Genomic DNA, 288,358 nt, shown 5'->3' with positions numbered 1-288,358 from the left:
AACAGGCGTCCAACTTGTTCCCTTCTTGCATCTCAGCAAACAAAGGTTGGGTGAGTTCCCATTCCGGTTCATCTGCCACAGGTAGAAAACTTTTCTGGACCAGGGCAGACTGTCACTGTCACTGTCATCCCGTTGCTCATCGAGTTGTTCAAGCGGGCACCAGTAACGTCTCTCATTGAGAGATTTATTGTTACTGTTTTTGGCATATCCAATACGCACGGGTAGCTTGCCAGGCTGTGCCTCGCGGGCTCGATACTCTCAGTAGCTTGCCAGGCTCTCTGAGAGGGGCGGAGGAATCGAACTCGGGTCGGCCGAGTGAAAGGCGAATGCCCAACCGCTCAGACCTTTATTTGCAGCTACAAACCTTTCATCGGTTGTGGCTAAAATATAAGCCTCCTTTGCAAAAGCTGATAAGGAAGCATGCCGAGCGACCAGAGTTGGCTCTGAGGCTCTGGTTCGGCCCAGCTTCTTCACAACACACTAGCTCCAGGGAGACAGAGAGAGATGGTAAGCGTAGCAGAAAGGAATTGGTGAAAATCTTGTCTCCCCAAATTGCCAAAGGCTATTGAAAGGCTATCTTTACACAACCGGGGACTGGACTGATGTGCTGGAGGCAAAGATGCTGTCATTGTCTGGGCAAATATTTGCTGAATCTTTTCCGTGTACAAGGTGGACCTGCTGTCCCACCCCGAGCCCCCACCCCCAAGAGCTCCCAGCCTCCAGGAGACAGAAACTGTCACCCCAGGCTGAGCCACTGTCCTGAGCCAGTCAGAACAGCCAAGAGACGGGGACCAAGTCACTCACTGGCTCTCCACCTACCTCTGCCCTTTGGGAAAAAAAAAAAGACTTGCTGAGTGAGCCTGTCTTGCTTGTTGTCCCAGAAAGAGAGACCAGGACACCGACTCAAGTGACCATTATTATCCACGGTTTTGAGAATGTTACTGATGTCAGCCCTCATTCTTTACTTTTAATTTATGTTTCCTCTTCTCTTCCTACTTTTTTTTTCTTTTTTGGTGTGTGTGTGTGTGTGTATGTGTGTGTGTGTGTTGAGTGGGAGGGCCATACCTGGTGTCTCAAAGGGTTACTTCTTGCTCTGTTCACAGGGATCACTCCTGGCAGTGCTCAGGAGACCATATGGGGTTCCAGCCACTTGCAAGGCAAGCACCTTAACCCCTGTACTATTGCTCCAGCCCTTTCCCCTCCTTTTCATCACTGTTACCACTATGGCAAGGCGCTGGAGTTTTACAGTTGGTGGTGGCACACAGTGGATTCCTTGATACGGTGCTGGAGATCACACCAGCAGTGCAAGCAATGGCACTCAGTGATGCGGACAGTGCTGGGCCTGAACTCTTGGCTCACTCCTGCCAGGCAGGTGCTTTGCCAACCAAACTACGTTCCGGGTCTCAGTTCTCATTCTTACGAACTCTAACTCAGAGGAGGCGTCACAGGGGAGGAAGGTTCCAGGTGCATCCGAAAGACTCACGAAGAAGGGAGGCAGGGAGGATTTGGTGCCAAGGAAACATTCAGAGAGTACCAGCAGCCAGAGTGGCACTTTGGGTGGGAAAGGCCCAACAACTACTCTCCCCCCAACACACACACACACACACACACACACACACACACACACACACACGCCCCCAGCATATGTGAGTCACCCGCTTTGAAGGCTTGCTGAGCAATTTGTATAAAGGGTCAGGAACTTTCTGTAAAGGGTCAGAAACTCAGGTCAGCAAGCTTTCCAGCTTCTCTGCAACTTCTCTGCCCCGTCGTTGTAGCCAGAAGTAGCCATACTCAAAAAATGAGCCGAGTGAATTTGGTGTGCCAGTGCGAGCTTCTTGGCAGCCACTAGAATTTACAATACTGCTGATATAGGGTTTCATGCATCAATGTTCCAGTCCCACATCCTCCACTGGAGTATCCACTTCCCTCCGCCAATGTCTTAGCCCGCCCCCTCCCCGACAGATACTGCTCCCTGCTGTCTCCCTGCCATGGGAAGCTTAGTATGTAAACCAGTTCTCCAGTTCTATAGCCTTTGGTCAATAAGGGGAAAGGAGCACACCCAGCAGCGCTCAGTATTCACGGATCACTCCTGGCTGTGCTTGAGGAAGGGTATACATTGCCCAGGATTGAACCCAGATCACTTATGTGCAAGGCAAGAGCCTTACCCATTGGACTATCTCTTCAACCCATGACTATTTTCTTCATATCCCATATATGAAGCCATTCTGGATATGTCCTCTCCTGGCTAATTTCACTCAGCATGATACTCAAGTTCTATCTACGAAGTGGCAAATTGCATAATTTCAGCTTTTCTTCTAGCTGCGTAGTATTCTATTGGAAATATGTACCATAGTTCCTTTATCCAGTCATCTGTTCTTGGACACTTGGATTGTTTCCAGATTTTGGCTATTGTGAATAGTGCTCCAATGAGCATAGGAGCACAAATGTCTTCTGGGAAAAGGGTCTTGGGGACCCTGGGGTAGGTGACCAGAAATGAATCTGCTAGATCATATGGAAACTCAATTAACCCTAACCCCACAGACTGGAAAAGAATATTTTCCCACATTCATCTGACAAAGGGTTAATATTCAAAATATATAAAGCACCTGCTTATTTGTGTTCTTTTTTAATTTGTGTTCTTTTGTGTAACATAAAAAATGGAGGAAAGCTGGGACAGGAGAAATACTACAGCAGGCAAGGTGCTTGCCTTGCATGCAGCTGACCTGGGTTCTATCCCTCACACCCCTTGTTGTCCCCAGAATGTGCCAGGAGTGATTTCTGAGTACAGAGCCAAGAGTTAGCCCTGAGCACAGCTAGATGTGGCCCCAAAAACAAAACAAAAAGATGGGGAGAAGAGATGAACGGAAATTTCCTCAAAGACAGATTGCCAATAGGCATATGAAAAAAATGCTCTGCATCACTGATCATCAGGGAAATGCAAATCAAAATAATTAGCTACAACCTCATACCAGAAGACTGACACACATCAAAAGGAGCTAAAACACAGGGCTGAAGTGATAGTACAGTGGGTAGGGTGTTTGCCTTGCACACGGCAGACTCGGGTTCAATTCCCAGCATCCCATATGGTCCCCCAAGCACTGCCAGGAGTAATTCCTGAGTGCAAAACCAGGAGTAACCCCTGTGCATCACCGGGTGTGACCCAAAAAAGCTATTAAAAAAGCAACCAGTGTTGGTGGGAATGTGGAGAAAAAGGACATTTCCACCATCCACTGCTGGTGAAAATGTCAATTGGATCAAATTTTTTGGAAAACAACCAGAATACTTCCCAGTGAAATTTTTTGGTTGTTGTTGTTGTTTGAGTGCAACACTCAGTGGTGATACTCAGGGGTTACTCCTAGCTCTGCACTCGGGAATCACTATTGGCATTTGGGATGTCAAGGATTAAATCTGGGTCAGCCACATGCAAGAAAAGCACCCTACCTGCTGTGCTGTCTCTCCAGCTCCGTGAATTTATTTTTTTATTAAAAATGGGCAATGGGTGCTGGAGTGATAAAACAGTAGGCAGGGTGTTGCCTTTCATGTGGCTGACCTGTGTTTGGTCCTCAGCATCCCATAGGGTCCCCCAAGCACTACTTGGAGTAATTTCTGAGTACAGCACCAGGAGTAACTCCAGAGCAGTTTTGTGGTCCAAAAATCAATCCAAAAAAATTAAATTAAAAAAATTTTGAGACCATTTAAGCACCATTATGACCAAGATCCAGAAACTCACAAATGAATCTTGGAATTGAGCAGCTCACGGGCCTTGCCCAGACAGTTTCACCAGGGAGCCTCAGACAGAAGCAGACACCTGCCCCCTGTGAATCTCAGCAACCACAAACTTCCAGAACCCAATGAGAAGCCCAGGTGCACCGGACCAGTGACTGCAAACTCCAGGCCTCAGGTGCTCGGGGAAGGGTCACTCCTTCCCATCTCCCCGCCTCTTCAGGGTCCTGGCAGTCACGCCCACAAACTGCCTTGGGTTCCATTAAAGCACATTAATGGCCATGATCCAGAGACTCACAAATGAATCTCAGAACCAAGCAACTGACTGCAGAGATGTGCTGAGACCCCAATTATTTGAAATTTTAGAATCCCAGGAGCTTGTGGCCACTTTTGCGGCTATGCAACATCTCATACTGTTATTTTTTTGTTGTTTTTTGTTTTTGTTTTTTTTCTTTTTTGTTGAATCACTGTGAGGTAGACCTTTACAGACATCTCACGCTATTCATAAAAAACAATACAAAATAAATTATCTAGCATCTGCCTGTTGGGCAGGCTTGAGTGGTGGTGGAAAAATTTGAAATACTGGTGGTGGGAAGGTGAATGGTTGTGGGATTGGTGTTGAAATTTTGAATGTAATCAATTATTGTGAACAACTTTATGAAAATAAAAATTAAAAAATTAAATTAAATTAGGTAATGGGTAAAATTTGGCCTGCACTGGCAGTGGTGCACTCACACTAGGGTATGGAAACAAACCCGCATTTCTCTAGAACAGTCTTTAGACTTCTGCTTCTCTGCCCCTCCATCCCAAATGCCTACAGGGAACACTTTCCTCTATCTTTATCTCTTATGTTCTCGAATCTAAATGCTAGAGACTGCAATACATTATAATAGTCTGCTGGGGCCAGAGAGATAGTTCAGTGGGTAGGGCGCTTGCACCAGCCGACCAGAATTTGATACCCAGCATCCCATAAAGACCCCAGAGCACTAGCAGGAGTGATTCTTTTTTTTTCCAGTGTTTCCTATTAATAACTTTTTTATGATTTTTTAAAATTTTTTAATTAGTGAGTCACAGTGAGGGTACAGTTACAGATTCACACATTTTCGTGCTTGTTTTTCCCTCATGCAATGTTTAAGAGCCCATCCTTCCACCAGTGTCCATTCTCCACCACCCATGAACCCAGTATCCCACCCACCCCCCCAATCCCATCCCCCCACCCCACCCCACCTCTGTAGTGGAGCATTCCAATTTGATATCTCTCTTTCCTTTGGGGTGTTGTGGTTCCAAATAAGGGTATTGAGTGGTCATCCTGTTCAGTCTCTAATCTACTTTCAGCACGCATCTCCCTTCCCGTGCAGGATCTCCAATCACATATTACTTGGTGTTCCCCTCTCTATATGGGATGACTTTCCCCCAGCATGTGAGGCCAGCTTCCAAGCTATGGAGCCAACCTAGAAGGAGTAATTCTTGAGCACAAAGCCAGGAGTAAGCCCTGAGCATTACTGGGGATGGCCAAAAACAAGACAAAACAAAACAAAAATTAAATAATAATAATTTGCTCAACCCAGAGAGATCAGTTTGTCAGGAGTGCTGAGTTAGTAATGACAGGGAACTTACCCCGCATTACACTGTGTCACACACCACAGATGTGAAGAGTAGTAGGTGGGGTCCCCACAAGCAGCCCTGCTACGAGTAAAATTCCCACTGCTCTGATGGCCAAAGTTCTAATCCCAGTTTTCATCGTGTGCCATGTGAAAACCTTGAAAATCACATTTTCCATATCATAACCTATATAATGAAGAAATTAAACTAAATGGCCACTGACGCTGGGGTGTGTATCTGAGGGTTTCTGGGGCCAGGAAGGCTTCCTAGAGCATCTGGAAGGAAGCCATGCCCTTATATTGGCCTGGAGGCGTCAAGCTGGCTTTCCTCAGGGAAGGGACAGCATGACTCATGGGGGACAGGAAGTGGAGGTGGATAACAGTGCCAGAGTAGCAATGCATGGAGAGGGTACAGGCAGGGAAGGAAGCAAAATGGGAGAAACAGATGGAGCCAGGCCTTTAGACAGTTGGTACCATTGCAAGGAAGAGGATATTTTCAGGACTGTGAGTCAGGAGTCAAAACCTCTATGTGCACAAGTAGTAGTGAGTCCTGTGGAGTGGTTAAAACCACAGGGAACAATAGGGACAATGGCAAACTGGCAAGTACGTGCCCTGGCTGAGATAGGTGGTGGCATTTAACTCTACCAGATGACTATATTCCTAGGTCTTGAGCGTTCAACATGGCAGCATGGCAGATTTTAATTTTTTTAATTTGGGCCACACACGACCATGTTCAGGGCTTACTTCCGGCTTGGTGCTCAGAGATCACAGCTGGAGGGGCTCAGGAGACCATATGTAGGGTTGGAGCGATAACACAGCAGGTAGGGCCTTTGCCTTGCATGCAGCCAACCTGGGTTAGATTCCCAGCATCCCATATGGTCCCCCGAGCACCACCAGGAGTAATTCCTGAGTGCAGAGCCAAGAGTAACCCCTGAACATCATCATCAGTGCACATTCTCCACCACCAATATTCCAGGTATACCCCCCTCTCCCACCCTCCCCCTGCCTCCATGGCAGACAATATTCCCCATACTCTCTCTCTACTTTTGGGCATTATGGCTTGCAACACAGACACTGAGAGGTCATCATGTTTGGTCCATTATCTACTTTCGGCATGCATCTCCCATCCCAACTGGTTCCTCCAGCCATCATTTTCTTAGTGATTCCTCCTCTATTCCAGCTGCCTTCTCCCCTCCACTCATGAAGCAGTCTTCCAGCTATGGGGCAATCCCCCTGGCCCTTGTATCTACTGTCTTTGGGTGTCAGCCTCATGTGATGCTACCCTACACTCCACAAATGACTGCAGTCCCTCTATGTCTGTCCCTCTCTTTCTGACTCATTTCACTTAGCATGATACTCTCCATGTTTATCCATTTATAAGCAAATTTCATGACTTCATCTCTCCTAAGAGCTGCATAGTATTCTGTTGTGTAGATGTACCACAGTTTCTTTAACCAGTCATCTGTTCTAGGGCACTTGGGTTGTCTTCCAGATTTTGGCTATTATGAACAGTGCTGCAATGAATATATAGGTACAGATTTCATTTCTACTGTGCTCTTTTGCATCCTCAGGATATATTCCCAGAAGTGGTATTGTGGGGTCATATGGAAGCTCAATTTCTAGTTTTTGAAGGACTGTCCTTATTGTTTTCCAGAAAGGCTGGACCAGTCAGTATTCCCACCAACAGTGAAGGAGCATCCCTTTTTCCCCACATGCACGCCAGTCTGGTTGCTTTTGTTCTTTTGAATGTGTGCCAGTCTCTGTGGTGTGAGATGGTATCTCATTGTTGTTTTGATTTGCATCTCCCTGATGACTAGCGATATGGAGCGTTTTTTCATGTGCCTTTTTGCCATTTGTATTTCTTTTTTTGAGGAAACTTCTGTTCATTTCTTCTCCCCATTTTTTGATGGGGTTGGAGGTTTTTTCTTATACAATTCTACAAGTATCTGGATATTAATCCCTTATCAGATGGGTATTGGGTAAATATTCTTTCCCATTCTGGTCACTGTTTCTTTTGAAGTTCAGAAGCTTCTTAGTTTGATGTAGTCCCATTTGTTTATGTTTGCTTCCACTTGCATGGTCAGTGCTGTTTCATCCTTAAAGATGTTTTTAGCTTCAATATCATGGAGAGTTCTTCCTACATTTTCTTCTATGAACTTTATAGATTCGTGTCTGATATTGAGGTCTTTAATCCACTTTGATATGACTTTTGTGTCTGACATTAGACAGAGGTCAGAGTTCATTTTTTTGCAGGTAGCTATCCAGTTTTCCCAGCACCACTTATTGAAGAGGCTTTCCTTGTTCCACTTTGCATTTCTTGCTCCTTTGTTAAAGATTAAGTGGCCATATATTTGGAGGTCTGTAACAGGATATTCAACTCTGTTCCATTGGTCTGCAGGCCTGTTTTTATCCCAATACCATGCTGTTTTAATTACTACTGCTTTGTAGTAGAGTTTGAAGTTGAGGACGGTGACACCAGCCATCTTCTTTTTTCCAAGGATTGCTTTAGCTATTCGTGGGGGGTTATTGTTCCATATGAATTTCAGGAGTGTTTTGTCTATTTCTTTGAAAAATGACATGGGTATCCTGATAGGGACTGCATTAAATTTGTATAGTGCTTTGGGCAGTATTGCCATTTTGATAATGTTAATTCTCCCTATCCATGAGCAGGGGATATGTCTCCATTTCCTAGTGTCCTCCTTTATTTCTTGAAGTAGTGTTTTTTAATTTTCCTTGTATAAGTCCTTCACCTCTTTGGTTAAGCTGATTCCAAGGTACTTGATTTTTTGAGGTACTATTGTGAACGGGATTGTTTTTTTAATGTCTCTTTCTTCTCTTTCATTATTTGTATATAAGAAAGCCATGGACTTTTAGGTGTTGATTTTATAGCCTGCCACTTTACTATATCGACTTATTGTTTCTAGGAGCTTTTCTGTAGAGTCTTTAGGGTTTTCCAAGTATAGTATCATATCATCTGCAAATAGTGATAACTTGATATCTTTCTTTCCTATCTATATGCCCTTGATATCTTTTTCTTGTCTAACTGCTATGGCCAGGACTTCCAGTACTATATTGAATAGGAGTTATGAAATCGGGCAACCTTGTGTTGTGCCCGATCTTAGAGGGAAGGCTTTCAGTTTTTCCCCATTGAGAATGATACTTGCCGTGTGCTTTTGGTAGATGGCTTTGACTATATTGAGGAAAGTTAGGACTGTGTTTTACACAGGGTGGTGCGTTAACATTTCTTGTTCCATTCTGGAGACTGGGAAGTACCAAATCCAAGCAGTTTCGCTATCTGGAGAGCTTCCTCTTCTGGTGTTCACTGACTGCCTTCACATCATGTCCTCTGTCCCTTCCTGGGGCCAGGGCTGAGGTGGCACTCAGGGTTCCTTTCCCAAAGATACTAATTTCATTCTTGAGAGCTTCACACACTTGACCCAATCATGTCCAAAGGCTCCACTTCCTAATACCACCCCTTTGTGGGGCAGGTTTTTGAGTCAGGCATAAAAATTTTCAACACAGGAATAGGGGGACATATAAGCAATCCAGTTGTCCTTCAGGATTTGACTTTCCTGTCAGTGGAAGGCAGCTTTAATTCAAAGGCTAAACAGAAGGCTTAGTGTGAAAAAACTAACTAAACAAAAACACTTTAATATCTTAATACAGCGAGTAGGGTGTCTGCCTTGCACGCGGCCGGACCCAGGTTTGATTCCTCCGTCCCTCTTGGAAAGCCCGGCAAGCTACTGAGAGTATCCCGCCCGCAAGGCAGAGCCTGGAAAACTACCCATGTCGTATTCGATATGCTAAAAACAGTAACAAGTCTTTCCATGGAGACATTACTGGTGCCTGCTCAAGCAAATTGAAAAACAGGACGACAGCGCAGCAGTGCTACCGTGCTACTCTTTTCCTGTGAAACTCGGCTATAAGATAAAACCCTTTGTACATGGCAGCGCCCCTATGTTTTCAGGTGGTTTGGTGCAGCTACACTTACTGCAAGCATCCCCAGAGGACCCCAAAGGAATCAGTCTCCTTGTATAGGTGATGGAAAGGCACACTCATTGCCTAAGTCACCAGGGGCAAGTCTAGAAGCCTGGCTGGGGCATCTAGGTCTCTTGGCTTCCACCTGGTGGCTCCTTCACAGCAGTTGCTCCAGGAAAGGAAGGAAGCATCCGGTGTCAAAGGGGCCTGTGGATAAACTAATGTCACCCAGACACCATTGCCACAAGCTCTCCCAGCAGCGGGCCTGCGTGACCCGAAGAGGAAAAGAAGGTCATGAACTTGATGTCTCGTCACTGATATTCCTAAAGGGGTCTAAGGAACCAGTTCAGTCATGACCCAGCGCTGGATAGAAGCTACATGAATGGAGGGCAGAGAGGGTGTGTTTCCATGCAAGGGAGGTCTTCTAGAGGGAGCCTCTTCCCTCTTTTTTCCCCTTTACTTTATTTTATTTACTTATTCGGTATGTGGGCCTCACCCAGGGCAGTGCAGTGGACTGCTCAGAGGCTGCTCGGGGTCACTTAAGGGTCACTCAGGGGGTGCTCAGGTCTGGTGCGGGGGGCTCAGGGGTCACTCCCAGAGTGCTTGGGAACCATGTGATGCTGTGGGTGAGACCTGGTGGTCTAGCATGTAAACCATGCACTCCAGGGCTCTACGTTATTTCCCTGACCCTCACTCCCTCTGTTCTCCTGCTCTTTCCAGGAACGGTTGTAGTATCTGGAGTGCTGGGTGTTAGATGCTGAACCAAAATGATAGAAACAGAGGGTCCACCACTGGATATGAGCAACGGCCCTGTTGCTAGCGCCTCGAGGATTCTAGGACTGGATACAGTCCTGACCTCCACGTGACCAGAAAGGGTCCCTGCAGGAGGATGACTAGAACAGTCTCTGCGTCATTAAAGTGATCCCAGATCAGAGGTCCTGGAGCTGGACAAATTTGAGAGGTTCATGAGGGTAAAGGACTCCCCTGACAGAGCAGGAAGCTGAACCATCCAACTAAGAGCCAGGCCTCCCCCCAACAGGCTAACATCCCAGACCTCCTACACAAAGTCAATGTTCCCTGCCTAGCAATTTAATTGATGAGGGTTTTTTTATGGTAATGAGTTGGGACTTAACACACACTGAAATGCAGTGCAAATCATTGCAAGGCACGACTTAGGAAAAAAAAATGCTAATCTCCTCCCAATATCTGCCGCGACATTCTCCTGAAACTACCTGCTCCGGCAAAGTTCCTGTGGGTTAATTATTGCTCCAGAGGAAATTGCACTGATTTGCATCAGCTTTCATCGACTAGAACCAGCAAATGTCAGTCCTGCAGGAACAGGCCTGGGTTAACCTCTCGGCCCCACTGCTGACAGGCAGGAGCGACTTGGCTTTGCCCCCCAACACTGCTTTCAGTTATCCCACACAGTGACTCCACTGAGAGGGGGCCCCTGCAGAGATCTAGTTACCTGCTCACCTTGGCTGCTTGCATCTGATACTCTAGGAGCCCCCTAGAGCAGCTGCAGCGCCAGAGCACCCAGCTCAAAGCCTAGCATTTCATTTGGCCTGTTTGAAAAGTCCCACTGGTGCCTGGTGAGCTCATCAATTGCTATCAAAGCCACCTTTCTTCCCCTCCGAGTTCCAGGCCTTCTCAGATGAATGGCTTCCCAAGGTCATTTCAAAATCTGGCTAGCTCCTGCTGACACCAGTGCAGCCTCTGAGCCCCGCGGAAGCCAGGCCCACTTTGGATGGATGGCCGGGCGAGTTACGAAACCAAATCGCTTGCATGCAGGGAAAGCTGCTCGAAATCTCTCTGTGGGTCGAGTCTCAGGGGCTCTGAAGCCCCGAGTCCTCTGTTCTCGGATTGCAAGGGATTGGAAAGGTCTGGCTGTTTGTTAGCCTACGTATATGTAACTGGGCACCTCCTAGTTCTGAGAAGAAGGAAAAGTCTGTAATCCATACATTGATATGCAAATGTGTGTTTACCCAGGTGAGGTGCCTTATGAGAGATGCACCTGGGAAAGGTTCCCATCCTGCACTTCACCCTTATTCCTATTTCTCAGGGTAATCCAGAGAGGGTTACAAAAGAAAACCTCTGGGGGCCAAGGTCAGTCACTGGTAGGATGCATTCTTCACGAGTCTGAGGCTCTGGACTGGACCCTGACTCAAAAAAAAAAAAAAAAGGAAAAGAAAGGGATAGGGGGAGCTGAGAATGGATGAAGAAAGTTGTAGTTGGTCTACAAAAACCTTTCACTGAACCACATTTTAACAACACCACCACCACCCCCCAAAAAAACCACTTTTATTCTCTATGCATGTGTACGTGTGGGGCTGTCGTTAGATGCTTTGATGTTAATAACGGCACTAAGAGTTTCACGTCTCAGTAGCACCTGCCACGGAAGATCCCGCTGGTGCTGAGGAAATTCATAAATAGAGTGTTTCGTATTTACTGATGACAGGCCAGAAGCCACTGTGTTTTCTCTATGAAAAGGTTGAGCAGCTCTGTACCGATACCGCGGAGGGCCCCCAGCCTTTGTTCTTGCAGCATTCCGCTCCTCCCTCGGGTTGCTTTCATAACCTCAGAAAGTGGGGGGTTGAGCCCCAGAGAGGTCACTACGCCCGAGCAGGGCAGCGGCTTGGCCCATTTGAAGCAGCAAGGAGGGAGTCGAACAGATGAACAAAAGAGCAGAGTCTGTTCCACAGATAAATCCAGGTGTGAAGCGGGGTTCAAGGAGACAGCTAAGGCTGGGGCCTTCACTTGGCATGAGCTAGGTCCCAGATTAAATCCCTGGTGCCGCCCCTCCCCCAGAGTACAGTAGCACCAGAAGTGGGGCCCATGTTCCTTGACCTCTGTTGGGGAAACCCGGACAAGAAAGATCACCAAAGTGGGGAGAGAGACAGCAGCCATCTGGGTACCCCCATCTCCCACTCCAAAGGTCACTTAGGAAAGAGGTGTGTCCACCTGCTGCGTGCGGGATGGAGAATCTGCAAGCGGCCAGGGCCTGCTGGAGGGCCCGTCCCTGGCCAGCTGTCCCCAGTCTGGCTGTGACATACACAGTGTGACTCTCGCTCTGGCTTCAGGAGAAAGTTTGTTCAGGCCGCCCAAGCCCTGGAGGCTAACAGCAGCACCCAAAGCCCCACACGGCGCCGGCTCTGAGTTACACGCCCGGGATCCTGCCATCCCGAGTTGTTCATACATCGGTGGCCAGTGCTGATGGCCATCCCCAGTGACCCCACTTCCCAGGCTGTGGGGATAGCCTCCTGCACCTAGAGCTCACGGAAGGCGCCTAAGAACCCCCAGAACCCCCACCCAGCTCACACCCCTCCTCACACAAAAGGTGACCTCCCCACTCTCCAGACGCCCCCAGACCCCCCCCCCCCGCTCACATGCCCGCTCACACCCACTCAACTGCCGCCCTGCCCTGCTCCCCCAGTTCTCAGTTCCACATTCTCCCACCCAACCGCCAACTCCCACTTTCCCCCTCCCCTCACCCCTGCCCCACAGGCAGTGCCGACAGATTTACTGAGTCTAAAATGGAGTCCATCCACCATCCACCAAATTTTGGTTTGGGTTTTGATTTGGTTTGGTTTGGGGCTGCGGCCAGCAGTGTTGGGGACTGAGGGGGGAACCATACGGTGCTAAAGATCAAACCTGGTGGGACTGGAGCGATAGCACAGTGGGTAGGGCGTTTGCCTTGCACACAGCCAACCCAGGTTCGATTCCCAGCATCCCATATGGTCCCCTGAGCACCGCCAGGGGTAATTCCTGAGTGCAAAGCCAGGAGTAACCACTGTGCATCGCCGGGTGTGACCCAAAAAGCAAATAAATAAATAAAGATCAAACCTGGGGCTCCCACATGCAAGCTCCCACTGGCTCAAGTCCTTTCTTTGAGCCATGTCCGTGGCCCTAACGCCACCTCAGCCTTGTGGCTCCCTCATGTGCCCTTAGACACCCCAAACAGTGCTATTACCCTCCTCAGCTATTACTCCAAGAGAGAAATACAGCTGTGAGTGTCCCAACCACTGCCAGCTGAAGCCACCTCCTGGACGGTATGTTTGCCTGTATGAACTGCCATGCTCACGCACACAGTAGACATGCCTGCAAGACGGGAGCACTGCAGGTGTTGGTGGGGCAGGAAGAGGGTGCTGTAGTGCTCCCCTAGCCCTCATCTTTCCCACAGTGCTCTGTGCTGCATTGTATCTCCAACCCGTTTTCTTCAGGGAACTGAAGCCCAAGAGAAGTTCAGTCTGCAACTATGTGAAAGGCAAGGCAAGCTCCAGTCCTCTGCTGAAAGAAAAGGGGAAAGGGAGTTGGGGGAAGCAGTCACCCTAGAAAAGGGAGAAGGAACTCTGTGCTGGCTCCTGGGTCCCTGTTAGAATTTTCTCTTGGATTGTAACTGACTGTGAAGTGGCATAAGGTTAAGACCAAATGGCTTTTGATTCTTTTTTTTTTTTTTGCCTTTTTTGGGTCATACCTGGCTATGCTCAGGGGTTACTCCTGGCTCATATACTCAGGAATTACTCCTGGCGGTGCTCAGGGGACCGTATGGGATGCTGAGAATCGAACCCGGGTCAGCCACGTGCAAGGCAAATACCCTACCTGCTGTACTATCGCTTCAGCCCTTGACTTTTGATTCTTTTTTTTTTCTTTTGGGGTCACACCCGGCGATGCACAGGGGTTACTCCTGGCTCTGCACTCAGGAATTACCCCTGGCGATGCTCAGGGGACCATATGGGATGCTGGGAATTGAACCTGGGTCAGCCGCATGGAAGGCAAACGCCCTACCCGCTGTGCTATTGCTCCAGCCCCTGAATTTTGATTCTTAATAATTTTCTAGAATATCTGAGGTCTTGACTTCGCACTACGTGCTCTATTATTGTCTTAGAAATGGGGTGAATTAATCAAAATTTTATAAAGAGATACTGCCCTCAAGATGTTTATAATCCAGTAGATGAAGGCAGCAGGGACACAAATAATGACAAGGAAGTTCCTAGGGACATGACAGAGGTCTATGTGCATTCAGGGTCAGGCAACACGTTCTGGACATGTGCTTTGATCCCTGGCGCTGCCTAATCACCCCCACCACCCTGACCCCAGCTCTTCTGGGTGTTGATAGCTCTGGTGATCCCTGCTGAGCACTGACAAGCCAGAACATTACCAGGAGTGGCCTCCCACTAACAATTAAAAGACAAGTAAGAACAATTAAGAGACAAGTAAGTATAGGCAGTTCAGAGGAGTGCAACTGATTCCATCTTAGAAAGGATATTGTTTTCAGAAGAAGCTGTCTGCGGTATCACAGTGTGAGGGTTTTGTAGGGTGAATAGGAATTTGCCAAGAAAATGAGGTACTGGGAGCTCTCCCTGGCAAGGGGAATCATTTCCACCAAACAAGTCGTCATGGATAGCATGCCAATGACGGAAAACACATATTGCTCAGTACTTTTCAGAACAGCAGGAAACAAAGTCAGAGACATAAGTGAGGCCCAGGCCATGGAGTCAGTTTTGTATGCCATGCTAAGAGCTTAGCTACAACTCAACCCCCTTTCCCTGACTTTCAATCAGGAATTATCAAAGAACTTCAACAGAAGAGCGCATGCTCAGAATCCCACTTAAGATCTGGTCACATTCTGAAGACCATTTTATATATTTTTTGTGTCTTTTTTTTTTTAGTGAACCACCGTGGGGTACAGTTACATACTTACAAATTTTCGTGTTTGCATTTCAGTCATACAATGATCGAGTACCCATCTCTCCACCAGGGCCCATTCTCCACCACCAAGGTCCCAGTATCCCTCCCACCACCCCAATCCCATTCTCCCACCCCACCCCGCCTCTATGGCAGGGCATTCCCTTTTGTTCTCTCTCTCCTTTTGGGTGTTGTGGTCTGCAATAGAGGTATTGAGTGGCCATTATGTTTGGTCTATAGTCTACTTTCGGCTCGAATCTCCCAACCCAAGTGGGTCCTCCCGACACCCTTTACTTGGTGCTCCCTTCTCTATCTGAGCTGCTTTTTCCCCCAGCATCTGAGGCCAGCTTCCAAAACATGGGGCAAGCCTCCTGGACCTTCTTTCTACCATTTTTGAGTTTTAGTCTACAGAAGATCCTTTTAAAGAAGAAATGGAATAAAGGAGACTAATAGATTAGCTGCGCCATAGTCCTCACAAGAGAGCCACGGGCCCACACACAGGGGCGGCAGTATGGTCGAGGAGAGCAATGGGTGGCAACAGAGGCCAATATGAAGCAAGACTCAAGGACACTCAGCCTCTTCTCCCATAGAATATGGAGGTGAGATGAAGTCAAGGATGACACCACATTTCGGTCCAGGGCCTCTGATGAGCTGTAGCCCCTCTCACTGGCATGAGAAGTTGTGGGTGATGGGCAGATTCCCAGGGCAAGGAGCTGAGTCTGTGCCCTGCCTTCTTGGAATTAGAGGCAGCCCCGTGGAGGGGCCTGTCCATCCTGCACCGGGAGATATGGGTGTGAGAAAGAGTGCAGAGAAAAGAGGTCAAATGGGCAACCTTAGTGAGGGATTTTTTTTTGGGGGGGTGGTCACACCCGGCGATGCACAGGGGTTACTCCTGGCTCATGCACTCAGGAATTACTCCTGGCGGTGCTCAGGGGACCATATGGGATGCTGGGAATCGAACCGGGTCGGCCACATGCAAGGCAAACGCCCTACCCGCTGTGCTATTGCTCCAGCCCCTAGTGAGGGATTTTTTTGATGCCAGAGAGGTAGTACTGTGGGTAAGGCTCTTGTCTTGCATACAGCTGACTAGGGTTTGATCTCTGGTGCCCTAGATAGTCCCCCAAGCATGCCTGGAGTGATCCCTGAGCACAGATTCAGGAGTAAGCCCCGAGTACCACCAGGCATGATCCCAAAACAAAAAATTAGAGGTTTGGGTGGCATAGTAGAGGAGTGAACAAAGGAGAACAGTGAAGGCCAAGTGTAAACAACTCCTGAGACAGTGCAATTAATCATGAAGGAAAAGAAGAGGCAGGACCCCCCAGGGTTACAGACTAATAAGCCTTCAGATGTGCGAGCACTATCGTCAGGAATGAGCAACCTTCAGGCGCCGGGACCCCAGAGGAGTTGTCAGGAGGAAAGTGTATTCTCAGCGGAGAACATGAGGCTGACGGAATTTGGTAAGCAAGACGAAGGGGGTGAAAAGAGGACCAGGGTGGGAGAGGAGAAAGGAAAAGTAGGCTCAAGGGAGTGTGATTGGCTTTAGGAAGGAGGAGGCTGTCCCAGACTTGGGGCCAAAAGGAATATGAGCTCCAGATGATTGCTGACCAAAGCCCAGGGGGCAGTTTGAGCACGTAAGTTTCTAAAGAAGACCAGATCCTCTTTCCATCCCATTACCTTCCTTTTGGCCTGGGGAGAGCAGGGGCGATATTTGGATGCCTCCTGGTGGGGCTCAGGGGACCGTATGTGGTGCTGGGGATTGAACCCAGGGAAGGCCCCTGTGCAGGGCAAGTGCCCTCCCTGCCGTACCGTTCCTCTGTCGCCCCATCATCTTCTTTCTCAAAAGGTTCTTTGTACTTTTTTCATTTAGAGGCAGAGTTTGGTCTAAAGCGAGGCTGCTCCAAGCAGAAAGCAGGTGCTTGTCAAGACAAGCCCTGTGCCCGAGCGTCCGATGGAGAAGGGCCAGGAGCCATGGAACCATTCATCCTGCGGTGCCCAGGCATGGCAGGGCACCAGGGTGCCTCCCGCTCTGAATCAGAGGAAGGGCATTCTTCTACTCTTACCGGCTCCTCTGCCACCACCGAGGCAAGCCAGGCCTTTCTCTTTCCCACGTTCCTGGGTCGGGAAGCAGGTGTGGCCTACCGTGGCAGGTTTACATCAACGAAAAACACATTCCTGGCCACCTCGGCTCTATTGACACGTGCAGTTTCTGAGGCTGAGTTACACCTGACCTCCAGGTCATCCTTGTTTACTCACCCGCACAACCCACTCACCCATCAGGTTGTGACTGAGCCCTTGGGATGTGCCTGCTCCAGGGGTCCCTGAGAGCCGCTGCAGGGGTCCCAGTGCTCCCAGGCTGCCCCACACTGGCCAACGTTACCTCCAAACCTCCCTGAGGGCCCCTGTGAGTGCCTGCCCCTCTGGAAGCTCACCTAAATGTGAGCCACTTTGTCACACTTAGTCATTCATTTATTCCCTCCACGGGTGGGTAATGTGTGCTCGCTGCTGAGTGTGGGGGTTGGGGGCATAAGCTAACTCAGGCGCGAGCACTTGCCTCGTGACTTCTTTCCTTTCTATTTATCAAGTCAGGGCCACTCCAAAGGCCCAGGGGTCACTTCCAGCAAAATCTGGGCAAGCAAGGCAGCCAGTTCACTAGTCGGGCCCAGTCATGAGATGTTACTCAAGGCCACACACAGCAGTACTTGAGGACCTCCAAGGGCTCCCCACCTGAGGGTGCCCAGTGCTGGGGGTCATGGGATACAGGGGACCAAAGTCAGGGTCTCATGCATGCAAGACCTGTGCTTCAACCCTTTGAACCACCTCCTCGGCCCACCTCCGCCTCTCTGTGAAAGGCGAAGTCAGAAGCCCGCAAGCCAAAGGGCCAGTTTCTGGTAGTGACCATCGCTGTGGAGAACACGAAGCTTGATGGCGGGAGCTGATAGAGACAGGGACAGGCCTCTCTGAGGAAGGAACCCCTAAGCTAAGGTCCGAGCTAGAACCTGGCGCTGCCAGTCGTCTGCAGGAGAGCCCGAAAGGATGCCAGGATGGAGGACCCATGGCAGCAACTGAGACGGAGGTACAGGGAGACCAGGTGCCATCCTGGGTCTCCAGACACAGAAAGGGGGGTGTCCAGGCCCCCTCCCAGGAGAGCCCCTGCACCTGCCCCCTTCCCACTCACCCGGCACCCCCAGCAGCTTCCTCCCCTGCACTGTGAGGTGCTCAGGACACCCTGACAGGACAGGGAGCAAGCGGGGCCACTAAACCAGCAAGAGAGGCCCCTTGGGTGAGGGCACTCCAGAAGGTCACCGTCGGCCCTACTTTACAGAGGTGACAACGGAGGGTCAGGAGCTGCTGGCCTGCGAGTCACGCCTGTCACCGTATCCAAACGTCCTCAGCCAGTGACGACAGCCAGTCAGTTCCTGCCACTTCTCTGTGACCTCACACCCTTGCCCCACCTGTGACTTTGACCGCCCGCCACCCCCTACCCCTCACCCCCCCACACCCCAGCGTTTGGTCCCTTTCTGCACACAGAGGCCAGTTCAGGCATGACTGAGGGCCCCGGGGTGCTGGGCTCTGGGCCCAGTGAGCCCTGCACGGCCTGGTTTCCAGAAGTTGCTCTGCTCCCAGCCACCCGGGAAAGCCGCCAGGCCCCTGCGCAGGCTTGGCTCGGGAGGAGCGGACCGCCCTCTTGAATGTCGCAGCTCCGCATGCTTCCTGAGGTGACGAATGACCTTGAGTGGTGAAGTAATGGCTTTCGGCCCCGACCTTCTCCTCCACTGGTCATGTTGTAACGCAGCCCTCTGGGAGCCAAACGAGTTCCCAGCAGCTTAGGGAGTTTTCACACACCTCCCAGCCCAGTCACGCAGTCAGTCCCGATGCCCTGCGCCACCTTGGCAGCTGCCACCCAAGGCCCGACAGCGGGCTCAGGGGAGGGAGGAAGGAGAGGCTAAGTCCCAGCTCTCCTGGGGGCAGTAGGACGTTGGGTTTTTTTCCTTGGAATTGGTTTTGGGGGTTTTTTGGTCATTTTTTTGCTTTTTGGTGTTTCTTGGTTTTGGTTTTGTTTTGGTGTTTTGATGGTGACGGTGGTTGTTGGTTTGGCTTTTTGCTTTTTTGGGGGGTGCCACACCCAGTAGGGCTCAGGGTTTAGTTCTGACTCTGCACTCAGGGATCACCCCTGGAGGTGCACAGGGGACCATATGGAATGCCAGAGATTGAACCCGCATTGACGGCACGCAGGGAAAGTGCCCAATGTACCACTGCTGTCGCTCTGGCCCCAAGGCTGTGTGACTTCGGACTCTGCCTCTGAAAGTTCCAGATCATGATATGAGGCAGGAACAGAAGCAAGGAGAGTCTGAGAGGACCGTGTAGGCCCCATGTCCCGTGCACATGATTGCAGTTCTGGCCAGATCCCCTTCCGAATTCTGAGCAATTCCTGGGGTAGTAGTGATAGCCCGAAATCCAGTCCTGGGACATGAAAGACATCTAAGATAGCAGCCCCAGGCCCAACTGTAAAATTCTATAAGATGTCAGGAAGCCCCCATTTATGTGCATATCAGGATACATCTCCAAGGGTTCCTTGGAGGCCAGAGCTGAAACAGACTGCATGAAGGGCTGGGGTCGACCCTACAATGAGATCAAGCAGGTGGGCCCAGTGCAGCATTCAGGTTATTTTCGCGAGTGCAAGGTTATGCATCGCTTCTGGCTTATACTACCAGGGAGGAAGGGAGAAAAAATTTTCCAAAGCCACGTGCCAAGGCAGTGGCCCCAGAGAACCCCAGCCATCCTGCTGCAAAGACCCCTCCTCGCTGTGTTCACCCAGCCATCCCCTTCAAATGTGTCTTCTTAGAAGAAGTGATTCATCTTTCACCATTTCATTTTAGCAACCAAAGGAGAGGCAAAATTGGTGGCCTTCTTCACCCACAGGTGACAAGACCAGCCTCATCGTGGTGCTTAAATCTAAAGACCAAGGGTTTGGATGGGAATGGTGGTGTGTTGAATGGGAAGGGTGAGGGTCATCAGGCCAGCTTAGCCGGTGCCGATCTCTATAGGGCATCTCTATACCCACTGTGACTGGCCCCCTTCCCCAGGAAGGGTTGGAAGGTTCAGATGAATTCAAATCTACTCTAGCAGCGTTCTGACCTTCTTCTTCATGATCTGAAAGGGAAAGGTTAAGAATCATTCATTTCCAAGTCCTATTTGCAGGGGTGGCGATAGTTCAATGTTGGAGTGCATGCTTTGCATGCAGGAGGCCTGGCTTCTGTCCGTGTCATCACACAGCCCTCCATCACCAGGAGTAACCCCAAACTCTGAGCCAGGAGTAAACCCCTAAGCACTGCTAGTTGTGGCCTAAAAACAAAACAACAAAAGTTTAATCCCTATTTGCACCTACCAGAAGTAACCATCTCAAACTCCCGTATCCAAGCCCGCCCCGTTCCTTAACCCTCACACATGCTTTCTCAGTCTTTCCTAGCTAATCAATAACGCCATCTTCCAGTCAAATAAATACCTGGGCGCCTTAATTCCTACCCACTTCATTCCCACATCCAGGTCATCATCAAAGTATTTCTTCCCAGGAAATCTTGAACTGGGACCAAGGAGAAAGGACAGAGGTTAAGCACTTTCCTTCTATGCCGTCATTGGGATTCAATCTCTAGCATCACATATGATCCCCTGAGCACTGTCAGAAGGGACCCCTTAGCACGGAACCAGGAGGAGACCCTGAACACCTCTGGGTGTGTCCCCAAACCACCCCACACACACACAGAAAATAATAATAAATAAATAAATCCTGAACTGGGGAGGGTTCAGTGGCCTGGAACACCTGCCTTGTAAATATAAGGCCAAGAGTTTAGGCCCCTATACTACCATGTGTACCAAGCACCATCCTGGCCACTCCAGCCTGCCATCCCGGGTGTCACCGTAGTTTCCAGCCACCCCCTAGTCAGGAGAGGGAACACTGCAACTTGAGGGGTGTGCCCCCGCCCAGTGAGCACTGCTGGAAGAGAGGTGACAGCACAGCCGGGAAGTGTGGCTGACCTCTGTAAGCACCATAGTCAGGCGCGCGCACGTGTGTGTGTGTGTGTGTGTGTGTGTGTGTGTGTGTGTGTGACCCCTGGTCAGCACAGCAATACCAGAGGGAAGAATAACCAAGGAAGTAATGCAGTAATATTGAAAGGGAGTTAGGGAGTTTCTTTTTTTTGGAGGGGGGGAGAGGAATCACATTTGATGGTGCTTTGCCAGATATTCCCAGATCAGTGCTCAAGGATCACTTCTGACAGTTCTCAAGAGACCAAAAGGATCAAACCTGGCCTCCTGCACACAAAACATGCCCTCAGTCCCTTCAGCTATTGTCCGGGCCCTTTAATATTAAAAGTTTGTAAAAATTCATAAAAGGACCCCCAGAGATAGTACCGTGGGTTAGACTGTATGCAACCTACCAGGGTGTGATCCCCAGCATCCCATATGGGCCTCCTGAGTGCAAAGCCAGGAGTAACACCCGAGACTCCGGGTATGACCCAAAAAATAAAAGAATTCATAAAGAAAAAAAATCCTGAGCCATTTATACACCACTACCCAGGCCCTACCCCTCCCAGTCCCCACCCCACCCCCTGTCCCCAGCTTTCAGAATCTTGACCATTCCTCTGGTCAAGAAACAGCCTAAGGGTCAGGGGGTGCCACCCTCCAGGAGCAGGTCCTGGCCCCTTCTTGCCCTTCTTTTCTTTTTTTCTTTTTTTTTTTTTTGCTTTTTGGGTCACAGCCAGCAATGCTCAGGGGTTACTCCTGCCTCTTCACTCAGGAATTACTCCTGGCAGTGCTCGGCAGACCATATGGGATGCTGGGAATCGAACCCGGCTCGGCGTCATGCAAGGCAAATGCCCTACCCGCTGATATGGAATGCTGGGAATCGAACCCAGGTGGGCCGCATGCAAGGCAAACGCCCTACCTACTGTGCTATCAATCCAGCTCCCCCCACCCCCCTCTTCTTTTCTCACAGCCAACCTCACACCCTCTCAGAGCCTTTGCTCTGTTCTTTCTCCCTCTGGAATGTTCTGTTCTTTTCCCTTTGGCATTGCTCTAGACTCTCCTCTGGATTCTTTATCTGGAGTTGATCCCCACCCGCTACCCCGCCAGTCATAGTGTGCGCTCTGACTTGTCTCTGATCAGGACACTTTTCCAAATGCTTCATCTTTATCTTAGGTGTTGATGAGGTGTTCTGGCCTGCAGCTGCGTCGCTTCCTTCACCACTTTATCCCCGGCACCAGGAACAATTCAGACATTGGAACCGGGTTCCCAGATAGGACTTGGTACCCACCTCCAGCCACTTCAAGCAAACCAACCCTGGTAAAGAGTCTGCTGTCCCCTGAGGTCACCCACAAACAATGTCCACCCCTCAGACTAGAACGAGGCAACTAAGGCCCCCGGGTATGTGTGTGGCCTCTGAGGCCTCCTCGATGCTGAGGGAGCAGCCCTGAGCCCTTGCCGGAGAGGCTGTCCCCTGCCCAGCGATGGGCCTGAGGGTCAGGCGGTGATCCCGGCCTTCCTTGTCCCACAGCCCTGGGGTGGGAGCACACCTTCCTCCTGATCTTGGCCGCGCCACCTGGCCGGGCAAGATTTTCCATTTCCCCATCTGTGAGGCCGGGACAAAGACTGCTTTGTACCACACCTACTTCTCACGGGTGTTATGAAACAACTGTTTGCTCGGAAAACACTTTGAGCAACTTGGGGAAAGGTGCCTGTGGCTCAGATGACGCCTGCCCGCGCTCGGTCCAGGCCAGGGCGGGCAGTGCCAACTAGTCATCCGGTCACCGCCTGGCCCTCGGGGGGGAACGGGAGGCGGGAGGCCCACGGCTCTCCTGTGTCACCCAGGCCCGATCGGCCCAGCCTGTTGGCCGCCCTGTGGCCCCAGAACATGGCCACGAGGCGTATGCGCGTTCCTGGGGTCACCTGACCTCTCGATTTCGGCAAGAATAGGAGTTCTCCACGGAGCTGGATGGAAGCCAGCTGCCCTTTTGTCAGAAGAGGAGCGGGCGGGTTACCTGGGGATAACCTGAATGGGCCGAGGCTGTGGGGCGCAGGCCTGCGGCCGCCCTGCCAACCTGGCAAGCCAGGAGCTGGGAACAAAGGAACGCGCTGTCTTGGCTCCCGGCCTAGGGCGGGCAGATCTGAACCTGCAGGCTCGCAGGTGCCCCTCACACCGCAGCCACCGTGTTACCATGACAACACACTCAACAGCCATCTCTGTCTCCCCCCCCCCCCCCGCCCGCCCCCCAAGGGACCGCCCCGGCCCAGACCCATCCTATCTGGAGGTGTCCGGGAGCAGCAGGAGGCTACGCTGTGCAAGGGCCGAAGGCAGGCAGGGGTGCGTGGGGGCGAGGGCACGGCGGTCTGCCATTCAGGCCACAGTCAGGTTTTGTCTGGGGCTGGACGCAGGACGCGGGGCGCCACGGGTCTTTCTCCTCGCAGCCTTGAGCCAGGGCTGCCGCTTCCCCCAAAGCGGGTGGCCAGGCATGGAGCAGACAGAGAACAGACAGCATGTATGTTTAATTATAACTCTCCCGGAGAGGAAGGGCTGGTTATATACAGTATGTCTGCCCGTTACTAATTATATTTATTTTCAAACGCAGAAAGGGGAGGGGGGGAGAGAAGGAATCTTCTGAAAATGAGTCAGAAAAAAAAAATCCTTCATTGTTATGAAAGCAGAGGCACGTCTCCTGAGGCTGTCTGTACCGCATCGCTGTCACCGCCTGACAATGGAAAACCTGAGTGCGGAGCCAAGGAGCCGGTAAACACCTCTGGTGGCTTCAAGTCAGTGCCTGAACGGCATGCCAAAGCACAATCGATCTGAAAGGCCTTCGCCCTTCCCTCCCCCCCCACCCCGCAATCCATCCCCTCCCCCCCACCCCGCAGGCTCGTCAGAGCGTCAGAGCGGGCGGAGCAGCCTCTTCCTGCAAAGCTGGTGCCACCCGGCATCTGCTGTCACCTTAATTGGGAGGCAGCGTTCCAGTTGAAACGCAGCAAAGGTTTTTCCCCTCATCAAAGGCAAAGCATTCTGACCAGATGGCTGAAATGAAAAGGCTTCGTCGTCAGCCCCCACCCAGCCCACGGTGTTATTAATAACAACACCCGAGAATGCCACAAATCAAACGAGAACACCTAGAAACCCAAAATAGGCACCCACACGCCCAGCAGACGCCATCTGCACCCTGGAAAAGGTTCGATCCCTGGGCTGTCTGGCTGCAGCCGGACACGGACGGACCCGCAGCCCTGCACGCATGTGTGCGTGCACGAACATGTGTGTGTGTGTGTGTGTGTGTGTGTGTGTATGTGTGTGTGTGTGTGTGTGCATAGGCGCGCGCGCGCGCGCGTGTGCATGCGTGAGTATGTGTGTTGGAAGCTGGCACATGTGCCACAGTTTTAGGAGACCTAGGCAACCAGCCCCCCTTCCAAACAGCGCGGCCGGCCTGGACCCGCCCGTGGGGTCAGGAGCAAAGGGAACTGAAGGTGACACATCCGCCCGGGAGAGCCATTCCAAGCCCAGGGTGCAGGACGGGTTTTCCAATCATGTTTTAAATAGTCGCCCTGGCTTTGTTTGCTTTCTTCCAGGAAGGCTGCGCTGTTTTGGAAAAGGAGGGGGAGGGGAAACAGTGAGTTCATTTCCTGATTCAGAGCGTTTCTCCATCCACAGAGCTCTGGGGAGCTGGAGCTGAAGGGCAGAGCGGCCGTGGGGGGTGCAGCCCACAGGAATGAAGGTGGGAACTTGGCTCGTGCGTGCTCGTTACCGCTGGCCCGTGGGACGCCTGGATTCGGCACTGGGAGAGCACTCGCGCCCCCTTGCTCCTGAGAAAGTGGTCTTAAGGGCAGCGCGCTTGGGAATGGGTTTCCCTGCGGGTCCAGGCAAGGTTGAATCACCAAAGCCACGATGCCAATGGAGAAGGCGAAAAGGAATCTGAGGCCGGGTAATTGGGGACACAGGAGAGAGTCCTAAGGTCACACTGCTCAGGCAGTTCCCACAGTCACTGTTCTCCCCAGGACTCCTGGCAATGCCACTAGGCAAATGGTAGCGTGCCCACCTTCCTGAGAAGCCAGATGGCAAATCCAAGGGCACCACACCCACTCTCACACGGTGCCATCTCCCCTGGCATGCGCTCTCTTAGCCATTGTCCCTCTCCTTCATATGGCAGCTGTCTCACAAAAGATGTTTGTGGTGGGGCCCAAAAAGATAGTACAATGGGCAGGGTGCTTGTCTTGCATGCGGCTGACTGGGGTTTGATCTCTGGTATCCCATATGGTTCCCCAAGGACCACCAGGAGTGATCCCTGAGTGCAGAGCCAGAAGTAATCCCTAAGTATTGCCAGGTGTGGCCCCCAAACCAAAATATATATATGGGGTGAGGGAGTCCATCCACCTCCCCTGGTAAGGATGTAAGCTCACTTTTCTCACAGATGTATGCAGTGGCCCCAGCATGGAGACCTGAGCACCGTTTTGCACTAAGCGTTTGTCAGATGAGTGAAGGAGTGAAACAGAAACTCCTGCACAAACCAGGAAGGAAGCAGAATGAGGCATGGCAACCTCCAGTTCCTCTTATAACCAGTGGTGAGCCAGGCAGAGGACTCAAGTGGTAAAGCACATGTGTAGCCTGTGTAAGACTCTCAGTTCTATCCCCGGCACCACAAGACCCAGAAAGCACCACTGTGTGTAGCCCTGGTGTTCCCCAGCACCACCAGGCCCAAACACCAAACCATCTGGCGTTTATTGTCCAGCTGAGCATCACTGCTAGTGGCCCTGGTTCCCCAAGCTCCACCTTTTTTGCAGGTGTGGCCCCTATAAAAATAAAACCAGGGGCTAGAGTGATAGCACAGCTGGTAGGGCGTTTGCCTTGCACGTGGCCGACCTGGGTTCAATTCCGAGCATCCCACATGGTCCCCCGAGCACCGCCAGGAGTTATTCCAGAGTGCAGAGCCAAGAGTTAACCCCTGTGCATTGCCGGGTATGACCCAAAAAAAGCAAAAAATAAAATAATAAAACCAATGGCACAGGCACCTCAAACTGAGCAGACAGCCTAGTACAGAGAGCCTGGCTCCCAGGCAGTGAAGCGGCATCTGCATTTCCTACCAAAGAGCAGAGAATGTCATGGTACATATGTGCCCTGCATGCAGCAGATGGAGCCCCAGCTCCCTTTGGATAGATGGATGCCCAGGAACTCCGCTCCCTGCAGCCAGTCCTTCATTAAAGGAGCCATCTCATTCCCAGAATAATGGTTCCACTTCCGGTTGAGCTTCACAAAATTACAGCTAGCTACAAAACTACTAAGAAAGTTTCCTGTCTCCCTTCTGGGTTTTTTTGGCTCTCCTCCCAGAAACCAGGGTAGCCTCCAGGGACAGAGAGACTGAGGAAAGAAAGGAGGGACCACCAAGAGATGGAAGGGAGGGAGGGTTGAGGTAGACCCCGGGTTGCGGCAGGCTGGTTTTGCTCACATCTGCACGTTCTACCTTTCATCCCGATTTTAAGCAAAAGCCATGCTAAGCACCGATCATGTTTCTGCCCTGCCTTCAACCCTAGAACTGCAGGGGCAGATCCAGGGCCCTGCCCGGGAAAGGCTCCCTGGTTTGGCTTCTGTGAGAATGTTGGTGGGGAAGGGGACAGCAGGTACCACCTCTGGTTCCTCGGGGTGGAGGGGAGGACTTGGGGTGTCACCACCTCAAGGAGAACTAGTTCCTCTAAGCATTGATTCTGCCATCAGGGTCGAGCTTGGCGAGAATGTCACTCCAGTCATTCCTAGGAGGAAATACCAAGAAGTTCTCAGGAAACACCCTTCATGAGACCACATTCAGCTCCCAGCCCACTCAGGGTAAATGCTAACAAGACTCTTGCCATCACCTTCCTCTGAGAGGTAGCCCTCTAGGCGCGAGATAGAGATACAGCCAGGACAGCCTGTGGGCTTTTTTTTTTTTTTGGGTCGCAGAAACCCCAAACCCCACTTGTGAAAGTGTCTCCCCCGCTCAGCCTCCCCCAAAAGGCCACTTCACTTATCACGTCTCCTAGGGCATGTTCTTAGAGCTACATGTTAAGTGACAGCACGTAACAACAATAATGACTTATGGCCTTCTAAAATTGGCAGCAGAAAAATGAACAAAGGAAGTAATGGGGAAAAGCCACAAATGAAGCCACTCCGTATTATGCACAATTTCGGGGGGTGGGGGGGTATGTGTGTATGCGTATGTGCATGCACGCACTTCCTGCCCCATCATGAGTGTGGATATGTGTATGTGTGTTTTTGAATGGCAGAACACATTTTCCAGATACGCTGCCCCTGGCATTCTCAAGCACATATTTATGCCAAGTTTATAAAAAGCAGCTGCAGACAGGGTTGACGGACAGGATGGCCCCGTTGTCTAGTTTCCAGAAGGTGCCTGGGTTCTCACTCCGTAGCCAGGCACGGACTCACCTCCTAAGACTCTCCACGCTCTGCATCCTGCACCCAGCAGGGCCGCGCACCGTGGCGCAGGCTGCCGACCACGCTGTTCACCTTCTGCTCTTCTGCACTTTCGTATCACACCTTGGGTTTGCAAGGTGCCTCGGTGACATGTGCTATTGTCATTTTTAGTCACTCCACAGCCTCACACAGAGACAAAAAGGAAAGTGTTCCAAGACTCATTTCACACATATCTGGATGGCTTGGCAGGGCGGAGTGACTCGAGCCTAATCGCACCCACTTTCTGAATTATTTCGGAGAGAGGGTGCAACGCTCCTGGATAAACCTGGGCCAGATTTTGCTTCCATTTCCAACTCATTCGCAAGTTGCCCTTTCCCACTGGCCTAAGACTCTCCCTTCCCCTCCCTCCACCCCTCACTGGTCTTCCCCCATGTGCCCAGTGAGAAGCGCCAGTCTTACCACTTTGGTGCATTTTGTTTGTTTGTTTTTGTTTGGGGGCCACACCCATCAGTGCTCAGGGGTTTCTCCTAGCTCTGGACTCAGAAATCACTCCTGGCGACCTTGGAGGATGGTATGGGATACCAGGAATCACACCTGGGTCAACCTCATGCAAGACAAGGACCTTACCCACTGTACTATTGCTCAGGCCTTTTTGGTACATTTTTGATTCATCACCAACTGCCTTCCAGGACCCTGAGACATCCTGAATGGCCGCTTCCCTGCACTGGAATCTGGAGTCTTGCTGGCATAGGGCTGGGGGCATTGAGGGTGCCCCGTCACCTCCCTCCCCCGCCACAGGTTTACCAAGACAATAATAAGCTGCTTTGTAGCTCTCCTGGAGGTGACTAATTGGTTAATCTTGGGAAGACTCTTTGAAGATGAAAACCTGGGTGTAATTCATGGGGTTAAAGGCATGCACCTGCCCCGGTGTGAGCCTGAGTCAGTGGGGTGCCCGCTCGGGGTCAGGGCTGGCAATAGAGGAGAGGTTGAGCCCATCCAGCACCCACCAAGGAGAAACTCAGAGGCCTGAGCACCCCAGGCTGTGGAAGCTAACCCAAGCCTGGGGACTGGGCCTCATCGGCATTTGCATAGTTTAGCAGCCTTCAAACAACTCTGCCAAGAGGTCAATAACACGCCGGGAATATCAGTCAAGACACTGTTTCCTGGTCATTGTCTTGGGGAGAATGCTTTTCTCACAGCTAATCCCTCCCAAATGATGGCGTTTGCTCCTCCCTCAGGAGGAAAAGAGCCAGGCAAGGCCAGCTGGGGGTGGCCGGCCCTGTTCCGTGAGACCTGAGGTTTATGGACAAGGAAGGGACAGCTAAGCTCTCCCTCTCTCTCTCCTCTCCAGCTTCTGGGGCCACACTCCCATCTCCTAGCAAGCGGAAGTAGCAGCCAGACAGGGAACAAATGGATGAAGGCAAGGGGTCCTTGTGACCATGCCCCACCCACCCCTGACCGGGTCATGAGGGGTTGACCCGGGGGCAGCTGGGAAGCCAAGAACAGAAAGCCTTTAAGCCATGCAACCTAATGCCAAGATTCCTCCCCGCCGAGCTAGCGCCCGTTTCCTGCCCTCTCCGCACATTCCTGCCATTCCTTCCAGCACCTTCTCCCAGTGACCCCTCTCCACGCTCTCCCCACTGCTGTTTTCCTTCTTCTAGAAAAGAAGTAATGCAGCCAAGAGAATGATTCCAGGCCCTTTGCTTTCTTAGATCCCCAGGCTTTTAGTGAGTTGTTTTTTTGTTTTGTTTTGTAACCCCTTCTTCTGCAGATTGCTGGGACCCAGAGTTACACACACAGACGTGCGCACGCGCGCGCGCACACACACACACACACACACACACACACACACACACACACACACACCACAGAACGATAAAGATCTGAAAAACAGAAAAGAGGGATGAGAGCAGGACAGGAAAGAGGACAGAGGAGCTACTGAATCTTTGATCCCAGGCAGGGGCCAAGCATGGGGGGCGGGGTGGGGAGGAAGATGGGGACTACAGAACAGCAGCAGGAGGTTCTGAACCGATTTTGTTCTGTTCTGTTGGGAAGGAGGTGGGTGGAAATGACAGTTTAGAGAGAACTGGAAAGGGGCAAAGGGACTGTTTGGGCGGAAGCCGACTCGTTTCTCCAGTTCTAACAGTGCCATCAAGTGGCTCTACGAGCAGGCGCAGGGCCGGGCCTCCAGACCCAAGACAGAATCAACAGGCCTTGGCTGGGGAAGATAGTACAGCAGGCCAGGCACTTGTGTTGCAGGCAGCCCACCCGGGTTTGATCCCCCCACACTGCATATGGTCCCCAAGGACCACCAAGGATGATCTGTGAGCAAAGAGCAGGAGTAACCCCAAGCACTCTTGGGTATAGCCCCCAAACCCAAGTAAGATATTATGTTATTTTTAAATTAGGGGGCTGGTGAGGTAGGACAGTGGCACTTACCTGGCACACAGTTCAATCTGAGTTCAATCCCTAGCACCCCATCTGGTCCCCCAGGCACCACCAGGAGTGATCCATGAGCACAGAAACAGGAGAAAGCCTTGAGCACAGTCAAGTGTGGCCTCCCAATCAAAAATCAATACATACATACAGTAGAATAAAGTGATTAGGTAACAGAAGCGACAGGGCTTTGCAGGGGCCTCCTCTCCTCTCGATCGTATGACCGAAGACCTTCTCTAGAGTGGCCTGCAGGAGTGGGAAGCCATCTCAAGTGTGCCACTAATATCCCAATGCATGCATCACGCCCAAACACAGAGGCATCACTGCTGTCCTGTGAGGAGCTCACTGAGAGGGGCCCGGGGATCGCAGTAGCCTGTCTGGGTCCTCAGGGCCAAAGGACACCTAAGAACAAAGGACTGAGCCACGGACAGAAGCCTGGTCCGGAAGCCTCACCTGAACTTCTGGCCTGGACATTATCTTCTGCCTTTCAGGCTGAGGGAAGACTGCAGTGGGCAGGACGATTGCCTTGTGTACGGATGACCCAGGATTGATCCCTAGCACCCTACATGGTGCCCTGAGCCCTGCCAGGAGTACTCTGTGCCCAGAACCAAAAGCAAGCCCTGAGTACCGGCCAGCTTTGACTCAAAGGCAAAACAACAAAAACACAAAATCATCTACTGCTTCCTTTCTAGTGACCTTACTGGCGTTCCTTTTGCAGTATATTCTGAAAATCAACTCACTTTAGGGATTCAAAATTGGGGGCCAGAGTGATAGTGCAGTGGGTAGGACCCTTGCTTTGCATGTGTGGCTGACCTGGGTTTGATCCCCAGAACCCCACATAGTCCCCCCAAGCACCACCAGGATTAACTCCTGAATGCAAAGCCAGGGATAACCCCTGAGCACTACCGAGTGTGGCCTCCCCCGCAAATAAAACAAAAACAGAAATTAAAAAATGGTTTTCTTTCCAAAGAGAAGAATTTAAAAGAAAAGGAAGAATTTTATGGTAGGAATTATCATTAGGTGATAATTTCATTTGAAATAATAATGAGAGGGTCTGGAGCTATAGCACAGCGGGTTGGGAAGGAGGTGGGTGGAAATGACAGTTTAGAGAGAACTGGAAAGGGGCAAAGGGACTGTTTGGGCGGAAGCATTTGCCTTGTACTCGGCAGACCCGGGTTTGATTCCCAGCATCCCACATAGTCCCTTGAGCACTGCCAGGAGTAATTCCTGAGTGCAGAGCCAGGAGTTAACCCCTGTGCATTGCTGGGTGTGACCCAAAAAGCAAAAAAAAAAAAAAGAAGAAGAAGAAGAAGAAGAAGAAGAAGAAGAAGAAGAAGAAGAAGAAGAAGAAGAAGAAGAAGAAGTAAAGAAATAATAATCAGAGCCCAGATTTTCAAAACTATATTCATCAGTGAATCTGCTGAAAAACCCAGGTATGCAGGACTTGTGCCTGAAATCTCCAGGCTCGAATGGAGTCAGGATTGGGGACCTCCCACCATCTTTCTGTGCAGTCACACCCAGAAACTGCCTCTGGAGCCACATAAGGTCAATAATGACCATGATCTAGAGACTCACAAATAAATCTCTCGGAAGAGAGCAACACAGAATGACACACCACAGAGTTGCCTCCAGACCCTAAAGTCACCATCCAGATGAAAGAAAAAAGAAAATTAATTAATCTTAGTATTAAATAATACTATATCATAGTATTTAAAATTTTAGAGTTTCTGGAGCATGAAGATGCACAACATCTCATACTCTACATCGCTGATGTACCAAGAGTACCATACCACACTTAGTGGGGTGTAAAGTAGAAGGCAACCAATCTTGGGAAGAATATATATATGTCACTGTCACTGTCACTCTGATCCCGTTGCTCATCGATTTGCTCGAGCGGGCACCAGTATCATCTCCATTTTTAAATATATATATGTATATATATATATATGCGCACACAAGGCTCAATTTTTTAACAACATGTTAGTAATCTCTTTTTTCTCTTTTTTATTTTTTTTAATTAATTTATTCTTTTATTGAATCACCATGTGGAAAGTTACAAAGCTTTCAGGTTTAAGTCTCAGTTATACAATGCTTGAACACCCATCCCTTCACCAGTGCACATATTCTACCACCAAGAATCACAGTATACCTCTCCTCTACACCCCCCACCTCCCCAGTCCCCCACCCCACCTGTGTAACTGATAAATTTCACTTTACTTTCACTTTACTTTGATTACATTCAATATTTCAACAAAAAACTCACTATTATTGTTTGGAGTTTCTCAGTAATCTCTTATACAAGGGATTAATGGCTCCTGGGTGAAATACAACAATCTTCACACACTTCCCCCTAAGGAAACTTTTTTGGATCATTTTTAGTGGATTATTCATGACAAACAATACGAAATAAATTATTTAGGTCCTGCTTTGGGGGCAGGGCTTGGGGATCAGGATGGAAACACTCGAATTATGGTGGTGAGAAGGTGTCATGGTGGTGGGATTGGTGATGGAATAGTAAATATAATAAATTATTGTGAACAGCTTTATAAAAGTAAAATCAAAAGAAACTATACTGCTCAGGCCTCAGGGAAGGGGTGTCAATTTGGTGGGACTTTACCAGAACAACCCTGCCTTTATCCTTCTTTCATGTTTGGCCTTTGGGTGAAATCTTGTTTTGCCTGGGGTGGGAAGACACACCTGGCAATGCTCAGGGCTTACATTGGGTGCCAGGGATCGAATCAAGGTCAACCACATGCAATGCAAGCGCCTTAACCCTGTACTACCTCTCCAGCAGCTAGATCTCATTTGAACAAAGACTCCACAGCCTTTTGTATATTTGGGGGGACCACAATCAGCAGTGCTCAGGGTCTTTTCCTGACTTCGTGTTTGCTCAGGGGCCATTCCCAGTGGTGCTCAGGGACCATGTGATGCTCAGGATCAAACCTGGGTCTCGCTCCAGTCCTTTGAGCTATCTCCCCAACCCACTCCAGCCACTATTGAAGATCTGCCGAGCCTATGATTCACAGAACTCTCTGCTAACACGAAGTTAAAGCCCTAACACTGTTTATATGTCATGAACTCAAACCCAGACTACTGCTGGTCAGACAGTAGAGGAAGACCTGCCCCAGGTGGGTCAATCTGATCCTCTCTCCCCAGAATTTGAACTTGGGACAGACTGGTCAAAGTGGATCTCCTGGGAAAGCCTCGCTGGCCACTGAGGCAGTCATCTAGGACCGCCTGATGGAGTTGCCCAGAACTTCCCACTCTCGGATCCCAAATTCCCCCGCCATAAATTTCCTCTTGTTAAAAGCCTTGAAAGACCTTGACAAGATTGTCTATAAGCTTCTTTCCAGCTTTAAGAAACAATAACATCATACTGGCCGATACAATATACCTCATCTCCCCAGAGTCACATTCTGTTCTTGAAAATAAAAGGGTAGTTTCTAAATTGATTGTGTAATCCTCATACATTAAAAAAAATTGGGGGGAGGCGCTTTTTGGATCACACCCAGTGATGCTCAGGGGTGACTCCTGGCTCTGCACACAGGAATTAGTCCTGGCATTGCTCAGGGGACTATATGGGATGTCGGGGATCAAACCCAGGTCAGCCGCGTACAAGGCAAATGCCCTCCCCGCTGTGCTGTAACTCTGGCCCCCGCATTAAAATATTTAATGCAGGGTCCAGAGAGATAGTACGGTGGGTAAGGCACTTGCCTTGCACTGGGTTTGATCCCAGCATTCTATACGGTCTCCTGAGCACTGAATCACAGGAGTTATTCCTGAGTGCAAAGCCAGGAGTAACCCTGAGCACACCACTGAATGTGGGCTCCCCACGGAAAAAAAAAAAAGTTCTCAGCAGGTTTCCTAGGAAATAGACAACCTAATCTTACAGCATCAATAAACACAGGACAAGCTGTAAAGTCATTTATTTTGCCTCCTTGTGATTCTGTGGATGTGATGGTGGGGATAGGGTGAACCCAGGGCCTCATACATTCAGTCTGACCTCCACCACTGAGCCATAGCCTCACAATTTTCTTTATCACATTTTCTTTTCTCTGATTTCGTTTGTTGCAAAAATACCTAATAAAATTCACGTAGCATGCAAAATAGATGTTCAAATGTTTTTGTCCACACTGACACTTCAAGTTAATAGCAAATAGTAGTTAAGTTGCAGGGTGGGGGCGTTGATTAGGTGGTCCATCGGCATACTCTAATTTTCAACTACACAGAAGGTGGCACCCCTAACAACTGTGACACACAAGGGTTCACTCTACTTGTTTGCCAAACTCTGCACCACAACCCACAGGCGAGCCCTGAAATCAATTAGTCCCTAGGACTCAGCATTTCAGAATGTTCGTTAAAGAATGAGAACATATCATCTGTAGTAAAGTTAGGTTTCTGCAGCTAGAACCTGATTTCCGTTCTCTAAACACATGCGAACATTGTGCACACGGCAACTGCACGTGTTCCATGGGTCTCCTCTGAAAAGCTCCAGCACAAGCAGGACGCCCACCCCTTCTGCTTCCCAAACAGCCCACGCACACGTGGATGGCTGCACCCATGGGCACTTGCTCATCCTCTCTCTTGAGATATGGTCCTCATGATACGGGCAGGAGGGCGGGAATCTCCAACACTGACTCCGAGGGCTGCCTCTGCCATCACACAGGTGAGCCACATTTGATTCCCAGACCAGATCTGTTTGACTCTTGTTTTAATTTGGGCTTCAGGGGGTGAGGAGCAGATGCTTGGTATAATCAGCACTGTATCACTGTAGCACTGTCATCCCATTGCTTATCGATTTGCTCGAGCGGGCACCAGTAACATCTCTATTGTGAGACTTGTTGTTACTGTTTTTGGCATATCGAATACGCCATGGGTAGCTTGTCGGATGGGATACTCTCAGTAGCTTGCCGGGCTCTTCGAGAGAGGCGGAGGAATCGAACCCCATGTCGCCCGTGAGCAAGGCGAACGCCCTACCCGCTGCGCTATGGCTCCATATTAGACTTTGTATAATCAGCAAAGTCCAAGAATTCTGAAAAGCTTAAAACCCAGTCACCTCTTTGAGGGGGGATGGCCAGGCTCAGGATTTTTCCCTGCTCACCGTTCGGGGATCAGTCCTGGGGCGTTCAGGAGACCATACGAGATGCTGGGAATTGAACCCAGGTGAGCTGCATGCAAGCAAACACCCCCGCTGCTGTACTATCTCTGTGGTCCAAACACCCAAGTCACCTTGCTAGTCCTAAAGATGCCCTAGAAGAGAGGAGCTTGGATCGGGGGTTCTTACACTCAGAGAAAGCACCAGGCCAGCTCCAGCACCGCCTTGAACCTCTGAGCAGTCAGGGCTGTGTCCACACAGCAGCAGGGAATCTGTGTCTGGACCACAGGCCTCTCGTGGAAAGGTGATGCTGTTCTTTACGGGACACAAAATAATCACTTTGCATTTTGACAACCCGACCTTGTGCTTCACTATTTCACCCCCTTATGGCTAAACCACGATATTATAAAATAGGTTTTGTTTTAGGAAGTGAGAGCAATCGACAGTTTGTAGCTTTGTTTTGTTTTGTGTGTTCAGTGAGCAAAGCAAAACAGGTCAACAGTGCTGTCATTTTTCTAGCTTATGGATCTTGGGAACACCTGACCAAGATGAAGAGGGGAAAGGCCAGGGACAGGGCTCGAAGGGGCTAGAGCACTTGTCTGACATGTGGGAGTCCCGGGGTCAGTCTCGGCGCAGAGCACTGCCAGGGCAACTCCTGCGCACTGAGCCAGGCACAGGCCCCAGCACTGCCACCCCCCAAATGAAAACTCATCAGTTGGAGGGCTGGAGAGGTAGTACAGAAGGCAGAAAACTTTCCTTGCATGAGGTCCACCCAGGTTTGATCCCTGACATCCCATATGGTCCCCCGAGAACCACCAGAAGTGATTTCTGAGAGCAGGACCAGGAGTAACCCCTGAGCATTGCTGGGTGTGACCCAAAAACCAAGTTATCATCATCATTGCTTGGGCTGGAGAGATACAGCAGGTAAGGTGCTTGCCTTGCACTTGCCCAACCTGCGTTCAATCTCTGGCCTCACGTACGGCTCCTGAGCCTCACCAGGAGTGATGCCTACTCACACAGAGCAAGAAGTAAGACCTTAGCATCACCAGGTGTGGCCCAAAAGATTTTTAAAAAGAAGAAGAAGAGGGGGTGGAGCGATAGCACAGCGGGTAAGGTGTTTGCCTTGCACGCGGCCGACCCGGGTTCAATTCCCATCATCCCATATGGTCCTCCAAGCACCACCAGGAGTAATTCCTGAATGCAAAGCCAGGAGTAACCCCTGAGCATTGCCAAGTGTGACCCAAAAAGAAAAAATAAAAGAAGAAAGGGGAAGGAAGGAGGAAAGAAAGAAAGAAAGAAAGAAAGAAAGAAAGAAAGAAAGAAAGAAAGAAAGAAAGAAAGAAAGAAAGAAAGAAAGAAAGAAAGAAAGAAAGAAAGAAAGGAAGGAAGGAAGGAAGGAAGGAAGGAAGGAAGGAAGGAAGGAAGGAAGGAAGGAAGAAGAAAGAAAGAAAGAAAGAAAGAAAGAAAGAAAGAAAGAAAGAAAGAAAGAAAGAAAGAAAGAAAGAAAGAAAGAAAGAAAGAAAGAAAGAAAGAAAGAAAGAAAGAAAGAAAGAAAGAAAGAAAGGAGAGGAAGGGAGGGAGAAAGGGAGGGAGAAAGGGAGGGAGAGAGGGAGGGAGAGAGGGAGGGAGGGAAGGAAAAGAAACAATAACCAAAATGCATGTCTTGCTGATTTCTGGAGCACCCAATGGACAGCAGTGTTGCGTGTTAAGACTCAGGGCACAGAGTGTCTGTGCCGTTGCTCTGGCTCCGGAAACCCCGCGGGGTTGCCCGCCCTCTCACGGAGCACTCTCACGGAGCACTCTCTGCGCAGAACAGCCTGGAAGGCAGCAGTTTGGCTTGAATGTAGCCTTCCCAGCAGACCCCACACCAGCCCAGGCTAGCCTATCCCCATGCACCCTGTGTCCCTGGCACAGCCAGGACCACATGCTTGCAAAAATAGCACACACACACACACACACACACACACACACACACACACACACACACACACACTAGTCAAAGCAAACGGAATGTGAAATCTCAGGCCCACCTAGCAACCCTAAGGAGGCCAATTTCAAGGCTGCAGCACCAAACACATCCGGGTCTGTGTCCTCTGACAGCCTCTTCGGAAACGGAAGGCTGCTGTGAGCAGAGAGCATGCACACGACAGTGGCATTGTGTCAGGGGGTACCCAAGAAAGATTTTCGCAAATTAAGACTTGGATCCATTCTCTGATGCTCAGAAACCCAAAATGAGGACCTGGCGTGGTTGGAATGAAGGCGGCTGGGAAACAAGCCCCCGCCGGGCATGGCCGGCCACAGAGAGAGGATCCACCGCGCCCCCCCACCCCAGGTCCACCCCTCAGCCCTGCCTCACAGCCCTCTCTCCTGCAGAGGCACCAGCCCTCTGCGTCCCCAACGCCTCATCTCCTGGGATTCTCAGCACCGTGAAGGCGCACGAGGAACAAAAGCAGTGTTTGTGGCATTTCAGAAGAGGCTTGGAAATTTTTAAATGTCAAGATGAATGATGTGGAAAGATGGAAAGACTTGGGGGAGAGGCAGCCAAGAGGCAGGCGCTGGGAGAACGGGAGGCACGGGCGTCGGGGACGGCTGGTTAGCACATCCGTGGGGCTGCAGAGTCTTTTAATAAAAGGGAGACTCAGAAGCAGAAAAACATCTTGAGCTGTCATGAGAGCCAGTGATGTGGCAAAAATGTGAAGATTAATGTGGTCCCGCCGGGGAAAGCTGGGGCACATGTTATTGATTTTATCGAGGTTCTCCTGTCTATGTGGGGGAAGCATCCTATTTGCACAGAAATGTCGCAGAGCTGGGAGCAGTTACCCCAGCTGACCCCACGCCAGGCTCACATCTGAGGACACGTGCGGCTCTGTCTTGCTGGGAGCGGAAGTCCCAGGGCCCAGGACGGTTCCCACACTCAGGGCCAGATTTGTCCTTTGTCTCCACCCCTCAGGGGGAGGACAACCCCACCTCTCAGAGCTTTTGTCACTTGGCTGCTGTGGGTCCTGTGCCAGGAAGCAGAACATCAGGGCTCAGGCCCCTGCACGGCTTAGGGGATAGGAGCAGGAGACCGGGAGGGCAGACATTTCCTTTAGCTTCTCTGCCGTGAATGACCGTCGTTGTCCTGGGCCATGTAAGGGCGAGAGTCCCCTGGGATGGCAAGATGGGTGAGTCTCAAAATTCAGGGTTCTAATGTTTAACCCATCAAGCAGGGTGCAAGTGATAGTACAACAGCTAGGACATTTGCCTTGCATGCAGCTGACCCCAGGATCAATCCCTGGTACCACATAGGGGTTTTTTGAGTCCCACCAGGAGCCATCCCTGAGCACAGAACCAGGAGTAAGCCCTATGTTTTGCCAGGTATCGCCCATAAAGCAACAACAACAACAAAAGAAGAGTGGGGCCAGAGCAATAGTACAATGGGTAGGACATTTGCCTTGCACATGGCCAACTGGGGTTCGATCCCCAGCGTCCCATATGGTCTCCTGAGCATCGCCAGTAGTAATTCCTGAGTACAGAGGTAGGAGTAAGCCCTGAATGTCACAGGGTATGACCATTAAAAAAAAGTCAATTAACCTGCTGAACAGAGTTCAGAAATCAGTCTTTATATTTCTAGTCTGTCATTTTCCTTTGAGCATATGTTTTTAGACATTATGGAGTTCTTTTTTTTTTTTTTTTTTTTTTGCTTTTTTGGGTCACACCCAGCGATGCACAGGGGTCACTCCTGGCTCATGCACTCAGGAATTACTCCTGGCGGTGCTCGGGGGACCATATGGGATGCTGGGATTCGAACCCGGGTCGGCCGCGTGCAAGGCAAACGCCCTACCCGCTGTGCTATCACTCCAGCCCCGAGACATTATGGAGTTCTTTCTTATTTGGTTTGGTTTTGGGATAACACCCAGCAATGCTCAGGGGTTACTCCTGGCTCTGCACTCAGGAATCACTTCTGGTGGTTCTCGAGAAACATATGGGATGCCGGGGATCAGACTCAGGTTAGCTGCATGCAAGGGAAACGACCTATTTGCTATACTATCTCTCTAGGCCCTCAGAGACATTGCTTAAACTTCAAAACAACCCTACAAATAAAAAAGTACCTGAGTTCAACTCCAACACTAGGCCTCAAGCACCTCTAGGTGTGGCTCTGATTTTTTTAAAATGTGGGGGCAGGGGCTGGAGAGATAGCACAGCGGGTAGGGCGTTTGCCTTGCACGCGGCCGACCCGGGTTCAAATCCCAGCATCCCATATGGTCCCCTGAGCACGGCCAGGGGTAATTCCTGAGTGCAGAGCCAGGAGTAACCCCTGTGCATCGCCAGGTGTGACCCAAAAAGCAAAAAAAAAAAATGTGGGGGCAGGGGCAGTGAGGGGAGATAATACAGAGGGTAAGGTGCCTACCTTACACCTGGCCAACCTGGGTTCAATCCCAGCACCACATAAGGTCCCCCTGAGTCCCGCCAGGAGTGACCCTGAGTGTAGCAGAGACAGGAATAAGTCCTGAGCACTGCCGGGCATTGCCCCTCACCCCAGAATGGTTTTTTTTAATTTTAAAATAAAATAATAATAAAACATACATCACAATGAAAGAAACTGAGGTCAGTAGAGTTAAGTACCCACCAGAACCAAGATCTCAGAGTCAGGCAGCACAGCCGTGTCCTCAGCCACCTGCCACATCCGCCACCTGGGGTGCAGGGTGTGTATCTGAGATATAGGGGCTGTGCCCTGGACACAGGGTGGCTGAGGACAGCCACAGGCCAGGCTGACACACTCCACGCCTTCACTTCCCAAAGAGGCTCTTTGCAAAGCCCCACTCTGCCCCCTGCACACTCCAGCCCCACCAGGAGGAAAGGGGGTACGGCTCTCAGGGGGATCCCCGGGTCCCAACACTTAGGACCAGCATAAGGAGCTGGGACCAAGGCAAGTTTCGCCCTAGTGTAGCAGGTCTGACCCTTGGCTATGGCTCCAGGTCTGATTCCTGCTGTTCCCGCAGGCCACATGCCAACCCCAGCACACCCCGCCTCCCCCCCTGAACTGTAGGGACCTGTTGAGACTGAATTTACTCCTCTACCCCCTCTGGTCAGCTTCCCAGACCAGAACCAGCTGCTAAAATCTCTGGGCTGGGGGACAGAGGACCCTCATCCTCTGTTGACTGTGTCACTGTATCACTGTCATCCCGTCGTTCGTCGATTTACTAGAGCGGGCACAAGTAACGTCTCTATTCCTCCCAGCCCTGAGATTTTAGCAGCCTCTCCTTACTCGTCTTTCCCAACAATTGGAGGCTCTTTCAGGGTCAGGGGAACGACACCTATTATTACTGTTTTTGGCATATTGAATACACCATGGGTAGCTTGTCAGGCTCTGCCCATGCAGGCAGGATATTCTCGGTAGCTTGTCGGGCTCTCCAAGAGGTATATATATATATATATATATATGTGTGTGTGTGTGTGTGTGTATACACACACACATATATATAATATATATATATTACTCTATGATTTGTTGACTACTGTCTGAACTCCATCAAATATGGTGTGGTAATTATGGAAAATGGGTAGAAAGTGTCTTATAATGTGTCACAAAGTTCCGCCTTATCTGGGTTCCGTGGGACTTCATTCATGTATGAGGCTCGGCCAGAGCATTCGGAAAGCAGCCTGGAGTGTGGCGGCGGTTGGGTAGTGGAGGTCGGCTGCCGGGGCTGGGTCCCTTGGGGTGGGGAGGGTTCTCACCCGCCCCCTCTGGTTAAAACCGCCTGGTGCGGAGTCCCATCCTCTTATAATGGCAGGATTGTGCCATCCTCTATTATAATTCCTAAAAGCACAGCTTCCAGAGCAAAGCGGGGAAGCATTCTGCTGTCCCCGCAGCCCCTCAAACAGCTGCTTGACGACCAGGCCCTTGCTCTCTGCACCTCACACACAGTCACCCACATTCACACCCAGGAAGCCCAGACCCAGGGCTCTGCTCTGAGTGTCCATTGCAAAGCCCTTCACCCTGATCTCCCAGACCCACACCACCTGGCCAGCCTCTCTGGAGGAAAACGATTTATCTACAGTTACAATACACAGAGTGTGTTTTGTTTTATTTTTCTTTTTGGGTCACACCCGGCAATGCATAGGGGTTACTCCTGGCTCTGCACTCAGGAACTACCACTGGCAGTGCTCAGGAGACCATATGGGATGCTGGGAATCGAACCAAGGTCAGCTGCGTGCAAGACAAATGCCTTACGCACTGTGCTATCACTCCAAGTCCTTATCTCCCTCATGAGGGACCAGAGGGATAATATAGTGCAACAGGTAGGGTGCTTGCCTGGCTGACCTATGTTCAATCTCCGGGATCTCATATGGTTCCCCAATGAATGGCAGGAGTAATTCCTGAGTGCAAAGCCAGGAGTAACCCCTGAGCATCACAGGGTGTGGCCCAAACACAAACAAAAGCTTTATTTCCCTCGTGAACAACCGCAGAGTATCAAGACCATGAAATCCCAAACTCTAAGTGGGGCAAGTTGCTGAATTCCAACCTGGTTCAAGCGACGAGGAAGGGGAGAGTGGGGAGGGTGGGCTGCTGGCTGCCAAGCACCTCTTCATGATTCTCCTCTGTGGCCTCCCAAGCACTGAATCCCCTTGTAACTTACACACCTAGTCCTGCCTTCTGCCTCGTCAACACCCAAAGTCACTTTGCTGGACATTGACCCCGATCAGTCAGGGCATCGTTTTGGCCCAGCAGGAAGGGAAGCAGGAGAAGAAGAACCGACCACAGTGACCTCACATGGGTACGCTGCTCTGCAGTGACCAGAAGCCGACAGCACAGACCAAAGGAGGCGGCCCAGCCTTCCCTCAAGGCGGGTTCAGACGGACTCCACCACCCCAGCCCTCCCACAGGAAAAAACCTGCAGCAAATCCGGCTCAGACAATGAAGAACCACTACCTCGTGGTCTTAGTGGATCCCCACTCCATCAGGAAGAGAAGACTCAGGCAACTGACCCATCCCGGGGCCTGTGGTCTAAGGATTTGGTTAGAAAGCAGGAGGCTGGAAGCTGGAGCGATAGCACAGCGGGTAGGGCGTTTGCCTTGCACGTGGCTGACCCAGGTTCTATTCCCAGCATCCCATATGGCTCTCCAAGCACTGCCAGGAGTAATTCCTGAGTGCAGAGCCAGGAGTAACCCCTGAGCATTGCGGGGTGTGACCCCAAAAGCAAAAAAAAAAAGGGGGCTGGAGGGATAGCACAGCGGGTAGGGTGTTTGCCTTGCACGCGGCCAACCCGGGTTCGATTCCCAGCATCCCATATGGTCCCCTGAGCACCGCCAGGAGTAATTCCTGAGTGCAGAGCCAGGAATAACCCCTGTGCATCGCCGGGTGTGACCCAAAAAGCAAAAAAAAAAAAAAAGAAGAAGAAGAAGAAGAAGAAGAAGCTGGAGGCTGCACACTTCTTAGGCTGAGTATAAACAGAAGCCTGCCCGCCACCTCTCCCCCCTGGGCTGTCTGTCCCGGGCCAGATCTGCAGTGGGGAGTGCTGGTCTACCACGCGGCAGCTCTCTAGGCATCTGACTCTTCCCAGGTCAGAGTCCAGTAACGTCACTGAAAAGTCGTGGGATAAAACAAGAAGCGAGACGAAGATCATTCCACTCTAACGGGCCTGGTTGGATATCAGCTCCAGCCCTCAGCTGGGGGTCAGGGCACTGACCTGCTCCTCCACAGGGCCAGGAAAGTCAGGTCTCGGATGGGGGAGGAAGCGTGGACGACCTTCATGAGATCTGCAATTCAGCAGCCTGCCCCCAGGAGGGGAGCAGAACCCCCTGGCCCACCCGCAGATGCCTGCAGGAAGAGGGGGAGCCTGTCAGGATGCCTGACCTCCCACCAGCAGCTGGAGAGGCCTGAGGAGAGGCCGAGGCCAGGCGGCCACTATCCAGGGCTGCTCACTCTCTCCACTCTCTGCCGCAGCAGCCCAGCTCTCAGAGCCAACCCACGGTCACCAGGCACAGAGAACAGCACCCACCCGGAACCAAGGGAGATGGGGAACATGGGAAAGCACCCAGACTCCTGCCTCAGTCTACTGAGGCAGGCGATGACTACTACTGGCTTGTAGAGGCTTCTCCCCTAGAGCAGTGCCAACACCTGGGGCTTTGAGGGAGCACCCAGGAGTCCCAGGAGCCTCCCAGCATGTGTGGGTTCAAAGTGTGTGTGAGGGGCTGCAGCGATAGCACAGCGGGTAGGGCGTTTGCCTTGCACGCGGCCGACCCAGGTTCGATTCCCAGCATCCCATATGGTCCCCCGTGCATCGCCAGGAGTAATTCTTGAGTGCATGAGCCAGGAGTAACCACTGTGCACCGCCAGGTGTGACCCAAAAAGAAAAAAAAAATGTGTGTGATCAGGCCAGAGACATTGTACAGCCGGCGGTGTTTTTGCCTTGATGGGCCTGACCTGAGTTCCACCCCTGGCATCACATTTGGTCCCCCGAATCCTGCAGGAGTGATTCAAGAATAAGCCCTGAGCACCACTGGGGGCACCATCTATCCCAACCCCCCCTCCCAAAAAAGTATGTGAAGAGGAAGGGAGAAAGGAAGAAATAATGCTGGAGGTCTGGGTAAGGAAAGGAGACATGAACCCACCAAAGTCCATCAAAGGCTCCTTCCTAGCAACACAGCTGCCTGGGGATTGGTGTCACTTGTATCACTTGTCACCCATTGATCTTCGATTTGCTCGAGTGGGCGCCTGTAATGTCTCCATTTGTCCCTGTCACGGGCGAGTGTAGCCCAGTGATATCTGCTTGCTCCAGGAACAGGAAGAGCCTCAAACCGTTCATTTAGGGTTTTGACGAAGAAGTCTGACCATCTCGTAGGTGGGCGGCCACGCGGTCTTTTGACGTCCCGTGGAATCCAGTCGGTAACAGCTCTAGTCCAGCGGTCATCTCTGAATCACATTACGTGTCCGGCCCATCTGATTTTTGACTCCTTGGCACACGAGACAGCATCCCTGATTCTTGACCGTCAACAGAGGTTGGTAGAAGATTGGTAGGAGAGTCGGGGCCCGTGCTCGGCTCCGGGCGGCCGGGTTTTCGGCCCGGGCGCCCATGCCCCTGCAGAGCCGGTGGATGTGGAACAAGCGGGAACCAGAGACAGCTTTAGGAATTGGGGTTCCAGCAAGTGCTTGCACCCATGTATGGAGACTGTGAACTAAGCTTTTGCCCCACGCCGGCTAACGGAGGAAATAACCTTCCTTCTTGGTCTCTCTCCCCTCCGGGAGAAGGCGTGGTGTCCGACATTTTGGGGGTCCGTTGAGAAGGTATGAACTTTGGCGCGGAAAAAAAAAAAATGTGTGCTTTGAACTTGAAACAGCCGCGGGATACAGGGCCAGCCCCAGTCGGGGCCCGTGCTCGGCTCCGGCCGGCCGGGTTTTCGGCCCGGGCGCCCATGCCCCTGCAGAGCCGGTGGATGTGGAACAAGCGGGAACCAGAGACAGCTTTAGGAATTGGGGTTCCAGCAAGTGCTTGCACCCATGTATGGAGACTGTGAACTAACTTTGGCTACTGCTGTTCCAGGAAGGGAAATGATTCATTTTCAAACTTAAATCTTCGCGGACTTAATTATTATAATACAGAAATTGTAAACATTATATCTCTTCATTCTCATCAATGGAAAACTTATTATCAAATATTTCCCTATTAATAGAGCTGTATTCTTAGGGGATAAATTCCAACAAAAATAGTGAGTCCGTTTTGAAACTCTAACAACAATAGTGAGTTATGTGTTGAAATCTGGAATGTAATCAAGGTAAAGAGAAAAGGAAGTGAAATTATCACTCACCTACGGGGTGGGTTGGGGGGTGAGGGGTGGGATGTATACGGTTTTTTTTTCTTCTGTTTGTTTGTTTTTGTCTGTTTTGTTTTTGCTTTTGTTTTTGTTTTTATTGGTGGTGGAATATGGGCACTGGTTAAGGGATGGGTGTTTGAGCATTGTGTAACTGAGATATAAGCCTGAGAACTTTGTAACTTTCCACTTGGTGATTCAATAAAATAAATTAAAAAAAAAAGAAGATTGGTAGGAGATTAAAAGACAGGAACCATTAAACTTTGAAGAAGCCCTGCCACCCTCTGATAAATGCAAAGAAATCACCCTGTGCTCGCACCTGAGCACAGCCATCAAATGGCCTGTTTCCGACAGGTCCAAGGCAAACATAGCAGGGTAGGGTGATACTGCGGCAGGTGAGGCATTTGTCTGGCACATGGCTCAGGCGAGTTCGATTCCAGGCACCCCACATGGTCCCTCAAGGCCTCTAGGAGCTCAGAGCCACTAGAAAGCCCTAAGCACCACTGCTTGTCCAGACCTTACCTTGTTGGTCCAGACTGTCCAGGATCCCTGCCCCCAAAACAAAAACAAAAACAAGCCAAAGCGAGTCAGCCTTGCCAGCAGGACTGCCTGGCCCCAGTGCCCGGTCGATGTAGATATATGCACATGTGACGTGACAGTCACTGAGCTGGAGAGCCACAGTGGCTCCCTTGAGAGACTGGGACACGCTGAGGCCAGAGGAAGACAGCAGGGGGCGCCGTGGGGCAGACTGTCACAGCAGCTGCTGCTGGCCACAGAAACTCTCGGGACTCAGATCCAGACCCCTGAACCACTCTGAGAGCAGAGGATGCTTCTGTTCCACTTGACTCCCTCATCCGAGGATGGCCCAATGGGACTGTCACCAGCACGGGGTGGGGCGGGTGTGGCTCTTTGAGGGGACTTCTCTGCTGCCCCGGCACCACCTTGCTTCAGCGGCGGGGAGATCGGGCAGCCAGGTGGATGCACCCTGCCCTCGGCCCGCTCTGAGCCAGACTGCCCAGGATCCCTGCCCAGGACCCAATGTGCTGAGAGATCGGGGGTCTCCCCGGACACCCGATGAGCTAAGTGTGAGTCCAGGGCTGGTGAGCAGCCCTGCTGTCTTCCCTGAAGCAAGGACAAGAGTCTCCCTGCAGCCAGAGGGCACAAAAGAGCTGGTATGCCCAGAGACATCTTGAGAAAGGGGCCTGAGTGATGGACAGCAGGTAAGGTCATCGCCTGGCATATGGCCAACCGGGATTCAATCCCTGGTGGCATATATGATTTCCTGAGCCTGATCAGGAGGGATCCCTGGGGGCAGAAGCAGGAATAAACCCCGAGCACTGCCAGGTGTGAATCTCAAGACAAAAAAAAAAAAATTGTTGAGAGAAATAAAATTCGCTTGGTGTTGGGGGCGCGGGGGGGGCGTGAATTACAAGCAAGACCAAAGAGAAACAGTCCCAGCCTCCTCCGCAATGCTGCCCCTTTTCTAGTTAAATCTGCCAGATTTGATTTTTGGTGCTTACAACACCAAACCGAACCCAGGTTAGGTTATGGAATTTACTGTGGCAATGTGCATGGCTGGTCTGAGTTTTGTTGTTGTGTTGTAAGTACCAAAAATCAAATCTGGCAAATTTAACTAGAAAAGGGGCAGAATTGTGGAGGAAGCCTAATCCTACTCAGACGGACTGATAGCACGGCAGGTAGGGCGTTTGCCTTGCACGCAGCTGACCCGGGTTTGATTCCTCCGACCCTCTCGGAGCCCGGCAAGCTATGGAGAGTATCCCGCCTGCACAGCAGAGCCTGGCAAGCTACCTGTGTTACTGTTACAAAAACAGTAACAACAGTTACAACAGTAACAATTGTAAAGTCTCACAACAGAGACGTTACTGGTGCCTGCTCCAGTAAATCTATGAACAAGGGGATGACAGTGCTACAGTGCTACAACCCTACTCAGGCAGGCTGCTATTTACATTCTGGACCCCAGGATGTGAAGGCAAGTCCTCCAGAGCTTGGGCCCGCCCCCAGCAATCAACTGGCAAAGCCATGGCCTTCGAGATCGTGCTGTGCCTCTCTCTACAGCAACTCTCGAGGTCGGCATCCAGAAGCGGGGTAAGAGGATGTTCGGGTCTAATGCCTGCTATTGACCAACGCATCTCAGCTCATTCTAGGATGCTCCTTACGCATCAGGAGCAAGCGCTGGCCTAAAGCTACTCAAGAGAAGCCGCCAGGACCCCACTCAAGCCACAGCCAACACTGAGCCTGCAACACATCTTAGACAGACCCTGAAGTCCACGTCGTTTGTGCCTAAGTCCGTTTCTGTCATTGTTCCCACCCTGAGCCTGAAGGACTAACCTGCCTTTGCTCTGTGTCTCCAGCTGGAGTTTGAGCTCTCTGGTGGGGGAGGTACCACAGAGAGTTTCTACATCGTCTGCAGTGCTTTGAGCACAAGCAAGCCCTCGGCCAATACTTGTTGTTGTTGGGTTTTTTTTGGCTTTTTGGGTCACACCCAGCGATGCTCAGGGGTTACTCCTGGCTCTGTACTCAGGAATTACCCCTGGTAGTGCTCAGGGAACCATATGGGATGCTGGGAATAGAACCCGGGTCGGCCATATGCAAGGCAAATGCCCTCCCCGCTGTGCTATCACTCCAGTCCCCACGGCCAATACTTGTTGAATTAATACAAGAATATAAACATCTGAGGCCGGGGCAATAGTATAATGGATAAGGCTCTTGCCTTGCACGTGGCTGACCCAGGTTTGATCCCCAGCATCCCTTATGGTCCCCCATACATTGCCAGGAGTGATTCCTGAGTGCAGAGCCAGGAGTGATCCCTGAGTATTGACAGGTGTGGCCCCAAAAGCAAAAGAATTTTTTTTAATACAAGAACATAAACATGAAGGTTTACTAATAATGCACCGTAGCACTGTCACCCTGTTGTTCATCGATTTGCTCGAGCAGGCACCAGTAAAATCTCCATTGTGAGACTTGTTGTTACTGTTTTTGGCATATCGAATACGCCACGAGGAGCTTACCAGGCTCTGCTGTGCGGGCGGGATACTCTCAGTAGCTTGCCTGATTCTCCGAGAGGGACGGAGGAATCGAGCCCAGGTTGTCCTCGTGCAAGGCAGACGCCCTACCCGCTGTGCTAAAGGAATATATATGATAGATTTGCGGTACCTGTGCATGGAAAAATAAATCTGCGATGAACGGACTGGAAACAGAAGAGGTGTATGCAGTACCAAACTTTGGCACCAGATGGCGCTCAAGCACACTAAGAAAATGCTCGTGGGCAGAAGGTGTTGTTTTTTGATGGTTTAAAAAGGACAGAGAGACAGGCTTGCTTTTCAAGCCCATGTTCTCTCTCAAACACATATCCCTCTCTTTCTCTCCCATCACATCTTTCTAAGTAAATTTCTTTCAGGAAAACTATTTTGCTTCACAAAAATAATCATTTGTAACTGTGTATCTCGTGGTGATTTAATTTCTTAAAATTTAATTAATCAGTTAATTTTTTAAAGATTGTCATAGTTTATCTAAAAGTTTCCCTAGACTGAAAGTCAGCAACTTTATCAGCCCTTCCAGGAGTGATCCCCGGGCTCAGAGCGAGAAGTAAGCCCTAAGCACAGCTGGATGTGGCACATAAAAAGCAAAAATTAGCAAACTTGGCCCTTTCATAATAGACTCACAAGGATAATAATCATTAGGAAAGATGGGAGGGGGGTAAGCCTATGGAATCCCATAGGCTTAATCCCATTTTTAAAATAAGTTGAGGACAGAGAGGAAATGGGGACTTCATGTCTAGCACATGTCTAGCACATGTCTAGCACATGTCTAGCACATCTTACTTAGCACATGGGCTTGAAGTAGGGAGGGAGAAGTTCTGAGAGGGATTTGGTGTCCAGTTAACAGTAGGGGGGTGTTGTAGGCAGTCAGGGGAGCCCCGAACTTTTTAGGAAGCTGTCTAGTCACCAGCCCAGAAGAAGCCCAAAGGCATGAAGTCTGTATCCCCTTAAAATGCACATCCTAGGGGCTGGAGCAATAGCATAGCGGGTAGGGCGTTTGCCTTGCACGCGGCCAACCCAGGTTCGATTCCCAGCATCCCATATGGTCCCCTGAGCACCGCCAGGGGTAATTCCTGAGTGCAGAGCCAGGAGTAACCCCTGTGCATCGCCGGGTGTGACCCAAAAAAGCAAAAAAAATAAAAAATAAAAAATAAAATAAAATGCACATCCTGAACCATTTGGAGATGGAGAAAGTGAGATACCAGGAAAGGGTAGACCCTCTCAGAAAAGGAGAAACTTTAAGAGGATATAAGAAAAATATGAAAAGACCAGTCCTTCCCATTCGGGTTGAAAGATGTGAACAAAAAGTAGACTATAGACCGAACATGAAGGACACTCAATACCTCTATTGCAAACTACAACACCCAAAAGGAGAGAGAACAAAAGGGAATGCCCTGCCGCAGAGGCAGGGTGGAGGGGTGGGGGAATGGGGTGGGGGTGGGGAGAGGGATACTGGGATCATTGGTGGAGGTGAGTGGGCACTGGTGGAGGGATGGGTAAACGATCACTGTATGACTGAAATGCAAACACAAAAGTTCATAAGTTTGTGCTTCCAGACACTCTACTAGACTATCAACTAAGCCAGAGCCCCACGCCGGCTGATGACGGGAAATAACCATCCTCTTCGGTTTTTTTTCCCTTTGTCAGACAGCGTGGCGATTACTAAACAGGCGTGAACTCGGTGGCGCGGGGCAAGGGGGAAAAAGAAAAGTTATGTAACAAACAGCAGGACTTAATATCTCTATATGCTTAGTAATGGAGAATTATCAAATGCCTCATTGGCAATAGGACTGTCTTTTTCTTTTTGGGGGGAAACCCCAGCAACGGTAGTGAGTTGTGTGTTGAAACATGGAATGTAATCGAGATAAGCGCAAATGAAGTGAAACCTATCACGTATAAGGGTGGGGACTAGGGAGGTGGGAGGGGGCGGCAGATAGACTGGGGGGGTTGGGAATGTAAGATGGGCACTGGTGAAGGAAGGGGTATTTGAATATTGTATAACTGACATAATCCTGAGAACTTTGTAACCCTCCACTTGGTGATTCAATAAAAAAAAAAAAATAAAAAATAAAAAAAAAAGTTCATAAGTTTGTAACTGTACATCACAGTGATTCTCTAATAAAAAATTTAAAAAAGGAAGAAAGAAAGAAAAGAAAAGACCGGTCCTTGACGAGACCCTAGCAAGACTCTCACCCAAGTGTGGGAGTTTGGGAGATGCCCCACTCTAAAACCAACGTTGTAAGGGCAATTGGGGTACATTCTCCATCTTGGAGACTGGCCTGTATCTTGACCTGTTTACCTGAAATGTGTAAGGCAGGGATCCCTCCGGGCTGTGCTCAGAGGGGACCAGATGGGATGCTAGGGATCCAACTAGCCACGTGCCAGGCAAGTGCCCTCCCCGCTGTACCTCAGTCCTCTTTGTCTTTTAGGGTCCCCTGTTTCTTGGCCTCTTTCCCCCTAGGAAGAGGATAGAGTGGATCCTGAGGGCCACCGCCCCCCTCCAGCCTCCTGGGCAGTGCCTTCTGCCCAGACCCCACTTCCGGCTTTAGCTTTTGCGGTGGGGGGCTTTAGCTTTTGCAGTCCACCAGTTTTTCAGAGATTTTGAGATCGCTTCCCAGACCACTAAGTTTCCCACAGATCTGAGTATCACACTTGATTCTTTCCCCTCTGTTGACATCCGTGGAGGGCGGGTGTGCACTGCCCCCCCCCCCAGGCTCTCCCCGGGTGCTGCTGGAGACGCGGAGCAAAGCCAGAGCATCCTACAGCTGCTCCTGCTCCCCCCACCCCGCCCCCGCCCAGCGGGGACCTCGCGGGCAGACGGCGATGCGGACTGTGACGCTTCCGCTGCAGCCTAGATTCCAAGCTCACAGCGCAGCCCCGGGAGTCCCAACAGTCAGAAAGGGGTATCTCTGCCGGTGACCCTCATTGTCTCTCCTAAATCTCTGCTATCCACACCTTTTAAACCGCCAGTGTATCTATATACCTATATATTTTGAAAAGCTAGTTCGGAGAATAGTTTGTGGAGAGGGAATACTCCATAACTTTTTCTTTGTTTTGTTGGGGTTTTGTGGCACACCCGGCAGTGCTCAGGGCTTCCTCTTGACTCTGATCATTATGGGATGCTCAGGGGACCATATGTGGTGTCTGGGATTGGACCTGGGTCAGCGTATGCAAGACAAATACACTGCCTGCTGTACTATCTCTTTCTGTCCCTAGCCTTTTTTTTTTTTTTTTGGTTAGAATCTGCTCAGGCTCTTTTAAAAAATTTGTTTCTTTGTCGACATATGGCAGTGCTCAGGGATTACTCCTGGCTTTGCACTCAGGGATCACTCCTGATGGGCTCAGATGGCCACATGTGGTACCAGGAATCAAACCCTGGTCAGGTGCATGCATGGCAGGCTCACTACCCACTGTACTATCATTCTGGCCCCTCTGCTCAGGCTCTTATGTTAGTCTTATAGTATGGATTTTATTAGTTTTATTTTTCTTTAAGAAAAGTTTTGTTCAGAGAAATTTATTTAGAGAAATGTGAGAAGAAAGACAAATAAAGGACATGTGAGACATGTTCAAGAGAGAACATGGGCTTCTCTGGAGGAGTAAACAGCCAGATTTTAGTATTTCATGTCTGGAGCTGGTTTAACTACTGGTTTCACTTCAGAGAACATATCTTTTTTTTTTCTTTTTGGGTCACACCTGGTGATGTATAGGGGTTACTCCTGGCTCATGAGCTCAGGAATTACTCCTGGCGGTGCTCAGGGGACTGTATGGGCAAACGCCCTCCTTGCTGGACTATCGCTCCGGCCCCCTTGTAAAGTGTTGATGAAGGAAGTTACCTCACCTCTACACCACCGGAGTGTCCAAGCCCCTGGCCAGTATCCCTCCAGTCTACCTCCTCCATCTTCCCCACCCTCCTATTATGCCCTTCCTTGACATTTCCATTTCTGTAACCTGGGACCAAGGGTTTGTCCACATCTGATGCCTTCTGTTCTCTAGACAAGTTACTCGATGCACCACAGATATGTGAGAACTTGCAGTTTTTGTCCCTCTCCTTCTGACTTAACACAAAGCCCTCCAGGTCCATCCAAATTGCAGCAGATTGCATGAGTCCATGCTTCCCTGTGACTATTAATATTCCACTGTGTATACCATACCTTCTTTATTCGTTCATTTCTCCTGGACATTTGGGTTTCTTTTCGTATGTTTGTTTATATTTGGGCTCAGGGCATCCTGGCTCCTGCAGGGCTCGGGATCTAACCCGGGCCGGCAGCATGCAAGGCAAGCACCCTGTAGGCTGGACCACTGTGATAGCAAGAGTGGAAGGGTGGAGCATCAGGTCACTTACTTGGTCACTTCCAATCTTGCGCATGGAACAGGCTGCCAATCAGAACAGATCATAGGACAGCTCTGGGGTGGAATACAGCAGCAGATAAGAGGAACCCACAACCCCATCTCTGGCTCTCTTTGGCCCCTTCTTCCTGGGCCAGCATCTCTCTCTCCCTCCCTCCCTCCCTCTCTCCCTCTCTCTCTCTCTTCCTCCCTCCCTCCCTCTTCCTCCCTCTTCCCCCCCCCTCTCTCTCTCCAGGCTGGGCTCAGACACCCAGCAAAGGGCAGGCTGAGGCAAGGCTCAGACGCCGAGTCGTGATAAGGCGCTGAGTGCATCGTCTCACCCAGGCACACGTGTCAGTGGCCAGGGACTAGGAAAGCCAGGAGAGAATGACAGGAACTGCTGGGGTATAGCTGGGAGGCCCAGCGACAGGTATAGGGCATAAAGGTCTTGCTCACGCACACATGGCCACGGCCGGAGACTGGGGAAAGCACACACAGGACAGAGAGAGCCACACAGGGATAGGACCTGGCGGGTGTCCACATGAGGCTAGTCGACTGCATGGGACAAGATAGGATGGCTGCTGGTGGGACAGGGCAGCGTCAGGGGCAGAACTAGTGACATCGTCCATAGGTAAAGTAGAGGCCTGGATATCTGGGGACAGACCCAGACCCATCTACTTTATCTGTACAATAAACTCTTTTTCTTTTTCTTTTTGGATCACACCAGGCGATGCAGAGGGGTAACTCCTGTCTCATGCACTCAGGAATTACTCCTGGCGGTGCTCAGGAGACCATATGGGATGCTGGGAATCAAACCCGGGTTGGCCATGTGCAAGGCAAACGCCCTAATAGACTCTTAATCTTCTGAATTTTGTGTGCAAGTCTTTCATATAATTCTCAAGAACCCACCAGTGCAGAAAAATCTTCTTTCAGGGTAACACTATCGCTCTGGCGATACATTCGGGGTATTCCTATGTGTGGCTATTGTACTAAGCACTGAAATAAACATAGCTGTGCACATACCATTTTGAATTAGTGTTTTTATGTTTCGGGGGGCAGATGCCAAGAGGTGGAACTGCTGGATCAGAATCGAGAGCCAAGAACATCGTGGCAGAAATCATAGTATGGAAATTATTCCCATCAGACTTGGAGTAGGAAAACATAATTCTAAAGCCAACACAGCTGCGCAGAGACGATAAGGTAAACATCTGCTCGGAACGGAGCCAAGTTTAGAGGGAGACTTAAAGAAAGGAGGAAGAGAAAATGGAACCGGGTTCCATTTCCAGCCATAGCTGAAGCACATGTTTGTTTCAGCTTGATCACAACTGGTTCTCAGTCCAGCAGAAAGTATCCCCAGTAATACAGCAGGTAAGACCAAAAACCAATCAACCCAACCTTTGTTTTACCTCACCGTGAGAGTAACGTGGTAAGGGCAAAAAACTCTGGGTTTGTTGTTGTTGTTTTGCTTTTTGGATCACACCTGGTGATGCTCAGGCATTAAGTCCTGGCTCTGCACTCAGGAATCACTCCTGGCGGTGCATGGGGGGTCAGATGGGATGCTGGGGATCAAACCCAGGTCAGCTGCATGCAAGGCAAACGCCCTACTCGCTGTGCTATCACTCTGGCCCCAAGGGCAGAACATTTTTTAAAATCTCTTTATCCACTTATATGCCCGCCCCGGCTTGGTTCAGCAGCTTTTTGCTAGAACCACTGAGCTGAGTGGCCTGATTCTGAGAGCCAGTTGGCATTCCAGACCCTTTCAAGAACCAACAAACACAGCCCTCACCTGCCACTGCTGCAGCTCTGCTTCCTTGCAGGAGCCCCGGAAATTTTTTCCCGAAAGTGAGTTCCCAGAAGGGGCAGCATCCTTGTGGGCAGCCCTGCCCCTCTGGCAGGCAGGTACTGCTGGGGACCCACATTTTGAATCTGTAACACTGTGAAAATTCTATTGTGAAAAATTCATCAGTTTTCCATTCTCAGGGACTGGAGCGATAGCGCAGCGAGTAGGGCATTGCATGCGGCCCACCCAGATTCAATTCCTCCGCCCCTCTCGGAGAGCCCGGCAAGCTACCGAGAGTATCCCACCCACACGGCAGAGCCTGGAAAGCTACCCGTGGCGTATTCGATATGCCCAAAACAGTAATAACAAGTCTCACAATGGAGATGTTACTGGTGCCCACTTGAGCAAATCGATGAGCAACAGGATGACAGTGACAGTGACAGTTCCATTCTCAGAGTATGCTTTCTGTGACTTTTCTACTACCAAAAGTTTCAGCGGAGAGCTAAGTCAAGGGGCTGGAGCTATTTAGGAGACTCAGCGCCATGGTGACCTAGGGAATGACTCACAGCACTGCAAGGTGTGGCCCCAAAGCAAAAACAAATTAAGTCAAAGTTTCAAACATCCTGGGGCCGGACCAATAGTACAGAGGGTAGAATATTTGCCTTGCACATGGCCAATTGGGGTTCGATGCCCACATCACATATGTGTCCCCAGTACCTCCAGGAGTAATTCCTAGTGCAGAGCCAGGAGTTAATTCCTTAGTATCGTTGAGTGTAACCCCAAAACAAACAAATAAAAAAGATCACAAAAATCAGAAGGAACATCTCAGAGAGTAAGGAGGTGAAGCTACAAAAAGAAGGGCAGAGTGATGTCCAGGCAGGAAGCCGGCCCCAAGGAGTTCTTGGCTGAGGGAGTGTGCACAAATCACCAATAGAAATAGGGGGAAAACATGGGGCTGGAGTGATAGCACAACAGTGGGGCGTTTGCCTTGCATGCAGCCGACCCAGGTTCGATTCCCAGCATCCCATATGGTCCTCTGAGCACCGCCAGGAGTAATTCTTGAGTGCATGATTCAAGAGTTTTTCCCCTGTGCATCGACGGGTGTAACCCCCCAAAAACAAGCCAAACAGAAACGGGGAAAACAGTTGCTATAGCACAAAGTCAGTGGATCATGGGGGTCTTCGAAATTTTAATTCTCTTCCTTCAAAGACTGTAACATCCTTTTGGGTAAAGAAGCAGCAAGTGACAAGTCCAGGTCTCTGATTCCAGAAACTATGTTTATGCCACCAGCCCATAGCTGTCTTGCTATTTTTATACAGTGATTATAAAGAGGAAATTAAACCCTCTGGGGCTGGAGAGATAGAACAGGAAGTAAGGCTCTTACCAACCAGGGTTCCATCCCTGGCACTACAGATGAGTAGTGCCAGGAGTGTGCCCTGAGCACCATGGGTGTGAAAGAGGAGGAAGAGGAAAAGGAAGGAGGAAGAAGGAAAATGAGAAGGAGAAGGGGGATGAGGAGATAAATTCCTCTGCCACACTTTATTCTTTGTCTTTAATATAAAATATTAAATGTGGGGCTACTCTCCGAACTTAGTTACTAAAATACTAAAATACAGAAACCCAAAACTGAGAGGCCGCTAAGTGTGGTCACTCGACCTCATACCTCTTCATCCTCAGCAATGGAAAACAAATTATCTAATGCTTCCTTTTCAGCAGGTCTGACTTTAGGGGAGAGACTCTCCAAACAATAATAGTGAGTTTTGTTGAAATATTGTATGCAATCAAAGTGAAAGTAAAGTGAAATTTATTAGTTACACAGGCGGTGGGGGGCTTAGGGTGGGTTAGGGGCGTGGGGGGGGTTAGGGGTGTGAGGGGGTGGGTGGAGCTATACTGGGATTCTTGGTGGTGGAATATGAGCACTGGTGAAGGGATGGGTATCCGAGCATTGTATAATTGAGATTTAAACCTGAAAACTTTGTAACTTTCCACATGGTGACTCAATAAAAAATTAAAAAATAAATAAATAAATGTGGGGCTAGAGTAGAAGTACAGCAGATAAGGTGTGTGCCTTGCATGCACCAGACCTGGATTGGATCCCCGGCACCCCATGCAGTCCCCCGGGCACCACCGGGAGTAATTCCTGAGTGCAGAGCTAGGAGTGACCTCTGAACATGCCAGAGTGTGACCCAAAAATTAAAACAACAACAATAATAATAAATACACATAGGGGCTGGAGGGAGAACACAGCAGGTTAGGTGCTTGGAGAACCAAGCAAATCTCCGGCATTCCACAAGCTTTCCTATGCACCGCCTGAAGTAATTTTTGAGTGCAGAACCAGGAGTAACCCTTGAGTATCTCTGGGTGTGGCCAAGAAACAAAAAAAATACAACATATATGTTACTTTGAAGAATTGCTGATTTATGTGGAATTACTCCTCCCCTTTGACAACTCAACTGTCCTTCCAACGATTTCTCTGTATTCCACACTCTCACTTGGCACATTCCCATATAAAACTTTTAAAAACTTATTTTGGTAACTGTTTTCACTTGTATCTTACTTGTCTGTTTCTTCACTTGATTGTTTCCATTCTGGAGAAGCCTGTGTTCTCTCTTGAACACATATTTCTACCTTTCTGGCCCCTCACATTTTCCTAAGTAAGTTTCAATAAAAATTTTCTTGCTTCACCAAAAATAAATAAGGTTTATCTTGGTTTATTGGATCACACCTGACCTGACCATCCTAGGATTCAGGGCTTAGTCCTTGCTCAGCACTTAGGATCAGTCCTGGCAGGGATTGTGGGACCATATGGGGACTAAACCCGGCTGGTCACGTGCAAACAAGCATTCTACCTGCTGAAGTATTTCTTGGCCCCTTCCATATAAAATGTTGATTTGGCTTAGAGGAAAATATATTTTTACAAATATGTGTATACACATACACATATGCATACAAGGCTCAACCTTTAACATGTTAGTAATCTTTTATAAAAGGGCCTTAAGGCCCCTGGGTGAAATACTACAATCTTCAGACACTTTCCTCTAAGGGAAGGTTTTTGGGGCATTTTCAGCAGTTTATTCATAACAAGCAATACAAAATAAATTATTTTGGTTCTGCTTTGGGGCAGGGGTTGGGGATCGGGATGGAAGCATCCGAAATATGGTGGTGGGAAGATGTACTGGTGGTGGGATTGGTGTTCAAATATTAAATGTAATCAAATATGGGGCCGGAGCGATAGCACAGTGGGTAGGGCGTTTGCCTTGCACGCGGCCGACCCGGGTTCGATCCCCGGCATCCCATATGGTCCCCCAAGCACCGCCAGGAGTAATTCTTGAGTGCAAAGCCAGGAGTAACCCCTGAGCATCGCTGGGTGTGACCCAAAAAGCAAAAAAAAAAAAAGTAATCAAATATTGTTAACTACCTTATAAAAATAAATAAATAAAATGTTGAATTGGGGGCTGGAGAAAGAGTACAGGAGGTACTTGCCTGCAGCCAGCCCCAGTTACATTTCCAGCACGAAATATGGTCCCTTGAGTACCACTAGGGCTGATCTCTGAGCACAGAGCCTGCAGTAAATCCCAGCTGGTGTTCCAAATAAAAACAAAAACAAATATTTGGGAGGGCAATTCAATCAGCTTAATCAATGGCTGAATAAATAGCAGTGCTCCTACATTTATATATATATATATATATATATATATAGGGGCTGGAGCAATAGTACAGCGGGTAAAGGCGTTTGCCTTGCACGCGGCCAACCCGGGTTCGATTCCCAGCATCCCATATGGTCCTCTGAGGAGTGACAGAGGTGATTCCTGAGTGCAGAGCCAGGAGTAACCCCTGTGCATTGCCAGGTGTGACCCCCCAAAAAAGCAAAAAAAAAAAATATATATATATATATATATATATATGGGAGGGACTTGAAACTAACACTTCACAGACTGTTAACATGGTTTGTTTCCCAGGACACACTTTTTCTCCCTAACTAAATGTTCAGGAACTCAAGAGATAGCATAATGTGCTCTGCATGTAGGATGGTTGGGTTCGATCCCTGACACCACATGGTCCCCCCAGCATAGAGCTTTGTAGGTGGTCCAAAAAAAAAAAAAAAGAAGAAAAAGTTTAAGAATTTTCACTTTGCTATCGCTACACTCTACAGGACTGGAGCAACAGCACAGTGGGCAGGGCGTTTGCCTTGCACGCGGCCGACCCGGGTTCAATTCCACCATCCCTCTTGAAAAGCCCAGCAAGCTACCGAGATATCCCGCCTGCACAGCAGAGCCTGGGAAGCTCCCCGTGGCGTATTCAATTTGCCAAAAACAGTAACAACAAGTCTCACAATGGAGACGTTACTGGTGCCCGCTCGAGCAAATCGATGAACAATGAGAGGACAGTGCTACAGTGCTACAGAATAATCACATTTCAGATGTGATTACAGATGAGTCCCTAAGTCTCGAGGCTCTCAGAGGTTTGCTATAGGCCACAGCTTGCAGGTGCCTGAGTGACCCACACTGCACCCCAGGACATCCTTGCACCAGGACAGGACCCCAGCTGGGCGCAGGGCACAGATGCTGCCACTAGATGGCACCAGAGCCCTGCTCCTTTTCCAAGTCTAGGTAACCCAATGGAAATGCTCCAAAGGTTTCCTGTCCCAACTGTAGTGGCTCATCACACACCCTGTTGCCAATAGGATCTGCCCAAAGTCTGGGGCCTGGAACAGAAGTGGGGAAGAGTACTAGCTGATTGGTCATCCACTCAGTTAGGACTTTAACATCACTCTACCTGACACGGATGGTTCTCGGGGCTCTCTGAATCAGGACAGTTGACAGGAACTTTGCCAAACTCAGTGCAAATATTTAAGAGAAGGGAGGCCTGGGTTTTGTAAAAATCCTGATATGATCAAAAATTTAAAAATCCAAGATATGACCCTGGAACCAGCATCTCAGCTGCCACGTGCCCAGTACAATAGACAGAATTTTCATGTGTCCCAGCCAGTAGCTTCTGACTGCAAATGCAGCAAACATGAGTCCACCTGCTACTTTTCCTGGGTGCAGAGCCAGGAGTAACCCCTGTGCATCGCCGGGTGTGACCCAAAAAGCAACAAACAAAAAACTCAGGTTGACCATGTGCAACACCTGTTGTACTGTCTCTGGCCCCCCGAAAAAAGCAAGATTTTCTTAAATTTATATATTCAGATCCTCAAAGCATTTTGATGACTTATTGTATACCGAGATGACCCTTAACCCATTTAGTGATTAGACAAGGCACTCCACACCTGTATCCTGTTATTATCCCACCCACACAGCTTGGAGAATTTAGTAAAACATCATCTGAGGCTGCAAATGCATCCCTTTTCTTTATTTTAGGCTGTGCACAGGACTTACTCCTGGCTCTGCACTCAGGGATCACTCCCGGCAAGGTTCAGGTACTATATAGGGAACCAGTGATCAAATCCAGGTCGACTGCGTGCAAGGCAAGCCCTCTCCCACACTGTATTATCTCTCAAGCCCCAAGTTTGCACTTTTAAGATTTATTTTTTTCTCTTCACTTATTTAATTTCTCTGCCTCCTACCTTTCCTTTTTTTGTTTTTGTTTTGAGTCCACATCCAGCTGGGCCCAGGAATTTTCCTGGCTCTGTGCTCAGGAATCACTCTTTTTTTTTTTTTTTTTTTTTTGCTTTTTGAGTCACATCCAGCGATGCACAGGGGTCACTCCCAGCTCTGCACTCAGGAATTACCCCTGGCGGTGCTCAGGAGACCATAGGGGATGCTGGGAATCGAACCTGGATCAGCTGCGTGCAAGGCAATCGCCCTACCCGTTGTGCTATTGCTCCAGCCCCAGGAATCACTCTTGACAGTGCTCAGGGGACCATATGATATGCTGGGATCAAACCTGGGTTGACCGCATGCAAGGCAAGGGCCCTTCCCGCTGTACTATCTCTCCGGTCTATCTTTCCTATTTTTTTCTTTCAATTTTTACTTAGGCACTATGATCATACTGCTACTAATAAAGTTTCAGGTATGCAATGTTCCAACGCCATAACCACCAGTATCAGTGTCCCTCCACCAATGTCTCAAAATAAACTCACCAACCAAAGAAGAGAGAATACTTGCACAAAATTTGTCAGATAAAGGGCCAACATCCAGAACACAGAAATCAATCACAAAGCTCAGCAAACAAAGAAATGAGTGACTCCATCAAAAAATGGGACAGGAAATGAGCAGCCATTTCCATGAAAGGCCATTCAGACAGCTAGTCAGCATGTAAAAGTGTTCATCATGTTATTATTAGGGAAGTGCAGATCAAAGGATAAGATACCATCCTTGGGCTAGTGATAATGGCATATATTAAAAAGACTGTCTCCACTGGCCATGCAAAGGGAAGCCAAGACAAACAAATGGCATACATCAAACTCAGAAGCTTCTGAATCACAAGAGAAACAAAGAAGAGAGACAGAAGACATCCTGCAGACTGGGAGAGGATATGTGCCCACCATCCGTCAGATAATATTTGGTTAACATTCAAATAGATAAAGTGCTGGTAGAAAACAGCCCCTCAGAAAATGGCACAGAGAAATGAAGAGAAACCTCCTCGAAGACATACAGATGGCCCAAATGGCATTGAAAAATACTCTATATCACTTATCGCCAGGGAGATGCAAAACGAAACACCAAGATGTAATCTCACACCTGTATGACACACAGCACAAAGAATGAAAACAACCAGTGCTGGCATGCATGTGGGGAAAAAAGGGCCCTCATGCACTGCATTTGCCTTGCATGTGACTGACCCAGACTCAATCCCCAGCATCCCAGATGGTCCTCAGAGCACTGCCAGAAGTAATTCCTGAGTACAAAGACAGTGGTAACCCCTGGATATCGCAGTGTGGCAAAAAAAAAAAAAAAAAAAAAAATCAATGGGATAAAATGACAATGATCGAATGGGAGATTAATAAATTATCTATTTACATGGGGTTTGAAAAGACAAACCAATGTTATCCTACATTTGATATCCAAAAAATAAGGAACGCACACAATTCTAGTTTTTGGTTTTGGGTCATACCTGGCAATGCTCAGGGGTTACTCCTACTCCTGGCACTGTACTCAGGAATTACTCCTGGCAGTGCTCAGGGGACCAGAGATAACAAGGATTGAACCCTGGTCAACCACGTGTAAGGCAATGGCCCTACCTGCTGTATGATCTCTCCAGACCCAGGAATACATACAAATCTAGCTAAAGTAATCCCATGGGAGGCAGTGGGGGAGGGGGCAGCAAATCGGGTGATGCTCAGGGATTATTCCTGGCTCTGCACTCAGGAATCATTTATGGAGTGGCAGTGCTCAGGGGATCATGTGTGGTGCTCGGAATCCAACCCAGGTTGGCTGCGTGTAAGGCAAGCATCCTACCCTTTGTACTATCTTTCTGGCCCCAAATAATCCAATTTAAACAGGAGCAAAGAACCTGCACAGACATTTTCCCATGCATCCAAACGCCAAATATATGAGAAAGTATTCAATACCCATAATCAAGGAAATACAAATCAAAACCATAAATGAGCTACAACCTCACACCTATTCAGGAAGGTTAGTAATAAGAATAAAGAAGTGTTAGAGGGGCTGGAATGATAGTACAGCATGTAGGGTGTTTGCTATGCACGAGGCCAACCCAGGTTCGATTCCCAGCATTCCATATGGTCCCCTGAGCACCACCAGGAGGGAGTAATTCCTGAATGCAGAACCCTGTTTATCACCAGGTGTGACCCAAAAAGCAAAAATAATAAAGTGTTAGAAAGGGCACGAAGAAAAGTGAATCCTTGAGTACCCTAGGTGAGAACATAAATCAGAATAGCCATTATGGAAAAGAATATGGCAATTTCTCTAAAAAATTTAAAATATTCCTTTTTTCAGGCAGGAACTATGGAGGGTGAAGAAAAGGTTTTTTTCTGAGCCAGAAACTCTAAAGGAAAAGCAGAGGAATTTTGCTAAGCAGATCACCTATCAGAGAAAGAAGTTTGCCCAAAAGAAGCTTCATAAAGGAGAAAAACTAACTATGAAATATCTAAACACTCTTGCTAGGAATCAACGTACAGAATAGATTTGAATGGCATGTCATCAGGATCAAAGGTATTAATGGTGTGAGTCCCAAGGTGCAGAAGGTGTTGCAGTTTCTCCGCCTGTACCACGTCTTCAGTGGCACTTTTGCTAAGCCCAGCAGACCCTCAGTGTACACACTGGGAGGTGAGAAATCCTATCTTGCATGTGGCACCTAAACCTGAAGCCAGTAAATGAACTGATTAACAAGCACTGTTGTAGCAAAACCCACAAAAGGCAAGTTGTCCTAACAGATCACGCATTGCTTGTTTGATCTCTTGGTAAATCCGACATCTGCATGGAGGATTGACTCATGGAACCTATACTGATGAAAATGTTTAACTTCTGGCCCTTCAAATGATCTTTTCCATGAGGCTGAGTGAGGAAAAAAACACCTGTTTCATCTAAAGTGGGGCTGGAGATGCTAGTGATGGCAACAGGGAAGAGCAGATTTAATTGAAGAACTGAATTGACCATATTTTTGTATCTGGTCAGTCAATAAATGGCTTAAAAAAAATGGTGCTGGAGCAATAGTACAGCGGGTAGGGTGTTTGCTTTGCACAGGGGCTGACCCGGGTTTGATTTCCAGCATCCCGTATGGTCCCCCGAGCACCACCAGGAATGATTCCTGAGTGCAGAGCCAGGAGTCAGCCCTGAGCATTGCCGGGTGTGACCCAAAAAGCAAAAAAAAAAAAAAAAAAAAATCCTATACTGGGGCCAAAGAGATGATACACAAGGGTAAGTCACTTGCCTTGCACAGTTTGACCTTGGTCAATCCTTAAACACCTCCAGGAGTCATCCCTGAGTGCAGAGCTAAAAGTCTCTAAATATTACCAGGTGTGGCCCCAAAACGAAAACTCCACGACACAGCTGACTCACTTTTGGGCATATATCCAAAGGAAAACACAGTCTCAGAGAACTTATGTTCAGGGGAGAGAACTCACAGGGCTACGCCCACGTATGTGACAGGTCCAGGTCCAATCCCTGGCATCTCATTGACATCTTGAGCACTGCCAGAAGCAGCCCCGAGTTATCCAAAGCCACAAAGGACCCTCCCCTGCTAAGAGCTATTATTTTCATGTTTACTGCTGCATTCATCTTTTTAGACCACATGCGGTGACACTTGGGGGTTACTCCTGGCTCTCTACTCAGAAATGAGTAGAGAAGGTTAGTAATAAGAATAAAGAAGTGTTAGAGGGGCTGGAATGATAGTACAGCATATAGGGTGTTTGCTATGCAACGCCCTACATGCTGGTAGTTATGCAGGGGACCGTATGGGATGCTTAGGGTCAAACATGGGTTGACCACCTGCATGCACCCTATCTGCTGTAGTATCTCTCTAGCCTCTATAGCATTATTCACAGTAGGTTAAATATGAAACTGGCCATCAAAGATGAATAAAATGTGATATGCAATTATATGTGTAATATACTTATAGCACATATATATTTATAATACATTATCTTCCTTACATGTGGATTCTAATAAAAGGTAAATCCCTAGAAAAATTTAGTGGCTGAGGGAGGTAATAAAATTTTGGGTTAAAAAATGCTTGGAATATGGGGCTGGAGTGATAGCATAGCGGGTAGGGCGTTTGCCTTGCACGCGGCCGACCCGGGTTCAAATCCCAGCATCCCATATGGTCCCCTGAGCACCGCCGGGGGTGATTCCTGAGTGCAGAGCCAGGAGTAACCCCTGTGCATCGCCAGGTGTGACCCAAAAACCAAAAAAAAAAAAAAAATGCTTGGAATAATCTGAGTAACAATCCCTCTTCCCTCCAAATCAAAACAAAACCCCTGAGGCTGGATAGTACAGGAAAAAGCTTACTTGCTCAGCTGACCCTGGTTTCATCCCCAGCACCACACATGATCACCTGAGCACTACCAAAAGTGAGCCGAACACAGAGCCTAGCACCGCTGCATACGGCCCACGAAACTCCCAAAACTCCTTGATAAAGTTCTGAAGTAGACAGAATGGTTAGTATAGTTAGCATATTGTACAGGTGGAACTTACGGGGATTCTTCACCACACACACAAAATAAGGTGAAATAATGTATAATTTATAGTAATTATAATGTGCATTATCAACATTTATAATGTATATTGATGTTAAAAAAAAATCACTTGTTGGGCCAGAGATAGTACAGTGAATAGGTTTGCTTGTCTTGCACGTGGAAGACGTGATTTTGATCCCCAGTATCCTATATGGTCCCCTAAACAGTGTGATTCCTGAGTGCAGGACCAGCAGTAGCCCCTGAGCATGGCGAGGTATGGTCCCCTGTCAATCATTTGTCATAAATATACCCGATTTTTGTTGTTCTGGGATCAAACCTAAAGCATGTGCTCCTTTAAGCATCTTCCTGACCCAATACATACGGTTATCTGCTTGTAAATCATATCTCAGTAAGGCTGGAGATAAGATTCTGTGCTCTCCATTAGCCACGAAACACTAAGCAGATTCTTTAAGGAGGGAAAGAGAAATAATTAACCTAGAGGACTGTAAGGAGCCAAGGAGAACACTTTACAGAGCTCAATGGGTCTAAGCTGTTTGCAAAAATGAAACAAGCAGGGCGAGTGACTACAGTGGGGAAGGAGCTTGCCCTGAGCCTGGCTATCCTGGGTTTGATCCCCCGCACTCCTATAGGTCTCCGAATTCCAGCCAAGAATAATCCCTGCGCTGTCAGGAATAAGCCCTGAACACTGCAAAACAAACCAAAAACAAAAACAAAATAAAAAATGAAACTAAAAGCAGAGAAGATAAGGGAGGTGATTCTATCTTGAGAGATCTAACTATTCAGAGAAAAAGAAAGTCTCTATTTCTCAAGATGCTGAGGTAGTTCCCAGATTAAGGCACTTGCCTTTTTACATGATTTACCCCAGTTCAATCCCTAGCATCACATATGGTACCACGACTTAGTGCCTCGGAAAATAAAAATTGCTATTTCTCTGAAGTTGAGTTTTTACTTTCTACTAGAGCCCTTCTTAAGAGGAAACTGTAATTAAAGAATGGACGCTACTGAACAGTCCTAGTAGAGACAATTGGTACGTAATAGTGAGTCCCAATTAATAGGCAATGCAATGGGAGCTTGAAAACCACCACAGAAGAGTGGAGGAATCAGTCGTTGCCGGGATCATATGTTCTTCAAGTGAGTTGGACAAGCAAATGCCTGTATTACTGAAGAAATATGCTCAACCTCCAAGAACTAGGCTTGTTACTCTGGGTAAACTGAGTCAGGTCCTGAGTGTTTTTTTTTTTTTAAAGCCCTCTAAAGATACCTATTCTACAGGAAACAGAAGACCAACTTAGTTCAGTCCATTTCTGGCAGGTAAGTCCTAGGATTCCAGTGGGATCTGGATGTTCACTGATCACAGGCTGCCGCATGCCAGGACACACTGAACCCCCAGGTTATCAAGCTCCAGGCTGGAGCACCTCTTCTCCGATTTTCCTTCAACCAACCAGGCAGCAAATGCTGAAGCATTTGAGTCTTTTTGTTTTTTGAGTCATACCCGGCAATGTAAGAGGTTACTACTGGTGGTGCTCAAGGGACCATATGGGATGCAGGGAATTGAACCCAGGTCAGCAACGTACAAGGAAGCATCTTACCCACCGCACTACCTCTCCAGCCCAGGGTTCAAGCATTCGAGCCTCGTATCAAAAACAAGGCCTTAGTACCCCTATTGTACTTGTTTCCAGAATGTCGTGTAGCTGGGCTGGAGTGATAGTACAGTGGGTAAGGTCCTTGCCTTGCACACCACTGACCCAGGATAAATCTCTTTCCCTGAGCACTGCCAGGAGTGATCCCTGAGTGCAGATGCAGGAGTAACCCCTGAGCATGAGATGGGTAACACCACTCCACCACCAAAAACTAAAAAAAAAAAAAAAAAAAAAAAAGGTGGTGTAATGTAAAGAAAAATTTATGGACTGTTCTAGAGTATCTTTTTGGTTTGGGGTCCCAACGTTAATGCTCAGGAATTACTCCTGGTGGGATACTGGGGATCAAACCAAGGCAAGCACTCTACCCATAGTATTCTCCGACCCCAGAATACCCCTTAAAATGGGTGTCTGGGAGGAGGGATATATATTTGATTTATCCAAAGAGCGAAAGTACAGTGGGTAGGACATTTACCTTGCACACCACCAACCTGGGTTCGATTCCTAACATCCCATATGGTCCCCCAAGCGCTGCCAGGAATAACCTCTGAGCACTGCCAGATGCAACTCATAAAGAGAGAAAAAAAAAAAAGGGCACAGAATGTGAAACTAAGAATAGATCTTTGCCCAAAGAATCATGCTATCATGTATGTAGTAATACACACCTGTATTTCCAAATGTTTTTCACAAGTGTGCCCACTGCAGTATCCTCTGACTGGCATGTAAGATCAAGAGTTAGAGAAGTCTCAAGTGCAGGTATCACTCACTGCCCCTCCACCCAGCAGATACCAAGGCCGACCACCGTTCAGTAAGCCCAGGGATATACAGTAGGGTGCTACTAAGACCCTCTGCCTGGCCCAGGTCTCAAACACCAACTCTCATCCAGGCCTCAGGTGGGCGCATCCTCTAGCTGAGCAGTTCAGGACAGAGGCTCATCAACCCGATGTTGATATGCTGACACTGCCTTGATTAGGGCTCCTTATTGGTCAAATTCAACAGCAAGTGTGTTTCCCCTGGTCAGCCCACATGGGCATCTCAAAAATAAACAAACAAAGCCAACCACTTTCTCCATGTCTTAAGTCTGGAAGGTTCCTGAGAAGTCTTCAATGTGAGTTGCCCAGTCTAGTTTTAAAGATGAGAAAAACACTGACAGTAAGCTCAAAGATTTAATCTGACTTTCCTAAGGCTATGGCCCAAAAAATGACCATACTCATACTCTCCACTAAATGACAGCCAACATAGAACCCAATGTTAAAGAAAAAGTCATAAATTTTAAAATTTTAGGGTCTCCCAAAGTTTAGGGTTTTAGATTTTAAACTTTAAAAAGAGAAATCTGCACAATGAGAAATGCTGCTCAATTCAACAGATGACACTAAGGGTCTTTATTCTCAGATCTGATGCTGAATGTCATTTTGAAAATCAGAGGTCCATTAGCTTCATTCTCTAAAAGTATTCAGCTCCAAGGTTACATCTTGTTCTCACCAACAAGATAAACGAACCAGACAGAAAAAGATTAAGGAGATACACTGAATATAAATGCAAAGAAAAAGATTACAAGCATTATCATCCCAGTTAACTCAAAGACAAAATTCCAAATTAATTTACAAGAGAAGTGAAGAACCTTATGATTTCAGTGAAAATTAGTGTCCCCTGCATCTTTTTGGGGTGTGGGGTTTGGGCTCTTTGGGCAATAGTCAGCAGTGTTTGGGAATCACTCCTGGGACTGTGCTTTGTGGGCCACCTACAGTGCCAGGAATCGTAATGGGGTCGACCATATGACAGGCAAGTGCCTTAACTCCTGCACACCCCTCTCTCGGGCCCGTGTCATACCTTAAAAAATAAGATCAACGCAGAAACAGTGTTGGGCAATCACGCAAAATTCAGAGCATTAAAAAAAAAAAAAAACCCACCTCCCCTGGCAAGGTTTAATTGCCCAAGTATACCCACCCCTCAGGTTAACGTTGGATTCTAAGAAACCGTCAGAACCAAATTAGCAAATTAGAAATAGAAGTTGAGAAGAACAATTCTCTGAATCAGCAGACCAGTCTCATTTTATAAATGAGAAAAGTAACTGGATAGACAGTAACTAGCTAGGTTCACATGGTTAGATCAGAAAGGTACATAGATCTAGTTACAGTGCTACTTGTAACTACACATATCCATCTAAAACCCAGAACACCTTCAAATCCACTGATTTAAGAAAAACACAGGATGGGAGTTATAATCAGCATAGTAGCATGCCTCACATTATTTCAGAGATCATATCGAAAACATGATCTCAAAGATTTCACTGCTGAGCTCTGACATATACCAAGTTTTCATCCATTTTGGGATTCACAGCAGAAAGTACTTAGCTTGAAAAATGAACATTCTTCAGCTTTTTCCTCTACTATGCTTTCCTATCTTTCAAATTGGAACACAGATTAATTTTAATGTAAATTATGTGAGACTGTATGATCACCTTAATCACATATTTTAGGAATAAACAAAATCAATGGTGTTTCAGTAACTCATAGTGTATTTATAAAATGAAAAGCTCTCTATCAAAATACACTTTTCACTGGGAAAAATAAATAAGACAAATGGATCTACACAAAGTAAAACTGAACTTTGGTAGATTTCAGTGTATGACAGTCCACAACAAGCGTATCTGCCCTTATTCCCCCAGAGCTGTTCATCTTCCGAGTTAAAAGTTTAAAATATTTTTAATTGAGATTAAGTTGACATTTGTTTCTCATTCCACATCATCTTCAGCCAAGCTCTGAGCACTGACAATTCTCTGGGAAAATAAAAAAGAAATTAGAAAAAGTGATTATCAAAGGCATTTAATCAGGATTCCAAATTCAACATAAAATTTGTTCCATATTCTACCCGTACTACCGTACTTCCACTTCCTAACACTCTGCTATATGGTAGTCAGTTACGTGTAACAATTTATAACCTCATCACTCCCATATGTAAGCTAGTATACTTTCTGTGCCTCACTGACAAAAAAAAATCCATGCTCCATTCTCCTAGGCCTGGCCATTACAGAAAGACATACAGATGGACATGGGGGCAGGCTGGTAGTGACTGGGGCCCTGGGGTCTCTCACTCCAGCACTTGGCCCAATAGGACCAATGAAGTTCACATTCAGTATAGTTACTTATTCATTATTAAACTAGCAATAAACTAATCATTAAACCACCACCAATGAAGTATTGAATTAATAACACATTAATAAGTTAACGAATTCCCTGTTATGCCTAATATTAGCGCTCTAATCTTTGCTCAGGGCCCTATCAGGAAATACATATGCCTCGTAATTTGGATGTTAAGAAAATTGTTAAGCCTGGCTTTTATCTTCTGGGTCTCCTTCATGACTTTATTATGTTTCCAAGACGCGTTTTAAATACAAATGTCCCTAGACTTCTCTCGGATTCCACTCATCTCTACTTGATACCTTCCATACACTTACCTGACTAATTGTTGGAAGCTTAGTCAGAAGCATCTGGAACACTGGTGGTGGAAGGGTTTGCTGCAGCACTTGCAGCAACTGCTGTGGCTGCCCACACACAGCAATGGCGTTTGTCAGGTGGTCTACACCCTTCTCATATTCACCTGAAAGATCGACAAGAAAAATCTCAATTTCAAAATCTGTAGTACATCCACATAACCAACCATAAAGATATAAAACAGGCACTTTAAGGCTTATAACTTTTGAAGGTTTTATTTATTAGCTATGTGGTATTTGTTCTCAGTTAATATTTTTAGCTCTATAACATTGTTCCCGGAACCTCAAAGAACTTTTCTGGACATGTCAGTTTGTTTTGGGGCCACATCAGGTGGTATTCAGGAGTAACTGCTGGCCCTGCACTCAGGAATCACTCCTGGAGGTGCTCAGGGACCATATGGGATGCTGGGGATCAAACCCCGACCAGCCGCATGCAAGGCGAATGCCCAACCCGCTGTACTATCGCTCTGGCGTGATTAATATGATTTTTACTATCATGCTGATTATGAGTTAGGAACTAGTAATGTTCTTAATTTATACCAGGACCCAAACGTTTAGGAATTTCTGGGTCTGTTTGAGCAATACCAGGTGGCGACTGCAGACTGTGCAGATGGTGGCCTCCTGCACACAAAGGATGCACTCTCACTCGGGGCCATTACTGATCTCTCACCTGTCCTAAACCTCTCAAGTTAGGAAACCCGGGACCACTGCAGAGTCTCTACCTAAAAAGTATCAAACTTGCTCCCTCTCTTTAAGGGAAGTCATTCCATAAAGCAAATCAAGGATACGGCAGAAACAAATGGAAAAACAGAATGTATTCTGAGTCTTTACAAAAGCAACTAATGATGGTAGAAAATGACTTCAGACCATCTCTATTCATTTCCTTTTTTGCCCCCTATATGATTCAAGTGTCAACATTCCAGAACTCCAGGAAGTCTGAAGACACGCACTAAGTATCCTTTGGAGGCAGGGAGGGTGTGTCTCAGCCGTTTATTCCACAAGCTGCTGATAAACAAGGTATTGTTTCTCATTCCTAATGCTCTTTCCAGGGTCTTAAATCTGATTTATGTCAATGTCTTGATCTACTCAGCCAGTTTCTTTCTTATGATCCTTAGTTATATTATTAGTAACACTGACCAAGAGAAATCTAACCTAGGGCTACATATGGTCTAGACACATGATTGCTAAATCAATCACACTGCTTATGAATGACTCCATGGAGGCCTGAAATCTCTTCTGAACCCAATCAGCATAGACAGTTAAATCTCTTTTGTAGATCCAGCATTGCCTAATAATTTCCGAGACTCAGGATACATTCACTTACTAACACAACCTCAACTGCAGTCTACTAGTCACCTTGAGCTCCTTGCAAGTGACAGGATCATTAATGGAATTCTAAGTATGTAACGAAATTAACTGGGTGTTGGGTAAGGCCAGTGGTGCTGGAGGCCCAGGAACGATTACCTCTAATACCTGTCTCAGTAGTTCAAGCTCAGGTTCAATACCACACCAGAGATGTGGTCTACAGCCACAGCTGGCAGAGCTGCTGGAAATCAAATTCGGGAATTTGCATATGCTCCAGCCCTTTGAATTATCTCCCTGACAAATACAGACTCTTCTGGACTGGTGAACCCATTACATCCTACGAGTTGTGGGAGTGGCATGCCCAAAAGGCATGGAAAAAAAATCTCTCACACTTCATACCTTCCCTTATTCAGCTCTCCCACCTGGCTAGTAATGATGGAAGTTGTAGTAAGTTTACAGTAAGCCAATAAATTTAAAGTTCATGTGAAGAATGCTGATTAGGAAGAACATGACCAGGCTAGAGTAATAGTTCAGCAGGCAGGGTGTTGGCTTTGCATGTGGCTGGCCTGGGTTTATAGTCAGTCCCTAGCACCCCACATGGTTCCCTGAGACCCACCAGGAGTGATTCCTGAGCTCAGAGTCAGGAATAAGCCCTGAGCATCACAGGTGATGAAACAACAACAAAGACAACTTAAGAACATGACCGGCGACTGGAGAGACTCAAAGGGCTGGAGTGCATGTGGGGGCCCAAGCTGTGAACAGATTCCACGCACTGTCCGGTGTGTCCAAAAGCCAAACAAAGACAAAACAGAACAACAAAAACCAAGGTGACTTGTAGACACAGAGAATTGACTCCTGTGAGAGGTTTTAGTTTTACTTGAGAAAATCTGAAGATTAAGCTATTCAAACTAAAGAACGAACTCTACAGAAAAACTTAAGACTACTGGGCTAGACATACAGCTCAAAGGCTGAGCACATTCTTTGTACACAGAAACCACCATTCTCCTGATCACTACCAGGAGAGTGACCCAAATACCCACTCTCCACCCTCCTTCCCAATGATGACTTTTTATCCTCCACAAGAGATGAAATTCCATCAAGAAGTTCAACATTGGGGCTGGAGCAATAGCACAGTGGGTAGGGCGTTTGCCTTGCACATGGCCGACCCAGGTTCGATTCCCAGCATCCCATATGGTCCCCGAGCACTGTCAGCAGTAATTCCTGAGTGCATGAGCTGGGAGTAACCCCTGTGCATCTCCGGGTGTGACCCTCTGCCCCCCAAAAAAGCAAAAATAAAAAAGAAGTTCAACATTCGCTCCAGTGACCTGGAAATCAAAATGCCAGTTCTTCACTGAACTCTCGTGCCCTTAATTATAGGCAAGGTAATTTGCATGGGTGCATGGAGATATTAATTCTACTAACGGAGACATATACATACAGGTGTTCAAAGACACCACCTAATTCTAACAACACTAGAAAACAGTCGTTAATGAACAACCATAGCAACTCAGTGCACATAAAATAATTTCCCCTCTGAAATTATTTCAAAATTTTTTAAATTTTAAATTTCTCTGAAATTTTATATTTCATAGAGGAAATTATTTTATAGGCATATGGATGATACCAGTATCACCCATATATCCAAAGATTAAGAGTGTCAACCCTTTCTGACTGTGGCCTACCTCTGACCTCATTTCAACCTCTGCTGCCCCCAGTCTCACCTCCACCTATACGTGAATTTTGCCTACACCCCTCTTGGGATAGCCTGAGGGTACACAGAAGGAATATGCTTTCATAAGACCTCTAGATTAACTGCCCTAATTGGCTAGGCTTTTGCTTGACTTATTCTTATGCTGACCTTTCCCCTAATTCTAACCAGTTGAATTTTCCACTGCCTCTGGATATGTTGGTAGCTTCTACCAAAGGGCAACATGTCAGCTGAACTGAATAACCTTGAGCTGCTGGGATGACCTGCAGAACCTGCTATGCTAAGGAAAACACTTTCCCTGTCTTCTTGAACTCTTCTACCCACCCCTACAATGCATAACCAACCTTAAACTGAACCTAACATCTCAAGTCAGTTAGACTGATGGCAACATTGCATGAATTTGCGCTCCCCCCACCCCCGCGCAAAAAATCCAAAGTCATTAAAGTAACATAATGACCTGTTTAAGAATTTAAGAACTTCACCACTACAATTAACTCCCAACTTCTTATATTTTTCGTTTGTTTGGGGATACACCCAGCAGTGTTCAGGACTTACTCTTGGCTCTGCCCTTAGGGACCATTTCCTGGCAGGGCTTATACAGGACCTGTGTAGTGCCTGGGACAGACCTGGTCCGCTGCCACGTGCACGGCAAGCATCCTACCCACTGTAGCACTGTCCAGTCCCCCACTGCCCTCATTTACATGGAGGAAAAGCCACATAATTGTACTAGTAAGGAAATTCTTGTTTGGTTTTTTGTTTTTGTTTCTTGGGTCACACCTGGCAATGCTCTGGGGTTACTCCTATGCTCAGAAATTACTCCTGGCGTTACTCAGGGGATCATATGGGATGTTGGAGATCAAACCTAGGTAGCCACATGCAAGGCAAACACCTGCCCTGCTGGACGATCACTCCAACCCCTATCTTCAAGTTTAATTTACCATAAAAGTAACAATTACTTCTTCAAAAACATTTCCTAGAAAAGGGAATGATAAAGATGGCAACAATCATCTAAATCTTTAAGAAGAAAAAAATTTTAATATGGGGGCTGGAGCGATAGCACAGCGGGTAGGGCTTTGCCTTGCACATGGCCAACCCAGGTTCGATTCCCAGCATCCTATATGGTCCCCCGAGCACCGCCAGGAGTAATTCCTGTGTGCAGAGAGCCAGGAAGAACCCCTGAGCATCTCTGGATGTGACCCAAAAAGCAAAAAAATAAACAAAATAAATTTTAATACGAAGCAAACAAAAACCCAAAGGCTTTTGGAGTTCAACATTGTCTAACTCTGTAATGATAGCAATGAAAATTGGAGGTTAAAAAAAAAAAAAACCAAAACCTTGTCCTAGAAATTACTGTTAATAATTCTTCAAAGCTGTTTAGAGATAAATGCTAATTTGATATAAAACAATTCAAACTTCAGGGGCTGGAGAGATAGCATAGCGGGTAGGGCGTTTGCCTTGCACGCGGCCGACCCGGGTTCAAATACCAGCATCCCATATGGTCCCCTGAGCACGGCCGGGGGTGGTTCCTGAGTGCAGAGCCAGGAGTAACCCCTGTGCATCGCCAGGTGTGACCCAAAAAGCAAAAAAACAAACAAACAAACAAACAAAAAACAATTCAGACTTCAAATGACTTCTCTCCCCAAACCTTCTCCCTATCATTAGGATCCTTCCTCAGTAAAATTATTTCACCTGCAAATTCATTCCCCTATTTTTGTTGTTTTGAGGTCACACCAAACCAAGGTGTTGGCCAATGCAGCCACATGCAAGGCCAACTACCTTCCAGCCATGATGTGACCATTTTAATTGAATAAACACAAACCCCACTGAGTTAAACCCACCCCAGCAATGCTTTATTTTTTTTTTAAGAGACCAACTCTGCAGTGCTCAGTATCTATCAAGGCACAGGGGACCATGAGGTGCTAGGGACCACGCCAGGGCCTATGCCATGTGAAATATGTATTTCACCCTTTCAGCTATCTCCTGAGCCCAATGGGACCCTTTTACTTTGAATATAAAATCAGGCGCATGAGACAGCACAGGAGGTAAAATGCTTGTCTCGCATGCAGTTGATCCTGTTCAATCCCCTGCACCTTATATGGATCCCAAGGACTGAGGGAGTTACTCCTGAGCACAGAATCAGTAATACCCCCTTAGCACTATAGCATAGAGCCCAATGGCCACCCTTTCCCAAAAAGAAAGAAGAACCCTTAAAGGCTGGGGAAATCAAAGGTTGGAGTGCATGCTTTGCATTTGGGAGCCCCCTCACAAAATAAAAACAAGAAACTTTGAGCATATAAGCTGAATTCTAGATCAGATTTAAACCACTAATTCTGAAACAGGTGTATGACCATGGTCAAGGAAAGAGAAATCATACCGACTACAAGCCATTCCTTTGAGAAAGCAGTCACTGCAATAGGACAGAATGTAGGGTGCTTGCCTTGCAAGTGGCCCAACCAGGCTCAACCCCTGGCATTCCAAATGCTTCCCTGAGCACTGCCTGGTGTGGTATCCCCAGCCCATCACTCCAAAAAGCATCAAGAAAGCGTAATACTCCTTGGGCTCTGGAGAAATAGTATAGCAGGTAGGGCACTTGCCTCTGCACAAAGCAAACCTGGATTCAATCCCCGGTACCTCATAGAGGCCCATAAGCCCCACCAGGAGTGATCCCTGGGCACAGCCAGGCGTGACCCAAAAATCAAAACAACAAAAAGTTTAATCCCCCAGGGGCTGGAGCGATAGCACATCGGGTAGGGCATTTGCCTTGCACGCGGCCGACCCGGGTTCGAATCCCAGCATCCCATATGGTCCCCTGAGCACCGCCAGGAGTAATTCCTGAGTGTAGAACCAGGAGTAACCCCTGTGCATTGCCCCGGGTGTGACCCAAAAAAAAGCAAAAAAAAAAAAAGTTTAATCCCCCAAACCCTAGCTCCTGAGATCAGGACCCCAGAGGAGTTGCCCAACAGTTGAAAAACTTGCTTTCTTGCTTTAGACCCCCAGTGAACAGAAAACCAGAAGTAGCCTTCAAGCATCACAGATTATTGCCCCCGCCCCACGCAAAAAAAATTGTTTTAAATTTCTTAACGATTAGGCTGGAGCCATAGCATAGCGGGAACAGCGCCTGCCTCAAACGTGGCTGACCAGAACTCAAACCACCCAGCATCCTGAGACCCCCAGGCACTGCCCAGGGTGATCCCTCAGCGCAGACCCAGGAGAAACCCTGAGCACCACTGAGCATGGTCCTAAAACACAATAAATAAATGAATAAATTCCCTAAGGTTTTACATTTTACACACCTATAAACGAGGTCATGCGTGAGCAGAAAAGTACTCTAAATTAGCCCAAAGTAACCCAATCTTCTTATTTCTCTCTCTAAATCAACATAAACTGATTCAAAATAAAATATGAAAAATGATGCGCTTCCCTCAGAAATTATTTGAGAAAAATAATTTTCGTGTTATATAAAAACTTTTCTTGAAATATTTAGAATATCTCTTATTAAAATAAAATCACATGCATTAGTGTAAAGAATACTTTAATTTTCCTAGTCTTGCAAAGATTATTACCTTGTGCTAGTAACTCTTCACCAAGCTGTATTTCTTCAAGGAAGAATTTTTGAACAGCCTCAGCATCTTTAAGGTCAGGTAACTGTTTGGAAAAAGTAATTGGAAAAAGTTAGATAACTGGTACCAAAATTATGCCAAAATAAACCAATGTCTCTAAACAAGCAAAAAAAAAAAAAAAGCTGTAGTTCATTCTTAAAACAGATTAATAGATTAATTCTTTAGTAACATGTACAAGGTTTAGTTCTATATTCATATTTAAACAAGTTCAAGGGAAAATATACTTGCAAATAAAAGCATTACTCGAGCAGTTCTTAAAAATCTGAGGCAGGGGCTAGAGAGGAAGTGCAGCGGGTAGGGAGGGTACTTGCCTTGCATGCGGCCAATCAGAGTATGAGCACTGGCACCACATATGGTGAGCTCTGCCAGGAGTGATTCCTGAGCACAGAGCCAGAAAAAGTCCTGAGCGCTACTGGGATTGGCTCTCAAATCCCCCCCCAAAACTGAACATAACAAAAACCCAGAAACAAAAAACTGAAAATAAAGAGTACAAATTTGTCAAGCATAAAAGACATATTTTACTATTTCTTAAATTTTATTGCCATTATAATTTGATCCTCAAACCAACATTTTGTGTAGATTTTTCATTTATCTAAAGAGATCAGTTTGGGGCTGGAGAAAGTACAGTGGGCAGAGTGCTTGCCTTGCATGCAGCAAATCTGGGTCCAATCCCCAGCACCTCATATTGTTCCCTGAGCCCTGCCAGGAGTGATCCCTGAGTGCAGTCAGGATTAAGTTCTGAGCACCAACATGTAGCCACAAACCCCCCACCAAAAAAAAAAAAAAAAAAAAAAAATCAAAGATCAAGTTATCTTTGCTTTGGAAAGAGGGGTCATTCAGAAGGGCCAGGGGCCAATCCGATCTTGAGACAACCACGCTGATCACAGTGCCAAGGTCAGGCTATGCCACCCCAGACTGGGAAGAGCAGTGCTGGGTGGCACATATATTACCAGAATGAATGTACGGTAAAATATAATGCTACCAGTTAGCTCTATAGTATTCAGCTCTTAAAAAGGAAAAAAGCCAGGGCCTGAATAGATACTATTGGCTTTAAGGCAGATGTCTTGTTTGTAGTAACACTGATTCCATCTCCAACACATAAGGGTCCTGGAGCATCACCAGATATGGCCTGGCGGTCCAAGCATCTGGGGGGGTGGGGCCGGGCTGGGTAATCTCCTGGCACCAGGGCCAAGCAGGCCAAAAAGTCCCTGAAAGAAGCCACAGGCCTCCTAAGCACTGCTCGGGAGACCTTTACACCTCCAAATTTCAGCCAGAGGGGCTAGAGTGCTAGTACAGCAGAGAGGTGTTTGTCTTGCCCGTGGCCGACCAGGATTCAATCCCTGGCATCCTATATAGTCCCCTGGGAAGCACCAGGAGTGATTCCTGAGCATTGCTAGGTGGCGAGCAGTGACCAAGTAAGCCAAGTTAGTAACTAAGAATGCCAGGCAGAAAATTCAACAGACTTGACTGAATGCTTAGTTTAAGTGTGTGTGTGTGGCTGGGGGTGCCCCGATTTTGATTTGTGGCATTCCAGGGTCATGAAACAGAATGCATGGTGTGTGTGTGTGTGTGTCTCATCCCCAAGTTTGCTCTCCCACTCCACAGTCTCCAGAGCATAGCACTCATAGGTACGGTCACAAACAAAAATTAAAATAAAATTTAAAATAAGTTGCTTGGGCCTGAGTGATGATACAATGGGTAGGGCATGACCAGGTGTGATTCTGGCATCCACTACAGCACCTCAGCATCACCAGGAGGGATTCCTCAGTGCAGAGCCAGGAATAATCCCCAAGCACTGCCAGGTATGGTCCCAAAACAACAAAATTTTTCTAATTTAAAACATAAAATAAGCCTATCTTAGAATCTCTGCACCACTGGCTGGATACAGGCCAAAACCAAAATAGCAATAATAAATTTAAAATACACATTGTCGCCTATCTCTATTTTTATCATAATAAAGAAAAGGCTACCAAAAAATAACAAACATTGCCAACATTTTAGAAAGACTTGGGCTTAAGAGACCAAATTGTGGGCCTCCCTCCAGTTTAACTTCATCATAATCCATCGTGCAGTAAGCTTGTGTTGCTTTACTCATCAACTATTTCAAAATAACATCATGTAACTTGTTTAATTTTACATTCATTCTATTATTTTTTTTCCTTGCTTCAACTTTCTTTACAAAGAACCACTACTGCTCCAGGAGTAGAAATCCTGGGAATCCAAACAATGAAACTATTTCAATCAAAAAGTTATATGCACAATGTTAACATTTACTTACTTATTTACTTACACCATGTCACAGAACATTTTTAAATCAAGCAGATAAACCTATGTAGTCATTAAAAATAATCATGAACACAGGATCTATAAAAAGAAAAAAATGAGTAAAAAGATTTATATCTAAGTTTACATAATACAACGACAAAAAAAAAAGTGCCAGCAGGCCCAGGGATGGCTCAGAGGTCAAGTATGGTTTAGAGCAGCCTGAGGCCATATGCTCAATCCCTGGCGCCTAACCCACATGCAGAGTGCAATCCCAGCACTGTGGTGTGTGATCCCCGGCGCCACACAGAAGGTGTGATCTGTGATTGCAGGCACACTGCAGCCAACTGTGTATAAAGCACAACTAACTGGGACTCCCCTCAAGCACCACATCCAAGGGTGTGAACGGTCACCATCACTCTACAAAGGGGGGGTGGAGGGTGTTTATAGGTTCTAAGGTGGGATTCCACATCAGTGAGTGTATGCGTGAATACCATTACAGCTTTTGAAATTATCATGTGGTTCTTTGAAAGGAAGTTGGAGAAAGGAAAATTATTTTATTGCCCCTTAATTACTGCTCATATAGTAAATTACCTGCTGCTTATGTAACAAGAAAAAAATGGAAGACTAGATAGGAGTAAAATGAGTTAATCATTCCTGAACAAATTATAAAGTAGCAAGAGCTGATATAAACTGATTTGCTCAAAATTCATATTTGAAGTTAATTTTAACATAAGTTGTATAAAATATATAATATAATCTAAATAAAATCAGATTACCTTAGAAAGCCCAGCTCTCTCCTTAGCAAGCTTTTGTTTCTTTCTTCCTGTAAGAAATGGAATATTTTCATTTTATCATTATTTAGAAGAGAATTAAAGGCGGCTAGCTGCAGTGACAGTCATTCTATTTGCAAAACATTCCAGACTCTTGGACTCTCTGCTCCTCTCGGGCAATCCGTCAGGGTCACATGAATCACTGTAGACAATGAATTACAGGCAACATTTCTTGGCCTCTTTTCCCTCCTACTGGAGCACCAGCATCGGCAACTGACATGACGGAATCTGTTCCAACAGCTGGGTCTCTTGAGAAACAAAATGACCCTAAGCTCTCCCTCTTCCTCTTACACAGGACGGACTCAGACAAGAAGTAAACCACTGCTGGATTTATTACCACATCAAATATAAAAGTTGGGGGGGTGGGTCGGGGAATGACCAGCATTCAAGCAGTGCTCAGGGGCTATTACTAGTTTGTAGTTGGGAGTACAGGGTACCAGAGATGGAGTCCAGACCCCCTGGAGGTAGAGCAGAGCATGCCCTTCAGCCATCTGAGCTCTTTCCAGGACCAAAAGGTTCCATTTTTATTGAATGTTAAAAACTAGCTGGCAGTCTTAAGTGTAGAAAAACAGAAAGAGAACAGCCCCTCCCCCCAGAGGAAAGAATACTCAGACATGCACTGCTTGAGGGCTGGAGAGAAAGGTAGAGCGCTCGCCTCGCAAGAGGCTGAGCCAGGCTCAATCCTCAGCATACCATACTGTCCCCTGAACAAAGCCAGAAGTCCTGGGCTCCACAGGATGTGCCCCCAAAACAAAACAAAATAGAAATGCACTGCTTCACGAACTAGTTTCTGGCTAAGGAGGGCCAGAAACTAGTTCGTGCATGTGCATTTGTCTTGCATGTGGCTGACCCTGGTTTGATCCCCGGCATCCCATATGGTCCCTAGAGCATTGCCAGGAGTGATTCCTGAGTGCAGAGGTAGGTGTGACCTAAAAAGCAAAAAAAAAAACAAAAAACAAAAAACAAGAAAATGTCCTCTGAAAACCTTAAAGCATTCTACAAAAACATGTCCTCATAAAAGATACAGGTGGAGGGTGCAGTGCTAGACTAACCCACTGTGCTTGAAAAAGACAATAATTTTACAAGGCTGGAGCAATAGGTCAGGACTTAGGGGCTTGCCCTGCACCCAACCAACCCTGATTAGACCCCTGCCACCACCAGGAGTAATCCCTAAGCCCAGAGCCAGGAATAAACCCCTAAGCATCACAGAAATAAATCAATCTTGGCTTTCATAAGCCATTTAATCTGTTACATTAGTTATGCTTCTCTCCCAGAGTCAATTCTTATACAGTATTACAAAGAATGTTACCATTTAGTATCTCTGATAAAGGGATAGATGGTAACAAACTGAAAAACCAAGCAGCATGAATTAAAACAAAACCTAGCCTTGTTTTTCTATTTGCTAGAAACGGTTTCAAAATGTGGCTATGTAAACTTATCAAATAAGATTTGTCTCCTTTTAAAAAATACATGTAGGGGCTGGAGTGATAGCACAGCGGGTAGGGCGTTTGCCTTGCACGCGGCCGACCCGGGTTCGAATCCCAGCATCCCATATGGTCCCCTGAGCACCGCCAGGGGTAATTCCTGAGTGCATGAGCCAGGAATGACCCCTGTGCATTGCCGGGTGTGACCCAAAAAGCATAAATAAATAAATAAATAAATAAATAAATATAAAAATAAAAAATACATGTAAAAGGCCAGAGGGACAGTACATATCTTAAAGCACTAGACTTGCATGCAGGAGAACAGGGTTGGATCCCTGAGTACCGCTGAGTGTAGGCCCAAAAGCAAAATAATATATTAAATTTTAAAAACCAGGACTGCATGGGGCTGGAGCAATAGCACAGCGGGTAGGGCTTTTGCCTTGCACGCGGCCGACCTGGGTTCGATCCCCAGCATCCCATATGGTCCCCCGAGCATCGCCAGGAGTAATTCCTGAGTGCATGAGCCAGGAGTAACCCCTGTGCATCGACAGATGTGACCCAAAAAGCAAAAAATAAAAAAAAAAAAACCAGGACTGGAGGTAGTCCAATGGGTAATGCGCCACTACCTATGAACCCTAGACAACTGCCAAGGCCTGAGCAGAGAGCCAGGAAAAAGGAAAATTCCTGGGCATCATCACAACTGTAGCCTCAAACAAAGAACAGAAAAAAGAACAAGTCAAAATGACTGACATGAGATACTGTCATTTTTTTTCTTGGTGAAAAATGAATTTTAGGATTTTAGGGGGCCAGAATGATAGAGTAGTGGGGATGGCGTTCACCTTGCAAGCGGACAACCTGGGTTCAACCCCCGGCATCCCATGTGGTCCCCCAAGCACCGCCAGGAGAAATTCCTGAGTGCAGAGCCAGGAGTAACCCAAGCATCATCGAGTGTGATCCCAAGAGCCAAAAGAAGCCCCCCAAAAAACCCCTAGTTTTAATTGAAAATTATTTAGAAAGATGTAAGGGGGGGGGGGAGAGAGAGATGTGTGTGTTCAAGAGAAGCAGGACTCTCCAGAGTGGAACAGGCAAAGAAACAGACGCGCAGGACCTGTTCAAGGGAGAACACGGGCTTCTCTGTTCTCCTTTGAACAAGCCATGGAAGAGTCGTTTCATTACTCGCAAATATTACACTGAAATTAGATTACCAAAACAAATGCAGGGGGCTGCAGCAATGGTACAGCAGGTAGGGCGTTTGCCTTGCACGCAGCTGAACCGGGTTCGATTCCCAGCATCCCATATGGTCCCTGAGCACTGCCAGGAGTGATTGCATGAGCCAGGAGTAACCCCTGTGCATCGCCGGGTGTGACCCAAAAACTAAAAAGAAAAGAAAAAAGAAAAAAAAAAAGAAAAAAGAGCAGAACATCTTCAAGTTTCTTTGGGGGGGGAGGGGCTTGCCCAGGAAAAACGTGGTGCTGGAGATCAAACCACCACGTGCATAACAACCTCTTTGTCTCTAGTACTATTTCTCCCAGTGAACTTTTTTTTTTTGGGGGGGGCGCTTTTTGGGTCACACCCAGCAATGCACAGGGGTTACTCCTGCCTCTACACTCAGGAATTACTCCTGGCGGTGCTCAGGGGACTATATGGGATGCTGGGAATCCAATCAGGTCGGCCATGTGCAAGGCAAACCCGCTGTACTATCTCTCCAACCCCCACAACTATTTTTTTTTTTATGAAAACTGCAGGATTACCCAATTTTAATAGGAAGCACTTATTGAGCCTTTGGTGTCTCAGGGATAGTGATAGTGGGCTCAAAAGTCCCTTCGCAAAACCAACGCGAGGCACGTAGCTTTTTGCACTTTACACAGTTTGGGGTAAAAAAATACTCGTTGGGAGACTCATGATCGAAATCCAAAAACCACAGTTTCCCCACGAACCAACATTACCATCAGTTATGATCTCTACACCCCTTTGCTCCCCGCACGAACGGGAGCCAGAAGGCGGTTGGTTATCAGACGTGGAGGGCGAGATCGCGCCGTCCAGTCCAATATGGTAGTCGCCGGCACGTGGCGACCCAAACCCTCAACCACGTCCACACCTTCGGGGGTGGGGTGGGGGGTAACAGGACCCTCGCTTTCTGGGTCGTACCGCCGGGAACTCTGCACAGAGCCATCAAAAGCTGCGCGACCGTTTCAGCTCGCGCTCCCACATTCACAAAGCCAGGGGGGTTCTGGGGACACGACTTCCCTCTGGCCAACTCCAAAAACAGTGATGTCGCAGGTATGAAATAAGGCCGCGCCACGGGAGGGGCGCAGCCCTTTGGACTCCCCTGCGGTTTCTATCGCATTCACTCATATCCTGGGGGCGATCGGGGCACCGCCAAGAGGGTTTAAGAATGCGCGACACGCTGGCTTTGGCGCACGTTGCGCAAGGCACGACTTTATTATTTTTTGTTTTTTTTGGGGGGGGGTCACGCCCGGCGATGCACAGGGAATTACTCCTGGCTCATGCACTCAGGAATTAGGAATTAACTCCCGGCGGTGCTCGGGGGACCCTCCGGGGACGCCGGGAATCGAACCCGGGTCGGCCGCGTGCAAGGCAAACGCCCTAGCCGCTGTGCTATCGCTCCGGCCCCCAGGCACGACTTCCGAATCCAGAGCACGAAGCGAAAGGGCAGCGCCCGGCCACTCCCCATCCCTGCCGGACCGCGAGCCGCGAGTGCAATGTGCACGGCCCCGGCGGGGGAAAGGAATAAAATGGGAAAGGCTCGTTCTTCCAAGATGGAGGGGGTTGGGGTGGTGGGGGGGGGGGGTCCCGGGCGCGCGTGCTCCCGCGCCGCCAGGGCGGCCGCTCGCACCCGGCGCGGGCGCGCACTCACGTTCTCGCAGTCGGTTCTTGAAGTTGGGGTCACTCCGTCTCTTGCGGTCGAAGTAGATGCAGTAGCCGATGAACAGGGCCCCGCAGACGCCGGCGGCGATGGCGCTGTTCCGGCCGACCATCTTCCGACCCGGAGTGGGCCTGCGGCGGCGCCCGACCCGCTGAGAAGCTGTTGGCCGCGAACCCGCAGAGCGGACGGAGCCGCCGAGACCCGACGCCCACCGCGAGGGACGCGGAAAGGCCGAGCTCACGCCACTTCCGGTCCTGAGCGTCTGAGGCCCCCGGGGTGTCCGCGCCAGTGCCTGAACGGGCGCGCTCGCACCGCTTCTGCGCCTGCGCAGGGGGGGTCCTTTTTTTTTTTTTTCTTTTCCACCACCCCTCCCAGCCCCACCTCTCCCATCCCCACCCCCACTCCCGACCCGGTCCTACTCCCGAGACCGGTGTTCTCGTGGGGGGGGGGGGGGTCCAGGTTTTCTAAGTGACAGTTAAAAGCTGAGGGGCCGGGTGGCCGTCGTGCACAGATTTTAGGTTTCTAGCTGACAGCCTTGCTCGCGCCAGGGATGCAAGGTGTTCAGGGCTGTTCCAACTGACTCTCCTAGTGCACCGGCGAGCTGGGACACTGAATTTAACGAATTTTCAAAGTGCAGTCTCAGCCCTTAGTGCAACAGCATTACACTCAAGTGATTCAGTTGAAAAAGAATGTTGCAGGGGCCAAAGAGAGAGTTCAACGGGCTGACCGCATACTTTGCTTGCAGGAGGTCTGGTGGGTCCTGGCATATTTTTGTTTTGGGGGGGGGCACATACCTGGCAGTGTTCAGGGCTAACTCCTGGTTCTACATTCCTGGAGGGGCAAATCAAATCTAGGTCAGCTGAGTCCAAGGCAAGCCCCCTACCTGAGCCCTATTGCTACAGCCAGACCTGTGGCACCACCTGGGGTGACCCCTGCTCCCCCACTCCCTAAAGCTGAAGAAGATCGGACTACCAATAGGTGTGTTCCCAAAGAGGAAAAAAAATTAGAATGTTACAATATAGTCATATCAGGAGTGGAGAAAATTATGGTTTTTGTTTTGTTTGGGGTCACACCCAACAATGCTCAGAGATAACTCCTGCCTGACTCTGAGCTCAGGAATTACTCCTGGCTGTACTCAGGACTATGGGATGTCAAGGAATGAACACAGGTTGGCTGTTTGCAAAGTAAATGCCCTACCTGCTCCGGTCTCAAGGAACGGAAAAAACTAAATGGAGAACCTCCTTTAAAAACAACAGGCAGGGTGCTGGAGCGATAGTACAGCAGGTAGGGCATTTGCCTTGCACTCGGGCGACCTGGGTTTGATTCCCAGCATCCCATATGGTCCCCTGAGCTAGGAGTAATTCCTGAGTGCAAAGCCAGGATTCACCCCTGTGCATCACTGGGTGTGACCCAAAAAGCAAACAAACAAACAAAACCAGGCAGGAGCCAGAGCAATAGTACAGCCAGTAGGGTGGCTTGCCTTGCACACAAAAGACCTGGATTCGACCACACCACGGGATCCCCTGTGCCCTGTTGGGAGTGATCCTAGAGCAGAGCCAGAAGCCCAGAGCACTGTTGAGTGTGGCCCAAATACCAGAAACATCACTGGGACTATAATTCAGATGACAGTGAATTATAGCCTTTACCTCTTAAGAAGGAAAAGGCTCTAGAAATTGTGTTCTTAATGTATCACTGTAGCACTGTCATCCCGTTGCTCATTGATTTGCTCAAGTGGGAACCAGTAACGTCTCCATTGTGAGACTTGTTGTTACTGTTTTTGGCATATCGAATACGCCACGAGGAGCTTGCCAGGCTCTGCCGTGTGGGCGAGATACTCTCGGTAGCTTGCCAGGCTGTCCGAGAGGGACGGAGTAATCGGACCCGGGTCGGCCAAGTGCAAGGCAAACACCCTACCCGCTGTGCTATCGCTCCAGCCCCGAGATTCTGTTCTTAATGTACCCTAAATAAAGCCTTTTCCCCCTGCCTCTTCCCTCTTGCTGTTACTGCACTGTTGTAGTAGTACTCTCTTGGCTCTCGCGAGCATATCTGGTTGGCAAGCCCACTCGGCCCTCTTTTGGTTGTGCTCTTTAGGTGCATACTTTAGTTGTAACGTTCAGACACAAGTGGCTGTGCCGGAGATCGCACACTTGTGGCATGCTGGGAATATCATGCCTCACCGCAAGGCATGCTCCTAGCCACTAGGCCATCCCCCCACCCCTGCAAGCAGAAACTGGCACAGACAGGCAGGATTCCCAGTACATCCTCGCTACTTACATGCCAATGCAGCAGGTGATAGGACCATGGTCTCCTTTCTCCACAGGGAGGGAAAATGGAATTCTCCCATACCATTTCCTCTGCATCTCTCTTTGGCAGGTTCCGATTTGTATTCCCTTTTTTGTTTGTGTATTTTGGGGCCACAGCAGGTGAGTAGTCAGAGCTAATTGATGACTGAGTTTCAAGATCACTCCTGGCAAGACTATGGGGGGTGGGGCGGGGACCAACCAGGGATTGAATCTGTGTCAGTCATGTGCAAGGCAAGCCCCCTGCCCACTGTGCTATTTTTCTGGCCCTCTTTTTTCCTACAGTAAAATGTAGTCCGAATTATAGCATACTCCTGAGTGGAGTCACTACAGTGAAGTCATTACTGAACCTGAAGAAGTAATGGAAACCCACAAATTAACCAGCGGGCAGAAGTGGCCCGAAGACACTAAATGTATTTGGTGTCTAAAGATAACTGTGCCTTTAAACTATAAAATCTGGGGCTGGAGAGATAGCACAGCGGGTAGGGCGTTTGCCTTGCATGCGGCCGACCTGGGTTCAAATCCCAGCATCCCATATGGTCCCCTGAGCACGGCCAGGGGTAATTCCTGAGTGCAGAGCCAGGAGTAACCCCTGTGCATCGCCAGGCGTGACCCAAAAAGCAAAAAAAAAAAAAAAACCCTATAAAATCTGATCAAACTTCAGGCGGTGTCAAACATTATTGCAAGGTTGTATAGAAGACTTGACTCAAGATTCCACCCTAGTACAGGAGTCTAGGAAAGTCCTGTTTAAGTGATAATGAACCCGGAGCCCTTTGTTAAGGCTGGAAATTAAACAAAAGTGTTTGTTTCCTGCCAGGAGGGAGACTGGGTAGGAAGGGCTATACATTACAAAGCAAATTACTGAGCTCAAAGCCTTTGCAAATAACAATATCACCAAAACTATTTTCTTATACTCTGCACACTTACATTGACTTTTCCCCATCCCTAAAGTTGTGATACCTCAACTGATACAAGTCATGCCCTCAGATTCAGGTATGCTGGAAAGACTTGTCCAAGGCAATGCATAGGCCTAGAACTCAACTCTCAGATACTTGAGTAGAGGGTCTGGAGTGATAGTACAGCAGGGAGGCATTTTCCTTGCTAGCGGCTGGCCTGTGTTTGATCCCTAGCACCCTATATGGCCCCTTGAGCACTGCTAAGGCTGATTCCTGAGTGCAGAGCTATGAATAACCCCATTAGCAATACCAGGTATGGCCCCCAAACAAACAAAAAAGACCAAAAAAAAAAAAAAGAGTAGACTACAGCCATACAGTTAATATTTCTGAAAAACCAGGGGCCTTGGTGCTGGAGCAATAGCACAGCGGGTAGGGCATTTGCCTTGCACATGGCCGACCTAGGTTCGATTCCCAGCATCCCATATTGGTCCCCTGAGCAGCACCAGGAGTAATTCCTGAGTGCAGAGCCAGGAGTAACCCCTGTGCATCGTCAGGTGTGACCCAAAAAGCTAAAACAAACAAACAAATAAAACCAAGAGCCTTAATTTTCTGCTCTTTATCCCTGTCATGTGCATAGTAAAAATGGGTTTAAAAGTAGAGGTCACTTCTTTGAGGTATAATATACCAGGCAATATGTTTATACAAAAGAGAAGTTAGAGAGCAACATACATGCCCTTGAGCCCTTAATTATTCTTAATTTGGGGGATGCGGGGTACAAGGGGGAGGGGACATATTCAGTTGTGCTCAGGAGCTATTCTTGATAGATCTGTGGATAAAAACTGGACGTCGCAAAAGCAAAGCATCTACATCTTTAATAGTCTTTAGTTACAGACAAAGCATCACACCAATTTTGATTTGGGGCCATAGCTCTTAGTACTCACGGTTTACTCTTGGCTCTCCACTCAGGGGGACCATCTGAGGTGCTAGGGATCCAACCCAGTTGACCACACACAAGGCAAATCCCTACACACTGTGCTACCACTCCAATCTTTATGTAAATTAACTAGAGGAACTGGAGCGATAGTAGAGGTGAAGCCAATCCAAACTTGGTATGTGGCACCACCAGCAGTAGCCCCTGAGCACAGCCAGGAATGACCCCAAGCCTGCAAATATGTCTAACTTTGAAATATACACATAGCAAAATTGGTCAAGTTATCACTAAATAGTTGCTGAAACTTAGTTATAAAATGGAAGGTTCTGGGACTAGAGCAATTGGCCGCTGGGTAGGATACTTGCCTTGCACGTTGAAGACCTGAGTTCAATCCCTGGCACCCCAGATGGCTTCCAGAGCCCGCCAGGAGTGATCCCTTACTGCAGAACCAGGAGTAACTCCTGAGCACTGCCATGTGTAGCCTCCAGACAAAAGACAAAAAGTAAGGTGCTATGCACCACAGGGAATACCAGGCCCCAAATATCCAAGTCTTGGAAAAGGAAAAACAAACTCTCTTTGTCTTTGTGTGTTTGGGGAGAAGAGGGGAGGGCTGTAGACTATACTCAGCATGCCTGTGCTAGGAATTGAATCCAGACCCCCTGCACACAAAGTATGCATTCCACCCCTTTAAGCCATCTTTGTGGCCTCAAGTTTTATTTTTCTTACATTAGACCTCCAAATGACATGCTTTTTAAAAATAGAAATGGCCCATTGTTCCCTAACCCCTTTAAGCATGTAATTGAAATATCTAGCAGTTTCTTCCTGTTACAGATCAGGCCCCTTGTTTATTGCTACCTCTCCCTCCTGAAAATAGACATGACTTGGTAAGATTTGTAGTGAAATGCAAACACAAAAGTTCATAAGTTTGTTGGGGCTGGAGTGATAGCACAGCGGGTAGGGCGTTTGCCTTGCACACGGCCGACCGGGTTCGATTCCCAGCATCGCATATGGTCCCCTAAGTGATTCCTGAGTGCAAAGCCAGGAATAACCCCTGTGCATCGCCAGGTGTGACCCAAAAAGAAAAAAAAAAGTTCATAAGTTTGTAACTGTACATCACAGTGATTCTCTTAATAAAAAATTTTTAAAAAATTTGTGAGGCAACATTAATGAAGAATCTTGTTTGCCTGTGAGAATATTTTCTTTTTTTTTTTTTTTTTTGCTTTTTGGGTCACACCTGGCGATGCACAGGGGTTACTCCTGGCTTTGCACTCAGGAATTACCCCTGGCCGTGCTCAGGGGACCATATGGGATGCTGGGATTTGAACCCGGGTCGGCCGCGTGCAAGGCAAATGCCCTACCCGCTGTGCTATCTCTCCAGCCCCAAGCCTGTGAGAATATTTTCTAAAGTGAGGATGGAATCGTGGTATGATGCCACCAACAGGTCAACCTGTACCTGCGGGGTGAGTGCATCAGCAGCCTAATGGTGATTTCAGGCTTCCTGACACCCCAAAATTGCCGCTGTGCCTTTGGCTGGAACCTAACAACTTGGAACCACGTTTACCAAGAAATTAAATGGCCAAAAGTTAGGTATGTGGGAGCCATGCACAGACTACCTCCAGCTCAGCTATACAAGCTCATTTATTGGCCTTATTTCAGAGACTCACAGATAAATCTCGAAAAAGACCAAACCCCACACTTAATCTCGGATCCACGCATGGCTGAATAGATTGGGGTAAATCAGAGAGGTGCAGGTTGGCCTGTGCCTGCCCAAGCAAGAGCCCCCGGCAGCCGTTTGCTTCCACAATCCAAAATCGCCGCCATACCCCCGGCCGGACTCCACCATCTCAGGACAGACCTCACCAACTCATAATCTGCTGGAAATTCAGGTATGTGGGTTTTGTGGCTGAAATCTCCACACTTTCAGAGTTGGGGCGGGCTACCTCCCCCCACTTCCCAGTACACATGGAAGCACTGTCAGTCACCCTCAGGAACCAACTCCAGTGCCACCCTGTAAACTCTATTACTGGCCTTGCTTCAGAGACTCATAAATAAATCTTGAAAGAGATCAAGAGACACAGCAGCAATTCCGGGAAGACACCACAGAGCCCTAGATCTCTCTGGGCCCCATACCAAAGCACCCCAGATGGAGCAGGTGCAGTCTCTCTGCCTACTCCAGATGGAATCCTGGCAACCAAGAACTTCCACAAGCAGGTATGCAGGTTCCAGGACTAAATCTCCATGCTGCATGGCAGCAGAGGCACCGGGCTGTCCCTCTCCCCCTCCCACACCCATTCGTTGGCCTGGCTGTCACCCCCACAATGTGCCTCCGGGCACCATCTTAGTGCACCAATAGCTCTGGTCCAGAGATGCCCAATTGAACCCCAAAATGGATTAGTGCCCTACAGAGATGTCTCTGGAACCCAATCATTTACAAGCTAGGATTTCAGAAATGCACGGCCGCAGCACCCATGATATTCAAAATAAGCAATAGACAATAAATGATCTAGCATCTGCCCCTGGCAGGCAGGCTTGAGTGGTGGTGGGCAAATTTGAACAAAACATAATGCCCAAAAGTAGAGAAAGAGTATTGGAGAAATTGCCTGCCATGGAGGCAGGGTGAGGACTGGGATGGGGGTCGGGGGATGTAGGATGTACTGGGGACACTGGTAGTGGAGAGTATGCTGGTGGACAAATGGGTGTTCGAACATTCTATGCCAGATCTCGAACATGAAAGCTTTGTAACTGTATCTCACGGTGATTCAATTAAAAAAATAATGTGGAGTTCATGCCCACTTCAGTCAGCTTAATCAATGGCTGAATAAATAGCAGTACTCCTACATTAAAAGAAAAAGAGAGAGAGAGAGAGAGAGAGAGAGGGACTGGAGTGATAGTACAGCAGGTAGGGCATTTGCCTTGCACGCAGCCGACCCAGGTTCGATTCCGAGCATCCCATATGGTTCCCCGAGCACTGCCAGGAGTGATTCTTGAGTGCAGAGCCAGGAGTCAGCCCTGAGCATTGCTGGGTGTGACCCAAAGAGCCAAAAGAAAAAAAAAGAGAGAGAGAGACAATGGAAATAAAGGGCCCAGGGCGGCTCGCAGTGTGAAGCTGTAAATGACCAGATGTGCTGTGTGTGGACCCAGCAGCCACCATTTGGGCCCCCACCACGCCCCCAAATGCAACCAAGTATGTGGCACATCCAGTCATCTCAGCGCAAAAGTTATGGGAAGGGTAATAAATTAAGAAATAAACAATAGGGGGGCTGGAAAAATAATGCAGTGGGTAAGGCGTTAGCCTTGTGCACGTCCGACCTGGGTTTGACCTGACGTCGGTGGGCCCCCATGGGTGGCGTATGTGAGGCCAAGAGAGACGGTCTTTTTCTCCCGCCCCGCCCCTGCCACCCCAGAACCGGCTGGGAAGGTCAGACTCAGGATGGAGGATTTGCTCTTTGTAGAAAACCAGAGTCCGTCCTAGGCCTCACCCAGGGTTTATAGGCTCTTGTCTTCCTTGGAGAAAGGAATTTTAGGAGTACATAAACAGTGAAGTAAAAAGAGATTTTATTCGGAGTTTTTAGGAAGGGGAAGGAGGGAGAGAAAGTGAGAGTAACTCGCTCAAGGGAGAAGGCGGGCTTCTCCAAAAGGGAGAGCCATAGTACATACCTCAAGAGGGGAGATAAGGGTGACACGTGTGCTGGGCGATGTGGGCACATGCAGCACACGGGCACTGGCAGCATAAGCGTGCCCTTCCTTTGTTCAAGGGGGCTTTTATAGGGTTTCTCCAACCTGCCTCCACGTGAGGATTTCTAGCTAGGTAAGAGGTCCTTGCTAGGGTATTTGCCATGGGGGGTTGCTTTGGTTTGGAGTTTCTCTGGCAGAGGTGGGGGTCCCTCAGGTGTCATACATCTCTTCAGGTCCTTAACTGCAGTCTCTTTCTCTGCTGAAGTTTGTGTCTCTGTGGGGTGCAGCCTCCTAAGATCTGTCACTGGCTCCAGGAAGATCTGATCAGGCCTAGGCCTTAATTTTTTTTTTTTTGGCAACACCCAGCTATGCTCAGGGGTTACCCCTGGCTCTGCACTCAGAAATCATTCCTGATGGTGCTTGGGGGACCATATGGGATGCCGGGGATTGAACCCAGGTCGGCCATGTGCAAGGCAAATGCATACCGCCTGTACTATCGCTCCAGCCTCTAGGCCTTAATTCTTGCAGCTTGTTTTATTGGTTTTATTACTTCTCAGAAATCCCATTGCCATGGGTCCTCTCCTACCTATCTGCCTGCCTCAGATCCCCAGCACCCCATACGGTACCCCGAGCTTGTTGGGAGTGCTTCCTGGGTGCAGAGCCAGGAGTAAGCCCTGAGTACCACTGCATGTAGCCCAAAACCCAAAAAATGAATAACATAAAAAATAAATAATAAAAATAGGAATCTGCTTTGTAGCCAATTTGCCAAGGTCATTTGTTAGAATGACACGATAAAAACCCATAAACTACAATGGTTATAAATGTAAGAGAAAGGAAGCAAATGAGCAGCAATTACATAACTTTCCTCAAAATCCTTCTTCCAGGGCAGGGGATGGAGTTCACTGGTTGCCTTGCATGTTTGAGGGAGGCCCTTGGTTTGATCCCTAGCACATCAAAATGACCTTTCTTCATTTTTATTTTATTTTTTTGCTTTCTGGGTCACACCTGGCAATGCACAGGGGTTATTTCCTGGCTGTGCACTCAGGAATTATTCCTGGCAGTGCTCAGGGGACCATATGGGATGCTGGGAATCAAACCCGGGTCGGCTGCGTGCAAGGCAAACGCCCTACCCACTGTGCTATTGCTCCAGCTCCCTTCTTCATTTTTAGAAAGCAAAAGTTTATTGAAAAGAAGAGTTAAAGAGGCTCCCCATGTGGGGAGGAACTTAGCATAGGACTAAGTATCTTTCTTCTTCTGCATCACACCTGATGCTGGGGGCTACACCTGCATTAAGTTCAAGGGATTCTCCCAGTGATGTTGGGGGACCACGTGGCAGTGGGGTCTCCCAAATGTGAAGTGCTCCAGCCTTTTGTGCTATCTCCTTCACCCAAAAACAATCTTTAGGGGGGCTGGAGCGATAGCACAGCGGGGAGGGCGTTTGCCTTGCATGCGGCTGACCCGGGTTCTATTCCCAGAATCCCATATGGTCCCCTGAGCACTACCAGGGGTAATTCCTGAGTGCAGAGCCAGGAGTAACCCCTGTGCATCGCCGGGTGTGACCCAAAAAGCCAAAAAAAAACCCCCAATCTTTAGGGACTGTGATTAAATTGCAGGTCATCATTCTCATGAAAATTGAGTTCCTTTGGAGCCAGAAATACAGTACAGGGTTTAATGTGCTTGCCTTGCGTCCCACCAATTGTAGTTTGAATATTTGTAGCACAACAGATAGGGCGTTTGCCTTGCACGCGGCTGATCTGGGTTCGATTGCTCCGTCCTGCTCGGAGAGCCTGGTAAGCTACCTGTGGTGTATTCGATATGCCAAAAACAGCAGTAAGTCTCACAATGGAGACGTTACTGGTGCCCGCTTGAGCAAATCGATGAACAATGGGACAACAGTGTGATGGTGCCCCTAAGCACTGAGCCAGGAATAGTTCCTGAGAAAAGCCCCGTACAACTCAATACCCCCATCCCCAAACCCCGCTCCCAAAAGAGATTTTTTCTTTGGGTACAAACAGCATAAAGATTCATTCTTTTATTTCTCTATATTTACTCATTTTAAAATTTCACTTCTACTTCAATCCAAGCAGTTCTGTGAACTGCTACTTATTTCTAACATATAATAATAAAAAACCACTTAAATTCTAAAAGTCACATTGGCCTACACAGTCAGATCAAGTATCACCAAGAATGGTCCCAGGGCCCCCAAGCAGTGCTCAGGGAAATATTCTGTTCACTGTAGCACTGTCACTGTCATCCTGTTGTTCATCGATTTGCTCAAGCGGGCACCAGTAACATCTCCATTGTGAGACTTGTTGTTACAGTTTCTGGCATATTGAATACGCCACGGGGAGTTTGCCAGGCTCTGCCGATTCTGTTCACTAAGAGTTTAAAATCATCTCCGATCTCATCAGCTCTAACAGTGCTTTTGTTTTGTTTTTGAGTGAAGCAAAATAGTTTTTATATTTTTTCCTTTTGGACCACACCCAGCTGTGCTCAGGGCTTACACCTGGCTCTGTGCACAGGAATCTCTCCTGCAGGTGCTTGGGGGACCACATTGTGGTGGAGATTGAACCCAGGTCGGTAGTGGGCAAGGCAAACACGCTACCAGTTAGATTATCACTCTGGCCCGCAGGATAGTTTTAAAGAAATTTATTTAGAGAAATGTGAGGGGAAAGCGAAAGTGATAAACGGTTCAAGAAAGAACATGGACCCTCCAGAGTGGAAAAAGCCAACAGTTTTCTAACATTGGTTTCCTGTGAGCCCCCCAACAAGTTACTGCTACGTAACTTTTTCAGCTTGTTCCAATGCCAGTCCACACGGATAAAAAGGCAGAAAGTCACTGAGCTGTGACAATCCACAGCGATGAATCCAAGTACATCTAATGCTCCAACAGCAAATGTACAATTACAAATTTGTAAGTTTTACAGACACCATCCGTAAGTTTCTGTAAAACCTATACATGGCTTTACAACGACTTCATCAACAATATGCAGTGGGACAAACAGCTTCTGTCTGCTACTTCTGTTTTGACCGTTTCTTAGTTTGTCCACTTTTTTTCTGTCCTTTCTTTTTCTTCTTAGTAGGAAGAGCCTTCTCTCCAACAAACAAACCTTTAGGATGGCTGACGACTTTTGAAGTATAATTCACACCTTGCTTAGGTTTACTGACATTTTTCAAACTGTGATGTGAACTTTCTTTTGCTTTTTCCTTATTAACAGAACGCATGACTCTGAGTTTTCTTCCCATCAGTTCAGAATTATTTAATTTCAAAGCAAGGTGCACAGCATCTGTATTCTGCAATAAAGATGAATGTGTTAATGTCCACCAGAGACACATCTGTACAGAAACAAATAAAATGGCCACCTCAGTGAATCAGCAACTTTCAAGCTTGCATACAACCCTTCCACCTGCATCCGACTCCACAGAGAAGCTCAAGTTCAAGTCTGAGCGTTTCAGTAGCCAGGTTCTTAGTCCTGCTTTCGTCATGTCCTGGAATGTTTCCCTAGGAAGCACACTGAACTGCTGGGCAAATAATCAGAAAAACCACAATCCAATAGGCTTTATTTTCCACACTGTAAAATGAGGTTTCGACTAAATGGATCTGTCACAGGCAATATTTCATATGTCATTCTCTTAAGCGTTTCTGCCAGCAGCCTGAATTGAGAACAAGAAACTTTCTGTTATAGCCTGAGATGCAGGACTGAACACTCTGTAGGATTCTGATTCACTGTATCACTGTCACTGTTGTCCCCTTGTTCATCGATTTACTTGAGTGGGTGCCAGTAACGTCTCCATTGGTCCCAGCCCTGAGATTTTAGCAGCCTTTCCTTACTCATTTTTCCCAATGATTAGAGGCTTTTTTCAGAGCTAGGGGAATGAGACCTGTTATTATTACTGTATCTGGCATATCGAATATGCCACAGGGAGCTTGCCAGAGTCTTCGCTGAGGATTCTGTTTAGATCCCAAATTCTATTATTCTTTTGTTTAAATACAAAACCACCCAAAGCTAATATCCCTTAGTATTCAGGAGCTGTCTGTTAAAGGATATAATAAACTTATCAGTAACAGAAAAGAAACTGGGAAAAGAAACAGTGACATAGCTATAATATAGTAATGTTGAGATATAAGGTTAGGTCAGCCCTTTCATAAAGCTCATAGGTAGTTACATATCAAGTTTTTGTTTTGTTTTGTTTTGTTTTATAGGTAGTGCTCAGGGCTTACTTCTGGCTTTATGTCAGAGATCATGACTGGCAGAGCTTAGTGGACCATATGTGGTGCTGGGGAACAAACCTGGGTTGGTTGTGTGCAAGAAAAGCGCCCTATTTGCTGTACTATCTCTTCAGCCCCCATATCCATAGTCTTAAAATGACTGGGGCTGGAGAGACAGAATAGCAGGATAGAGCACTTGCCTTGCTTTTTTGTGTGTTTTTTTTTTTTGGCTGAGTTTCAGGTGTATATTTTTTTTATTTTTTTGCTTTTTTGGTCACACCCAGCGATGCTCAGGGGTTACTCCTGGTTTTGCACTCAGGAATTACTTCTGGCGGTGCTTAGGGGACCATATGGGATGCCAGGGATCGAACCTGGGTCGGCCATGTGCAAGGCAAACGCCCTACCCACTGTGCTATTGCTCTGGCCGCACAGGTGTATATTGTTCCAACGCCAATCCTTTCACCAGTACTCACCAATGTCCCCAGTTTCCCTCCTCTCCTCACCCCAGCCTTCTCTGTGGCAGGCACTTTCCCCCTCCTCCACTATCCTATAACCTTTAATGTCTAACACCTTGAGCATTATCAACAGTATGGAGAAAGAGAAACTATAACAACTTTTGGTTAGGAGCAATTAATCATAGGAATGGTATTCTAGGATGATTAAAAATTTGGGGGCTGGAGTGATAGCACAGCAGGTAGGGGGTTTGCCTTGCACGCGGCCAACCCAAGTTCGAATCCCAGCATCCCATATGGTCCCCTGAGTGCAGAGTCAGGAATAACCCCTGAGCATTGCCGGGTGTGACTCAAAAAGAAAAAAATATAATAGTAAAAATTTTTAAAAATTTGTTTGTTCCTGGGTCACACCCAGCACTGCTCATGTATTACTCCTGGGTGGGTGCTCAGGGGTCATTCCTGGCAGTGCTCAGAGAACTATGCAGTACTGGGAGCCAAACCCAGCCCTCCAGCAAGTAATGTGTACATTCCAGCACACGGAACTCTCTCCATCCCCAAATTTGAGGGTGCAAATGTCTCAATGATGAGACAGCAGTGACCAATTCTCCCAGTGCATTTCACAGGACCATGGGTGCATTACCTCAAAGAGTACATAGCCAAAGCCTCTGCCGACTCCTGTGACTTTGTCCCTCACAATCCTTACGGCCACAATGCTGCCACAATCCAAAAAGTGCTTCTCAACCACAGACTCTTCGACTTCTACAAACAAATTCAAGCAAAGAGGGAAATAAGGACTTGGGAGTGGCTCTAGAAAGCCGGTGCGGTTTAACACGATAACGAGTACAGCATATGTCTATGAAGTTTGGTCAGGTTACACTCTGTGCTTTTCAAACACTTAAGTTCTCTTATTATGCAGTTGGAATTTTCCTATTCGTTTAATGAGAAGTACTTGGTTGAAAGAAACTTACTGTATGGAAGATTCCCCACAAACACTGATCTCTTGTCTCTCTGAAATACAAAGAACATTTATTATCACTCACTGGAGTAGAAACTAAATCCTGTCCTAAAATTTCTCTTTCCCTTGCCCAATTGCATGCCAGCCTCTTGTTTGCTTTTTCCTTCTTACTCCCCCACCAGAAGGAAAAGAGCACTCTAGGAGGGAGGGGTTCTTCTCATCACTGGTAGCACTAAGACACACACCGAAGGGCCCAAGAAAGACAGGTGACAGGAGTGGCAGCAAACTGATCCTGTCAAGGTCAAATAGAAAAGATCTGAGGCTTTGCAGGCCACATGGTTTCTGTTGCAATACCTCACCTTGGTGCCACATGTGACAGTGCAACATGAGATAACTTGGTGGGTACGGTCAGAGCCAATCCAGCTTCATTAACCACAGCGGGCAGCAAGTGGATTTGGCCCCTGGAGCAGTTTGCTGTGAGGGTCGGTCATTTCTCAGATAGGTCGCTGTGACACTGAGAGAAATGGACTTATGCATGTTGCTGGGAGTTCTCGCAACCCATCCTTCATTCATTTTGGAAGAGTCTGTCAAATGCATGTCTGGTCACATCACTTAAGCTTGTGAAGCCGCTCCTGGACAAAATCCACTCATCACCAAGGGCTTTGTGATTTGGCCTAACAGCAACACTCATGCTGCCTCTTATCATATTCTCCCAGTAACAACGTTTCAAGTTATCTTGTTCTTCAGGAAGGAAAATCTTCCCTCTTCTTTTCTAAGAGCTGTTTTACTCAAGTAACAGATACAGGCTCCTTTATTTCTTTTCTTCTACTTTCTTTGTGATGGAGGCTTTACTGGCAACATTCAGAGGCTAGTCCCAGCATAGTGCTTGGGTGTTTTTGGATCATGCGGTGCCAGGGATCAAAGCTGGGCATCCAGGGGCTGGAGAGATAGCATAGCGGGTAGGGCGTTTGCCTTGCACGCGGCCGACCCGGGTTCGAATCCCAGCATCCCATATGGTCCCCTGAGCGCGGCCAGGGGAAATTCCTGAGTGCAAAACCAGGAGTAACCCCTGTGCATCGCCAAAAAGCAAAAAAAAAAAAAAAAAAAAAAAAAAAAAAAGCTGGGCATCCAGCACACCCAGCATGTGCACCCACCCTGAAGCTATCTCTCTAGCCCTCAGACTTATCAGGCAAGTTTGCCCTAATACCTACCCTCCGTGCAACCCTCACTGTCCCTCTGTTTTTTTTTTTTCTTTGGTGGGGTTATCCTGATTTTGGTTTTGGAATCAGACAAATCTCAGAGCTTCTCCTGGCTCTGCAGACAGGAGACACACACCTGGCAGTGCTTGGGGAATCTTACAGGATGCCAGGAATCAAAGCTGGGTTGGCTACGTGCAAGGCAAGTGTCCTACATGCTGCATTTTTTCTCCAGTCTCTGTCCCTTCTTGCTGGCACCTCCCTAAGAGCATCGCTCCTGAGCTGACAAGATATTCTGGGCATTTATGACAGTATTTATCACAAAACAGTGCCTTGCTTTTGTAGTGTGAAATACCAGAAAACTCAAAACTACATATTAGTCTGACACTGCATAGGGGCTCAAAAAGCATTTGATGAATAATTTTTTCTTTGCTTTTTTTTTGGGGGGGGGGGGGGAGTCACACCCAGCAATGCTCAGGGGTTACTCTGGGCTCTACACTCAGGAGTTACTCCTGGTGGTGCTTGGGGGACCATATGTGATGTTGGGGATTGACCCCAGGTAGGCCACATGCAAGGCAAACGCCCTACCTGCTACGCTATCACTCCAGCCCCCATTTGATTAATAATTTAACATTTTGCTTTTAAAATTTTTATTGAGATTCTGTGGTTTACAATACTGTTAATAATGGTTTCTCATGCTCTCCAGGAAACTGACCACTGCGGTATTTTTGACAAGATGACCACAGCAGCAAAGGCACTAATTTAACTTTCTTGTTTTCAGACTCTAAAACAGAACATTGCCCCAATAATCTCTAATCTATCTTCCAGCCTAATTCTCCGTGACCATTCAACTCATAGAGAGGAGAAGACCACATTCTTTTTTTCTGTTTCGTTTTGGGGTCACGCCCAGCAATGCTCAGGGCTTACTCGGAGCTCTGTGAACTATAATCACTCCTGGTGTTGTTGCTGGGGAATGGGAAGCGGACACTGATGGGACCATATGTGTTGCTGGAGGTCAGACCCATGATGCCTGAATGCAAGGCAAACACCTTACACACTATCTCTGGCCCTAGAAGGCCATTCTTGAGGCTGATGTACACCCCTGAATACAGTAACCAAAAGCTGTTTTCCTTCAAACTGATCACTGATTTCACGTCTCTCTGCATAAAACCTCAAAAGAAAAGATTTTCCTCTATAAAACCTTAGTACCTTGAAACAATTCAAATACTACTCACAGATGAGGTCTCAGATGCTAAATCAACTCTGATACGAAATCCATCTGCAATTTGGGCTCCATTCCTGTTTTATAAATGTGAAGGAAAAGAAAAACGGCTCTTAAAAATAAGCTCAGATTTACCATAATGTTTCTCTAAGGTGAAATCAGAGAGTAAAATGTTTACTGACACATATTTAAATACAATAATCCTGTTGAGACGTCAAAAAGAAAATTACCTTTTCAATGCTTTTGCAGCAGAACTCTCCTCTTTAAACACAACGTAAGCATGGATATTTTTCTGATCAGGATGAATTTTACGTCTGTGCTCAAAAAAAGGGGAAGAAGATAGTGTGTAAAAATAGGTTAATCTTAGAATAACAAAAACAAGTTTGCTTTTATACCCAATCAACATAAGTGCTTACAATGATTCCTAGGATCAGAGAGATGGTACAGAAGGTGTTTGCTTTAAAAGAAGACCTGAGTTGGATTCCCAGCACGACATATGGTCCCCAAGCACTACCAGGAGTGACCCTTGAGCACAGGGCCACGAGCAAGCTTTGAACACAATGGAGTATTACCCAAAACCAAATAAAGAAATAAAATAGAATTACTGGAAGAACTTTTATTTTTTGCTTTTTGGGTCACACCCGGCGAAGCACAGGCATTACTCCTGGCTCATGCACTTAGGAATTACCCCTGTCAGTGCTCAGGGGACCATATGGGATGCTGGGAATCGAACCCAGGTCAGCCGCATGCAAGGCAAACACCCTACTCCATGTGCTATTGCTCCAGTCCCCAAACTTTCATTTTTGCTTGTTCTGGGGCCACACTTAGTAGTGCTCAGGGGTTACTCCTGGCTCTGTGCTCAGGAATCACTTGGTGGACTTAGGAAACCATGAAGGATGCTGAAGATTGAACCTGGGTCAGTCACGTGCGTGGCAAGAACCCTACCATACTATCACTATGAGCCCACAGTATCATCATTTTTTATTTTATTTTTTTGCTCTTTGGGTCACATCCAACGATGCACAGGGGTTACACCTGGCTCTGCACTCAGAAACTACTCCTGGCAGTGCTTGGGGGACCATATGGGATGCTGGGAATCAAACCTGGGTCGGCCACGTGCAAGGCAAACGCCCTACCCACTGTGCTATCGCTCCAGCCCCATGCACTACAATATTTGAGCAGAAACATTTCTTATTCACTTCCAAACAAAAGCCTCACTAAACCTTAACATTTTTTTAAACATTTCTAAGGGAGCATTTTTTAGTAAGTTCTATTATAGTACTTTGAGTTTCTAATTTACACTAATAACAAAATAAAAACCACTGAAGCAGGTACCACAAGCTGTTGCACTGACATCCAGCGAGCACCAAGCTGAAAATGTGGAAGCACCCAAGCCAAGTGTGAGCACCATTCCCTCACCATCGGCACACCATGCCCACAATAACGAAGAGAAGGGGCAGAGAGATGGAAGAGCCAGACACTGCTCTCAGTTTCTCATAAACTTACTTTATTGCTGCCAACTTCTTGGACATCGTACCCTCTGCTGGAATCTTTTAAGAGTTGAAAAAAAAGAATCATTCATTATTTGAAATAATGTGTCAATCATTTAAACATTAATTAATTGAATTTTAAATATCTAACTCTAATGCATGGCTGAAACACTCTAGGGAAAACCTCTTTTCAGTTCTGGAGACTGAACTCCCAAGGCCTCACTTAGACAACTGCTCTATCACTGATCTTATCCCCAACTTCTACTCTATTTTTGTTTGGGGTCACATCCAGCAACGCAGGGTTACTCCTGGCTCTGTACTAGGGAATTACCTCCGGTGGCGCTCAGGGGACCATATAGGATGCCAGGGATTGACCCTGTGCTGGCCACATGCAAGGCAAAAATGTGCTACCTGCTCTACTTTCATTCCGGCCCCTCTACTCTACTCCAGAATAGAAAGAACATCGTCCTTGGGTAGGTAGTACTGAATCAGAAACAACTGTTCTAACGCTATGGACAAAACTTGCCAGTGATGAACAATATACTTATTCAACAAGGGTATCCAATCTAGATGAAAGTAAACACACTGTTTCCTAAGAAAACTGTTTCAACAAAATGAGCCAAAGAAACAAAGCAACATGTCCAAAAGGATAATTTGTGAACATGCTATTAAAAATATCTTACTAGTGGCTGGAGAGAGCTCCAAGGGGCAGAAGGCAAGTTCTGCAAGTGGGAGACCCAGGGTCAATCTCCAGGACTGCCTGGTCCCCTGAGCACTGCTGCTAGTGACTTCTGAACACCACCAGGTGTGGACCCCCTAACCATCACACACACACACACACACACACACACACACACACACACAAAACACACACATACACAGACACACACACTGAGCACTACCAGAAATGGCTCAAACACAGACACACACACACAAAGACACATATACACACAAAGACACATATACACACACATATACACACACTGAACACTACCAGGAATAGCTCTAATACACCAGATAATACTTTAGATACAGACACACACACACACACACACACACTCATGTGTGCATGCACACAGAAGTAGACAAAAGGTAGGAACTATAATAGCCCCTCTGTAGAGCTAAGAATAACAAGAACTCAGGTGAAACAACAGAAAAAAAAAAAAAAGACTGGGGAAGAAAGCAAAATTAGAAACAGGCAGATATAACATTAGGATAATAATAGGTTGCATGGGCCAAAAAATGAGTCCAGCAAGTACAGTCAAATAACACAAATCAATATGCAACACAGGCTGAAGGGAAGAACAGCCAGATGCAAGGCAGCAAAGTGGATGTGATATGTGGAAATGGGCAGGACAGACAAAGTGTGTCTGAAAATACGAGAAGGAAGCACGATGATGAAAATAAGCATGTTATGACGGAAACAAGACTGCGAAAATCTTAGAAAATATGAACTTTCAGAGAAGCAGCAGGCTTCTGGAAACAGGCACACAGCAATGGCTGAAGATATTTTTGGTTGTTACAATCGGGGTGGAGAAGAGCTACCAGGATCCAGCAAGTAGAGGCCAGGAATGCAACTACAAGCATCCTATGATATTCAGGGCCTCCAAGAATGAAAAATTATCTAGCACACACACAAAAAAAATACTCAAATAGTGTCAAGGTTGAAAACCTGCATTTTAGAGAATCACATGGGAAAGAATAGTTATAAGTAAGGAATAAGGGAATGAATAGTACACTACACAGGGCACTTGCCTTGCACAGGACCAACCTGGGTTCCACCCTAGAATACTTCACATGGTCCCCTGAGCAGCACCGAAAGTGATCCCCATCTCTGGGTATGTGAGGCGCCCCCCCCCCAAGAATGGAATAACATTTCCTATGTGCATTATATATCTCTAAAGATAACAAAAGTGATTATTTCATGCTCTAAGGAACATGCCGATAATTGGCCTAGAGTGTTTAGTTGGTGAAATTAAATACCATTAACTTTTATAAAGTTTGTAATTAATTTTCCTAACTCTTTGTTTATTCTCTGACCATAAGTACTACTTATAGCAGTCACATAGAATGTTTTTTGATTTTAGAAATGCTGTTTGGTAAGTACTAATTTTTATTTTTTGGGCCATACCTAGTGGTACCACACTCAGGTTTACTCCTGACTCCACGCTCAAAGATCAATCACTCCTGGAGGACTTGGGGAGCCATATGGGGCACCAGGGTTCAAACCTAGGTCAGCGGTGTGCAAGGCAAACACAGCCGGTATTATCCTCCGGCCCCATGTATGAACATTTCCAACTAATACAGCAAATAAGTCACTCATTCGCACGCTCTAAAACGGTGCTGGCCTTAGTAACCAAAGATCTCTTATTGCCTCTTTTGGGCAACATCCAGTGTTGTTCTGGGGCTATTTCTGACTCTGTGTTCAGGAGTCACGTCTATGCTCAGGGACCATATGTGGAGTCTGGGATTCAAATCGGCATCAGCCAAATGGAAAGTAAGTGCCTTAGCTCCTGTACCTCTCTGGCCACAACCAGTGGTATCATCTTACCCAGTAAATTAATTATTTAATGAAATCCAAGAGTCACCAGATAGTAAAATCAACTCTTACTTTGAGCTAGAGTTAACCTCTTTATTCAAAAGGTTAAAGTCAAGTGCTCCTCATCTCACTAATTCCACAAAGTAAGTCTGACTTAAATGCAGTAATTGTTCATACATGATTTTGAAGGAGAAAACATACCAGAGAACGAAATCGTACAGATTCTATTTGTCCATACTCTTTAAAAAGTGACTTCAGCTTCTAAAAAACAAACAAACATTTTAGTCTATTTTTAGAACACTAAAAAATAAAACTATCTGATCATCTTTTATTGCTGAGTTTAAGAATGCTTTGGAAAAAGTAGGTTAATCATGCAGTTAAAAATCAAAGACTTGCGGGGCTGGAGCGATAGCACAGCGGGTAGGGCGTTTTGCCTTACATGCGGCCGACCCGGGTTCGATTCCCAGCATCCCATATGGTCCCCCACACACCGCCAGGAGCAATTCCTGAGTGTAGAGTCAGGAGTAACCCCTGAGCATTGCCAGGTATGACCCAAAAAGCTTAAAAAAATAAAATCAAAGACTTGGGGGTATGATGCCGCCAGCAGGTCAGCCTGCACCTGTGGGGCAGGTACATCAGCAGCCTTTGGTACCCTCAGGCTTCCTAATACCCCAATATTGCCGCTGTGCTTTTGGCCAGACCTAATAACTTGGGGCCAAGTTTGCCAAAAATTTAAACAGTTGAAAGTTAGGTATGTGGGAGCCACGCCCACAAACCACATCAGGCTCAGCTATACAAGCTCATTTATTGCCCTTGCTTCAGAGATCCATGAATAAATCTCAAAAGAGATCAAAAGCCGCAATTAATCTTGGACCTGCGCATGGCTGAATAGACTGGGGAAAATGGGAGGGGGGGGGTGCGGGTTAGTCTGGTACCCACTCAAGCAGCCACTTGCTTCCACAATCCAAAATCGCTGCCATACCCCCAGCCTGACTCCACTGTCTCAGGACGGACCTCACCAAGATATAATCTGCTGAAAATTCGAGTATGCGGGTTTTGTGACTGAAATCTCCAGGGTTTCTTGGGGTTGGGATGGGCTACTTCCCCCCACCTCCATGTACTTCTGGAAGCCTCGGCGGTCATATCCACAGCCCAAAGCGGCCATGCAACTGAAAAGCTACTCCAACCTTACCATCCCGATAAAAATACCGAATGTCCTGAAAAAACACCATGACTTCTTTGCACCTTGTATTGCAAACCATAATGCACAAAAGGGAAAGGAAAAAGAGAGCAGAAGGAAAGTGTCTCCATAGATGGAGGCTGGGGGAGGGGGGTAGGGTGTTGGGGGATGGTAGTAGGAAATAGAGGACATTGGTGGTGGGAAATATATACTGGGAGGGATGAGTGCCAAATCATTGTATGATTGAAACCCAATTATGAACAGCTTTGTACTGGTCTATCTCATGGAAAAAAAAGCCAAAACTATTTTTCTTTTTTTTTTTCTTTTTGGGTCATACCCAGCAATGCACAGAGGTTACTCCTGGCTCTGCACTCAGGAATCACTCCTGGCGGTGCTCCGGGGATCATATGGGATGCTGGGAATCGAACCCAGGTCGGCTGTATGCAAGGCAAATGCCCTACCCGCTGTGCTATTGCTCCAGCCCCAAAAGTCAAAAACTTTTAGTCAAAACGTACAGTAAAAGGGGCTAGAGCGATAGCACAGCGGGTAGGGTGTTTGCTTTGCACGAGGCTGACCCCAGTTTCGATTCCCAGCACCCCATATGGTCCCCTGATCACCGCCAGGGGTAATTCCTGTGTGCAGAGCCAGGAGTAACCCCTGAGCATCACAGGACTTGACCCAAAAAGCAGGAAAAAAAAAAAACTTACAGTAAAAGAAAACATGATTTAGGATCATGTTGGTAAACAGAACGTAAACATTTTTGTTCTGGAATCTTCTAGTATCTTGACCAATTGCAAACTAAGATGATCTATCAAGGATTCTCTAATCTCTTCACAGAAACGTATTTAACAAGGTTTAGATAGCTATTAGAAATATCACAGTGGTCCAGCATTAGAATCATCAGATGGAAGACCAAAGGAATAGTGAAGGGACTTAGCCTGCTTTGCAAAAGCGCATGGCCACACATTCAAATTCCTGTTGTTTCATATGTGCTAACAAAACATGATCTGGATTGGAGCAATAGTACAATGGGTGTCTTGAATGGGGCCAACCCAAGTTCAATCCCTAGTACCCAATATGGCCCCTGGGTGTGATCCCTGAGCACAGAGTCAGGTATAAACCCTGAGCACAGCTCAAAATCCCAAAACAACAACACTCCACTGCCCCTCCAGGTGCCATTTAAGTGCATTAATGGCCGTGATCTATAGACACTCACAAATGAATCTTGGAATCAAGCAGCTCGCCACCTGGAGATTTCTCTGGACCCTAAATATTTAAAATTTTAGATTCCAGGAGCATGCGGCCGCAAACAAAATAAATCATCTAGCATCTGCCTATGGGGCAGGTTTGAGTGCTGGTGGGAAAATTCAAAATAATGACGGTGTTGTAATGGTGGTGGGATTGGTGTTGAAATATTAAATGTAATCAATTATTATGAACAACTTTATGAAAATAAAATAAAATAAAACCCAGAAAAACAAACAAACAAAAAAGAATAAATCAGTAATAAATTTACTCAATAGGACTAAAGAGTCATGAATTAAATTCTCTGAATTTTGCAATACAGTCCACAGACTCACCTTTTTAGTATATGTGACAGGCAAATTCCCAACAAAAATTGTTCTTTCATTCTTTAATCTCTCCTCTTCTTGATTGATTTGAATCTTCTTTTTTTGATTTACAATTGTGTGATCTACACTGTCAAGTACATTTTTATCTGCTACAATAGTACCAGATTGAGAAGTTTTCCTTTTCTGCCTCCTTTTCTGGTTAAATTCTTCTTCTAAATCAGCACTTGCTAAAGCATTTTCTCTTTTTAAGACAAAGAAAAACAATAGGAAAATCAGCTGTAGTATTTAGCAAAACGTTGACCAGAACTATTTCTCTCCTACTTCTACCTTCCAAATATAAACTTACCATTCATGAAAACCCAATTTTAAAACCCAATTTTTTTTTTTTTGGCTTTTTGGGTCACACCCAGCGATGCTCAGGGGTTACTCCTGGCTTTGCACTCAGGAATTACTCCTGGCGGTGCTTGGGGGGACTATAAGGATGCCGGGGATCGAACCCGGGTCGGCCGCATGCAAGGCAAACGCCCTACCTGCTGTGCTATCGCTCCGGCCCCTAAAACCCAAAACCCAAAATTTTAAAACATTATAAAAAAAGCCCTGAATATATCTTTAGAAAACTGATGTTAGAAATAGTAGATCATAAAAAAAATAGAATTAGAAAAAAGGTTTATCTTATTTTGGGGCCACACCTGTAATGCTTAGGGGAAGATATATAGTGCCAGCAATCAAACTGGTCTCAGCAAGGCAGCACCTTAACCACGCTCCATAGTCAGTACAAATTTTAAGGGTTTATTGAAACTGCTAGTTAATAAGACATCAAAGAGAAGTTATCAAAGAAAAATTGGTTCATTAAAATTCCCAGATATTTAATTTGTAATATCAATGCATAGTTCCATTCTTGGCTATAGAATTCTAGAAATACAGCTATAGAATCCTAGAACTATAGAAGGGTGTCTATAAAAGTTAATATGCAGGGGCTGGAGCAATGGCACAGCGGGTAGGGCGTTTGCCTTGCACGCGGCTGACCCGGGTTCGATTCCCAGCATCCCATATGGTCCCCCGAGCCCCGCCAGTAGTAATTCCTGAGTGCATGAGCCAGGAGTAACCCCTGTGCATCGCCAGATGTGACCCAAAAACAAAAACAAAAAAAAAAGTTAATATGCAAAAAAAGGTTTTTTTTTTCCTGCTTTTTGGGTCAAGCCCTGTGATGCTCAGGGGTTACTCCTGGCTCTGCACACAGGAATTACCCCTGGCGGTGATCAGGGGACCATATGGGGTGCTGGGAATAGAACCTGAGTCGGCCACGTGCAAGTAAAACACGCTACCCGCTGTGCTATTGCTCCAGCCCTCCAAAAACATTTTAAAAAACCAATCTGTCCAATAAGAAAATCCAGATTTCCTACTTAACAATAATTCTGTGATACTAGGAACAGTCTGTCAACAGTAATATCCTAAAATGGTAAACACAATAAAAAGTATTAACGCACATGTGTGAGTCAAGTCTGAGTATCAGTTTAAAAACAGCTGGGCTGGGACCTTAAGGAACAGGCAGGATGGTTTTTCAAGCCACATCACTTCTGAAGGTATTTGGAAGACAATGTGGTACCAAAGATAAAGCCTAGGACTCCTTCAGGGTTGGAGCAATATCGCAGTGGGTAGGGCATTTGCCTTGCACGCAGCAGACCCTAGTTCAATTCCCAGCATCCCATATGGTCCCCTGAGCATCGCCAGGAGTAATTCCTGAGTGCAGAGCCAAGAGTAACCCTTGAGCATCGCAAGGTGTGACCCAAAAAGCCAAAAAAAAAAAAAAAAAAAAGAAGAAAAGAAAACCTAGTCCTCCTGCATGCAAAGCATATACTTTAACATGTTGATCCAGGTCTTCAGCCCCTAAGAAGGGAGAACAGGGGTAAAGTCATAAACATGAGTTATTTAGTATATTTACTAGTTGGAATTCCAGGCACCGTAAACAGTTCCCTAAGCATCTCCAGGAGTTAATCCTGAGCAATGCCAGGCATAGCCACTGAGCAGCACGGGTTGTGGCCCCAAAACTCAAAGAATCACACCAAAGCAAACGCAACAAGTTTCCCCAGTTTGCCAAGCATACAGAAGAGAATAAAGAAAAGAATGAGAGTGCACGCATATACTTTTTTAGAAAGCCTAAAGAAAAGGATTGAAGGAATAGTAACAATAACAAACATGCTGTAGAAGGGGTACTGATTTGTTAGATCTATTTTTTTTTTTTAACGAGACTTTGGGGCCGCAGAGATAGAAATAATACAGGGATTAAGGCACTTGTCTGAAATGCAGTGGACTGGGATTAAATCCCCAGCACCACATAAGGTCCTTCAGCACCACCAGGGGTTACTCCTAAGCATATGGCCAAAAATAACACCTTGGTGTGAAAGCCAAATCCTCCACACACCAAATAATACCAATTTCTGAGGCTCCAGAAAAACTGACATATGCCTTGAATGTAGCTGACTTGGAACTAGGTTCCATACCTTGCCCAGCATACAGTTTCCTGAGAAATGCCAGGAGTAGCCCCAGATCCAATGCCAGGAATAGCTACTACTAGGAACAACAGAGCGGCCAATTCCTATAATTATCTCCTCCTTCTCCCCCAATTAGAATTTAAGGGGCCAAAGATATAGCTTGATGATAAACGGCGTATTTTTCCTGTGCCCTCCTGGGTTCAAGTCCCCACACCAAAAAAAAAAAAAAAAAACCCTCTTCGCCATCTACTATAATATAATCATCAACTAACAGACTTTTACCAACCTTTCTGCCGTTTGTTTCTCTGCATCAGAACATTTCTTCACGTTCATCTTTTTAGTATGTTCTTGCAACCGTGGTTTTTTATTCGGGGACGGATTTTCTTCCTTCTCATCCTGTTTCCTTTTGTTGGTGTTTTCCTTGAAAAGTTTGAAGTAGTATTTGAAATCTCATCAGCTTTTAATTTAGTAGCCTTCCTAAACTGGCACCTTTCCCCTCACAGGTATATTCCGTCATATATGATTCTTAGCCTGCAAACAGACCGCTAGTTTTAAACTCAATTCCGGGCGGAGAGATACTTCAACCAGGTGGGAGCGCAATCTCTGCTTGCAGGCCAGGGTTAGAGCAAAGCACCATAAAATAAGGTCCCCAGAGTACCAGTGGAATGGCGCCCCCTGACAAAATAAATCATCTATTCAGAACAAATTTCTCTGACTTACTGTAGGCACCGGCACGTAAACGGGCTGAAACTGCGGCTCACAAGAGCTGAAGAGGGACGCCAGCCGACCTGTGCTGCATCTGGAAGGAGACTTGCCGAGGAATAAACTGTCGGAGACTTGTCCCACCACATAGTCCCCGGTGAGATTCCCTGGAATGCCAAGCTCCGGGTTCTCCCTAGATAAGCGAGCCAGAAAACGCGTCACCACGCCACGCCCCTCCTGTTACCTGCCGAGATCGCCAACGCGCACCTTTGCCCGGGTAGACAGCTACGCGCCACTCACCACTTCTGGGGGGTTTTCTTTTTCTTCCGTTTATTGTTCCCTTCTAAAACCATCCTAGTTTACCAGGCCACCGAGAGCCGCAACACGTGAGTCCGTGCTTCCGGGTCACGGCCACTTCCGCTCCCAAAGTCCCGCCCCTTCCGCCGCTAGAAGCCCGTCTCCTCCCCCGGGAAACCAAAACCACTTGACTGGCAGGTTTGAATCCTGAACCCTGGTATGGCTCAGGCACTAGTTTGTCCCACTGAGAAAAAGAACTTTCATTTTGGGACCGCAGGAGTCTTTTAATTTCAGCATATGTGCTGCCGAAGCGAGCACTGCAGAGGTCTTAAAGTATTAAAGTGTGAATAAGAACTGTCAGGCTGGGAGTAGGTTATCAATCAGAGCAGAGGAAAAACATGAACGAACCCACTACTATCCCTGGATTTCTTATAGAGGAAGGGCTGTCAGGAAATTGCGATTACAGGTATGTAAGTAACATTAACTAATTACCGCTGGCAACACTAGTTTCATCCACCGCATCTCATATAGTCCTGGAGTAGCCCCTAAACGCTTGTGTGTGGCCCCAAGACCCAATAACAACAAAACCCCAAAGACACTGGGTCTGCCCAAATTAAGAAAATTAACATGGGTCAGAGAAATAGTACAGTTGCTAAAGAGCTTGCCTTGCTCGCAAACTACCTTAGTTTAATCCCCAGCATCGCAGAGCGTTCCTGGATCCCTGAGCAATGCTGGTTGTGCCCCCAAACCAAGAAATAACAAAATAACAAAACCCCACATCAATTAAATAGGACTCCTTAAGGAAGGAGTATTATGACTGAATACTGTTTAATAATGTCCATGTGACTTCAATGTGTAATGCGGTAGTGTACTAAGTATGAGACCACAAAAGTTCAATTCAATTGAGACAAAAAAAAAAAAAAAGAAAGAAAGGGAGTGGGGGGGAGGAAGAAGCTGCTGCTGGTAATGGTTTCAAGCGTTAAAGAAAAAAATCTTGAATTTTTTTTAGACAAACCTCTCAGTCAGAAGTACTCCTATATTCAGAATCAAATTAATATATGTGAAGATGTTAGAATGCCTAAAAGTTCTTGTATCTGGCTGGGGTCTTTTCAATTTATATAAGCAGAATATTCCCCATTTGTATGTCAATTAACCCCTAGTGACAGACATGCTGGAGAAAGAGTATGCTCCAGACAGCTATCACATACAGAAATGAACTAAAATTATTTAATCTTTTAGGAACAAAATCAAGGATTCACAAACTATGGCATTTTATTTCAGAGCCTTTGCTTACATTTGTACAATATATTACATAATTCTTCATTGTTTGCAGATCCTAATATATACTTTATAGCTTTTATTCTATAAGCTTTTCTTCAATGTTTTGTCGTCAACAAATCTTTACAGTCCTGTACAAATTTGAGTAACTTGAAACCATTTTCAACAAAATTAGTTACCATAAGCACACACTTACAAGACTGGAAATGCTTTTCTTAGAAAAGTTGAATGTAAAGGATTCTGACAAGTTAGCATCTACAACAAAACGCTTGAATTTCTCACGTCGTATTGCCAGAAAACAAATAAAACATGCCAGTCCCATCCAAAAAAAGTACACAGAACTACAATTAAAACAGTAAAACAGTCTGTACAGTAAAGTACTGTGTATTAACAGTGCCAGGTATTAAATAGCTTGAATGAACACATTCGCAATATACAAATGTCTTACAAAGGTGTAGAATTAAATACAAGTGCCAAACAGAACAGAGATTGGAATCATACAACATAAAGTCAATACAAGTGAAAACAATTTTGTGTTCATTTTGGATTTTTTACAAGGCATTTAATTTTATAGGCCTACCACCCCGATTAGCTATTTATATTTAAAATAACAACCATCCTTTTTAGACAGTTCTTATCAACAAACTTGAAGCATACTAATACAGTTTACTTGTTCCTGAAATCCTCTTGTTGTAGCTCATAATAAAATAAGCAATACAAATGAATTATCTGTAGTTAAGGAAAAAGAAACATTTACAAGAAAACACAAAAATATAACTGTTATAATTCATTATGAATAAATATACACTTTGAACTGGCTAAGTACAATCTTTATACATCGTTTAAGATTTAATACAGTTTATTAGCCATTTTCTTTTTCACACAATGTATTATATCAAAATTAAAAAAAAATACTGATTTATAGAAAAATGGCAAAGTACAGTAGTTCCATTCCAATTTGAAGGGGCATGAAAAGCCACTGTAAGACCTTTTAGCCTAATTCAAACCTGTAAACATTTTCAGTCTTTTTTAAAGAGAATCTTTAATATTTGGTTACCAGGACTGATGTCTAATATCCTGTTAACTGCAGGTTTTAAATTTATTACATGTGCTTGACTTATACAATTAAAGCCACCCTAAGGTGACTTGCTTTAAAAAACAATTAGCTTGTACAAATGAAAATAGGTTCATATTTTTTCATAAATAAATGGAAAAATATCAAATGTTCCAGCTTTAACAAAATACAAGGGAATACATATACAGTAAGTTATCTTAACATGTTCTGGCCCACCCATTAACTATGCTTACTGTATTGTCTTTACAGGCAGTGAAAAGCCTCCATTTGCCACAGTGGAAGGCCTTCAAGTTACCACACACACAATTCCCAGACAAGTTGGAAACAATTATTGCTTGAGGAAAAGCAGTTCATTGTACTTTTTCTTCATAAAAAAAAGTGCACTTAAGTGCCAAGTCAGCTTGTCAAGAAACAACTTTTAAATATAAAATAGTGCTTGTCTGATTTTTTTGTGCCACTGTGCAGTATAAAAAAAGACGTGGCCCTCAACAGCCATTAAGTGCAAAGTGCTTTAGCAAGTCCTGCTGTCACCTGCACTCAACTGACATTCCATTTTGTGATGCGCTGGACATTGATGGTTCAGCTAAAGTTAACATAACAGCAGCTGTTATGGAACTTGATGAAGGTGAAGACGAAGATGAGGATGTAGCAGCACCTAAGGAAAGAGAAATCAAACCAATAACAGATTTAAAAGTAAATCCAATAATACACTGAAGTCTTTCCTTCTAAAAATTCTGGGAGCCAGAAAGATAGTGATTAAGGGCTTGCTTTCCATCCTACCAACCGATTCAAATCCCTGGCATCATATACGGTCCCCTAGCATCGCTAGGAATCATTCCTAAGCATTTAGCCAGGAGTAGGTATGGCCCAAAATAAACAAATTCCAAAGCCAGGGATGCAGCTACAGTTGTAGAGCAAATGTCTTGGTTTTAACTACCTGCACCATCAAAAGGTTAACTAAAAATTTTCTCCATTCTCTAAACCATTTAAGTACCAATAAGTGCCAAATTACACAAGTAATTAAAAAGACAGATTAAAGGAGTGATTTGTAGTGACTGAAGACCAATGATGGTCCCAGGCATAAAAGGATCCTAAAAATCCCTAGTTTAATTTAGTAATTAACTGCCAGTCTGATGATCAGTGAAGAAAGGATGCTGATCCATAGAATGTAAAAATCACTGTACTAGAGAATAATTCTGCAAGAGGGAAATTGTGATCCCAGTATATTCAGAAATGAAAATAAATAGAAAACAGGCATTCTGAAATAAAACATCAATAAGAACTATAAATCCAGTAACAAAAATCTATAATTTATCCAAAGGTCCTTTGCCCCCTCCTATTATCTTTTAGTGTTTGGAATTTCTTGGGATTGTGAATAACAATTAAAATGGAAGGCTAATTGTTTCTCTAACTTTCTCTAATTTTGGTGTTTGGGCCAACCAGCTGTGCTCAGGGTTTACGCCCTGCTCTGCTCAAGAACCACTATTGGTGGTGCTCAGCAAACCATATACAGTGCCAGGGACTGAACCCTGTTAGTCATATGCAAGGCAAGTACTTTATCTCTGTAGTCTCTCTGGGGCCCCTGTTCCCAGAGTTGGAATGAAGGGTCCACTGACATTCAAACTCTGCCACAGCAAACAGGCCCAGCTCCACAACTCCAAAACCTCACATGCTGTCACACCTCTCCAGGTAGATTGATAGTCCTCCTGACAACTCTGGCTTTTTCACAGCAGGAGTGGAATTCTCCTCTCTTCCACCTAGGTCCAGCAGGACCCACATCAGAACTCCAGGCAAAAGGCCCAGAGAGGCCTAGTTTTACAACTTCTAAAGCTGCATGACAGCTCCTCCTACTCTCACACTACTCAAAGCTCAGTAGGAGCACAGCAAACCCAATGGGGAAGACACACAGAAGCTCAACATGCTCAGTGAGCAAAAATAAGAACACAAAGGGCTCAAACAGCACTAACCAATTCAGTAAATATTCAGACAACGACTCTAGTGACACTATTGTGAGGATGTTTAATGAGATCAAAACAGTCAGCAAAGTCAGCAGTGCAGAATAAAGACTGAATGCTAAAATGAATAAACTACAAGCAGAAATGAAAAGAATGGTGGGTGACTTAAAACAAAGAAGCTCTGGAGCTGGAGCGATAGCACAGGGGGTAGGGCGTTTGCCTTGCATGCGGCCAACCCAGGTTCGAATCCCAGCATCCCATATGGTCCCCTGAGTACCGCCAGGGGTAATTCCTGAGTGCAGAACCAGGAGTAACCCCTGTGCATCACTGGGTGTGACAAGAAAAGGAAAAGAAAAGAAAAGAAAAGAAAAGAAAAGAAAAGAAAAGAAAAGAAAAGAAAAGAAAAGAAAAGAAAAGAAAAGAAAAGAAAAGAAAAGAAAAGAAGAAGCTCTGACAGGAAATTAACAACAGCTGAGCAAAAGATCAAGGAGCTCCAACATGAGATGAAAGTAACTTCTAGAAAACAACAAAAGATAGAAAATAGTCTGAAAAGAAATCCCAGAGCATTTCTGAAAAGTATGCCAGAGAACTATGGGATGAGCTCAAGAGGGTTGAACAAAATGAAGAAGAGGAAAGTAAACTGGATATGTAGCACTGTCGTCCCACTGCTCATCGATTTGCTCAAGCAGGCACCAGTAACGTCTCCATCGTGAGACTTGTTACTGTTTTGGGAATATTGAATATGTCACGGGTAGCTTGCCAGACTCTGCCCTACGGGTGAGATACTCTCAGTAGCTCGCCAGACTCTCAGAGAAGGATGGAGGAATCGAGTGCAGCTCGGCTGCATACAAGGCAAACACCCCACCCACTGTGCTATCACTCTAATTCAAACAGCACAGCAAGTAGGGCGTTTGCTTTGCACGCAGCCAACCCAGGTTTGATTCCCAGCATCCCATATAGTCCCCTGAGCACCTCCAGGAGTTAATTCCTGAGTGCATGAGCCAGGAGTAACCCCTGTGCATTGCCAGGTATGACCCAAAAAGAAAAAAAAAAGTACTTCTTAAAATGGAAGGATATAGTACAAAAATACATCTCATCAAGAATACTCTATCCAGCTAAGTTATCATTCAGATTGGAAGGAACAATACAAAGTTTCAGGGATGAGCTTAGGGAGTTTATAGTCTTGAAACCAGTTTTACATAAAACATTGACGTTTTAAAGCTTCTTTAAAGGACAGGACAACGTTCACAGTGGCATTGAGTACGGCATTCACTCATGATGTCCTCTACTGATTAAGCAAGGTATAGTTACTCCTGAATACTAAGGGATTTCATAAACTTTAAATAATTAATATCACTTTTACCTTGAATGTTCTATGTCTTATTATTCCTTTCTTAGGATAAGACACTTTGTACTTTTATAGGCGTATTCTAATTTTTCCATTTCAATTTTCTTAATTTTCTTCTTTCTTACTAAATTTTACAATTGTAGGCTTTAACCTATTTCATACAACACTATACCAGCAAAGAATTATAAAAAATTGTTTTTTACATAGAGAAAAACACAGGCAGATCTTTCCATGACACTGAAACTAGAGGCATCTTTAAAGATGAAATGCCACTGACAAAGCAAGTGGAAGAAAACATAAACCAATGAGACTACATCAAATCAAGAAGTTTCTCCAAGGAAACGAAGACCAAAATACAAAATCAACCAAAAGACTAGGAAAAATTATTTGTCCATAACTCACCTATAACCAAAATATATTAAGGCACTGGTAGAACTTTACAAGAAAAAAAATCCAACCCCATCAAAAAACTGGGTGAAGAGATGAACAGAAGAAATACAAATGGCCAAAGACTTATGAAGAAATGCTTTCTATCACTAATCATCAGGGAAATGCAAATCAAAACAACAATGAGAAACTCACATCACAAACTGGCACTCATCAGAGAGAACAGTTACGTAAACTGGTCCAGGCTTTTTATACAAAACAATATGGACATCCCACAAAAAAATAGGAATTAATCTTCCACATGACCCAGCAATTCCACTCCTTGGAATAGACTCCAAGGGTTCCAAGACACAATGCAGAAAAGACATCTGCACCACTCCGGTGTTTACTGCAGCACTAATCACAATAGCCAAAATCTGGAAATAACCCAAGTGTCCAAGAACAGATGAGTAGATAAAGAGGTTATGGTACATTTACACAACAAAATACTCCACAGCCATTAGAAAAATTAAAGCCATGAAATTTGCTTATATGTGGATGAATACAAAGGGTATCATGGTTAATGAAATGAGTCAAAGGTAGAGAACACAAAAAGAATGACAGGACACATTTGCGAGATATAAGAAAACAGTATGAGAAAAATACTCAAATACGACAGAAACAAGGGCCAGGAGAACTAGTCATAGCAGGAAACCTGTCATAAAGGGAGGGTGGTTTCGGTGGAGGCAGACATGGGAAAAGGGGGAGGCGGCAAAGCCAACAGTGTTCAAGAGTCAATCCTAATCAAACCTGGGACTCCCACTTGCAAAGCAGGCCCTCCAGCACTTGAGCTAGCATCCAGCCATATTTGTGATATTTTTTTTTTCCCTTTTTGGGTCATGCCCAGCAATGCACAGGGGTTACTCCTGGTTCATGCAGTCAGGAATTACTCCTGGTGGTGCTCAGGGGACCATATGGGATGCTGGGAATTGAACCTGGGTTGGCTGCGTGCAAGGCAAACACCTTACCCGCTATACTATCACTCCAACCCATACTTGTGGTATTTTTAAACAGGAAAGTGACATGTTCTATTTATAATTTTTTTTTTTTTGGCTTTTTGGGTCACATCTTGTGATGCTCAGGGGTTACTCTTGGCTCTGGGCTCAGGAATCACTCCTGGCAGTGCTCAGGGACCATATGGGATGCTGGGGATCGAACTCTGGTCAACTGCATGCAAGGCAAATGCCCTACCCATTGTACTATCACTCTGGCCCTCTACTTATAGTTTGTTGTTGTTGTTGTTGTTGTTGTTTTTTGGGTCACACCCGGCAATGCACAGGAGTTACTCCTGGCTCTGCACTCAGGAATTACTCCTGGTGGTGCTCAGGGGACCACGTGGGATGCTGGGATTCGAACCTGGGTAGGCCGCGTGCAAGGCAAATGCCCTACCCGCTCTGCTATCGCTCCAGCCCCACTCTACTTATAGTTTTAAGACTACAAAGGCTGTAATTTTTTTTCGCCAATCTTGATCATGCTAAACTGAGACAATTCCTCATAGTAGAATTTGGCTATTTGGCCTCAACTCCAACTTTCTTTCTTTTTTTTTTTTTTTTGGGTTTTGGGGCCACACTAGGCTATGCTCACACCTGGCTCTGCATTCAGGAATTACTTCTAGCAGATGCTGGGGAACAAACCTGGGTAAGCCATGTGCAAGGCAAACACCCTTCCCACTGTACTATTGCTCTGGCCCCTCAACTCCAACATTCTCCAGCACAATTTCCTTTGCATGGGAAGTGGCTCTGAAAGGGTTGGCCTTCCAGGCTCTGCCCAAACGCGCTTTCTTGTACTGTTTGTCATGCCACTTCTGATCTCGAAGGTGGCTGTGGAACTTCTGGGCAATACAAAGACTTTGATACCTATCCTGGGAGCAACACAAGCTAAGCAAAAGAGCTCTTTCTTCAAATTTTAACTTCTCATTTATACATGTCATTCATACCCCAGTAAAAGCGACCTTTAAACATCTGTAGTTTTTTTTTTAATTTGTTTTGGCTTTTTTGGGTCATACCAGGTGATGCTCAGGGCTCTGCAACTCAGGAATTACTCCTTTAAGCAGCCAGGGATCGAATCCAGGTCAGCCACTTGCTATACCTAACTGCTTCAGCCCCGACCCGCGAACATTTAAAATAAAACTGTATCTATCCAATTATTACCATTATCTCATTATATACAGCCTGAACATCACTGTAATCTCTTCACACTGCTTTTCACCATCTGATACTTTAAAGGGTTTTTGTTTGTTTGCTTCTTTTTTGAGTATAAGCTGTAGGAAGATGACAATTACTATTCTTTTGACTAAGATGAGCATTATAATTTGGGATAATTTATTTAGATAAGTTAAAAATTTATTAGAGCCAGCATGAGGGCTTACTTCTCCTCTGTGTTAGAGCTCACTCCTGGTGAGGCTAAAAAGACTATATGGGTGCCAGGGATCAAATTCGGGTTGGCCTCATGAAAGGCATTATTCACTGTACTACCTCTCCAGTCCCAAATTTTACTTTTTTATAATGAAAATAAGGCAGATGAATCAAATATAAATATAGTTACAACAGATTTATGTTTTTGATTTGTTTTTGCCCACAGAGCTCGCTCAGAGGTTACTCCTGGTTCTTTGCTCAGGGATCACTACTGGCAGGCTCAGGAGACCATATGTGGTGCTGGGGATTGAATCTGGGTTGGCTATGTGTAAGGCAAGTACCATAACCACTGTACTACTGCTCCGGCCCCCACAACTGCTTTTTAAACTGTTTAAATTAAACAAGAACAACAACAACAACAACAACAACCTTACCTTAAGAGGAAAGATTGAGAAAAATTATTTACCCAATACTTACCCATTCTGGTAAGGGGTTAATGTCTAAGACACATAAGGCACTGGCAGAATATAACACACACATACAAAAAAAAAATATCCAACACCATCAAAAAAATGGGAAGAAAGAAATGAACAGAAACTTCTACCAAAAAAAGTACAGTCAAAAGATGTGGGGCTGGAGAGATAGCATAGCGGGTAGGGCATTTGCCTTGCATGCGGCCGACCCGGGTTCAAATCCCAGCATCCCATATGGTTCCCTGAGCACGGCCAGGGGTAATTCCTGAGTGCAGAGCCAGGAGTAACCCCTGTGCATCGCCAGGTATGACCCAAAAAGGAAAAAAAAAAAAGATGTATGAAAAAATGCTTTACATTGCTAATCACCAGGAGGATACAAATCAAAACAACAATGAGATTATCACCTACACCACTGAGACTGGCACATATCAAAAAGAACAAGAGCAACCAGTGCTGGCGTGGATGTGGGGAGAAACGGACTCTCCTTCACTGTTGGTGGGTATGCCACTGGTTCAGCCTTTTTGAAGAGCAATATGGGAATTCCTCAAAAAGCTATAAAGTGAGCTTCCATCATACAACCCAGCAATACCACTTCTGGGAATATACCTTGGGGGACCAAAAACACACTGCAGAAATGCCATCTGCACTTCTGCTTATCATAACACTATTCAAAACAGCCAGAACATGGAAACAACCCGTGTGCCTGAGAACAGATGACTGATTAAAGAAACTATGGAACATCTATACAATGGAATACTATGAAGCAGTTAGGAAAAATGAAGTCATGAAGTTCACTTAGAAATGGATGGATATGGAGAGTATCATATTGAGTGAAATGATATGTACTCCTATGTACTCAGAGGACAGACATAATTACTGAACTAATTTGTTGGATTTATTAAACATAATATGAGATTAATACCCAAGGACAGCAGTAACAAGGGTCAGGAGGATTGCTCCACAATAGAAAGTCTGTTTCAAGTGCTTGAGGAAAAGGCAGTTGGGATAGAGAAGGGACTACTATGATAAAGACAGTTGGAAATGATAACTGAATAAGAACTTCGCGCCGAAAGTAGGTAAAGTAACAAACATGAAAATCCCTCAGTATCTATATGGCAAATCATAATCCCCAAAAGAGGAGGAAGAGAGAGGAAGAGAGGAGTGTGTGTGTGGGGAGGGGGGGGAGGCAGGAAGGACACTGGGGCTATTGGTGGTGGAAAATGGACACTGTACAGATGGCTGTTGGAACACTGTATGACTGAAAACAAATCATGAACAGCTTTGTAGCTGTGTATCTCATGGTGACTCAATAAAAAAAAAAACTTACTTTCTCTCTCTTTTTTCTTTAAACGCTTTCTCCTTCGGTCAATTGACGCTACTTCAGATTTTAGTGACAGATAATGTTTTCTGATTTCCTGCAGTTTTTCTTGAAGAATTGTGATGCGTTCAGCACTTGTCATATTTTCCAAATCCGCTGTGAATTTAAAGCTATCGTTACTAACATGTACTTTTTTTTACAAAACATCAATGCTCAAAAGAACTACAGAAATAAAAATTATTTATAGACTAGGACATGGAAGCAAAATTCACATTCACACATAGTATCACTATAGTATTTTGTTAAAAAATCGTATTTAGGGGCTGGAGTGATAGCACAGCGGGTAGGGTGTTTGCCTTGCACGCGGCTGACCCGGGTTCAAATCCCAGCATCCCGTATGGTTCCCTGAGCACCGCCAGGGTAATTCCTGAGTGCATGAGCCAGGAATGACCCCTGTGCATTGCCAGGTATGACCCAAACAAACAAACAAAAAAGTAAGAATCGTATTTAAAATATTTAGAAATAAGTCTTAAAGGATACCAAAATGATACAATCTTATCAATCTTATTTTTTCTTTTTGGTTTTAGGGCCACATCAAAAACCTAGTGGTGCTCAGGGCTTCTGGCTCTGCACTAGGGATCACTCGTGGTGAGCTTCAGGGACTATACAAAGTGCTGGGGATCAAACATAAGTTGGCTGTTTATAGGGCAAGTGCCCGACCTGCTGTACCATTTCTCATGTGTGTGTGTGTGTGTGTGTGTGTGTGTGTGGTGTGTGTGTGTGTGTGTGCTGTTTATAAAGCAAGTGCCAGACCTGCTGTACCATTTCTCTGGGGTGTGTGTGTGTGTGTATGTGTGTATGTGTGTGTCTTAATAAGTAGGTATGACTTTAAAATTGGAGGGAAATTTCTAAAAACTGACATAATTTTAATCTTCGAAGAATTACCTCCTTGTATCTTATGTATATTCTGCAGTAATCTATTTCATCAAAAATATTTTATGCAGGTCCTGAGAGATCTATAGCAAGTAAGGTGCTTGCTAACTGGGGTATCTTACATGATCCCTGTGCCTCACCAGAAATGATCCTCAGCATGTCCAGGTGTGGTCCAAAAAACAAACAAAAAAAAACCACAAAAGAATTCCTCATATATACAAAAGCACATGTGGTGTAACTCAGCACCTTATAACAATCACTCGGTGGCACTAGTTCCAGAAATTAAAAAACATCTTGTCTCACTTATATTCTATTCCCATCTACTCTACTCATAGTACCAAGTTATTATAATTGTTATTTTATTATCTCTCTAGCTCTAAATAATTATTTCAAAATATTTTTTTTCTTTCTTGGTCACACCCGGCAATACACAGTGGTTACTCCTGGCTCTGCACTCAGGAATTACCTCTGGCAGTGCTCAGAGGACCATATGGGATGCTGAGAATCGAACCCAGGTCAGTCGTGTGCAAGGCAAACACCCTACCTGCTGTGCTATTGCTCCAGGCCCTCAAAATAATTTTTTGAAGGGAGCTTTTGGCCACACCTAGGTTGCTCAGGGGCTACTCACAGAATGATGCTTAGGGGATTATATTGTGCTGGAATCAAAACATAGGTCTCCAGAAAGCAAAGCATGTATACTAACCATTTGAGCTATATTTCCTATTCACTAAAGTGAATTTCTGAGATCATATCAAGTATAAAGTCAGTGTTAATACTTGCCTCAACTGCTCTAAAATTTTTCTTTTAGCAATTTCTTTATTCAAGTCAAGATTAAATTGATTATTTTTATTATAATTGATTACTACGGTAGATCCTTCGTAATGGCCGGAGATAGGTTCCAAAACCCCAGAGGATGCTAGAATACTATCAATAGTGTTGAACCCTATATATGCTTCTTTTTATATATATACTTACAAGATATGTATACTTATGTTTTTTTACTTATAATACTATAAGGAAATTTAATTTGTAACTCAAGTACAGCAAAATATTAGTAATAAAACAGGACAATGATAGCTATACACTGCAATGGAAGTTGCATGTGGCAGCTCTCTGAAAGTCTCTTATTGCATGTAGTAATTTTCAATTGTTGCTCACTGTGGATAATAGAATATAAAAGCACTCTGTGAGTTAAGGAGGGACTGGGGATTTATGGTCTCTTTTTTGAGCACTAATACCATCAAGAATTGTACTGATTTAATATGCATCACTCTTGAAGGAAAATTATGTTAAAATTTAAAAATTTTTCATTTTTGAGAAAAAATATTTATCACTTACACATCTGAAAGCTCCATTTGTAAACTTTGGGCAATCGATTACTGGGTTCCTTGAGATCTGGATCTTTATCACCATTCTTCCCACATTTTCCTGGAGATTGTGTCCTTGCAGGAGACTTGGTACTATGAGACTTTATTCCAGTGGAAACTGACTTGACTGGCTGAGTCTTAGTTACACTTTCACCAGCAGAAAGTTCTTCACTATCACTACTGTTTGCTGAAAAGATTTAAAGGATTGATAAGTATCAAAGTATCAAAGAACTGTCTGAATGTTGTGAACAATTGCAAATTTATTAATATTACAGTAAACTTTTTAACAGCTTCTACCTCGAAACCTGAAAATTCATCACATACAAATGCAGTAGCATCTCAGTGAAAGAAAACAAAAACAACAACAAAAAAACTGTTCTTACCTGAATTGCCAATAATAGTGTTTTTCATTTTTGGACCATACCCAGCAGTGCTCAGGGTTTATTCCTGGCTTAATGCTCAGGGATCACTCCTGGCAGGGCTCTGGGGATCATATGTGATGCTGGGGATGCAATCACAGTTGGCTGCATGTAAACCAAGCACCCCCCCTGCCTGCTGTGCAGGCCTGCTAATAATAGTTTAAAAAGCCACTCAAACTAACCTTCCAGTTTACCTGGTAGACTGTCAAATATAGTCACTATCTGGATGGTTTTATACTCTATTTTGTGAATAAATGCAAAATAAAACATAGCATCTTTTAAAATAACTCAGAAAAATTTCAATTTTCGGTTACTTACATATTGTGTTCATGTAATACATTTCTATTTATTTAGTCATAGTGATATGCAATCATATAATGAAATCTTTGGGAATAAAGTCTAAGCTTTGAGACATATAATGAATTTCTTCCTAACATTGTAGCTAGTTGAATAAAACTAATTCTTTGTCCTGTCTGTTTTGGGGCCATACATTGTATGCTCTGGGCTTACTCCTGGCTCTACAAGGTGGGGATTATTGCTGATACGCTCCAGGGAACCATCTGGGAAGCCAGATATCGAACCCAGGTCAGCTGCATACAAGGCAAGACCCCCACCTGGTATACCACCTCTCTGGATCCTAAAAATAAATTAATTCTTGCAAAGTTCACAGGATATACTGAAATTCCCCCCCCCCCCCGCTTTTGTTTGTTTTTTGCCTTGGGCCAAACCCAGCAATACTCAGAGTATTTTCTGACTTTGCACTCAGAAATTACTTCTGGCAGGCTTGGGGGACCATACTGGGATGTTGGGAGTCGAATATGGGTCAGGTGTGTGCAAGGCAAACACCCTATCCACTGTACAATTGCTTCAGCCCCTATAAAATGTTCTGTTCACTGATTTTTGTTCTTTGAATCACACCTTAGCTGTACTTCAGGACTATACCTAGTGTGATGGAAGACCATGCAGTGCTGGTTTCTAAACCTAGGGCTCATGTATACCATGAGGCACTTCCTTAGCCCTTAAATCATTAATTTATGCTGGGAAATACTTTCAGTATTGGTGAAAAAGTCCAAAGTCTACGTGACAATTATGTTGTATCTGTCTTTGCTGATGAAACTCCCAGATGAAAATGCTTAAACTTGACAGTTAATCAAGAGAATAGATGGGATGGGTATTTCCACAGATTACTTCTTTCTGGATATAAAGGATTATTTCAAGAATTAGGTCAGAAAGAGAGTATAGGAGTTGTTTGCCTTGCACATAGCAGACCCCAGTTTAGTCCCTAGATATCTCTGGAGTATTGCTAGGCGTGATCCTGGAGCAGAGCCAGGAGTAAGCCCTGAGAATTGCTAGATGTGACCCAACACCCATCCCCCAAAGAATATGTGAGTAAATCTCTTTTATTAAATTATCAGAGTATGGTTCCTGATTTTGATTTACCAAGCATGGCCCAACAATTAAAATGGGAGAACACAGCAAACACTGCATTTCCAAATTATATAAATATTAACTGACTAACAAAAGAAAACCCACTTAGGGAAATGTCATTTAACTTATTGAAAGCATTAAATTTATTGGAGATTTGGGGTCAAACCCAGTGGTGCATGGGGTCCCAGTGGTTCTCAGAGGACCATTGGCAGCGCTGGGGATCAAACCAGGATGGGCCGCATGCAAGGTAAGAGCCTTAACTTTGTACTATCTCTCTAGTCCAAGAAATATCATTTAAACAGGAAAGTTTTGAAGACAAAAATATTACATAGTTTAAAAAAAGTTTTTAAAAATCTTTGTTACACCAAATAACTAACAACAAGTTTACTTACTTTTACCCCACCTAAAGTATATAGTTAGGCTCTCAAGCCTAAAAAAGTATTCCAGTTAAGAAAGAATTAGTAACTCCTCCCACTGAGCTGTTTTAGGAATAAAGAAACTGCAACCAACTTTAATGCACACTGTAAATAAATGCCCCTCCCAGTCCCCCCACTGCTGCTCCTGAACCCCTGGCAACTCCTAGCTAAGCCACCCAAGGCTTGGCCACACTCTGATGCAGTGGTCTGCTTCAGCCTGGCTTTCACGGCCTTGCTGAGCACAGTCTCCCGGGGCCCGAGGGACGCCATATTCACCGCCTGGAAGTCATATGGGCTCAGCAGAACCTCGGGGAGCTGGCCGAATAACCCTTTTCTGCACTGAAGTGCAGCCAAGCCGGCCGAAAGCAAAGGTCAGGCAGTGGAGGTGGCAGGAGTCTCCTGGAAGAGCAGCAGGAGGTCAGTGTGGGACACCTGAAAAAAAATTCTTCACATATTTTCTGCTTCTCACTTTCTTTACCAGAAAGATAAAATGTGCAGCTCTCAGGAGAAATACAGTATATATGTATATATTCCTGTAGATGGATAAAATCATTGCTAATGTTAAATATTAAATTGGTACATACTTAAAATGTTGTTTCTATAAGCTCTCACGGGATGTATTTCAGGACACGAGAGAGATATTAAATTGGAATTGCTATAATTTTAACTCTTAAAGTTCTCAATTTTGATTATTCTCTTAATGGCTGATTTTGCCTTAAAGATCCATTAAAACAATCAATTTTTTTTTAAAAGTTTGTTTTTTAACTTGTTTGTTTTGTTTTGGGGTCATACCCAATGATACTCAGGTGTTATTCCTGGCTCTACATCAGGAATCACCCCTGGCAGTACCGGGGGACCACAATGGGATATGGGGGATCAAACCCGGGTCAACTGCATCCAAGGCAGGCATCTTACCCTCTGTATTATCTCTCTAGCCTTATAGCAAGCAATTTCATTATAATAAAATAGAATCGAAGCATTTCAAAATATATGTGACACACATAATAACAAGTGGGAAAAATTCTGCACCAAAACTAAGATGTTGATGTTTGTATTATATTGGGTATCAGTTTAAAAACAATTTCTATTATCATTTGCGCTATTTAACATATTTAATATATGTGTAACTTTCTTTTGTGTGTTTTGTTTTAGGGTCAAACTAAGGTGGGGTTGCTCTTAGCAGTTCTCAGAGACCAGTGGTGCCATGGATCAAATTTGGTCTCCTGCATGCAAAGAACCCGATTACCCTTTGAGTTATTTCTCTGACCCCTGGTTAACTTTTTGATAGTAAAGACAAAAATCAAACTACTGAACTACTTCATATCTTAATGGTAAAATAAAAATGTATTTGCCATTATTTATACATTTAAAACATTAGAGGGTTCACACTTACTGCCTTTTCCCTTCTTTTTGTTGTTTACCACTGTTGCTTTCTGGCTTCGTTTTTGCTTTTTTGATGAACTTCCTCCTCCCTGAGTTTCTTTCACTCTTTTCTGACCTGTACAAGCTATGATGGGAAAAAGATTATTAAATAACATAATATAAAACTAATCTCTTCCTTGGTATAATTTAATTATATATTTTAGAAGCATATAACAATCATTAAACTAAATTTATTAAATATAAGTTTATTAGATTCATATACTATCACAGAAATTTAATATCTGAAACAGTCATTAAAGGAGTTAAATTTGGGGGATAGTTGTCCTCAGAATGGTGCCGAGGGGCTGGGGCCAATCCAAAATCTTCTCATCCATCTGGGATGGGGGTTCAACGAATGTGGGATTGCTCAGAACCCACAGTGCAGTTCAGTTATCCAGGTTATCCGGCAGTGGAGGGGCCTCCAGGGTGAAAATTCTCCAGCTCTCATAAAATATACTTTTCCCCCAGTAATTTTTATTAATTTTTTTGGGGGGGTTTTGGGCCACATACAACTCTGCTCAGGGCTTATTCCTGGCAGAGCTTGGGCAACCATATGAGATGCCAGGGATCGAACACAGGTCGGCCATGTGCAAGGCAAACACCCTACCTGCTGTACTATCGCTCTGGTCCAGTAAAATATTTTTTAAAAGTAAATAAGTACATCCTTCTTTAAAGAATTAGCTATAAATGAAAACATGGTTCTTGAAATTTATGAGCAGTAGTTGAAAAATAGACATGCTGAAAATAAAAACTAAAATTTGTTAAAATTTAGTAAAGCAGAAACGGTATTTAATTATTGGTTAAAATAGTTATATCTTTATAATGGTATTCTTCCCTCTTTTTATTTTGGTGCCATGCCCCACAGTGCTGGTGTCTACTCCTGGCTCTGTGCCCAGAGATCACTCTTAGTGGTGCTACTATATGGGGTGCTGGGGATCAAATCCAAGTAGTTATGTGCAAGCAAGGGCCCTATTTGCTGTCCTATCTCTTTGGCCCCCAGCTTATCAATTTGAAGAAACATCATCTCTGTAGAAATTATTCTGAAATAATTATGTTTCCTTTTATCTATGTTATTGTTTTTTTGGGTTAAGACATACCCAGTGGTACTCCTGGTGGTGCATGGGGGACCATATGGGATGCCGGGGATTGAACCTGGGTCTGCCACAAGAAGGCAAGTGCCTTAGCCACAATACTATCACTCCCAAGAACTGTACAATGCTGACAGAAGTATCTCTCTAGTTCCTGTAGTTGCATACTTTTTTGTTTGGTTTTGGGTCAAACCCAGCAATATTCAGGAGTTACTCCTGGCTCTGTGCTCAGGAGTCACTCCTGGTGAGGCTGGAACTTGGGTCAACCTGCATGCAAGGCAAGCATCCTACATGTTGTACTATTGCCCTAGCCTCTCTAGTTGCAAACTTTTTCTTTTTTCATTTTGTTGTCACACCCAGCAATGCTCAGGGGTGGAGGCTGCACTCAGGAATTACTCCTGGCGGTTGCAAAGGGGACCATAAGAGACGCCAGGATCAAATCTGGTTTGGTTGCATGCAAGGCAAATGGCCTACCCACTGTACTAATGCTCCGATCCCAGTTGTTGCAAAATTTTTTAAATAAAATTAAGCTTCAAAAGGGAATTATTGACAGTCCATCAGAAAATAAGCTATCATACCTTGTTAGTAGAAAATTTTAAAAAATTTTAGTCCAGAAACTGAACCCAAAACCTTATACATACAAATGCATGAACTCAAGCTGAAGATATAGCTCAGTGGTAAAGAGCTTGCCTTACACGAAGCCCTGGGTTCAATCCCCAGCACTGCAGTGGAGGGAAGTGTACACTCTTATCACAAATCAAAGTCCTGGGCCAAAAATATTTTAATTTTTCATATGAATAATATGGTTAGGATAAATCTCTTAAGGAATAATACTTACAACCTTATCTTGCATAAGGCCTCTTTAATTGTGTGATAAATCTTATTTAATTTTTTGTGCCTAATTCAGTTACATGAGTTAGAATGGCACAGGAATACAATCATAGTATCTGGGTATGAATGTGAAAAAAACAAAATACATTCCAAATTAATTCAACCATTTATTTACTATATATTTTAAAAGATGTATTAAGTCAAGATTTGTGTGAAAATGTTATATCAAATTTATCGCAATAATTATAGCTGAAAAAGGGAAAAAGATCTGAGTGAGTAATCTTATATTCCGATCTAGATCTTGTCTCTTTAAGCATAGCGAACAGCCTACAGGTAACATAATAAAACCTGATCTATTACATAGAATATGTATTCTACAACTCTTTTTATTTTTATTCACTTTTTGGGTCACACCCGGCGATGCACAGGGGTTACTCCTGGCTCATGCACTCAGGAATTACTCCTGGTGGTGCTTGGGGGACCATATGGGATGCTGGGAATCGAACCCGGGTCGGCCGCGTATAAAAGCAAACGCCCTACCCGCTATGCTATTGCTCCAGCCCCACAACTCTTTTTCAAAGGAAAAGTACATTTTAAAGCCAAGTGCCAGTCTAGAGAATACTGATGTAATACATCAGCGTGAAATGGTTTTTAAGAAAAACTATGACTGAAGTATAATTATGGCACTAATCAAAAAACTAATATTAATACTTTTGGAGAAAGTACTACTTTGAATTTCCACTTTTAACAACTCCACAGAAAATAAAGAGTATTACTGTAGTTTATTAACATATACATTGGTCTGTCAATTTGGAAGCTATGCATCTAAGAAAGCATCAAATTCCTTTACAAACTCACACAAGTTAGTCAGGCTTGAAAATCAGTTTGACACGGTTGTCTGAGGAAAGCAGTGCCTGGACAGTTGGTTGCTCCAAACCCCTACATACAGTATTTGGTTAAGGGTGGAGGGGTCTGTCAACAAATCAAAATGTTTGTGAGAAACTGCACATTACAATTGCAAAAAACAATGTTACAGAAATATATTTAATCTGCTCATCATGCTCTATAGTGAACTGGTGCCTAAGTTTTAATAGATGTGGATTTGGGTCTCGGTGCAATCTCTTGGCATGTGTTCTGTCTACTATAAACTGTGGTGGATGGCTAAAGCAAAGGAAACTAAGTCCTTTTCAAGCTTTTAAAAATAGATTTCACTAGTCGTTACTCAAATCATCTTTTAAATTTCAGTTTTTACCATGTCCACACAAGTACTTCACTTAAACACCTCATACTGTAACAAAAGATATTGCGAAACCACTTAATTGTGGGTGGGAGTGGGGGGGAAATCCCAAAGTAATGAAACAAGTATATTTTGCTCCTCACCTTTTTCAGGGTGCTCGGGTTCTGGCTGATTACTGCTGCTGGAGCTCACACTGGCATCAAAGCCTGCTGGGGAGCTGTTCCCTTCAGACTGTAGGTCTTGGAGTTCCCCTGCAACACTATCCACCTCAATTGTGCTGTCTGTTTCACTCTTGATACTCCGAACCTCTTCTTGGTTTGGGCCAAGTGGTTCTGATATTGTTACAGAGGACTGCTGCCGACTGGCTTCTGTTACAGTGACTGAGGAAGGCGACTCAGGTGTAGTAGGAGGGGTATTTAGCACTGAATTACTGCCACTACTTGGAAATTCTGCCTTTTTGTCAATGACTTCCACTGCTTTTTCTTCAGCAGGTTTACTATCAGCACTGGATGGTGGCAGTGGTATTTCGAGCTCAGCACTGGGAGAGCAGCTCTCCTCCTCCGCCACAGTCTGCAGTGACCCCTCTGTTGGGCCTTCCTCAGGCGCAGGATGAGGTGGAGAAGCTGCAGCCTCGGTGTCAGAGTCTGAGAAAAGCTCCTTCAGCGTTTTTTTAGGCCACTGTCCCTGAATACTTGACCAGACATCTTTTCTGTCTTTAACTCTACTATTCTGAAGTCTTTCATCAGAGTTATTCAAAAGTTTTATTCTTTTTTCTGCCACTTCAGAAAATCCTGAATAAAAACCAGTTGTCCGGAGAGACTTTCTTTTTTCTTCTAAACCATTATATTTCTTAGTTGGTGTACTCTTTGCTTTTGATTTTTCTTCTTCTTCTTCATCTGAAGAGCTGTTGCTACTGTTTTCTATACAAAGTGATTCTTTGTTCTTGGCCTTCTCTTCCTTTTTGCCAGGTGATCCTGTTTTTAAACACTCCTCAGCATTGCAATACCTTCTTTTACCACGCTTTACTTGTGGCTTTGAAGACTTATCAATGATGTCCTTCTTGACATCCTTTCTCTTTTTTGTGACTTCATCATCATCTTCATAATCAGTATCTTCAGATAATCCCTCTACATCTTTTCTTAAACTTTCAGGCGATTTTGAGACTGCTTTGGATATTATCAAATCTCCATGAACTTTGTTTTCTTCTAGCAAAGAACTATTTTGTTCTTCTTTTGAAATAAGATCACTTCTAGTGTGGGTCAAATGATCAATCTTGGATTCATCTTTGTCATTATTATCTATGTCTTGAACACTAGTCTCATCCTCCTGCTCACTGTCTTCGGCAGAACTCTCAGAAGCTAGAAAAGGAGAAAAGAAAAAACAACGAGTATGATTAGAACTCAAGTAATGCCTTCTCTGTCTCAGGCGTTTATATATTGGCTCTCATGCTTTACAGCCCCCTCGGTTGCCAGTTCTTGTCCGCACTTAATAGTTAACGACATCAATCTTTGGAAACTTAAGGTATTTACCCAATGATAAGTGCAAGTAGTTATACTGCTGTATACATTAGCCTAAACTCAATTTATGAAACTGTAAATATTAAAGCAGCGAATTTAAATTATTGTTTTGAGGCCCCCATACAGGAAGCTAATGCTGTTGCTGCTCAGGGGACTGTGAGATATGGATCCCAGATCTCCTGCATTAAAACAAAGCCTCCAGCCCTTAATCTTTTGTCTGGTTTCAGAAATGGATTTTGCCCCCCTGTGGTACCAGGGATCAAATCAGGGCCTCGTGCATGCAAAGCAAGTATTCTACATCTGAGCCACATTCCCTGCTATACATTTTATTGTCTATATATTACTTCTTCTGTTTGTTTTAAGGGGAGAGGGGGTGGCTACACCTGGTAGAGTTCAGGCTCTGTGCTTTGGAGCTGCTCCTGGTAGAGCTCAGAAGATTATATGCATGAAACCAGAGCAGTATGGGGGAGGGTAAGGAATTTGCCTTGCACACAGCAGACCTGGGCTTGATTCCCAGCACAACATATAGTAACTGGAGTACTTCTAGGAGTGGTTTCTGAGCACAGAAGTAAGCTGAAGTAAGCAATGAGCATCACTGAGTGTGGCCCCAAAACAAAACCAAACAAAAAAGGATTATATGCAATGCCAGATATTGAACCTAAATATCCTGAGTGCAAAATGTGCTAAGTTCAGAGAGCTACCTCTCTGATTTCTGTACATTATATCTTTATAAAGCAGATTATCAAAAAAGAAACTTCTCCAAATGTTTAAATAGAGTCAGGAGTTCTAAATTGTTCTAATCCCAAAGACTATAATCCCGTAAAATTACAGTCTGCATTTTCAATGCAGTAATGAGGTGGGAAGGTAGCTCAGGTTAGAACACTTGCCTTGCATGTGTGAGGCCCTGGGTTCAATCACTGGTACTGCAAAAAAAAAAAAAAAAAGAAGAAGAAGAAAAAGAAAAAGAAAAAAAATTTCAATGTAGTAATTAAAAGACTTTGTGATTTTGCATGTAGAAGGTCAGAGTTGCAGCTCAGGTACTACATGGTCCAAAGCACCAGTGAGCTCTGAGCCCAGAACCAGCAGTAAGTACCATCAGGTAAGGCAACGAAATGAAAAAAAAAATAAAATGTTTTTCCCTTTGGTTTTGTTTGGAGGCCACACCCAGAAGTGATCAGGGGATACTCCTGACTATATACTCAGGAATACTCCTAGCAGACTCAGATTGAACCTGTGTCTGCTGTGTGCAAGGCAAGCGCCCTATCTACTATAATATCAATCTGGTACTCAAAATGATAAATTAAAATTGAACTTTGTGTTCTCACAGATTATTCAAAAAACTTGTGACAACCAAAAAGATGGCTCAATATGCTAGAGTGCATCCTTTGTATACAAGAGGTCTAGGTTTGATCCTAGATATCACATGGTCCCCCAAGCACCACCAGGAGAGGCTCCCACATCACCAAGCTGGGAGCCGCTCCTCAAAACAAACACAAACTGGGGCTGGAGAGATAGCACAGCGGGTAGGGTGTTTGCCTTGCACGCGGCCGACCCGGGTTCAAATCCCAGCATCCCATATGGTCCCCTGAGCACGGCCAGGGGTAATTCCTGAGTGCAAAGCCAGGAGTAACCCCTGTGCATCTCCGGGTGTGACCCAAAAAGCAAAAAAAAAAAAAAAAAACAAAGTACTAAAAAAACCCTAAGATTTTCTGAACAATGGATTTCATTTTTTTAAACACTGAAGTATTTTTAAAACCCAAAGATTTTCTGAACAATGGATTTCATTTTTTTAAACACTGAAGTATTTTTAAATTTTTGGTTTGGGTTCATACCTGGTGGTGCTCAGGGTTTACTCCTAAGCTGCACTCAAGGACCATTCCTGATAGACTTAGGGTCCTAACGGTGTGCTGGGGATCAAGCCTAGGTTAGTTGTAAGCAAGGCAAGTACCTGCTGTACAATTCACTCTGGCCCTGGTTCTGTGAAAATATTAATCATCAGAGAAATAACTCTGTATTATCTTCATTATTTCTCTCAGTGAAGACTCCTCTGGTTTCCGTTTCCAACCTTTTTATGAGATCTTACCTTGACTATTCTTATTTAAGATCAATCTACTAAAAATTGCATTAGCAGGGTTTTATAAATAAATAAGCTTTCTTTTAGGTAACTTATTAGATTCTTATTTATTCATTTCTAATGTCAAAATGTAGAAAACTATTTTCTGAAGATATTCAGTATCCCTAAAGTATTGAGTCTTTGCTTACCCTCTTATTTAGTTCCCTGCCCACCTCAAGGGAATATATTTTGAGCTGTTTACATTTCATACTCGTAGGTGAAATAAATGTTTTCTTCACACACACGCGTAATTATGTATCTATTAATTTATAGCAACAATATTTTTAGAAAACTTGGAGGTGGAAGCTGGTTTTTTGGGTCATACGTGGCCCTGCTCAGGGCTGACCCCTGGCTCTGTGCTCAAGGATCACTCCAGGAAGGTGTGGGGTAACACATGGAATGCAGTACAATCTTTCTGACCCCCAGCAACAATCATTTTTAAGTGGAAATATCTAAGGACCCTGAATTTGATCTATAGCCAAAAATAAAACAAAATTAACAGAAAAAGAGCAAGCATAAAAAAGAGAACATTGGAAATGTTAAATCATATGGCAGTATGGTGCTCACTGCTGAACTGTTTGCAACAGGGAAGAGATTAAAGGATTCTTCTCTTTGGAATTATCTGTCTAAGAAAAAGGATCTGGGGCCAGAGTGACAGTTTGCCTTGCATGTGGCCCACCCAGGTTCAATTCCTGGCATTTCACATGGTTCTCTGAGCACAGGGCCAATACTAAGCCATGGGCATGTCTCTTTCTCTCTCTCTTTCTCCTCTCTCTCTCCTCTCTCTCTCTCTCTCTCTCTCTCTCTCTCTCTCTCTCTCTCTCTCTCTCTCTCTCTCACACACACACACACACACACACAAATCTAACACAAAAAGAAAAAAAAAGATCTGACAGTGGGGTTCAAAAATTATGCAAAGCTCTTGAAAAGTGAAAGCGTTCCAGAAGTCAATAACCATTATAGTAGAACATAAAATAGTAAAAGAATTCATCCATAATTATGGCTCAGTGATAAAACATCCATGGAAACATTTGAGTTCCAATTTCAAGTATCATTCCACAGTACCATGTGATCATAGGATCCGCTGATAAATCCTCAGTGCCAAAATTAAGTGTGCAAATCCCGGAGTGCTGCAGTGTAGTATGTAAGCAATTACAATACTAGCAAAGGAAGGGAATAAAACAGAATACTAGGAAATGAAAGATAAAATTGAAATAGCTTCCTGTGTGTATGTGTGGGGGGGGGGGGAGAGGGAGGGGTGGCACACCTGGTGATGCTCAGGACTTAATCCTAGCTTTTAATCCTAGCTTAGGGTTCACTTCTGGTGAAGCTCAAGAGACCATACGGGGTGCCTGGAATCAAACTGAGTTGGCCATATGCAAGACAAGATCACTACCAGTTGTACTATCTCTCCAGCTACTGAAGGTGAAATTTCTTTTCTTTTTTTTTTTTTTTTGCTTTTTGGGTCACACCTGGCAATGCACAGGGAACCATATGGGATGCTGGAAATCGAACCCCGGTCGGCCGCGTGTAAGGCAAACACCCTACCCGCTGTGCTATTGCTCCAGCCCCTGAAGGTGAAATTTCTAAAAAAACAAGGAAAAGGACAAAGAGAGGACCAGAGAGATAATTAGGTAGGGCACTTACCTGTGGTAAATCTGGGTTTAATCCCCAGCAACCCATATGGTTCCCTGAACCCACCACAAGTAATTCCTGAGTGTAGAGTCAAATAACCCCTGAGCACCACTGGTGTGGTCCCAAAATAAAAGAAAACCAAAAAGAGACAAAAGGAATAAAAGCATACTGTGTATAGTGCAGAACACACAATGTTGATATAAAATAAAAAAGCAAATAAAAAATACACTAAAATATGAAGCAGGAAACAATCTCATGTACCACATCCTCTTACTAGAGTTCAGATGGACCCAGAATGACTAGTTCAAGAAGTACTACATTGCTGGAATGAGCACTGAACTGTCAGGTCAACATACCCAAGAAAAGCACTGCTAGGAATGGCCTTTTATAAAGCAATGTTTGGGAGGCCACTTGGGGAGCACTCTCAACAAAAGAAAACCACTCGCAACAGAAAGATATGAGTTTCTAAATTAAAGTACAGAGCGCAGGGGATCTAATCCAGGACCTCACACATGTAAAGAATATATCCTACTACCTGAATCATACATTTGCCAGACATTTGGTTTTTGGTTTTGTTTTATTTTTTTCCTTTTTAGTGAGGATGCATTCACAACGAGAGGTGCTTAGGGGGCTACTTCAGGCTTTGTAGTAAGTGCTCTAAGGACAACTTGGAGATAGGAATCAAATGTAGGCCTCCCGCATGAAAAGAACGCACACAGTTCTTGAGCTATCTCTTAGGCCCCCAACTGAATTATCTCTATAGAATTTAATTTACAAAAAGAAAATCCAAATGCTTGTATGCGAAGGGATGCTTGTTATATTTACCTTGAAGTCCATTAAGGATAGAAGTGATTTCTATAGATTTAATATGAGCTGTTTCAGAGATCTTGGCATCAGTAAGATCCAGTTTGGATACCATTTCCGGAGATGGAGTAGTCTGAAATGGTGGTTTTGACAAGCGCCGAAGTTTACAGCTTTTAGGAGAATACTTTTCATCTTTGTCTTTTTCCTTATCTAATTTATGCTAGGTCAAGGGGGAAAAAGTTTCTTGTTAGTCATAATTTATCATAAATTATATATTTATAATACTGCTAAAAACTGGGCTGCAGCGATAGCACAGCGGTAGGGCGTTTGCCTTGCACGCAGCTGACCTGGGTTCGATTCTTCCGCCCCTCTTGGAGAGCCCGGCAAGCTAACAAGAGCATCTCTCACACAGCAGAGCCTGACAAGCTACCCGTGGCGTATTCGATATGCCAAAAACAGTAACAACAAGTCTAAAACTGGAGGCATTACTGGTACCCGCTCGAGCAAATCAACGAGCAAGGGATGACAGTGACAGTGACTGCTAAAAACTAACTGAACACTAAAGTTATATACTACAATATATTAAAATAGTGGCTTCCTAAGTATTCTCTCTCTTTTTGTGGTGTTAGGAATACAATCTAGGGCCTCTCACAAGGAAACCAAGTATTATCACATGCTGAGCTCGGTCCCCATCGCCCAGCTTAGTCTTTTGTTTGTGTTTCTGCTTGGAGGGCACATGGAAAGGTGGAGATCAGGTCAGCCATGTATTTGCAAGGCAAATACCCTACTCGCTGTACTATCGCTGTGGTCCCACAATTTTATATTTTAATATTGCTTTTTCCATCCCTACCTTAGAAATACTACTGCAAAATTTCCTTCAAAAATCAAGTGTGACCCAGATTATGTTAACTTCATACATACCAAATTCTAGTAACTATTAACAATGCTAAATATAGCATGATTTCTATTAAGGTATATCGCTCCTTCCTTTGACTAAGACAACTAAATTCCAGAAAAATTACGAAACCCAACTTATATACTAGTCAAAACATAAAGCCATTAAGAATAAAAATATTCTAAAATTCTGTTAATAGTCTATTTCCTAATAAGATATTTGCAAATTACAATATGAGTAAGAATAATGGTACATGAAAATAAAATTAATTTCCATTGGAGCTCATTAACAGATCATCCTGAAATCTATGTAGTACATAGGGGTCTTGTGAAGATCTTCTAAAACACTACATATTTATTCAGAAAAAAATTATGAAAAGTTGCAGACAGGGAGTCTTTTGCCTACAAACACCTCCTTTTCTTCGTCTAAGTAGTTCACACAGTTATTATAATAACGCATGGCCCCCACATGTGTTTATAACTCCTAGATACCAGAGGAAGTAAAAGAGTTTGAAATGATTAAGTGAAATAAGGTTAGTTGGCTTTAGACAATGTTGGAACCAAAAAAGTCTTCAAAATCAGTTTACATTTTTTAAAAACTGACAAAATTTTCTAACTCTATGAATACTAAAATTCACATATTAGGGTGAAAATGTCTTTAATTAAGAGCTATGACTTATAGCCAAATAAGCATTTACCTTTATTTTCTTCCGGTGTTTTATTTTGGGCACATTTTTATCAGCAGGTCTTACTATTTTATCTGCTTTAATCCATTCATCATATCTAAAATTAAAGAAAATTAATATAAATATTCAAGCATATACCATACCACAGAAGTAACCACCAATTAAAAAAAATTATAATCTTTTAGAATTGGAAAGGACCTTGGATATCCTTTAATTCAACTTCCAGGTTTGATGAATAAAGTTACCCAGGCTCAAAGTAAAGATGAACTGACTTGTCCAAGGACAGAATGTCAGCTATTGGCTGAGTCAAAATTAAAAAAGCAAGATCTCTGAACTCCAAAATTAAAACTCCCTACTTTGTACACTGAAGAGAAATTAAGTATGTACAGTAACTGTTAAGAGAAATCATATTACATTCTATAATTCTTAAATTTACTTCATTTTGTTGTTAAGCAGCAATTATCAATTTTTCCTACAGACCATTGGGCAGTTAATACACACCAGTTTCAAATAACACTGTATGATTTTTAAAAAGCATAGTGTTATAATTATGCACAATGTAAAATTGTCTAGAAAAAATATTTTAACATACAATACTAAAAATATCATTACAATGTCAAGTTTTTCAGCATGCTAAAATGCTTCCCATATGTACCCAAAGCTGAGAGCAGGCAGTTCATGATGGCATCTCCACTCCAATGTTGACCATCTACATGATTTTGATGGTATAATTTACTATGAGTACAACAGTTATTTGTTTAATCAAAAAAAGGTACAATGATTTATATTTATAAAACTGACCTGGCAGGGCCAGAGCAATAATACTGTGCGGTAAGGCACTAGTCTTGTATGCTGCCAATCCAGGTTTGAACCCCTGGCACCCCATATGGTCCTGAGCACTACCAGGAGTGATTCCTGACTGCATCGCCAGGGATAACACCTGAGCATCACTAAGTATGGCCCGAATATAAACAAAACAAAACCAACAAACAAATAACTCAGCTGGAAAAATATAAAAATGAATAATCTTTTACATTGAAAGTTTTATAAACTGATTGTGAAAATATCAGTGACATTTTCAACTCGAGAACAGTATTTCTCAAACCTTTTCTGACCATAGCCCCGCTTCCATCTCTGCTTTTCTGCTGTGGGCCTTCTAGTCTCAGATCATTCTCTCTCCCTTTTATATAATTTTCATCTGTAATATCATAAGGGCCCACTGGGGGCTAGTTGGCCTGAGTTGAGGAAGACCACTACAGAACATGAATCAAAAAAGAACTTCTAAATTAAAGTATATTACTAGAGGTAATGAATAAAAGCCCTAATTCAGGAAGTAAATGGCCTGATTATTACCTAGTATACCACTGACTTAGCATGAACCTTAACATGACAACTCCCAGGCAGAGTACCAGTGCTGGTACAAATTTGGTACAGAAAAACTGAGTTCAATCCCAGGAAAAGGGTTATGTTTGTATCTGGTGAAAGCTGATGAAGGCCACAGTGATAATCAGAGATGAGGAAGGAATAGAAAAGTTCTAACTGTCTTAAAATAATCTCAAGTATATGGTTCTGCTCACATAATTTGCAACAACAGACAGTTTATTCTGTATAAAGATTGTACATCCTATTTGGCTTTTTAGGAATTAAATATATAAGCACCTCAAAAAGTTTTAAATACTTTTTGGTATTTATACTGGCACAGCAGCACAATCTATGCAGCTATACTCCTTTGCTTTTCTCCATCAGTACTGGAAATTGCACTCATGGTACTTAAGAAAGCAATTTAGATCCTTACAAAAATTGAGGCAAAGGTGAAAAATCAACCAAAAATATCTCCATCCTTAGCCAAGTTGAATGTGAGCTATTAAAAGTTGCTCCAACTACTTCTGCTATTTGAATAGAAATCAATTATATACAGAGGAAACATGCTGTTTAAATTATCTTAGGAATAATGGAGTTAGAAAGAATATATAAAGAATATACAAAGTATACACAAACATATTCAGTAAGATAGAGGTTGAAGCCCACTGCCTGAGCTGTAGAATGTAGAAGTAGAATGAGCTGTAGAACACTACATGGTGACTACGTTTTCTGCCACCCAATTATAATGTATGGAATAAAGAAAGAGTATTGATTAAGCAGATAACAAAACTCTTTAGCTATCCTTACCACGATGCAATTATATGGTAACACAGCTCTATAAATATCAGCTAATGTTAGAACTTTTAAACTTCTTCCACTTTCTCAGTGCTTTTAGTTTGTTCAGGTAGTTGTTCTGGTATTTGTTCTGATACTATTTTCAGTCTTTTTATTTTCTTAATTAGATTTTTGCTTTGTATAAAATATAAGACGTATAGTAATAGATTTTAAGGCCAGGGAGATATTACAGTGGGCTGGGTGCTTGCCTTGCACACAGCTGACTCAGGTTTAATCCCTGGCACCACATATGGTCCCTACGCATGCCAGGAGTGATCCCTATGCACAGAGTCAGCAGTAAGTCCTGAGCACCATTGGGTGTGCCCACCCTCACCTCAAAATAGAATGAGAATACGCTTTACACATCTAGGAAAATAAAACATGGAAGCAAACTGACCTTGCAAGCATTAGTTTTACCAATATATATTGTACGGATACAGGAAACAGAAATGGATTACCTATCATATATGCCATGCCAAGTCTCATTCACAGTAACAGATCAACTGAAAAAAAAAGTCACTAAAAATGTGTGGTATGAACCAACTCAGGATGATGAGGAAAAAATTAGAAAATTTTTGGTGATGGGAATTTTTTTTCAAATTTCTTACCAAATAGATTAAGATAACTGATCAAAGATTAATAGCAAATAACTTCAAAACAAGGAGCCAGAGAGATACTGTAGTCATCTGCCTTGCACACTGACACTGGCTCAATCTCTGCATCATATTGTTCTTTTAGCACCATCAAGAGTAACACTTGAGTGCAGAGCCAGGAGTAAGTAGCTCTGGAGCACTGCTGGGTATGGCTCACTCCTCCCACCCCTGACCCACATTTTAATAAAGTTCAAAATAGCACTTTCATTCTGTGATTAACCTTGCAAGGAAAAAAAGATGATCAGAAAACAAAGTGACAGGGGTCAAAGAGATAGCATAGCGGGCTGGACACTTACTTGCCTTGAACATGGCCAACTAAGGTTCAATCCCCCACATCCCATATGGTTCCCCCAAGACTCATCAGAAATATACCAGAGTACAGAGCTAATAGTAAACCCTGAGCTCAGCAGGGTACAGCCCCCAAACAAAAATTAAAAATAAAGAAACTGATAGCTGCAACAGATGACTGCATTTTAAAAATAGAACATTTTTTCTTTCATATATAACTACTAATTAAAATATTATTCCAGTGTTCGAATTTACCAATACTTTTCAAAGAAAAGGAAGAGCAATAAATTTATATAAAAAATTCATAATCTTGTGTCCCCACCCAAATCAACAGTCCATAAGATGGAGTCCAGTTTCATTTTGATTTTACTAATATCACTTGATCTGTGCCCTGACTTATACAAATAAAAGAGCTGAACCAGATAATCTCTAACATAAAAAACTAAAGTACATGACTAGAAATATATGAGAGGCTTACTCTTTCGACAAATACTTCTTATGTACCTATTATGACAGGCTCTGTACTAAGCACTTAGATTCAGCAATAAATGTAAATAGCTCCTTATCTCAGGAGCTTATAACTTAATAGAGAAGACAACATAAAACAGCAATTATAGAGTGACAATACAAACCTCTGGACTTTCCATAAAAAAAGTCACAAATGTTTCAATTTTTGAAATGTATTAAGTATTTACGTAATCTAAAAGAACCATTCAGAGACCATTACATACTTGCTCTCACCAGAGAAAAGCTCAGTTCTAAAAAAAAAACTTTATGATTTATTATGAATGTGTTGGCAACTCATCTAGGAATCATCTAATACTAATAAAACTGGAAAAGAATGTTAGTTAAGTAGATAAAATACACAAACAGTTACAGTGTTCACATCAGTACCGACCAATTCCTAAATCCACCTAAGTCCCTTTCAAAGAAATATTAGCATTATAAGATATACCCAAAATACAAAATTAGCTTAAAAATAATTATATGCAGAATAAAACCGAACTGATTATATTCAAAATTTTTTAAATTATTACAAAACAATGAACATAACTAAATCTACCAAGTCAATTATATTCTCTATAATGAGTTCATTTAACAATTGCTGGATGACACATATTTTGTATCTTCCCCAACTATACACAAATAACTAATCTTTGTCATGTAGCTAAATTAATATTCTTCCCTTCCCTTCCCTAAGCTCTCTGCGTGATGAGTGACGAGTTACACACTCGGTTGCTGTGCTTGCATACTTTCAATGGTAGTGCTCCTTGAATCGAATCCATTCAATCAGGTAGCACCAGAAACAAAACTCATCTCCTCATACTTGCATGGCAGGTCCTTTAATGCTGACCCCCTAATGAAGCTCTTAAAATCCTCACATTTATCAAGTATCTTAACAAGGGAAGAAATGTTTCCACTTTATTAATTTTGAGGTTTGTTCCATACACATGTGCTCATGGTCTATGCCCAGTGTGATGTACATGGGCTGCGCTGGCAGTGCTAAGGAGACCATGGTATACTAGGGATTAAACTTGAGTCTCCCGTGTGCAAACCATGTGCTCAAGTCTTTGAACCATCTCCCCTGCCCCATCTGGCCACTTCAAATGAGTAAGAAAATACGGAAGGAAAAATACAGCAGTTTATTAGCTATTAATTTTTAAATGTTATGAACAATTTTACTGATACCAACTTTGTGAGGTTTCTTTAATAATCTAAATGTACACTTGTATTTTTAGATTGAGAATATCTGAAATTTCAAGAAATACCCCTGTAAACATAATACTTTTAGTCATATACTTAATATAAAACAAAAATATGTCACTAAAAAAATGCAATTTTAAGCATGCTACAAATATTGTTTTTCCTCATGTAACACTATTTTTTCCACAAACACAGAAATGGCATTCATCATAATAAAGAAGAGCAATATTTTAGGAACATGATTATACCAAATTGATTCAAACAACCAAAAAAATGCTGTATCAATTATTCCTTCCAGTAAGATGCCCTAGAGAAGTTAACTTTAAAATGAACCAATCATTCAGATCTGTAAGCAGAGGTAATATGTAATATTAAAGAACAATATCATGCAGGTCGGTTACCAGGTTGACTGTAGAGACTATTGCAAAGATTTAACAACTGTGAGAGAGCACTGTATATTGTGATGCAGACAGTAACTTCAAAAACAACCTCCAGTCCAACCTCTACCTTGCCTCAACAGCACCACAGGGTATGGTTCTGGGCTCAAGCACAGCCAGAAGCAATGCCTCAGCAACATGCCAGGAGTACTTCCTGAGCACTACTGGGTGTCCTCCCCCCATGCCAATTACTTTAAAAATTTGTTTTGATATTTGATGAATATACAGAATTAGCATTTGTGCATTCATACAAATACACTGAGGTACCTGCCAACCTATAAAATTACCAAGTGGAACAGGTCTAAGTTTACATTATATATGCCCAACAATCTATAATACTTAATAGAACAGGTCCAGTTTAGTAATAAACACTCTGAAGAGAATAATCCAAGTGGCTGAGATACAGTACAGTGAGGGGGGCATTTGCTTTATTTATTCAAAATAATTTATGCACACTATTATTCATTACAGGGCTCAGTAGAATAGCCAAGATTTAGAATCTACCCAGATGTCCAACAACAGATCAGTGGATCACAAAGATGTGTGCATATATACACACAAAGAATACAATGCAGCAGTAAGGAATGATAAAATCATGTAATTTGCACAATATGGATGGAATTGGAAAGTATGTTAAATGTAGTAAGCCTTAAGAAGGATAAACACAGGATGGTATCACTTATATTTAACTGGATGAGGAAATGCAATGATTTAAGTAAGGGTGGGGTGGGAGAGGGTTCTAGATCACCCTTGGTCTCAAAGTACAGGTAGGAAAGAGAAGGAAAGCTAATGAGTGGAGGTGGGATAAGATATGACAGACAAGAAGTAGCAGGGGGCAAGAGTCAATGTACATTGATGGTGTTAAAGAATAAGTGTTAAAAAGAAAAAGAGAGAGGAAGAACTAAAGTGCCTCCCATAGAAGAAGGCTGGGGTAAGGGCGGGGGGTGTTGGAGGATGGTGGTAGAAAATGGGACATTGGTGGTGGGAAATGTACACTAGTGAAGGGATGGGTGCTGGATCATTGTATGACTGAAACCCAATTATGAAAGGCTTTGCAATGGTCTATCGCACGGATATTTAATTTAAAAAAATAAAATAAAGAATAATCATGTTAAATAACCCAAACCACGGAGTCAACAACACTGAAATTATGAGACCAAAACTTAAATAAACAAACTTAAAAAGGCGCATGCAGATATGGCAGGCTGGGGTGGGGATGAGAGAGGGTACCTGGTAACACTGGTGGAAGTAAGATAAACTTGGTGACAACGATCAGTGACAGAACTTTATATGTCTAAAAATCCAACTATGAATAACTTTGAGTATTGTGGTCCCTTCACAAAATGAAATGAAGGGGGAAAATAACCAATCCAAAACAACAAAAAGGAAAGAAGAAAAGTCAAAGAAGAAAAAAAGTCCTTTTTGGGGGGGCAAAATAGCTTATTAATCTTTTTTCCTCTTTATTTTTAATTTCTCTCTCCCCCCAGCCCCCAGATTGGGGCTAGAGAGACCCTATGGTAGATCGGGCACTACTTTTCTTGACACTGACCTGGGCTCAATCCACAGCATCACAAATGGCCCCTCAGCACCAGGGTATAACCTCAAATCCCAAAACAACAAAATAAAAACTACAGTCAAGTTCCTCCTACTCCTCTTTTTTATTTTATTATTATTATTATTATTTTTGCTTTTTGGGTCACACCCGGCGATGCACAGGGGTCACTCCTGGCTCTGCACTCAGGAATTACCCCTGGCGGTGCTCAGGGGACCATATGGGATGCTGGGAATTGAACCCAGGTCGGCCGCCTGCAAGGCAAACGCCCTACCCGCTGTGCTATTGCTCCAGCCCCTACTCCTCTCTTTTGAAGGGGTTTGAGCCATACCTGGTGGTGCTCAGGGTTTATTAAGCTACTTCAGGCTCTATGCTCAAGAATTCCTCTTGGTGGTATCCAGGAGAAATGTGGGGGACTGAAGAGGGGGTCAGTCACATGCAAAACAGCAGTTCTAAGCCAGTGTCTGTACACTGCTGAAGGGCACAGCACAGCCTGGAATCCCTACCTCCCCCCATCCCAGGGCCCGGTCCTAGAGCAACTGCAGGACTAAAGGCAGGGCCTTGTCCAGAAGCTCAAGTGCAAAACAAGTACTTTAACCTCATTATCTCTGCACCCTCAAACTGTCTTACGTATACTTTATTCACCACTTACAAGCTTTTTTAAAATTTCTCTTTAAAACACACAGAACTGTGATACAAAGCACTTGCATGCTACAGAAGAATTTTTCACAAGCCATAACAGAACCCTTTGGATGCCATAGTACCTTTTAATTCTAATATAATCTATATATCATAAACACAAATAGGCTAGAGACTGTAACATAAGGGTTTGTTGTGGCCAAGTACTTGGAGATGACAATACAGAGGTATCATGCAAAGAAAAAATGGCATACAGGAGAAGGGGAATGCAAAGGGTACAGGGAGATTTGATGAACCAGATTTGTGTAATGTTCTCTTTCTTCCCACTAAGTGCCGAGAAATTTACCTAAAAACTATTATCAACTGGCCTTAAATAAAGAGATTTTCTGGAGTATCTTATTTCTCTATGACCATTAGTTGAAAGCATAGAAATGAAAAAATCTTTGTATTTCTAATATGGCAGTGATCTTCACAGTAAAAGGAAAAAAAAAGCAAACATGCTTTTTTTATTTAAAAAGAGGGAAAGCGGGGCTGGAGCAATAGCACAGCGGTTAAGGCGTTCACCTTGCACGAGGCCGACCCGGGTTCAATTCCCAGCATCCCATATGGTCCCCTGAACACCGCCAGGGGTGATTCCTGAGCACAGAGCCAGGAGTAATCCCTGTGGATTGCCGGGTGTGACCCAAGAATAAAAAAAATTAAAAATAAAAAATATATAAAGAGGGAAAGAATAGAGGTATTAAGCCAGAAAGTGAATTTCAAAAGGGAAAATGGGAAATGCAGAATTAAAAGGTAATTGAATATAGACATTTATAATCAGATTGATTCCAGTCTCACACACTCTCCATTTCATTGTAGCTAGTGAGAAGATGGGTTATGACCCAAGGTAGTCCTAAAAATTTTGACTACTGAGGATAGGGAGGTAAATCAGTGATACAGCACATGCATTTGTGAGATCCTGAGTTCAGTCCAAGGCATCCCTTATGTTGTTGGATACACCTCTGGTGGCCCTCAAGTACAAGTACGGCTGGTTACATTTTAAAAAATTGACTAACAGAGTCACATGAACCAATGAAGTAAATATAGTAAATATATTAAAATAACAAGAGTAGTTAAAAATATAAAATTCTATTAAAATATTAATTAATTAAATTACCTTTGATTTGAAAAGGTTTTCTAAGACAACATCAAAATCAAAATCACAATGAACAAAGAAAAATACTTAATAAATGGACTTGAAAAGACAATGCTTTGGTTTTAGAGAATAAGAGAAATAGTTGCAAATCAAATACAAAGAAATAGCATGGGGACATATAAAGAGTTCCTATAATAACAACAAAAATTAAAAATGGCAGAAGTGTTTGAATAGACATTTTCTCCCCAAAGTCAATATACAAATAAATGTCCAGTAAGTACATGAAATACTCAGTATCACATTGTTTGAAAAATGCAAATCAAAATCACACTGAGGGCCAGAGAGATTGTACAAGTGGGTAGGACATCCATATGGTCCCCTAAATCACCAGGAATGATCCCTAATTGCAAAGGCAGGAGTAAGCACTAAGCACAGTTGGCGTGGTTCTCTCCCCCCCCCCAACAAAACACACTGATACCACTTCTAAATACTAGATTAACTATAATAAATATTTTAGTTTTACTTTCTTTTTTAAACAATTGTTGGCAAGGATAGAGAGAAATTGGAACTCATGAATACACAATGGTCTAGTGTCTATGAAACACAGATTGACAATTTCTCAGTAACATAATGGTTTCACAATATAGAAAAAACTTAAAAATTTCAATAGAGTCAGATACATCATCTATCCCAACTGCCCATTATTTTCTCTACTCTGTATAAGGATGACTTTTTACAAACCAGTCCCTTTTATTTGGATTTAATGTTTTGCTCTACGTCCATTTTGTTGCCAAAAGGGTCAGTGTACAGCTAGAGAAATGGCATAAAGTGTGTTTGCTGGCCTGCATCACTTTCCAAGCTGGAGTTGCGTGGTCTCCGAGCACTGTTGGATGTTTGGATGTGGTCGTAACCAAAAGAGGCCACATGTTGTTTAATATTCATACAGTATTCAGCAAATGATCAAGTACGCACTGTTCTAAATATGGTAAAGGATAGAAACAATAAAAATGGAACTGTAAAATTTTTGTTATAAACTCAAATGAACCGTTTTAGTGAAAGTACAGGTTTTCCCTAGAATCTGAAAGCAGAATATTCCTATATGATATGATTTGGCAGGTTACTTTGTGCATCTAGGAACACATAAGGAATATTTTTCCATATAAAAGTAATGGTGGAGTCTGAGAAATAGTTTCCTCGCATGTGGCTAACACATGGCATGGCATATGGTTCCCTTGAACACCATCAGAGTGACCCCCTGAACAGAGCCAGGAGTAGTCCCTGAGCACCCCAAACCCTGAATAATAATAAATATAATGATAACAGCATCTCCAGACACCATATACCAAGAGAAACCTGTATTCTGGTTCTGCTGACAGAAATTTGAATAAGAAAAAGAAGTTACTCAAAGTCTTAGGTAAAAGCTCTATTCCATATCCCTTTGGTACCAAAATACAATTTAGAAAAATTTATTATTATAAAAGCAACTCAAATTAGGACTCAAGATAAAAATAGTTCAGCTCCAACAGCTGAGACTGAGGTGAAAAGTTAAATGGAAGGATAAGTCAACTCGATCAATTGCCACAGAAGGAAAGTAACAGATCAAGATATAGGAAAGAGGCTTTTGATAATATCATGCTTGTTGACCTATGGCCAAAAACAGAAAGGCAGAGAATGTGGCAACAGGTACAGAGATGGATCTAGTGGAAGTCTGCTGAAATTATTTTGTTTCATGTGTTCGATTTGACAAGCAAGGTCACTAGTTAAGAGGGACAGAAGTGGAGGATACAAGGAGGAAAAACACAGAGTAAAATAGTATTTTAAGAAAGTAGGCAAGTAATCCTACTTTAGCCCACTTGAAGTTCACAATCATGAATTTAAAACAAGAACAAGTCAGTGAGGTTGTTTGCTTTCCTGTAGTCAGGATCAGCTGCACAGGCGCTCTTGTTTTGTGACACTACAGATCATGTAGTGCCAGAGACTGAGCTCAAGGTTTCTCCCTGCAAAGTAAACACTCATTCCAGCCCTTTGAGCCATATCCCACTCCTGAACACCCATCTTTCCCACCCTTCTTATGATTTTATTAGGAAATACTACTTGGTAATACTGCAAAGCCATTAAGAGGATCAGAAAAGGCTGGGAGGTAAAAATAAAGTGACTATTAACAAGTGACTGATGTAAAAGCAAGGGTCAGGCATATCACTCAAAAGTAGAATACTGTGTTTTCCATGTGTGAGGTCCTAGGTTTGAAGTCCAACACACACACAAAAAAATAAGGGATGGAACAATGAATGGGTTGTAAATGCTGGTGGTAGGGTAATTCCCTGGACAGGATAATTCCTTAGATGGTTTTTGGCACATAGATGATAAACTTTTTATTTGTCAAATAAAGAAAACATTTGAATAATGAACAGCACTGGGGAGGTTAGTCCTTAACCCCCAACCATACAGACATCTTAGTTGAAACTCTAGTGTCTCTTGTACCTCAGGGAACAATTTAACTCAATTAGTAGGCCTCAATATAAATTTTTAAAAACTTTAGTCCAACTCCAAGCTCCTTGATTACTGAAAGCCAAACTGAATAGTGGGTCAACATTGATCAAATACTGATGTATTTGAAATTCCATACTAGGATGTTTCAGATCAAACACTCACAAAAATGGCTCCATAGAAAATTTTCTAAAATGCTACTGCAATTAATAACAGCACTGAAGACAAAACTATTTTTATAAACTTTCATGTATAAATCTTCATTTCTAATTTTACATCTCTTAATTATAAATTTATAGATCAAGCACATGGTCTCCTACAACAATAGTACATAGTTGGAGAGCTGACAAGGATACGTCGTAGTCCTCTTTAGGTTAGCTTCACACATGAAGGAACAGTAAAGATCTTAATTACTGCTTATTCATCAGTAACACGATTCATCATTATTGCAGAGGAAAATGGGAATATTGTTTTGTTGACTACTAGAACATTAACTGTTTAATTTACTGAAGTAGTTGTTTTCTCTATGATGCTGGAACGTGCAGAGATCCACCCTATGTCTTCATCAAGATGGTTAAGTTTTCTTCTTTTGTGAAAGTTCTTATATAAAAGCTTGACTTGTGAGGAGTAGATGGCATCCTTTTCAGTAACACAAGCAAGTCTTGATGAACTAGGTCTCATTTTCCTGGTCTATTTTATTTAAACTTAAATATTTCACTGTAAAAATCTTCCCTACTCTACTCAACCTATTAATTTCAAAGGTAAACTCTAGACATTCTTTCTACCCTCTAAAATCAAGTGTTCTTGGGATGGTATTATTCATTCTAACCTTATTGAATCTTCACTGAATAATACAAAAATATCTAACTTGAAGAGTAATTTGGTGTCTCAATTTTTATACCTACTAAGAGCCTCTTCTGTTTAATGAGACAATGAGTACAAAATAATCAAGCTCTAATTGCAGGGAAAAGTTATAGTGGGCAAGTTCTATCCACTAGTCACAGAATGGGAAAACTGCCTTACTATAAGTCTAGAACAATTAACAGAAAGAATAAATGGGAGAGGTAAAAGATGATATGACTACTTATCTATCTTTAGGATTATTACTTAGCAAATGAATGTCAAAGACCAAGCAAATATTTTTATAGCAACTAATCAGGTATCAAGAACCTTCCTCTGAGCACTATCATTAATAGCCAACCCTTCAAGTAAAAAATAAATAAATAAATCATGCACTAGAGAGGCAGCACAAGAACCAAGAGCCAAAAGAATAATTACACAGGAACAAGATTTAAAAGCAGTATCTGGAAAACCTTATACTTCAGGATAACTACCCTATCCAAACCTGACATGAACCAGTATTCTTAAATTTAAAACTTAGTTAATCTTCTTGAGTGGTAAGAAATATAGAATGAGTTCAAACAAAACTCAACATCGCCTTACAACTTAAACTGCTAGCTAAAATGTACTTTTAAGAAATAGCAAATTTAAGACAATTTTAGATGTTCTCTTAATAACATTCCAATCTCAATAGAATTTAAAGCATGAGAACTGCAGTCTTTCTTAAAAGAAACTAGGCACAAACTAGGCATACTATAAAACCACCACTTTAATGGTAAACTTTTCAAGAATTTCAACCATATCATAGGCTATAATATATAGAATATCTATTCAAATACAGTATCATATATTCCAAATCAAAAAAATTTAAACAGATATCTAAATTATCTGTTTCAAAAATGATCTGCCAGTTCAGCTAAAATTCAAATACAAAATTTCTCTGAAAAAAAAAAAAAAGAAACTTGTTTTAAAAAAAAAATCCCGTATCCTAAATCACTGAATATACATAAAAACAAACTACAGTTTTGCCTTCAGTTCTCAATTCTTCCAGTCAGAAAGTAAACTATATTTTAGTCATACTGTTTTGGACTTATAACCACCTGAGACTTCTGAACAAGATTATAATGCAGGAGTTGTTAATGAGAAGGTAAGACTTTCTTAAAATAGGTCAAGACTCTTGAGAAATCACACTTAAAAATTGCTGCCTACTGAAGAAAAGAAATATGATGGCTTAAGAAGATTACAAAGAAGAGGCAATGCGACAAGGTAGCAGAAAATACAAGAGACCAAGAAGCCAAATAATCGGCTTGTAGACATCAAGAAGCTCAACTCTTTTTACCTTTTTATAAACCTTTTCTATCATTTCACCAATAATGTTGCCTCTATAAATCTATCAGTGATACAAAAAATTCAATCACTAGACTTCAGTTTTCTGGAAACTAAGGAGATCTCTATTTTAAACAGGAAATAGGAAGTCACTAAGTGAGGCATGTACATGCTAAAAACTACATATTTTTTATATGGTACTATGACTCAATTAGAATACTAACAAGTCTATAATTCATAAATTAAATTTTAATATAGAAAATTATTTTGTAAGTGTGTTTAGGTAGTAATCACTAGCTAAAACTCAAGTTACCTCACATTCCATCCGCAGTAATGCACCAAGTAAAGGACCTCTCCACCTTCGACATCAGAATCTTTAATACTAGCTTCATACATTTTTTGATTTTTCCCTCGTCCATACCGCACTTGGACTTTCATGCCTGGCGGATAGCATTCAAACTCCTCTTCCTCATTGTTGTCATCATCATCTTCATCCTCCTCTTCCTCCTCCTCCTCCTCTTCTGCTTCTTCATCATCTTCATCTTCCTCTTTATTCGTTTCATCTCTTGAAAGGTTTAAAAAATTGCAGTTAATAAAAGACACTTCATAAGCTTTTCAGTTCCAAACCACATATATTGATAAAAATTGTGGCTGTGATTGTTCCGGGAACAGCAGTTTCCATGTGTAAGAAATTCTCTGAGTTTCAATTTAGTATTAAAAACTAAAACTGTATAAGATGACCATGGTTACAGAAAGATACATTTAGAGAAATGAAGACTGGAAAGTAAGTGCATTAAAGGAAAATTTCCAACAGCCAGAAGAACATATGTCATGCTGAATAGCAAGAAACTACTATGATTGACTAACAATTTTCTCATGTTTTATTATAAAAATGTTTTACATCTCAGTTGACACAAACAAAATCATTACAACTTCATAGCCATTCTGACTATAAAATTATTTTTCACTCAAAACTTTTAGCCTTAGTTTTAAAATGAAATGCTTTACTATCCAATGACTAGTTTAAAGTTACTCTAACCAAAATTACAAATATTATAAGTAAAACTATTTTACCTTACATAAAAATATTCTAACATCAATATCAAATCAAGTTATTACTTTAGCTATTTTTGTTACAAATTTATTGAAAATTACCTGCTACCAGTCCTCTCAAATTTGAAATTAAAAAAGAATGAGAAGTGAGTATATGAGGCCAATTACAAATAATACAAAATTATGAAAATCATTCTAGAAGCAACACTCCTGACCTTCCCAATTCATGTATTTTCTAAAATAGAGCATTCATATTTATTTTATATTAGTTACAAATTTATATTCAAGTTAGAGAAAATAATAAATTACAATCATTTCAAGCACTAGGCTTATAAAAATTAACTTCAATATAAATTTCTCAACTACATTTGATTTTAATCTGCTCTGCAATATGTCTATACTATTACAATGGTTTTCTCCCTAAAATAACGAATCATTATACATCTAACAAATGAGTAAATATAAAAACAGAGCCAACACAGCTAACAAATTAAGCTTTAAAGTTAATGGATAAAATGTTAACAGAAAAAGCCTCCCTCTAGTAATACCATTTTTACATTTTTATACAGTCTTTTTAAAAATAACATACTTTTTCTATCATTCCCATCATGCATTGATATAGCAACCAAAAAAATCAGTAATACAAAGCAGTACTATAGTGCTTTTTAAAATCCCCCTCTTTCCCATTATATATAGATGGGTGGAAGTGATGAAAGGGAGAGTCTAATAGACTGGTAGAATTAAGTATAAGTTCACAAATGTACCAAAGGTGCCAATTATTTCTGAAATACATCACACAAAGTTTACAAAGATTCTCAATTATTTCTATTTCAAAGTCTAATTTACATACAAATGAATACGTCCTCAAAAATTAAAACCTAAATAAAACCAGCTACAATCTGATATTTTCAGAAAACATGAATTTTCAGAGACCAGAGATATAGTACAGGGATTAAGGCACTTGCCTTCAATGTGGCCAACACTGAATCAATCCCCGGCACCACGAGGTCCCCCAAGCAACAACCAAGAACACAACCTGGAGTATTGGAGCATTGGAGTATCCCCAGGCACTGCCTGGTGCAGTGCTTTTATAGTTTTCTGACCCAAAAACAAACAAAAAGTAAGAAAGAAAAGGAACCTATTGAAAACACACTAGATAATTTCATAATGAATAAATATTTATCAGTAATGCTAAAATAGTTAAGGAACTATCAGAAAGGGTGCTACAGATGATAAAATTAACCATTTAAAAATTAGCATTATGTAAATGAAATAGTTAAGACTTTTTAAAAGTATAGTCAAAATCATAAACTTATTGTCAAGAAGGAAAGAAAGTATATTCTAATGGGCAGAATAAAAGAGTTATGCACCTCAGAATCATCATATATAAGAGAAAGAGATTAATAGTAAAAACTTTTTAAAGAAAAGTAATTTCTAAACTTATATAATGCACTAAAAAATACAGCTAGTAAATTCAAATGATACCAAGCATAATTCTATGTAGCAGGAGTAGTGAGGGCAAACTTTCATTTAATCAGGAACAAAAATCTAATATCCAGATAAATAAACATGATAAAAAGTTGTATTTAATATCAACCTCAGGCACAAATATGAAACCCACTTAAAAATGAAGTATAAAGAAGCAAACAACATAATCACTAGCTATCAACCAAAGAAAATATTCCAACTCTCTTCCGAAGAACATACAGATAAAATCAGAGGCAAATGAACTAAATCAGACAGAACACAGAATGCCAAGAAAGATAACCTTTAAATGTAAAAAATACAACAAGCATAAAAGATAAAAAAAAAAAGCGGATGTGCAATGCACACACAGTCTCTCTCTCTCTCTCTCTCTCTCTCTCTCTCTCTCTCTTCCCCCCCCCCATTCATTTTGCTCATTTTGTTCTCTTTTGAAAAACTATATAAATTAAGCTGATGTACAATACAACAGACACGTTATGTTATCTTCCAGAGAACTACATTTTAGGAAACCAAATATTGCAGCAAAGATTTTTCATTTGAGATAAATACCACGATTTTTAAGCTTGATGCCATACTCTTAACAATGAAACAAGATCTAATTGTTTGGCCCTGGCACTGAAACAAGACATGTTATATAAATTATTTTATCTCCTATAACTGGGCTATAGAAGAACACAAAATTCTTTACACTAGCTAGTTACATTTTCAATTGCACTTATCTGATAAAATGCAGAAGTTAATTTTGGATATCCCAAACATATAAAACTTCCAAAGAATATCTACAAATTAAGGCAGTACACCAGAAAAGTTTCAAGTTATGGGTATGATACATTTATAAATATAATAAATTTAAAAATACATATAACTTAATAATTAAAGGAATAAAATCAACAAAATTTACTTTATACTATAAACTTAGTAGCAAAAAGAAATTACAGCCTCATCATAGTGCCTTCCAGAAAGTAGATGTGCCAGAAATATCTGAAAATTTAAAAATCAAATATTTAGACAAAAAAGCTGAATCCTAATCAAGTTTCTTAAATTGAAGTAGTCTAATGTTGCATCAAGGAACATTTCAAACATACAAGCATAAGAACATGAAAATAAATGGGTATAATGAACAAACACATTTACTGTATTATCTCAGGTTTTTCTTCCATGATTACCTGCATACTGTGACCAAAACACTATATAAAGACATCAGGACACTATGTAAGATTTCATAAGTGCTGAATATTTACTAAACTTGAAAGTTTCTCAAACAGTAAAAAGTATTTGGGATATACATTTGTACACACAGATGTAAACAAAAGGGAATAAACACACCTTTGACTACTCATCTAAGCATATTTTCCTCTTTGCTGCTTGCCTGCATGATGAAGCCAAAATTCAGAAAAATACTACTATAAAACTTGACTGTACTGGCTTGTACTTATTTTATATGGATCACTAACAATGGATATTCTGAGTTTTACACATCAATAATCTATAAAATTCAGAGGCCAATGGCAATACATAAAACCCATAATTCCAAACAGACCAAAACAAATACATGCTATAGTCTCATAAAATACAACATAACTCTGGTCTTTAAAAATCTAATTGATACTATTTTTTCCATTCTCAGATTTTGCTAAAGAAACAAATACAACTCTCAAAACCTACACCCAACATACCACTTACAAAATACTGGAAGAAGCCAAATATATATTAATCTGGTTATTCACCAGAGCTTAATTCAATAAGTAGTTCTTTTCTCTGGCTCAAAACTATAAATTTCCATGATGAGAGCAAGAAAAATAGATCAAAGTAAGATCACTGCAACAAATTTATATTAGTAGGGTCTCTGAAGGAAAAAGGGCAATTTACTTAAATCCAAAGCACTCAGTATTCTACACTTCATCAAATTTAGATTTATACATACCCTACTATAAAAAGGAGCAAACACAAGAATTCATTTAGTAAAATGCATCTTAACCAAAAACATATTTCTTACCCAGATTTTGCTTTTTCTTCCTCAGCTTCTACCTTTATGTTGAGAGGTTCATCTACCCTAGTTGTCTCATCATCTTTGTCTTGCAGATTTTCATTTTCTTCCGGATTTTTCATGTTAACTTCTTTTTCCTGATCAGACTGTTTAGGCATAGATTCTAGTAAGTTCTTTTTACTTCCCTAGAAAAAGATCAGAGGATCTAAACTAACAAAAGTAAAAATTGTCAACTTATATCCATGTCTTAACTGTTACCCACAGTAGGTACTAATCAGTACTAGCAGAAAGAATGCCCTGCATGCAGCCATCCTCAGGCACCTAGTGGTTCTCTGAGCACTGCAGGGTGCAGTCCTACAATAGGCTTCTCGGCACCACTAGACTTGGCCCTGGAGTCCTTGAGCAGGTAATCCCAGGATCCTTGCAGGACCCCCCTCCCCGCGCCCCATCGTCCAAAATAAAAACCCCTGCTATCCCTAAAAATACTAGGTTAACAGCTATTCTAAATAGTAAATTTAAATTTAAAAAGCATCTAATAAAGAAATGAACAACAAATCATAAAATAATAAAATAAGTGAACTATTATAAAGGATGTAGAAAATGTACCGAAGCAGCTAAGACTAAAAACTGATTTACCATAGAGGGTTTAATATTTTCTTTTCTTTCATTATCATCACTATTAGACTTCTCCTCTTTTGAGACTGTGTTCTCCTCTTCTTCAATCTTTATTTCTTTGATCTCTGATTCATTTTCTTCCTTAACTTTTATTTCTTTTACATTTTCACACTCCTTAGATGGCTTGTTAACAACTTTCTCTGGTAATGCCATCTGAAATTCAATATTGGCTGATCTACAGTACTCTTCAAAACCATATAAGTATCTGGAAACATGAAGAGAAATTACATTTGGGGAACTTTTCAGAATAATATCAGAGAGTTATGGTTTGTAAATTTGTTTGTTTTTTAATTCTTAGTGAGCCATATCAATGTTTTAGTTTATCCTAGTTCAGTTCTTCTCAATCTTTTAAAACCTAAACAGAAACATTTTCTTTATTTCTTTAATTTATTTATTAGTGAGTCACAGTGAGGGTACAGTTACAGATTTATACATTTTCGTGCTCATGTTTCCCTCATACAAAATTCGAGAACCCATACCTTCACCAGTGCCCATTCTCCACCACAAATAAACCCAGCATCCCTCCCACCCACCCAATCCCATCTCCCCCACCCTCCCCTGCCACTGTGGCAGGGTATTCCCTTTTGTTCTCTCTCTCTAATTAGGTTAAACAGAAACATTTTCAAAGAAAAACATTTTAATTTTAAAAAACTATGCTGATATCTTAAATACAAGAGTTATATGAAGAGTTTTAATAATAGTAGCTATTAAAAGCACTAAAAATAGCATCAAATTATTGAGCATTGTTTGCCAGTACTTGAGATCTAAATTTTGGTACATGTAAGACCTCATTTAAACATTAGAGTAATCCTATAAGGAACGTAGGATTATCACATTTATAACTGAAGACACTGAGGCTTTAAAGAATTACTGGGAAAATAAGGACTCAAACTTGGGTTTACTTGACTTGAAACTATGGCATCAGGGGGCTGGAGTGATAGCACAGCTGGTAGGGTGTTTGCCTTGCACGCGGCCGGGTCGACCCGGGTTTGATTCCCAGCATCCCATATGGTCCCTGAGCACCACCAGTAGTAATTCCTGAGTGAAGAGCGAGGAGTAACCCCTGTGCATGGCCGGGTGTGACCCAAAAAGAAAAAAAACAAAACAAACTACGGCATCAGGAGTGATCACTGAGGACAGAGCCAGGAGTAAATCCTGAGCACAGTCAGGTGTGTGGCCCCCAAATCTAGAGAAATAGTAACTAAATAGAATAAAAATAAATAAACAAATAAATAAATAAATAAAACTCTGGCATCTTAACCTTTCAAAGAACTTTTTAAATTTACTTAGCCACAAGAAATTTCTATACAGAATCTCTCATAGATCAAGTGTTAATGGAATATTATCTATAAAACTATTATATACTGACTACTGCAGTAAAAATTTCTTACCGTTTTTGTAAAAATATTACCCTGTTATACATAAGTTCCAATTTGCTTCTTATAAATAAAATATTGAACACATTATGACTACAGTAACTTACTTTTTATAAGCACATTTAACATTGTATCCTGCAGCTGAATTTAAGACAGGGATTCCAAGATCTTGGTAGACCTGTTTCCAAACAGCTCCACTTTCAATCTAAAGAATGAAACGGAAATGAAAACTCTTAAACTGAAAGATAGGAATACAATAAAAATTTGGCACATATATATGTATACATAAAAATGTTTATAGGCTCAGTCTCTGTAGTGAAAATATCAATCTCTTTAATGTATAAATTAAAGTATAAAGTCAAAAATTTGGTTTATGTCATAATTTTATGACCCTAGTGGCCATGAATACTGCTAGTTTGAGCGGCACCTGCTAAGTGGTCTAGAGAGAATATGTCTAGGGAGACTTCATCCCATACTGTTCCCCCGAAAAAAGACCAAAAACCTTTCAAGTTAATACACCAAAATCATTCTATGGACCCCAGTAAAAACACTTATTGTATAGAAAATACATTTTTGAGAAAATTCCTAAGTAATTGTGCATTATATGTCATGGTAATCTTAAGATAATTTCTTCAGATCACACAAAGATATGCATGTGTATGTGTGAATGAATGTATACCCGTGTGCAGGTTTGAGTATTGGGAACTTTCAGTCTTAGGCAGGTGACATGGAATTTTTACCAATATGGTTATGCAATGATGCAAATATGCCAGGTAATCTGTGGAAGTTTCAAAAACTAATAGTTAATCATGAAGTTCATTTTAAAAATTTTAAGGCGTTAGAAGAAACTCTTCCTGTTTCAAATTTCTTTCCATTTTCTTTTCTATTTTCATTTTGCTAATAGTTAATTTTTAGATGATAAAATATTAATGAAAAACATTTCACTTTTTACAATAATACTTACATTATCAAATCCTCCAAGTTTATGTACCAGTCTGAATAACTTAAAGAGATTCAAATTTCGATATCCAAGTACAGGTCGTTTGTTGATAGGTGTACCTTTTAAATACAAAATAAATTAGAACCATGAAGCACCACCAAATATATAGCATATATGTGAAAATTTTTTTGCTTTTTTTGGGTCACACCCGGCAATGCACAGGAGTTACTCCTGGCTCTACGCTCAGGAATTACTCCTGGTGGTGCTCGGGGGACCACATGGAATGCTGGGAATCGGACCTGGGTCAGCCTCGTGCAAGGCAAACATCCTCCCCGCTGTGCTATCGCTCCAGCCTGATAAATGAAATTTTTTAAATCCTTTGTTGATCAAAACAATCACTTTGGGAGGAAGGAGGGACCTTAGACAATACCTTACAGTTACATACTTGACTTTGTGCTCAGGAATATTTTCTTGCAGTGCTCAAGGGATCTTATGTAGTACCAGGAATCAAATCCAGGTCAGTGGTATGTAAGGCACAGGTTTTAACAGCTCTATAATTTCTCTGGCCCCAATCAAAAACATTCTGGGAGGGGAGTTGGGGGCAGAAGCAATAGTACAGCCAATAGGGCACTTGCCTTGTATGAGGCAAACCTGTATTTGATTCCAGCATCCTATATGATCCCCTAAGTACTGCCAGGAGTAATTCCTGAGTGCGAAAGAAGTAACCCCTGATCATCACTGTGTGTGGCCCAAAACAAAATCAAAACAAACAAAGAAAAAATGGGAACAAAACAAAGAGTGCTGTTTCTACCTTGTACTTGGTCAGCCTGGGTTCAATCCCCAATACCACATATGGTACCTCAAGAACGGCCAGGAGTAATTCCTGAGTACAGAGCCAGAAGTAAACCTTAACCACTGCTGGATGTGGCCCAAAACAAAAAACAATAAGGTCTGTTTCATTAATTTTTTTCTCATATGAATTTCAAATCTGAAAATTTATGATTACTTTTTCTAGATAAAATACTGAAGTAAAATTTAAAAAGAAACACACATTTGTTAGAAATTATGGAAACCAGATTTGCACAAATGAAGTAACTATTGAAACAATTAAAGGTCAAGTGCCTCAAAACAAGTTGTCTGGTTTTGTTTTGCTTTTCTGGGGTCACACCTGATAGCACACCCTGGCTCTGCAAGTTAAAGATATAAAAAAAATCAATTCCAGTATAGTGGCACTTTCCAAATATCATTTATTTTATTATTTTCCTCAAACTAGAAAGCTTTTCACGATCCCTTATACACTTTCCAGCAACTTCCCAAGAAAAAAGAAACTATAATCTTAAGAGCAGACACACAAGAGTTCCAGAGCCATAGTAACTGCAGTATAATTCTTTTTCCCAATCTTTGTCCTGTATAGGGATTGGGGCATAGGGGAGGGTTGAGATCACTCCAGGCAGTGCTCAAAGGGTAACTCCTAGTTCTGTACTCAAGGATGACTCCTGGTGGGCTCAGGGAACCATATGGGATACTGGAGACAGAACCCTGGTTAGCCTTATGCAAAGCAAATGCCCTGTACTATCACTCCAGCCACAATCTTTGCCCTTTTTATTACAGCATTAGTCAAATTCAATAAATAAAATCAGAGTTCATCTTGATACTTTCACTCTTTTCTATTTCTGACTTACTATGGATGATTTAATTCTTTTCTTAGTTCTATGGCTAGGTCATAAGATTTTGGCTCATCTCATAAATGTGTGGTATATATGTTAAATAATCTGTTAAATACAGAAATCCTAGATAATACATATTTATATTATTTTATAAAAAGATAAAATGATAATTTTGGATGATACCTTAACAAGAGCCATCTGTGTAGGTACCAATAAACAGTACTGTAATTCTCACTCTGCTACTGTTCTGCATGTAATAGGGTTCTTTGGGGTCTCAAGAATGGTGGAAGAGATAAGCACAATACAAAATACTGTCCAATTCACCATTCCACCTAATATATAACAAACATTCTGTCCAGTACTGGTGATACTAGCTATGAAAATGATAGCATTATACAAATACTTAATCAGGCTATATACCTAAACTGATATGTGTAAATTATGTCTCTAATAAAAAAAGCCAGAAACACCAGTAACATGAGTTTAATGATCGAAATTTCTGTTTTTAAAATATTAGTTATCTACAGACTACATAACTATTTAGTTATCTACAGACTTCCTATATTAAGAATGAATGAAGAAAATGCTCACCTCTATCTTCCATAAATTTGTATAACTGCTGAAGAAAGCTCTCCCTTTCTTCTGGAAATGGTTCTATTTCTTCCTAATTTTAGTCAAAGAAAAATATTATTTTCACAATATGCATTTAAATAAGCAAAAAGTTTACCAACAATAAAGATCGGTATAATAAATATTTCAGAGGCTTCTTACCAAATATTTCTTAGTACTAAGTTACTCAAAACCAGAAAAGTCTGGATCTTTTACATTTCATAAAGGAATATATCCTAATATGAATTTCAATATTAAAAATCCCTCACATGTAAATGTTCATCTAAGAAATGAGAATACCATGACAGTTTATGAATTTTTACCATACTAGACACCTGTATTTAATTCAGGGTCAAAGGATCAAGAAAATCTATCCTCACATATCTAATTGGGTTAGTCTCACAACAAAGTGGACTCGATTACCGCTCCTCAGTGACTTTTACAAGTCGAGCTCCCATTAGCTATAAATATCCTTTATTATACTCAGCCCCACTTTATTGTAGCTCAAGCTTATAAAAAGAACAATTAAGTGGGGACAAACTTGATCTACAATACCTGAAGATTCAGACTTATGGAAATCTTCAAGTAATAAAATAGTTCCCTGTATTATCAATAACGGGGGAGGGACTAGCTTCTTGCTGCTGTGGCCAGGGGCTGTGGCAGTAGGGAGCTGGTCCTGAAGAAACCTGCAAGGAGCAGGGTAGTGGGTAAGATAAAGGAACTATCATCCATTCAACAAGCATTTAATGAGCACCTGTAAATATAAGGTAATATGCTAGGTGCTGAATAAAATAAAGAAAAAATAAACAGAGTGTGCATTATAGCACATGATTAGGAGTAACTATAGAAAAAGTAATCTAAAACACATATTTTCAGTTACTCTAGCTGACACATGTATTTCTAATAGCAAGAGGAGCATACTTCTCAACTGGTCTTCTAAATAAACCTAAACATAACTTTTAGAACTTATGTGCCTAATACCAATGAGATTTTTCCTTTCATTTTTCATATCTATTGGTTATAGGGGCCATAACCAATGGTGCTCAGCTGGCTATGTGGTATCAGGGATCAAACTCAAGACCTCAGATATGTAATCCTGTGCTCACCAACCCAAGCTATCTCCTAGCCCCTGGCCCCTTATTTCAAAAATCACTAGACGAAAATAAAGCTAAGTTAAAAATCAAACCTCATGTTGATAAATTATTAAGCATGCTACTTGGAAAGGAAATAAATCACAATTATATTGCTTATGCTAATTGCCTATTTCTCAGTTTAAACACAATACACAATGCTGGGTTTTGTTATGTTAGATACGTCTAAGGAAATCTATTTTCTAGAGAATATTCTGAATGTCCCTATGGCTTAATATATGATTTCTTTAGTTTTTTGGTTTTTTTTTTGGTGGGGGAGCTTTCTGGGTCATATCTGAGCATTCTACCTGTTGTACTATCTCACTGGCCCCCAAACTTCAACTCCTTCACCCATAAAGTTTCACAGGTGAGGCCAGAGCAACCATACAATGGGCACACAGCCAATGTGGATTCAATTCCATATGTTCAATCTCTATATGGCATCCTATATGGTCTCCTGAGCACTGCCTGGAGTGAATACTATTGGAGGAGCCAGGTATTAGGAGATACACCTGAGTATCTCTGAGTGTGGCCTTCCCCGCCATATACATACACAAAATTCACAGGTTTCTTCTTTATGATCTAATTAGATCTATTCACTTACATCATAAATTTGAATTAAAGACTTTCATTCAAATTAAAAGGCTTTCATCTTCACTTATGTCTCAATTATTCCTTTAAAATTACAAGAAGATAGAATTTTATACTCTTTCAGAATTTTATAAAATATGAAGATGCAAACTTTGCATGATGTAGCAGTAATGCTTTATACAATGGTAGAAAGCATGTGAAAGCAAAGTTTTGTTATATAAGGCAGGTATTTCTTATTCTGTTTGTTTATGTTTTAGAGACACTCCTGATGGTATTCAGAGGTCACTCATGGCTCAATGCTTGGCGTAGAAGGGGTCATCCCTGTTGGCACGTGGGGTTCCATACAGTATTGGGTTTCAAACCTGGGCCTCCTGCATGTAAAGGATGCAGTCCAGCCCATAGAGTTTTCTCTCTCCCTGACTCTAGGCCGGTACCTACTTTTAATCATTACAATATAACAAGAGCACACTAAGTCCTTCCATTAAAATCTTAATTTTAGGTTTTTAATTTCACAAGACTATATTTGTTTTGTTTGGGGGACATAACAGGGGATGCTCAGGAGCTACTCATGGTCTGGTCAGGGAGAGGGTTTTCCTGGCAATACCCAGATGACCTCAGGCATCCCATCTGCAAAGTATATACTCCAGTCTTTTGAAGCATCTTTCTCTAGACCAAATACAGGAGGCAAAGCACTTACATGGCAGACAGATGACCCCAGTTTGAATCTCTGGCACCACCTACGGTCACCAGAGCATAACCAGAGGTCACTCCTGACCACAGTACCAAGAAGAGTCTTTGAGCAATACTGGTATTGCCCAAAATATCAAACCTGGGTCAGCTGCATGCTAGGCAAATGCCTTACCCATTTAACAATCTCTCCAGCTCCAAGACAGTATTTTTAAGACAAGCAAGCAAACCAGATGATTATGGTGAACATCATAATACAATTTTATAACACAATATATCTAATACTAAAAATATTTAAATGATCAGAGACTATGCCAAATCCTGATCCTCAAAAAATCAGAAATTCAAATGTAGTTTTTATTTTATTTTAATGTAGGAGTACCGCTATTTATTGTAATTTTTATTTTAAAAGGCATCATCTGTTTCTACTTACCTCTTCTTCACTATTATCCTCCTTTTCTTTTTCATCATCTTCCTCTTCCTCCTCTTCCTCTGCTTCACTGCTTGAACTATCTTCTTTCAGTTCAGTCTTCCAGTTAGCAGGAATAGTTTTACTTTTGTGAAATTCAAGTGCCTGATCAAAGGCTAGAAAAAAGAACAAAAGCTATGTGAACTGAAAATTTTCAAACAACTGTTTTGTTAAAAAATATTAATCAAAATAATAAAACAAAGTATTGCTGTGTCCAGACTGCCAACATTTTTGAGGTATTTGATAATATGCTCTACTATCCTTTTTTGTTGTCTTAGAGGTCATTCCTGACAGAACTTGGCTCTGTGTAGCCAGTGGTGCTGGACCAGTTATTTGTGTAGCCACTCGTATCAAGCCTGGCAGTGTTTGATGACTGCCAGGGTGGGAGTTATACTGGTGGTGCTGGAAGTCAGTGGTACAGGCAACACTTGATTCTGGGGATTGAATTCAGGGTCCTAAGACATGTGCTCTATAGCTTATCTCCCTAACAGTTGTTTTTTAATGGAACGATTCACTTAATTCTATCATTATTAAAGCACTGGGCAAATGTTTTGCAGATTAAATACAAATTACTGGTAGGTGATTTACACTTTATTTTTTATTTACACTTTTAAACCTCACATAAAACAGTAGTTAAGTTTACCTCTTCTAAAAATAATTTACACTTGTCTAATAAAAATGTTTTTTTTTGTTTTTTTGGGGGTCCACTTAACACCCAGCAGTGCTCAGAGCTTACTCCTGGCTCTGTACTCAGGGATCATTACTGGTGGCTTGGGGAAATTCTATGGGGTGCCAGGGATCTAACCCAGGTCAGCTGCAGGCAAGGGAAGCACTCTATCTGCTGTATTACTAGCTCCAAGCCCTAAAAACAATTTTAAGAAAGTAATCTTCAGTCCTTTATCTAACAAATGATTGTTAAACAGTGTAATGGTGGTAGGATTGGTGTTTGAATATTAAATGTAATCAAAAATTGTGAACTACTTTAAAAAATAAACTGTTACAGAGAACAGAATCACTGTAATAGATACACAATACCTGAAAATCTATTATATGTTCTCTACATTTATAGTTAAACCTGAATAAATGTCAAAGAATTAAAGTTAGCTAAACAAACTTTCATGTTAAAATATTTTGAAATAAAGTCTAAATCATAAATGCTTTACTTCTAACCAGACTATATACAAACTGTTGAACTTGATAAAAAGAAAATACAAAATTGCTTACAATGATAAACACCAAAGAAACATATTTACAATTCAGGGCGCCCGGAGGGGGACAGCTGAGACCACTCCCCGCGCCACGGGACCCAGCCCCAGCAGACAAAAACTTCCAAAAGTCAACTGCCACCATGCTCACAGCTGCTCTCCACACTCTCGGGCCAAGTTTCACCCACGAGTGAACCCCCAGAAAACCCAGGTATGCAAGACTTTGTGACTGAGAACTCTGGGTTCAAAGGGGCCGGAATGAAGATCCTCCCCCTATATTCCTGTCTCTGGTAACTCAGCAGTCACGTCCATAAGCCACCTCTGGTTGGCGCCAGGTAATCACATCATCAGCCAACATCCATATGGCATGTCCTTCTCTTCTGGGAGGGAGCATGACACTCACCATAACCATGCCACCCCCTGTGTCAGGCTGTTTCACTTGGGGAGCCCCAGAGCGGGGCGGGAGAGATCCCTCCTCACTCCAAGGGACCCAGCCCCAGCAGCCGAAAACCTCCAGAACTCAACTACCACCATGCTCATGGCTGCTCTCCACATGGTTGACTGAGCCTCACCCATGAGTGAACCTATTCCTAGACCGAATGGCCACAAATGCAGTCGTGGGACACTTCATACCACAGTGCTCTACCCATACTCCAACAGTATCACACATTTGATGGGGTTCAAAGTAGGAGGCAACCAATCCTAGAGGGAAATATTTCTTTTTTAGATTTTATATATATACATATACATATAAAAGCACACAAGTTTCAACCTTTAACAACATTTTAGTGATCTCTTAAAGAAGGGCTTAATGAAATACAACAATCTTCAAACTCTTTCCCCTAAGGAAACTATTTTGTAGCATTTTCAGTGGTTCTGCATAAAAAACAATACAAAATACATTATTTCTGTTCTGCTTTCAGGGGTTGGGAATCGGGATGGAAACATCTGAAATATAGTGGTGGGAAGGTGCAAAGGTGGTAGGACTGGTGGTTGAATATTAAATGTAATCAAAAATTGTGAACTACTTTATAAAATAAAAAAAGTTTTTAAAGTTGATTAGCATCTAATATTTTGCATATAACATGTCTCAGGACTAAATGTATTTATGTATGCAAGCCTTGCAAAATATTAAATGTAATCTGAAAAACAGCCTTGGTCTTTCCTTGCCTCCACAAAGAGTACCATAGTGATATTCCCACTCGTCTATTGCCTGTAGCTTTCTTCATCTATAGATTTATAATAAAGCCATCTGTTTGCCATCGATTCTGGGAGAAGCTGAAGTATGACAGTAGAAAACATAGTATATCAAACCTTATTTCTCTATTTGTATGTATATTTCCTAATATTCTTCATTATTTTTAACATTTAAAGTTCCTATTTTCATGGCTAATTGACATATATGTCTATTACATATATTATCTTCTTATGTTTATATCTGTATATAAACAATCTGTACATAAACATACATAATAAACATACATACATTAAAAAAAACAGTCAGGGATGTGACTCAATGGGATAGTTCACACTTAAAAAAAATTGTTTTTAAGTATTTATTTGGGCTTTGGGGTCACACCCAGCTGTGCTCAGGACTTGTTCCTAGCTCTGTACTCAGGGAGGATTCCTGGCAGGGCTCAGAGAACTGTATTTGGTGACAGAGATTGAACCCAGGTCAGGCACAGGGAAAGCAGGTTCCCAACCCACTGTATCATCTCCCTGGCCCTAAAATACATAATTTCTATGTAAGGCAAGACCTGAGCCTGATCCCTGGCATCACAGGGTTTAAAAAAAAATGAAAGAAAAACATTGTGCTCATGTTTTTGGGGTCACACCCAGTGGTGCTCAGAGCTTACTCCTGGCTCTGTGCTCAAGGGATCATATGTGCCAGGGATCGAACCCAGGTCAGCCGTGTGCAAGGCAAAATACTCTACATACTATATTATTGCTACAACCTCTTTTGTTTTACTTAGTTTTTATGTTTATGGTTTGGATGAACAAACAATATTAATGGCCCAAGAGACCATTGCAATTATGATATAAATTGCATCTAGTCTGTAGATTGATATAAATTACCTACAGTAATCTACAGACTAGATGCAATTTATATCATAATTGCAATGACATCTTGAACAACTCTGAAATTTATATGAAATCATGAAAGATTCTGATGAGAAAAAAAAAAGCACAAGAAAATGGAGGCATTATACTCCTAACCTCCAACTATATTAAAATGCATTGCCAATTTAACCAGTATAGGAATGGAAGGGTGAAAAAACAATATAGATCAATGGAATAGTATAGAATTCAGATCAGTTCACATATATACAACATCTAATCTATTATAAAAAGGAGCCCAAACTATAAAACAAAGGAATGCCTTTTCAGCGCGTGGTGTTAGGAAAACAGCTATACCATATGCAACTGAAATTTGATCACTCTTTAACACAAACTCAAAACTTAAATAAAGTCTTCAATACAAGGGTGGGGAGATAGTACAAGGGGGAATGTGCTTGTCTTGCATCCAGCCAACACCAGTTCCATCCCAAGCACCACACATTATCACGTTAAGTATCATCAAAAGTGACCCCTGAGCCAAGGTCAGTAGTAGCTTGTTAACACAAGCAGGTGGGGACTAAAACACCTCCCAAATACAGACTTTCATATTAAAGCAAAAAATTACATAAGGACTAAATTTTTTGCATGTACTTGCCCTGGGTTTAGTCCCTGGCACTATGTGGTTCCCTGAGTACCACATGGAATAACCTTAAAACACTCAAGTATGCACAAGGACCACCCTAAAAGAAATTACTACCAAAAAAAAAAAAAAAAGATAATCTAGCAACTGCAGAAGATATTATACATATATCTAGCAAGAATCTGGCAACAACCTGAGTGCCCAAGAACAGACAACTGGATAAAGAAAATATGATACACCAACATAATGGAATATTATGCAGCTGTTAGGAAAAATGAAGTCATGAAATTTGCTTAGAAATGGATGGACGTGGAGAGTACTATGCTGAGTGATATGAGGCAGGAGAGGGACATACAGAAAATGGCTGTCTTATTTGTGGCATATAAAAAAACACAATATGAGATTATTACTCATGGAAATGAGGGCCAGGAGGACTGACCCACAGCTAGGAGCCTGTAACAAGTAGAGGGAAAGGGGAGAGAGTAGTTAGGACAGATAAGGGACCACTATGACAATGACAGTTGGAAATGATCACTCTGGACAAGAACTGAGTGCTGAAAGTAGGTAAAGGGTTATACATGACAGCCTTGCAGTACCTGTACAACAAACCATAATTACCAAAAGGGAATAGAGAGAGAGAAAAAAAAGTGTCTGGGGTACAGGCAGACTAGGGTGGGGATGTGGACAGAAGGAGAAAAATTGGGGACATTGGTTGTGGGAAATGTACACAGGGACAAGTGTTGGACTTGTCCCTGTGTACATGTTGGTATGATTGAAACCCAATCATGGACAACTTTGTAACAGTTTATATCATGATATTTAATTTAAGAAATTAATTTAAAAAGGAACATATTGTACATGTCTTCACAAGAGACTGAAACATAAAATATAGAGAACTCACATAACTCCCCAATTAAAAAACATGCAAACTAATATTTTAAAAAATGGGCAAAAGATACAAATACACATTTGCCCTAAGAAGACATATGGATGGCCCAAAGACACTTGGGGGAAAAAAATGGCTTATTATGAGATGAATGCCTGAAAAAGAAAAACACAAGTTACCACTTTATACCCATGTCTCTCTCCTTACACTTTAGAATACCTACTCTCAATTAAATTATTAAAAAAAAATGCAAACTCCATACAATCCAACGTATCTGTGGGGAGGGGAGGGGAGGGGAGGGGAGGGGAGGGGAGGGGAGGGGAGGGGAGGGGAGGGGAGAGGAGAGGAGAGGAGAGGAGAGGAGAGGAGAGGAGAGGAGAGAAGAGAAGAGAAGAGAAGAGAAGAGAAGAGAAGAGAAGAGAAGAGAAGAGAAGAGAAGCAAGTTGGGTATGCAGATGCAATAGAACACTGTTATTAAAAAAGAAAAGAAACTGTGCTAACAGGTGTAAAATCAATGAAACAGGCTAGATGGACAGAGGTTAAGGTGATTAACTTAACACACAGCTGACCCTGGCTTGATACCCAGCACCATGTATGATCACCAACAGGAAATGACCCCTGAGCATAGAGCCAGGAGTAGCTTTTGAGTACTGCCAAATGTTACCCAACTCAGCCTCCCACAGATAATAAGCAGTATTTTTCTTTTTAAATCAATAGGGCAGGACCAGAAAGATAGTACTGCAGGTAGGGTGCTTGCCTTGCATGTACCCAAATGGGATTAGATCCCTGGCATCACATGTAGTCCCCCAAGCCATGCAAAGATTGATCCCTGAGCACAGAGCCAAGAGTAAAGCCCGGAGGACCACTGGTCATGGCCCCAAAACAAAAACAAAACGATTAAAATTAAGGTGAGAATTTTAAGTAGAATAAATAAGGAACTGAAAGACAGTTATTGGATGGTTTCATTCATATGTGGAATATGAATAACAAAAAAGAAAACAAGCCTGTAAAAATTTAAAAAAGCAGGTCTTGGTTGTAAGAGATTAAAGGGAAATGTGTAGGAATAAGAAGGGTCGTTTTTAGGGGCTGTAGCAATAGCACAGCGGGTAGGGCATTTGCCTTGCATCCCATATGGTCCCCTGAGCACCACCAGGAGTAACTCCTGAGTGCAAAGCCAGGAGTAACCCCTGTGCATCGACGGGTGTGACCCAAAAAGCAAAAAAAAAAGTCGTTTTTAGTGGTGGCATAGCACTGGAACTCTGGTGGTTGGAGTGATAAGAATCATAAGAATCAAATAAAAGTATTTGTGAAGCTAAGCCTCTGAAATTACCTAATACTGAAAATCAATGAAAAAAAATCCATTAAAAAATCACTCTGATACCAATTTTCATTCTTATGAAGCAATATTTATTAGGTCAAAATCAGACTATAGTAATAGCTGATGATAAACTTCTTATATTCTAATTACAAAACTAATAAAAGCTATGATTAAAAGCACATGAATTGGGGCTGGAGCGATAGCACAGAGGGCAGAGCATTTGCCTAGGATGCGGCTGATCCAGGTTCGATTCCCAGCTTCCCACTTGGTCTCCTGAGCACCACCAGGAGTAATTCCTGAGTGTATGAACAAGGAGTAACCCCTGTGCATCACTGGGTGTGACCCCCCCAAAAAAAAAACCATGAATTTACAAAGCACAAATAACATAGAAAACATAACTTTAAAATATCTTAAAGAGGGGCCGGAGCGATAGCACAGCGGGTAGGGCGTTTGCCTTGCACGCGGCCAACCCGGGTTCGATCCCCGGCATCCCATATGGTCCCCCAAGCACTGCCAGGAGCAATTCCTGAGTGCAAAGCCAGGAGTAACCCCTGAGCATCGCTGGGTGTGACCCAAAAAGCAAAAAAAAAATAAAATAAAATAAAATAAAAAAAATAAAATATCTTAAAGAGACCACCGAGATGTGATCCCGGGGGCCGCACGCATGTGCGGCCTCTCCGCAGCTGCACAAGCGTGAATCCAGACCCAGCAAAACCTCTTTCGGCGTGGGCAACTCCTCGCAGAATGTCTCCAGCCTGAGAACTAAGCCTCGGCCCCGTGCCCGCCCAGGAGGGGAAAGGTATTTCTCTCTCTCTCCCCTCTTTCTCTCCGGGGATGAAGGGCGCGGTGTCCGCCATATTAAGACGACCACAGATTGGGTTTTCAAGCCTGCAATTATCTAATATCTGGAAGAAATCTCCCTGGACTTCTTGTTAAAGTACAGAAATTCAAAACCACGTGGCCGCTACTGCGGCCTCGCGACCTTATTTGTCTTCACAGTAGGTCTGAATCTAGTGGGGTACTCCTAACAACAATAGTGAGGTTTGTGTTGAAATATTGAATGTAACCAAAGTAAACAGAATGTAAAATGAAACTTATCAGTTACAAGGTAGGGGGTGGGGGAACGGGATGGGAGGTGTACTGTGTGGGTTTTTTTTTTTTTTGGTGGTGGTATATGGGCACTGGTGAAGGCATGGCTGTTTCAGCATTGTATAACTGAGACCTAAGCCTGAAAGCAATGTAATCTTCCACACGGTGATTTAATAAAATAAAATTAAAAAAAAAAAAGAGATCTTGATGCCACAATCCACAGAGAAGCGGCAGGCATTCTGGTGAGCAACACAGCCCAGACAATGCTCCAGACCCGAATCGGGGCCAGCAACAAGGGGGGCCGGAGGGAGGAGGTGCCGCCTGCACACCTTCTCCGGATGGAACCCCGGCGCCACTAAGCAGCAACTAACATGGCTCCAGGATTCGGGACTGGGACAGATCCGAGCTGCGCGGCCGCTAGTGTGGCCGCGCAACCTTTTCTTTCAGAGAGCCAGCACTGTGTAACCTCAGAGATCCAGCACTTTAGTAACCTCAGAGAGCCAGCACCTGTGCAACCTCGGAGATCTAGCACCTTAGTAACCTCAGAGAGCCAGCACCTGTGCAACCTCCGAGAGCCAGCACCAGAGTAACCTCAGAGAGCCAGCACCTGTGCAACCTCCGAGAGCCAGCACCAGAGTAACCTCAGAGAGCCAGCACCTGTGCAACCTCCGAGAGCCAGCCCTGTGTAACCTCAGAGAGCCAGCCCTGTGTAACCTCAGAGAGCCAGCACCAGAGTAACCTCAGAGAGCCAGCACCTGTGCAACCTCCGAGAGCCAGCCCTGTGTAACCTCAGAGAGCCAGCCCTGTGTAACCTCAGAGAGCCAGCACTGTGTAACCTCAGAGAGCCAGCCCTGTGTAACCTCAGAGAGCCAGCACTGTGTAACCTCAGAGAGCCAGCCCTGTGTAACCTCAGAGAGCCAGCACCTGTGCAACCTCCGAGAGCCAGCACCTGAGTAACCTCAGAGAGCCAGCACTGTGTAACCTCAGAGAGCCAGCCCTGTGTAACCTCAGAGAGCCAGCACCTGTGTAACCTCAGAGAGCCAGCACCGGCACAACCTCAGAGAACCAGCACCTGAGTAACCTCAGAGAGCCAGCCCTGTGTAACCTCAGAGAGCCAGCACCGGCACAACCTTAAAAAGTTATTTTGATGTGGTAGGAGGTCATGTGGGGGAAGGGTGATGCAGGCCGAATACACACTAGAGACTGAACACAATGGCCACTCAACACCTTTATTGCAAGCCACAACACCTAATCAGAGAGAGAGAACAAAGGGGAATTCCCTGCCATAGTGGCAGGGTGGGGTGGGGGGAGACGGGACTGGGGAGGGGGGGAGGGATGTTGGGTTTACTGGTGGTGGAGAATGGGCACTGGTGAAGGGATGGGTTATCGAACTTTGTATGGGGGAAACATGAGCACAAAGATGTATGGATCAGTAACTGTACCCTCACGATGACTCTCTAATTAAAAATAAACTAATAAAAAAAATATCTTAAAGAATAAAAATGAGGTTTTTTGTTTCTGTAGGGGCAGAGGGAAGGGCTTGGGGCCATACCTGGCAATGCTGATGGATTACTCCTGGCTCTGCATTTAAGAATTACTCCTGGTAATACTCAAGGGACCACATAGTATACCCGGGATTTAACCCAAGTGGGCCAAGTGCAAGACAAGTGCCCTACCCACTCACTGTACTACTGCTCTGGCCTGACATTTCATTTTTAGAACCATTCTAAGGACCTGGAGAAATTAATGGTGCAGTGGCTTAGAATGCCTGCCTGGAAATCATATGGTTGCAAGGTAAAATTATTCCTAGTTTCTCCACATGCACTAAGTGCAATCCTGACAGCTCAGCTCCTTGAACTTGGCATTTCTGCTGTATCCCTAGCAAAACAAGTAAAGTCTGGACACACCACATTCGGAAATGTTTAAGCACCTCAAGGAAAGGGGTGCAAAGCTCAGTGAGAACCACTGAAAAATGTGAGCACCATCACCAGGAAACATGACACCTCAGTAAGTAAATGTGTGGACATAAAAGCAACCCCCAATACACACAGCTATAGTTTTTGGTGCCCTACTCAAGAGTGTTGTATCTTGTAAGTATATGTACAAGCACTGTATAATCAAAGCAATACAAACCAAAACAACAAAAACAACAACAAAAGCAATGCAAACCTTGATGTGCACTGAGGCCAAGTGCAAGCACAGCAACCTGAATTTCAAACTTCAGTGAGCACAAGAGCATAATGTAAAAAAGTGAGTACTAAAGCCAGGTTTGTTTATTTAATCCTTAATCACTGTCTCTGCAGTAGAAGCTGCAGCTTCACCATCACCACCATAACCATTGACAAAGGGAGGGAATGGGAATTTTTTAAAAAAGAGGAGGTGGTTCTTGGAAGAAAAACATGTAGGAGGCCCAGGTTAGAATTCTAGGCCCATGAGGGGAGGGGAGATGGTGAGAGGGGAAGAAGGTGGGTGAGGGAGAGGGAGAAGGAGGTTTTTAAAGAAGATTAAAAGGACAAATAGTTTCAAAGTTGACAACAATTCCAAAATCATTCTTACCTTGTTTTAATATAGCATCAGGTTTTGGTGCAGTATCACTAGTAATTTCATGGACATCTTTTCTTGGTACTGAAGTACTACATGTTTTTAATTTTAGAGAAAAAAAACATGAAAATTAACAGGAGAGCTTAATTAGAAGTACAAAATACAACAACACACAGAGAAAGATAATGAGAATATGGGAATACTTGTAATTGTAAAAAAAGAAAATGCACACAGGATTTCAAGACCCCCAAAATAAGCTAGGCAGGATATTAAAATTATCATCTGCAAGAGGATCCCTCTTTGACATATGTATTACAAACTACAAGGTGATTATCAAAAAATCAAAGAATCCCTGCTAACGTGAAAACAAACAAAAAACCAAACCTGAAATAATGACTGGGTAGGGAGAATATATCAATCAATAAAAAAATGATTTCATACAATAAAAATTTGCCATTATCTTGGGATAATCAACAATCATTAGTATATTGGTTCAAAGATATAGGACAGCAAGTAGGGTGTTTGCCTTGCACACAGCCAACTGGGTTCAACCCCCAACACGCCATATGGTTCCCTATGTCTACCACGAGTGATCCCTAGCTAAAGAGCTAGAAGTAAGCCCAAATCACTGCTGGACGTGGCCCCAAAGCAAAACAAAACAAAAAAGAAAGCACTACATTAGACAATGAAGAAAATGTCGTAGTTTTAAAAACAAAAACAAAAGCAAAAAAACCAAACAACTTAAAACAAAGTTTTGGGCCACACCTAGTGCTACACAGCAGTTCTTTCTGATCTATGCTCAGGAGTAATCACTAATAGTGCTCAGGGCACCTGCATGCAGGATTCAAAATTAAATTGGAATAAGCCATAGCAAGACAATTGCCTTACCCCCTGAGTTATCTTTTCACCCCCACCACCAATTTAAAATTAAAATGTTTCGACCAGAGAGATTGTCCAGTGCATTAGGGTGCTTGTCTTGCATGCAGCTAACCTGGATTCAGTCCGCAACACTCCATATACTACCCTGATTCCTGCCAGAAATATTCCTTAAACATGACCAGACATGGGCCAAAAAAAAAAAAAACAACCCAAAATTTAAATGTTTCTCAATTTTTAAAAATGAGGTCCTATGCAAATTCATTATAAAACAAATTTTATTATGCAATTTGTCTTCCATGCAATTCTCCAATCATGAGGAGGGGGTCAGATCCAAGCAAGCAGGAGAGGTGCTATCATATATATCACATATAGTTCCTATTCTATACTAACCAACATTTAGCTTTTCTACATTAGTTTTGGATCAAAGGACCCAACTTTAGTGTTTTTCTCTCTAAAATTTTGATTATATTAAAGCACCATGAATTACAACGCTATTCATAGTTGGGTTTTTGACATACGATGTTCCATCACCAATCCAACCACTGGTGTCAGCTTCCCTCTACCAGTGTCCAGATTTCCTCTTCTACCCCCACAACTTAGCCCCAGCTTGCCATCTTGACAGATACCTTTTAAATTTGGTTACTAAAGTTTGGGAAGAACCCAACTTTTAAATATATGTAAGTAGATAGATTTGTGCAACAAACTACCAAGAATCCAAACACAATATTCATTAAAAACAATCACTGAAGCTGGAGCAATAGTACAGCAGGTAGGGCTTTTGCCTTGCACGAGGCCAACCAGGGGCTCAATTCCTGGCATACCATATGGTCCCCCAAGCACTGCCAGGAGTAATTTCTGAGTGCAGAGCCAGGACTAACCCCTGGCTTCCCCCCACACCAAAAAAAAGACAATCCTGTTTCTACTGTATGCCTACCTACCTCCTCCCACCCAGACAAGATTACACTGAAGCATATCTCAGACAAAATTAAGATACATTAAAAAATATTAATTTCATGCTATCATATACCAATATATAGTTTCAATTCTAAAATTGTCAATAGCTCAATTTTGTTTGAGCTTTCTATTATTTTGTTTTGCAGGGCTATTTTTGTTTTCAGGTCACATCTAGCAGTGCTCAGAGAAACATGCGGTGCTGGGGAATGAACCCAGGCCTTCTACATGCAAAGTATGCACTCTGACCTGTTGAACTCTCTCCAGCCCTGTTCCCCCATAACCCCCTCAGACTCTCCTGCTTAAGTAGGACTGAATGGAGGAGTTCAAGAATACTGTGATTCTTGACCCAACCAGTATGGGACAGATAACTTGAAATTCTGCCCCAAATTGCAATACTGCTAGGGCTAGGCAAGTGCCTGGTGGCACCAAAGTCATATCTAGTGTTGCTGGGGACTAAGCAGTGCTGGGAATTTAACTCAGCAAGCAGAGCTTGCTAGGCAAGTTCTCTACTCCCACCCTTTTTTTTCTTTGAGGGGGGGTTGTGTCACACCCGGCGATGCACGGGGGTTACTCCTGGCTCATGCACTCAGGAATTACTCCTGGCAGTGCTCGGGAAACCATATGGGATACTGGGAATCGAACCCGGGTCAGCCGCGTGCAAGGCAAGTGCCCTACCCGCTGTGCTACTGCTCCAGCCCCTATTCCCTTCTTTTAAACTGCTCATTTGTTTGGCTTTACTTAGGTTTAGTGTTTAGGCCACACTCCACCATGTTCAATCAGAGGGTATTCCCAGCTTGATGCCCAGGGATCACTCCCAGTGCTCAGGGAAGTGTATAGTGCCAGGGATTAAACATTGACCATTTACAGGCAAAGCATTCATTTCTGCCTATTGTGCTGTCTGGCCCAAATACTTTAAAAATCACTTTCAGAATTGGAAAATCTAAAGACCAAACCTTACAATGTTATTCTTTTAATATAATTGCCCAATAAGGTTCAATATAACCTCATCTGGTCACACAATTCTGTATAAATACTATAGCAGAAGACTACATCCTTCATGATATAAAAAATGATCATACTTTAAAACTTGTATATAAAAAAAGAGTCTAAACGTCTAAGGTCACTGAAATTAAAAAAAAAAAAAAAACCACCACCTAACATCCTGATTTGGAAAAACAGCTTATCTTCCATACCACGTGATTTATACTCACAATTTGCCATCTTTGAAAGAACGAACAAGAATATTGTCTTTTTTGACAGCAATTTCGTCACTACAATCAGGACAAACCACCTTTAAAGAAAAGCATTAAATTATTACAACTTGAAGCAAGTTTTAAAAGTTATGTATCTGCTCTTTAAATTCTTTAAAAATTAGTTTCAAATTAAAGTTTCAAAACTAATGTTGGTTTGTAGATAAAGAAGTAAAATTACACAGAAATATACAAGAGAATGCAGGGGGAGGGGACGAGGAAATGACACACAACATAATGCTGGGACAGCTCCCTTCCCAGCAGTGCTTGGGGGTTGATGCACTCCAAATGATATTAGTCCCAGTAGCTTGGGACTGACGGTTTGTTGATTAGGCCTGGTGATACAGTGCTATTTGGGCCTGGTCGCTACACCTGACAGTGTTTGGTTGGTCATGCAGCACTGGTGACTGAAATTAGGAATTTGTGCATGCAAGGCATGTGCTCCAGTCCTCTAAGCTATCTCCACGACCCATATGCACAAGGAATTTTAAATTTATATCCTATGTTCTTCCAAGCTCTCTGGATTATGCACACTACTTTTCAGCACTGTTGTAAGCAGTAGTCACTGTCACTGTGACATCCCATTGCTCATTGATTTGCTCGAGCGGGCACCAGTAACGTCTCTATTGTGAGACTTACTGTTACTGTTTTTGGCATACTGAATATGCCACAGGTAGCTTGCCAGGCTACCCCAAGAGGGGCGGAGGAATCAAACCCAGGTTGGCCGCATGCAAGGCAAACGCCCTACCCGCTGTGCTATCGCTCCAGCACCGTAAGCAGTAGTAGAGTTATGAATATATTGAAATTGTGGTTCACATTCTACTCAGAAACAAAAACTTACAATAAAAGTAGAATTGGATGAAAAAGCACCTTAACAGACTGTATACATCAGTGTTTCTCAACTCCTTTCCAACCATGGCCTACCTCTGACTTTGCTTTGTGGCCCACTCCTCCTCCCTGACTGGCTGCACTCCAACCTTGTTCCATGTTCCATTTACACCATTTCCACCTGTGATCTCTGGGAATACCCAGAGAACACAAGAGGTCCATATTGCCCCTGGTTAAGAAATGCTGTACTATATCCTGACCAAGAGTGACTGGGATTAGGCAAGAAACACTAGCCAAAGCATTTCCTAAAATGACAGAAATAGGGTTCTCTTTAATATTTACATTTAAATATATACTTTAACGTGTATCAAAATTTCTTTATAAAATGTACACTCTCAGTTTGAATAGTATTATAAAGAAATACATTTTTATTTATACCTTTTATAAAAATACACACACACACACACACAGAGCCACTACAAGAAAGATACTAACAAACAACATTTCAAGCTTGTTTAGAAAGAAATGGTGGAGGAGGGGCCGGAGCGATAGCACAGCGGGTAGGGCGTTCGCCTTGCACGCGGCCGACCCAGGTTCGATCCCCGGCATCCCATATGGTCCCCCAAGCACCGCCAGGAATAATTCCTGAGTGCAAAGCCAGGAGTAACCCCTGAGCATCGCTGGGTGTGACCCGAAAAGCAAAAAAAAAAAAAAAATGGTGGAGGAATTAAAAATGAAGCTGTGTGAATTATAAAAGCTAAAATCTCTTAAAATGGGAGTAAAGAGGGCTGGAGTGATAGTACAGTGAGTAGGGCATTTGTCTTACTTGTGGCCAACCCAGGTTTGATCCCTGGCATGACATGGTACTTGGTCCCCAAGTACCGCCAGGAATAATTCCTAAGTACAGAGCTGCCAAGAGTGAGCCCTGAGCAATGCTGGGTGTGATTCCTCTCACACACACATTAAAAAAAAAGGGGAGTAAAGAGCACTAATTTTTAGTCTCAATTTAAATTAAATACTACTTTTGCTACGAAGTAGCTACAGCACAGTGTCTAGCCAGAGTGAATATTCAACAGCAAGGTAGCTATTTACATAACTTCAATTTTCCTTTGTTGACAAAAGTTTTACCTAAAATTTATTCAGCTTATAAAGCTAGCTTGTAGAATAGAAACAAATTATTATTACATGATTATGTCAAGATTACGTGATTCAAAACCCAACTGCATAGTTGCTTTTTTAAAATTTTGTTTTTGTGCCACGGCTGGCAGTACTGCTCAGGAGCTGCTTCTGTCTCTGAGCTCAGGGTCACTACTGATGCTGCTCAAGAGAAAAGGTGGTGGCAATAACTGAACCCAGGCCTCAACTACACGCAAAGCATGCACCAACTCCACTGAAACATCTTTCTGGCACTCAATTTCATACTTTTCACAAAATACATTTAGAGTTGTCTAAAAATCGTAATTTGGGATGCGGAGAGACTACATCATATCAATAATTCAAAGATTTGTTTAAACTAACAAAATAGTAATCATGTAAATATGTGATTATCAGAAAAAGATTTTTTTTTTTTAGCTTTTTGGGTCATACCCGCCAATGCTCAGGGCTGACTCCTGGCTCTGCACTCAGGAATCACTCCTGGCGGTGCTCAGGGGACCATATGGGATACTGGAAATAGAACCCGGATAGGCCACCCTACCCACTGTACTATATCGCTCCAGCCCCAATTATCAGAAATTTTTTAATAGTTTTCTCATCATTAACGAAACTAGTATGGTGAGGACATATGAGTTCTGAAAAACTAAGAAATTTAATGGTTGTCTTGTGGAATAAGACATAAAACTTTTAAAAAACATACTTTCAAAGTAATTTCTTGGTTTTTGTTTTTACACCATACCCAGCAATGCTCAGGGGTTACTCCTGGCTCTGCACTCATGAATTCTTGTGGTGGTGTTCTGGGGACCAGAGTGGATACCAGGGATCAAATCTGGGTTGGCCACATTCAAGGCAAGCGTCCTTCTGGTTGTACCATTTCTTCAACCCACAACAGAAATTCTTATAAATAGTATTAGTGGACTTTGTTTTTAAAGGGGTGTGACATCCAAGCAGGGGCCATGGGGCCATTCCTTGGGATATGCTCTTAAGATTAATCTCAGTGTTATGCAGTGAAAAAATTTATCACATAACCTGACACTAAAGTATTCAACTTACTGCTAACCAAAAACCTGACAATTTATGTAGCCCTTCAAATTATACAAACACCGATGTTCCCAAATTTGTTTTGCTACCTTGTCAGGGGGGGAAAAGGTGGGTGAGTAGAGAGACAATTCAACTAATAAGCCCTTGCATATGGCTAACCTGAGTTCAACCTCTAGCATCTCAATGGTCTATGAGCACTTCCAGGAGTAATTCGTGAGTGCTAGAGTCAGGAGCAACCATTGAGCATTGCCAGGTGTGACCCAAAACCTGAAATTGTTCCAGTGTTTGCAAAACACTAATTCATAAATCTCCAAATTCTTTTGAAGTTCTTAGTACAAACCTTGCACTTACTACTAGGTATAAAATGTTGGTTGTGGATAATGTGGAAGAACAAAGACACCATAAAATATTCATGGCTATTGAAACAAATTAATTCTGTTTTTGGCATATCAAATATGCCATGGGTAGCTTGCCAGGCTCTATTGTTCGGGCAAGATACTCTCGGCAGCTTGCCGGGCTCTCTGAGAGGGGCAGAGGAATCGAACCCAGGTCAGCTGTGTGCAAGGCAAGCGCCCTACCACTGTGCTATTGCTCCAGCCCTCTGAATTCCTGAGACTGCTCGAGAAATTCGACGATCAACGGGATGATGATGATGATGATTGAAACAAATTGTTTCATTCATTTTCATTATAATTAAATTTATTTAATTTATTGGGCACTACCTCTGTGTAAAACACTGAATTAAGTACAAGGAATAAAAAAATATGAAGTGAGGGAACAACAAGATATTATGTGTTCCTGCTCAGAGGGCTGAAACACTTATTTGCATGCTGATACCAAGGCCCAATCATTGGCACCAAATGATTCCCCTCCCTACAGGAATTCTGAGAACAACTCCAGAACACCAAACCAAACACCACAAGGCATACAACAAAACAAGACAAAACAATTTTACTAAAAGAGAACGGCAGAATTTGTAGACACAATGGAAAAGAAAAATTCTGTTTTTCTCTTGCATGGGATTTCAAGATATTCAGACTTTGCATTACAAACTTTCTACCAGAACAGAGCAATAAAATAACTTCCATAGGTCTAGCCTCTACAATAATCATGACTTTGTCTTTCTTAAGTGCTTTTTTTTGTATTCAAAGGCAAAACACTCTTCTCTCTTAAGTCTTAAACACCGGTCTCATGTTCGGAGGATAGAACTGAAGCCACAGACCAATCTTATAGTGATCTGAATAATGTTAAAATGATTTGTCTCACTGTGTACTGACAGATACCACTAGCAACATATCAACTGCTTTCTTCATGAATTTATGTAGGTGAAAATTAATGTTCCTTAATATTTAAGGTACTCACCAATGCAGGAAACCAGAGTGCTTTCTTTTTATCCAAACTAACATAATCTACACACACAACTTTTCCTAATAACTCGTCAATCTGTTTCCTATCATCCTCATCTTCATCACTGGAGGATGATGAAGACTCTTCCTCTGGTCTAGAAAGGAAAAAAAAAAAAAAGGTTTTTCCACTTATCTTCACCAAAAGGATACTAAAAAGTTGATGAATATGGGTATTCTAGAAATCCCATTTCCTTCAACCAGCAAAACAACTAAGTAGAAGTTATTACAAGAAAGCAAATCATTTTCCTAAAAATTCTTGTATTCATTTTGTGTAATTTAAAAGACTACGAGCAATATTAAAAAAATAAATACCAGTCTCAAATTCTCAAAATTAATGTTGAAGGTCCAAATTAAATACACAAAATTACTCTAAACTATTTTATCTCATTCACTCACAGAATCAAATTTTAAAGATAACAATTTTACGTTTCCAGTAAATGTAAATTTTAAAGTAAATTTTAAAAGGGAAGGCAGATCTTAATTGGGAATCAGCGTAGGGAAAGGAAACACTCTTTTGAGTTCACCAATGCTGTCCTTTTTTAATTTTTGTTTTTTTGCCTACACCTGGCGATGCTTAAGGGTTACTCCTGGTCTACACTCAGGAATTACTCCTAAAGTGCTCAGAGGACTATATGAAGTGTCAGGGATCAATTCCAGGGATCAATGTGGCATACGCCTTACCAGCTGTACTATCCTTCTAGCCCCAACCATTGCTATCTTTTATAGTAATAGACACAAACCAAGTATTAAGAGAATGTTCAATACGATTCTTTCATATTATGTTAAAGTCATTTCAATAATACTGACTATATATTAGATGAATATATTATATGGATAGCAACTGCCAGTAGAAAAAGAAACTACTGAAAAGCATCCAATTGATGGCACAGGAAGTATAGTTAAAAACTAGATTGAGTAACAATTTTCACAAACTTTCTTGTATCAAACTACGTTTTCCTAACTCCACTTCCATTTCATAATAAGCAAAATAAAATAAATTATTTTGTGCCAACCAAGAGGGCAGGCTTGGGCAGTGGGAAGAAAACTGGAGGACAATGGTAAAAGGAAAGTCACACTGGTAGTGGGACTGGTATTGATACTTCTCCCAAAGGGATGACAATGTTGGCCTTTTATGTTTATTTATTTCAGGGTAAGTATGAACAGTTATTACATCATTAAACATTTTAGAACAAATTATTAATATTATTATTTGATTTCAATAGTAAGTCAAATCATTTGAAAGTTGATCCATGGTTAAAGTACATTATTAAAGTTTATTCCTGAATTACATGTATAGCATTTTAAATCCCTACTTATAAAGTAGGTATCAGGGAAAAAAACGAACATACCTTCACATCAGCAAACCACAAAACCTTATCCAGGCATATAGTTTGGGATAGTAATGACAGACTTCATAATTCTGATTTCTACTCAAATTAGTAGAGCTTCTCAAGGGAAACAATTTATCGCTTCACTTACTAATTATAGGATAGCACTGGTTTGTCCTTCCTGCCTTGCCACAGTGTTTCCTCTATGTTTACTTGTAACTTCTTTGTGCTCTTCTTCTCCAACTATTTCACCTTTATCTCCTAATCAGACTCTGTTAACTTGTAAATATTTTTTTTCTCTTCTCCTTAAATCCTTTGCTTAGTTAATTCACAGCAATGTCCTTTTTATATAGACATAGGAAGACAGTTAATGCTATGCTTTTGTAACTTGGGAGTTAACTGACTCCCAATGACATTCACTCCTGGGAATCTGTTCTCTCGACTTAAGCCTCAGCTGCCCTTACTTCCTAGCACCCCAAAAGCAGGGTCCCAATGAGGGATTGGATGGACCCGGGGCAAGCTATGAGCTACTGTGGCATCAAAATGGGCCAGGACAAAGTGCCATAATACTTAACTGTAAGTTAAGAGCATGGTCATGGACACATTTAGTCATAATCCAAAAAGTACAACTAGATAGGACCCTGCTAGGGTTACGAAAAGTTAATCTGGCCTGAGCACTGTAGTCTGAGATCTATAGCGAGATGTCCCCAGGAGAGCCACCCTACAAGCTCAATGTATCTCTTACTGTGTCCATACAAAATAACTAATATTAAGAAGTAGAACTGGGGCTGAAGCAATAATAGAGCAGGTAGGGCATCTGCCTTGCACAGGGCAGACCCAGATTCAATCCCCAGCATCCCATATGGTACCCCAACACTGCAAGGAGTAATTCCTGAGTGCAGAGCAAGGAGCAACCCCTGAGCATCACTGGGTATGACCCTAAAAAGCAAACTAAATAATTTTTTTAAAAAAGTAGAATTAAGATATTAATTATGAGGTTAATTAAGTTATTGGACTAAGGAGAGGAGAAACACCCATAGGTGATATTTCCCTCCCTAGAGCCTGATGGGCAATCAGGAAGGACTTTTGATATGTTGATTGTGCTACCTGCTACCAGATGGGGTGTGGTGTCTAGCCCCAAAACTGGGGAGTTGGTGAGAGAGATGGGAGAGAGAGCAGGGCAGCAAGATGAGCGCAGAGAGACTAGGAAGGGGGACAGAAGGAGAAGAATGTAGGGGAAGAATGCAGGAGCAGGCGCATGGAGAGACGAGAGAGGGAGTGTGGAGAGATGAGCGGGAGAGACAGGAGGAGATGGGAATGAGGGGCAGTGTGAGGTTAGAATGCGGAGCTTAATGAGACTGGAACAGGCGCATGGGGAGAACGGGATAAACGGCAACTAATCACCAGCCAGCCTGGTGGCCTCATTTCCTCCTCCTTCTTCTGCCCATGGCATTGGCCACCCAGTGGGGGAGCGGCCTAAGACCACTGAACGCAGGCAGTGAGGGAATGCTGCCAGGGCTTTCCCTAGCCAACAGGAGATTACACAACTAACTGCCATAAAAATCAACCACCAGTAATAGTTACTGGTGGTTGTTTTTTTAAAAAGTAGTCATAGAAAACTCGATCAGCAAGGGTTTTAAGGATATCCCCTTTGTCATTACCATTAGCAAGACAGAAAGTCACAATGTCACAGATAACATATTAAATCTGTAAAAGCATTATGAGAAGATTGGGACTTTGGTTAATAAGGGCACCTGAATCTGTATAAAATTCTCAATTCTTTTTTTTTTTTTTTAAATTTTTATTTATTTATTTATTTATTTATTTTTGCTTTTTTGTGTCACACCTGGCGATGCACAGGGGTTACTCCTGGCTCTGCACTCAGGAATTACCCCTGGCCGCGCTCAGAGGACCATATGGGATGCTGGGATTTGAACCCGGGTCGGCCGAGTGCAAGGCAAACGCCCTACCCGCTGTGCTATCTCTCCAGCCCCAAAATTCTCAATTCTTAAGATTGAGAATTTTAAGTATAAGATTTCAAACAACAGTGGAATTCATGCCCAATTCAATCTAGCTTAATCAATGGCAGAATAATAGCAGTACTCCTACATTAAATTAAAAAAAAAGATTTCAAACACCAAAAGTTATATTATCACTCATATAACATAGCATGTCTCTAGTTATTACATATACATTAAAAATACATATCATATAGCCTGACAGGCTAAATATTTATCCGTGTTAAATATTAACTGTCAGATCTCAGATACTACAAATGTTCCCCGGAACACTGCCAGGAGTCACTCCTGAGCACAGTCAGGAACAGACCTTGAATACTGCTGATAGTGTCTTCAGTGGGGGGAGGGGAAATGGTTTTGATCAGGTTATACACTGATTTTAATAAAGAGGAGAGGGGAATAACTTGCTTTAAACAAATTAAAGTAGGTGCCAGAGAGACTGTACAGTAGATAGAGCACATGACTTGCACATAGCCTATCCAATTTCAATTTCTAGTATTCCTGAGCCTGATCAGGAGTGATACCTGAAGTACAGAGCCAGGGGTAAGCCCCAAGCACTGCCATCAGGTAGCACTGTAGCACTGTCATCCTGTTGCTCATCAATTTGCTCGAGTGGGCACCAGTAACGTCTCCATTGTGAGACTTATTACTGTTTTTGGCATATCCAATATGCCACGAGTAGCTTGCCAGGCTCTGCTGTGTGGGCGGGATACTCTCGGCATGGTCAAAAAACTTAAAAAAAAAAAATCTAAAAGGCGGTCATTAAAAGATAACTGAGTAGGCTGGAGCAATCATACAGAGGGTAGGGTACTGCACGCAGCTGACCCAAGTTTGATCCCTGGCACCCCATATGGTCATCCAAACCTCAACCTGGTTCCTGAGCACAGAGCCAGGCATAAGCTCTGAGAACCACTGGTTGTGTCTCAAAAAGGAAGGAAGGAAAGAAGGTAGTTTGTCTGAAGAAATACAAATTAACTAATAACGAACATTATCTCTTGGCAGTAAGAAAGACCACAATAGAAAGTACAAACAAGCAAAAACCAGTACTATTGAAGAACTAGTCTTACTTTCTGTATTTTTTTTTAATTGAACCACCATTGAGTCACAAAGTTAAAGTTGTTGGGGCTGGACCGATAGTACAGAAAGTACAGAGGGCAGGGCATTTGCCTTGCACACGGTGACCCAGTTCGATTCCCAGCATCCCATATGGTTCCCCAAGCACTGCCAGGAGTGATTACTGAGTGCAGAGGCAAAAGTATTTGCCTTTGCATTTGCCTTGCACATGGCCGACCCACGTTTGATCCCCAGCATCCCATATGGTCCCCCTGAGATCGCTGGGTGTGACCCAAAAGGAAAAAAAAAAGTTACAAAGTTGTTCATGATTGGATTTCACTCACTAGTTTTCATGTCTTACTTACTAGTAATTCTCAACCTGTATGACCTTATACTTCACACATGTACAAAACAATTCCAATCACAAATCTCTCTTTAAACATAGACATTCTCAACATGAAAATAAAATCATAATATTTCCTAGTGTTTAGAAAACTGTTCAACTTGCTCAGTTGTAACTGCATTTTATTCTCATATTCACGAAAAGGACTTTTAATTAATTTTTTTGGGGGGTCACACCTGGCGATGCACAGGGGTCACTCCAAATCACCACTGGTGATGCTCAGGGGACCATATGGGATGCTGGGAATCAAACCTGGGTCGGCCGAGTGCAAGGCAAATGCCCTATCCGCTGTACTATCACTCCAGCCCAAGGACTTTTAATTTAGAAACAGAAAATATTTTCTACTGTTGCTGGACTTTGGGGATTCAAAGGTTACTCCTGGCACACTGCTCACATAGTAGTACATAAGGAGACACCTGGTGCTGGTGCTGGAGATCAAATGGGTCCTCCCACATACAAAGATTATTGCATGAGTCCACTGAACTATCTCTCCAGCCCACAAAACTCTTTTTTTTTTTTTTTTTTTTTGCTTTTTGGGTCACACCCAGCGATGCTCAGGGGTTACTCCTGGCTTTGCACTCAGGAATTACTCCTGGCGGTGCTTGGGGGACCATATGGGATGCCAGGGATCGAACCCGGGTCGGCCGCGTGCAAGACAAACGCCCTACCCGATGTGCTATCGATCCGGCCCCCCACAAAACACTTCTTTAACAGATTATAACTTATGTTCACTTAGTATATCAATTTTTGTGATATAAGTATTTTTTTGTATGTGATCTGTGAGATCAGGAATTAAACCCAGAGCTCTCATACCAGTGAGGCATATGCCCCACCAATGAGCTATAGGCCGGACCCAGATTGTGTTTTAAACTGTTATACTACTGGATGGCAGTTGAAGAATAATAACATTTAAAATAATATGCATTTTTCTAAAATAAAATCTTAATAAATATAAAACCTTTCTCTTTAATATATGTAAATGCAAATTTATAAATATAAATGTATAGATATAGATATGTAAATTTTGTTATGTTTTGAGACACCCCTGGTAAAATTCAAGGGCTTACTTCTGGCTCGGTGCTCAGGGATCACTCCTGGCAGGGGACCATATGGGATGCTAGGGATCAAAACTGGGTCAGCATCATGCAAGGCAAGCGCTATACCTGTTGTACTTTATCTCCCACTCCGAAAAACAAGTTTTCCTATCAAATGCAAACCCTAGTTAAGTGGGACTTCTCTCTGTCTCTCTGGTTTTTTAGGGGTGGGATGGGGGACGAGGGGGAGATACACCCGGTAGTGCTCAGGACTTACCCCTGGGTCTGTTACTCAGGGATCATTCTGAGTTGAGCTCAGGAAAACATATGTGGCTGGGGACTGAACTCAGGTCAGCCATGTGCAAGGCAAGCACCCTACCTGCTGTGCTACTGCTCCAGTCCCAGAACTTTTCCCTAAGTACATATACATATTATTATATAAAAGTGAAACCCTGTCATACATATGCCATATTTCATGAAAATTTTTCCACTGAATACATGGTGTCACCTAGTACTTGGATGGAGTGAATTGGTATTCACTGAATTTAACAAAGAAACAAGTAACAATATTAATCTCAATTTTACAGATGAGAAAATTAGGCATAAGACTATCTGCCCAGGGTCACTCAGCAAAGGCACGCCAAAGGCAGAACTCAAATCCAAGCCCATTTGCCTCTACAATTCATGCTCTTAAAAACTAAGACAGTTTAGGGCCAGAGCGATAACACAGCGGGTAGGGCATCTGCCTTGCACGAGGCCGACCCGGGTTCGATCCCCGGCATCCCATATGGTCCCCCAAGCACCGCCAGGAGTGATTCCTGAGTGCAAAGCCAGGAGTAACCCCTGAGCATCGCTGGGTGTGACCCAAAAATGAAAAAAAAAAAAAGAAAAAAAAAAACTAAGACAGTTTAGCCACTAATGAGATCTGACTAATGAGAATTTGACATTTTTTTTTTTGGTTTTTGTTCTGGGATAGGTATTATCTACCTTCATGAGTCTGCTGTAAAGCTGAACCTAATTTGTGCTTACATAATTTTTCTATCTCCAAAATTCAGATATTTCTAAATTTAACATCTAATTTTACATACTGGCTAAAAGGATCCACTTACAGTTTTTAAAAATTCAACTCATTTCATCTTTTGGAGGGATGGGAAGTGGGCCATACCAGGCCATACTCAGGGCTTACTCCAGGGCAAGCTCAGGGAACCATGTGGAGTGCCAAAGTTCCAATCTGGGTCGGCTACACGCAAGGCAAAGGCCCTACCCATTGTACTATGGTTTTGGTCCTGAGTTACTTTCCTTTAATAACTGTTTGCTGGCAGTAACTAGGGACCAACTCTTGGATAATAGTCTCCTTATTTATTTTCTTAATTTAAGGCCACACCTGGTGTTGCTGGAGTCTGCTCAGTGTTCAGGGGTCAGTCCCAGTATACTCAGGAAACCATGCAGTGGCAAGTGTCAAACTAAGAGTTTCTGCATGCAAAGCATGTGCTCCATGCCTTTGAGTCATCTCCCTAGGCCTAAATGATATTATTCTACTGGCATTTATTTGTATCTTTTAGGCATTTTATTGACTTCCCATTGTTACAAGAACTTAATTCACATTTAAGTACATCCCCACCATCCTACTGATAAGTTTTCTCTACTTATATAAATTTTTAAAAGTTACTAAATGCTCTTGCTATTTTTTCACTGTTAGCCTTTTAAGGAAAAGTTTTGATTTTTATTTTTAATAGGGGTTATGCCCTCTGGGGCTTAGAAGGGCTTAGAAATAGTCCCAATATTGCTTGGCAAGCAATATGATGATGACGGTGACAAGGGCTACTCAGATCCATGGTGCTCAGAGGCCCAGAGACACCCCAAGGACAGAACTCTGGAGCTCACACATTTCGTGCAAATGCTCTATTACTTAAGCCATCTTATCCAGTTCTAAAGTTATTTACTAATTTTTAATTTTATTTATTTATATGGTATTATAAATAAACTTATATACACAATTCATTTATTTATACAGCACTGGGATTGATCCCAGAGCATCAAATATGAAAAGCAAATGCTCAACTGCTGAGACATATCCCTGATCCTTCAATCCTTTATTAAATAAAGACTCCCATTCTTTATTCTACTGACTATTATTATCAGTGTTATTATTCAGAAGTCTGATGCCATTATTTCTATTATTTTGCTATGAATTATTTTTCTTTCAAAACAAATTGAAACTAATTTGTTAAATGTATAGAATAATGTTAACTTAAAAGCAGTTCCTGCTATCAGAGCGATGAAAAACATAAAAGAAAGGTAAATACTACAATAAAAAGTAGTAAAATTCTTTGTGAATTAGACAAATGCAATGATTTCAAGTGTTCAGAGGACAAGAAAACATCTCCATTTCTAAAAGAGTGGGAGAGCAAAATGGTTCACACAACGGTAGACACATTTATGCTAAGAATTGAGTGAAACAATTAAGAGAAAATACCAGCACAAAAAAATAGCACAATATAAAGAAAACAAAGAATGTAAAAGAGAATGCAGACAAGTGCTATTTTGACTACAGCATTAAGAAACATACAGATAAAAATGTATCTGTATGTTTCACAGCTTATTCAAGTTGGCTGAGCACGCATGCTAAGGAGTCCAAAAGTTTTATTGGCTCTGAAATTACCATTAGACCCATTTGGTATTTTGAACATTACAATTTAAAATGGGTAACGATTAAAACAATATTGGAAGAAATGAGTTCAGGTTCAACCAACATTTATGATATGGACTTACATATGATTAGATCTTCTTCCTCTATTTGTTTTCTTTCCTATGACTGGAGTACCAAAGTGTTCAGGGTTGGTGAGTGGGAGCTGGTCTAATGTCTGTGGGTAAGAACATAAACCCATCAAAAGTTATTATGTTGCAATCTTTTCACTTTTTTAAACCAAATAATTTTTAATCAGTTTTAATATATACTTATATTGAGACTAAAAATTTCCCCCAAGGAAGATTAAAGTACAACTTTACTCAAAATAAAATATCTCTAGTAATAAATATATTAAAATAAAGATGAATAAGCCCATTATTACAAAAAAAAGATGGAAAAATTGTCTTACTCTAGGTGCTTTTTACTATCAATTTGAGGATTAACAGATCTCTAAGAATGATTAAAATACAAAACAGCTCAGAGGAAAACTGTACTTGAGAATGACAGGATAAATATCCTTATCGTACTTATAGAAACAACTCTTAAAACCCAACTATAGTTCATATTTTTCTCTGCAAACATAGAACAACAATCTATAAAATATAATAAACAAAATCATCATAAAATAGCAAATGCTTGGAAAAAGCTCCAGATAGGCTAATATACTTTGCAAACATTTTGTCCAATAATCTTTTTTAAAGGAAACATAAGTACTAGCTTTTCTAGGTTCAATATTTTATGTTCTCCTCTCTCAAAGCTGTAGCATCCAATATTAAGATTGGTGTGAAGATAAAAATCAACGGATGTCGTTCTATTTATCAAGTGACAATATGACAATCCTTCCTTGTTTCTCACTCTACATAACAATAAAGGTTTCAAGGCAAGAATTGGTTGATGTTTAAAGCAGAAAGATTTTAGAATGATCCTCTTCAATTCAATTATTTCTTAAAATTTTTCTGAATATATTATTTAATATAAAATTTTCTGAATAAGTTATTTCATTACGGGCTGGAGCGATAGCACAGCGGGTAGGGCGTTTGCCTTGCACGCGGCCGACCCGGGTTTGATTCCAGCATCCCATATGGTCCCCTGAGCACCGCCAGGAGTGATTCCTGAGTGCAGAGCCAAGAGTAACCCCTGTGCATCGCTAGGTGTGACCCAAAAAGCAAAAAAAAAAAAAAAAAAGTTATTTCATTAAAATGTTTATAAATTTAAGAAATAAGCACTGCAGCACTGTCATCCCATTGTTCATGGATTTGCTCAAGCAGGCACCAGTAACAACTCCATTGTGAGACTTGTTACTGTTTTTGGCATATTGAATATGCCATGGGTAGCTTGCTAGGCTGTGCCGTGCGGGCGGGATACTCTCAGTAGCTTGCTGCGCTCTCCAAGAGGGATGGAGGAATCTAATTCAGGTCGGCTGCATGCAACGCAAATACCCTATCCACTGTGCTATCGCTCCAGACTCCCAAGAAATAAGGTATAAACCTGAAAATACAATTTTAACTAATCAATCTCTATATCAATTTATGATAATCCTTTTATAAGATTTCAAAGATTTTTTTCATACTTGTTATTACTTTTATCCCTCTAATAGAATCTTTATTGTTACAGATATTTCTTGAACACCAAGTAAAGATCAATTCAGGTTAAACATATCTCAACGTTACAAGTCAAAGGGCTGTATTAACTTGTAGTGTCTATAAACTTGCATTTAAAGAGTTGTTTAAAAACAAACTGATTCTAACATTTAAAAGGTAATTTTTTTTGGTTTATTTTGGGGTAACATCCAGCAGTTCTCACTCCTGGCTCTGCACTAAGGGATCACCCCTAGTGGTACTCAGGGGACCATATAGGGTGGCAGGGATCAGACCTGGTTAAGCTGAGTGAAAGGCAAGTGTATTATCACTCTGTCCCCGTAAAAGACAGTTTCTACCTTTTAAAACAGAAAATTTTGTTGAAAGAGCAATGAACTAAAATGTGAAAAGGGAAAACACATTAATAATCCATTTTGCATAATTTTCTAGAAAATAAGCAGATGCTTTAAAGTACATATGAATATGCACACAAAACCAAAAACTAAGGTAGTTAAAACAAAACAACACTGTCCATGAACCATTAAGTGACTATTACTTTCTTCAAAGTATAAACAAAATTAGGCTGGAGTGATAGTACAGCAGGTATGGCCCTTGCCTTGCATTAATCACATATGTTTCCCTGGGCTCCATCAGAAGTGATCCCTGAGTGCAGAATCTGGAGAAAACTCTGAGCACTGGTGGTTGTGGGCCACCCCTCAAAAGAAACCAAAAAGACATCAAAACAAAAACAAAATCCAAATGACAAAAACCGTAATTTTTATGGGACAAAAATTACCTTTAAATTCATTTTTATTTATTTATTTTTTTAAATTTTATTCTTTTTTTGAATCACCATGTGGAAAGTTACAAAGCTTTCAGGTTTAAGTCTCAGTTATACAATGCTCAAACACCCATCCCTTCACCAGTGCACATATTCCACCACCAAGAATCACGGTATACCTCCCCCCCATCTCCCCAGCCCCCCACCCCACATGTGTAACTGGTAAATTTCACTTTACTTTCACTTTACTTTGATTACATTCAATATTTCAACAAAAAATTCACTATTACTGATTTAGAGTTTCTCCCCCCTAAAGTCGACCTGCTGAAAAAAAAGCATTTGATAATTTGTTTTCCATTGCTGAGAATGAAGAGATATGAGGTCAGGAGGCCGCACTAGCAGCAGCACAGTTTTGGATTTCTGTATTTTAGTATTTTAGTAACTAAGTCCAGAGAAATATCTGCCAGAAATCGCAACATTGTAAGCTTGTACCTCTCAGTTACTTTATATTCCACATGAGTGCAATCTTTCTATGTCTGTCTCTTTCTTTCTGACTCATTCCACTCAGCAATGATACTTTCCATGTTGATCCACTTATATGCAAATTTCATGACTTCATGTTTTCTGACAGCTACATAGTATTCCATTGTGTAGATATACCAGAGTTTCTTTAGTCAATCATCTGTTTTCGGGCACTCTGGTTTTTTCCACACTGTGGCTATTGTAAACAGAGCGGCAATGAACATGGAAATGCAGATGTCATCTCTACTATACCTTTTTGCCTCTCTGGGATATATTCCCAGGAATGGTATTGCTGGGTCAAATGGGAGCTCAACGTCTAACTTTTTGAGAATCGTCCAAAAACCCAAAAGCTAAATAAACTAAAAAAATAAAAAAATAAATAAATAAATAGATAGATAGATAGATAGATAAATAAATAAATAAAATAAAATGGTGAATCAGGGCTAGAGCACAGGAGGTAAGGTTTTTGCCTTAAATGTGAAATACCCCATATCTATTCCTGACATATGTTCCCATGAACACCACTAGGAGACAATCCTGATCAAAGAGCTAGGTATAGCCTCTGAATACCAATGGTATGCCCCAAACTTTCCACATCAATAGATGAATAAATAAGATAATGTATTATATGTTGCTGATATTTTAGTAAATGAGAGCCAGTGTACCTATTAATGTTTAGAGTTGGTGTCTCCTCAAAACACTCTATGTAAACCCAACTCTCAAAGTCTAATCCTTCATTTGCAGAAAACAACTTTCTAATTCTGCCTAAACAATTTGCTTGAGACCATTAAGATCTTTAAGGATACCTCACCTCTCTGTGAAATTCTTTTTTTTTTAAATCATTTTTAAAGTTGGGCATTTAAAATTTTTATTGGGAGACAAACTTGGCTCAAATATAGTAACATGCCACAATGGAACTCTTTATAAGTCACTAACTTGTCATTAACTTCTACTTGTGGTTTCCAAGGAAAATATTTCAAAACACTATGATAGAGAAAATTAATCTGTATTCACTTCCTACCAAACTAATGGATGGATCAAACCCCCTCCTTTAAAAAACAGCTCTCCTGAAAGCAGAAATTTTTTTTAAGTACTGTGATTTCTATTTTAAGCTATCTTGTCATTTTACTAATAAGAAAATGACAAGAAAAGAAATACTAGGAAAGAAAATACTAGGGTTTCTGAAGTTATCTAAGAATCACATAAAAGAATTCTATGTAAAACAGTCCCTCCATAGTAATAAAAATTGTAACTTAGTATCTTAGACCAAGCTTCAATTCATATTATAAAAACCTTAATTCTGGGAGCTGGAGCATTAGTACAGCAGGTAGGGCATTTGCCTTGCATGCAGCCGACCTGGGTCCAATCCCCGGCATTCCATATGGCCTCCCCAGCACCGCCAGGAGTAAGCCCTAAGCATCACTGGGTGTGACCCAAAAAGAAAAAAAACAACAACTTAATTCTACAGTGACAGAAAAGATGAAAGGAAAATGTTTTTTTTCCTTACTTGAGAGGAAAAAAAATCAAAAACACATTCTTGATTTATAATAAAAGGTAAAGAAAATTCTTGAAGCCCAGAAAACATGTCTTCAGCCTTGTTAATTAAACTGGGCTGGAGAAAATATGCAGCTGGACTTCTATTAATGTTAAGTGATTGTGTGGGATCAAACCCACAACCTTGTAGGGTGAGAAATGTGCTGTACTGCTTAGCCACATCCTTGGTTTCTTGGATGGCAGGGACTCAATTTCCTGTACTATAAGGAAACTGACAGTACTAAGCTGAAATTTTAACTAACATTTAAGAGTTTTTGATTCAATCAAAGAGAATATCAATTAATGAACCTACTTTCACATATTATTCAAATTATGAATCCTAATCGATTTGAACACTTGTGACAGATGTTAGGCAGCGGGTAACTTACTCAATGAGTTGATTATGGCATGGCTATAATCAGGAATTTAAGCACTGCAAAGTGCTTGTGACCTCTTATCAGGGAAATTTTGAATTTAAATCTTTAGGAATGCAATTTATTAATGGGATTAATGATTCAAAATAAAGCAAGAACAAAGCGGCCTTCCTCTCAAAGGTCAAAGTCGTTACATGTCAGCCCAAGTCTGATCCCCAGAACCCATATAGGTTCCAAGCATTGCCAGAAACAATGCTTTTTTTGTGCAGAGCCAGGGAGTAAATCCTGAGCACCTCTGGATGTGTCTATACCTTGCCAAAAGGGGAAAAAATCGATTTCTAATCATTCTCATTAAAGTTGTATACCTCCAGTATATTAACCCATGATCTGATCTACTTATGATCCCACTTGGCCCTAATTTTGTATTCCCAGTATCTGGCACAGCTCCTGGTTTACAGGAATTGGATAAGGAGTAACAGAGTATTCTAAATGCCTTCCATCAAAACATATAAAGTATGTATGGATGCATGTGGTAAAACTGATCCTCCTTGAAGCTAAAAAGAAGGAAGCTGAGATACTTTTTCACTTTGCACTACATCTCTCAGATGAACTACTTCAACTTGAAGTTCTCCAAAAACAAAATACATTTCCTAAATGAAGATTTATATCTTCAAAGATATAAATATGAGGATTTGATAGAAATAAATGATTTTCAAAAGATACGTACCTTGGGCCCAGATAATTAGCACAGGGGTTTAGAGAGTCGGCCTTAAAGCTATGGTCACAAGTTCAAATCTTCCATGACCCTTATGTGCAGAGTATAATCCTGACTGTTCTGTGGATTGAGTCTGAAAGCTCTGTTGTCTGTGGACCCTGGAAATTCAAGTGATTTCCAGCTGCAACACGACTAGTTATGTGTGAACACAGAAAATGGGGTGTGACCTGTGATGAGCCCAGTACATGTGCAAGCACTGCAATAATCCTAAGTGAGCACTACAACTATAACAGATGGGACTCAACTAAGTGTGTTCACTAGATAAATATTATGAAAGCATGCAACTAAAGTTAATGCAAACCTCAGAGAGTACATCTGCCAAACTCCAATGTGAACCCTGGCAAGCTAAAAATGTAAAAAGTTCCACACCAGGTATGACTACAAAGCCCCCATCTCAAGCAACAAAAAATCAGAAGGAAGGAGGTGAGGAAAAGAAATGAAATAAATACATTAATTTAACAAAAAACTATTAAAAGCATTTGAGTAGCAAACACTGCTGGGAAAGAAAAAAGGATCCTATTAAATCTTTTTTTGAAAACCTGCTTAGTTCCCTACCCGCCCCCCAAAAGCTAATAAGATCATAAAAGAACAAGAAGTACAAAAGAACAAATGATTAACAAGATCAGGTTTCATAAAGAATTCATAAAAGACAACATGGAGGAACAAGCACATCTAGTGGTCTTAAAGAGGAGCAAGGTGAAACAGGAACCAAGAAAAAAGTTCTGTGCCATAATCTTGTACGGTTGGCGATGAGACTAAGATATAGGGCAGAATCGTAATATGAAAATCCTGTTCCAAATTTCAAACTGAAATAGAGCTTTATTAATAAAAGAAAAGGAAAATCTTTTCCAAAGAATAAAAAGTAAAAGTCTGGGACCAGAGAGATGCTACTATGCATTTAGATGACCAGAAAACTGCTTAGGGTACCCCAAGTACTACTAAAAGTGATTCCTAAGCACAGTCAAGAATAACTGTCAGAATAGTCCAGTATGACGTAAAACACCCTCACAAAAGGGTCTTCTTTTCTTTTTTGGAGGGGGAGGGTTTCACTCAGTGATACTGACGGGTAACTCCTAGCTCTACACTCAGGAATTAGTCATGATGGTACTCAGGGGACCTTATGGGATGCATGGGGATCAAACTCAGGTTGCTGCACGGGCAAGGCAAATGCCCTACCTGGTACTATTGCTTCAGCCCCAACAAAATGGTCTCAAATTAAAATCATTACGATATTCCCAAAGATATTATTCTGTAGTGTCCAGTAAAAATGAAATGATGGTTCATACTACTGTACACTTACAGTATTTATAAAGTGGGATTATAAATGTAACTCTAATAATATGTTCAATTAAAACCCTGAATTGCTTTACAAAACTTTATAAACCCTCTATTCTTAGTAATAATACCTTTCAATTTTATAAAATGGCTTTGGTACCAGAAAGAACTATAAAGCTCTGTGCATAAGTTCAGTTCCAGTTTCTGTAAATTAAAGACAATAATAGTATCTATGCTATAAAGTTGTAGATCTCGTAACATATATAAAATAGTAAAGACACTGGCAAAGTACTTCATTTATTTATTCAACTAATATTTAGTTAGTTCTGACACTGTGCCAGGCACTGTTCTAGAACAAAAGACACATAAAAGCCCTGAACTTGTGAAATATTCTTGTGAGGAAGGCAGACAATAAACATTATAAGTTTTTGATATCAAGAAATGATAGATATAACATGGGGCTGGAGCAATAGCACAGCTGGTAAGGTGTTTGCTTTACACTCGGCTGACCTGAGTTCAATTCCCAGCATCCTATTTTGTCCCCCGAGCACTGCCAGGAGTAATTCCTGAGTGCATGAGCTAGGAGTAACCCCGTGTATTGCTGGGTGTGACGCAAAAAAAAAAAAAAAAAAGAAAGAAAGAAAGAAAGAAATTATATATATGAAAAAAAGAAAACCAATTCAACCTAAAAAGTCTAAGAGAGATAGAAAGGACTTCTCTAGATTGGGCAATCAGCAAAGGCTTCATTGAGGAGAAACTATCATGTCAGCTAGTCGCTGTTTGTGACTGTTTATGGTATCTACATAATCTTTCATGATGACAAGGTCCAAGTATATATATATATAATCAGATATCTTTCTACAATTAAATACTTTAAGATAAAAAAGACAGTCCTTCACATATTAAGGGGTCAAATACAAGCCTTTAAAAATGTTCCACAGAATACATTATACTGTGTACTAATGAACTGTCCTATTTTCTTTAGCTATGAAAAAAAAAATGCCTCTGCAATACAGATTAAGATACAGTCACTCATTAAATAATAACTTACTTCACTTTCAGCAAAATGTCTCTCTCCTTTTAGGCACAGTGAAGATCGTCTCAGTGTCTTCTCATCTCCATCATCAAATACTAAGAAGTAAAACAGAAATTGCTGAAGGGTTTATCACACTTAATAAAATTATATAAGTTACCATTGAATTTCCCAAGTGTAAGTACAAATATTGTTTTGTATTGTATTTGAAGCTGTCCACATTTTAAAAGAGACAACCTCAGGGGCCAGAGAAACAGTACAAAGAGTAAGGTTTTTCAGTGACCAATATCGGTTAAATTCCTAGCACCATATATGACGCCCACAGCCCCCACAAAAATAAATAAATAAATAAATCCATGAGCACAAAACTAAGAGTAAGGGCAAGACAGTTAAGTGAGGTTCCAAAAACAAAAGAAAACTTCAAATAATTAGCATCTTTGCAAATTTCTAGGAAAAAAATACAATATGCCTAAAAATAAACTTCTCTGAAAAAGAAATACCAAATAAAAACAGAAGTTGGTGTTTCAGTAAAAAAATCATTTCAAATATTACTTAGCCCTTTTCAAATGAATAGACAAATTTTCCTACTATTATGGACAGGTTTACCTAAGAAACAGGAAACCTAATTAGCAACTAATATGTCCAGACTAAGCCTTAAAATTATTCTATATTATTTAAAGTAGGGTTTCTCAACCTGAGAATTACTGCAATTAGGGACCAGATCAGATAATTCTTTGTCATGGGGGCTGTCCTATGCTCTACTGAATATTAAACAGCCATCTGTGGCTCTAACTATTTGATGCTAATAGCATCCCTATATCACTACTGACAACCAATAATGTCCCTGGATACTATCAAGAAATTTCCAGGGGAATAAATTTGACCCTGTTGAAAAGTATTTCTTTTTGTTTTTTGGGTTTTTTTGTTTGTTTGTTTGTTTGTTTTTTGCTTTTCAGGTCACACCCAGAGATGCACAGGGGTTACTCCTGGCTCTACACTCAGGAATTACTCCTGGGGGTGCTGGGCGACCATATGGGATGCTGGGAATCAAACCCGGGTCGGCCGCGTACAAAGCAAACACCCTACCCGCTGTGCTATCACTCCAGCCCAAGTATTTCTTTTTGGAGTAAAAAGACATTGGTAGAGGGAAGCTGACTCTAGTATGGTGTTGGAATATTTATTATATGCCTGAAACTCACTACCAACAGTAATATAAATCACAGTGCTTAAGTAAAAACTGATAAATCAAAGGGGTGCAGAGTGATGGTCTGGGGATTAAGGAACTTGCTTTTCATGCAAAATGACTCCGGAAACCACAGTTCCCCGACCACTGTAAAGAATTGGGGGGCTGTTCCACTCAGTGGAATTTAGAGGCTATTTCTGGCTTGATGCTCACAGCAACCACATATGCTGTATGGGGGATTCTAACCAGAATCAACAGGATGTAATACAAGTACCTTAAACTCTAATACTATATCTTTGTCCTCCTACTGATATTTTTATATATTTATTTTGGTTCTGTTTTTTGAGCAACACAAGGTAGTGCTCAAGAGTTACTCCACTCTGCATTCAAGGACCACATTTTGCAGGGCTCAGGGGAATCACATGGGTTGCTGGGGATCAAACCTGAATCAGCCACATGCAAGGCAAATACCCTGTCCACTATACTATCACTCCAGCCCCTCTACTGATATTTTTTAAAGTATATTTCCCTTTAATCTCCATTTCTCAATGCGAACAGTAGAATATACATACATTGACAAAAACATTAAATCCAGCATTTAAGAACAAGAAAATTGACAATACCATCAGAGAAAATATACTGCAGTCTATCAAATATAAAATACACTAGTTAGAAACTTCTCTTTTAAAATAGGCATAGCAGTGAAATGTACACTTAAAATAGTTAAGATGAAAACAAATTTCTCTTGGAGGTGGGGGTCACAACTGGCTGTGCTCAGGGTTTACTCCTGGCTCTGTGTTCAAGGATCCCTCCTGGCAATACTCAGGGGACCAATATGTACTACTGGGCAAACCCAGGAATGTTACATGCAAAACAAGTATCTTACCCCCTGGACTATGGTGTCACAAATTTAAGATATAATTTGTTTTGGTTTTTGGGTTTTTTTTTGGTTTTTTGGGTCATACCCGGCAATGCACAGGGGTTACTCCTGGCTCTGCACTCAGGAATTACCCCTGGCGGTGCTCAGTGGACCATATGGGATGCTGGGAATAGAATCCGGGTCGGCCGCATACAAGGCAAACACCCTTCCCGCTGTGCTATCGCTCCAGCCCCCATAAATTTAAGATATAATTTAAAAGTGAAAAAGAATGCTATAAACTTTATTTATAATAGAAACAAATAAATTCAAATTATGTTATATGCACATATACATGAAAGAAGTTCATCTGTTTTGGTTCAGGGTCACACCAAGTGGTACCTGGGTGATGTTTCCTACAATGCTAGATCACCCAGTTCCAAGGATAAAATCCTGAGGCGTTAGCATCATGCATTCCACCCTTTAAGGATATATCAAGTACATAAAATCAATTTTTAAGATAAAAACCATTATCATAGTAATACAACCTATGGTACTAGGAGAGAAAGAAAATTTTGTTTTATCTTTGAAAATATATATCGGGGGAGGAGAGGATGATGTTCAGGAGGCCAGATGCCATAATGGCGATTCCTGGCCAACCAGACAAGCAGTTTAATGCAAGAGGGAAGGAAGGTCTTTGTGTCCTGTGGTGTTGGAGATGACCTGAACCAGCCAGGGAGTTAGTTAAGGGCCTCTGAAACTGTACCTGACAGTACTTGGAGACCATGCAGTGTGGGGGATAGAATCTGGGGAGGTGCACATGCTCTAATCACTGTAGTATCTCCAGCCCAGGAGTACATTTTTGAAATTTATTTCCTTACCGACAGTGTACCAACTTGCATCTGTCAACTTATTGATAACAGCTTCTTGATATGCACCATCAAGATTCTTCACTTCCACAATAGCTCCAACCTAAATTATTAGAAAAAAGTTAGAAAAGATTTTTAGCAAATATATAAGCCAATCCTAAGCTGTTTTGTTTGTTTGCTTGCTTTTGAAGTCACACCTGGTGATACACAGGAATACTCCTGACTCATGTACTAAGACTAAGGAATTACTCCTGGAGGTGCTTGGGGGACCATATGGAATGCTGGCAATCAAACCCGGGTCAGCCGCATGCAAAGCAAATGCCCTACCCTCTGTGCTATCGCTCCAGCCCCTAAGCTGTTTAAAAAAAAAAAAAAAAATTGGGTGCATGATAGTAAAGAGTAAAATAACCACTGCTTTCTTTGGTGTTAAGTACCAGCAGTTTTCCCCACCACTGCTTTAAACTCATACGTAAAATGTTAATATAATTTGAAAAGCAAATAATATTGAAGAATTATTATAAAAAATGGCTATATTCTTACAAGCTCCTTAATAGATTCATGAGGACTCCTTCAGGGATTCTTGAATGCTCCTAGAGGACAACTCTCCTTGCCACACATTACCACTCTTCCTCAAGAAGACAATGGCAGAAGGATAGGAACATGGAGTCTCCTAGTGAGTTCGAAGGGGTTTTAGGGCATTCGGACAGGAGTTAAGAAGACTGCCTGGCACACAGCCAACACCTGTTCAGTCCGTCATAATATATATTCCCCAGAGCATGGTCAGGAGTGATTCCTGAGCACAGACACAAAAGTAAGCCCTGAGCACCCCTGGTGTGTCCCAGTCCCCCCACCCACCACTCACAAATAAAAGAATGGGGCTGAAGATGTAGCTTAAGTGATAAATCAAATTCCTACCGGCTTTGAAGCCCTGGTTCAATTCTCCACAGCCAAGCAGTCAAAGGCAGCACCTGCAGATCCTAAGTATTTCTGGGAATAGCCCACAAGGTTTTTTGTTTTGTCATTGTCGTGTCCTCCGCCTTTTTTGGGTCACACCCAACAATGCTCAGGGCTTACTCTTGGCTCTGCACTCAGGAATTACTCCTGGTGGTGCTTGGGGGACCATATGGGATGCCGGGAATCGAACGCATGCAAGGCAAACGCCCTACCTGCTGTGCTATTGCTCCAGCTCCCCACAAGTTAGTTTTCTTTTTTTTTTTTTAAGTTAAAATGTAGAGCATAGAAGTTGGTTTGATAGTGCAAGGAGGAGGGCATTTGCTCTGCATGCAGCAGACCTAGCTTTGATCCCCAGCTTCCCATATGGTGCCCTAAGCCCCACCAGAAGTAAAACTGACCACCGCTGGGTGGTGTAGCCCCAAAACAAAAACAAAAAATCTATGGCACAAATTTCCATTTATGAGGCCCTGAGCTGTATCCCTAATACTTCATCTCCCACACCCAGAACTAAAATGTTCTACTAAGAATCATTTAAAATATTTTTTGTCTGACCAGAAAGATGTTATTTATGTACACTTTATCATGATAACAAAAATAAAAAGTGGTCAGAAGAAACTTAGACTTAAGAAATGCCCCAAACAATGAATGAACCTCTGGAGAGTAAAAACTTCATCATATTTAAAAATATATATATTTCTGTTTTTGTTTTGGGGCCACACCCGGCAACACTCAAGGGTTAGTCCTGGCTATGCACTCAGGAAACACTGTCTGTGGTGCTCAGGAGACCAAAAGGGCTATAGGTCTATAACACGCAAGGCAAGCACTCTACCCACTGTGCTCTGTGCTACTGCTAAAGTTCCATACACTTCTTATTTTAGTAGGTTTATTTCTTCCAAGAAAAGATTTATTCAAATACTAAAACTTTCTTTTACTTTTTTTTTCTCCAAATTTTAATTTTCTTTTTTGAAACTGAAATCTAGGTCAGGGGCTATAATAATGTCCTGGTACTGATGCACAATGTCATCACCACCGAAGTGCGTAAGACACTCCAACAGTATCCTTCTGGTCTTTATTCTCCTTCCCCACTCCCTCTGAGCTCAGTGCCTGGTAATCTCAGTTCTGCCAAGTCCCATGGTTTGCCACTATTCTACTGCAGGTTGGCTCGATAGTGAGGAGAGTGAGGGACGTCAACTCAAGAAAAAAGTCTTCCACGTCTCTGTATGACACACCTCCGCCACCAGCAATTAAGGAAATGTCTAGCTGCAAAGTTTACTATAAGCACCGACAGGGCATGAGGCAGCCATCAAACTGCACCTGGGTCCACTTGTTCTGCACAGCATGGTTTCCTACAACCCAATTACTTGAGGAACTTCAGATTCACACTGGAAAGAAAAGTCCTAACTTTACAGGATAAGAAAAGTCGTCCGAACTCGGTATTCTGGGTCTGCTGCCTTTCACCCCACAAAAAAAATTTCAGGAGGCAAACAATGACACAATATAGTTTTTACTGAAACTTACTTAGAAAGAAGAAGTGAGAGAAGAGAGAGGAAGCACATGTTCAAGAGAAAACACAGACTTCTCCAGAGTGGAAAAAGCAAAGACACAGAGACAAGTAAGCCAGATACATGTTCAAGGCAGAACATTGGGCTTGGAGAACAAGACCAAATACTGAAATTTTCTACCAGCTAATAGAAAGCTACAAATTATATAATGGAACAATTCAAAATCTTGACTTTACAAAAATTTATCTACAGATCAAAATTTACAAAAATATTTTTATAATCTTAAAATTTACTAAGACTCACTTCCTTCATAATCAGAATACTCCTAAGTTTTAATCACAAAGAAAAAATTTATTTAAAAAATCAAGTAAACCAATCATATCACAATCAGGAAGATTGTAAAAGGATACAAAGATAAAGGGCCAGAGATACAGTATAGTGGGTAGGGCCTTTGCCTTGCATGAGGCCAATCTGGATTTGATCCCTGACGCCGACACCCCATAGGGTTCCTTGAGCCCGCCAGAAGTATTTTCTGAGCACAGAGTCAGGAATAAAAACCTAAGCATGCCAGGCATGACCCAAAAAGCAGAAGACAAGAAGAAAAAAAAAACCCAAGGAGACAAGATGGATTAAAGTTTTTTTCTATGCCTTTGTAACACTGGTTTTTGTAAGGTACTAGTTCCAGCTATGGTGGTAGCCGAAAGACGCAAAAATACAAATAGAGAGGTGTGGATTTTACATCACCCTGCGGGCTCAATGCTTCAAATACAAACTGTGAAAATACCAAAATTTTGGTTCTACCATTATTATTATAAGCAATGGGCCAGAATGTTTTATCTATTCTGTTTCCTCTTCTATGAAGAGTTCTTGGGTGGATTACATGAAATAATATATGTATAAAAAATGGCAAATACTAAGCATTATTAGAGAGCAAAATTTCATTATGAATGGACTTATTTTTGTCCTTTAGACTGCACATGTAATATCAAAGTGGCACTACAAGGACTGGGTGTGTGGCTCAGTGGTAGGACACATGCCTAGTATGTGTGAGCCCTTGGCTCAATCCCAGAGTTTGACTCTGATTTCTGAATACAATAATAAAAGGAAGAATATACAGAACAGAAATAGCAACGATAATACTTATGAAAAAGAAAAAAATCGCAATTTTCAATCCTTTGGAGTACCTACTATATATGCAGTGTGTATTTTAAAGTCTCTAAAGTCAACCACAACAGAATTTGATAGATACAACATCTAATAGCTTCATGGGTAAAAGGTTTTCGTTGCACTCAGAAATTTGCAATTTACAAAACTATCAGACAAATGTCCATTTTCAGACATTTTAGAAGGTCCAAAAAACATACAGTAGCTATCAACACATTTCCTTTAATTTGCTCGCAAAAAAAAAAAAAGCAGCATTTATTGGAATGGACAATGAGGACAAATGAATTCAAATAAATGAAACTGAGTTTCAGAGGCTGGAGTGATAGTACTGTAGGTAGGGGGGTTTGCTTTGCACAAGCTGATCTGGGTTCAATCCTTGGCACCCTATACGGTTCCCTGAGCACCACCAGGAGTGATCCCTGAGTGCAGAGCCAGGATTAAGTCCTGAGCACTACTGGGTCTGGCTCCCAAAAAACAAAACAAAACAAAAATACTTAAAATCAATCTTTATATATAAACAAGTTCACCACTTAAAAAGTTTATTAGATATTAGAGACTCTTTAGCACTTTATTTCATTTTGTTCTTCTTAGCATATTTTTAATAATTTGTCTTTTAATATAGTTTAGGTAATATGGTTATAGTAGTACTAACATACAGCAGTACTAACATGCACAAGTTACTGTTCCCCACCACATCAAAGTGCCCAAGATTCTTCACCACTATCACTAAATCATCTCTACACTGCCTCTTTATTCCCCAAATCCAGTCTGTTTCACTGCATGATAATCTTAAATTTATAACTGAAGGTCCTGCCTTTTAATATTTCACCTAGAAGTAGTTACTGCGAAGGACTAAAAGCGCTGAAAATTATTTCCTCTCTGTTACTTTCCTGCTCATCATAAAATTTTTATCACTTAATCCCTAGTGTTCATCATCAGGTGAGACTCAAGTAAATGAGTAAATAAAAGACTGTCCATGCTACCTTAATGCTCATTTTTATTTCTGAATAAACTGTTAGATTTTGTTATCATATCAGGTTTTACTGAATACCAAATTTATCTTTTCTATCAATCTAGAGATAATTACCTATTTATCTATTCAATAACAAAACAGGCAATGAATGAAAAAAAAGAACTAAGTACAATTATGTTTAATAATGCATAATAATATTCCTAGAATAATGAAAAATTAATAAATGAATTACCTTTAGTGGGCCCTTTATGTGGTCATCCTGAACTTCCACTGTTGAAGAATCATGCCTAAATGTCACCTAGAGATTATAAATTTAATTAGCCACCAACAATAAAAATCAGTAAGCAACAAATTCAGTAATGCATAAATCTGTTTCTATTACAATTAATCAAAACCAACAGCTGCCTAGCTTACACAGAACCAAATCTCTATCTATATTAACTGGAAAGTTTATTTCAACAACTTCCAAGACTAAACTGGTGATGTTTTACATCTCATATTTTATTTAACACTCTCAGGAATTGTTTCAGATACATTATTTCCTTTTTCCTCCCCCACCAAAAAACAAGAGGGAGAGTGGTGGGTCAGAAAAATGGGTCAAAGAACTGAAGTGCACTCAGTACAAGAGCACTGGATATATGCTCCAGCACCACATGGTGCCAGAAGTGAGTTCCTGAGCAACATCAGGTGTGGACCATCCCTCGCCTCAAAATAAAATAAAATAAGAGGGTGGGTGATGGAATTCCCAGGTGATTAGTTACTACATCATTTTGTAAAAGATAACAATAAGCAGCAACAGTAAACATTTATTCAGAGCAAATGATCATTAAGTTCAACCATCATATATCACCTTGTAACAACCTTACTTGATAAGCATAATGATTCAATTTTGCTGGAAAGAAGACTGAGGAATATAAAGTATAAGTAACTAGTCCAAAATTAAAGAACTAGTACATGTAAAGCTAAGAGGTGTCTTGAACTCACAACATTTCAGGTATGTCTATCTGACACAAAAGCAAGTATACTTTATCAAAATTATGTATTTAAGGGGCTGGACTGACAGCATGGCAGGTAGGGCGTTTGCCTTGCACGCAGCCAATCTGGGTTGATTCCCAGCATCCCATATGGTCCCAAGCACCGCCAGGGGTAATTCCTGAGTGCATAAGCCAGGAGTAACCCCTGTGCATTGCCAGGTGTGACCCAAAAAGAAAAAAAAAATTTTTTATGCATTTAAGCACCTGTGTCATTGAATTAGACCACAAGCTACTTGCAAGTGGGAAAAAGAAACTACTTACAAGTGGGAAACAGGTCCCTAATATAGTGTTTAGCACAAAGTGATCAATAAATGAAGATTTATGGGGAAAAACTGTATCAGTAAATTGTTGAACATTTATTAACTTTGGAAGATAAACAAGCTGGTATAGACTACCATAATTGCTGAGAAAATAACTTTAAATTATAAACAGATTTTTGGAAAACAACAAAAAGAAATAAGCAGCAGATATCATTATTTAGATATTCATCATTTGAAGGTACTGGTACTAAAAGTTTCCTTCCTTTTACTAATTACAAGAAAAGAATGAATTTTCCTAATTCGTTCCTTACACAGGAACACCCTTCTGAGATCTGAGGTCAGGATGAAGTCAGTCTGCGCTCTGAAGGCCAATCACTGTTCTTATCCAAAGGGCACACCTTTCTCTAAGGGGCATAAAAGTGTTTATCTCTATAACAAGCTATGCTAAAGAGGCTCTCCACTGGGACAGAGTTTTTATCTAATTTACAGGAAGGTGTTATGGGTGTAGCAGTAACTGTCTAGAAAAGTGAGACAAATGACTAAAAACAAAGTCCTCCCTTCATCTCTAAGATAGCAGGAAGCAAAAGAAAAAGAAAAGAAAATGCTCTCAGGCAATACAAATGTGTGAAACAGAAAAGGAAAGGTCACCATAAGGAACAGAGTTCCAGTACAATACTAGTGTAATCAAAATAAAAAAAAAAAATCACAAAGCTCATCATCACCAGTAAGTGAAAACAAAAAAGTAGGGTGGGACCAAGAGTAGGAAAATATAGTTTACAATATTCTGTTAATAATCTTTTTTTTTAATTTAATTTAATTTTATTTTTAATTTATTTATTTTTAATTAGAGAATCACCGTGAGGGTACAGTTACAGATTTATACACTTTTGTGCTTATACTTCCCTCATACAAAGTTTGGGAACCCATCCCTTCACCAGTGCCCATTCTCCACCACCCGTAAACCCAGTGTCCCTCCCACCCTGTTAATAAAATAATCTTAAGACTTTATCACAGTGGTTCTTGATTAGGAGTGGAAATTAAAGTCAACCAGGGCATTTTTTTTTCACACATTCACCAACAAGGGAAAAAGCATACACGTAAACATTTGGGAAAATCCAGTACAGATACTGGTAACAGCTCGATAACCTCTAGGGTTTATCTGGATTCTAAATCCTTTAAAGACAAAAAATCAGATCAATCTCATCCTCATATCCCCACCTCAACTAACTATCCTGCAGTTTGCCACTCAATAGACATTCAAATACTTCACTTGTGTTTCTAATAATTATAAACAATTTCTTTTTCTATATTATGATACAAAACACAAATGTGGCCATTTTAGAGGACTTTTAAGCAGGTATGAACTTGGTGACTCGGGAAGAGAAAAAAAAGAAGAGAGAGAGGTTGGAACTTAAAACAGCGGAAAGCTTGTGTGGGCAGTCTCGGGCCGGGATGATATGAGTGCGAGCTCTGCCGAGATGCGACCTGGGTGGCCACATGTTTGTTTGTGTGGCCGCTCTGCTGCTGATGACCACAATCAGGAGGCCAGCTAGACTACTTTTGGTACCAGCAACTGCTTCTACCAATGTCTCTAGACTGTGAACTAAGCAATAGCCCCATGCTGCCCCAGGAAGGGAAATGATGCAATTTCTAACACAAATCTCACTGGAGTTAACTAAAAGTACTAAAATGCAGAAATCCTAAACCGCGTGGCCAATATTGCCCTCATATCTCTTCATTCTCAGCAATGGAAAACTAACTATGCTTCCTTGTCAGCAGGGCTGTTTTTTTGAGGGGAAACTCCAACAACAATAGTGAATATTGTGTTGAAATATAGCATGTAATCAAGGTAAAGAGAAAATGAAGTAAAATTTATCAGCTACGCAGGCGGGGGTGGGGGGCGGGGAGGTGGGAGGTATACTGGGGTTTTTGGTGGTGGAATATGGGCACTGGTGAAGGGACGGGTGTTCAAGCAGTGTATGGCTGAGACATAGCCTAGAAACTGTAACTTTCCACATGGTGATTTAGTAGAGAAATTGAGAAAAAGAAAAAAATAAACCACAAATGTGATGAGCTATGATAATTTCCATTCTACCACCAATTATAATGATTTTGGAATAGTAATTTGCTACTACTAAAACTCTGAGACTTGTTCTTGTTAAAATTAAAGTCAGAGAGACGTTTCAATGGGCTAAGCAGAGGGGCTATGCATATGTTTTGCATGCGGAGGCTTCAAGTTCCACCACCAACACTGAATATGGAGCCCCACGCAGCACCATGAGCCTCTGAATAGCATATTTAATATAATAATAAACAAAATATTAAAAATTTAATCACTGTAACACTGTCATCCCATTGCTCATCGATTTGCTCGAGCAGGCACCAGTAACGTCTCCATTGTGAGACTTGTTGTTACTGTTTTAGGCATATCGGGTACACCACGGGTAGCTTGCCAGGCTCTCTTATCAATTATTAAAAAATTTAATAATATAATAATAAACTGTCACCCTCATCCCGTTGCTCATCGATTTGCTCGAGCGGGCACCAGTAACATCTTCATTGTGAGACTTGTTATGCCACGGGGAGCTTGCCAGGACCTGGCGTGTGGGCAAGATACTCTCGGTAGCTTGCTGGGCAGAGGAATCAAACCCAGGTCGGCTGCGTCCAAGGCAAACGCCCTACCCACTGTGCTATGGCTCCAGCCCAAAAATTTAATAATATAATTATAAACAAAATGTTAAAAATTTAAACTAAATAAATTCTTAGGTCCTTTCAAGTTCTGAATGATTAATGAAACAGCAAGTCTACAGTGAAATGAAATTTAGGAAACAGTTGATCTAGAATGTGGAGAGATAGTACAGTGGGCAACATGTTTGCCTTCCTTGCACAAGGCTGACATATGGTCCCCTGAATACTAACATTTGTGATACCTGAGCACAGAACCAGGAGTAAGCCCTGAGCACCGCAATTGTGGACTCAAAACCAAAAGCAAACACCAAAATATCAAAACAATAAAAAACAGTTGTGATCTAATTTTGTTCCAGTTAGATAAAATGACCTTTGAATGACTTAAGAATGACTTTGCCCCCCAACCATATATATTTTTTAACTGTCACTCCTTGAACATGGTAGCTCAGTGGTAAAATGCCCCTATGAGGCACTATTCAATCTCCACATCAAAAGTAAAGTAAAACCACACCAAAAATAAATGAGTAAAAAAATCACTCTTCTGGGGTCAGTCAGACAGTACAGCACAGGGCATACCTTGCATGTGGCCAACCTGGGTTGATTCCAGGCACTACACCTGGTCAAGTAACCTCAACACTACTGGGAGTGATCCCCGAGTGCAGAGCCAGGAATAAGCCCTGAGTGTCACCAGTTATGGCCGGAAAGCCAAAACATTAAAATCACTCTTAGAAACTAATGTTTCATGAAACAAGTATAAACATTCAAAACACACCAAATAAAAGTTCAGTATCAAATTTAATTTGCTCAATATAACATTTATATCAAATTATTAATTTATCTATGTATACAATACCTTAACTTTGACAAGTCTTTTTGCTGTCTTGATCTTGGCTTCACAAAAGGCTCCTCTGTATTTAGCACTAACATCAGTGCCCACTGTCAAATAGGGAGGCTCATCAAGGGCCTAAAAATGCAAAGAAACATAATTATATTTAAACTCTAAAATTCTATCTCACAATCAGGATAAAAATCTAATCTATTAAAGATTTAAGTGCTAGACTAGTTGACTGCATCTACACAATACTCTAAATGAGAAAATTATCACAAAAATTATATTGAAGGCTCATCAAAACATGAGACATTAATCTTCAAATAAATATATATAAACACAAATATATATGAACAATGATGTAAATTAGTTCATTAGTATGACATTTTACCTCCTATTCAACAAAATATTTATGTGCTATATCATGACTTAAAAGGTTAATTTGCTGAAGAAAATTCCTAAAGCTCAAAGTCTGAGATTACTTTTAATATTTAGGTCATAGCTACCCCAATTTAGTATAGTGTGTTATACACCTATCGAGATAATTCTAAAGAATGGCTCAAAAGTAGGGAAATCACAAACATTTAAACTGGCAAATCAAACCTGTAAAGTCTCAAAAACTATTTTACATAGATTCACCCTTTGCTGAATAATAATTTAAGTTTCCTCATGTGATTTAGTGCTTTTTTAAAAATTTTTTTATTTTAATGAATTACCGTGAGTCATGTGACTTAGTTCTTAAGGTAGCATCTCTGACATTATAATCACATACATTTCTGCAGAAGACATATGTTTATTAAAAATTCTATTTATATTATGGTCAAGAACGATGTTTATAGTAAGGCCAACCCCAATTTGGATTCCAGGCACCACATGGTACTCCTAGTATCTCAAGGTACATACAGCCTTAAAAGTACCAACAGGATGATCCAGATAAACCTCAGAACCCTAGGACCAAAGAAACAACATACCCTCTGGCCCAACACTGATCTACCAGGCAGGTTAATTGAAAATTAGGTAATTTCCCTGTCTTCTTGTCCTGTATCGATAGCACAGCAGGTAGGGTGTTTCCCTTGCAAGCAGCTGACCGGGGTTTGATTCTTCTGTCCCTCTCAGAGAGCCTGGCAAGCTACCAAGAGTATCCTGCCCGCACGCCAGAGCCTGGCAAACTACCGTGGCGTATTCGATATGCCAAAAAACAGAAACAAGTCTCACAATGGAGGCGTTACTGGTGCCTGCTCGAGCAAATCGATGGAGAATGGGACAGGAGTGCTACAATGCTACTTGTCCAAAGAATACTATTTTTCTTTCTTTCTTTCTTTCTTTTTTTTTTTTTTTGCTTTTTGGGTCACACATGGCGATGCACAGGGGTTACTCCTGGCTCTGCACTCAGGAATCACTCCTGGTGGTGCTCAGGGGACCATATGGGATGCTGGGAATCGAACCCGGGTCGGCAGCGTGCAAGGCAAACGCCCTACCCGCTGTGCTATCGCTCCAGCCCCCAAGAATACTATTTTTCTAAATAATACACATTAACATTCTGCAGAAATTCCATGAGGTGTTAAACGCTCCTATATAACAATAATAAAAACAACAATTTTAATTGACTATTACTATAAACAAGCGCTAGCAGTTGTGACCAAGACACATAGGTGTGATCAATAATTTCAACTGACTAAACATAAATTAGTTCTAACAGTTGTGACCAACACACATTAAGTGTAAGGGTCAGAGAGACAGTACTGGAATTAAGGTACTTGCTTTGCACACAGTTGACCCTGGTTTTGTCCCAGCTCCAAACATAGTCACCTAATCACCTTTCAGGAGTGACCCCTGAGCATAGAGCCAGGTATGGTCCAAAAACAAAAAACAAATATATTCCAGACAAGCTAGAAACTTCAAGAAAGAATATGAAAGAAACTCCACCCCAAAAATTAAAAAAAAAAAAATCAATGCATTTCATGGTTCAACTAATACTGTGCATTATTTAAAAAAAAAATAGGTTCATTATTCTTTGGAACTTGAAACCTCTCCTATGAACACATCTTGCCTTATGGGCAGTGTCCTTTTATTTTACAGTGTTAAAACATGAACAACTGGTGAGAACACAAACTAAAATTTAAGAAATAAAAATCAACTGAAAAGTACACATGTACATGGATTGAGGATCAAGCAAATATTTCATTTTTAAACAAATTATGGTTTTTTTTTCCTCTGTCATTTGGGTCACAGCAGGCAGTGCTCAGGGGCTTACTCCTGGTTCTGCCCTCAGGGTTTATTCCTGGTCTGCCCTCAGGGAACACTCCTGGGAGGCTGAGGGGATCATATAGGGTGTCAAGGATTGAATCCAGGTAAATTGCATGCAAGGTAAGGATCATGTACCTGCTGTACACGATCCTACTTGCTATTGCATATTGCCAAGACCAGCACAGGCATTCAAAGCAGACAAACCAAGCCCGGATCCCAGCTCTATTTTTTTTACTAGTTAGATGAGTTGCAGGCTTCTAAAACTCTCACTAAGCTCCACAAGAGAAAAACAAGGTAAAGACAAGAAATCACCTGAGTTATAATACCTGAAGTATATTCCTATTAACAATTACTCAGTACTAATGAAACAGTGGACAGTCATTCCAGTGCAAATTAAGATTTAGCACTCTCCTTTTCACTTTTTAAAATTTGGGAGAAAATGCCTCATTCTAAGTGATTTCTTACTATAAAAAAGTACAAAGTTTGTCAATTACTGAAACAATATTTTTCAGTAGATGCAATAGTAGACGCAATGAAAAAACACTTTAAAAATATTTGGTACTCACTGCTGGGAATATATCCCAGAGAGGCAAAAAAGTACAATCAAAACAACATCTGCACATGTATGTTCATCGCAGCACTGTTTACAATAGCCAGAATCTGGAAAAGACCCGAATGCCCCAGAACGGATGACTGGTTGAGGAAACTTTGGTACATCTATACAATGGAATACTATGCAGCTGTTAGAAAAAAGGAGGTCAAGAATTTTGTAGTCAAGTGGATGGGCATGAAAAGTTTCATGCTGAGTGAAATGAGTCAGAAAGAGAGAGACAGACATAGAAAGATTGCACTCATCTATGGTATATAGAATAACAGAGTGGGAGACTAACATCCAAGAACTGTAGAAATAAGTACCAGGAGGTTGACTCCATGGCTTCGAGGCTGGCCTCACGTTCCGGGGAAAGGTCAACTCAGAGAAGCTATCACCAACTACATTGTAGTCGAAGGCCATGTGGGGGAAGGGAGTTGCGGGCTGAATGAGGGCTAGAGACTGAGCACAGCGGCCACTCAACACCTTTATTGCAAACCACAACAGCTAATTAGAGAGAGAAAACAGAAGGGAATGCCTTGCCACAGTGGCAGGGTGGGGTGGGGGGGAGATGGGATTGGGGAGGGTGGGAGGGACACTGGGTTTACGGGTGGTGGAGAATGGGCACTGGTGAAGGGATGGGTTCCCAAACTTTGTATGAGGGAAGTATAAGCACAAAAGTGTATAAATCTGTAACTGTACCCTCACGGTGATTCTCTAATTAAAAATAAATAAATTAAAATAAAAAATAAATAAATAAATAAATAAAATAAAAAAATAAAATAAAACACTTTCAATTTGGAAAAAAAAATAAAAAAAAATAAAAGCAACAAATGGAAAAAAAAATATTTGGTACTATGTTAATGCCTTTCACATGTTATACTTTTCCACTCTACAAATGTGAAAATAAAGACCTATGTGTCATTACACATAAGGGAAGAAAGTGTAGTATAAAAACAACTGTTAAGAGGGAGTTAGCTTTGGAAAAGGCAGTAGAATGGAAGATTGTGTATATGAAAGTATATTTTTTAGTCTTCCAAAGACAGGAGGTTTAAAACGAAAACTTTCTGCTTACTTGCAATTGTATCTTTGTGTTTTAAAATACATTCTAACAGTTTAAATATTTCAAAGAAAATAGTACGGCATAATAAATCCCCAGTACACTAATATTTGGCTTCAACAATTAATACTGTCTCATCTGTATACTATCTATTCCTGAACCTTGTTTGATTACAATTGTTATGCAGCCTGACTTACAAAGCAATAACCCCAGATTAACATGAATTTACCAGAAAGAGTATTATTCTCTGTAGCAATTGGCATTGTGGGGTATTTAAGTTCACATATATCTAGCACTTTCTATGTTCTATAAAATGAGGGTTATGTTGATGCATCAGCATAATAATAGTTAACACCAGTCTCTTAGGGATGTGGTTCAGTAGTCAAAGCATGCACTCCTTATGTATTAGAGAGTTACTGTATTTTGGCTCAAAACAAAAGTATACAATCATGTCGATAGGTTAAGATACAGACGTACACGATTTCATGCCAAGAGGTTAACGAAGATTCCTTTAACCAACACCAAGTCTGCCAGGCATACATGTTTAACAACCAGAACAACTTTTAGTTCTGCTTCCCTGATTTTAGAAATATAAATCACCTCAGGGGCTAAAATGTTTTTATGTAGTATTTCAATGACAAAAAGGAAACTAAACTATTACATCCCCTTTGCTTAGCAAACAATACCATTTTCTAGTTGTCATAGGAACAGTTCAGTTATTCAGTATGCTTAAACAATTATTTTTCTAGTCAATCAACTATGTGGCCTAACTAGTACCTGAAAGCATTAAACATGGAGACACTACACTAAGGAAGCATAAGCCATTTTCATATTAGCTATCACTGGACCATAATCCTTCAAGAAACCAAAACGCAAGGGAAACAAGTAAGTGTACAATGATTCAACAGTAATTTCAAATGTGCCCCAGGGCTAGGATATACCAAATAAGTAAGTTTTAGGAAGACAACAGCTGAATCAATTCTCCTAAATGCTGACTAATGTTGACAGCGTCTATAGGAAATACTGTTATTTAGCAGTTGTGTTTTTAAAGTAAAACCTGTACATGACATTTTAATGAGTTTCTTAAAGAGTGAAAATTAGGCTTTTTCCACTCTGGAGAAGCCCATGTTAACATACATCCTTTGCTCTCTTCCTCTCCCTTCATACCTCTCTAAATTTCTTCCAATAAAAACTATTATGCTTAAGGGGCTGGAGCAATAGCACAGCAGGTAGGGCGTTTGCCTTGCACGCGGCCGACCCGGGTTCGATTCCCAGCATCCCATATGGTCCCCTGAGTACCGCCAGGAGTAATTCCTGAGTGCAGAGCCACGAGTAACCCCTGTGCATCACCAGGTGTGACCCAAAAAGCAAAAGCAAAAAAAATTCTGGAGTCACTTCTCTTCCTTCTCCTATAGTACTAAGGACATACATAACATAGTAGTGCATATATAAGGTAACAAGGAAGATGCTGCAGAAGACATGTGAGTACTTTGCCAAACTTTGTGGCACAGGACTTGGTTGAGTAGGAACAGAGAGGAAATAAGCAACATGGTAGGAAGACTTGTTACATTGACCAAATGAATTGACTGACCAAACAAGGAATACACTAAGAACATAGTAAGTTCTTGTTTTTCACTCCCCAAGAAATTTAAAAGGAAGGAAGTGGGAAGGCTATAAAGAAGTCTAAGATGTCAGAATGGAATTAGAAATATAACTTCAGTATAGCATGATATGGGCATATTCAAAGAGTTATATATAAGTACATGCATATACATGTGCATCTGCACGCATGCTTACATTCATGTTTTTCTAATACTCTCCACAAAGAATGTCCAAAAGCAACAACCCATTCCCTAACAACAACAAAAAATTTCTCTATCTTGATTTTTTTTTTTTTTTTTTTTTTTTTTGCTTTTTGGGTCACACCCAGCAATGCTCAGGGGTTACTCCTGGCTTTGCACTCAGGAATTACTCCTGGCGGTGCTTGGGGGACCATATGGGATGCCAGGGATCGAACCTGGGTCGGCCGCGTGCAAGGCAAACGCCCTACCCACTGTGCTATCGCTCCGGCCCCTCTATCTTGATTTTTAAATCACACCATATATTAACACATAACTTACTTTCTCCTATTTCTCTAAATTAAAAAAAAAGGCAAGAAAAAAAATCAAGCACTTTCTCATTTATACATAAGTAGCCAATATATTTTCCCTTTAAAGTTTACTCTTGGGACCAGAGTGATAGCACAGCAGGGAAGCCACTTAACTTGCAGCCCAGGATTGATACAAAGCACCTCATATGGTCTCCCCAGCACCACCAGGAGTAATCCCTGAGCACAGAATCAGGAGTAAGCCTTGAGTGCAAATTCAGCAGTAAGTGGAGTTCCAAGAAAAAAAAGAACCAAAGTGCCCAGGAACAGATGAGTCAATACAGAAACTATGGTACATGTATGGAATGGAACGCTCTGCAGGTGTTAGGAAAAATGAAGTCGAGAAATTTGCTTATGCATGGATGGCCATGGAGAATATTACGCTGAGTGAAATCAGAGGGAGAGGGACAAAGAATGACTGCATTCATTTGTGGGAAATATTTCAAAATAAAATATTTTATTTTTAATATAAAAAAATAAAATTATTGAGGGGCTGGAGCGATAGCACAGCGGGTAGGGCGTTTGCCTTCCACACGACCGACCCGGGTTCGATTCCCAGCATCCCATATGGTCCCCTGAGGGATAATTCCTGAGTGCAGAGCCAGGAGTAACCGCCAGGGATAATTCCTAAGTGCAGAGCCAGGAGTAACCCCTGTGCAGAGCCAGGTGTGACCCAAAAAGCAAAAAAAAAAAAAAACCCAGTATCTGAATAATACCCAAAGACACAGAAACAAGGGCCAGGAGGACTGGTCCATGATAAGACGCTTGCAAAAAAGGGGGACAGAGAGTGCAGTTAGGACAAGAAGGGACCATTATGACAATGAGAGTTAGAAATGATCACTCTGGAAAAAGCTGAGTGCTGAAAGCAGGTAAAATGATATGCATAACACCCTTACAGAAACATTAGAAACCACAGTGCCTAAAGGAAAATTAGGCAAAGGAAAGAAAAGTGTCTGCCAGAGAGGCACGCTGTAGGCAGGGGGAGGAGCGAAGGAGGGAAACTGGGGATATTGGTGGTGGGAAGTGTGCATTGGTGAAGGGATAGATGTTGGAACGTTATACTACTGAAAGTCAAACATGAACCACTTTGCAACTGTGTATCTCCTGGTTTATTTAAAAAAAATATATATATATAGGGGCTGGAGCGATAGCATAGCGGGTAGGGCGTTTGCCTTGCACGCGGCCAACCCGGGTTCGAATCCCAGCATCCCATATGGTCCCCTGAGCACCGCCAGGAGTAATTCCTGAGTGCAAAACCAGGAGTAACCCCTGTGCATTGCCGGGTGTGACCCAAAAAGCAAAATAAAATAAAATAAAATAAAATATATATATATATATTTTTTTTAAGCTTTACTCTTGTTATTTTTGCTAATGAAGCAGCAACCTTATTTAAGTACAAATGAGTTTGCTTAAAAATAATAGAGAGAGAGTCAGGCCGGGGCCAGAGCTCGGGCTCCGGCCGAGATTTGATCTGGGTGGCCACGCCTTTGCACAGCCACGTGGATGTGGAACGAGCAGGAACCAGAGACAGCTTTAGGACTTGGGGTTCCAGCAAGTGCTTGCAACCATGTATGGAGACTGTGAACTAAGCTTTTGCCCCACGCCGGCTAACGGAGGAAATATCCTTCTTTCTTGGTCCCTCTCCCCTCCGGGAGAAGGCGTGGTGTCCAACATTTTGTGGGTCCTTTGAGCAGGTATGAACTTTGTGGTGCAGAAAAAAAAAAATGTGCTTTGAACTTGAAACAGCCGTGGGACACCTGGGCAGTCTCAGGCCGGGGCCGGAGCTCAGGCTCCAGCCGAGATTCGACCCAGGTGGCCATGCCTTTGCACAGCCGCGTGGATGTGGAACGAGCAGGAACCAGAGACAGCTTTAGGACTTGGGTTTCCAGCGAGTGCTTGCAACCATGTATGCAGACTGTGAACTAAGCTTTTGCTACATGCTGTTCCAGGAAGGGAAATGATTCATTTTCTAACTTAAATCTCCCTGGACTGAATTACTATAATACAGAAATTGTAAACCACGCGGCCGCAGTAGCTTTTTATCTCTTCATTCTCATCAGTGGAAAACTTATTATCAAATATTTCTTTGTCAATAGAGCTTTATTCTTGGGGGATAAATTTCAACAAAATTAGTCAGTCTGTGTTGAAACTCCAACAACAATAGTGAGTTTTGTGTTGAAATCTGGAATGTAATCAAGGTAAAGAGAAAAGGAAGTGAAATTATCAGTCACGCGGGGGGGGGTTTGGAGGGTGAGGGGTGGGATGTATACTGATTTTTTTGCTTTGTTTTGTTTTTGTTTTTGTTTTGTTTTTGTTTTTATTGGTGGTGGAATATGGGCACTGGTGAAGGGACGGGTGTTTGAGCATTGTATAACAGATATAAGCCTGAAAACTTTGTAACTTTCCACATGGTGTTTCAATAAAATAAATTTTAAAAAAAATAGAGAAATGGAAAGTGGGAGAGAGAGAAGGCAAGTGTCTGCCATGATAAGGGTGGGGAGACTTGGGCCATAGGTGGTAGGAAATGTACACTGGAGAAGGGAGGGGTGTTGGGACATTGTATGTTTGAAGCCAGTAACGAACAACACTGTAATTGTTTATCTCATGATCACTCAATTAAAATGGGTAATTTTTTTTTAAGTAATAGGACCCAGAACATGCCACACTTTTAAAAAATACTTAAATGTCATGATTTAGAAGTTATAAATTCCTAGCAGGAAACCCAGTTTGTTTGGTTTTTTTATAAAGAAAATCAGAATTACAGCAACTATGAGACAGCTCAAATTGGTGGAACAATGCTTTGCCTTGAGTTTGAGCCCTCATCACCATCCTACTAGTATGGTGTTGGCAGCACCCCAGCCCCCACCCCCAGCACCACCTGAACAGGGCAGCACTGCAAGACCAGGAGTAATTCTTAAGTACAGAACCAGGAGTAACCCTCGGCAGCATCATTAGGTGTGGCCCGCCCCCCCCCCACACACACACACACCGCAAAATAAATAAATAAAACAAACCACCAAAATTTTAAAAATTGAAAAAAAAATTTAAGAAGTCACTCAGAGGCCGGACGTTGGTAGTAAGAAACGTATACTATTGAAGAGATGGTACTAGAACACTATGAATAAAACCCAATCATGAACAACTTTACAACTATGTATCTCACAGTGCTTCAATTAAAAACAGTCACCCATGTGGTTGTGGTTCAAGAGACCAGTACAGGGTTTGCACGTGAAAGGCTCTGGGTTGGGTTTTGTCCTCCCATCCCTGCACTGCATGGCCAAAACCCCATTTCTAGAACCAAAGGTAAGGGCCCTAAAGGTCTCCAAATATCTGGCTAGAGACCATGCACAATGGCAAGTAAATATAAAATATAATCACTACATAAAATAAAGGTTCCTGACTAGTAACAGTCTCCAATAGGTCCTCCTAGTACTCATCTAGGCTGCCCATTAATCTGAGTTATCATGAAAAGCTGCTTATATCCCCATTTTTGCTTTTATATGTTTTCAACAGTTAAATTTTCACATTGAGTAACCCAAGAACTTTAGCATTAATTTCATACCCTGCGATGCCTCTCACTCATAGAGGGTAATGAACTATTCTGGACTCTAGCTTTGTAGAATAGCACTGTAGCACTGTCATCCTGCTGTCATCGATTTGCTCGAGCGGGCACCAGTAACGTCTTCATTGTGAGACTTGTTACTGTTTTTGGCATATCGAATACGCCACGGGTAAACATAAAAAAAATTATTTAAGAATTTCTTTATGGGGCTGGAGCAATAGCATAGCGGGTAGGGCGCTTGCCTTGCACGCGGCCGACCCAGGCTGACCCAGGTTCGAATCCCAGCATCCCATATGGTCCCCTGAGCACCGCCAGGGGTAATTCCTGAGTGTAGAACCAGGAGTAACCCCTGTGCATTGCTGGGTGTGACCCAAAAAGCAAAAAAAAAAAAAAAAAAAAAGAATTTCTTTATGAATTCTTAACAGTTTATGTTTAAATTTGTACACCTATTTAACCTTACCTATATACACAGAGTTGTGTAACAATTTCTTGGGCAATAAGGTATTTCCAGGGGCCAGAGAGATAGTGTAAGGTGCAAGGTACTTGTCTGACATAAGGGTGACCTTAGTTCAATCCCCAGTATCTCATATGGTCCTCTGACCCTCACCAGGAGGTATGCCTGAGTGAACCAGGAGTAACTGCTGGGTGTGGCCAAATGACAAGGTGGGTGGGTTATTTTCTAGTGGAAAAACTGTATTAAGAAGCTTTGTTCTGTGGGGGGTGGGAGCGGGGGGGGTATACTGGGGATTCTGGTGGTGGAATATGGGCACTGGTGAAGGGATGGTGTTTGAATATTGTATAACTGAGACATAAACCTGAAAACTATGTATCTTTCCACATGGTGATATAATAAAAATTTTTTTTAAAAATTTAAAAAAAAAAAAAAAGAAGCTCTGTTCTGGGCTGGAGTGATAGCACCGAGGTAGGGCGTTTACCTTGCACGCAGCCGACCTGGGTTCAATCCTCGGCATCCCATATGGTCGCCCCCCCACATCGTCAGGAGTAATTCCTGAGTGCAGAGCCAGGAGTAACCCCTGAGCATCTGAGCATCGCTGGGTGACCCAAAAAGCAAAAAAAAAAAAAAAAAAAAAAAAAAAAAATCTGTTCTAGGCTACTTCAGAAAATAGTTATATGTAAGTTTTTTGTTTTAAGACACACCCAGTTGTTCTTAGGCGCTATAGCTGGCTAGGTGCTTGTGGGTCACTCCTGGAAGCACTTGGGAGACAAGCAAGTGCCAGAAATTAAACTCCAGACTCTCTATATGCAAGGTATTGGGCTCCTGTTCATTGAGCTATCTCTCTGGCCCAATTCAACCTTTCTTTTTGGTACATTTTAGACTAACAGGATATAAATTCTGTCTCCAGCACAAGGTATGTACTCTACAAGTAATATCTATGACATCAAAATGTATCCAGTCTAAATAAGCATAATGTAAAAGACAGTGCAAGTGACCAACAGAGGAATAAATACGCTTGATGAAAGAATGAAATTCCTACTATTTATTGGGCAGACTAAGGGCTCAAATCCAGTGACACATCCATGAATGACAAGCTATCTACCACTGAGCTCATCCGCCCAGAACGAAATTTTGTCTTTAATTGTATTTCAGGCACAGTAATTTACAATCAAGATAATAGCAGGGTTCCGTGCATAAAACATTCCAAAACCACAGCCTCCACCAGGTGCCAGCTTTCCTCCACCACAGTTCCAGGGTCTGATCTCCCAACCCCACAGAATATGTTCCTACTACAGACCAGTTTCCATTGCAACTGGGCATTTGTTGTTTCCTTATTATGTTTCTTCATGTCCCAGATATGAGGGAAATCACTTTGTACCTGTCCCCCAGAATGAAATTCTTGACAACAAACTAACCTTTAACTAACTTATAAACATAAATATTATCAGCCCCAATTCCATAAATAGTTAACTTAGAAACTACTTATATCTTCTTCAACAGACACTAGGCATAAATTTTGATGCTTTAATTCTGTTTCTATAATCATGACTTTTTGGGGAGGGGCCTGGCAAATCTTGAGGGACCTTCAATGAAGTGCCTGGGCTCAAACTCTTTACCCACATGTAAACTCCTGTTCTTTGAATAATCTCCATGGTACAAATGTTAACTTTTTAAAAGTGTGATATCTTTTTGAAATTTATTTATTTTAGAGGGCCTCCAAAACAGTGTTGGAAGGGAGGGGCTGTGGAGGCCCCATTCCCAAAGATTCTCAGCAAACTAGGCCAGGAGTCCAATATGAATGGCCCTAGGAGATGCCAGGGATTACCAGAACCACCCTAATAGTGGTCAAAGGCCTGCACTACTACATTCAGCAGTGCCCAAGGGTCTCTAACAATGCCTGCATGGGGAACCATGTGGAACTCAGGACTGAATCAGGGCTGGTTCATGCAAAGCAGGTTTCTTTTTTTTTTTTTAATTGAATCATCATGAGATACCATTACAAAGTTTTCACGCTTGAGTTTCAGTCATACAACGATCGAACACCCATCCCTCCACCAGTACACATCTTCTACATCAATGTCCCCATGGTCATCCCTGCCCCCATCCCAACCCTCACCCTGCCTCTATGGCAGACAATTTCCCCCATACTCTCTATTTTGGGGTATTATGGTTTGCAAAACAGATAACGGAGAAGCTATCACGTTTGGTCCTTTATGTACTTCAGCACACATCTCCCAACCCGACAGATCCCTCCAACCATCACTGACTTAGTGAACCCTTCTCTATTCCAGCTGCTTTTCCCCCAGCTCATGAGACTGGCCCTGTCTCTACTGTCCTTGGGTGTCAGTTTCACATCACATTGTTAGTTTATATTCCACAAATGAGCACAGTCATTTTATATCTGTCCCTCTGACTCATTTTACTTAGGATGATACTCCCCATGACCATCCACTTATAAGCAAATTTTCTGACTTCATCTTTCCTAGCAGCTGCATAGTTTTCCATTGTGTAGATGTACCAATGTTTCTTTAACTAGTCGTTGTTTTTGGGTTGTTTCCGGATTCTGGCTATTGTGAACAGTGCTGCAATGAACATACAGGTGTGGATGTCATTTCTACTGTGCAAAGAAGACTCCTTAACCCATATTAGTTCTCCAATTCCAAGACATCTTTTTTTGTTTGTTTCTGGGCCACGACCGAATGTCAGGAATCACTCCTGGTGGTGCTCAGGAAACCATATAGCTGGCGACTGAATCCAGGTCAGGCTTGTGCAAGGTAAATGCCCTAACTGCTGAATGCTGTACTATGGCTCTGTCCCACCCCAAAAAAACATCTTTTAAAGAAGGTACTTATCTCTTCCTTTTCAAGTAAATGAAACAGCCGCCAAAACACAAATTAAAAACGTATTTCAAATCACTGAGCATTGAGGGAAGAAAAGAGACAGATACTCCTAAAAAAACTGAACACTATTAGCCACCCATAAATTATTCCTTTGAGCATTAATAGGTTATGTCATAAGTAAAAGAAAGTAAGGCAAGAATTATAGGACCCTCTGCGCAGAAAACAGAGACAAAAGTCTAGGGAGACAAAGTAGCTAGAACTCAGTTTGCTAGTGAGAAAAAGGCTGCACATAAAGAGAACCCTAGACATCTACAGAGGTTCCCTTGAGTACTTAGTATAGAATCCACTACAGTACATGGGACAAGCAAAGTACCTGAGGCCATGGAAGTAAAAATTAGAAAGGAATACAGGAAATAGTGCTAGTGTTAGGGGGATAGGAGAGGGGAGAATACTTTTTACACCATATGGTCCTTTGAGCATGTGTGAATGATCCCTTGAGTAGAGCCAGAAAGTGAGCACTGCCAGGTATGATCTCAAAACAAAAAACAAACCAATAAACAAAAAGAATTTATGGACTTGGGTAGTACTTAAGAAAGCCTGTCTTGATCCTAGAGAATAATTAGTCCTTAAATGAGTATTGCTCAGATCTTTCTAACATTTTTAAAAGATTCCAAAAGATGAAGCAGTTTCTAAGTAAATTAACTATATCCTAAGAAAAAGTTTATGGAGCAGGGAATTTAAAACTCAATGGTAAAGCGTGCCTTTCATTCATGAAACCTTGGTTCAACCCCATGCATCAAATAAAGAATAAGATAAAGAGAAAGGAAAAGGGCTAGAACTATAGTACAGCAGGTAGTGCGTTTGCCTTGCAGGCAGCCGACCCGGGTTCGGTCCCCAGAATCCCATATGGTCCCCTAAGCACTGCCAGGATTAATTCCTGAGTGCAGAGCCAGGAATAACCCCTGTACATTGCTGGGTGTGACCCCAAAAGAGAGAGAGAGAGAGAGAGAGAGAAAAAGGAAAAAAAAAGATAAAGAAGACTATACAGAAATACCCAAATACCTCGCATCCACCATGGCAAAATTCTCAATGTCTATCACTCACTGTAGCACTGTCGTCCATTATTTATCCATTTGCTCGAGCAGGCGCCAGTAATGTCTCCATTGTGAGACTTATTCTTACTGTTATTGGCATATCAAATATGCCACAGGTAGCTTGCCAGGTTCTGCCGTGTGAGCAGGATACTCTCGGTAGCTTACCGGGCTCTTCAAGAGGGACGGAGAAATCGAACCTGGGTCGGCCACGTGCAAGGCAAATGCCCTACCTACTGTGCTATCACTCCAATCCAAGATTTCTAAACGAAGATATTCCTAGATATTCCTATCTAGGAATAAATCACCCATAATAAGAATAATCAATCCCTCAAAACCAACACAGAGTTATCATGTTGGAGTTAGCACATACGAACATCAAATACCTAGGCATGTATTATATTTTATGTGTTAAAAAACCTCAGAGGAGGGGCTGGAGCAATAGCACAGAGGGTAGGGCGTTTGCCTTGCACTCGGCCGACCCAGGTTCGATTCCCAGCATCCCATATGGTCCCCTGTGCACCGCCAGGGGTAATTCCTGAGTGCAGAGCCAGGAGTAACCCCTGTGCATCGCCAGGTGTGACCCAAAAACCAAAAACAACAACAACAACAAAAAAACCCTCAGAGGAGCTAGAACAATAGTAAAGCAGGTAGCATGCTTGCCTTACACAGGCTGATCCAAATTCAATCCCCAGCACCCCAGTCCATCAGGAGTAATTAATTCCTGAGAACAGTGCCAGAAGTTAACCCCTAAATCAGGTGTGCCTGTAAAACAAACAAAAAGTATGCCCTCCCTACCACCAAAAATGGGAGAAAAATAAACTTTTAAATGGACAGATTCCTTCATACACACAAACACAAAAGCATACTCAACATGACAGCTGAACAAGACCTCATTCCACTTTAATAAAAAAGAAAGAAAGAAAGGAAGGAAGGAAGGAAGGAAGGAAGGAAGGAAGGAAGGAAGGAAGGAAGGAAGGAAGGAAGGAAGGAAGGAAGGAAGGAAGGAAGGAAGGAAATCTGTACTTGGTTAAAAAAAAAAAAACCTTCTCAAAGAAAATAAATCCTGGGGCTGGAATGATAGCACAGTGGGTAGGGCGTTTGCCTTGCGTGCGGCTGACCCAGGTTCGATTCCCAGCATCCCATATGGTCCCCTGAGCACTGCCAGGCGTAATTTCTGAGTGCAGAGCCAGGAGTAACCCCTGTGCATTGCCGGGTGTGACCCAAAAAGCAAAAAGGAAAAAAAAAAAATCCTGGCATTTTCCTGTCTGGAGAAGCCAGTGTTCTCTCTCTTAAATACGTATCACTCGTTCTTTCTCTCCCCTCACAGTTATCTAAGTAAATTTCTTCAAATAAAACCACTTCACTAAAACAAACAAAATTTACAAGCCCCTAATGAAAAAAGTATCAGTACAAGTCAGAAAGTGCCCCCCAACCCCAAAAGAGGATCTTTACCACAGGGATGAGAAAACTTTTCCTCCCAACATCCATTTGTATATTTCTATCATTCACAGACCATGCAATACATAGGCAGATGAGTCATGGGCAGCTGACAAGAAACATATATGTCTGTCCCATCACATACCAGTGCTAGACCATACGATTCTGTAGGCTTTGTATGGCCCACAGTCAAGACATTTCCCACTCTTGCTATATAAGTACTACTGTACGTGACGACCATCATCCTGACATAAGATGACATCACGAGAAAGGAAAACTATGAAGCAGTATTTCCAGACAATTCAATCTTATGTTTGTGATTGCCAATATCACAAGCAATTTCCATCTATCCCACAGTTCAGGTATGCACAACCACCACAACAAAGCATGCAACACCCTACAAACACAACCTAAAAAGATATGTAAGCACCAGGGTCAAGGCAATGGCCTGGCAAACGTGTGTATAATAAGTACCGTAACTAAACTTATGGTACTTCTGGCATGCTCGTCTGTGATGAGACTGGAATACATAACTCAACCTGTTATAAATGACAAGCCCACAGCAAATATCATGTTCAATGGTTAGAAGACTGAAAGCTTTCCCTCTAAAATCTTAAATTAGTAACAATCCCTTTTATTACTACTACTCTCCCTTTGTTGTTTCTGTGATTGCAGAGTGTCACATGTACTTGGTGGCAATACTTGCATGCTATCTGCTGGAGACAACACACTTAATAGTGCTCACACATTTGGTTGTAGAGCTCACTAGGGTCACATACTTTATTACAGTGTTCTCACAATAGAGTGCATATACATTTTAGTTGAAGTGGTAGTAAACTTGTTTGTGGTGTATTCTCAGGAGGTAGCACACACTGTGCTGTGGCACCAAGGATCCCAAGTAGCAGAAATGCTGGTATTATTATTCTCAGGCAATCAGAGTAGTATCGCAGAAGGAACTTACAGCCTCACCAACTTCATGCTTTAAAGGCAGATAGGAGCTCTACAGGTAAGTATCCCTGAAGTCTTCACCACACTTTCAGAAATTCTTGCCAGAGCAATTAAGCAATGTAAAGATATAAAAAGGAATACAGATTGCAAAATAAGTAAAACTATCATCATTTGTTGTGGTCAGAGCAGTAGTACCTGGAGCCAGAGCATAGGGTGTTTGCTTGCATACAGCTGACCTGGGTTCCATCCCTGAAACCCCATATGGTCCCACAAGCACTGCCAGGAGTAATCTCTAAATGCAGAGCTAGGAATAAGTCCTGAACATAGCTGGGTGTGGCCCCCTTGCCCCCCAAAATTATCATTATTTGCAGATGAAACTTTAATATGAATAGAAAACACTAAAGACTTCACAAGAAAACTATGAGAGAGACTTGAGAGGGGGAATGCGCATGTCTTGCATGTGGCTCACCCCGATCTGATCCCAGGCACCACATGGTCTCCCAAACACTCCAGGGGGAGGCCCCAAGAATCACTGAGAGTAACTCTCAAGGCCCCCAAGCATTGCAGGAGGACCTGAGTAATCACCAACCCCACAGGACCTGAACAATACTACAACCTTGGATCCTAACTCACACTGAACTGCTGACCCATTTGGTCAACAATGCCAGGAGGGATTCTTGAGTGATGTGTGTTGGGCCCCTCCGCTCAAAAAAAGAAACTGGAGATGTTCCACAGTAACAGAGCACTTTTCTTGTATATGTGAAGCCCTGGGTTTGACTTTCAGAAATATTCTCAACACTCTGGGACCCTGCCCTTAATCCTGGTAACAGATCCAGGATTTCCTGAGCACTGCTGAGTGTTAAGACCCTATCAAAAATAACAAGAGGAGCCTCCAGCTACTGATTAAGCTGCTTAAGGACCATGATCCCAGAGACACACAAAGGAATCTCGGAACCCAGCAGCTTTTGGCAGAAATGCGTCCAGACTTTGCATTAAGTTACTGGTGCCGGCGCTGGCTAACGGAGGAAATATGTAATTTCTGGCAGAATTTTCCCAGGACTTTATACAGAAATCCAAAACCGCGCGGACACAGCCGCGTCCGCGCGACTTAACATTTATAATTGTCATCAATGTGAAAGGGTTCCATTTGAACAGGTCAGACTTGGGGGGGAAACTCCAAATAATAACAGTAAGTTTTTGTTGAAATATTGAAGGTTCTTAATGTAACAGCCACCTCTGGACTATGAGCTAAGCAAAAGCCCCACGCTGGCCAACGTGGCGTGGAGTACACCATACTATGAGGCGCAGGAAGGGGGATGAGGGGGAAAAATTAAAAAAAAAAAAAAATGGAAAAGGAAAAAGAGAAAAAAAAAAGAGAGAGAGAGAGTTATGTCAACTATAGTGAGTTTTGTGTTGAATTATGGAATGTAATCAAGGTAAAGAAAAAATGAAGTGAAATTCATTAGTTATACAGTAGGGGGTAGGGGGTGGGGGCGGGGGGTAAACTGGGGTTTCTGGTGGTGGAATTTGGGCACTGGTGAAGGGATGGGTGTTTGAATATTGTATAACTGACATATAAACCTGAGAACTTTGTAACTTTCCACATGGTGATTTAATAAAAATTAAAAAAAAAAAAAAAAAAAAGTTACTGGTGCCGGGACACCCCAGGTGGAAAATGGTCTCATCCCTCCGCCTATTCCCCCTGGCGGCTAAGTGGCCGCCATCTTCCAGAGGCCATTGGTCAGGTATGGGCAAGCAGTGACAAGACATGTAGGGCCCCAACAAGATCCCCAGTCGAGACCTCCAGTCGCTGCCCATGAATGGCCCCTCCGGCTACTGATTAAGTTGCTTAATGGCCATGATCCCAGAGACACACAAAGGAACCTCAGAACCCAGCGGCTTTTGGCAGAAATCCCTCCAGATTTAATTATTAAAATTTCAGAATTTCAACATCATACGCTATTCATAATCAGCAATAGAAAATTAATTGTCGGGGCTGGAGAGATAGCACAGCGGGTAGGGCGTTTGCCTTGCACGCGGCCGACCCGGGTTCAAATCCCAGCATCCCATATGGTCCCCTGAGCACAGCCAGGGGTAATTCCTGAGTGCAGAGCCAGGAGTAACCCCTGTGCATCGCCAGGTGTGACCCAAAAAGCAAAAAAAAAAAAAAAAGAAAAAAAGAAAATTAATTGTCTAATGTTGCCTTTTCGGCAGGTCTGAGTGTTAGGGGAAAATCCCAAACAATAATGGTGGGTCTGATGTAGAAATACTGAATGTAATCAAAGTAGAGAGAGTAATGTGGAAATCATTTGCCACACAGGACAGGGGAGGGTGTGGGAAGGGGGCCATACTAGGGTTTTGGTGGTGGAAAATGTGCACTGGTGAAAGGACAGGTGTTTCATCATTGTATGACCAAGACTTAAACCCGAAAGCTTTGTAACTGTTCTCACGGTGATTCAATAAATAAATTTATAATAAAATAAAATAAGGTGTAAGTTTGAGTACCACCAGGTGTATCCCAAAAACAAATAAAATCTGCAAGGAGCCAAAAGATGGTTCAGTTACCAGATTCAAATCCTGGTACCATATGACCCCCAAGCACCTCCACCGTTGGCGCTGGCAGACTGTGGAACCACAATCCTCAGATTAACCATCTGACTACCTGAGCACTGCTTAGGAGTCACCTCCCACCCCCGAAAAAATACAATCAGACACAATATTTTTTTTAAAGGTGGGGTGCTGAACCAATAATTCAAAGGGCTGGAGTACATGCCCTGCTCACATGCACAAGGCCCCAAGCTCAATGCTCTGCTCCACATGTCCACCCTGTCCCACATACTGCTAGATGTAGCCTACTGGGTGTTGCCAACATCACTGGGATCAGAGTAGCACAGGAACACCAAGCCCAGGCACTAAACATTACAAACATACTGTTGGACAGGGACTGCCAGGAGGGATCCCTAATCTCCAAACACTGCTGGGGACACCTCCCATACAGAGAAGAAAATTTTTTTAAGGAATCAGGAGCCAAAAAAATAGTGCAGGAGTTAAGTCACTTGCCAAGTACGCAGTTGACTCACTTTTAATCCTCAACACTACATATGACTCCACCAGCATGATGGGGGGTGGGGAATTTAACAACCATGAGTCCATAGTCCAGGAGGTATGTAAAACTTGAGTACTTGACTTTTCTTTCTGTTTTAGGGCCAAAACCAGTGGTGCACAGGGCTTACTCCTGGCTCTGTGTTTGAGGACCACTCGTGGTGTGCTTAGGAGACCACAGGTACGGCCATGGATGAAACCAGGGCTGGTTGTAAGACCGGCCTTGACCTCTATAACCATCTCTCTGGGCAGACATTTATATAGTTTTTACTGAACAAGATAAATTTATAGATCTGTTGCTACCAGTAATAGACCTAATTCAATCCTATAGCTTCAGCTAGGTAGAACAGTCTTCTGGAAATATACTTACAGGTGAGAAAAGCTGAAGCAAATAAAGTCATGAAGAAAGTTTCAAAGGGGCTGGAGGAAAGTACAGGGGTGGGGCATTTGCCTTGCACACAGCCAACCTGAGCTCCCCAGCATGCCAGGAATAATTTTTAAATGCAGAGCCAGAAAAATTAAATAAATAAATAAATGCAGAGCCAGAAACCAGCCCTAAGAACCACCAGGTGTTAATTCCTTAGTACAGAGCCAAAAGTAAGTCAAGCATCATTGGGTGTGACTCCCCTGCCCCAAAAATTAAATATCAGTACCTTTTTTTTAATATACTACAACAGGTTCAAATAATAAAATAATTCAAATTAAGCACTTAACTGTTTTTTCAACACTGTGCTATAAATTCTTATCCTCAATAAAGATCTGGAAATGCTAAGTTCTAAAACAAAAGCTTGCCTCTGTAAGAGTCAAATGACAAGTAAACAACAGTAAGAAAGTCTCAAACCAGGAAGTCTTTGAATCACTGACATCTTATTCTGCTTAACTCCAGGTTTACAAAGCCTTCAAATTACCTTAGAGACTCCAAACATTCACCAAACAGAAAAAAACAAGAAGCACTTCTAAGTATATTCTGTGCAAGGTTTGCACACATCTGGCAAGTGATTTCAATTTTTATAAAATTCCTTTGTAGTAAACAGTAACATAGTGGGATGGAGTGAATGCTGGGCTGTGGCCCAGCAATGTTTCAGGGGTCACTCTAAATGGTCTGGTGTTTGGCGGACGGACATACAATATCAGAAATGAAACCCAGGACTCCAGCATGCAAAACATGTGTTCCAACCATCTGAACTATCTTCCTGACCCCAAAACAGTAGCACTGTCCGCACTGAAGCACTGTCGTCCTGTTGTTCATCCATTTGCTCAGGTGGGCACCAGTAACGTCTCCATTGTGAGACTTGTTACTGTTTTTGGAATATTGACTATGCCACAGGGAGCTTGCCAGGCTCTGCCATGCAGGCGGGATACTCTCAGTAGCTTGCCAGGCTCTCCGAGAGGGATAGAGGAATAGAACCTGGGTTGGCCGCATGCAAGGCAAACACCCTACCTGCTGTGCGATCGCTCCAGCCCTGCTGGTAAAACAGTAAAAATAACTATTTCTTTTTTTTTTTTAATGCCTGAAAGTCTAAGTAACTGTTAAATTGAAGAGCCTATGGTAAACAGAATGACCTCACCAAGGATGTCCATAACCTAATACCCAGCAGAGGTTTACAGTGTTTCTCATCTGCATGTGGCCAATCCCCAATTCAGTACCCACCACCCCGTATGGCACACCTTCAGAAGTGACTCCTGAGCACAGCTAGGAGTGGGGGGCACCCCTTCAAAAAAAGATTCTGGGTAAAAATTTAAGTTTTCTTGGGCTGGAGCAAGAAAGCATAGAAAGCATAGCGGGTAAGGTGATTGCCTTGCACGCGGCTGACTTGGGTTCAATTCCCAGTATCGCATATGGTCCCCCCAGCACACCAACTGTGATAATACAATCATCAGAACACAGGAGATGGGGTTGGAGCAATAGTACAGCAGGAAGGGTGTTTGCCTTGCACTCGGCCAACTCAGGTTCGATTCCCAGCATCCCATATAACCCCCCGAGCACCGCCAGGAGTAATTCCTGAGTGCAGAGCCAGGATTGACCTCTGAGTATCGCTGCGTGTGACCCAAAAAGAAAAAAAAAAAAGTACCCACTGATATTTCTTTTTTTCCTTATGTTTACTTTTATTTAAACACTATGGTTTACAAAGTTGCTTATAATATAGTTGCTTCGTCATTCAATGTTCCAACACCAATCACACCACCAGTGTGACCTTTTGCCATTGTCTCCCAGTTCCCCATCACCACCACCCCCAATATACCCCCTAAGTAGGCACAAAATAATTTATCTTGCCTGTTACAATAAAATAGCAAGTGGAATTATTGAAAAATACTTCAGTAAGAGAAAATTTATGAGTGCAGAAAAAATAGTAGAGTAGGTAGGGTGTTTGTCTCACACACAGCTGACCTGGGTTTGATCCCTGACATTCCACATGGTTCCCAAGTATCGCCAACCAAGAGCAATTCCTGAGTGCAAAGCCAGGAGTATCCCCTAAGCTTGCCCCCCCCAAAACAAGCAAAACAAACCAAAAGAACCCCTAAGGCAGGAGTAACTTTTGTCCTGCCCCTACCTCCCCAAAGAAGACAAAAAAAAAATTGTGAAATTGTTGTACCTCAGAATGGAGTCATTAAAGGAACTGTGGAAGGAGAGACTCACAAATGAATCTCGGAACCAAGCAGCTCGCTGCAGAGATGGCTCCGGACCATGCACCAAACTGATTTCACCAGGGCACCTCAGATGGAAGCAGGGGTCCTCTCTCCGCCTGCACCAAATGAACTCCAACAGCCACAAACCTCCAGAACCCAATCGCCGCCACCCTCATGGCCAATCTCCACAGGTTCGTCCTGGACCCCCTTCGCAAGAAAATAAATCCACTGAAAATCCCACGTGCACAGGACCAGTGACCAAAACTGCCAGGCCTCATGGGGTCGGAACTGAGCCCTCCCTTCCCATCTTCCCGCCCTTCTGGGGTCCTGGCTGTCATACCTATGAACTGCCTGTGGGTGCCATTTAAGCACATCAATGGCCATGATCCAGAGACTCACAAATGAATCTCTGAAACAAGCAGCTCACTGCAGAGATGGTTACAGACTTCAATTATTTGAAATTTTAGAATCCCAGGCCTGGCCGCTTTTGGGGCAGCACAACATCTCATACTTTTTGTTGTTGTTTTTGCTTTTTTGTAGAATCACTGTGAGATAGACCCTTACGGACATTTCATACTATTCATAACAAGCGATACAAAATTAATTATCTAGCATCTGCCTGTGGGGCAGGCTTGAGTGGTAGTAGAAAACTTTGAAATAATAGTGGTGAGGCTGGAATTGAAATATTGAATGTAATCAATTATTGTGAACAACTTTTATTAAAATAAAATTTAGTTAAAAATAATTTTTTTAAATAAAGTAATTGTGGGAGGATTTATGGAGCTGTTTGCTGCTATTTGAGCCTTCTGTACTATTGTTTTTGTTTGAGCTTTATTGACTTCTATGCTACTTTCCAAACTAATTTGGTGTGCTCCTACTAGGCTGTCGGTATTGTGGAATTTGGAGATGTTGCTCCTGGATCTGTAGAAATGGGACAATTCTCAGTTCTCCTCCCTCTTGAGAGTCCCCAGAGTTTTCAGCCCAAGGACCAGTGTACCAGGGAGCTTCAATGGCTTGGCTTGCATCTCTTCCAAGATCTTCCATGAAGCTGTGAAGCTTAGCCATTACCTACATGTCGGCTGTGGAATGTGACTGGATTACACAATTTTGAATGTGAATGATAGAGCATGTTTCCATTTTTCTATTATAGTGACACACAGTCCTCCTATTAATGCTTGATGAAGATGAAGATGATCTTTAAAAAAATAGTGCTATATCATTATTCAATAATAAAGGCAGCATTCGCTTGTTTTTTTCTGATGAGTCAGTAAAATGAATTTTCTTATTTTTTTTTCTTTTTGGGTCACACCTGGCAAAGCACAGGGGTTACTCCTGGCTTTGCACTCAGGAATTACTCCTGGCAGTTCTCAGGGGACCATATGGGATGCTGGGAATCGAACCTGGGTCAGCCACATGCAAGGCAAATGCCCTACCCGCTGTGCTATCTCTCCAGCCCCAAAATGAATTTTCTCATCCCTGTGAATTTCTTATTTATCTTGCAACAATGTTTAAAAACCATTGCCAGATTGGGTGGTCTAGAATCTGCACAGAGGCTGTCATATTCAAATTCATTATCCATGCTTAAATAATATGTATTTAATGAACTCTGGTTTGCTATAGAGAATGGCAAAACAATGGTGATCTGTGATGTCCAGGTACATATCACTCTACTGGTCCAGATCATAGAGGTCCTGTGCTGTGGAGCTGCAGCTTCACTCTTGGCAAGGTCCACAAGCCCTGCCACCAAGTCAGGAGTATGGTGGACCAATTTTGCCACTGCTGCTTGTCCTGCTTCATGGAGGCAGTCGAGGCCCAGGAGGGGACCACAACCACCACCCTCAGCGCTCACCCTTCGCCAAGGCCCCTGAGCACAGGATCTGGCACGAGGTACACAGGGCTCAGGGCAACATGGCTGCAACTGCAGGTGCCTGCAGAGTTTGATGGCCTCCTACCCAAATGGCTACAGCCGTGGCCTCTGTGGGATGGGTGTGCCCCAGAGCTCAGGCTACAGCACCCACTGCAGCTGCCCCTGAGGGCGCCCCCCAGGTCGCTCCCCAGGGTCAGCAGAGGTCACCATGCAGTTCTCAACACTGATTTTTTTTTTTTTTTTTTGGTTTTTGGGTCACACCTGGCGATGCACAGGAGTTACTCCTGCTCTTCACTCAGGAATTACCCCTGGCAGTGCTCAGGGGACCATATGGGATGCTGGGATTTGAACCCGGGTCGGCCGCGTGCAAGGCAAACACCCTACCCGCTGTGCTATCGCTCCAGCCCCACAACACTGATTTCTAAGTACACGAAGTTTACACTTTCTAGAACAAAGTCTGACATTTTATGAAAATTGAATGCTATCTGGCATCTTCTGTTTTCCTTGTTCCATAAAGATAGGGGATTTATGAGGGCCAGAGAGACAGCACCGTGCATACACTATCATTACAGTTGCTTCAGAGCACTGAGTCAGGAATAGCCCCTGAGTACCACCCAAATGTGGCCCAACTCCCCTCTAAAACAGGATATTTAAAAGTCTGAAAATTGAAATAATAAATATAGTTATGTACCTTTAAAGTTATCTCTTTTCTTTAGTAAATTTTTCTTTAGATGCTAACTCCTACTACATTTCAAAATGTCATGAAATACTTAATAGATCGTACCTGACATTTACTAGAGGCCAAGGGTCACAGAGCAGTACCTAAGTGTCACCAAGACCACACTGGTGGTACTTGAGGCAGAGAGCCAAGAACTGAGCTCAGGACCCTACCATCTGAATTCTCTCCTAACCTATGAAATGTTGGTTTGTTCTTGTTTGTTTTTTTGGCTACACTAGCAAAGGTCAAGGCTTACTCCTAGAAGTGCCTCAGAGTACCATATACGGAGTGTTGGGGATCGAACCTGGGTTGGCTGTATACAAGGAAGTGTCCAAGCCATTGTTACTATCTCTCCAATCCCCAAAATTTTTGTTGTTTGGGGTACATCCCAGAGGTATGGTTTTGGATTTTTTTTGTTTTATTTTTGGTTTTGGTTTTAGGACATACTCAAGAGCTACCCAAAATAGCTTGCTACTATGTGCTGCCAGGGATAGAACTGGGGCCTCTGAATGCAAAGCATGCACTCAGTCTGCTGGGCTAGTGCTGCCGATCAAATTTTAATTTTTTTCAAGCTGAAAAAAAAATCCATCACTTAAGTATCTTCTTTAACCAATGATCAACAGACTATTTAGTTGCTTCCATATTTTAACTACTGTAAAAATCACTGCAGGGGCTTCTTATCTGCTGGAGAGTACAGCGTGTAGGATGCTTGCCTTGCATGTGGCAGACCGGGGTTCAATCCCTGGCATCCCATATGGTTTCCTGAGCCCACCAGGAGTGACCCGTGTACATGGTCAGGAATAAAGCCCTGAGCACTACTGAGTATAGCGCAAAAACAACAAAAAAATAACTGCAGTATACATTTGGGTAGATATTGTGTTCTTCAGATACCCAAAATTGGGATTGCTGGATCATTTCTGTAGCTGTTTCGAGGGGACTAAGAGGGATATGGCCCACAAATGGCAGCAATGCTTAAGGTTTCCTCCTGACTTTGTGCTCAAAAGTTACTCTGTGTTATTCCAGGGACCATATGCTGTCCCAGAGATCAAACCAGGGTTAGCTAGACACAAAACAAGAACCTTAACAAATGTACTAGACTCACCAGCCCTCATATCCTTTAGCGTATTTTTTCTAGGGGTTAGGCATTTCAATGATACATGGAGTGCTCAGGAATTACTCCTGGCTTTGTGTTTAGAGATCAGTCCTGGACCTATATGGGTACACAGGATTGAACTTGGGTCAACTACACGCAAGGTAAGCACCTTACTCACTGTATTCTCTCCAGCCTCTACATTTTGCTTCTTAAGGATTTTCAAAAAAAAACGTGGTTGCAATAATTTTATTCTTAAGTAATCATACTTTTTAATGGTGTTTTTAATGGTTTTTACTATGATCAAAAAATGAAAAATAGAACATCAACTCTTTAAAGTCCTGGGCAATCTTTATTACTTAAAATATAATTTTCAGGACTGGAGAAATAGTACATAGGTTAAAGTACTTGCCTTGTACGAAGCAAAGCCCCCAACCACAACTAAAAGTGGGAGTACCATAAGCAGTATTGTGTATCCCTCCAGTTACTGTTAATAACAATAGCAACAACAAAGGATAACTGTTCTTCAGTAGGAAGCTTGTCACTGGATTACAGATAGGGGAAATAAATCAGGGAAAAGAACACTAGTACAACAGTGGAGGAGGAAAGTGCCTGCTCTAGAGATAGGTTGAAGTATAGGAGGGAAACGGGACATTAGTGGAGAGAAGTGGACACAGGTGAAGAGACTGTTTGGAACATTGTCTGAAACTTAATAATGAGTAACTTTGTGACACAGTAATTCATGTGATTAAAAATGTAAAAATTATCAAGAAATGAAAAACAAGAAAGGGGGTATGGGATATAACATTTAAAAGCATTAACTAAACGGCTGAAGAGATACTACAGCAGGTAAGCCATTTGCCTTGCATGTGGCCAACCCAGGTTCAGTCCCCTGCACCCAATATGTTCCCTCAAGCCCAGTCAGGAATGATCTCCTGAAGGCAGAACCAGGAATAAGCCCTGAGCATTACCGGATGTGGCCCCAAACCCCTTCCCCCCATAAAAAGAAAGGTTACCCTTACAGCAGACCACTATACACAGTGAACCCAGAAGATTAGTGGCTCTGCACTCAAAAATTTGCTCCTGGCATTGCTTACGAGGGCATATGGAATGCCAGGGATCAAACCTGGGCCAGCCAAATGCAAGGCAAATGCCCTATCCTCTGTACTATCTCTGCAGCTCAAATAATACTAACCTTTCTAATAAATATTACTCAAATTCCAGGAACAGCATTAGCTTCTTTAGAAGACATTACAGAGCACAAAGTTTTAATTCAAAGTGAGGCTCTTTCACAACAACCCTCACTGCATACGTTTAATAGCAATTTTGTACAAGTAGATTTCCTTAATAACAGTAGCTGTTTTGTTACAATGACGAAGAATCACACACAGTTCTTAGTTATGGTACCCACACACTTGGTTGTAGTGCCTGCTACAGCCTGTACTGTACGGACACATACTAACTGGGGCTGTGTTCTCGGCCACGGTGTTCACACATCTTTAGTTGCGGTGACTGCTGGGTCTCATTATACACGTTAGCTGCAGTGCTTGCACTCACCTGCCTACAGTGCAACAGAGAAAATATACCTGTGATTCTAGGGCTTCCTTCCAGACTGCAGATCTCCAGGGACCAAGCATGCAGCATGCTTGGTTTCCGTAGACAGACTAGGGATTGAACCTATCACCTCACAATTGAAATCCATGCAATTTTGCTGTACTATCTCTCAGGCCTCTATTTATTTATTTTTTGATGACTTAAACAGAACCCTGCTTTCCTTCAGAGCCATGATTAAACCCTGTACACCAGGTGTTGCCCAAACCCCAAAAACAAATGGATTTAATCAAATATTTTCCGTTCTCCCTGTCACCTGATAAAACTTCCACTAAACTCCAAATTAAAAGGCACTGTCAGAAATATAGTGCAGTGAGTATGGTGCTTGCTTTACACACAATGGATCTGGTTCAATCATCCCTAACACATATGGTCCCCTGACAAGAGCCAGGAGTAAGCTCTGAACACAGGTGTATATAGACTACCCCCCACACAAAAAGAATAAAAAAAGATAAAAAGCACTCAGAAGTGTGTCCAGCGTTGTAGCTCAGTGGTAAAGTACAAGCCATGCAGATCTAAGGCCCCATAGCATGAATAAAACAAACACTATTTACAACACACCTTCAAAGCCTATTTAAATTCACTAGTGTGATTCAACACACTTTCTATAGAATCAATAAAATTTCAATTTATCGAGAACTTATTATATATACAGATGCTATTATTACATTTAACCACCCTCAAACAATCTCAAGAGGTAAGTACATAAAAAATTCTCTCCTTTGGCGGGGCAGGAGTGGTAGCACAGCAGGTAGGGTACTTGTCTTGCATAAAGTGAACCTGAGTTCGATCCCTGGCATCTCACACGGTCTTCTGAACACTGCCATGAGTAACTCCAGAGTGCAGAGCCTAACCCTGAGCCTCTCCAGGTGTGATCCAAATATTAAAAATTTTTTTAAAACTCCTCTTTTATGTTGTTTTGGATTTGAAGCCACAGGTATAACCATGTACTAATTGCTCAGAACTATGCCACACATGGTATATAGTTGTTTTATTTTTTGCATGCCATATATGGCATCTTTTGTTTTTTGTTTTTTGTTTTGTTTGGGGGCCACATCCAGTCATACTCAGGGGTTACTCCTGGCACTGTGTTCAGGGATTAATCTGGTGGTGCTCAGTTAGCCATATGCAGTGCCCAGGATGGAACCCAGGTCATCCATATTCAAGACAAGTGCTTTACCCCTGTACTATCTCTCTATCCAAGTCATATGCTCTGAATCACTAAGCTTAGTGTTTCTGGATACTTTTTAGATTGAAATTGGGGCTCCTGCATGGAAAGCATGCATCTCAGTCCAGTGAGCTGCCTCCCTGATCCTGAATCTTTAAATGCCATTTGCTCAAAAGTTTAATAGTTTATAACCTACATTTCTGCTGTTGAAGCAAAGATAAAAAGTATGATTTGCAATGATCTTACTAAGTCATTATCACTGATATGCTGTCAAAAATAAATATGCCCTACAAGAGTATCAAATTAAAAGATAGCATCCTGTTACTTGTAAAAACTTTGACTCAGGGGCCAAAGAGATAATAAAGCATGGTTGCCTTGCACACAGCCAACAGAGGCTTGATCCCCAGGATCCTGGGGTTAGTTTCCCTGAGCCCCACCAGGAACGGCCTCTGATCACAGAGCCAGGAGCACCTCTGGGTGTGACTTAAAAAAAAAAAATTCTCTTTTTTTCCAGGGCCAGGAGTCACCTTGCATGTGGCTGATCCTGGTTCAATCCACATCCCCTGCACATAGTCTGGTCCCAAAGCACCACCAGGAGCACACTGGGTATGACCCAAGAACAAAACAAAACAAAACTCATTTCTAAAGTATTTATCCTACTACCCAAGAGATGCTATAATTTGACAAACATGAGTATGAAAGAATATAGAGAATTATCATATAATTAACTGATAGCTAAATGTATTACTTAAAACTGATACATTATCTTCTGTTAAAATTTTTCCTTAAAAATCATAAAAATGGGGTCCAGTGATAGCTCAGTGGCTTAGAACAACTGCATTACAAGTATAAGGCCACTAGCTCATTCTCTGGCCTGTCACCACATGTGCAATCCTGGCAGCCCTTCTGTCTGTGAGCGTGGCACTCTGCTTGGTGATCCCCAGCCCAGCAAGCAATTTCCAATTACATCACAGTGTGCATGAGCACTGTGTGTGAGCACTGAAAAACTAAAGAAGTGCAACCCCCACTGGGCATCTCAAAAGATGTGCAAGCTCCACAGCCAAGGAGTGTAACCTCTGGCAAACACATGTGAACACTGCAAGAACCTCCAGCAGGCGCTAGAACCAGAATGTGCTCCAACACAACAAAAGGCTGCAACTTTCAGCAAGCACCACAAGCAGGAGTATAACCCTTAGTGAGTACTGTGGGAGAGTGTACAAGACAAACACGACCTAAGCTGCAACCCCAGGAAGCACAACTAAATATGGAAGGTACCACAGCCAGGCATCTAGGTGACCCCTGATCATTACAGCAACAGGAAGGAAGGAGAAAAGGCAAAAAGGATTTTTAAAACTCCTAACAATGAAATAGAGCAGCATTTCTCAATGAGGGCTATGGGACCTCAGGATATTCCAAGAGGTGAAATTGGATATTCAGAGGTGAAAATCACATAAAAGGGATGCCACAGCATAAGACTAGGTAACAACACATAGAACAGGGGTGCCACAGGAAGAAAGCAAGGTGGAAAGGAACACCGGCCTAGACAATCAGCCTATCAACACCTGTCCCAGATTAACAAAATTTGGGTTATTTATTTATTTTGGGATTTTTGGTCACACCCAGAGAAGCTATGGGGTTACTCCTGGCTCTGCACTCAGAAATTATTCCTGGTGGTGCTTAGGAGCCCATGTGGGATGCTGGGAATCAAACCCAGATCAGCCACATTCATGGCAAATGCCCACCCACTATACTATCACTCCAACCCCTAACAAAATTTTAAAGTACACCTTGTTAATCAACTATATTACCTTGTTTGAGGTAACACCAATAGCCAAATTAACTGAATATGGCAAAGATCAAATACACATTAATTTTTAGAATTTTCATAAATGATATTCAATGCGCTAACACTGTATTACCAAATTCCCAGAGTAACCTGACAGTTGTAACTGAAAAAGATCAGTATAGTCTTAGAAATTCAAAATAAAACATTCAAAACTATATATACATTTTATGTAAATGCTAACATTTTGGGAATGATGATTAAAAACTTCTGAGTATGCTGTAGTATTTAAGTTAGAATAAAAACTAATTATAGTGAACAAATGATTACTACTTTTTTAATATTGAGTATAAGGTTGTGCAATTATTCCTATTAATATGATTAGCAGCTCAATTAATAGTGAACTGTAATTCTTAACATCTGTACTGTCAATTTTGTCAAAAAGCTAATGAAATCTATAATAACACTCCTCAAAAAAAGCATACAAAATGTAACCATACAAAATTTAGTATGTAATTAAGAGCGTAAAGATTTCATAAAAATCCTGATATCTATACACAGACCTCCTGAGTATGAGTAGTAATTTTAAAATACTGGGAGTAATTTTAAAATAGTGAAGAGACAGTACAACAAAGCCAGCCTAGGTTCAATCCCCAGCACTTCATATGGTCCCCAACCCTTCCAGGAGTCATCCCTAAATGTAGAGCCTAAGACCTGAGTATCACCAGGAGTGGCACAAAATAAAACAAAAATAATGGGAGTTCTCAATATTTGTTTGGGACTACATCTTAGAGTGCTGGGGAGGACCATACAGTATAAGGGATCAAAAATACATGTACTCCAGCCCTCTGAGCCATCTCCCCAGCTCACTTAAGATAGTGGTTTAGGATTCTTCCCCTCATCACTTACTTTATTTGGAGAGCTGGGGGACCCACACCTAGCACTGTTAGAATAAAAATTAAAATAAAAATTAATTAGAATCTAATGACCAGCTATTACTTTTTAAATATTGAGTATAAGGATGTGCAAACAATTATCCCCTTGCCTGGTGGTTCCCAGGATCAAACCAGGGTTGTTCTTTTTTTGTGTGTGTGTGTGTGTTTTCGGTCATACCAGGCAATGCTCCAGGGTTACTCCTGGCTCTGCACTCAGAAATTACTTCTGGTGGTGCTCGGAGGACCATATAGGATGCTGGGAATCAAACCCGGGTTGGCCGAGTGCAAGACAAACGCCCTACCCTCTGTGCTATCGTTCCAGCTTCCCAGAGTTGTTCTTACGCAAGGCAGTAGTAGGTAGCCTTATCCTCTGTACTAGATCTCTGCACCCCAATTATCCCTTATATTGTAATAATTTAACTTCTTTCTATTAGCAGCCTAAAATAAAGTAACAGTAATGTTTGGTTTCTGTCTGTAAGCTTACCTTAATAGATCTGCCTTAGATTTTCAGTAAGCTGTAAGAATATTTTGTTTTGGGGCCACACCCAGCAGTGCTAAGGGAGCTACTTCTGGTTCTGTGCTCAAGGATCACTCAGAGAGCTATTCAATACTGTGAACCAAACCCGACCTCCTGCTGCAAAGCAAGCACTCAGCCTGCAAAGCAAGTACTTAGCCTATCTCTCTGGATTCTGTCAGTGTTTTTGTCTTTTTGCTTTATTTTTTGCTTATTTTCTGGAACATTTCCATATATGTATTTAATATTTTTCCTTCCCAAATCTAAAGACTTTCTCCAGTTTTAGTATGAAAATGATCTAATTTGTATAAACACATTATCTTACACGTTATCTTCCTCGGAAAACTTTAAGAATTCACTATGCCTGACAGAGCAGAAATGTAATAATTTTTAGACAGAAGTTCTCTTTTAAAGTTGTTAAAGCTACTGATCAGTAGTTTTAAAAAGTAACAATCTATTCATGGGGCTAGAACATAATTCAGCAGGCTGGGTGCCTGTCTTGCATGCAGCTGACTGGTTCGATTCCTTGCATCTCATATGGTCCCAAGTATTAACAGAAGCAATTCTGAGTACAGAGCCAGAAGTAACCCCTGAGCACCAACAAGTGTGGCCCAACACCCCCCCACAAACAAATAATGGTAATAGTAATAATGATAATCTGGTATAAAGTAACTGAAAATATTTCAATTACGTAGGACAATTCCCATTCAATTTTTTAAAAAAGGCCCAACAGACAAGAAATATTGGCACATTTTCTTTAATAATTTCCTGTCTACTAAAATTTATGTTAAAAATTGTGCTTTGCACCTAGATAACAAAAACTTAAAATAATTCTATGTTCATTATGCCTTATCAAAATCCATACCCATACATGAGGCTGGAGCGATAGCACAGCGGGTAGGGCTTTTGCCTTACATGCAGCAGACCCAGGTTTGAATCCCAGCATCCCATATGGTCCCCCGAGCACCACCAGGGATAATTCCTGAGTGCAGAGTCCGGAGTAACCCCTGTGCATCGCAGGGTGTGACCCAAAAACAAAACAAACCAAAAAAAAACCCATACTATACAAATTCTGCAAGATCTGATTAGAAAGGATTAATAATATGATTTCTATGAATGTCATCCTACATGGAATACTGCTTTCAATGGATATCATCCTACATAAAATATTAGTACACACAAACATTTAACCAAGGCAGAGATACTGATTCTGTAATACTGAAATTAAAGGCAGTTAGCAGTTCTTATTTAAAACAACTTGTTAAAAATAGGGACCTAAAGGTGGGGGAATTTTTCAAAAACACACAAGGCTGGTTCTAGCCCCAGCATAACAGGCAGGATTTCAAGGCTGCCAGAAGTCATCCTGAGCACAAAGTCACAAGTAAATCCTGCGTACCTCCAGATGTGGTCCAAAACAAAACAAAACGATCAAATAGAGATCTACAGGTAGCGCAATGGGCTGATATGTGCATCCTTTACATGTGACTTAAGCCCCTGCACCACAAAGCTCTCTTAAACATAGCTGGGGATTCCTTTAGCACTACCAAATGTGGCTGCTAAAAATAAAGAAGGACTAGAGGGATAGTACAGTATGTTGCACACGGCCAACCAGGGTTTGATCCCCGGCATCCCATATGGTTCCCCAAGCACTGCCAGGAGTAATACCTTAGTGCAGAATCAGGAGTAACCCTTGAGCATCGGCTGGGTATGACTCAAAAAGCCTAATAATAATAATAATAATGATAATAATAATGATAATAATAATAATAATAACTTTAGATAAAAAGAAAATAAAACATAAAGAATGACAGCTTGCAGCTCTTTTTAATAACCCAATAAATCACAGTGATACAGTGATTACTAAAAAAAAATTAATATAGTCTATATATATCTATAGAGGCGTTTTTCACACGAATAAATGTGATACCATTTTTTACAAGTATAAAATATAAATGTTCATTTCCAAAAATTACAAGTTTGCAGTAGAACAAAAAAATCTTGTCCTTCTTGATGCATTTTCTTTCCTTTACATTAAACTGACAGGAACTCCTGTTAGTTGCACCTTCAAAAAACATCTGGAATCTGACAACCTTTCCCCTTCTCAAGGTGGAGGTCACCAATAACCATCATCCCACCATTATCCCTTACCAAAAAAGTTTTTCAACTGGTCACTATCTACCTTTGACTTATCTACAGCATGTTCTAGTACCAGAATATTCAAAATACAACGAAAATCTGCTACTTTCTGATTCTATTACTCCTGATTTCAAAACTGCAACTGGAAGCCTGGGGAGAGAGAGCTCATGTATATAAGAGGTCCTGATTCAATCCCCAGGACTGCATGGTGCCCTGAGCACCAACAGGAAAGACCTTCCAGCACTGAGTCACCACTTTTGACACAACAAACAAACGAAACACCAAAACTGCAGTTGGACCCTATAGCTGTCAGATGAAAGCCAATACTTACATATAATACCTTCAGTGTGCTAAGTGATCTGATCTGACCCCCTCTCTGATCCCACTCACTTTATTATCTGCCAGTGACCCTGGTCTTAGTGCAGTTGTTTTCTTAAATTTTTTCCACTCACACTATTTTTTGCATGAGAAATTTTTACATGGCTATATATAACCACATAAATTTTATATACTTACTGTGTTCATATAAGTATGTGTGAATATATATGAAAATACAGTATATGTAAATATATATTAATAAAATCATACATATATGCATAAAATCAAACATTTGCTCATAGAGAAAATTAACAAACAAAAGAAACTGGACAGGTGTTGGACTCAGGACATACTCCTGGTCCTGTGCACAGGGACCACTTACTGGTGGTACACAGGGACCACACACAGCAATGAAACTGAATCAGGGTGGCAAGTTAAGTTCAAATTAAGTGCCTTACCCCTGTACTATTTTTCCAGTCCTTGTAACAGTTTTTTTTTTTTTTTAAAAAAAGCTGTGTAAGCCCTTATTGGGTCACAACTCACAACTTAAGACAAGAGGATAGATCACTAAGCATACTGAACTGCCTTTCAAGCTACATTTCCAATAACCTCACATACTTCCCATCAAATTCTGGTGTAAATATCTTCTCTATAAAGCATACCTGATCATCTTACTTAATAGCACCAACTTCTCTAATATCCACATTGTCTACCCTATTTACCTTCATACTACCTGCTTCATAATAAACACAATAATTATGATTGGTCTTATTCTGTCTGTTCACTCCACCTTAAAATAGAATGTTCATTCATTTATCCTTAACAGGATAAAGATCACCATATAGTGTTGATTAAATACTGAGCGCATTTGTTTTTTTGGAAGGCCCATACACAACTGTGTTCATGTACTGCCCAACTTGGTTCTGCACTCAGGAATCACTCCTCAAGGGCTCAGGGGACCCTGCGGGAGACCAGGAATTGGATTCGGGTAAGCAAGGCAAAGCCTTACCCACTGTACTATTTCTCTGCCCCCCCCCAATGCATTTTTTTAAATGGACAACTCTTTGGCAGTCACCTGGCAAAATAGCACAAAACATCTGAAGTTAAACTCAACTCTCAATCTGATTATTGATTATCAACACCACAAAAGCTAGCACATATTTGTATGCATTTGACATTTCTTCAATTCATCATAATAATATCAAAAATTATAAATAATCCACATATCCAACAATAGACTGACAAATGTAGTATATCATAAGATGGAATATCACTCTGCAATAAAAGTACTGATACAAATTAGAAATGAACCTGGAGAGTTATTCAGCTAAGGGAAAGAAATAAGGCACAAAAGGCCACATGTTGTATGCTCCCACTAATAGGAAATATCCAGAACAGGCTAATTCTTAAAGACAGCTAATATATTAGTGGTTACCAGAAGATGAAAGCAGAAAAGAAAGAACTGGGTTTCTTCCTGAGAAAATGAAAATGTTGTGAAATTAAACAGTACTGACGAAAGCAAACTCTTATAAGACATACTGAATTGTAAAACTTTTGTTTATTTTTATTTTTGGGCCACACCCAGTGATGCTCAGGGGTTACTCCTCGCTCTGCACTCAGGAGTTATTCCAGGTGGTTTTTGGAGGACCACACTGGATGCCAGGGCTCAAACCAAGGGCTGCCAGGTACAAGGCAAGCACCATATCTGCTGTACTATCTTTCCAGCCCTGAATTGTAGACTTTTATTTATTTATTTATTTATTTAAATGTAGGAGTACTGCTACTTATTCAGCCACTGATTAAGCTGACTGAAGCAGGCATGAACTCCACTGAAATGTTGACTTTAAAAGAGCAAATTTTCTCTTGTTTTTTTCTTTGTTTTTTTAACTTAAGAACAAAATTAAAATTAAAATAGATTTTTCTGCCCTGTAGAAATCAATGCTCTCTCTTGAGCATGTGTGTGTCTCTCTCTCCCATCTCTCTGTCTCTCTATTTCCCAAATAAACTTGTTAAGTAAATGAAAATACAGAAAAGAGGTGAGGAAAAGAGCACAAAGTGCTGAGGATATGACTGGCACTAGCAAGGTCCTGAGTTCAAGTGCCAACACCACATGGTTCCCTCAGCACCAAAGGAGTAGTCCTCATGGCCACCCAGTACCACTGGGGATGGATGGTTTAGTGGCTCCTGAGCATCACTTGATTGGCCCTGACATCCTCTAGCATCACCAGGCCCGAGCACTGAACTATCCTGCAGTCATTCAGAGTAACACTGGATTTTGAGCACTGCTATGGGAGGCCCCCCAAAACATAGAAAGTACTGCCCAACTCAATGTTCACTGCTCTTTGGTTTCCTACTACGCCAACCAGTAATCACAGCACAGTTTTATTAAAGAGAAAGGAGTTTAGTCCTCTCTCAGTAAAGTAGCAGAAAGCACAACTGTTGTGTCACATACAATCTACTCAAATTCTGTAATCCTCACATTCAATACAAACCAATTCCCAGAGCTGCCCCATTACCATCACTCAACAGAACTTTAGAGTCTTGGGATCATTCTACCTACTCCCAGTCCAGTTTTCCACCATATTATATTCTCTATACATACATATATATATATATATATATATATATATATATATTCTATATTGTTTTCCTTCCAAATCCAGGGTTCCACAAATACGAAGAAATTGTTTTACCACTGAGCTACCACCCCAGACCCAGCAGCTGTTCTTTTTGAAATACTTTGGGGGGGGGAAATCATGGGGCCAGAGCAATAGTACAGCGGGTAGGGTAGGGCGCTTTACTTTGCCTTGCACGCAGCCAACATGGGTTCAATCCCCAACATCCCATATACCCCAAAGCACCGCTGGGAGTAATTCCTGAGCACAGAGCCAGGAGTAACCCCTGAGCATCACTGGTATGACCCAAAAGGCAAAAAGAAATTTTTTTAAAAAATCACATTGCCGGGGCTGGAGTGATAGCACAGCTGGTAGGGCATTTGCCTTGCACGCCGCTGACCCAGGTTCGATTCCCAGCATCCCATATGGTCCCCTGAGCACCACCAGGAGTAATTACTGAGTGCAGAGCCAGGAATAACCCCTGTGTGTCGCCGGACGTGACCCAAAAAGCAAAAGAAAAAAAAATCACATTGCCTAGGTCTCTCTCAGAAGATCCTTCAATGACTTACTTGACTTTACTCTAAGGCCTTATAATTTCATAATGCCTTTTAACCTCTCTAGCTTTATTTTCTACCACTAATACTTTTTTTAGTTTATCCTTTAAATACAACAGTGTTATGTTCTGAAAAAGTCTATTTCTTCAGACTTTAAGTATAACTATATAAATCACTTTAATCCTGAAGATATTGTAATCTTTATCCAATCCATTAAACTTGGAAATTTATTTCAATGTTAATTATATTTTAGTAATGTAGTAATGTAAAATACTAAAGCAGGAAAATTTTTTAAATTAGGAAAAAAAGTAGAATACGGGGCAGAAGAGACAGCTCAAAGAGCTAGAGCACATGTTTTGCATGCAAGAGGTCAAATTCAATCTTGGTCACCACATGGTGCCTTGAGCACTGCTAAGAGTATTCTCAAGTACTAAGCAGGAAATAGTTCCTAAGTACCACCATGTGATACAGAATACAAAACAGAACATGAATCTAGCATGATTCTTGTAAGTTTTATAAGCTGTAATAATCTACCATGTTAGGGGCAGGAAGATAGTACAGCGGGGCCCAGGAAGAAGTATCACTAAGCACAGTCAGAAAGTAAGCTCTGGGCATATCCTGGTACAGCCCCCCCCCCCAAATAATCATCTCTCTCGACCTTTTGTAATTTTTTACAATCATTATCTATCATTTCAATAATAATGTACTACCACTGAAACTAAAAGGTCTATCAGAAGTATGAAAGAAAGGAGCTGGAGTCATAGTGCAGCAGGTATGAGGCTTGCCTTGCCACATGGCTGACCTAGGTTCAATCTCCAGCACCCCCTGTAGTGCCCCAAACCTGCCAGAAGAGATCCCTGAGTACAGAGCAAGAAGTCCTGTGTACCACTGGGTGAGCCCCTACCCCCACAAAAAAAAAAAGTGTGAAAAATTAACCCAGGAGCGGAGCTAGAGAGGAAGAACATTGGGTAGAGGGTAGAGCACCTGCCTCGGAAGCAGTCAACCTGGATTCGCTCTCCCCTTTATCTGGCACACCATGTGGTGACCCCAGGCCCAACAGGAGTGATCCCTGAGTGTACAGCCAGGCTTACGCCCTGAGCACCTCTGTATGTGACCCCCAAATAAAAATAATAAGGCCTGGAGGCCAAAACAATAACATACCAGTTAGCACACTTGCCTTGTATGTGGTAGACCCAGGTTCGATCCCCAGCATCCCATATGATCCCTCAAGCATCACCAGGAATAATTCCTGAGTGCAGAGCCAGGAGTAACCCCTGAGCATTGTCAAGTGTTGCTCATAAAACAAACAAAAATAGGTCCAATGTAACAACATCCTGATCTATGTTAAAGCACAAAAATGCTTTTGTTAATTTCTCAAAAGCACACTGGGCAAAAATCACACGTTACAGAGCATACTATTCAGTAATGGGATTCTACTTAAATACACTCTTGGAAGGATTTAATATTTTTTAACATTGAAAATGACAAATACATTTTTTTCAGTACTTTGTTTGAAGTGGAGATGGGGCTTGAGCCATATCTAGTGGTGCTGGGGCCTATTCCCAGAGTTATTCGAGGACTATGAGGTGCTGGGTTTTAACTGGTGTTTGTGCCATGCAAGATGGGTGCTTTAACCCCTATAATATCTCTCAGGCCCTTTATCTGCAGATCTTAAAAGCAACATTTAAAAAAAATAAAAGCATCACTAGAGCCAGAAAGATAGAACATCAAGTTAGGGCACTTGTCTTCCACACAGCCAACCAACGTTCTATTACTAGCATCCCATATGGTATCCCAGCCCCACAAGAAGTAATCCCTGAGTTCAGAACCAGGAGTAAGCCCTGAGCACCACTGGTGGACCAAAGAACCCCATCCCCCAAAAAGCATCACTAAAGAGTCTTTCAATTACCATGATATACGTATTATCATGTAATTTTTTATTTTTTTGGGACAAATAGAACAAAAATAGAAATTTTTACGTCAGGGATCAGAGAGATAATACAGTGGGCAGGGCACTTGCCTATGTGAGTTCAATTCCTGGCACCCAATATAGTCCCTCAAACCCCAACATCTGGAGTTATACCTGAACACAAAATCAGGAGAAAGCCCTGAGCACCAGCAAGTGAAATTAAAAAAAAAAATGTACTTCAAAATCCAAATATGTGGTAAAATATCATAATCATAAATCCTTCTAAAAAATAAATCCTTTGATTTAAATATAAAAAATGAAAACATGAAGCCAGAGAGCTAGGCACTTATCTTGCATGAGGCCAATGTAATCCCTGGCACCATACATGATGCCTAGATGATCACCAGGAATGATTCTACTCTTGAGCACCACTGAGTATGGCCCAAACATCCCACTCCCTCAAAAATGAAAGAGGGGCTGGAGCAATAGCACACCGGGTAGGGCATTTGCTGTGCATGCGGCCGACCCAGGTTCGATTCCCAGCACCCATATGGTCCCCTGAGCACCACCAAGGGTAATTCCTGAGTGCAGAGCCAGGAGTAACCCCTGTGCATCGCCAGGTGTGACACAAAAATAAATAAATAAAATGAAAGAAAATGAGAACACTCCAGAATGTGATCAGTTAATCTTTGATAAAGGAGTAAGAAATACGAAGTGGAGCAAGGAAAGCCTCAAAAAGTATTGTCAAAACTGGTGAGATACATGCAAAAAAATTAACTTAGACCTCTTTCTAATGCCATACACAAAAATTAAATTAAAATGGGCTAAAGACCTTAATAATAGACCTGAATCCACAAAGTACTTAGAGGAAAAACCTAAGCAGCACTCTCCATGACACAGAAGGTACAGGCATCTTCAAGGATAAAACACCACTGACCAAGCAAGTGGAAGCAAACATAAACAAATGGTACTACATTAAATTAAGAAGTTTCTGCATCTCAATGGAAATGACGACCAAGATATAAAGCACACAAAATAGGAGAAATTATTTACCTAACACATATCTGATAAGGGGTTAACATCCAAGATATATAAGGCACTGGTAGAACTTTACTAGAAAAAAAAAAAATCCAACCCCATCAAAAAAAATGGAGAAGAGATAACAGAAACTTCTTCAAAGAAGAAATGCAAATAGCCAAGTGACACAAAAAAATGCTCCACATCATCAGGGAGATGCGAATCAAAACAATAAGATATTTCACATCACAAAGCTGACACACATCAAAAAGAACAAGAACAGCCAGTGCTGGTGGGTAGGTGGGAGAAAAGGAGCTCTTATTCACTACTGGTGGGTATGTTGTTCTTCCAACCTTTTTGGAAAACAATATGGATATTCCTCAAAAAACTAGAAACTGAGTTTCTGTAAGACCCAGCAACAATGCTCCTGGGAATATACCTCATACCCTGGAGCCTACAAAACATAAGGCAAAAAAGGCATTTGCACTTCTATGTTCACTGCAGCACTATTCACAATAGCAAAAATCTGGAAACAACCCAAATGCCCAAGAACAGATGAACAGATAAAGAAAAGTATGGTACATCTACACAATGGACTCCACAGCCATTAGGAAAAATGAAGTCATGAAATTTGCCTATACATGGATGGACACAGAGAGTATCATGCTAAGTGAAATGAGTCAGAGGGAGAGGAATAGACATAGAATGATGGATGACACATTAAAAAAAATAGCATGAGAATAATACCCAAAGACAATAGAAATGAGGGCCAATGGAGGACTGGTCCATAGCAGTAAGCTTACCAAAGTGGGTGAGGGAGTATAACTCTAATAGAGAAGGGTTGGAAATGATCATTCTGGAAAAAAACTGGGCACTGAAAGAAGGTAAAGTAATATACACTATACCCTTTCAGCAACAGTATTGCAAACCACAGTGCCTATAAGGAAAAGGGGTGGAGGGAGGGAGGGAGGGATGGGGAGAGAGAGAGAGAGAGAGAGAGAGAGAGAGAGAGAGAGAGAGAGAGAGAGAGAGAGAGAGAAGAAAAGTGTCTTCCACAGAGGAGGGGAGGGACACTGGGGACATTGGTGATGGGAAATGTACACTGGTGAAGGGATGGGTGTTAGAACATTGTACCACTGAAACTCAATTATAAACAACTTTGTAACTGTGTATATCTCAGGGTGATTCAATAAAAAAAATTTCAATTTTTTTAAAGAAAAAGAAAATGAGAACACAAAAAGGAAACACAAAAAGGCTCAATACAATCAATACTTAATTTTAATTGCAATTTTGTTAAAGCAAAATATTAAATATGGCCATCCTCTCAACTTTTAGTACAAAAAATATTAGAATGTACAAAACAGGTTAAGGGCCAGAAAGATAGGACAGCAGGCAGGGTTCTGGCTTTGCAAGTCACATACCCAGATCTGGTTCCACACATTCCATATGATCCCCAAGCCCTGCTAGGAGAGATCCCTAAGCACTGAGCCAGGAGTAAGCCCTGAGCACCTGAGATATGGCCTCCCGCCCCCAAAAGAGAACTGGCTGTGCTTTCAGGACTTGTGACTACTGGTATATTCCCAAATTAGACTTAAACTTTTAGAGAAAGTTTTTGTGTAAAATTAGAAATTTATTATAGTAATTATTTTTCTCTTAATGCTAACAGAATCTTCTTTTAAAGTCAGTAATAATGGAAATACTGAGCACTTAAAACTAGCTGTTCAGACCACAGCAATAGTATAGCAGGTAGGGCATTCTTGCATCACATGCATTATACATGGGTTCACCACCACATATATTCCCCAGTCCTACTAGGAGTGATCCCTGAGCACTGAGTCAGGGTAAGCCCTGAGCACCACCAGGTTTGTGGCCAAAAAATAAATAAACCCAGCAGTTCTAAAATGATACCCCAAAATTTGCATTTTCCTAATACTGCAAAACTTTTAAGACAAAAGTTTCCAATATACTTTCATTTCTCAGACAAGTTGGGGTGCAGGGGGAGTAAATGAAAAAGTGGGAAAAAGAACATTTAAATCTAAAAGACCTTCAATTTACTAGTTCCTTTAACCAAGCATTAACCTAAGATGTATGAGGCTTTACATACGAAGTTGTGACAGATTAAAGTATTTATTCCAAACAAAATGCTGTATTATTCAGCTTTAGATCACATTTGCATTATTCAAACTGAAACTTTTCTTAATAGATTGTCATACAAAACCAAAAGATAAAGTGAATTTACTTTTCTTAGTGAATTCACTTGTTGCTGTTCTACAACACTTACATGAGATGCAGATAGCTTCTGAATGACTATTTTCTCATTTTACATGACAGTGAGACAGAAAGTCAGCAAAAAAAAAACAAAAACTGTGTCATGTAGTTGTTCAGAGCACTCCAAACTCAAGAAGAAAAATAACTCAGAAAATTGAGACTGAACTTGGTATAGCTGACATTTAGGTAGCCAGTTTTTATTTTTTTTCCACAAGCATAAATGATATATTAATGCAGTACTTGTTTTAATTCAGAAAAGTAAAGAAAATCTTTTAAGAATAATCTTTAAACGTGTTTCTCAAGAAAAGTCAAAGGTGTCAAAGGAGGCCACAGGTGAAAAATGGTAAATGAGGGGGCCACAGCAGGAGACTAAAGAGTCAACCAGTAAGGTGGAGATGTGGCCCAGACACACAGGAAAGAAACAGGTGAAGGGGAAAAAAGGTGAAATAAGGTGATAGTGAACTAAAGCAACTGTTCAAAAGTAAATGACATTTACATTTTAAAGTACTATCTGTTGCTTTCCAGAGGAAACACACTCTAACCTTTTTTCAAGAACTTCTGAATTTGTGATAGGTAAGAAATATCTGCTAGCCTATAAATGAGCTCTCCAGTTTAATCTGAGTATTTCAAATAGCTAAAGCATTTTATCCTAAAAGCCATAAAAAAAAATACATCATTCACTCACTCTCATGTAAAAAAGTGAGTACTTTTACTTCTCTAATCTCTCCCAACAATTAAGCAAATGGCACTTTGGGGACATATTTATATTTGAAAGGAACCCAGCCAATCCTCTTCCACTTCAGTTTTATCACAACGCAAAATAGCATCTGACAATTTACAGGATCAATAAAGGAAAACAAATCACCAAACCCGAAATCCCTGGAAACCCAAGAAAGAAACTGCGCTGGAGTTGCAGTCAAGATCACCAAACATTCTCTTTCAGAACCTCTCCATTCCAAATCCTTTTCCCTCCCGGGTAATCAAATTCCGCTAAAATTTCGCGGTCCTGTTTACACAATAAATGAGATCCTGTTTCATCACCATAACCTCTCGAGCACCCCCATATATACAGTTCGGCTTCGACAATCACATGACTTCACCTGCTTTTCTTTTTGGTTGTTGTTGTTGTTTCTATTCTGTTTTACCTTCCAAACCACTCCAATTCTTGCATGTATTCCTATCATTCCTGCAACCTTCCCCCCCTCTACCCCCACCCCGGCAAAATAAATAAACAAAATAAATAAAAGACGCGTTCAACATGGGCGCAAGAGCCTCGGCGAGACATCTTTCAACCGGCTCCAACTCCTGAGCGGGGAGGCCCGCGGTCATCCACAACCAGCAGCCACCCCCCTCACCCCTGCACCCCGGGTCTCCTGGGAGAAGCCCTCGGCAACCGGGCCACCAAGCACTCCTTCCCCGGCACTCGCCCCGATGCACCCCTCCACTTCCTAATTCCCCGGCGCCCGCGGTCGGGCTGCCCCGGGCGCTCTTACCTTCATGGTGATCCGGGGCCGCTGCTCCCCTCGGGAACACCAGCGTCACCTGCACCTAGAGAAGAAACAAAAGACACCCCGAGTCAACACCGCGGGGGGTTACCGGCTCTCGGTAACCCTGCCGGGGCGGGGTGGGCGGGGGGCAGCGGAGGGAGCGCCCCGGCGCTGCCCGCACCCCGAAGGCCAGGCGCCGCCGCCGACAGCGACCGCCCCCCGCGCGCGCGCGCGGGCAAGCGAGAGGCCGATTCGGGGTCTCCCCCCACCCCACCCCCCCACACACACACACCCCGGCCTCGTCATCCCCGCCAACCCGGCCACCTACACAGCTCGGCGGCTTCCCGTCCCCATTGTCGGGACGCGGCGGAGTTTGTCGTCTCCGACAATGACGCCATTTCTGTCAGCGAAGAAACTCCCGAGCAGCCGGGGCCCGGCGCGGGGCCGCCCGCCCTCCCCGCAGGCCTGCGCGCCCCAGCCCGGCCGTCGGGATACCCGAAGGGCCGCGCCGGGCCTCGAGGAGCCCGGCGGGGGCCGCAGGGGAGCTGGGGGGAGCGAGGCGGGGGGGGGGAACCCTCGGGGCGGCGAGCAGGACCGACCCACCTCGGCGCCGCTGCCCACGTCCCGGTCGCCCTCGGGGCCCCGACAAGTGGGAGTGGGCTCCGCCAGCGCCCCGAGCCCAGCGCTGGCGACAGGACGCAGGGGCCGGAGGCGGCGGGGGTAGGTGCGGGGGGGAGGGGGCAAGGGGCTGCTCCCACCCCCCCTCGCCCCGCGCGCTGGCCCGGGCGCCCCCCTCCCGCTTGCCGAGGGCCGCGAAGCCGCTGAGGGAGCGACCACCAGGCCGGGGCACGACTCGGACTCCGAAACTGCAGGGGGGGGAGGGGGCGGCGGGGGGGCCCCCCGGAGGCCGAGGCCGCGGATTCGGGCACTCGGGATGAGACCGCCCCAGCGATCGTCCCCTGCTCCTTGACCGCGGCCCCCATGACTCCCCCCCAGGAACCCCGCACGAGAGCGCGAGCGCCTCCGAAAATGCCCTACCTTCCACACAGGCGAGCTCTGACCCCGGCACGTCCGGAGTCCCCTCCCCTACTCCCCCCCCAAAACCAGCTAGGCCAGGGGGAGAGATGGGGGAAGAAGGGCGGCGGGTCCAGCGGTTGCTGAGGCAGAAGCTCCGGCTCCTCCTCCTCCCGCGGCGGCGACTGGTACCTTTGTTTGGCGGCCGCTCGGGCTCCCTCGTTGGGGGGAGGGGGGACAACGAAAAATCCCTCCCGGACTGGAGGTCCGGGCCCCCAATCGCGCTGCCCTCCAGAGGACGGCGGCGACAGACCCTCTGCGGCTCCCTCCGGGCAAAGATCCAAGCAGTGGCCGTGGCGGCGGCAAGCAAAAGCTTAAAGCGTCTCCCTCCGCTCCGGCGCCCGAGCTCCTTACTCCGGACTCGACTGACGGGCAAACATCGCTTTCCCCCCTTCCCCGGTCCCCCCCCTTCCCGTCTCTCTCTCCCCTCCCCTAGATTTTTTTTCTCCCCTCCCCTACCTCGTTCCCGGATGGCCCCTTGGCCGCCCGCGGATTGGATAGAATTCTTTAGAACCCGCCTACCCCCTGATTTGATTGGTCCTCAGGATACAAACAACGACGCCATTTTCCCACCAGTTCTATGGAAACAGAAAGTTACGCCTCACAGCTTCCCGGGATATGTAGTCCAGCACTTGGGTCCAATGCGCAAGTCCTGGCCCAGGAGAACTGCAAGACCCTCAATGCCCCGCGCCTGCATTGGCTGGACGGGGAAGGGGGAGGAGAGGGAGGTAAAGGAGGCGGGGCGACAGAGCAGTGGGAGGTGGCAGCAACGCCTGCGCAGTATAACCGGGATGGCGCATTTTCTTGCACCGAGTAATGCGGCGTCGCTGGCAGCTGAGGAAGGCGGAGAGTTCTGTGGAGAAATAGGGGCCGGGATTCATGTAGCCAACCGCAGGAGGCTTGATCTAGACTATAAAAGCAGGAGGCTGATGCTAAGTACTCCCGGCCCGGCAGTGTGAAAGTCGTGAGATCATCGTTGAACCGTGAGTGGCTGTGGTGGCGACTGGGGGGAACCCGGATGGGGTGTGGGGTGGGGGGGTGGGGGGGAGACTGGAAGGCGGGGCCGAAAGGAAAGAAAGAAAGGAGGATAAGGACCCGGATGCTGAACCGGATAGTGTATGAATTTTCCATCTCGCCAGAGAAAGGGAGGAGCAGTGAGTGACCCTAGGGGGCGGAAAGGGGGTCTCAAAGCTGAGAAAGTTGGAACCCCCCGAAGCCGCTCAGCAAGACCTTTGTGGAAAATCGCCTTGTAGATTTTTGTGGATTTTTTTTTTTTTTAAATAAACCCGGGTCCCCGCCTGACCATCCTTTTCCGGATTTTGAGTGGAAAGATGAGTCGCGCTTCTCGTTGCTGCGCACCGTTTGGTAGTCGGCTCGGCGAGTCTGACACCAGGCTGCTGTCTGAGGGGAACTGAGTGGCAGCTGCAACGAAGTGTGCTCGGATTCAGTTCCCAAACGTGCTGCCGGGCACTTTGCGTCTGGTACTTCGATCTTTCCCGTTACTCACAGAGCGCATTCCTGGTAGGAAACCGGGTCCAAGGTATGCCCTTGCCCGGGTGAATTCAAACCCAGTGAGAAAAAACGTGGAAAGGCACGTGCGTGCGTGTGTGTGTGTGTGTGTGTGTGTGTGTGTTTGTGTGTGTGTGTGTGTGTGTGTGGAGAGAGAGAAAGAGACAGCGTGTGTGCATGTGTGTGTGTGTATGAGAGAGGAGACAGAGAGACAGACGCGTGCGTGTGTGCGGGTGTGTGTGTGAGTGTGTAGAGAGAGAGACAGGACAGTGTGTGTGTGTGTGTGTGTGTATGAGAGAGGAGAGAGAGCCAGAGACACAGAGCGACGGAAAGACAGAGAAAGAGAGGGAGAGGTATTGCCCCGCAAACGAGTTTGAGAGCAGAAACGGTTCCTATTAGCTGGAGTCATTTAAGGGAAGAACGTTCCAGAAGGAACAGCATGTTAGGAAGCCTAGTGGCTATAGAATACAGTTTTGTTTTCTGACTCCCCCTCCTCTTCCCGTGCCTGGGGTCTTCCCAGATCTCATTGATGGATGGAAGGTGAGAAAGAAAAGGCAGGGTTTTGGTTTTGTTTTTGCTCTCAACCTACTTGAGCGATTTTTTTCGTTTTTGTTTTTGTTTTTTAACTGAATCACTCCTCTGAGGTATACAGTTACAAAGTTGTTCGTGATTGAGTTTCAGTCATACAATGTTCCAACACGATGGCATCCCTTCACCAGTGTACATTTCCTCCCCGTCTCTGCTCCCACTCGCCAGCGAGCTCTCTCACTCCATTTCTGTATCGCAGTCTCATTTCCTTTTAGGCACTGTGATTTGCAGTACTGTTACTGAAAGGGCATCATGCATATCACTTTACCTCCTCTCATCACTCAGTTCTTGTCCAGAATGATAATTTCCAACAATCATTGTCATTGGTGGACCCTTCTCTGTCCTAACTCTACTCTGACCGCAGACCAGCCCTCCTGGCCCTTGTTTCTACTGTTTTTGGGTGTTCATCAAACGCTGTTTTGTTGTTTGGTTTGTTTTTGTTTTTTTAATCCCTAAAATGAATGCAATCATTGTGTTTGAAGGAGCTATATTTATTAACCGGTTTAAATAAAGAAGGATATGAGATGCATGTTTGGTTCTACCTGTGATTCTATTGAGTAATCGTCTACCTAAGAAATTGTTATATCTTTTTCCCTTTAACTGCTTTTATAAGTGAGGTAAGAGGTAGTACAGGGGGCAGGGTATTTGCCTTACACGTGGCCAATCCAGGTTCAATCCCCAGCACTACATGTGGTTCCCCAAGCCTGTCAGGAGTAAGACCTGAGTGCTGCCTGGTGTGACCCAGAAAAGAAAAAGAAAAAAAAAAAATTAGGTAAGAGAAGGCTGGGAGATGGTACAAGCTATTAGGGTGCAAGCTGGGCATGGGTTGTGTTGCATTTCTGGCATCCTGTGTTTCCTGACCCACCCTCTTACACACACACACACACACACACACACACACACACACACACACACACACACACACACACACACACACACACACACACACACACACACACACACACACACACCCCTACCCTAGCAGTATTGCATTTATCTCACTTCCCCCACCCTTGCGCTGAACCTGTCACCACCCACATCTCCCAGAATTCCAAAGAAAAAATTAAGTGGGTTTTTTAATGAAATACAAATTTTCATATAAAAATATAGAAATAAAATATAAATTGTTATAAAAATAAAGTTTAAAGAAGGATATAAATAACTCTTATTTTTGTTTTGTTTTGGGTCACACACACATACACCCAGCGATATTTGGGTTACTCCTGGCTCGGCTCTACACTCAGGAATTATTCCTGGAGATACTTAGGAGGCCTCCTGGTGATCAAACCCGGATCCTGGTGATCAAACCCGCATCTGCAGAGTCCAAGACCCTACCCACTGTACTCAGCTCAGTGCTCTCACCCGCTGAGAAATCTTTTACGTAAGGGATTATTTCCTCTTTTCCCCCCTCACATAATTGCTGTTAAAAGTGATGTAACATCAGGCCAGGAGACAGTACAGCTATGAGGATGCAGGTAGATGTGGATTACATTCCCAGCACCCTGTGTCTCATACACACCCACGCATGCACGCACGCACGTAAGCACACACTCTCCTCCCCCAACCTCCCCTCTCCTTGGCCCTTGGAGTAATAAAACTGTGGCACAGATTAGGAAGAACACAGTGGTGTCACCCCTACACCAGGTATGATCCCTGAGCAAATAGCCAGGACTAGCCTCCAGCACCTCAGGTATGACCCAGAAAGTATAACGAAATAAAAATGAGTTAGCCAGTGTCAAAATTCAAATAGTATAGGTAATAGGTTACTAAATTGGCATTTGAGGTGGGTTTTTTTGAAGGAGGATGCAGTGTTCATCCCTTACTCTTAGATGTGCACTCAGGGATCACTCCTGATGGTGCTCTAGGGGACGATATATGGTGCCTAGGATCTAACCTGGGTTGGCCACGCGTAAGACAAGTACCTTATCTACTATATTACTATATTATCTCTTGGGCCCCTAGATTATTTTCACATATTGTCTTAACATGTTTCCCCTTGTGATTTGTTTATTTTTAGTCAAGGCTGATGTAGATTTTTTTCTATATGGAATATTTTTCTTTGAGTTTATATTGCTGAGTTTTTGACAAGGTGATTTTTTTGGGGGAGGGTCACACCTGGCGAGGCTCAGGGGTTACTCCTGGCTCTACACTCAGGAATCACTCCTGGCTCTGCTTGGGGAACTACATGGGATGTCAGGGATCGAACCCGGTCAGCCGTATGCAAGGCCGTATGCCCTACTCGCTGTACTATCACTCTGGCCCTGACAGAGTGATTTTTGATTTTTTGTTTTAAGTGTTTTGCTCAGTCAGACAAGCCAGAGATTCAGCTCTCTGGTAACACATGGGCTTTGTATGTATGAAGCCCAGGGTTTGATTGCTGTCACACACACACACACCCAAAAACCCCCTAGCCAGAGTAAAATAGAAAAAGACAGACTTTTCAGTCCTTTATGTTAAGACTTCTAGAGACCACTCAAGTCATCATCCCAATAAGCAAAAGGAAGCAAAGGGGTAGACCAGAGTGTAGCGCTTCCCTTACATGTGTGAGGCTTTGATTTCCCTGTGCCACATGTTCACTGAGCACAGCCAGGTATGAACTAAAAACCAAAAACAAGACACAATGATAAGAAAACTAAACTGTTCAAGCATATCAGAGCAATTACTTAGGTAACTGATATAAGGACAAATGAAAATAGCAGTAGAGAGTTAGAGATAAAGTATGAGGGTAAGACACTTGCCTTGCATTGCTTATGATCCCAGAGCACCGCCAGGAATATTACCTGAGCATGAATCCCAAAGTAAGTCATAAGAGCCTCCAGATGTGACCCCAAAACAAACATATACAAAGGAACAGTAAAGGGCAGAGCCATAATACAGCAGGTAAGACACCTGGCCTCACATGCAGCCAACCTAGGTTCCATCCCTGGGGCCCTGTATTGTTCCCCAAGCACCACCATGAATGATCCCTGAGCGCAGAGCCAGGAGTAAGTCTGAGCACTGCCTGGTGTGGCCCAAAAAGCAAACAGATTCAACAAAGAAGAAAATAGGTAAATTCTAAGATACATTAATGTAAATGTAAAATTCAGAATAGTCACTACAGCCCTGCAGTCTTGGGGTTACTGACATCTCAGAGTGCCAGTAACACCACCCTCTCTCTCCTTCACATCCTCCCTTTTCTCTCTCCCTATACTCTTCTCTATATCTTAGAATGGGTATCCTCCTTAATAAAAAAAAAAAAAAAACTTTTATTTCATCATCTTTCTTTGATTTTTTTTTTTCAGCTAAAGACAGAGACTAATCCCTAGTAGCACTGTAGCACTGTCCTCCCATTGTTCATCAATTTGTTCGAGTGGGCACCAGTAACATCTCCATTGTGAGAATTTTACTATTTTTTGGCATATAGAATACGCCACAGGTAGCTTGCCAGGCTTTGCCGTGCAGGCAGGATAGTCTTGGTAGCTTGCTGGGCTCTCTGAGAGGGACAGAGGACTCGAACCCGGGTCGGCCACATGCGAGGCATACGCCCTACCCACTGTGCTATCGCTCCAGCCCTAATCCCTCGTAGAGATTCATATTATTTTACAGCACTTCACCCTGGAGTTCTCACTATAATACTTTAGGCTGTGTGGAGTATGAATTTCTTTTCCTTTTTGTTTTATTTTGGGGACCCACTGTCTATGTTCAGGTCTTACTCATGGGTGGTTCTGTGCTGTGGGTGCTTAGGCAACTGTGGTAACTGGGTTCTAAATCGGGTCAGATGCTTGTAAGGCAATCTCTCTTGATTGTAAGGCGAACTCTTTCTGTCCTCTTGGTTTTTCCTATGCTCCTTTTCCCCCACATTCTCCTTAGAATTAGTCTCTCTCTCCTCTCTCTCTCTCTCTCTCTCTCCTTCCCTCTGTCTCTCCTCTTTCTCTCTCTTTTTTTTTCTCTCTCTCCCTGAAGAGTCATATTTTCCTTAGGTTGCTATCCTTGGGGTCAGAGCTATAATACAGCAGGTAGGGAGTTTGCCTTGCATGTGGGTGACCAAAATCCTATTTCCAGCATCTCATATTGGTTCCCTAAGCACCTCCAGGAGTAATTCTTAAGTGCCAAGCCAGAAGTAACCCCTGGACATCACTGGGTGTAGCTCTACCATCAAAAACTTTTAAAAATGAGGGGCTGAAACAATAGCACAGCAGGTAGGGCATTTGCCTTGCATGCAGCCTACTGGGGTTCGATTCCCAGCATCCCATATGGTCCCCGGAGCACCGCCAGGAGTGATTCCTGCCTGCAGAACCAGGAGTAACCCCTGTGCATCGCTGGGTGTGACCCAAAAAGGAAAAAAAATATTTTTTTAATGAAGAGTTACTGTCCTCCCTCAGATGGGAGTTATAGTAACGGGGGTAAATCTCTAGCACTGCACATGTGCCCCTGAACACTGCCAAGTGTGAACCAGCACCCCCCCAATAAAAAAGAATCAATAATCTCAAAAATATTTTACTTCATAAATTAATAATAATCACTTTGTCACCATAAAGGAATTTTTTGTTTCTCTTTTAGGGCCTTGCACAGTGCCGCTCTGGGGTTACTCTTGACTCTAACATGATTGAACCCATGTTAGCTGCATGCACAGCAAGCTCCTTACCTACTGTACTGTATCTCTAGTCCCTAAAGGAGTATTTATATTATAGTTATATAATTTAGGTAATTATACTTAAAATCCCTGAGATTATTAGAGAAAAAATAAGAGAGGAGTTTTTCCCTTAAATTTTATTTGGTTTGGTTTTGGATTTTTCTTGTGTCACACCCAGCAGTGCTCAGGACTTCCTTCTGGCTCTGTGCTCAGGGGACCTTATATGGTGCCAGGAATCGAACCACACAGTCAGCCTCACTTGCCTCACAGTGAGGCAAGCACCCTACCTGCTGTACTATTGCTCTGATCCTGCCTTAAGTTTTAAATAATGTAAAACATGCTCAAAGGAGGGGAAAGTTACTTAGTAATTTATGTAAATAGCAAATATAGAAATATATTTGTGTGGATATATTTTGCTGTTTGATGTCAATAATTTAAACCTTTTGTAGTTGATTAAAATAGGAAAGTCTTAGTTTAAGTTTTATAACTAAGGAAACCACTTACTATGCAAGCAGGTAAGACCTGAGAGATAACCCAAAAGCACATACTTTGCCTGCAGGAGGCCTGTATTCAGTCCCTGGTACTTTGTGGTTCCCTGAGAACAGAACTGGGAGTATCCCCAAATACCACTACCACTGGGTGTAACCCAGAAACCATAAACACATTTAAGTGAGGACTGGAAAGATTGTACTGCTACTGCGGGTAGGGTGTTTGTTTACCTTCCTTGGACAATCGGTTTGATCTCCCAGCACCTTGTATTCCCCCTAGCCTGCCCAGAGTAATCCTAAACCCAGAGTCCTGAGCACCACCGGGTGTGGCCCAAAAACAAACAAAACAAAAAACTGTTTAAGTGAATAGATCAGAGAGATGACTCAGAGGACAAGAGCACACACTTTACATGTGGGAGCTCCAGACTTAATACCCAACACCGTTTGGTGCCTTGACAGAAAAATTCAGGTGAATACTTTGACCAGTGTTATCATTTACATGTCTTTACTTTTTATTTAACCATAAGATAATTTATATGCCATATAGTTCACTTCTTGAAAATCTACAAGTTTGTGATTTTTATTCTATTCACAGAATTTTAGTATATTCACCACAATCTAATTTTAGAACATTTGATTCCTCCAAAAATAAGCCTTGTACTCATTTGTAGTTTCTCCTCTTCCCTTTATCCTAACCTTAAAAATCATTAATCTAGTTTGTCTCTATTGATTGTCTATTCTGAATATTTCATTAAAATAAAATCAGAATACATGATCTTTTGTGATGGCTTCTTTCTTTTTCTTTTCTTTTTTCTTTTTGGGTCACACCCGACGATGCAAAGGGGTCACTCCTGGCTCATGCACTCAGGAATCACCCCTGGCGCTGCTCAAGGGACTATATGGGATGCTGGGATTCGAACCCGGGTTGGCCGAGTGCAAGGCAAACGCCCTACCCGCTATGCTATCGCTCCAGCCCCTGTGATGGCTTCTTTCACAAAGCATAATATTTTCAAGATTTATAAGTGTTTGGGCTGAAGCAGGAGTACAACAGGAAGGGCACGCCTTGCACGTGGCTGACCCTAGTTTGATCTCCAGCATCCCATGTGGTCCCCCGAGCCCTTTCAGGAGTGATTCCTGAGTAAAGAACCAGGATAACCCCTGATCATTGCCAGGTATGCCCCCAACACACACACACATTTTTCCTTTGAGATTCAAATTAGTAATTTGGCACTGAAGATAGTTAATAACATAATTTTTATGTTTCTCCTTTTTAACAGGTCAGCTTTGAAGTTTAAAAACAATGGAGAAGACTCAAGAAACAATCGAAAAAGTTCTTCTAGAACCCTACAAATACTTACTTCAGTTACCAGGTAACAGTTTGGTTATGACCCATAACAGGTCATTCAAATATTACTATCCAGAAAGGGTAAATTTTCTAGCTCTATTTTTTTTCTTTTTCTTTTTGGGTCACACCCAGAGATGCATGGGGTTACTCCTGGCTCTGCACTCAGGAATTAATCCTGGTGGTGCTCAGGGGACCATATGGGTTGTCAGGAATTGAACCTGAGTCGGCCGCATGTGAGGCAAACGCCCTACCCGCTGTGCTATTGCTCCAGCCCCAACAAGGGCCTTCACTCTTATACTATTTCCCTTACCCAAGGTTTTACTCTTTGTGAATGCTACATATTCCTATTCCTTACTGTTCAACTATACAGGTAAGTAACACCAATTTATAAAACAAAAGATTCCTTTTATTTTTCTTTTTGGGTCACACCCGGCATTGCATAGGGGTTACTCCTTGCTCATGCTCATGCACTCAGGAATTACTCCTGGCGGTGCTCAGGGGACCATATGGGAAGGTGGTAGTTAAACCCTGGTCTGCCGCTTGCAAGGCAAATGCCCTACCTGCTGTGCTATCACTTCAGCCCCTGCATAGCTTTTTTTTTTTTTTTTTTTTTTTTTGGTTTTTGGGTCACACCCAGAGATGCACAGGGGTTCCTCCTGGCTCTGCACTCAGGAATTACTCCTGGCGGTGCTCAGGGGACCATATGGGATGCTGGGATTTGAACCCGGGTCGGCCGCGTGCAAGGCAAACGCCCTACCCGCTATGCTATCACTCCAGCCCCCTGCATAGCTTTTTACTGTTGCCTTTGGTTTTGTTATTGGTTGGGAATCAAAACTCAGGGCCTCTTATATGCAAAGCATGTGCTCTAATTAAAGTGTAGACGTTGGTGCTTGTTTTGGATTTGGGTCAGTGCTGAGGACTTATTCCTGTCTCTGTCCTCAGGCATCATTCCTGGTGAAGCTCAGAGACTGTTTTGGTTACTAGGGTTCGAACTCTACCGTGTGCAAGGTAACTGCCCTACCTGTTGCACTACTGCTCCAACCTAATTGTTTAATTTTTTTCTTCTAGTTTTTGCTCAGCCAGTGATCAGGGGCTCATCCCACTTTGGTACTCAGGAATCTCCCAGCAGTGTTCATAGGACATGCATTACTGGGTATCAAACCCATGCTTCCTGCTTATAAAGCACATACCCGACCCTTTGAGCTCTCTCTGGCCTTATGTGTGGGTTTTTGTACAAAAATTCAACTATTAATCAAAGTAACTTGAGACCAGTGAGAGAACTCAGTAGGCTTGAGTGCATGCTTTGCAAGCAGAATGGTTTAATTCCTGATACTACATGATCCTCAAACTAATCTGTGAGTAACCCCTGAGCACAAAATCAAGAGTAATCCTTGAACTACCCTGGTTGTCTGTGGCCCTCAAACAAAACAAAATGACAGATTGGTTACTTGAACTTGAAATTTTTTTTTATGAAAATATAAAAGATGTAATACGTAAACCATAGAAACCTATTTAACCCCATAATGTGCCTATAGTCTAATGATGTGATTCTCAACTCATTCACAATAAGCACTTTATTTCTGTTTTAAAGTGTACATTTTTCTTTATGAGCACACATATTTAAGGAACAGTTTATTCCATGTTTGTGGACTCGGGGGTATGACTACTCCTAGTCATGTTCACAGGACTGTATAGTAGTAAGTATCATACTCAGGACTCCCACTTGGAAAGCATGCATCTTTCTGGTATCATTGCATTTCTGTTCTTCATGAGGCTTGGAAGAATAAATAGTTAATAAAGATTCATAGAGTGATAGCCCCAGATTGTGGATGTGCTCAGTGGTAGACTGCTTGCTTCCATATAGGAAACTTTAAGTTTATTCTGCAAAAACAGACAGAGAAGTAGCTTCCTAGCTATACCTTGGAAGCCATCATGATCAGACTCAGTCTATTCTAGCAGACCATAAGGACAATAAACTATTAATGTCACTGCTTCAGAAGATTAGAGGGAAAATATAAATGGAGTATGAAAAGGGAAAATTACTCTGCTTTTTAATAAGATCACTGTGTCACTGTCATCCCATTGATCATCGATTTTCTTGAGTGGGCACCAATAATGTCTCCATTTGTCCTAGCCCTGAGGTTTTAGCAGCCTCTCTTTACTCGTTCTTCCCAGTGGTGCCACATTAGAGGCTCTTTCAGGGTCAGGGGAATAGACCATCATTGTTACTGTATTTGGCATATGAATATGCCATGGAGAGCTTGCCAGGCTTTGCCGAAGACAAGTACAGGAGGAAAAAAAGCACCTTTCCATAGACCATTAATAAGATAACACTGCTTTTGAGGGAAGTTTATATATCAACTAGTAGCTAACTGCTTATTTTAGGAAATCCCATTGAGAAATAAGGCAGGCTGGGCAGCAGAAGTGAAACTGGAGGCATTGGTGGAGGGAAGTGAGCACTGGTGAAGGGATTAGTGTTGAAATGATATATGCCTGAAACATAATCAAGTATCTTTGTAATGCACAGTGATTCAACTTTTAAAATTAATTAAAAATAATAATAACAGGGGCAGGGGCGGAGGGTATACTGGGGTTTTTGGTGATGGAATATGGGCACTGGGGAAGGGATGGGTGTTTGAATATTGTATAACTGAGATATAAACCTGAGAACTTTGTAACTTTCCACATGGTGATTCGATAAAAATTTAAAAAATAAATAAATTTAATAAATAATAATAACAATTGCTGTTAAGATTTTATGAAATTGGTGAAGTTGAATGATTTTTTGATGGTTGTTTATTTGCCCTGGTATTGGTGTGCAAACCTTTACAGCAAGAGATGGCGAATGGGGTTGAGAGTGCAGGAAGAAAGAGGAAAAATAGCAAGGGAATTTGTAATGTTTGTTGTTCATTTTAATTGTGAGGGAATCTGTCACTAAGTTCAGTTAGATACATTGGTTAAAAATAACCAAGTCATAGGTTAAAAATAACCAAGTTGAGGTTGGAACAATAGCACAGTGGGTGGGGCATTTATGGGGCATTGTCACGTGGCTGACCCAGGTTCGATTCCCAGCATCCCATATGGTCCCCCCCCCCAACACCACCAGGAGTAATTCCTGAGCGTGTGAGCTAGGAGTAACCCCTATGCATTGCTGGGTGTGACCCTGAATGAATGAATGAATGAAATAACCAGTCATGGGACCAGAGAGGTAGTACAGTGGGTAACGGTGCTTGCCTTGTATGTAGCTGAACCGGGTTTGATCCCCGGTAACCCATATGCCCTGCCTCACTTTCATCCCAGCCAGAAAGGATCCCTTGAACAAAGCCTGGTAATAAGCCCTGAGCACCCTGAGCAAGTGCATTTGAGAGGACTATACTAGAATAGATGTTCATAGATTGAACTGTGACTGTGAAGCATCTTATCTTATTTAATATTAAAAATGGGGGAACTGGACATTTAGTACAGGAGGTAAGGTACTTACCTAGCCCAGGTTCAATCCCAGGCATTCCATGTGACTTACTCCTAGTGAACATGAGGGACCAGATGGAATGCAGGCATCACACCTGGGTCAGTCATATGTAAGGCAAGCACCTACTTTACTATCTCTTCGGCCCCCAGTAATTTTTGTGATAGCCAGGAATTAGAGCCATTCCAGTCTCTGAAACCCTAATTCAGTAATCAGTAATTTTAAGAGATCATTTTTTGAGAGAATTTGATAACAAGGTATATTTTGTTAAAACTATCTATATTTCGGGGCTGGAGCGATAGCCCAGCGGGTAGGGCGTTTGCCTTGCATGCAGCCGACCCGGGTTCGATTCCCAGCATCCCATATGGTCCTCTGAGCACTGTCAGGGGTGATTCCTGAGTGCAGAGTCAGGAGTAACCCCTGAGCATCGCCAGGTGTGACCCAAAAAGCAAAAAAAAAAAATAAAATAAAACTATATTTCTCTGAAATACTATTAATTACCTTAAACTAGACTAAATTCCTTTTCACTTTGTTGATAAAACTTATATGAAAAGTGAGAGCCTGAGACCAGAGAGATAATACAATGGGTAAATGCTTGTACTAAACTGCTTCAGAATCTTTGCTTCCCAAATTTTAAAAGATTGAGTGTACACTTTATATGTGAATTTTGACACAGAATTCCAGCAGTAGAAAGTAGGCTATGCACGGGACCAGTAAGACTAGAAGTAATAAGTTTGATAAGTTTTAGAGAAAGTTTCTGAATGCTTTCTTTTTATTCAAAATATAATTTTATTCGTTTTTTTATTCTTTAATTTCAGGTAAACAAGTGAGAACCAAACTTTCACAGGCATTTAATCATTGGCTAAAGGTTCCTGAAGACAAACTACAGGTAATTAGGCAATTCTAACCTGTTCTTAGTCCATGAGAATTTAAGAAATGTCATGTAAAAATATTCTTAGCTCTTTATCTAGTTTAATGTTCGTGTATTGTTTTATATTGAAGTTGCTAAATAATTATGAAAACCAAGACAAGACTCTAGGGCCAGAGAGATAATATAGGATTAAGGACAGTTGACTTATATCTGGCTTTGACAGCCAAAAGTCAGGTTCAAATCTCTGGCACCACTTATAGTCCCCCTGAACACCTCTGGGTTCTCTCTCACCCCCTACCCTAAATCAGATTCCCACCTCCCCCCCCAAGAAAAAAAAAACGGATTCTCATAAGCTACTTATTATATATGTATAGGATTTTTAATCATTCAAATAAAGTAAAATTTTTAATTGTCTCTTTCGTTAGATTATCATTGAAGTGACGGAAATGTTGCATAATGCCAGTTTACTTATTGATGATATTGAAGACAACTCAAAACTTCGGCGTGGCTTTCCAGTGGCACATAGCATCTATGGAATTCCATCTGTCATCAATTCTGCAAATTATGTGTACTTTCTTGGCCTAGAGAAAGTCTTAACTCTTGATCACCCACATGCAGTCAAAATTTTTACACGTCAACTTTTGGAACTTCATAAGGGACAAGGCCTAGATATTTATTGGAGGGATAATTACATTTGTCCTACTGAAGAAGAATATAAAACTATGGTGCTACAAAAGACAGGTGGACTATTTGGATTAGCAGTAGGTCTCATGCAGTTGTTCTCTGAGTTCAAAGAAGATTTAAAGCCTCTACTTGATACACTTGGCCTCTTTTTCCAAATTAGGGATGATTATGCTAATCTACACTCCAAAGAATATAGTGAAAACAAAAGCTTTTGTGAAGATCTAACAGAGGGAAAATTCTCATTCCCTACTATTCATGCTATTTGGTCAAGACCTGAAAGCACCCAGGTACAGAATATTTTGCGCCAGAGAACTGAAAACATAGATATTAAAAAATACTGTGTACATTATCTTAAGGACGTAGGTTCTTTTGAATATACTCGGAATACTCTTAAAGAACTTGAATCTAAAGCCTATAAACAAATAGATGCATTTGGTGGAAACCCTGAGCTAGTAGCTCTAGTAAGCCACTTAAGTAAAATGTTCAAAGAAGACGATGAGTGATTCTCAATTAGGCTTGATAGCTTAAATTAATTGTTTCTTTTTTAATCATCTTTGAAAATTTTTTAGGGTTTTAATCTCCAGAATCAGAGTGAATAAGGGCAATGTGAGAGATGGTTCCAATTTAGAATCCTACTATACAGATAATCATGTAACAAAGTTGAAAGAATCAAAAGAAACCACACTTAAATAGATCTAATTTCAGTTTTCTAATGTGCTTTGTTGGGGTTGTCCAGCCAGCTCTGCCACAAATTGGTCTATTGATTCTGTCAATAAAGACTTCCAGGAATTTTTATCCAGATAACATCCAGTTTTCAGTTCATTTGCCCCCGTTCCAAGCCAGTGACTACTTGGAACCAGTTTCCACAGTTCCCTGACCCAAAGACCACAGGACATTCTCTTTCTTCCTAATATTGCTATTTAAAACGTCTCAGTCTACCCTTGAAACTTTCTCACTTAAATAGTCCATCAAAAAGCTGAGAGTGATAAGTAGTAAACACTCTGGACCTTATCCCCTTTTATCCTTCCCAACAAAGCAAGTTCTTTTTTTGAAAGAGTGGCTGTGAAATTTACAGGCAAAAAGAGGTAATACAGTGGGTAAGGCACTTGCCTTACACACACCTGACCCATATCGTCTCTAGGGAACACTGCCAAGAGTAATTCCTGACTGGGGCTGGAGCAATAGCACAGCAGGTAGGGCGTTTGCCTTGCACTCGGCCGACCCGGGTTCGAGTCCCAGCATCCCGTATGGTCCCTGAGCACCACCAGGAGTAATTCCTGAGTGCATGAGCCAGGAGTAACCCCTGTGCATCACTGGGTGTGACCCAAAAAGCAAAAAGAGTAATTCCTGACTACAGAGCCAGGAGTCACCCTTGAAAGGGGTATAACCCAAAACTGAAAGGGGAGAAAAAACTTAACACAAAAACTGAGGGTTTTTTGTTTTTTTTTCCCTAAAATCACTATATCCAAAACTGGTTGATGCCTGGTTAGAGCAGTATATTTCCCATTATGGAAGGGGGGGTGGGGAGGAAGCTATAAAGTATCAGGATGGCACTTTTCAATTCTTTTATAGTTTCCTCTCAATAGTAATAAGCTGTTGCTTACTTCAGATACCAAAGCTGTAAGATTTTAGGTAGACCCTTTACCTTCCTACCCACATCACAAATCTTCACCACCCTCATCCCCAACCCAAAATAATTGGTGACAATAGAAAGGGAAAGAATAGGCATCTTTAATATCTGTGGTTAATAGAAAAGCAGTGGGGCTAGAGCAATAGCACAGCGGGTAGGGCATTTGCCTTGCATGCAGCCAACCTGGGTTCAAATTCCCAGCATTTCATATGGTCCCCTGAGCACCACCAGGGGTAATTCCTGAGTTCAGAGCCAGGAGTGACCCCTGTGCATTGCTGGGTGTGACCCAAAAAGCAAAAAAAAAAAAAAAGCAGTAACTTGAGAACTGGCACCCAACTGAACATTAGCCAAAGCTACAATATCAGGCACTAATTAGTTATACAATGCCTTAATGCTGACTATCCCATTCGTGTAATCTCCAGCCCTAAGCCCCTTAGAATCGTCTTACCCAAGCGTAGGGGGAAAAATATGACCCTGATTCCTGTATTAGAAGTTTAAGCAACTTAAAAATTTATATTTCTGAAAAGTGTATTTCTCAAAAGTACTTCTTGGTTGACTTTATAATGTAATTATTCAGATGTAATACTTTGATGAGTTTTCATCTAAGCACTCCACTTAAATCTTGAGAAGTTGATGATAATGTTTAAAACAATTTTGATCTCCCATTTCAATTTATTAAACTTTAAAATCGTGAGTGTTACACTGGAAATTTGGACTTTTTATTTGTGATCATAACAAAATGCTTCACGAATATTCAGAGGTACATAATGCAATCTATATAGGCAAATTATTTATCTTAAGCATATAAGATGATTAAGTAGATCACTCGTTATATGAATTTTGACCTGGTGCTATTCATGTTTCTTTTGTCTGCTAGTGACAGATATGCTTAATATTGGGAACTTTTATGATGAGTTATTTTGCATTTTATTTTATTAATTTTTTCTTTGAACTAAAGTTAATACAGAAGAAACTGCAAGTAGTTTAAATCAATAAAATAGTTTATCCACATAGATTTAAGCGTTCCCCCCTTGCCCCCTGTATAAAGGAATATCTTTAGAATGGAGAGATAGCTCAAAGGGCAGGTTCAATGGCCAGAGAGATAGTGCGAAAGTTAGGACCCTTGGCCTTGATGCAGCTGACCTGGGTTCAATCCCTGCATCACATAAGACCCCCGAGCATCACTAAGAGTAGTTCCTGAGTGCAGAGCCAAGAATAACACCTGAACATTGTCAGGTGTGAGTCAAAAACAAAAAAAGGATGGTTCATTTCCTGTCCCCAGGTTGAATTGCTGGTACAGAATGCCTTCCAAGCACCTCCGAGTGTAGCTCTGGTAGTTCCCAACATTGCTAGAGAGCCCCCACACCTCCAAAATGACCTCATTTTGTACCAGTGATCTGGTAGAGCACTTGCATGTGTGAGGCTCTGGCTACAGAGAAGAAATACTACAACAGATTGGGCATTAACCTTGCACAGGTTTGATCCTTGATACCCCATATGGTCCCTCAAACCTACCAGTAGTGATCCCTGAGCACAGAACCAGGAGTTAGCCCTGAACACTGCTAAGTGTTACCCCAAAACAGAAGTATAATTCTGAAACATTTTCACATTGTCCAGTCTGAAGATTTAAAAGATAAATTGAAGATGAAAGAAATAGTACAGGAGGTAAGGCACTTATCTTGCATGCAAACTGGTTCAAATCACCAACACCACATATGGCATACTTCCAGGTGTGTCCCAATCCTCCCCTTATTCCATTGAAATCTTTATCAAAATGAAAAGATTAAAGTAATTGATCCTGGTTTTGTTGTCACAAACCACTTTCTGACCTCAGCAAGATTTTTACTTACCAGTTCTGCTCTGTCAGCTTCCTGACTTGAATTGGATGGGGGGGAGGGATCACACCCTTTAATGGTCAAGGGTTACTCCTGGCTCAGCGCTCAGGAATCACTCCTGGTGGTGATAGGGGGCCCCTATGGGATGGCAGTGATCAAATCTGGGTTATGGGTCAGCCAAATGCAAGACAAACATCCTACTAGCTGTTCTGTCTCTCCCAACCCTGATATTCTAATCTATGCCCAGCAGTCATTCATTTCAGGAAGCTACTTGTTTCTGTTTTATGGTGCCAGGAATTGAACTGGGACTTCACATCAACAAGACAAAAAGAGAGCCTTTTAAGAACTTTCTCAAATCATTTTCCTCTTTTCCTAAAGCCTAATTCTAATCCTGCCTAAATCCAAAGGTGCACATTCTTTACTCTCCTGTGTTGCTGATGCTGCTCAGGAACATTTCAGAACTATTGTTTGTAGTCATTACAAAGTAGTGGTTTACAGTCTTGATAATTATTTTCTTTTTCATCTAATCCTGACAGATTTTTTTTAACCTTTTATTTATTTTTTTAATTTTTTAATTGAATATTGTGAGATAGATCACTACAAAGCTGTTCATGATAGGGTTTCAAACATACAATAATCCCAACACCCATCCCTCTACAGTATACATTTCCCACCACCAATGTCCCCCATTTCCCTCCCAATATCCCCCAACACTTCCCAGCCTGCCACTAATATGGCAGGCACTTTTCTTCTTTCTCTCCTCTTGAGCATTATGGTTTGCAATACAGGTACCAAGAGATCAACATGTTTGTTCAAGGTGTTCAGTATTTTTATCAGGAAGGTAAGGTTGGAGTAGCTATTTTAACTTTGTTAAACCAGCTTTGGGGTATGGATGTGACTTACGGAAGTACAGGAAGGTGGGGGGAGGTAGCCCATCCTGATTCTGAGAAAGCCTGGAGATTTCAGTCACAAAATGCACATAACGGGACTGGAGCGATAGCACAGCGGGTAGGGCGTTTGCCTTGCACGCGGCCGACCCAGGTTCGATTCCCAGCAACCCATATGGTCCCCTGAGCACCGCCAGGGGTAATTCCTGAGTGCAGAGCCAGGAGTAACCCCTGTGCATCACTGCGTGTGATCCAAAAAGCAAAATATAATAATAATAATAATAATGCACATACCTGAGTTTTTCAGCAGATTATCTTTGTGAGGTCTGTCCTGAGATAGTGGAGTCCAGACCAGGACATGGGAGAGATTTTGGATTATGGAAATAAGCAGCTGCTGGGAGCTCTGCTTGGGCAGAGATATGAATCATCAAAATTTATTAAATCACTTAGAAATTATAAAATAGGTGTAAACAATGAGAAATAAAAACTTTAGAGATTTATGGGGGCCTGAGCAATAGTACAGAGGGTAGGGCATTTGCCTTGCACGTGACCAACCCAGGTTCAAGCCTTGACATCACATAGGGTCCCCCAAGCACGGTAAATAATGTGCCAAGTATGACCCAAAAATTCCCCACACACCAAAAATAAAGCCCTTAAAGATCTAGCTTTCATAAATTATTTTCTAACATCCATTTTTTTTGACTTGGGCAAGAGGTGGGAGGTCACAAGAGTCTTGGGCCCTGGTTTCATTCCCAGAATCACTTGTCCTTGCACTGTGGACCTGAAAGTTAAGTGCTAAGGCCCAGCAATGCAGGGCTGTGTGCCACCTAGGCCTCCAAATTCAAGGCCCCTTGAGCCCCTTGTGGTACCACCTCAACACCTGATTTGAGGGGAAAGGGTCAGATCTAGCTATGCTCAGGGTTACTCCTGTCTCTGTACTCAGGAATTATTCCTGGTGGTGCTCCAGGAATTTCTCAGGAATTACTACTGGGGAACCATATGAGTTACCAGGGATAGAACCCTGATTTAGCACATGCAAGAATAATAATGCAAATATTCTATAGCATACTATCTCTCCAGCCCCATCTGAATTTTTTAAGATGACAGAGTAAATCACTTAATAGAGAATTGGAGGACATGGTAAAATTAAAGGAAACTGAAAATGAAGTTTATTGAAACAATGATGAGCCTTTTAAACAAAGTGACAGAGACATAGATTTTTCTAACAATTTTTATGAAAATTATTTTGTTTGATAAATTTATAAGTCATCAATATTAATGATCATGAAAACTTCTATTAATATTAAAAAACATTCTCATTTTTTGAAACCACAAGTCACCTAAGTATCAATTTTATGATAGTTTTTAGAAGAATTTATACCAGTTAACTGAGTTTTATCATGGTTCAAAGAGAACTATTTAACTAGTGACTGTTCCAACAAAAAACCACTAACTTCCTCCTAACTTGGAATATCATAATAGCATCTAGAGATATTTAATGACATCTACTGTATTTTACTGGAATTTCCTTCTCTTTCATTAGCCCATGTTGCACACAACTGCCAAAATAACCTTAATTATTTGTTTTCATGTAATGTCTTTGTTCAAAAATTCCCTCATGGAATAATTAGCTTCATAATCAGAACTTACTAAATCTACTTCCTGTCATTTTTTTTTTTTGAGTCATATCCGGCGATGCTCTGGGGTTACTCCTGGCTCTGTGCTCAGAAATCTCTCCTGGCAAGTTCAGAGGACCATATGGGATGCCGGGAACTGAATCCAGTCATCCTCTGTGCACAGCAAATGCCCTATCCACTGGACTATCACTCCTGCGACTCTGCTTCTTGTCTTAGCATTTACTTCACCTATTCTCACCTAAAAAAGTTGCGTATAGGGCCAGAGCAGGTAAGGCATTATTAGCTTTGCATGCAATCCACCAAGGTTCAACCCAAGCATCCCATATGGTTCCCCCAGGATTGCTAGGAGTGATTTCTGAGAGCAGAGCCAGGAGCAACTCCTGAGCATTGGGAAGTGTGGCCCAAAAACAAAAACAAAGAGACATTGTAAACATCCCGTCTTCAAACTTGTACTCATGCTTGCTGCTTGCTTGAAATGTTCCCTTGACACCCATCAGACTTGATTTATCTCTAAAGCCTAAACTGCATTTCTTTCTTTTCTTTTTTTTTGTCTGTTTGATTTTTGGGTCACAACAGGCAATGCTCAAGGGCTATGCCTGGCTCTGCACTTAGGAATTACTCCTGCTGGTGCTCAGGGGACCTTATGGGATTCCAGGGATTGAATCTGGGTCAGGCACATGCAAGGTAAATACCCTACCCCTACTATTGCTCCACCCCTAAGCTACATTTCTTGGTGAGGAGTGTTTTCCAAATAAAAATATATTTATAATAACGCTGTAACTAAGAGAAACAAACCATTCCTTCCAACTAGACATAAACTTAGTAAGAGAATGGCCTAGAGCTACATATTTAGTAGAGGCCTTTCAGAGCAAAGCAGAAATACAGTCTTTACTTAAGTAAGGAATGAATTAACCAATAAAAGGTGTATGACTGGGCCAAGTATATAAAAGAGTCCTTGCCTTTTATATATGAGACCCCAAATTCAATCCCTGGTACCACCAAAAAAAAAAAAGGCACTATCGAGGGTCTTTCCATTATTCCCAGCACACACTTTTCTTGCTACCATTGTAAGGCAGCTGGAAATGGTTTTTTGTGGGGTTTTTTCCCCCTGCTTTTTGGATCACACGTGGCGAGGCACAGGGGTTACTCCTGGCTCTGCACTCAGGAATTACTCCTGGTGGTGCTTAGGGGGCCATATGGGATGCTGGGATTCGAACCCGGGTTGGCCGCGTGCAAGGCAACTGCTCTACCCGCTGTGCTATCACTCCAGCCTCTGGAAACATCTTTTAAGTAGTGATTAAAAAGTAGTGTTTCTCCAACTTAAGTAATGTGCCATTTCAAGGGTTAATGTACTTGCCAATGGCTGACCCCAGTTCATTTCGAACCTTATGACATGCGGTCCCCCAGCACATCCAGGAGTGGCCCCTAAGCACCACAGGATGTAGAGAAGGAGGAAGGGGAAAGAGGAGGAAGTGGAGAAGGAGGGAGAGGAGGAAAAGGAGGTGTTAAACAATTGCAGCCATTAGAAAATAGTTCAAAGGGCTAGTGAGTTTGGTCTGCAGAGGAAGACTCCTGTTTGCTCCTGTACTCCTCATACTCCCTAGTATCACGAGGAGTGACCCCAAGCCGCAGGTGCTGGATAACCCCTCTAGTTATGGCCCCAAAACAGAAACCCTGAGCTCCTACTATGACCTAGATTGTTTTGCTTAAGAATTTTTATTTGTATATAAAATAAAGCATAACTTCTATAGAAAAACTTGTTTATGTCCATTTTTTTTGGGGGGGGGTCACACCCGGCAATGGCTCATGCACTCAGGAACTACTCTTGGCGGTGCTCGAGGAACCATATGGGATGGTAGGAATTGAACCCAGGTCGGCCACATGCAAGGCAAATGCCCTACCCGCTGTGCTATCACTCCAGCCCCTTATGTCCATTCTTTCATCCTAATTCTTGCAAATCGTATTACTTGTTGCTTTTTGTTTATTTTGGTGAATTACCTCTCCCCAGTTGTATATAGTAAGCCCTCAATAAATATCATGGATAAGCTCCTGGAAACTAAACTGTGCCTTTACATGAAACTAAATAAAACAACATATAATGAAACTAATTAAGTTCTTACTGAATAATTGCATATTTGTTGTAGGATAAGGTTGGTTTGTCCTTTCTGCCTTGCCACAGGGAGCTTAGGTTTATTATTTTACTCCCATCACAGTGCTCCCACTCCTGTGTTTATTTGTAACTTATTTTTTTGTGCTCTGTTGACTTGTAAATATTGTTTTTCTCTTCTCCTTAAGTCCTTTGCATAGTTAATTCATAGCAACAACCTTTTTGTATGGGCACAGAAGACAGCTAATGCTATGCTTTTGTAACATGGGAGTTAATTGACTCCAGATAATATTACCTCTGGGGCATCTGTGCTCTCAACCTAAACCTCAGTTGCCCTTACTTCCTAGCACCCCAAAAGCAGGGTTCTGACGAGGGACTGGATGGACCCAGAGTAGCACATAGCAAGCTGTGAGCTATGTGCTACCCTGGCATCGAAATGGGCCTGTCCAAAGTGCCATAACGCTTAGCTGTATGTTAAGAGCATGGTCATGGACAAATGCTGTCATGATCCAAAAAGCAATAACTAGATTTGGACCCTGCTAGGGTTAGGAGTGATTAATCCAGCCTGAGCACTGTAGTCTGAGTCTGTGGCGAGATGTCCCCAGGAGAGCCATACTACAAGCTCAATGTATCTTTTACTGTGTCCATACAAAATAACTAACATTAAGAAGTAGAATTAAGGGGCCAGAGCAATAGCACAGCGGGTAGGGCGTTTTCCTTGCATGCGGCTGACCCAAGTTCGATCCTGATCCCGGCACCCCATATGGTCCCCCTAGGCACCGCCAGGAGTAATTCCTGAGTGCAGAACCAGGAGTAACCCCTGAGCATCGGCTGGGTATGACACAAAAAAAAGCAAAAAAAAAAAGTAGAATTAAGATGTTAATTAAGTTATTGAAGTAAGAAAAGGGGAAAAACACCCTTAAGTGGTATTTTGCCCTTGAGCAGAAGAAGGGCTTTTGATGTGTTGATTTTGCTGCCGGATGGGGTGTGGTTGCCGGATGGGGTGTGGTTACTACCCCACTACCCCCAATACTAGAGGGAGTTGGAGAGAGAGAGAAGGAGGGAATTGGGGAGAGAGAGAGACAGACAGACAGACAGACAGAGAGGGAGTTGGAGAGAGAGAGGGAGGGAGGGAACTAGGGAGAGAGAAAGAGAGAGAGAGGGAGGGAGTTGGAGAGAGAGAGGGAGGGAGGGAGGGAGAGAGCTGGGGAGAGAGAGAGCAGGGCAGCAAGATGGAGCAGAGAGACTAGCAAGGGGAACAAAGGAAAGGGAATGTAGGGGAATTCAGGAGCAGGCAGGCGCTCTGAGAGACAAGAGATGCGGCTTTGAGATGAGCAGGCGAGATGAGCAGAGACAGGAGGAGATGGGAATGAGGGCCAGCGTGAGACTAGAATGGGGAGCTTGATCATTGTGTGATTGTAACTCAAACATGAATGCTTGTAACTATATCTCACAGTGATTCAATTAAAAAAAATTAAAATTAAAAAAAAAAGAATAGGGGCTGGAGAGATAGCACAGCGGGTAGGGCATTTGCCTTGCACGCGGCCGACCCGGGTTCAAATCCCAGCATCCCATATGGTCCCCTGAGCACGGCCAGGGGTAATTCCTGAGTGCAGAGCCAGGAGTAACCCCTGTGCATTGCCAGGTGTGACCCAAAAAGCAAAAAAAAAATAAAAATAAAAAATAAATAAAAAAAAAGAATAGAATGGGGAGCTTAGAGAGACTGGAACAGGCATGTGGGGAGAATGGGATAAAAGGCAACTGATCATCAACTGGCTTGGCCCTCATTTCCTTCTTCATCTGCCCAGGGCCCTGTGGCCCAAAACAACAACAACAAAACGATAATAATATTTTTAAATTTAAAAAAACGGAAGGTAGGAAGTCCAAGGGTCCTCAGGAGGTTTTAGTATCCTTTCTCTGTTCTCCATCGGTAACTTCTGGCCTAAGCTAGGCTGTTTCATTTTGTTTCCATAGACCCAAGTGCTATGCTCAGCACTTTCTGGACAATTGGCCAGAACTTCAATGCGGAGGTCCAAGGATATGTACGGCCTGGGCTCTGCAGGGTCTGAGATCCCCTGGGCACGCCAATGCAGTGCTTGTGGGTTTCCAGGGCTGCGGCCAGCAACGCTGAGGAATTACGTGGTGCCAGGGTCTGTCTCGAGTAACACCTATGACACGATGACATCTCTGAGGTACTCAGGAATATTCCATTCATTTGGCAGACGACCAATCCAGTGCCGGGGTTTGTTTTATTTTCTAATTCATGTTCTATTATGCTTCTTTATCCTGACCTAGTATTGCTTAAATAAATCCCTTCCTAAATTAGGCAGATCTCCCAAGTTACAGGAAGAGAAGAAAAAGATACAAGATTGCTTAAGAGATTGTATATTAATTTACCATTTGTGTGAAGTTAAATAAAAGAAAAATATTTGTATAAATTATTCCTAAATTAGGAACTGAGACAGACTGGGAAATAGGAGTAGCAAGAAGAGATTTTTCTCTGTTCGCTTTTTTTTTTCTTTCTGACATTTGGAGCTTATGAAAGTGTATCTATTCAAATATGGAAAACTTGTTGCAAAGTCTCTGTTCCCATCCCCTCCAAATAATTTACAGAAAGACTAATAATTAGATAATACTATCAGTAAGTGGTAAACAAATTTGTGTGTGGTTTTTTCTGGGGGGAGGGGTTTGTTTTGGGTTCTCACCCAGTGGTGCTTGGGACTTACTCATGGCTGTATGCTCAGCAATTACTCACTGTGGTACTTGGGGTCAGCCATGTTCAAAGTATGTTCCTTATCTACTATGCTATCTCTACAGCTTGAACAGACAAAAAATTTTAATAGGGGGAAGGAGTGATAGTACGGGGAGTGGAGTTCTTGTCTCTCTCGCAGCTGAGCCAGGTTCAATCCTCAGCATCCCTTATGGTCTTCCATGCACCACCAGGAATAATTCCTGAGTGCAGAGCCAGGAGTAACCACTGAGTACTGCCAGGTGTACACCCCCGCAAAAAAAAAAAAAAAAAAAAAAAAAATTCACAGACTCCGTATCTAGCAAAATAGTGCCAGGATCGAATTCATGGCTTCATGCGTACTATGCACATTCTCTACCACTTGCGCCATATCCTGACTCCTTATCAGATAATGTTAAAAGGTTGACTACTTATATTGCATATTCAGGTAAGAGCTCTTCGAGGAAAACGAGTTTAAGCTGAGTTCTGAATCAGAAATTAGCTTTAGCTTCACTGCAACCCTGAAGAGCTTTTTTTCTTAGTTTAGATTTTGTTTTTGGACCAAACCCAACTGTGCCAGGGCTTTCTCCTGATTGCACTCAGGGATTACTCCTGGTAGTACTTGGGGCAGGACTAGAGCAATAGCACATCTTTGTATTTCTTGGATGTGAGAATGATTTTGCATAAATATAAAGTACACCTAGTTACTCTCTTTCTTAAAACACTTCACAGATTTCCCAATTGCATTTAGAGTAAAACCTAAAATCCGGGGCTGTAGCAATAGTACAGCGGGTAGGGCGTTTGCCTAGCACTCGGCCAACCCGGGCTCGATTCCCAGCATCCCATATGGTCCCCTGAGCACCGCCAGGGATAATTCCTGAGTGCAGAGCCAGGAATGACCCCTGTGCATCATCAGGTGTGACCAAAAAAAAAAAAAAAAAAAAAAAAAAAACACCTAAAATCCTTTAATTTAAAAAGTTTTCCATGGTTTGGCTCCTATGTCATGCACATTGGCAAGATTCTCCTATCTGAAGATCCTTGTATTCCCTTTTCTTTAACAGCTCTTCACCAGGGTCAGAGCATTCTATATTGTGCCCCAAGTATTGTAGCACTGTAGCACTGTTATCCCATTATTCATCGATTTGCTGGAGCGGGCACCAGTAACATCTCCATCATGAGACTTGTCGTTACTGTTTTTGGCATATCAAATACACGACGGGTAGCTTGCCAGGCTCTGCTGTGTGGGTGGGATACTCTCGGTAGCTTGCCAGGCTCTCCGAGAGGGACGGAGGAATCAAACCCGGGTCAGCTGTGTGCAGGGCAAACACCCTACCCACTGTGCTATCACTCTAGCCCCTGTACTATCTCTTCTGTCTATTGAACAGAATGTTCACACTGTGTCAGGAACTTCAGTTTCCTTTAAGTCTGTATAATTGTCAAGTGTATGTATACCTCATTTTGTTTATTCTTTTATTACTTGAGGAACATTTGGGTTGTTACTTTTTTTTGACTGTTATTATAAATAATGATGCTTTGTACACTTATGTACAAGTTTTCAGTACAGGGACTAGAATGATGGTACAACCTTTTACAGCAAAGGTTGGAGGTTACTCCTGGCTCCGAGCTCAAGGATCACTCCTGGTGATATGCACAGGACTGTATGGGGTGTCAGGGATTAAACCCTGGGTCAGCCAAATGTTAGGCAAGTGCCCCTTACCCACTGTACTATCTTCCCAGCCCTTCTGAAGTTAAAGTGATGGAATTTGATTCCTGCTAAGAGTATTTTCTTCTGGGCACATAGAGTGTTTTTTGTTTGTTTGTTTGTTTTTTCTTTTTGGGTCACACCCCTGCAATGCTCAGGGGTTACTACTGGCTCTGCACTCAGGAATTACTTCTGGTGGTGCTTGGGGGACCATATGGAATGCTGGGAATCAACTTGGGTCAAGCAGTGTGCAAGGCAAATGCCCTACCTGCTGTACTATTGCTCCAGCCCCTAGAGTGTTATTTTTAAGTGTGTTCTCACTTGACAGAGATTAAAAAAAAAAAAAAAAGAATACATTTCCCTTGTGATCCTAATAAAATTAATCTTAGTATAGAATATTAACTTTATTGTAAGTCACTTACAAAAAATATTGTAACTGTGTTACCTAATTATAATGAGAAAAAGTTTCTTTTTTTGGGGTGGAGGGGCAGTGCTCAGGGCTTAGTCCTGGCTCTGCAGTCAGGGATCATTCCTGCAGGGGTTTGGGGACTATATGGGATACTGAGGATTGAACCTGGGTTGGCTGCATGCAAGGCAATGTGTCTACACAGAAAGGACATTGCTAAATAATCCATGCAAAGTACATAAATGGAAAAAGGAAGGCAATATAGGATTATTAGTACTTGATGGAATTGGGTGTGCCTCAGGATCACTGTTTTGGGAGTAACTTAATAAACCTAAGCTCCCTGCAGGAGGAGCAATGTTATCCAACCGTATGGAATGCTGGTGGTGATCAAACCCTTGTGGGCCTTATGCAAGGCAAGTGATCTTGCATATCACTCTGTAACATCACTGTACCTGCTGTACCATCACTCTGGCCCCTAATTTTGTAATGTAAGCCACTTGAAATATGGCATTTTGTTGAGGTAACCCAATTCACCTTGAACAAGTATATATCGAGGAGTGAAATTGCTGAGTTGTGTGTTTACTTTGGGGACAGTCTTCAATTATACTCCTTTTGGACCTAGCAGGACTGTTCAATGGCATAAGATACCTGCCTTACAAAATGAGGTCATGTCATTTTATGGGTCCTTTGAGCAGGTATGAACTCTGTGGCGCGGAAAAAAAAAAATGTGCTTTGAACTTGAAACAACGGGACAACTGGGCAGTCTCAGGCCAGGCCAGAGCTCGGCCTCCGGCTGAGATTCGACCCGGGTGGGCATGCCTTTGCACAGCCGCATGGATGCCGAACAAGCAGGAGCCAGAGCCAGCTATATGACTTGGGGTTCCAGCGAGTGCTTGCAACCATGTATGCAGACTGTGAACTAAGCTTTTGCTCCATGCTGCTCCAGGAAGGGAAATGATTCAATTTCCAACTTAAATCTCCCTGGACTTAATTATTAAAATACAGAAATTGTAAGCCACGTGGCCACTACTGCGGCCACGCAACTTTTTAATCTCTTAATTCTCATCAGTGGAAAACTCATTATCAAATATTTCCTTGTCAACAGGGCTGTATTCTTGGGGGATAAATTCCAACAAAAATAGTGAGTCTGGGGCCGGAGCGATAGCACAGCGGGTAAGGCGTTTGCCTTGCACTCGGCCGACCCGGGTTCGATCCCCGGCATCCCATATGGTCCCCCAAGCACCGCCAGGAGTAATTCCTGAGTGCAAAGCCAGGAGTAACCCCTGAGCATCGCTGGGTGTGACCCAAAAAGCAAAAAAAAAAAAAAAAAAAAATAGTGAGTCTGTGTTGAAACTCCAACAACAATAGTGAGTTTTGTGTTGAAATATGGAATGTAATCAAGGTAAAGAGAAAAGTGAAATTTATCAGTTACGCAGGTGGGGGTGGGGCGGTGGGGGTGGGAAGTATACTGGGGTTTTTGATGGTGGAATATGGGCACTGGTGAAGGGACGGGTGTTTGAGCATTGTATAACTGAGACATAAACCTGAGAACTTTGTAACTTTCCACATGGTGATTCAATAAAATAAATTTTAAAAAAATGAGGTCATGGGTTTACTTCCTAAGTGCCAACCACAAGTGCCAGGATAGTTCCTGCAGCTCTGCCGTCTGAGATTCCAGAGACACAGAAGAGTTTCAGCAGTCTCAGCACGTACCTGGCTGTGTGGGCATTACAACAAAAATGCAATCGCTTTTTCAAGCTTCAGAACCAAAAGATGTATGAAAATTAGGTCTGGAATACCACCCTTTGCAAACCAGTGTGTTAGCACCACAGTGACCCTGTTTAGCCTGTGTATGAGCACCACAATTTGGTATACGCAACCCCCCCCCCCGATTATCAAACAAAAAAGGGAATGGAAATTATATAATTCCTTGATAAATAAATATGTATGGAAAAAGGGCTGATGACTTGCCTTATATGCAACCAACCCATGTTCAATCCCTGGCACTACAAATTATAATAGTAGCTACAGATAAGACCATATCTTTTTTGTGGTGGGGGGAGGGTTGGAACATGGACCCCACCCTACTGTGCTGAAGACTTAATCCTGACTCTGTGTGCTCAGGGGTTACTCATAGCATCCCTGGGGAACCTAACTCCTGTACTGTCTTTCTGGACTATTCAGGCATATCCTAAATAGCCAGAAGTTGGTGTAGCTATCAGCAGGTAGGAGACCCTACTGCTGATTACAATGAAATTTTCTCCTGGTGCTGAAAAGAGATGGAGGAAAAATATCCTCTATTTTCAAGATGCTAAACTGAGTAGATGTGTTTGTCTTTTTGAGAGACTGCTAAGAAGAAATTATACAAAGAACTAAAATATCAAAATAATATGGAGAATGTGGAAACATCTTTTAGTAGCTGAGAACTTTAAAATTTTTGGAGCAATTTGCTTGCTAATCTCATCTTAAACATACCATGACAGCAACATCTAGACTCATATTTGACCAAATACCTGGATGTTGTGCTCCAAATTGACGCATATAATTAATCCTACAACTAGCATGCCCCAAAGAAAAGTTCAGACAGTGTTACAAGCTCATACTAAGGCCTGAGGAGAGGGTTTGAGAGAACTCTCAAGGGGTTGGAATGTCTGTTTTGCATACCATATACCCTAATTCCATGTTCCTCCGTGTACTGCCAGGAGAGACCAGGAGTTCTGAACTGGGAGTAGACCCTGGGCATCACAAGTTGTGATTTAAAAAATACAGAAACAGAAACATAAAGGAAAAAAAAACCTTGAGGAATGGTCTTATGTGTGGAATACAAAGACATACTCTGGGAATAAATGACGGCCAATTGTAACAGCCCTTGAGAGGCTGCCCATAGGACTGACATTGCTCAGTGGTGGGAACATGAGGTTATCTACAAGCAGGGGAGGGATGCTAATACTCTGATGACCCATGTGGAATAGCAACATCCTATATCTGAAACATTAATATTAATGTTTGATAATGCCTAAATAAAAAGTAATTATTTTTTTTAAATAAAAGATGACTCAGGCCAAAGAAATAGTACAAAGGTAAGGCTCTAGCCTTGCCAGTGGCCAATTCTGGTTTGCTCGCTGGTACCACAGAGGATCTCCTGAGCCACGCCAGAAGTGACCCCTAAGCACACAGCCAGGAGTAAGCCCTGAGGATGGCAGGGTGTGGGCCCAAAACAACAAAACAACGAAACAATGGAAAACAGTACAAGAAGGCTCAAGGGAACATGGCCTGATAAGCATCTGTCACTGTGCTCTCCCAGAGGAGTTCAGAAGAAGAGAGATCTGAAAGAAGATTGTAAAATGATTGTTGTAACAATTAACTCTTGATTTCCTTTTTTCTTTTAATAGGTAAGTTAAAAAATATATATATATATGTATATATACATACATATATATATATATATATTGGTTTTGGGGTTACAACCAGCAATGCTCAGGGGTTACTCCTGGCTCTGCACTCAGGAATCACTCCTGGTGATGCTTGGGGGATGGGATGCTGGGAATCGAACCCGTGTTGGCCATGTGCAAGGCAAACGCCCTACCCTCTGTGCTATTGCTCCAGCCTGATAAGTTAAAAATATTTATCAATGTTCAGAAATTCTATATTCTTAAAAGATAACTCAGTAAAAAGGGATGATTTTTTTCTTTTTATTAATCCTTTACTAAATGTTCTTATGGAGAAATGGTCATTGCCTTAATTTCTATCATGCCCACCAGTTAGGCACTATGAAATCAAATAAATCTCTCTAATTCAGGGGGCTGGAGCTATAGCACAGCGGGTAGGGCATTTGCCTTGCCTGTGGCCAAACCGAGTTCGATTCCCAGCATGCCATATGGTACCCTGAGCACTGCCAGGGGTAATTCCTGAGTGCAGAGCTAGGAGTGACCCCTGTGCATCATCGGGTGTGACCCAAAAAGCAAAATAAATAAATAAGTAAATAAATAAATAAATAAATCTCTCTAATTCAGGTTGGCCTAACTTATCTTCACCTTTTGGTTGCTGTTTTCTGTCTTGGGGCCACACCCATCTGTGCTCAGGGCTTATTTCTGACTTTGTGCTCAGAGATCACTCCTGGTGGGGGTTGTGGTGCCATATAAAGTGCTAGGGATTGAATCTGGGTCAGGTGCATTCAAGGCAAACTCTTGACCATATTTATTAGCTCTCTGGCCTTGATCTTCTTCCAAAAAGCTTCTTTACTTAAATAGGCATATCACGGCTTTGATTTTTTAAAAAGCCAAGAAAGCAGGGTTGAAGTGATAGTACAGTAGGTAAGGTGCTTTTTTTGCATGTGATTGATCCCAGGTATCTCCTGATACCACAAAACAGTCCCCAAGCACTACCAGGAGGGACTCTTGAGAACACAATCAGTAATATCCCGTGAGCACCACTGTGTGTGGCCCCCAACATTCCCAATAAATAAATAAATGAAAAACCAAGAAAGTAAATGCAGTTACCAAGAGAATATGTAGCACCAGAGCAGTAAGCAAGGGGGGGAGGGAGTAACCCAGAAAGGAAACTGAAAGAGTCTATCTCAATGAAAGAATAGGCGGTGGTTCTTTTGTTTTGTTTTGTTTTCGCTTTTTTTGGGTCACACACAGATATGCTCAGAGGTTACTTCTGCCTCTGCACGCAGGAATTACTCCTGATAGTGCTTGAGGGGACCAAATGGGATACTGGATATCCAACCCCAGTTGGCTGTGTGCAAGGCAAACCTCCTATCTGCTGTATTATTTCTCTCTGGCTCCCAGGGGATAGGTTCTTAACCATAATTCTATGGGTTCCTTTGAGGCCCATTAGTGGACTTGATTTTTTGTTTGTTTGATGTTTGAAGTCCCCAGGATTTCAAATAATTAATTAACTCCCTGAAATCTAATGCAAAATTATTCATAGCTGGGACTGGAGACATAGTACAGTAGCTAGATGCTTGCCTTGCACATGATGAGCCAGGTTCAATCTCCGGCACCCAACATGGTTCTCTGAGAACCGACAGGATATCCCTAAGCTCAGATCCAGGAATAAACTCTCTGCCCAGCCAGGTGTAATCCCTCCCCCCAAATTGTTCATGTTTCCAAAGTTCCCCATTTCACCTGCTGCTCCCTGCAAAACATACAAATGAAAAAGAACCCCTGGACTGAGCACCTCCAGTTGTGACCTTGGGAACCCATAGCACTGCAGCTGAGTAGTACCACATGGCTAGACCCGAATAGTAAATCTCAGACTCCATAGCAAGCTGAGTACCAGGGGAGTGTTTCCTAGACCCCTAAGCACTTCTTGGGAGACCCGTAGGGAAAAATAATAATAAAAATAAACCTGATTGCTCTTTGAGTCTGTGTTATTCCTTGAACTTGTATTTCACATACTTGCCATTATACCTCTTTGCAAGCTTTTCCCGCTCTGGAGAAACCAGTATTTTCTCATGAGCACACAATTTTCTCTCTCTTTTCCTTTCTCACTTTTGTTTGTTTGTTTGCCATACTCACCAGTGCTCAGGGTTTAGTCCTGACTCAGCACTCAGGGATCACTCCTATCAGTGCTCAGGGATCATATGAGGTGCTGAGGACTGAACCCTGGTTGGCCATGTGCAGGGTAAGTGCCTACCCATTGTACTATCACTCTGACTTCATCATCCCACATATAGCTAAATAAGTTTTATTTAATAAAAACTATCTTGCTTCTGAATTTGCTACCCCACTGGCCAACACATTCAAATAAGCTCCATTAGAGCGGAGTTCCATTAATCATAATTGATATATGGGGATGTATTAATAAAGTCTATAGGCCATTCATTGTTTCACATCCAGAATCTAAATATCTGTAAATATATATGGCATTAAATTTTTTTTGCTTTATTTTTTTGGGGGGTCACACCTGGAGATGCACAGGGGTTACTCCTGGCTCTGCACTCAGGAATAACCCCTGGCAGTGGTCAGGGGACCATATGGGATGCTGGGAATCGAACCTGGGTCGGCCACGTGCAAGGCAAACGCCCTACTCGCTGTGCTATTGCTACAGCCCTAAATGACATTATTGAGGGGAAGAAAACTATCTTGCTTTACTGAAAAAGAAAATAAACCTTTGAAGTTGTATAGATAATATAGTGGGTTAAGGCACTGCATACACTTGCCTTGTATCAACCAACCTGTTTTTGATCCACAGCATTGCATATGGTCTCTTGAGCTCTGCTGGGAGTGATCCTTGAGCAGAGTCAGGGGTAAGCCCTGAGCATATTGGTGTGACCTCCCCAAACAAACAATTACATTTTTTTTCTCTCCTTTTTAAAACTGTGCTCACATTGAGTGGCATCACACACTTAGTTGTGCTGTTTACACATATGTTTGATAGGGGTAGCACACCTGACAATGGAGTTCACACAATCAATTGTGGTGCTTCAAGGGATTACTCTCTTTAATTGTGGTGCTTGCAATCACTAGACTATGACATACTGAATGAACCCTTCGTTGTTTTTGTTTTTGTTTGCTTTTTGGGTTACACCCGGTGATGCACAGGGGTAACTCCTGGCTCTTCACTCAGGAATTACTACTGGCGGTGCTCAGGGGACCATATGGGATGCTGGGATTTGAACCCGGTCGGCCGCATGCAAGGCAAATGCCCTACCCGCTGTGCTATCGCACCAGCCCCGAACCCTTCGTTGTTAAGACAGGGATTCCTATGATTAGTTTCTCTGGGATCATGTTCAGGACAAATGATGCAGTGCATCAATGTAACTCATCCTTGAGTTTGAGTTTGCAAGACAGATACCTTGACACAAAAATATCCCCAGGTCTCACAAATTGACCATTTTTTATTTTCGACTGGCAGAGTAATACTACTTATATTCATTGTCACTGATGTGGTGTTTGACCAAAACCTTTGGAGTCAGCCTTAACTCATATCTTTCTCAATACACATGTAATCTATCAGTAGATCCTATATACCCTATCTTCAAAATTTCTGGCTCTACCCCTGATTCTACACTCAGGGATCACTCTTGGCAATGCTTAGGGGACCGTATATGATATCGAGGTTCAACAGAAACCAAATTGGGGGGGGGGGTCTGGAATGATAGCACAGCATGTAAGGAGTTTGCCTTGCATGCAGCTGACCTGGGTTTGATTCCCAGCATCCCTTGCTGTCCCTGGAGCACTGCCAGGAGTAATTCCTGAGTGCAGAGCCAGGAGTAATCCCTGTGTATCACCGAGTGTGATCCAAAAAGAAAAAAAAAAGGAAAAGAAACCAAATCAGGGTCAATCCAAAGCAAATGCCTAAATCCCTATACATTCTCTGGCCCAGTGAAAGCCAGTTTTAGAGTAGTCCCAGAGTTCTTGTGTGATCCTGTCCTGCATTCCTCTTATCCTTCCATTCTTCCTCTTCATCTACTGTACGACCTTTGCAAGCGTATGTTATTTTCAGAATATTCACAGCTTTGTTTCTTTTCCTGAAACAAACGCTATACATACACCCCAGAAGCACTGGAGATGTCTAAATTGAAAAGAAAGGGAAGAACAGGGAGATAACTCAAATGACTGGAGTATATATACTTTGCCTGTAAGAGACCTGGGTTCGATCCTTAGAACTGCATGTTTCCCTGAGCACTTCCACAAGGAACCCTTCATCCCCAATAATTAGCAGGGAACTCTAGCACTGCCAGGTGTGGCCCAGAAACAAAAACAAAAAGAAGGGGAAAGAAAGTACAGTCTTTGGTACAGTATAGGGTAAGCAGCAGTCTCAGAGTTGAGTTATGAAACAGTCTGAAAAATTTTGGATCCTTGGAAAGTAAAAAGCTAAAATAAATGTGGAAAGTTCTATCTGAAAACCATTTATTTGAAGTTTTATATCGTTACTGGAAAAGGGTTGAAGTGAGTCATATGACTCAGCTCTGCCAGGCAGGAGTGGAATTCCATTTTCACTGATGTGATTTCAAACAACCAAGTTTCTGAAGGTTTGGTTTAGAGAAAATGGTCTCTTGGCATTTGTTCTTTTACTAATCAATAAAAACAGTTTTGTTTGTATGCAGTGGCTGTGATCAAACCCAGGGCCTCACACTTGCGAGACAAGTCCTCCTTCTCATCCAACAAAAGATTTTAAGGATTCACACCAGGTAGGATTGATTCTCTACTTAACTTTGACATTCCTGTGAAGTATATCTTCCAGCAATGTTATTAAATTTCTCCATTGTTCGGTGGAGGAATGAGAAAACTGATACTTAGAAGCCACACTTAGGGTTTTCTTTTCCTTCTCTTTGTTTTTGCACCACACCCGGTAGTGCTCAGGAATCATTTCAGGCAGGCTCAGGGTAGCATCTGGGATGCTGAGGTGGGAACCTGTGTCCACTGCGTTCAAGGCAGACTCCCTACCCTTCACATCTATGTTTCTTCTTCATCGCTCCACCCCACCCCGCAGATCCCTACCCCCTACACCGGTCCCACCTGTCTCCTAAATCATTGCATTTCCTTTCATTATGAT

The 288,358-nt window shown here is 42.8% G+C and overlaps 4 protein-coding genes and 1 non-coding gene across 9 annotated transcripts; 1 reads left to right on the top strand and 4 right to left on the bottom strand.

Moving 5' to 3' along the window:
* Positions 1–66,995: 66,995 nt before the first annotated feature.
* Positions 66,996–83,426, bottom strand: TOMM20 (translocase of outer mitochondrial membrane 20). Its single transcript, XM_055147500.1, has 5 exons — positions 83,165–83,426; positions 78,809–78,855; positions 75,711–75,792; positions 69,099–69,241; positions 66,996–68,420 (listed from the first exon to the last, which is right to left on the bottom strand). The coding sequence occupies exons 1-5, from the start codon at positions 83,283–83,285 to the stop codon at positions 68,376–68,378; spliced, it is 438 nt and encodes a 145-aa protein (XP_055003475.1). The 5' UTR covers positions 83,286–83,426; the 3' UTR covers positions 66,996–68,375.
* On the bottom strand, positions 82,556–82,687 carry LOC129399014 (small nucleolar RNA SNORA14). Its single transcript, XR_008626862.1, has one exon. It is a non-coding gene; the product is annotated as a small nucleolar RNA SNORA14 (small nucleolar RNA).
* A 10,183-nt stretch (positions 83,427–93,609) lies between the features above and the next one.
* RBM34 (RNA binding motif protein 34) lies at positions 93,610–109,407 on the bottom strand. The gene is made up of 11 exons (XM_004620367.2): positions 109,285–109,407; positions 109,003–109,177; positions 108,569–108,702; positions 105,800–106,031; positions 103,241–103,300; positions 100,517–100,560; positions 99,241–99,324; positions 99,024–99,087; positions 96,606–96,645; positions 96,278–96,396; positions 93,610–94,269 (listed from the first exon to the last, which is right to left on the bottom strand). Exons 1-11 carry the CDS (start codon positions 109,335–109,337, stop codon positions 93,991–93,993), a joined length of 1,284 nt encoding a protein of 427 aa, XP_004620424.2. The 5' UTR covers positions 109,338–109,407; the 3' UTR covers positions 93,610–93,990.
* A 1,128-nt stretch (positions 109,408–110,535) lies between these two features.
* Positions 110,536–253,755, bottom strand: ARID4B (AT-rich interaction domain 4B). Of its 4 annotated transcripts, none has more exons than XM_055146801.1 (24): positions 253,320–253,755; positions 252,288–252,342; positions 208,206–208,316; positions 203,603–203,668; positions 198,790–198,880; positions 195,888–195,967; positions 188,083–188,174; positions 179,431–179,569; positions 175,006–175,085; positions 171,977–172,053; positions 162,189–162,340; positions 159,330–159,402; positions 157,096–157,190; positions 156,239–156,336; positions 154,717–154,960; positions 154,090–154,265; positions 149,869–150,120; positions 136,311–136,395; positions 134,740–134,938; positions 128,793–130,007; positions 125,465–125,578; positions 121,780–121,995; positions 119,518–119,664; positions 110,536–112,289 (listed from the first exon to the last, which is right to left on the bottom strand). In XM_055146801.1, the coding sequence occupies exons 2-24, from the start codon at positions 252,291–252,293 to the stop codon at positions 112,162–112,164; spliced, it is 3,936 nt and encodes a 1,311-aa protein (XP_055002776.1). In that variant the 5' UTR covers positions 252,294–252,342; positions 253,320–253,755; the 3' UTR covers positions 110,536–112,161. The 4 variants fall into 4 exon arrangements, with proteins under 4 accessions (XP_055002776.1, XP_055002778.1, XP_055002777.1 ...); XM_055146803.1 differs by having other exon boundaries at positions 149,977–150,120; XM_055146802.1 differs by having other exon boundaries at positions 253,488–253,755.
* A 361-nt stretch (positions 253,756–254,116) lies between these two features.
* Positions 254,117–269,248, top strand: GGPS1 (geranylgeranyl diphosphate synthase 1). Of its 2 annotated transcripts, XM_055147224.1 has the most exons (5): positions 254,117–254,338; positions 261,830–261,922; positions 262,840–262,905; positions 266,182–266,252; positions 266,660–269,248. In XM_055147224.1, exons 2-5 carry the CDS (start codon positions 261,853–261,855, stop codon positions 267,419–267,421), a joined length of 969 nt encoding a protein of 322 aa, XP_055003199.1. In that variant the 5' UTR covers positions 254,117–254,338; positions 261,830–261,852; the 3' UTR covers positions 267,422–269,248. The 2 variants fall into 2 exon arrangements, with proteins under 2 accessions (XP_055003199.1, XP_004620423.2); XM_004620366.2 differs by lacking the exon at positions 262,840–262,905.
* The last annotated feature ends 19,110 nt before the right edge of the window (positions 269,249–288,358 follow it).

The sequence above is a fragment of the Sorex araneus genome, chromosome 9 (assembly GCF_027595985.1).
Source record: "Sorex araneus isolate mSorAra2 chromosome 9, mSorAra2.pri, whole genome shotgun sequence".
In the NCBI taxonomy this organism is placed as follows: Eukaryota; Metazoa; Chordata; class Mammalia; order Eulipotyphla; family Soricidae; genus Sorex; species Sorex araneus.
The sequence above is the reverse complement of the archived record's forward strand: the minus strand, read 5'-3'. Positions and strand labels throughout refer to the sequence as shown.

What these genes read in the sequence shown, in the direction of transcription:
- TOMM20 (XM_055147500.1), bottom strand. Translation starts at nt 83,285, where the DNA reads ATGGTCGGCCGGAACAGCGCCATCGCCGCCGGCGTCTGCGGGGCCCTG. An exon ending in CAAGAACCGACTGCGAGAAC is followed by an intron (nt 78,856 to 83,164) that starts GTGAGTGCGCGC and finishes CATTTCTTACAG; the next exon opens with GAAGAAAGAAACAAAAGCTT. An exon ending in TGAAGAGTTACTAGCACAAG is followed by an intron (nt 69,242 to 75,710) that starts GTAATAATCTTT and finishes TCGATCTTTCAG; the next exon opens with GTGAATATGAGAAGGGTGTA.
- RBM34 (XM_004620367.2), bottom strand. Translation starts at nt 109,337, where the DNA reads ATGGTTTTAGAAGGGAACAATAAACGGAAGAAAAAGAAAACCCCCCAG. An exon ending in GAGAAACAAACGGCAGAAAG is followed by an intron (nt 106,032 to 108,568) that starts GTTGGTAAAAGT and finishes TGTCTTAAAAAG; the next exon opens with AGAAAATGCTTTAGCAAGTG. An exon ending in TAGCATCTGAGACCTCATCT is followed by an intron (nt 96,646 to 99,023) that starts GTGAGTAGTATT and finishes TTTGTATTTCAG; the next exon opens with AGAGACAAGAGATCAGTGTT.
- ARID4B (XM_055146801.1), bottom strand. An exon ending in AGGATAATAGTGAAGAAGAG is followed by an intron (nt 159,403 to 162,188) that starts GTAAGTAGAAAC and finishes GACTAAAATTAG; the next exon opens with GAAGAAATAGAACCATTTCC. An exon ending in CAAATGGAGCTTTCAGATGT is followed by an intron (nt 119,665 to 121,779) that starts GTAAGTGATAAA and finishes TTAAATTCACAG; the next exon opens with CGGATTTGGAAAATATGACA.
- GGPS1 (XM_055147224.1), top strand. Translation starts at nt 261,853, where the DNA reads ATGGAGAAGACTCAAGAAACAATCGAAAAAGTTCTTCTAGAACCCTAC. An exon ending in ATACTTACTTCAGTTACCAG is followed by an intron (nt 261,923 to 262,839) that starts GTAACAGTTTGG and finishes CTCTGTCCTCAG; the next exon opens with GCATCATTCCTGGTGAAGCT. An exon ending in CGAACTCTACCGTGTGCAAG is followed by an intron (nt 262,906 to 266,181) that starts GTAACTGCCCTA and finishes CTTTAATTTCAG; the next exon opens with GTAAACAAGTGAGAACCAAA.